Source organism: Pan troglodytes, chromosome 20, assembly GCF_028858775.2.
Source record: "Pan troglodytes isolate AG18354 chromosome 20, NHGRI_mPanTro3-v2.0_pri, whole genome shotgun sequence".
NCBI classification, from domain to species: domain Eukaryota; kingdom Metazoa; phylum Chordata; class Mammalia; order Primates; family Hominidae; genus Pan; species Pan troglodytes.
The window spans coordinates 21,017,501-21,234,264 of record NC_072418.2 but is presented as its reverse complement, the minus strand read 5'-3'; the positions used below and the strand labels follow the sequence as shown (position 1 = coordinate 21,234,264).

Sequence of the window (216,764 nt, the reverse complement as noted above, 5' to 3'; positions counted from 1 at the left end):
CTAAGTAGGCGATTGTCTGACAGCCACAAACCTCCTTTAGCAGTTAGTATGCCGTTGACATCGTGAGTAGTCCATACAGTGATGTCTCTCCCTTGTATTATTTTGACAGCCTCTAATACTAAAATGGCCACTGCAGCTACCACCTGCAGACAGTGAGGCCAATCCTTTGCTACCACATCAATTTCTTTACTCAGATATGCTACTGGCTGTATGGTAGTCCCTCAAGTCTGGGTAAGGACTCCAAGAACTATTCCCATTCTTTCTGTGACATACAAAGAGAAATTTTGTCCCGTAGGTAGACCCAAAACTGGGACTTGTGTTAGGGCCTGTTTTAGGGTTCTGAAGGCTGCCTCTGCCTCTGGTCCCCATTCTATCAAATGGGTATTAGCTTTTTGGGTCTCCTTAATTAGAGTGTAAAGTGGCCTGGCCATTTCGCTGTATCTGGGGATCCACAGTTGGCAAAAGCCAGTTATTCCAAGAAACCCTGTCAACTGTTTTAATGTCTGAGGGTGAGGATAAGCCAGTATAGACTGAATACGTTTTTTGTTGAGAGCCCTGGTTCCTTTAGCCAAAACCAGCCCTAGGTATTTGACCTGCTGTAAACAAAGCTGGGCCTTTGATTTAGATACTTTGTAACCTCGATCAGCTAGAAAGTTTAAAAGGCCTTGCGCTCAAATGTAATCCCAGCACTTTGGGAGGCTGAGGTGGGTGGATCACGAGGTCAGGAGATCGAGACCATCCTGGCTAACAAGGTGAAACCCTGTCTCTACTAAAAGTACAAAAAATTAGCCAGGCGTGGTGGCAGGCGCCTGTACTCCCAGCTACTCGGGAGGCTGAGGCAGGAGAATGGCATGAACCTAGGAGGCGAAGCTTGCAGTGAACCGAGATTGCGCCACTGCACTCCAGCCTGGGCAACAGTGCAAGACTCCGTCTCAAAAAAAAAAAAAAAAAAAGTCTTGGGTAGCCTGATGGCACAGGGTCTCTCAACGGGAGAAGTAAGTCATCCACATATTGAAGAATTAGGGTACCTGGGTGCGAGAAGTGACTTAAATCTTGGGCCAATGCTTGGCCAAACAGGTGAGGGCTATCTCTAAATCCTTGGGGCAAGACTGTCCAGGTGAGCTGAGATGTTTGATCTGAGGGATCCTCAAAGGCAAATAGGAATTGAAAGTCAGGGTGTAGAGGGATACAGAAAAAGGCATCTTTAAGATTCAGGACTGTAAACCACTCTGCTTCTTCTGGTATTTGAGAGAGCAATCTATAAGGGTTGGGTACAGCTGGGTATAAAGGAATTATGGCCTCATTTATGAGCCTGAGGTCCTGCACCAACCTCCATTGACCATTTGGTTTTTGTACCCCTAGAATTGGGGTGTTACAGGGGCTGTTACAACTTCTTACTAGACCTTGGGCTTTAAAATTGTTAACAATACCTTGTAATCCCTTTCGAGCTTCAGGTCTTAGGGGGTATTGTCTTTGGTAAGGGAAAGGGGTGGGGTCTTTTAGTTTGATTTGGACTGGACAGGCGTTCTTTGCCCCTCCAAATTGTCCTTCTAATGCCCAAACCTCAGGGTTGATTCCTTCCTCAAGTAGGGGACAACAGATAGGTCTTTTCTTCCCTGTAGTCATACAGATGATAGCTCCTGATTTAGCTAATATGTCCCTCCCCAGTAAGGGTATGGGATTCTCAGGCATGATGAGAAAGGCATGTGAGAAAATTAAGGTTTCCCAGTTACAGCTAAGGGGGCGGGAGAAATACCTGGTTACAGGTTGTCCCAGGATCCCTTGGATGGTAACAGACCTTGAGGACAGCCATCCAGGGCAGGACAGTAGAACTGAGAAGGCTGTGCCAGTGTCCAGAAGAAAGTCGATTTCCTGGCCCTCAATGGTCAAACTTACCCGGGGCTCTGTGAGGGTGACAACACGAGCTGGTGCTTGCCCCGGGCACCCTCCATCCTGTTGCTGGATCATCTGGTTGGGGACTTCTGGCCCAGAGAAACTTCGTCGTCTGGGATAGTGTGCCTTCCAGTGATCACCTTGGCATAGTGGACGTGGGTGAGAGGGCGGCTTATTTCTCTTTGGACAATCTTGTTTAAAGTGTCCTTGTAAACTGCACTGATAATAAGCCCTGCTGGGCGATTGGCCTGCTCCATTTTTTCTCCTCTTTGAACCGCCAAGGTTTGTCTGAGGGCATGACTAAATCTGCAGCCTTTCTCTTATCCTGCTTTTCCTTTTCGGCCTGTTCCTCTTGGTCCCTATTATAGAACACTGAGGTTGCCAGGTTTAATGATGCCTCCAAATTTTGCTCGGGGCCCAAGGCTAACTTATGGAGCTTTTTCCTAATGTCTGCAGCTGACTGAGTAATAAATTTGTCCTTTAAAATTAACTGGCCTTCGAGGGAATCTGGTGACAGGGGAGTATACTTTCTCAAAGCCTCCCTCAGCCTTTTGAGGAAGGCAGTAGGGTTTTCTTCCTTCCCTTGGGTTATAGTAGACATCATTGAATAGTTCATGGGCTTTTTCCTAGTTCTCCTTAACCCTTCTAGGATACAGGTCAGTAAATGTTTGTGACTCCAGTCCCCATGATCCGAGTCAGGGTCCCAGTGGGGATCCATACCGGGGACTGCTTGCTGGCCAGTAGGAAACTGCTGTCTTCTGATGTCATTCTATCACTTACTTAACTGAGGTACCAGGTATCCCCAAACTCTCAGGCTGCTGTTAAAGCAGCATTCTTCTCATTAGAGGTTAGGTCTGATCAAGCAATAACATGATCTCTCTCCAGGAAAGGTCAAAAGATTGTCCCAGACCCAGTAGGACATCTACGTATCTATTGGGGTCATCTGAGAACTTTCGTTAAGTCTGCCTTAATTTGCTTTAGATCAGAGAGAGAAAAGGGAACATGTACTCGGGTTGGGCCAAATTCCCCTCCTACAGCCTGAAGAGGACATAGCCAGGGGCCAGTGGGGTCTCTTGGCTCTCTGAAGGCTCTTTTATTTGTTCCCTTTGGGGCTGTAGAAGCCAGAGGGGGTTTGGCATTAGTAGGAGCCATGGGGAGGACTGGGTATGGGGGTAGAATTTGAGGACTCCCTGTGGGGTGCAGGTTACATGTCTTACACAATCGTGGGTTATCATCCTTTAATGAGAAAAAGGTCTGAACATATGGTACCTAAATCCACTTGCCTTCTTGTTTACAAAACAGATCTAGTTGCAGGATGGTATTATAGTGTATACTTCCCTCAGGTGGCCATTGTTCTCCTCCTGGAAGAGGATATTGTGGCCAGGCAGTGCTGCAGAAAAATATGAGCTGCTTCTTCAATGTCTGGGGATCAAATTGGTCCCAGTTATTCAGAATACACCTCAGGGGCGACTTCACTTTGGAGGGAAAATCTCCCATCTGAAAGGAAAGCATAGGGATGCCCGCACCCCTAGTCATTCCCAGTGGACACTGGTTCTAGCAGGTCCCCTACTGTTTTAGTGTCCTTTTTCCAGGGTGCACAATCACCCATGGAACCCTGCTTATCAGATTTAATTGTGCTTACCGACGTAGCAGTTTCAACCACACTCTTTTCCCTCCCTTCTTAGCCACAAAGAAGGAGGCCAGGCTGCTGGGTTTAGCAGCCTCTTACCAGTGTGCCCAAAAGTTTTTGTTCCAGTGAGTGGGTTCTAAGTTTGGGGTGTATTCTTAGGTGGTTTACAAGGCTCCAGTTAGCATATTTCTGAGCTTGAAACTGCCCCAGTAAGATGAACTCCTTAAAGATTGTACATAGACATAGCAATTTTAAGGCGGGGGGCAACAGGGGATTGGGCCAAGGCTGAAATAGTGTCTCATGCACTACAGCCTTTTGTCCCCGCTTTCCATCTTAAGAATACTACTTTTGATCTCCCAGTCGATGGTCTATTATTTTACTTAACTCCCACAAATGCGAGTGGTACCCTGAGTGGAAGAGCTCCGTAGTTCGGATTGCTGATCCTAAACAAGAGAAACGATAGGTGAAATGGTTCCCAGTGAGGTGGGGGCGACAGAAAGATAAATGGCCTAAGCCTTCCAGTAACCATTGGCACACACTATATTGTCCTGGGTGTTGCCTTGGGTGTCGAATATGGGGAACAGGTCCTGTATATTTGCATTGTTGCCCATCTACATTAGAATAAGCCATGGGGGCCAGGCGCAGTGGCTCACGCCTGCAATCCCAGCACTTTGGGAGGTCGAGGCGGGCAGATCACGAGGTCAGATCGAGACCAGTCTGACCAACATATGAAACCCCATCTCTACTAAAAATACAAAAATTAGCCACTCATGGTGGCACGTGGTGCCTGTAATCCCAGCTACTCAGGAGGCTGAGGCAAGAGAATTGCTTGAATCCGGGAGGTTGAGGTTGCAGTGGGCCAAGATCGTGCCACTGCACTCCAGCCTGGGCGTCAGAGTGAGACTCCATCTCAAAAAAAATAAAAAATAAAAAAATAAGCCATGGCACATCAGGAACACAGATCTGAGGGTTGCCATCCTAATTGTTTTAGATTCCTAATCCAGAGGGTTTTCATCCTGGGGGTAGAGAGAATCCTGGAGACAAGTTCTCAAGAAAGTCTTCCTTATAGACGTTTGGACCTAGGAGGCATGCCTCTCAAAGCGTGGGTGAAGTGCGTTTGGGTGGCTGTTTAACAAAAGTTTCACAAAGCACTGTCATCTCGACTGGGCGTTACCAGGAGCTTGGGGCCACTGTTTTCCACCCTTGGCCAGCCCTTGGTTCAACCCAGAAAATGCAGAGCAAGTGGGAACTGGTTTCTAGGCAAAACAACACTCTCGATTCAGAAGGGTTGGGGGTTGTTAGAGAGCCCTTTCTCAGATACCCTTACATCTGTGTCTTTAGTCAGGCGGCGGCACTTGTCGCTTTTAAATGGCCGACAGGTGCCCGGTGTTTGCCCTCAATTCTAAAGAAAAATAGAGCAGAGTAGCAAGCGAAAGAGGTCCGATGTTACCGCTTTGGAAATCCTGGGTGAGCCCCCACAATGAGTCAGTTTCTCCTGCCCATGGGTTCCTGGTCTCGCTAACTTTGAAGAATGAAGCTGCGGACCTTTGCGGGGAGTGTTAACAGTTCAAAAAGAGTCCACGGACCAGGAGAGTGAGCAGCAGCTGTTTATTGAATGAAGCGAAAGGAAAGCTTCCACATGCTGGAAGGGGACCCAGAAGGGTTGCCATTGCTGGCTTGGGTGGCTAGAGCTCATATCCCTGTTACTCCCTCCCCTTTCTTTCTTTTTGTCCATTAAGAGTGGTTCTTCCTTCAATCCCCCCTTGGAGTAGTTAATTTTGAATCCTTCACTCGATTAGTTAAGAACTCAAAACCCTGAGTCATGGGGGTCTTTTGTGAAAGTCCCCAAACTGGCCCAGGAAGTCCCACCAACTCCACCCCTCATTAGGATGCATCACTGGCCTCGTGCACCGGCTTCACCAGCACTGCACCCTAATCAAAACAGGGGCCAGCAAGGTGCCTCACCCCTGTAATCCCAGCACTTTGGGAGGCTGCGGCAGAACTGCTTGGACCCAGTGCAAAACCATTCTGGGCAACATAGCGAGACCATGTCTGTAAAAAAAAAAAAAAAAAACGTAGCAAGGCCAGGCGCTGTGGCTCACGCTTGTAATCCTAGCACTTTGGAAGGCCAAGACAGGTAGATCACAAGAGGTCAGTAGCTCAAGACCAGCCTGGCCAACATAGCAAAACCCTGTCTCTACTAAAAACAGAAAAACTAGCCAGGCGTGGTGGCGCACACTGGTAATTCCAGCTACTCAAGAGGCTGAGAAAGGAGAATCGCTTGAACCCGAGAGGCAGAAGCTGCAGTGAGCCGAGACTGCGCCACCGCACTCCAGCCTGCACGATGGGCGCAAGGCTCCATCTCAAAAAAAAAAAAAAAAAAAAAAAGTGATAAAAAACCAAAACTAAACAGGAGGCTTTTAAGTTCAGGAGTTTGAAGCCAGCCTGGGCAACATAGCAACACCCCATCTCTACAAAATATTAACTGAGTGTGGTGGCACAAGCATGCAGTCCCAGCTACTCGGGAGGCTGAGGCAAGATCCTGGGAGATCAAGGCTGCAGCAAGCTATGATCCTACCACTGCACCCCAACCTGGGTGACAGTGAGACTGTCTCAAAATTTTAAATCGGTAAATAAAACAGGAATTGGTCTGTGCTCACCCCATCTAAAAAACTCTTGACCTTGTGATTTGCCCACCTCGGCCTACTGATCATTACAAGCTTTAAAAACACCAAAGTAATTATCTGAGTGTGGTGGTGGGTGCACACCTGTAGTCCTGGCTACTTCGGAGGCAAAGGAGAGAGGATCACCCAAGCCTGAGTTCCAGGGTACAGGGAGCCATGACCACACCACTGCATTCCAGCCTGGGTGACCTTAAGGGGAAAACACCAAGGGTTGCCCTTCTTAAGAGTGATTATCATAGGAGAGGGTACAGCTCAGGGGCAGAGCACTGACTGCAGACCATGAGTGATGTCACGGCCTCAGGTTCAAAACTGAGTAACTGGGCCAGGCGTGCTGGCTGACGCCTGTAATACCAGCATTCTGGGAGGCCAAGGCGAATGGATCACAAGGTCAGGAGATCAAGACCAACCTGGCTAACCCAGTGAAACCCCGTCTCTACTAAAAATACAAAAAATTAGCCAGGAGTTGTGGCGGGCACCTGTAGTCCCAGCTACTCGGGAGGCTGAGGCAGGAGAAGGATGTGAACCCCGGAGGCAGAGGTTGTAGTAAGCCGAGATTGCGCCACTGCACTCCAGCCTGGGCGACAGAGCGAGACTCCGTCTCAAAACAAACAAACAAACAAACAAAAAACTGAGAACTGGGTCAGGCATGGCAGTTCTTGCCTGTAATCCCAACACTTTGAGGGGCTGAGATGGGAGGATGGCTTGAGCCCAGGAGTTCAAGACCAGCTTGGACAACATAGTGAGACCCCATTTGTATAAAATAAAAAAATTTGAGAATCAACGTTCTACACCATTGGGTGTACCTAATTTTCTACCCATCTCCACACACCTAGACACTTCAGGGCCAAGGCCTGAGGGACACCTCAAAGTGCCTGACAGGATCCCAGCAATGACAAAACTGATCCTCAGTCCCACCAATTACACGACTGAGGTTTTTACTCGTTTTACAGATGACAAATCCAGAGTCAGGGGCATAGGGCAGGGACCAATGCCAATGTGACAGAATCTAGGACAGAGGACCCCACAGGTGGCACAGAATGGAGTGCTGAGTAGAGTCCCTAAGGGAGATGCCCACTCTTCAGCCACCTCCCTGGACAGATCAGCCATGAGGACACCAATTGCTGCTCCAGTCAATGAAAGGGACACTTTATTGAGGCTCCAGGGCCACGGGGCCTGGGCAGGAGGCTGCCCTTCAAGGAAAGAACAACCTTATTTGACCTTCTTCTTGGGACGCAGGTTGTTGGTGTGACCACACTTCTTCTTGCGGCAGTTGACAGCACGAGGGTGAAGGCGAGCATAGCACCTGCACAGAGACAGGAGGGGTGGGTGAGGGCATACCCCGACTCCGGCAGCCCACACAGCCCCCCAAGCATCGGAGCACACATACTTGCGGCAGATCATCTTGTCGCAGTTGTATTTCTGGGCAAGCTGGCGGAGAGAAGGCTCAATAATGCCACCTCGCAGGCGCAACACCAGGTGCAGGGTGGACTCTGCAGGAGACAGCCAGAAGGACGGCAACTGAGCCCAGCCCTGGCTCCTCAGTCACAGGGGCAGGACCCTCCAGGGCCTATAGTCTGCTGCTTTCTCAAGTGTGATGGGGACACCAAGTCGGGATCCCCCGAGTGTTCTACGTGTGGAAGATACACTGTCCCAGCCAGCCTACCCCAGGAAATCTCCATCTCAGCACTGACCACGAGCCCTGGGGGGAGTCTGAGACTGACACATGCCAACTGAGGCATCCATCTGGGTTTCTAACATGGAAGCCGACCTCTAAGTGGTTCAGGCAAGGTCAGACACTGAAGTCTAGGCGGGGCACCATGGCTCACGCCTGTAATCCTAGCACTTTAAGAGACCAGCTTGGCCAACGTAGTGAAACCCTGTCTCTACTAAAAATACAAAAAAAATTAGCTGGGCGTGGTGGCGGGTGCCTGTAATCCCAGCTACTCGGGAGGCTGAGGCAGGGGAATCGCTTGAACCCGGGAGATGGAGGTCACAGTGAGCAGAGATCGCGTCACTGCACTCCAGCCTGGGTGACAGAGTAAGACTCTGTCTCACAAAAAAGGACACTGAATTCTTGTCGCTCCCACAAGTGACACTAATTTCCTTATTGCAGTGATAAAAAAATTCACATTATGACTTTTTTTTTTTGTCTCCCGAGTTCAAGCAATTCTCCTTCCTCAGCCTCCTGAGTAGCTGGGACTACAGGCACGCACCACCATGCCTAGCTAATTTTTGTATTTTTAGTAGAGATGAGATTTCACCATGTTGGCCATGATGATCTCAATCTCTTGACCTTGTGATCTGCCCGCCTCAGCCTCCCGAAGTGCTGGGATTACAGGCCTGAGCCACTGCACCCAGCTGATTTTTGTATTTTTAATAGAAACGGGATTTCACCATGTTGTCCAGGCTGGTCTTGAACTCCTGACCTCAGGTGATCCACCCGCCTAAGCCTCCCAAAGTGCCAGGATTACAGGCATGAGGCACTGTGCCCAGTCCCATTATTTTAAACAAAACACAAGTCATTTGAACTGCTCCCCAACCCCTGAGGCCATCAATGCTCCTTTCCTAGGACCTGGGGATCTTGGGTCCCTGCCCAGCAACCCCAACCCCGGTACCTTTCTGGATGTTGTAGTCTGAGAGAGTGCGGCCATCCTCCAGCTGTTTGCCAGCAAATATCAGACGCTGCTGGTCAGGTGGGATACCTGAGGGGGAGGGAGGCTCAGTTAGAGGCTCTGCGGAGCATATTACTGGCAGTGTCCTCTGCAGGGGAGCTCCAGCACTACCCCCAGTTTCTCAAAAGGCCAACTGAGGTAGAAGATAACAAACGTTCTTCAGATCACATGGAGAAGCAAGGGCAAAACAGATCTAAAGTCAGCACAACCCACACAGGACTGAGACTCCCCTGGGCAGAGAGGGACTCCCAGTTCACAGCCAGAGCCCCCACACCCAGCCCTACTCACCCTCCTTGTCTTGAATTTTGGCTTTGACATTCTCAATGGTGTCACTGGGCTCGACCTCAAGGGTGATGGTTTTGCCCGTGAGGGTCTTCACAAAGATCTGCATGTTTGCGTCTGCAGGAGGAAGGGAGGCAGGATAGACTGGTGAGCAATGCATGCCTGAGTAGCACAAGCTCAGGTGCCTACACCACAGTTGCTATCCCTCTGCCTGCACCAAGTCCAACTGGTCCTGCCCCAGTACCTGTCTTCCTTTCACTCCTCCAAGCCTGGCCCTGCTAGGCTTCTCACACACCCTGGCCTGTAGTCTAAACATGTCCTGGAACTAAAGACCACATGTCCTCCACCCTCCTGACCGTACGGGTGCTCTTCAGGAACACAGACTGTGGTTATTCTCCTTAGGTTTAGCGGCGGAAGGACTCGTCAGTATCTCCTGATGGAATAAGTACCCTTTGGCATCATCTTGCCAGATCCATCTTCCCTGAAGGCGGTCCCACCCTCTCCCACCGCAGCCAGGTCCTGATCTGCACAGGCTGCTCCTGCTGCCAGCCTGGATGGGAAGCCATCCCCTACAACACACATGCCTTCCTGTCGCAGCCTCTCTCCTCTCTAACTCCAAGCTGGAGCACCCAACACTCTCAGCTTCCTTCTCAATTACACCAAAACTCTCCAGACCCCACTTCTTGCCTTGACCCCAAACCACGAACATCACTTAGTATCTACCAACCACCTGCCAAGCATTGTTCACATATAAAAGTTGACTTAAAAAGACAAAGAATCGACCGGGCGCAGGGGCTCATGCCTGTAATCCCAGCACTTTGGAAGGCCGAGGCAGACGGATCATTTGAGTTCAAGATGAGCCTGGCTAATATGGTGAAACTCCGTCTCTACTAAAACTACACAAATCAACTGGGCGTGGTGGCAGGCGCCTATAATCCCAGCTACTCGGGAGGCTGAGGCAGAAGAATCGCTCGAGCCCGGGAGGTGGAGATTGCAGTGAGCCGAGACCGCACCACTGAACTCCAGCTTAGGCGACAGAGCAAGACTCCATCTGAAAAAAATACAAATAGTCTAAAGAAAAGTCTAAAAAGCAGACACTACCACCAGCTCCTCCTTACAGACGTAGTAATGGAGCCAGGTATGAAGACTCAGCTCGAGAAATTTAGTATTTCCAAAGCGACTGACGCAGTGACTGGCAGAGTTAACGCTACACGCTCAATACCCCTCTCTCATTAACTCGGATCTGCCCCGAGGACCTCTTCCCGCCCGAGGCCTCGTGGGGTCACGCTGGCAGGCAGAGCAGGCAGGCTCCTCTCCAAAACGGCGCTCGCCTCCTGGGCCCCGGTCTGGGCTCCGAGCCGTGGCCTCGCGAGCCCTGCCCAGCCACACTGCCGAGACTGGCCCGCATGAGCCAGCTCAGGGCCGCCTCTTCTGCCGCCCAGGCCCCTGCAGCCTCCCGCAGCCCCCAACCCGCTCTCGGCCCGGCGCGAACCCACACGACCGCCGCCACCAACCAGCTCGGCCGCCTCGCTGAAGAAAAAGAGGACAGCGGAACCGGAAACCACCTAATCGCCGCCGAAAGCGCTTGCGCACGGAGCACGCCGGACGCCTGCGTCACAATTCGCGCCGCGCCTTGGGCCCCGCCCTGCCGCCATCTTGGATGCTGGCGAACGAAGCCGCAGCGCACGTGGGTGAAGGTCGCCCACCCGCTTCCGGGTGTGGGCCCCGCCCGCCGAGTCACTTGAGACTATTGCACCTCTCCCGGTGTTAGCGTCCGCTGCCTCTAGGCCACTGACAACCGCTGGCGGTTGGCGGGCCCTCAGCGAATAGTTGAACGGAGTAGAGGAGAGTGTTTTCTAATAAAGCAAAGGTATTAAGCAGAGGACTGCGGGTCCAGGACGCAGGAGTCGGGGCTGGGAAAGCACCTAACACCTGGAATCGGTTATTATAAAGCTCTCGGCCGCTGTGCCTGAATGGATTTCAGGACAGCAGCAGGGAGAGCAGACGGTACTACCGCATTCGCCCGGAAAGGTGGTGGTGCCTGACAAAAGGTGTCAAGCGGGACTCAGGATTTTTTTTTTTTTTTTTTGAGACGGAGTTTCGCTCTCGTTGCCCAGGCTGTAGTGCAATGGCGCGATCTCGGCTCACCGCAACCTCCGCCTCCTGGGTTCAAGCAATTCTCCTGCCTCAGCCTCCTGAGTAGCTGCGATTACAAGTGTGCGACACCATGCCTGGCCACTTTTGTATTTTTAGTAGAGACGGGGTTTCTCCATGTTGGTCAGGCTGGTCTCAAACTCGCGACCTCAGGTGATCCGCCCGCCTTGGCCTCCCAAAGTGCTGGGATTACAGACGTGAGCCACTGCAGTGTCTCTTTTCAGTGTAGGATCCAGATTTGTGGGTGGTTAAAAAGTGCCAGGGCGGGACCTGGGTCCGGTGACTCACGCCTGCACTTTGGGAGGCCGAGATGGGCGGATCACCTGAGGTCGGGAGTTCGAGATGAGCCTGACCAACATGGAGAAACGGCATCTCTACTAAAAATACAAAATTAGCTGGGCGTGGTGGCGCATGCCTGTAATCCCAGCTACTCAGGAGGCTGAGGCAGGAGAATCGCTTGAACCCGGGAGGCAGAGGTTGCAATTAGCCGAGAGAGTGCCATTGCACTACAGCCTGGGCAACAAGAGCAAAACTCCGTCTCAAAAAAGAAAAAAAAAATTACAAAAATTTTTCAGGTGTTGTGGCGGGTGCCTGTAATCCCAGCTACTCGGGAGGCTGAGGCAGGAGAATTGCTTGAATCTGGGAGGTGGAGGTTGCAGTGAGCTGAGTTCACGCCACTGCACCCAGCCTGGGTGACAGAGTGAGACTCCATCTCAAAAAAAAAAAAAAAAAGTGCCAGGGCGGGTGCAGTGGTTCACACTTGTAATCCCAGCACTTTGGGAGGTCAAAGAGGGAGGATTACTTGAGGTCAGGAATTCGAGACCAGCCTGGAAGACATAGTGAGACCCTGTCTCTACAAAAAAAAGTTTTATTTTGAACTATCCAGGTGTGGTGGTGCGCACCTGTAGTCCCAGCTACTTCGGAGGCGGGAGGATTGCCTGAGCCCATAGGTTTGAGATTGCAGTGACCCATGATTCGGCCACTGCACTCCAGCCTGGGCAACAAAGAGAGATGCTGTCTCAAAAAAAAAAAAAAAAAAAAAAAAAAAGTGCTGAGTACAGAGAAGATGGGGAGCAATGAGAAGTTACCTATAGGCTTAATAGGGGTATCTGTTTATTTCCTTGAACATTTGCAGGCACTACTATACCAGGCAAAAGCAGACACTCTCACGTCTGGGAAGATGCTTTTAAGAACCTAATTTCCTTTTCTTTTTTGAGACAACAGTTTCGGTCTTGTTGCCCAGGCTAGAGTGCAGTGGTGCGATCTTGGCTCACTGCAACCTCTGCCTCCTGGATTCAAGCAATTCTCCTGCCTCAGCCTCCCAAGTAGCTGGGATTACAGGTGTACACCACCATGCCCAGCTAATTTTTATATTTTTGGTAGAGATGGGGTTTCACCATGTTGGCCAGGCTGGTCTCGAACTCCTGACCTCAGGTGATCCACCCACCTCGGCCTCCCAAAGTGCTGGGATTACAGGCATGAACCACCAAGCCCGGTCATAACAACATAATTTCTAAGTACTCAGAAGATGAGGTAACCCTGGGAGTGTGTCTGATGGGGAATGGATCTAGTGTGGCTCCCAGATCTGGAGGAAGGCTGAGATCTGGAGAAGGAATTATGAAAGGAGGATGGGAACAGTAGTATTGTGAGCAGTGACAGCAGCGTGAGGGAAGACCTAGCTGGTGACGGGAACTTGGGTTGTTATAGCTCCCACCAGGGGGGTTCCAAAAAAGGGCCACATCTCTTTCTAGCCCTGTAGTGCCTGATTGTCTGCACCTCCCTCCAGCAGGGCCCCCAGCCCCACATCCAGCACTTGCCCTCCTTTTGGGTTGCTTGGCTTAAGGATTGAAGAAGCCACAGCTAGGTGTACTTTTCCCTTTTTAGCAATGGTGTCTTTTTATTGATAACTTCCCAACAGCATCTGTAAACATCGGGTACAAAAATATTCCATTAAACTCTTTCCCGAGGTGGCGCCGTTTGCTCCATGGAGGCCTTCAGAGAGGCCTGCTGGCCCCTCAGGTTCCACACCTCTATTCAGAGAAACACAGAACTCAGCACGCTCAGGGCTGAATGGATGGCCAGCCTCCGTCTCTTCTACCTATCTCAGAAACCTCCTTGAGATACCAAGGAGAAAGTATTTGATACTTTTACGGAGCAAGGGGCAGGAAAAGCAGAATTAGTGGGTGCAGGGGTGGGCTGGGGTGAACTCAGAGGAGACCATGCTTGTGCACTTCAAGGAGGTCCTGACCGGGGGTGGGGGACATCTGGCTCTGGTGTCTGGGAACCTTCTAAGCATTCTTCAGAGCAGACGTCAGGCTCAGCTCTGGAAAAATTCCCCTGTGCCCAGCCCCACGACTCCAGCTGGAATGGGCGTGCCCTGGCATGGCAGAGGGGTCTTGCAGAATACAGATGTTCTGAGGAAGGAAGGAGCCAGAATTAAAGACCCCCCCAGGAATTCCACACCCCTCGGGAGAGAGCCTTGTCCCCCTAGGAGCCCTGGGTGACAGAACGGGGCAGCAAAGGAGCCCTGGATGACAGAACAAGGCAGGGTTACCCGCTGCCACCTTGTATGCTGCTGCCCTGAGACCCCCTCAAGGCACCGGGCAGCAGGGCTATTCGCCCGTCGTCTCCTCGTCATCTGTCTGGCTGCGGCCGTTGATGGCTGGGGAGCCAGGCTGGACATGGGACAGGTCCTCGAAGCCGGGGCTCAGGGAGGGCGACACGGTGTCGGGGCTGGTGTCACATGAGCCCGTGCTCTGTTCTGAGGTGGCAATGGTGGTCGTGGTGCTGGGTGGGATGGGGTCTTCATCCTCTTCCTCCAGGAAGGATGCCTCTGGGATATCTGGGGGAAGGAGGCCCAAGAGTTGGTTTTGTCACCTTGCCAAGCTCTGTGATGTAGGACTTATTGTCCATGTGACCCCTAACGGCTGCCCTCACCCCATGGGGGTATGACTTGACCCTTTTTTTTTTTTTTTTGAGACGGAGTTTCGCTCTTGTTGCCCAGGCTAGAGTGCAATGGTGTAATCTCGGCTCACTGCAACCTCCGTCTCCCGGGTTCAAGCGATTCTTCTGCCTTAACCTCCCGAGTAGCTGAGACTACAGATGCCCATCACCACGCCCATCTCATTTTGTATTTACTAGAGACGGTGTTTCTGTATGTTGGTCAGGCTGGTATCAAACTCCCGACCTCAGGTGATCCACCTGCCTCAGCCTCCCAAAGTGTTGGGATTACAGGCATGAGCCACTGCGCCTGGCAGACTTGGCCCATTTTTATTTTGTAGAGGAGAAAACTGAGGCCCAGGCAGGGAAGAGCCCTCCCTTCAAGGTGAGGTGAGGAAGGGACACAAGATCTGGGGTTAGGCCTACAGGAACCCTGAGGGCGAACCTGGCTCACTGCACTACCTGGGCTAGGTATATGACCTCCCCTCAGCCCAGCTCCCTGCTCTGTAAACTGCTGTTGGAGGCCCTGGGATGGAGAGCTGTCGGCCTTTTCAACAGATGGCGTGAACCCAGGCTCAGCCTGCAGAGCCCTTTAAGGTAGTGGCAACATGGAATGGTACCCCAGAGAACACGTGAGCTCTCTAGCCAGACAGATGCGAACTCAAGTCCTGCCCCTCTGGGCCTCTGTTTCCCTCTCCATGAAACGGGGATACTCACAGTCCCCACCCCATGGGTGACTGTGGGTAACAGCTGGACATGGGACAGGTCCTCGAAGCTGGGGCTCAGGGAGGGCGAGACGATGTCGGGGCTGGTGTCACATGAGCCCGTGCTCTGTTCTGAGATGGCTCATAATGCACACAGGGATAAGGATTGTCATGCTGCTTATCCACATTCTCCTGTGCGCCCTCCCCACAGGGCACGGACTCCTGTCCTAGTGCCCATTCTGCCAGCTGCTGACAGGACCAGGCCAGCACCCCAACCCTGCCCCCACCCCAGGTTTCCCCAGACCCACTGCCCATTACAGCCTGGTCTCAGTATCAGGCCCCAAGGTGGCCTTCCAGAAGCCTGCCCTGGGCGGAGAGTGCTGACGTGCTCGGGAGCAGGAGCCCTGCGTGACACTTACGGCTGAAGGCCTCTGGGTGCTGCCTGGCCAGTTTCCCTTTCAGCGTCCTGCAGGGGAGAGAAGGCACACAGGGCTTAACCTGCTGAGCAGGTAGGCTGGGCCTGGTGCTGGCCACAAGCCCCTGCTGCCAGCTGAGGGCAAGGGGAGACGGGAGTGAGAACCCCCACACTGTTCATCATCTCACATCTTCACTCTCTCTAGGTGCTCGGCCCAGCAGCCACGGCCCTGACAGTCACCCACCAGCCGGCCTCCAGCCCCAAGGTAGGCACCAACCCCCAACTAGTTAGACTCTCGGTGCTCTGAGCCTAGGCACTGGCTGGGGGCTCCCCCTGCAAGGCTGCTTCTTACATGTGGCCTCTTCTCTGATAAATTTTTTTTTTTTTTTTTTTTTTTGAGACAGAATCTCACTCTGTCGCCCAGGGTGGAGTGCAGTGGTGCCATCTTGGCTCACTGCAACCTCCACCTTCCGGATTCACATGATTCTCCTCCCTCAGCCTCCCAAGTAGCTGGGATTACAGGCACGTGCCACCATGCTCAGCTGATTTTTTTGTATTTTTAGTAGAGACGGGGTTTCATCATATTGGCCAGGCTGGTCTCAAACTCCTGACCTCAGGTGATCTGCCTGCGTCAGCCTCCCAAACTGCTGGGATTACAGGCATGAGCCACTGTGCCCAGCCATTCCTGCCTTTTCATTATGTGTCTAGCACTATGTTACTTTTTTTTTTTTTTTTGAGACGGAGTCTCGCTCTGTCTCCCAGGCTTGAGTGCAGTGGTGTGATCTCGGCTCACTGCAAGCTCTGCCTCCTGGGTTCATGCCATTCTCCTGCCTCAGCCTCCCGAGTAGCTGGCACTACAGACGCCCACCACCATGCCCGGCTAATTTTTTGTATTTTTAGTATTTTTTGTATTTTTAGTAGAGACGGGGTTTCACCATGTTAGCCAGGATGGTCTCGATCTCCTGACCTCGTGATCCGCCTGCCTCGGCCTCCCAAAGTGCTGGGATTACAGGCATGGGCCACCGCGCCCAGCCGCACTGTGTTACATTTTTTAAGAATAAATAAACTGCAAGGCTGGGCGTGATGGCTCATGCCTGTAATCCCAGCACTTTGAGAGGTTGAGGTGGATGGATCACCTGAGGCCAGGACTTTGAGATGAGCCTGGCCAACATGGGGAAACGCTGTCTCTACTAAAAAAATACAAAAATTACACAAAATACAAAAATTAGGCTCACACCTGTAATCCCACCACTTTAGGAGGCCGAGGCAGGCAGATTGCTGGAGCTCAGGAGTTTGAGACTAGCCTGGGCAACACGGTGAAATCTTGTCTCTACTAAAATACAAAAAATCAGCTGGGCGTGGCAGCATGCGCCTGTAGTCCCAGCTACTCAGGAGGCTGAAGCAGGAGAATCGCTTGAACCTGGGAGGTGGAGGTTGCAGTGAGCTGACATTGCACCACTGCACTCCAGCCTGGGCGACAGAGCAAGACTCCACCTCAAAAATAAAACAACAACAACAAAAATTAGCTGGGTGTGGTACAGTATGTCTGTAGACCCAGCTACTCGGGAGGCTGAAGCACAAGAATCGCTTGAATCCAGGAGGCAGAGGTTGCAGTGAGCCAAGATCATGCCACTGCACTCCAGCCAGGGCCACAGATCAAGACTCTGTCTCGGCCGGGCACAGTGGCTCACGCCTGTAATCCCAGCACTTTGGGAGGCCAAGGCGGGTGGATCACGAGGTCAGGAGATCGAGACCATCCTGGCTACTAACACGGTGAAACCCCATCTCCACTAAAAATACAAAAAATTCTCCAGGCGTGGTGGTGGGCACCTGTAATCCCAGCTACTCCGGAGGCTGAGGCAGGAGAATGGCGTGAGCCCGGGAAGCGGAGCTTGCAGTGAGCTGAGATCGCGCCACTGCACTCCAGCCTGGGCGACAGAGCGAGACTCCGTCTCAAAAAAAAAAAAAAAAAACTCTGTCTCGATCAATTAATCAATCAGTAAATAAACTTACGTCAAGATTTTATCCCAGGGTTGGAATTGTCCCAGACACTTAAGTGCGCAGTGAAGCCTTGTAAAACAAATGGAAATCTCCCCTTTACCCTGGTATGTGAAGGAAACTGAGGCTCAGATGGGGAGGTGGAGGCAGAGGTCAGCTGGGGCCCTGGGGTGGCACTGAGCACCCACCTGATACGGCGGAAGATGCTGTCCAGGTCCCGTTTCATCTCTACCAGGGTCCTCGTGTGGTGCAGGAAGCGTTCGCTCATCTGCTGCAGGCGGGCACTGGACAGGTTGTTGAAGTTGAGCAGCATCTCATTGGTCTTCTCAAAGCGGTCCAGCCTGATGGTGGAGAGAGGGCATGAGCTTCACTGCCCAGCTTCAGGGCCCTGCCCAACCTGGCCCAGCAGACTGTTCATGCCAAGCCCTTGCCTGCTTCACAACCTTAGCATGGGCTGTTCCCTTGTCCTGCAGAGTTCTACCTACTCTTTGAGCCACCTAGCAAACTCCTATTCAACCTTCAAAACCCTACTCAAGTGTGTCCTTCTCATGTAGCCTTGTCTACCTCTTCATTCAGTCAGACTTTTATTGAGACGGAGTCTCGCTTCGTCACCCAGGCTGGAGTGCAGTGGTGCAATCTCGGCTCACTGCAAGCTCCGTCTCCCAGGTTCATGCCATTCTCCTGCCTCAGCCTCCCGAGTATAGCTGGGACTACAGGCGTCCGCCACCATGCCTGGCTAATTTTTTGTATTTTTAGTAGAGACGGGGTTTCACCAGGTTAGCCAGGATGGTCTCGATCTCCTGACCTCATGATCCACCCACCTCGGCCTCCCAAAGTGCTGGGATTACAGGAGTGAGCCATCGCGCCTGGCCCAATCAGACTCTTTTAATTCCACTAGCCCCAGGTTGTTCCTCTGGCTCAGCCCTGACACCATAGGGCCAGGAGGGTCTGTGTCTGGCTTTGTCTCCCCTCAGTCTAGAAGTTCCCCAGAGCCAGGTCTGAATCTGACCTAAAAAAACAGGAGACCAGCCGGGCACGGTGGCTCACGCCTGCAATTCCAGCGCTTTGGGAGTTCAAGGCAGGCAGATCATGAGGTCAGGAGTTCGAGACCAGCCTGGCCAACATGGCAAAACCGCGTCTCTACTAAAAATACAAAAATTGGCTGGGCATGGTGGCGGGCACCTGTAATCCCAGCTACCCAGGAGGCTGAGGCAGGAGAATCATTTGAAACCGGGAGGCGGACATAGCAGTGACCTGAGATTGCGCCACTGCACTCCAGCCTGGGTGACAGTGCGAAACTATGTCTCAAAAAAAAGGAGACCAGCACTTTAGGAGGTTGAGGCAGGGTGGATCACTTGAGGTCTGGCCAACATGGTGAAACCACATCTCTTCTAAAAATAAAAAAATCAGGGCTGGGCACAGTGGCTCACACCTGTAATCCCAGCACTTTGGGAGGCTGAGGCGGGCGGATCACGAGGTCAAGAGATTGAGACCATTCTGGTCAACGTGCTGAAACCCCATCTCTACTAAAAATACAAAAATTAGCTGGCCGTGGTGGCGCACACCTGTAGTCCCAGCTACTTGGAAGGCTGAGGCAATAGAATCGCTTGAACCCAGCAGGCAGAGGTTGCAGTGAGCTGAGATTGCGCCACTGCGCTCCAGCCTGGCGAGAGAGCGAGACTCCGTCACAAAAAAAAAAATCAGTCAGGCATGGTGGTGCATGCCTATAATCCCAGCGACTCAGGAGGCTGAAGCAGGAGAATCACTTGACCCAGGAGGCAGAGGATGCAGTGAGCAGCAATTATGCCATTGCATTCCAGCCTGGGCGACAGAGTGAGACTCTGTCTCCCAGAAAAAAAAAAAAAAAAAGACACAGGAGAGAGACAGGTACTATTGAGACTCCGAGCTGCTCTGGGTCTGGGAGAAAAGGTAAGGAAATCAGATCTGTACTGTGTCGTGACAGCTGGGAAGAGCCTCTGGCTCAGAGACACAAAAACAAAGCTGCGGGAGGGTGTGCTTCCACTCCAAGACTGTATTAGCCCAGTGGTGTCCAGTCTTTTCATTTCCCTGGGCCACATTGGAAGAAGAATTGTCTTGGGCCACACATAAAATACACTAACACTAATGACAGCTGATGAGTTAAGAAAGAAAAAGAAAAAAGTCGCAAAAAAAATCTCGTAATGTTTTAAGAAAGTTTACGAATTTGTGTTGGCCCACATTCAAAGGGTTGGACAGGCCGAGGGTTGGACAAGCTTGGTATTAGCCTTTCTTCCCCATAGGGCAGGCCTGAATTAGGGCAAGGTTTCAGCGGCCACAGCACCAAACCCCAGTGAGGACAAGAGGCCTTTACGTCCCCTCCAAGAGACCCTGGGCACTGTGCAGACACAGCCTGGGCTCTGGGAGACTAATCCTTCAACAGGAAGTAGGCGCACCAGCATAAAACCCGCATAAAGGCCAGGCACAGTGGCTCAGGCCTGTAATCCCAGGACTTCAGGAGGCCGAGGCAGGTGGATCACTTGAGGTCAGGAGTTCGAGAACCAGCCTGACCAACATGATGAAAGCCCGTCTCTACTGAAAATACAAAAATTAGCTGGGCATGGTGGCACATGCTTGTAATCCCAGCTACTCAGAAGGCTGAGGCAGGAGAAATCGCTTGAACTCGGGAGGCGGAGGTTGCAGTGAGGCAAGGTCACACCATTGCACTCCAGCCTGGGCAACAAGAGCAAAACTCTGTCTCAAAAACAAGAAACAAATAAACAAAAAAACCTGCATATGGCCCCCTCTGGTCCTTCAACTCTCCCACCCCAGGCCTCGGGACAGGAGCCCCTGCGGCCCCCGCCAAGCCATCCGCAGCTGCAAAACCTCCCCAAAGCCCGGCTTCCTGTGCCAAGGCCTCGCCTCCAGGCCGGGAAGGAATTTACTTTGGAGCCAGCGACAGATTTGCTCATTTCCTTCATTTTATCACCAGTGTGGGCCCCGGGTAGGGGCGGGCAAGACAAGAATGTTGGCCAGCCTGTGGATTCCTTCCCACGCTCAGGTCCCCCAGCCGCCACTCACATGTTCTTCTGGGCCAGGATGATGGCGTTGACATCATCTGTGTTCACCATGCTCAGGATGCGGCCGCAGAAGACCCTCGAGGCCGAGTCCGGGAGGTCCATCTCTTTCTCCTCCTCCGCTGCCTGAAACAGGCAAGAACAGAGTGGTCTGCACTAGTCACCAGGTGAGGTGGGACCAAGAGGCCAGGCCGGGACCGCCATGTGCTGGAACCTAACCCAACCGTGGTGGTATCCTACAGTGGGGATGTGTGACTGTGGCTCAGTCATGCCACCTGAACCTCAGGTGTGCCACCCCAGGAATTTGGAGGTATTGGGCAAACTAAGAGAGGTCGTATTTGTAAACTGTACCGAAGCACATTAGAATCCCATCACCTCCCACTTCCATGAGCCCAAGGCCACAGGTACCTCTCACCTGCACAAATCTGCCAGCTTCCTCCCTCATCCCCTGCCTAACAACTGCTGTCCTCACAAGCTGAACGTGTGTGGCTGCTTCAGCAAATCATCACCACCTCCAATGTCTCCTCTCCCAAGAGGTCAATGACTCCTGTTCCCGTCACTCTTACCGCTTCTCTTACGACTTGACCTCGTTTTTTTATTTCTTTTTGATACAGAGTTTCACTCCTGTTGCCCAGGCTGGAGTGCAATGGCGCGATCTTGGCTCAGCGCAACTTCCGCCTCCCAGGTTCAAGCGATTCTCCTGCCTCACCCTCCCGAGTAGCTGGGATTACAGGTGCCCGCCACCACGCCTGGCTAATTTTTGTATTTTTTAGTAGAGACGGGGTTTCACCATGTTGGCCAGGCCGGTCTCGAACTACTGACCTCAGGTGATCCACTCGCCTCAGCCTCCCAAAGTGCTGGGATTACAGGCATGAGCCACCGCGCCCAGGCTACTTTACCTTGTTTTTGTTTGTTTGTTTGTTTGTTAAGAGACAGGGTCTCGCTATGTTGCCTAGGCTGCTCTTAAATTCCTAGGCTGACACGACCCTTTTGCCTTGGCCTCCCAAAGTGCTAGGATTACAGGCCTGAGCCACTGCGCCCAGCCACACTTTACCTTGATTTAACCGCTTCACTGGTTCACCTCTTCATGAAATTATCCTAGTTATCAGCTAACCCGTTTGCCTGTCACCGTCACAACGTCAGCTCCAAAAGAGCAGAGGTGGCCAGGTGCTGTGGCTCACGCCTGTAATCCTAGCACTCTGGGAGGGCAAGGCGGGTGGATCACGAGGTCAGGAGTTCGAGACCAGCCTGGCCAACATAGTGAAACCCCATCTCTACTAAAAATACAAAAATTAGCCAGGCATGGTGGCAGGCACCTTTAGTCCCAGCTACTCGGGAGCTTGAGGCAGGAGAATCACTTGAACCCAGGAGGCGGAGGTTGTGGTGAGCCAAGACTGTGCCACTGCACTTCAGCCTGGGCAACAGAGAGACTCCCTCTCAAAAAAAAGAAAAAGAAAAAAAAAAAAAAAGAGCAGAGGTGTGTCTGTCACCAGAACCCGACCCGGAGTCTGGCTCATAGCAAGGGGCTGCCAGAATGTTGTTGTGGGGAAGGGCAACAGAACTTTTCAAACTCAGCTCTGACGTGACACTTTTATTAGCAAATTAAAGCCAAGAATTGCAGGTACTCACAGCCAACCTGTGGGCCCCAGCAATCCAGATGGTTCTGAGGTTCCCAGTTTTGCTGGCACACAGATGACCGTAATGGCAGGCAGGGACTTCCCGGAGCAGCCAGGGTAGGAGGGGCTACAGCACTGACCCTCCTAGGGAGTTCAGGAAAAATCTAGGATCTTGATATAGTTTGGCTCTGAGGCCCACACATTTAATAGCCAAGAAACAGAGACCAACTTCTACTGGATCAGAAAGGGTTTCAGAAGCCGGGTGTGGTGGCTCACGTCTGTAATCCTAGCACTTTGGGAGGCCGAGGTGGGCAGACTACTTGAGGCCAGGAGTTCAAAACCAGCCTGGCCAACATAGTGAAACTCAGTCTCTACTAAAAATACAAAAAAAATTAGCCGGGCATGGTGGCGGGCACCTGTAGTCGCAGCTACTTGGATGGCTGAGGCAGGAGAATGGCTTGAACCTGGGAGGCAGAGGTTGCAGTGAGCCAAGATCACGCCACTACACTCCAGCCCGGGCGACAGAGTGAGACTCCATCTCGAAAAGAAGGAAGGAAGGGAGGGAGGGAGGGAAGGAAGGAAGGGAGAGAGAGAAAGAGAGAGAGAGAAGGAGAGAGAGAAAGAGAGACAAAAAGAGAAAGAGAGAGAGACAAAAAGAGAAAGAGAGAGAGAGGAGAGAGAGAGGAGAGAGAGAGAGAGAAAGAGAAAGAAAGGAAAGAGAAAGAAAGGGTTTCAGAGCTCACTTAATGTACTCTCCCATTTATTCAGCAGCTACTCTATGCTAAACAAAGCATCAAGCTCATACATACTGTTATCATTCTTATTTATAGATGAGAAAACTGAGGCTCAGGGACACTGAGAAACTGGGCCACTGTCACACAGCCAGTGAACCTAAGTCACAACAAATGGCCACAGCCCACAGGTCTCACAAAGGTGTGAATCTGAACAGGTGCACAATATCCAGCTGTGACAGGACAGTGGCTTCTTACAGCAGCTGATTTCTGCCCGACTTCTGATGTTTCTCCAGGAAAAAAGAGGAAACAGGGATTTTTTTTTTCTGGGAAATTGCCTCATTGACAAATGTCAGCAATCAATACTTTTTTCCAAAATATCATGGAGGCCAAGAGTATCTATTTGTGATCTGTATCTGGTCAGTGGTTTGCAGCACCTTCTAGAAATAAGGTGCCACACCCGGCGAAACCCCCTTCCCTCTAATAATAACTATGGTTATTGAACTCCTATGACATGCCACGCACAGACACCCAGTCTCCACATTCCCAAAGAAGCATGATCTTGTATAAAGAGGATACCTGGACCGGGTGCTCATGCCTGTAATCTCAGCACTTTGGGAGGCCGAGGCTGGTGGATCACCTGAGGTCAGGAGTTCAAGACCAGCCTGGCCAACATGGTGAAACCCCCGTCTCTACTAAAAATACAAAAATTAGCCAGGCATGATGGCGGGCACCTGTAGTCCCAGCTACTCAGGAGGCTGAGGCAGGAGAATCGCTTGAACCCGGGAGGCAGAGGTTGCAATGAGCCAAAATCAAGCCACTGCATTCTAGTGTGGGCTACAGAGGGAGACTTCATCTCAACTGAAAAAAAAAAAAAAAAAAAAAAAAAAGACACCTGGAGAGGGAGGCCCATAGCTAGTACCAGTGAGACACAGTACTGGGACCTTCTGGGATACACTCCTCCTTCAAAACAGGACTCTTTTCTGTCTCTGGCTCCCAGATGTGAGGGCTGAGGGGTTCCTGGCACCTCCCTCCCGTCCCCCCGCAACTTCCTCTCCCAAGAAGCCTTCCCTGATTACTGCTAGTCTGGCCCACATACACAGTCAAATTGACCCAGCAAGAGCTCTGATCCCAACTCCAAATGTAGATTTATTGAAGAAACGCAGAGAGGTAGGCTGTTTGACCATGGGAGAGCCACTTCACCCTTCTGAATCAGTTTTTTCAACCATAAAATGAAAATAAGGTAGAATGAAGATCTCACAGTGCTGTCTGTGGCAACTGAAACCAAAGGTGATAACGACTGGAGCTCAGGACAGGCTGTTTCTCCAAGAGGAGTGTGAAGAAGTCCCGGGAATCAACATTTTGAGAGCATCCCAGGGGCCTCTAAGAATATATTACGGGCAAACACTTGTAGAGCACTTCATTTCATCCTCAATCACCGTTACGAGGCAGACACAATCATCTCCGAGTGAAACTGAGGCTCACAGGGGCGGGCTCCGTTGCCGAAACTCACAGGGAGAGGCAGAGAAGCACCACGGTTCTATATCCAGGTTATTTAACAGAATTTAACTCAGCCATCCAAGCTCTGAAAAACCCCAAGTGGGGAGGGGCTCAAATATCCCCTCACGCCCCGTCCCCTACAATACAGGGAAACTGAGGCATAAACCGGGCAACGCCCAGCTCCAGGTTACACGACACACCCAGAACACAGGAGGCCCCAATTCCTATGCCCCTGATCCGGATCCAGATCCAGCCCGTAGCGCCGCCTGCGTATCCATTGAGCAGACGGGGAAACTGAGGCCTGTGCGCAGCAGGAATGACCAGATGTGGCCAGCGGCGCACCCCACCCCACCGCAGCCCGGGGGCCGCGCCCGACCCGGACCGGTTCCCCGCGGCCCTGGAGTCCCCAGCCCCACCCCAAACTCGGCCCCGGCGTCGGTAGCGGCGGCACCTGCACATCTGGCGGCCTTGCTCGCGCTTCCGGGATGGCGCCCGCGCCGGCGAAACGTCACCACGCACCGATCGTGCGAGCGCGCGTGGCGGGGACGTACCCTGGAGCCGCTTGCGTGCGTTAAGTCACGACAGGAAAGGGCGGGGCTTAGACGGAGCTTCAGCTCGTGGGTGCATCACAATGAATAGCCAATCAAACAATTCATCTCGCGCCTGCGTATTTCCAGAAGCCCAGGCTTGAAAGCGGCCCGGAAGAAGGAAGGCTGAGAGAAGTGTTCCATTTTATAGATAGTGTGACTGAGGTCCCAGAGTGGTAACCCTTCCCAAGGTCGTAAATGCTACAGTGGTCAGAGGCCAAACCACACTCAGGTGTCCTGCTTTCCAAGCAGGGAATTAGACTCATCTGTGTTCAGACATCCCTGCTCCACTTTTGCTGATTTTTTTGGTCCAAGTTTCCTTTTTTTTTTTTTTTTTTTTGAGAAAGAGTTTCGCTCTTGTTGCCCAGGCTGGAGTACAATGGCGTGATCTCGGCTCACCGCAACCTCCGCTTCCCAGGTTCAACCGATTCATCTGCCTCAGCCTTCCCGAGTAGCTGGAATTACAGGCATGTGCCACCATGCCCGGCAAATTTTGTATTTTTAGTAGAGACAGGGTTTCTCCATGTTGGTCAGGCGGGTCCCGATCTCCCGACCTCAGGTGATCTGCCCGCCTCGGCCTCCCAAAGTGCTGGGATTACAGGCATGAGCCACCGCGCCCAGCCCTGGTTTCCATTTACACTTCCACGTTGTTTTGGAGTAATGCGCTGGGGAATTTTTTCAAAAGGGTTTACAGGCTGGGCGCGGTGGCTCACATCCTGTCATTGTAATCTGAGCACTTTGGGAGGCCGAGGCGGGCGGATCACGAGATCAGGAGTTCGAGACCAGCCTGACCAACATGGTGAAACCTTGTCTCTACTAAAAATAAAAAAAAATTAGTCGGGAGTGGTGGCGGGAGCCTGTAATCCCAGCTACTCAGGAGGCTGAGGCAGGAGAATCGCTTGAACCCAGGAGGCAGAGGCTGCAGTAAGCCAAGATCGCACCACTGCACTCCAGCTTGGGCGATAGAGCAAGACCACGTCTCAAAAAAAAAAAAAAAGAAGGTCAAGCTAAAAAATGAAGAAAATGTATTTTAAGTTCATGTTAGTTTGTGTATACGAGTACCGAGTTTTTGTAATAAAATGCCTCACAGCTACAATTGGAAAAAAAAAAAAAGGGCCTGTGGCCCGAGCCTGTGGTCCCAGTTTCTCAAGAGGCTGAGGTAGGAGTATCGTTTGAGGCCAGGAGGCAGAAGTTGCAGTGAACGAAGATCCCACTCCAGCCTGGGCAACAGAGTGAGACCCAGTCTCAAAAAACAAACAGGCCTGGCGCAGTGGCTCACGCCTGTAACCCCAGCACTTTGGGAGGCCAGGCGGGTGGATCACCTGAGGTCGGGAGTTTGAGACCAGACTGGCCAACATGGTGAAACCCCGTCTCTACTAAAAATCCAAAAAAAAAAAAAAAATTAGCCTGGCGTGGTGGCAGGTGCTATAATCATAGCTACTCAGGAGGATGAGGCATGAGAATCTCTTGAACCTCGGAGGCGGAGATTGCAGTGAGCCAAGATTGTGCCACTGCACTCCAGCCTGGGTGACAGAATGAGACTTTGTCTCAAAAAGCAACAACAACAACAACAACAACAAAAATCGCTATAAACTGATGTGGATTAATAAATCCACATCATTATAATTATAATTATTTCCTTTCCTGCCCCTTTAAATTAGCTCCTGGCCGGGTGCAGTGGCTCACGCCTGTAATCCCAGCACTTTGGGAGGCCGAGGCGGGCGGATCATGAGGTCAGGAGATTGAGACCATCCTGGCTAACATGGTGAAACCCTATCTCTACTAAAAATACAAAAAATTAGCCAGGCGTGGTGGCAGGTGCCTGTGGTCCCAGCTACTCGGGAGGCTGAGGCAGGAGAATGGTGCAAACCCGGGAGGCAAAGCTTGCAGTGAGCAGAGATCGAGCCACTGCACTCCAGCCTGGGCGACAGAGCAAGACTCCGTCTCAATAAATAAATAAATAAATAAATAAATAAATAATAAATAAGCTCCTGTGTCCTTTTAATATGTCGCCACCATTCTCTGAGCATTATTTATCTTGGGCTCCACAACATGATCCAATGCTGTGTAAAATCCCTGGAATCAGCCATTTCTCCAAGGAACCTGGTTCCTTTGCTTCAAGAGTAGGATTTAGAAACCAAGATCAGTCGGGGCTCAGTGATTCACGCCTGTAATCCCAGCACTGTGGGAAGCTGAGGTGGGCAGATCAGGAAGTCAGGAGTTCGAGACCACCTGGGCCAACATGATGAAACCCCCCGTCTCTATTAAAAACACAAAAAAATTAGCCGGGCATGGCGGTGGGCACCTGTAATCCCAGTTACTCGAGACGCTGGAGAATCACTTGGAACTGGGAGGCAGAGGTTGCAGTGAGCTGAGATCACCCACTGCACTCCAGCCTGGGCAACAAGAGCGAAACTCTGTCTCAAAACAAAAAAGAAAGAGGCCGGGTGTAGTGGCTCACTCCTGTAATCCCAGCACTTTGGGAGGCTGAGGTGGGCAGATCACCTGAGGTCGGGAGTTCGAGACCAGCCTGACCAACATGGAGTAACCCTGTCTTTACTAAAAATACAAAATTAGCCAGGCGTGGTGGCACATCCCTGTAATCCTAGCTACTCGGGAGGCTGAGGCAGGAGAATCGTTTGAACCTGGGAGACAGAGGTTGCAGTGATCCGAGATCACACTACTGCACTCCAGCCTGGGCAACAAGAGCAAAACTCCATCTCAAAAAAAAAAAAAAAGAAAGAAAGAAAGAAGGAAAGAAAGGAAGGGAGGGAGGGAGGGAAAGAAGGGAAAGAAAGAAATTAGCCGGGTGCTGTGGCTCATGCCTGTAATCCCAGCATTTGGGGAGGCCGAGGCGGGCAGATTACCTGAGGTAAGGAGTTCGAGACCAGCCTGGCCAGCATGGTGAAACCCCGTCCCTACTAAAACACACACACACACACACACACACACACACCACACACCCACAATTAGCTGGGCATTGTGGTGCACACCTGTAGTCCCAGCTACTCAGGAGCCTGAGGCAGGAGAATTGCTTGAACCCAGGAGACAGAGGTTGCAGTGAGCCAAGAACACGCCACTGCACTCCAGCCTGGGCAACAGAGCAAGATTCCATCTCAAAAAAAAAAAAAAAAAAAGGCCGGGCACGGTGGCTCATGCCTGTAATCCTAACACTTTGGGAAGCCAAGGCAGGCAGATTGCCTGAGCTCAGGAGTTCGTGACCAGCCTGGGCAACACAGTGAAACCCTGTCTCTACTAAAACACAAAAAGTTAGCCGGGTGTGGCAGTGTGTGCCTGTAATCCCAGTTACTAGGGAGGCTGAGGCAGGAGAATGGCTTGAACCAGGGAGGCAGAGATTGCAATGAGCTGAGATTGCGCCACTGCACTCCGGCCTGCGGGACAGAGTGAGACTCTGTCTTCAAAAAAAAAAAAATGAAACTAAGATCTGGGTGCTGTGTGTGCTCATTGCTGCTGGGGTGTCACTGCTTCTAGAGGTACCCGTCAGCAGGCACAGCTAAACAATAAGCCAGGCGTGGTGGCACAAACCTGTAATCTCAGCTACTCAGAAGGATGAGGTGGGAGGATCACTTAAACCCAGGAGTTTGAGGCTGCAGTGAGCTGTGATCAAGCCACTGCACTCCAGCCTGGGTGACAGAGACCCATTCTCCAAATAAATACAAATCATGAAGCTGGGTGCAGTGGTTCATGCCTGTAATCCTAGCACTTTGGGAGGCCGAGGCGGGCAGATCAGTTGAACTCAGGAGTTTGAGACCAGCCTGGGCAACATGGCAAAAGTCTGTCTCTACAAAAAATACAAACATGGCCAGGTGCACTCCTGTAATCCTAGCATTTTGGGAGGCTGAGGGGGGCAGATCACCTGGGGTCAGGAGTTTGAGACCAGCCTGGCCAACATGATGAAACCCTGTCTCTACTAAAAACACAAAAATTAGCTGGGCGAGGTGGCGCATGCCTGTTATCCCAACTACTTGGAAGGCTGAGGCAAGAGAATCGCTTGAACCCAGGTGGCTGAGGTTGCAGTGAGCCAAGATCGTGCCGTTGCACTCCAGCCTGGGTGACAAAGTGAGACTCTGTCTCAAAACAACAACAAAAACAAAAACAAAAACATTAGCTGGGCGTGGTGGCGCATGCCTGTAGTCCCAGCTACTCAGGAGGCCGAGGTGAGATCACCTGAGTCCCAAAGGTGGAGGCTGCAGTGAGCCGTGATTGCACCTCTGCACTCCAGTCAGGCAACAGAGCAAGACCCTGTCTCAAAAAATAAAAAATAAATACAAACCATGAATTCATACGGAGATGAGGATGCCTTTTCTTTTTTTTGAGACAGAGTCTCACTGTTGTTGCCTGGGCGGGAGTGCAATGGCGCCATCTCGGCTCACTGCAACCCTGCCTCCCAGGTTCAAGCAATTCTCCTGCCTCAGCCTCCTGAGTAGCTGGGATTATAGGCGCCCACCACCATGCCCGGCTAATTTTTTGTATTTTTAGTAGAGACGGGGTTTCACTATGTTGCCCAGGCTAGTCTCGAACTCCTGACATCGTGATCTGCCTGCCTCGGCCTCCCAAAGTGCTAGGATTACAGGAGTGAGCCACCGCGCCCGGTCAAGGATGCTTTTTTTTTTTTTTTTTTTTTTTGAGGTGGAGTTTCACTCTTGTTGCCCATGCTGGAGTGCAATGGCAGGATCACGGCTCATTGGAACCTCTGCCTCCCAGGTTCAAGCGATTCTCCTCCCTCAGCCTCTCGAGTAGCTGGGATTACAGGCATGCGCCACCACATCCGGCTAATTTTGTATTTTTAGTAGAGATGGGGTTTCTCCATTTGGTCAGGCTGGTCTCAAACTCCCGACCTCAGGTGATCCGCCTACCTCGACCTCCCAAAGTGCTGGGATTACAAGCATGAGCCACCGCGCCCTACCTAGGATGCTTTTTTTTCTTTTTCTTTTTTGAGACAGAGTTTCGCTCTTGTTGCCCAGGCTGGAGTATGATGGCGTGATCTCAGCTCACCGTAATCTCCGCCCCCTGAGTTCAAGGGATTCTCCTGCCTCAGCCTCCCGAGTAGCTGGGATTATAGGCATGTGCCACCACACCTTACTAATTTTGTATTTTTAGTAGAGATGGGGTTTCTCCTTGTTGGCTAGGCTGGTCTCGAACTCCCAACCTCAGGTGATCTGCCGGCCTCAGCCTCCCAAAGTGCGGGATTACAGGCGTGAGCCACCAGTCCCGGCCACTAGGATGCCTTTTTTAAAGTGAGATAATCCAAGTTAAATGTATGAACAAAACAAGGTGAATAGTAATTGCTCCATACATGTTTGCTTTTCAGAAGTGTGTCATTAGGTTTAAAAAAAATAAAATTAATGTTTACAAGTAATTATTGTTAGCTATTGAGATTCTATACGGTGTGTATGTTATAAATTATATTTGTAACTTCTCTGAGTCTCTGTTAATTGCGAGTCTGTGTAATCACAACATCTATCTCTGAAGGTTGTTGAGAGCTTGGAAGATAAACACACAAGTTCTTGGGCACATGAAGACTGTTTCAGAGCCCTGGAATTACACATATCTGAGTTTTAAATCCTAGCTGAATGGCCCTGGGCAAGTGGCTTAACTTTATGAAATCACGTAGGCAAAATCCTTACAACAAGACTTGGTACACAGTAAGCCCTCAGTAAACTGTTGATAATATCGCTCCCAGGTTCTGCTGCCGTCATTCATGGGAAAGTCAATGACTGGGAGGCAGAGGCTGGAGGATCCATTCAGCCCAAGAGTTTGAGGCCAGCCTGGGAAACATTGAGACCTTGTTTCTAAAAAAATTTTAAAAATTAACTGGGCGTGGTGGTGCACATCTGTAGTCCCAGGTGCTTGGGAGGCTGAAGTGGAAGAATTACTTGATCCCAGAAGTTCCAGGCTGCAGTAAGCTAGGATTTCACCACTGTACTCCAGGCTGGGTAATAGAGGGATACCCTGTCTCAGAAAAAAAAAAAAGAAGTCAATGAGGACTGGAAGCCTTTTTTTTTTTTTTAGACAGAGTCTCGCTCTGTCGCTCAGGCTGGAGTGCAGTGGCGCAATTTCAGCTCACTGCAAGCTCTGCCTCCTAGGTTCACAGCATTCTCCCGCCTCAGCCTCTGGAGTAGCAAGGACCACAGGTGCCTGCCACCACACCCAGCTAATTTTTTTTTTTTTTGTATTTTTAGTAGAGACGGGGTTTCACCATTCACAGGATGGTTTCGATCTACTAACCTTGTGATCAACCTGCCTCGGCCTCCCAAAGTGCTGGGATTACAGGCGTGAGCCACCACACCCGGCAGGAATTCTTATATATTTAGTTCAACAATTGGTTTTTGTTGTTGGTGGTGGTTTTTTTTTTTTTTTTTTTTTGAGACTGAGCCTCACTCTGTTGCCCAGGCTGGAGTACAGTGGCGTGATCTCAGCTCACTGCAACCTCTGCCTCCCGTATTCAAGCCATTCTCCTGCCTCAGCCTCCCGAGTAGCTGGGATTACAGGTGTGCACCACCATACCCAGCTAATTTTTGTATTTTTAGTAGAGACAGGGTCTCACCATGTTGGCCAGCTTGGTCTCCAACTCCTGACCTCGTGATCCACCCTCCTTGGCTTCCCAAAGTGCTGGGATTACAGGTGTGAGCTACCACGCCCAGGCTGTTGCTTTTTAATTTGAGACAGAGTCTCACTTTGTCACCCAGGCTGGAGTGCAGTGGTGCGATCTCAGCACACTGCAACCTCCACCTTCTGGGTTCAAGTGATTCTCCTGTCTCAGCGTCCCCAGAAGCTGGGATTACAGGCACCCACCACCACATCTGGATATTTTTTGTATTTTTACTAGAAACAGGGTTTTACCATGTTGGCCAGGCTGGTCTCAAACTCCTGACCTCAGGTGATCCGCCCGCTTTGGCCTCCCAAAGTGCTGGGATTACAGGTGTGAGCTACTGTACCCGGCTAGAATTCTTTTTTTTTTTTTTTTTTTTTTTGAGATGGAATCTCACTCTGTCGCCCAGGCTGGAGTGCAGTGGTGCGATCTCGGCTCACTGCAACCTCTGCCTCCCGGGTTCAAGCGATTCTCCTGGCTCAGCCTCCCAAGTAGCTGGGATTACAGGTGTGTGCCACCACGCCCATCTAATTTTTGTATTTTTAGTAGAGACCAGGTTTCACCATGTTGGTCAGGCTGGTCTCGAACTCCTGATCTTGTGATTCACCTGCCTCGGACTCCCAAAGTGCTGGGATTACAGGCGTGAGCCATCGCGCCCGACTAGAATTCTTGTATATTTAGTTCAACAGTTTGTTTGTTTGTTTTTTGAGACAGAGTCTCACTCTGTCATCCAGGCGGGAGTGCAGTGGCACAATCTCAGCTCACTACAACCTCCGCCTCCCGGGTTCAGGTGACTCTCCTGCCTCAGCCTCCCGAGGAGCTGGGATTATAGGCACATGACACTATACCTGGCTAATTTTTGTATTTTTAGTAGAGAGGGGTTTCACCATGTTGGCCAGGATGGTCTCAATCTCCTGACCTTGTGATCCTCCCGCCTCGGCCTCCCAAAGTGCTGGGATTACAGGCATGAGCACTGCACCCGGCTTTTTTTTTTTTTTTTTTGAGACCAGGTCTTGCTCTGTCACCGAGACTGGAGTGTAGTATTACAATCTTGGCTCACTGCAACCTCGGCCTCCCAGATTCAGGTGATTCTCCTGCCCTACCCTCTTGAGTAGCTGGGATTACAGGCATGCACCACTATGTCCAGATAATTTTTGTATTGGTAAAGACAGGGTTTCGCCATATTGGCCAGGCTGGTCTCGAACTCCTGACCTCAAGTGATCCACCCGCCTTGGCTTCCCAAATTGCTGGGATTACAGATATGAGCCACAGTGCCAAGCCAAAATCAAACTTTTCAGTGGAAGCCAAGGAACATTTACGAGGGTCTTAGAAGGGGTGGGGACTATAGATTGAGGCCAAAAGGGACTTGGCTGGCCCCTGATGTTTTGTATACACTGGACTTGAGATAAGAACATGTTTTTTTGTATGATGAAGGGAGAGGATAGAAAGTTATGCGAACATTCAGTCTGCCCAGAGATGGCGACTTTGGGGGGTCGGGTTTGGGGACTGGAAGGCTTTCTCTGCCACTTTTTTCCATTTCATTTCCTTTTTTGTGTGTGTGATAGGGTCTTACTCTGTTGCCTGTACTGAAGTGCAATGGCGTGATCACTGCTCCAGCCTAGCAACAGAGCGACTCCATCTCAAAAAAAAAAAAAAAAAAATAGGAAAACCACCTAATGAGACAGATTTATGTCTAGATATGTCCATAATTACATTAAATACCAATAGACCGAATTCCCCAGTTAAAAAACAAAGATGGAGCCGGGCGCAATGGCTCATGCCTATAATCCCAGCACTTTGCAAGGCCGAGGTGAGAGGATTGCTTGAGCCCAGGAGTTTGAGAACAGCCTGAGCAATGTAGCAAGACTCCATCTCTACAAATAATAAATATAAAAAAAGTAGCTGGGCATGGTGGTGCACACCTGTAGTTGAAGCTACTGGAGAGGCTGAGCTGGGAGGATTGCTTGAGCGTGGGTGATTGAGGCTGCAGACTCATGATTGTGCCACTGCACTCCAGCCTGGGCCACACAGTGAGACCTTGTGTCAGAAAGAAAGAAAGAAAACATGAACCAAGGAGAATTGGTGTGTAATTTTTTTTTCTTTTTTGTTTTTGAGATGGAGTCTAGCTCTGTCTCCAGGCTAGAGTGCAGTGGCGCAATCTCGGCTCACTGCAACCTCCGCCTCCCGAGTTCAAGCAATTCTCCTGCCTCAGCCTCCTGAGTAGCTGGGATTACTGGAGTGTGCCACCATGCCCAGCTAATTTTTCTGTTTTTAGTACAGACGGGGTTTCACCATGTTGGCCAGGATGGTCTCGATCTCTTCACCTCGTGATCAGCCCGCCTCGGCCTCCCAAAGTGCTGGGATTACAGGAGTGAGCCACCATGCCCAGGCTTGGTGTGCAATCTTAACAAAGTGCACTCTAAGGGAAAAATGAAAGAAGTAAAGAGGGGCACATCTTAACAACGAAAGGTTCAGATCGGGCCTGGCGCTCTGGCTCATGCCTGCAATCCCAGCACTTTGAGAGGCTGAGGCAGGTGGATCACCTGAGATCAGGAGTTTGAGAACACCCTGGCCAACGTGGCGAAACCCTGTCTCAACTAAAAATACAAAAATTAGCCAGGCGTGGTGGCGGGTGCCTGTAATCCCAGCTACTCGGGAGGGTGAGGCAGGAGAATCACTTGAACCCAAGGGGCAGAGGCTGCAGTGATCTGAGATCTTGCCACTGCACTCCAGCCTAGGCGACAGATTGAGACTCCATCTCAAAAAAAAAAAAAGGTTCAGTTCACCAGGAAACACAATTGCAACTCTACATGCAGCCAATGATATGGCCTCCAAGTAGAGTAGTCTTGTGTTTTTGTTTTTGTTTTGTTTTGTTTTGTTTTTGAGATCGAGGTCAAGAGTTTGAGACCAGCCTGACCAATACAGTGAAACCCCGTCTCCACGAGAAATGCAAAAATTAGCCAGGCTTGGTGGCTGGTGCCTGTAGTCCCAGCTACTCCAGAGGCTGAGACAGGAGAATTGCTTGAACTTGGGAGGCAGAGGTGGCAGTGAGCCGAGATCGTGCCACTGCACTCCGGCCTGGGCGACAGAGCGAGATTCTGTCCCCCCCCCCCAAAAAAAGGGAAAAGTAAATATAAGTAAAATGTTTGCCTGCAAATATCTGTTCAGTGAGTGCCAGCCATTATTATTATTGTTGGTGGTGTTATTTTATAGTTTATTTTAGTAGCTTATTAATTTATAATAATAATTATTACTATTATTTTAGAAACAGCGTCTTGCCTTGCTCAGGCTGCAGTGCAGAGCTTTGATCATAACTCACTGTAGCCTCGACCTCCTGGGTTCAAGGGATCCCTCCCACCTCAGCCTCCCATTTAGCTGGGACTACATTTTTAAATTTTCTGTAGAGGCCAGGTGTGACGGCTCATGCCTGTAATCCCAGCACTTTGGGAGGCCAAGGCAGGTGGATTACAAGGTCAGAAGTTCAAGACCAGCCTGGCCAACATAGCGGAACCCCCCCATCTCTACTAAAAATACAAAAAATTAGGCAGGCATGGTGGCAGGTGCCTGTAATCCCAGCTACTAGGAAGGCTGAGGCAGGAGAATTGCTTCAACCTGGGAGGCAGAGGTTGCAGTGAGCCGAGATCACGCCATTGCACTCCAGCCTCACTAGACTCTGTCTCAAAAAAAAAATTAGTCATGTGTCATGGCAGGCGCCTGTAATCCCAGCTACTTAGGAGGCTGAGGCAGGAGAATCGCTTGAACCTGGGAGTCAGAGGTTGCAGTGAGCCCAGATCGCTCCACTGCACTCTACGTGGGAGACAGAGGGAGACTGTGTCTCCAAATTAATTAATTAATATTCTGTAGAGGCAGGCTCTCACTGCGTTACCCAGGCTTAGGTTGCCCGGGCTGGAGTACGGTGACGTGATCTTGGCTCGCTGCAACATCTGCCTCCCGGGTTCAAGCGATTCTCCTGCCTCAACCTCCCGAGTAGCTGTGATTACAGGCATGTGCCATCACACCCGGCTAATTTCTGTATTTTTCGCAGAGACAGGTTTCACCATGTTGGCCAGGCTGGTCTCGAACTCTTGACCTCAGGTGATCCATCTGCCTCAGCCTCCCAAAGTGCTGGGATTACAGGCGTGAGTCACCGTGCCCAGCCGAGGCTTGTTTCTTTTATTAGTATTGTTGTTTAGTGCAATTCCTCCTGCCCCTGTAACAGAAATGCAGATGGATGAGCAAGAAACCCCACTGTGCAGATACAGACATAGGGGTTCAGGTAGGTTATAAAAACAAAAAAGTTAAAAAATAAAAACAATTAAAAACTGGGGTTCAGTGATGGATGGGGAATAGTTTAAGTCCCTAAGATCCTGGAGTCACCCAGGGATTATTTCATGCCCCTTCCCAGTTAATTTTTTCTCTTTTTCTGTTTTTGAGACTGGGTCTTGCTCACTGCAACTTCCACCCCTGGGGTTCAAGCAGTCCTCATGCCTCAGCCACCCCAGTATCTGAGATTACAGGCATGCACCACCATACCTGGCTAATTTTTGTATTTTTAGTAGAGACGGGGTTTCACCATGTTGGCCAGGCTGGTCTAGATTTCCTGACCTCAGGTGATCCACCCACCTCGGCCTCCCAAAGTGCTGGGATTACTGGCATAAGCCACCGCACCCAGCCCTCCAGGTGATTTCTTACATAGCTCTGCTATGCTACCACCTTTAACCTCCCTTCCTTCCTCAGTGATTTCCGTGAGACCCCACCACTACCTTTTGTGGCAGGCACTGTGCAAGCCTCAGAGCTATAACAATGAGAAAGAACAAAGCCTTCCCAGACTTTGGGGCTCTGCCAGTGTAGAGGGCAAGGCAGAGGTAAATCAAAGCAGTGGCTCACGCCTATAATCCCAACAGTTTGGGAGGCCAAAGTGGGAGGATTGCTTGAGCCCAGGAGTTCGAGACCAGCCTGGGCAACATGGGGAAACCCCATCTCTACAAAAAATGTAAACATTGGGCCCGGCGCGATGGCTCACGCCTGTAATTTCAGCACTTTGGGAGGCCGAGGTGGGCAGATCACAAGGTCAGGAGATCGAGACTATCCTGGCTAACACGATGAAACGCTGACTCTACTAAAAATACAAAAAATTAGTCGGGCATGGTGGCAGGCGCCTGTAGTCGCAGCTACTTGGGAGGCTGAGGCAGGAGAATGGTGTGAACCTGGGAGGCGGAGCTTGCAGTGAGCCGAGATTGCGCCACTGCACTCTAGCCTGGGCTACACAGCGAGACTCTGTCTCAAAAAAAAAAAAAAAATTAGCTGGACATGATGGTGCACCTGTGGTCCCAGCTACTCAGGAGGCTGAGGCAGGAGGATTGCATGAGCCCAGGAGATAGACGTGGTTGCAGTGATCTGAGATCGTGCCACTGCACTCCAGCCTGGGTTTCAAAGTAAGACCCTATCTCAAAAAAAAAAAAGGCAGAGATATAAGTAAACTAGTTTGGGAAGCCGAGGCAGGCAGATCATGAGGTCAGGAGTTCCAGACCATCCTGGCCAACATGGTGAAACCCTGTCTCTACTAAAAATATACAAATTAGCTGGGCATGGTGGCGGGTGCCTGTAGTCCCAGCTACTCAGGAGGCTGAAGCAGGAGAATCGTTGGAACTTAGGAGGTGGATGTTGCAGTGAGCCGAGATCGCGCCACTGCACTCCAGCCTGGCGACAGAGAGAGACTCTGTCTCAAAAAAAAAAAAAAAGAAAGAAAGAAAGAAAAAAAAAAAGGCCAGGCACGATGGCTCACGCCTGTAATCCTAGTACTTTGGTACATCGAGGTGGGCGGATCACGTGAGGTCGGGAGTTTGAGACCAGCCTGACCAACATGAAGAAATCCCGTGTCTACTAAAAATACAAAGTTAGCCAGGCACGGTGGTGCATGCCTCTACTCCCAGCTACTCGGAAGGCTGAGGCAGGAGAATCGCTTGAACCTGGGAGGCAGCGGTTGCGGTGAGCTGAGATCGTGCCATTGCACTCCAGCTTGGGCAACAAGAGTGAAACTTCTTCTCAAAAAACAAAAACAAACAAACAAACAAAAAACCCAAGTAAACTAGTTATGAAGTGGACGTTCATCAACTTCATTGTGCCAAGACAGCTAAATGGGGCACCTGGTCTTGCCTTGGGGAGGTCTGGGTGGGCTTCCTGTAGGAGGTAACCTGGGAACTCCAACCTTAGAAGTGATCTCCAAAAAGCCAGTTACCACCTCCATGATAGCTACCTCCAAAAGCTGGTGTCTGACTCATCCATCCATCCATCCATCCATCCATCCATCCATCCACCTACCCATTTATTGAGCTTCTATAGATGCCAGGCATGGTTCAAGGAGGTGCTGGGTACAAATCAGGCAAAAATCTCTGCCAGGATGAAGCAGAGTGAGGGATGGTCCCTCCAACCACAAGCAAAATAATGACAAGATAATTCTGGAAGGAGTAACTGCTAGGAAGGAAATAAAACTGAGTGAAGGAAGGAGAAGTGTCCCGGTTTCAAAACAAGATCCACAAAAACTTAGCTAATCAAGGATGCCACCTTCTTCCCGGGCCATGGGGACCTTATCACCCTCCAGCAGACAGTGCATAGAGGAGGAACTTCTCCCAGTGGCCCTGCTGGCTCAGTCGCCTGCGCAGCAGTAATTGAGCGCCTCCAGTATGCACCAGGCAACCTTCTAGACATTAAACTGTGTGGGGGATGGGAGGGAGGTTTCCGTATGCCTTTGGGCACGTCACTCCTCCTCAGGCCCTCAGGTTCACTTCTGTAACTAAGGCTTCAGGATGGGTCATTCAGCAACCCCAGAGCTGCCCTGCCCGTCAAGCTTGAACTCTTTAAGGAAATAACATTTAGAGCGGACTGTGCCCCCAGCAGCCCCCAAGGTGAGAGTGCATAGATGGGGGTGTTTATCCCCATTTCGCAGATGATCAGGATGAAGCTCAGAGGAGAGGCAGGAGTCGCACAGGCTGCGCGATACTGACCCATGTTGGGGTCCAGCCCAGGGTCCCCCGCCCCCGCCCCCGCCCCCGCCCCAGCCCCAGCAGCCGGGAGGCTTCGGTCCCTTTAAGAACGCCCCGCGGAGCCAAGCAGGAAGGGGGAGGTGCCAACGCCCGGGACGGACGTCTGCACGAGCCAACGGGTGCGGCAGTCGCGGCAGCGGCGGCCAATGGGCACGGCAGGGGCGGGGCCAAGCGGCCGAACCTGGTTCCCGAGGCGCGGCGGCCGCGGCTGGGGGCGGGGAGGGGGGCGCAGGACCCCAAGTGGGGGTCCCGGAGCCAGAGGCAAGTGTCCTGGGGTGCTGGGGGCGCTGTGCCTGCCGGGCCGCTGCCCTGGCCTAGGCTGGTCCGGGGGCTAGCGCGCCGGGGGCTGCGGCCGATGGGCGGGGCGAGGGGCCGCGGGGGTGGCGAGCCGGGGGGCCACGGGGGTCGGGGGTGCCCGAGGGGGCGCGGCCGGGCGGGGGTGGCCAGGGATGGGGGTCACTGGGGGCAAAGGGGATCCAGTGGGGGGGTCCCGATGGAGGCGTGCAGGGCTAGGGGCGCCCGAGGCGTGCGGGGGTCGGGTGCCCCAGACTGGTGGCGTCAGACAGGCGTGGGTCGTTGGGGGCCTGGGTCGCGGCTTGACTGAGGGCCCGGCCGGGGCTGTGGGGCGTCAGGAGGGCGTGGGGTGTTATGGGATCGGAAAGGGGGGGCGTCTGGGGACACTGGAGTGTTTACGGCGAGACGGAGCGGCTGTGGGGGGAGCTGGCCCGTGCTGGGGGCGGTGGTGGTTGGGGTGGGGGGTGGGACGGGAGGCCGAATTGTGCGGGCGCGGGGAATTATGGGGGTGGGGGCTGGGAGGGTCTCTGAAAGTGGGGCTCCGAGCCCGGGAGGAGCAGGCAGGTGAGGGTTAGGGAGGGGATGCGGCGGGCTGGTTTGATGGCTGTGCCACACTCTTCTGAGCTTGGGGCCTGGGGGACGGAGGGGTTGGTTATTGGTTCAGGAGGTCTGGGGCAAGGAAGAGGCTGTAGAATGTGGTGGGACCTCGACCACTCCTGGAAAGGAGGCGGCTTTGAGGGGGTGGGACCTAGGCCTGATGAGAGGAGGATGGTCTCCTGGGGAAGGTTTTGGGCCAGGGTCCCTGATGTTGGGGTTGTGGGGGATAGTGTTAGATTCAGGGTGTGGAAGGAAAAAACGCTTGGGGTTTCTGGGTGATTACAGTTGGTGCTTTTGGGGAGGGTCTCCCCTTTGGAGAAGAGGCTGGAGGTGGGAGGCCCTGGTAAAAGATTCAATTTCCCCCAGTGGCCCTAGAGGCTCTAAAAATGGCTTCCCTAAGGCCTCGGAGGCTGTCCTCTCCACAAAAATCCCAGCACCCCTCGCTTAGCTTATAATCAGGCAAAGCCACAGGGCCTGAAGCCCCAGGTTCAAATCCTCCTTTGGCCTTTGGCTTTCTCTGTGACCTTGGGCAAATGCCTTTGCCCCTCTGGCCTGTTTCCTGTTCTGTAAAATGTTGGGGGGAATCTTCCCTACTTCCTGGAGTATTTGTAAACATTAAATAATAATTAGCTCTAATAATGGCTAACACTATTTGAGCCTGATGCCAAGGGCTTGATGCATGGGTTAATTTCTCCCAACAAGCTGGGGTTGTTGTTACACCCACTGTATAGATGAGGAAACTGAGGCCTGGAGCCCTTGAGTTACACAGAAAGTGATCGGCAGTGTGGGGAATCAGTACAGCGGAGACTTTGAGGGGCTGTGTAGGATTCTGACCCACATCTCTGCCCCCCACTTCCAGGGCCAATTCCTGTCCCCCCAGCAGCATGGCATCGTGTGCTGAACTCTCTGAGCCCTCTGCCCCACTGCCCGCCGGGGTCCCACCGCTCGAGGACTTTGAGGTACTGGATGGGGTTGAGGATGCAGAGGGGGAGGAGGAAGAGGAGGAGGAAGAGGAGGAAGAGGATGACCTGAGTGAGCTGCCACCGCTGGAGGACATGGGACAACCCCCGGCGGAGGAGGCTGAGCAGCCTGGGGCCCTGGCCCGAGAGTTCCTTGCTGCCATGGAGCCCGAGCCCGCCCCAGCCCCGGCCCCAGAAGAGTGGCTGGACATTCTGGGTAAGGAGCAAAGGTGGATCAGGGTGCCCTTGGCCCTGGCCCTCTCGTCCCCTGAGCCTCATTTCCCCATCTGTGCTGTGAGGGTTGGAAGTCACGTGGTCACCACTGTGATCACCAGCCAGAGGCAACTACTGTAGATGCTTCACATTGATGTACTCTATCCACTGACTCACACACATGCACAATGTGCTGTGTCCCCGTTTCCCAGATCTGCTAACAGTGGCTCAGAGAGGCTGAGTCACCTGCCCAGAGCCACACAGCCAGCACGCCAGGCGCTGGCAGCTCCTAACCCCATCAATGCATCTTTTTTTGGCATTTGTCTGACACATGCTTGGGCTCTGAAAAATGTGTCCTGAGTGCACGCCAGCCTGGGCAACACAGCGAGACCCCAACTTCCAAAACAAAAAATGTGTTCTGGGGTCAAGTGGATCAGAGGAATGTTATTTTGTTCAGCCTTCTGGTTGGTTCACAGTAGTGATAGTATTGTAAATGCTCAGAGCAATCCTACAAGAAGAAAACTACATGAGCCCCCACATGTTCCCCCCAACATACCCCATCACAGCAACTGAAAACAAGAGAAATGTTAGTTTTCTGTGGAAGACGTCTTGCTACTAGTATAGTACTGATATCTAATATACCAAATAATGCTGGTGCCCATGCAAATAATAAGATATCATTACCACTATCGATTGTAATAACAATAGTATAGCAATAGTATCCAATCATATTGACACTGATGGAACAGAAATATTACTAAATATCACCACCACTACTGATAAAAATCTTACTACTTTTTTTTTTTTTTTGAGACAGAGTCTGACTCTGTCACCCAGGCTGGAATGCAGTGGTGCGATCTCAGTTCACTGCAACCTCCGCCTCCCAGGTTCAAGCGATTCTTCTGCCTCAGCCTCCTGAGTAGCTGGGACTACAGGTGCCCACCTCTATGCCTGGCTGATTTTTGTATTTTTAGTAGAGACAGGGTTTCACCACATTGGCCAGGCTGGTCTCGAACTCCTGACTTCAGGTGATCCACCTGCCTTGGCCTCCTAAAGTGCTGAGATTACAGGTGTGAGCCACCACACCTGGCCCCTAATTTTTGTATTTTTAGTGGAGACAGGGTCTCACCATGTTGACCAGGCTGGTCTCAAACTCCTAACCTCAAGTGATCCTCCTGCCTCAGCCTTCCAAAGTGCTGGGGTTACAGGTGTGAGCCACCATGCCTGGTCATTTTTTATTTTTTGTAGAGATGGGGTCTCACTATGTTGCCCAGGCTGGTCTCAAACTCCTGGGTTTAAACAGTCCTCTCATTTCAGCCTCCCAAAGTTCTGGGATTACAGGCATGAGCCACCATGTGTGTCCTTTGCTTAACTTCTAAATTCATCCCACTTGGTGCTGTGGTGGGGACACTGTGTCACAGGGGCTCTGCTAACCAAGGGTCCCATGAGCACCTCATTTCATGGCTGGGTAAACCGAGGCCCAAACATCTCAGGGCAAGGATTTCAGCCTGAGGGCTGTTTGTCCTCTCTGAGCTTTGGTTTTCTTTCTTTTTGAGGAGGGTGGGGAGACTGGGTTCTTGCCATTTTGCCCAGACGCTGGCCTGAACTTGTGATTCTCCCACATTGGCCTCTCAAATAGATGGAAACTCGGCAAGTCTCAGTTTTCTTAAAAAAAAAAAACAAAAAAACAAAAAAACCAGACCAACCATTGTTCACTGAGCTGGTCTCTAGCACCAGCACTGTCACCCTGAAGTCTGTCCCATCCTGCCCAGTGTCCTGCACGTGGGGTTCCCCACTCTGGTGGCAGAGTGGCCACTGGAAGTTTGGTTTGTGCCCCAGTGTTGGGCCAGCCCCCTCTGGACAGCTAGTGGGCAGAGCTGAGGGTAGGAGTGGGGGCTCAGGGGAGCGGGTGCCTGTTTCAGCTGCCAGGTGACAGGCTGCATGTCCCTGGACCCTGGCAGGGAACGGGCTGTTGAGGAAGAAGACGCTGGTCCCAGGGCCGCCAGGTTCGAGCCGCCCGGTCAAGGGCCAGGTGGTCACCGTACATCTGCAGACGTCGCTGGAGAATGGCACACGGGTGCAGGAGGAGCCGGAGCTGGTGTTCACTCTGGGTGACTGTGACGTCATCCAGGTGCGGGCTGGGGCGGGACAGGGCAGGGGCGAGGGGCGCGCCTTGCTGGGTCTGAGTCTGCCTGACCGCTGGCTATCCTCACGCACCCCAGGCCCTGGATCTCAGTGTCCCACTCATGGACGTCGGGGAGACGGCCATGGTCACTGCTGACTCCAAGTACTGCTACGGCCCCCAAGGCAGGTGAGAGTCAGCCACCCTTAGGTCTCTGCAGGTCTCAGGAGGGGGATGGGTGGAGTGGGTGTACCCCTCGGCTCACCCCATCTACTTGCCCATTTTATAGACAAGAAACTGAGGCTGGGTGAGGTGGCTCACACCTGAAATCCCAGCACTTTGGGAGGTTGAGGTAGGAGGATTGCTTGAGACCTGGAGTTCCAGACCAGCCTAAGCAATATAGACCGCATCTCTATACAAAAAAATTTAAAAATTAGCTGGGTGTGGGCCGGGCGTGGTGGCTTACGCCTGTAATCCCAGCCCTTTGGGAGGCCAAGGCGGGCGGATCATGAGGTCAGGAGATCAAGGCCATCCTGGCTAGCACGGTGAAACCCCGTCTCTACTAAAAATACAAAAAATTAGCCAGGCGTGGTGGCGGGTGCCTGTAGTCCCAGCTACTCTGGAGGTTGAGGCAGGAAAATGGCGTGAACCCGGGAGGCGGAACTTGCAGTGAGCCAAGATCGCACCACTGCACTCCAGCCTGGGCAAGAGAGCAAGACTGTCTCAAAAAAAAAAAAAAAAAAAAAAAAAAAAAAAGCTGGGTGTGGTGCACACCTGTAGTCCCAGCTACTGAGGAGGCTCAGGCAGGAGGATCACTTGAGCCCACATTTTTGAGGCTGCAGTGAGCCAAGATTGCACCACTGCACTCCAGCCCGGGCAACAGAGTGAGAACCTGTCTCTTAATAAAAAGGAGGAAAACCGAGGCTTAGGGAGGGGAACTCGTTCGTCAAGTCCCGCAGCTCCAAGGCGGCAAGTCACTTCCCCTGCACTTTACTGAGGAGGGAATGACGGAGGGCAGAGGGGCGACAGATCGGGGGCTTGAGCCAAGCTCACTCCTTCCTAGCCAGCCCAGCGGGTTTAGGGGTCACCAGGTCTGAGTGCTGCCCCTGCCTGCTCCCACCCAACTAGCAGGAGCCCATACATCCCCCCGCACGCGGCCCTGTGCCTGGAGGTGACCCTGAAGACGGCTGTGGACGGGCCTGACCTGGAGATGCTCACGGGGCAGGAGCGCGTGGCCCTGGCCAACCGGAAGCGGGAGTGCGGCAACGCCCACTACCAGCGGGCGGACTTCGTCCTGGCCGCCAACTCCTACGACCTCGCCATCAAGGCTATCACCTCCAGCGCCAAAGGTGACCGCCTGGGTCAGATCTCCACCATCTCCCCTGCAAAGGTGTCCACTCCGTGCCAGAAACTTCCAGCCCCAGAGAGCCTCAGACTCAGAATATTCTAGAATAGCCCAGAATATGGGTAGATCCCCAACTGCCCCTAACTTAGGGCCTGTTACAGACTCGTGGTATATCCCAGACCAGTGGAGTGTTGTAGAATGCAAGTGGATATGGGGATGGGGTGACCATAGACAGGGCCAGTTCACATGCACCACAGGCTAGGCCTTCGCTTGCTTAAGTCTCCATCTTGTAGCTTCCTCAGGAGAGCCCCAGGAAAGCGTGGCCCTTGGTCCGGGGTTAAAATTGGGGAAACTGAGGCCAGAGAGGCAGCTTCTGCAGAGGGGTGGGTGCCAGGGTGTCTGGTGGCATGGTGACGGCTGCCGTGGCGGGCACTGTCTCCCAATAGTGGACATGACGTTCGAGGAGGAGGCACAGCTCCTGCAGTTGAAGGTGAAGTGTCTGAACAACCTGGCGGCCTCGCAGCTGAAGCTCGACCACTACCGCGCGGCCCTGCGCTCCTGCAGCCTTGTGCTGGAGCACCAGCCAGACAACATCAAGGCTCTCTTCCGCAAGGGCAAGGTAGGCCACACCGGGGTGCCAGGCCGGGTCACTCAGCCTGGGGTATACGGGGTGGTCCCCAACCCTGCATTTGAGAAAGGCATAGGTATATAAGCCAGCTGAGCTCTGTGGGGTGCAGGTGGAGAAACTGAGGCCCAGACGGGTGCAGGAGTGTGGCCTGGTCACAACAATTCATTGGCTGAGGCCAGAATTTGATCCTTGAGTCTTGGGTCCCCAACCTTTGGCCCAGTGTTTTTTGTTTGTTTGTTTGTTTGTTTCTTGAGACAGAGTCTCACTCTGTCACCCAGGCTGGAGTGCAGTGGTGTGATCTCAGCTCACCACCGCAACCTCCTCCTCCTGGGTTCAAGCGATTGTCCTGCCTCAACCTCCCAAGTAGCTGGGACTACAGGTGCGAGCCACCACACCCAGTTAATTTTTGTATTTTTAGTAGAGATGTGGTTAGCCATATTGGCCAGGCTGGTCTTGAACTCCTGACCTCAAGTGATCTGCCCGCCTTAGCCTCCCCATGTGCTGAGATTACAGGCCTGAGCCACCGTGCCCGGCTTGGCCCAGTGTTGAAACCTCCTCACATAGAACCTCCATGGGTCCCAGTTTTACTCAGAGTAAAGTGGAATCCTAGTCACAGCCCTTGGGGCCTTGAGTTATCTGGTCTTCCCCCTCCTGCTATCACTTCTCCTACCTCACTTTCTGCTTCTCTCCATCCCACGTGGCATTCTCCCTTTCTGCTGTCTAGCCAGGCTCTCTCCACCTCAGGGCCTTTGCGTAGGCATTGCCGACTGTCTGAGATGTTCCTGACAGGCAGCACGTGGAGGTGACATGCCTCTTGTCCATCTACCCTACTCGAAGGTGGAGATTTGGTCTGTCTTGCTCACTGCCGAATCTCCAGCCTTGCAAACAGGGCCAGGTACATAGTAGGTGCTCAGTAAAAGTCCTGGCAGAGGCCAGGCACAATGGCTCATTCCTGTAATCCCAGCACTTGGGATTACAGGAGGCCAAGGCAGGAGGATCGCTTGAGCCCAGGCATTTGCGACGAGCCCAGGCAACATAGGGAGACCCCCTTCTCTACCCAAACTCTACAAAAATTAGCTGGGTGTGGGGGTGCAGGCCTGTCGTCCCAGTTGCTCAGGAGGGTGAGGATGGCTTGAGCCCCGAAGGTCAAGGCTGCAGTGAGCCTTGATCACACCACTGCACTCCAGCCTTGGCAGCAGAGCAAGACCCTGTGTCAAAAACAAAACACAAGAACAGAAAAAAAAGTTCTGGCAGAACATAGGGTGAATCTGGCTTGTACAGACTTGACCTTCATTCTCACCCCCTTTTCTGTTCATCCTCACAGCCTCACCCCTAGGTGGGGCTTTCAGTACCTTTTAGCAGTTAACGAAGGAAACTGAGGCACAGATACTGGCTCACCTGCTGTGTTTCTGAAAAGCCTGAGGTGGGGCTCCCTCCAGCTGGGATTTATTAAGGACATACTGTGTGCAGAGTTCTGCAGAGAAATATGAAGAGGGAGAAGATGCAGTTCCTGTTTTTGAAGCCTTTGTTCTCAACCTGGGGGTAGTATCCTCCTGGGGGCAGCAGGAGTGGCTGCTTGTGTAGCTTCATACAAGTTTGGACCTGCTGGTTGAAGGTGATAGAAACCCACTCAAACAGGTTCAAGCAGAAAGGAGGGATCGATGGCTCATGGAACTGCCAAGTTTGGATTAGCTGGCTTCAGGCATAGCTGGATCCAGGCACTCACAATATTGTGGGGATGCTGTTTCTCTGCTCTGACCTTCCCTCCTGGGCCGGCTCCTCTCTCAGGGTGACCATGATGCTCCCCCCTCCCCCCTGGAAAGTTCCAGATTTCCATCTTCTACCCCCTCCTTTTTTTTTTTTTTTTTGAGACAGAGTCTTGCTCTGTCACCCAGGCTGGAGTGCAGTGGCACAATCTCGGCTTACTGCAACCTCTGCCTCCTGGGTTCAAGTGAGCACATCCAGCTGTTTTTTGTATTTTTAGTATAGATGGGGTTTCACCATGTTGGCCAGGCTGGTCTTGAACTCCTGACCTCAAGTGATCCACCTGCCTTGACCTCCCAAAGTGCTGGGATTATAGGCGTGAGCCACTTTGCCCAGCTCCATCTTCTCACCTTAGCAACCCATCTCCCATCGGCACCAGCATAGTGCAGGCTGGATCTCATTGACTCATTTGGGTCATGTGCCTGGTCCTGAATCATTCACTATGGCCAAAGCTTTGGAAACATCAGGGCCAGGTGTGGTGCCTCACGCCTGTAATCTCAGCACTTCGGGAGGCCAAGGTAGGAGGATCATTTGAGCCCAGGAATTCAAGACCAGTCTTGGCAGCATAGTGAGACCCCATTGCTACAAAAATTTAAAAAATAATTAAGGGCTGGGCGTGGTGGCTCACGCCTATAATCCCAGCACTTTGGGAGACTGAGGCAGGTGGATTGGTTGAGCCCAGGAGTTCGAAACCATCCTGGGGAACATGGCCCTGTCTCTAAAATAAAATAAATAAATAAGTAGGCCTGGAGCGGTGGCTCATGCCTGTAATACCAGCACTTTGGGAGGCTGAGGCAGGTGGATCACTTGAGGTCAGGAGTTTGAGACCAACCTGGCCAACATGGTAAAACCCTGTCTCTACTAAAAATACAAAAATTAGCCGGTGGTGGTAGGTGCCTGTAATCCCAGTTACTCGGGAGGCTGAGGCAGGAGAATGGCGTGAACCCGGGAGGCAGAGCTTGCATTGAGCCAAGATCGTGCCACTGCACTCCAGCCTGGGCGAGAGTGAGACTCCATCTCAAAATAATAATAATAATAACAATAGTAATACTAATTTTATAAATAAATACATAAATAAATAATTCGTTGGACATGGTAGTACACGCCTGTAGTCCCAGCTCCTCGGGAGGCTGAGGCTGGAGGATTGTGTGAGCCTAGGAGTTTGAGGCTGCAGTGAGCTATGATCATGCCATTGCACTCCAGCCTGGGTGACCGATCAAGACCCTGTCTCTAAAGGAAAGAGAAAAAAAAAAAAAAACAACCTCTGGAAGCATCCATTCAGCCTCTCGCCAGTGGAGGTGGTGAGGGAGGAGGCAGCGAGGTGGGTGCCTAGATCTGCAGCTGAGACAGGAAGAAGGAGCATGTTGCGGGGGCCAATGCCAAGCTAAGTGTGCACTGATGGAGTTTGAGGGCTAGGAGAGCAGTTTGGGAGTGGCTGGAACCCAGGGATGTTGCCAGAGCTCCATTTGGCACTTGTATGAGTAGCCAGGAGCCTGGCTGTTTTTTTTGTTTGTTTGTTTGTTTTTGAGACGGAGTCTCACTCTGTCGCCCAGGCTGGACTGCAGTGGCGTGATCTCGGCTCACGGCAAGTGCTGCCTCCTGGGTTCACGCCATTCTCCTGCCTCAGCCTCCTGAGTAGCTGGGACTACAGGCACCTGCCACCATGCCTGGCTAATTTTTTTGTATTTTTTAGTAGAGACGGAGTTTCACCATGTTAGCCAGGATGGTCTTGACGTCCTGACCTCTTGATCCGCCCGCCTTGGCCTCCCAAAGTGCTGGGATTACAGGTGTGAGCCACCGCGCCCAGCCTTTTTTTTTTTTTTTTTTTTTGAGATGGAGTCTCGCTCTGTCGCCCAGGCTGGAGTGCAGTGGCACGATCTCGGCTCACTGCAAGCTCCGCCTCCTGGGTTCACGCCATTCTCCTGCCTCAGCCTCCCGAGTAGCTGGGACTATCAGGCACCCGCCACCTCGCCCAGCTAATTTTTTTTGTATTTTTAGTAGATACAGGGTTTCACCGTCTTAGCCAGGATGGTCTTGATCTCCTGACCTTGTGATCCGCCCGCCTCGGCCTCCCAAAGTGCTGGGATTACAGGCATGAGCCACTGCGCCCGACCCTTTTTTTTTTTCTTTTTTTAAGACAGGGTTGCACTCTGTCACCCAGACTGGGGTGCAGTGGTGTGATCTCGGCTCACTGCAACTTCTGCCCCCTGGTTCAAGCAATCCTCCCACCTCAGCCTCCTGAGTAGCTAGGACTACAGGTGCATGCCACCACACCTGGCTAATTTTTGTATTTTTTGGTAGAGACAGGGTTTCTCCATGTTGGCCAGGCTGTTTTTATTTTATTTTATTTTTTGAGATGGAGTCTTGCTCTGTTGCTCAAGCTGGAGTGCAGTGACACCATCTTGGCTCACTGCAACCTCCTGGGCTGGATTTCTTGAAGGACAGTGAGGCCCAGGTATGGGTCCAGAGTGATGCCACCCCCTTCCCCTTACAGGTGCTGGCCCAGCAGGGGGAGTACAGTGAGGCCATCCCCATCCTGAGGGCAGCCCTGAAGCTGGAACCTTCCAACAAGGTGAGCAGGACAGGGGTGCCCTGGGACTTGCTCAGCTGGGAAGTCCCTCCTGTGGTCTGCCCCAGGTCTTTCTTGCTGTGGCTCTCTGTTGTGTTCCCACCTGGGCAGTGGCATGGAGTAGGTACCTGAAGGGTCCTGGTCAGCTTGTGAAGACCCTCATGACGGCCACACAGGCAGTCTGGGCTCTCACTCCTCCAGCAGCTGAGGGCACTGCCAGCCTGCTCCATGCCAGTGTCCTTGGCCTTCCTTCCAGAACCTTTTGTCTCCTGGCTACCTTGTGCTCTGCGCCATCAATTGGCTCCCTAGGAGGGATGGGGTCAGCAGCCCTGACTTTGCTAAGCCCAGAAAGGGGCAGATGGGACCCCTATGTCCCAATGGTCCCACCACCCAAACAGCCTAGGGTCCCAGTAAGGCAGAGCGCCAGTGATGACAGGTTGGCCGCTGCGTGTTCTCAGCTTCCCCTGCCTTCTGCAGACGATCCACGCAGAGCTCTCAAAGCTGGTGAAGAAGCATGCGGCGCAGCGGAGCACGGAGACCGCCTTGTACCGGAAAATGCTGGGCAACCCCAGCCGGCTGCCTGCTAAGTGCCCTGGCAAGGGTGCCTGGGTGAGCTGGGGCACAGAATGGGCAGGGGCTGTGTGCAGGGCACGCCTAGCAGAGGGATTTTATTTTGCATACATGGATGTCCTCGGAGACTGGGCCGTCCTGGGCGATGCAGGGGACGTGGAGAGAGCCCAGCCCTGTGTGATCATGAGTGGAGTCGAAGGTGGAACTCAAGCTGGAGGGCTGGGGGTGGACTATGGAGCCTCTTCCAGGGCACGAGGGGCGGTGTCCTGGAGGAGGGGCCATTTGATTTGGGTTTTGCTGCATGAGTAGTTTGCCAGGAAGTGGGAAATACATAGTCAGGCAATGATTTGTTGGGAGGTCTGTTTGGGCTGTGCTGGCAGCTGAGGCCCCAGAGGCCAGTCTTGACCTCCCTCCACCCTTCTCTCCCCTCCTTTTTATCCACAGTCCATCCCATGGAAGTGGCTGTTTGGGGCGACTGCTGTTGCCTTGGGGGGTGTGGCACTCTCTGTGGTCATCGCTGCCAGGAACTGACCACCTAGGTGGCTGCCACCCCCTCTGCACACCATGGACCCTGCCCTGCGCTCCCCAACTCCCCCAGGCTCCCTGTCCACTGCCCTCCCTGGTCTGGCCCCCTCCTCCGGGTTAGGGGAGCAAGGATTGGGGGTCGTGCAGCCCAGCCAGCAGGAGGGACTGAGGCCCTCTAGGAGGAAAGCCCAGAGGGAGGGGGCCCTCATTCCTTCAGACCCAGTTTTCCCCCACCCTCCTTACCCCGCTGGGCTAGGTCTCCGCCAGGGCTGGCCTCAGTTTCTCCTCAACAGGCCTGGGGGCAGCCCTTCCCCTGCCTAGTCCCCGCCTGAGTGCCAGCCCCCCGCCCCGCCTGCCGCCCCCTGTCCAGGTTCCCTCCCTGCCACAGTGAAATAAAGCGTCCCACCCTGCAGTTTCCACGGACTCCTGAGCTTTCTTCTCCCACTGTCTGGGGCTGGGCCAGAGACAGCCTGTGATGCATCTGGAGTCACACAGCATGGTGGATGTGGTTGAGCCAGCTGGAGCTGGGGGTCTCCTCTCTGGGCACAACACACTCGCTTTACAGAGGAGAAACTGAGGCATAGAGAAGTGGGGTGATGTAGCAGGGGCAAGTGGGTTGAGAGGTCTAACTCAGCTGGACTCTGGGGGTGTTACTGCCCAGCTCCACTCGTTACCCCAGCGTTCACTGTTTCCTCACCTGAAATCCAGGACCCCAGTGGGCCCTATCTTGAGGCTGCTACATGCGTTCTGTGGCATCATTGCTTTACCTAGTGGATGTGCTGAATTCAAAAGAGACAGATGGTAGGAGGATGACTTGAGCACAGGAATTTGAGGCTTTAGTGAGCTATGATTGCACCACTGCGCTCCAGCCTAGGCTGGAAGACCTCACCAGAGTGAGGTCTCTCTTTTTATTATTTATTTATTTATTTATTTTTGAGACGGAGTCTCACTCTGTCACCAGGCTGAAGTACAGTGGCATGATCTCTGCTTACTGCAACCTCCACTTCCCGGGTTCAAGCAATTCTTCTGTCTCAGCCTCCCGAGTAGCGGGGACTACAGGCGCACGCCACCACGCGCAGCTAATTTTTGTATTTTTAGTAGAGACAGGGTTTCACCATGTTGGTCAGGATGGTCTTGATCTCTTGACCTTGTGATCTGCCTGCCTAGGCCTCCCAAAGTGCTGGGATTACAGGTGTGAGTCACCGTGCCCGGCTCTTTTTTTTTTTTTTTTTTTTGAGACAGAGTCTTGCTCTGTGGCCCTGGCTGGAGTGCAGTGGCGTGATCTTGGCTCACTGCAAGCTCCGCCTCCCGGGTTCATGCCATTCTCCTGCCTCAGCCTCCCGAGTAGCTGAGACTACAGGCGCCTGCCACCATGCCTGGCTAATTTTTTGTATTTTTAGTAGAGACGGGGTTTCACCGTGTTAGCCAGGATGGTCTGGATCTCCTGACCTCGTGATCCACCCGCCTTGGCCTCCCAAAGTGCTAGGATTACAGGCGTGAGCCACCGCGCCCGGCCTTTTTTTTTTTTTTTAATAAAGAGGTGGGGTGTAGTGTCATGGCCTGTAATTTCAGCTCTTTGGAAGCCAGGGTGGGAGGGTCGCTTGAGCCCAGCCTGGTCAACATAGTGAGATTCCATCTATGTTTAAAAAAAAAGTGCGCCAGGCACAGTGGTTCCCACCTGTAATCCCAGCACTTTGGGAGGCCGAGGTGGGTGGATCACTTGAGCTCAGGAGTTCCAGACCAGCCTGCCCAACATAGTGAAACCCCATCTCTACTTAAAATACAAAAATTAGCTGGGTGTAGTGGCACATGCCTGTAATCCCAGCTACTCGGGAGGCAGAGGTTGCAGTGAACCGAGATCATGGGACTACACTGCAGCCTGGGCAACACAGGGAGACTTCATCTCAAAACAAGAGACAGATGGGGTCCAGGGGAGAGGATGTGAATGTCTGGATGCAGCCTGTGAGAAGGCACAGCTGGAGGCCCAGGAAGACCTCTCCCAGGGGATGTGTGTGCTGATATTTCAGCGATGGTAAGGGTCTACCCATGCAGGAAGCCGACAGCCCCAGGTCTGGGCAACAGCACACCCAGCACAAAGACCCTGGGGCCAGGTCTAGCCTGGTGCATTCCAGATGCATGAGGCTGGGTAGCCTGCAGAGCCATACCCTGCAGGGCTTCAGGGGCCATGAGGAAGGGCCAGGGTTGATGCTGGGAGGTTCCCTGATCCCATCTGGCTCTCCCAACTCTGGACTCTGGGAGCTTCTCCTATGATGCCGCTCACCAGTGCAGCCAGGATGGGCGGAGCCAGCATCGGGGCCTCTGTCAGCCCAGCACCCGCACCCTTTCTTCCTGCTGTTCCATCTTGCCCCCAAGAATAAGGGCATCCTTGAAAATAGACCACTACAGTCACCTCACCTGCATCTATCCCCTTACAGCCCAGGAGGGAAAGCTGCCTGCCACAGCCACCCAGGAGAAGTTGGTGCAGAAGGGAGGTTGGAGGGCCTCCCAAAGGCCTGGGACTCCAATCTACACCCCCACCTCACCCACTCACCCGCTTCTTCCAGGCCCTTGTTCTCTGGGTCACCTGGATGACTTGAGGCTGAGTGTGGCTTGAGGCTGTGCCCTCTTTCCAGTGGTTAGCCCCAGGTTCAGGCAGTTCTCCTGCCTGAACCTCCCAAGTAGCTGGGATTACAGGCATGTGCCACCACACCCAGCTAATTTTTTTTTTTTTTTTTTGCATGCCAGCTCTGTCACCCAGGCTGGAGTGCAGTGGCATGATCTCAGCTCACTGCAACCTCTGACCTCTGCCTCCCGGGTTCAAGCGATTCTCCTGCCTCAGCTTACCAAGTAGCTGGGATTACAGGTGCACGCCACCACACCTGGCTAATTTTTTTTATTATTTATTTATTTTTGAGATGGGGTCTTGCTCTGTCACCCAGGCTGGAGTGCAGTGGCCCAATCTTGGCTTACTGCAGCCTCCGCCTCCAGGGTTCAAGCAGTTCTCCCACCTCAGCCTCTCAAGTAGCTGGGATTACAGGGGCACGCAACCAAGCTTGACTAATTTTTTTTTTTTTGAGACAGAGTCTTGCTCTGTAACCCAGGCTGGAGTGCAGTGACATGATCTTGTTCACTGCTACCTCTGCCTCCCGGATCACGGTTCAAGCGATTCTCCTGCCTCAGTCTCCCGAGTAGCTGAGATTACAGGCACACGCCACCATGCACAGATAATTTTTGTATTTTTAGTAGAGACGGGGTTTCACCATGTTGGCCAGGCTGATCTTGAACTCCTGACCTCATGATCCACCCGCCTCGGCCTCCCAAAGTGCTGGGATTACAGTCATGAGCCACCTCGCCTGGCCTTTTTTTTTTTGAGACGGAGTCTTGCTCTGTCATCCAGGCAGGAGTGCAGTGGTGCATCTTGGCTCACTGCAACCTCCGCCTCCAGAATTTAAGGGATTCACCTGCCTCATCCTCCTGAGTAGCTGGGATTACAGGCGCGTGCCACCACGCCCAGCTAATTTTGTATTTTTAGTAGAGACGGAGTTTCACCACATTGGTGATTAACTTTCTCTTTCTCTCTCTCTGCTACCCAGGTCGGAGTGCAGTGGCACCATCTCAGCTCACTGCAAACTCCACCTCCCGGGTGCAAGGGATTCTTGTGCCTCAGAATCCCTATAGCAAGCCTGTAATCCCGGCACTTTGGGAGGCCAAGGTGGGTGGATCACCTGAGGTCAGGAGTTCGAGAACAGCCTGGCCAACATGGTGAAACCCCATCTCTACTAAAAATGCAAAAATCAGCCGGGTATGGTGGCATAAGCCTGTAATCCCAGCTGCTCAGGAGGCTGAAGCAGAAGAATAGGCTTGAACCCAGGAGGCGGAGGTTGCAGTGACCTAAAATCGCGCCATCGCAGTCCAGCCTGGGCAACAAGAGTGAAACTCATCGCCAAAAAATATATATATAGAACCTCTTGACTTTTCGTAATGCAAAGTCAACTTGTTTCCTGTTCATGTAGCACACAAATCCTTTTTTTCCCCCCGAGACGGAGTATTGCTCTGTTGCCCAGGCTGGAATGCAGTGGCCTGATCTCGGCTCACTGCAACCTCTGCCTCCTGGGTTCAGCAATTCTCCTGCCTCAGCCTCCAAAGTAGCTGGGATTACAGGTGAGTGCCACTATGTCCAGCCAATTTTTTTGTATTTTTGGTAGAGGTGGGGTTTCACCTTGTTGGCCAGGCTGTTCTCGAACTCCTGGCCTCGTAATCCGCCTGCCTCGGCCTTCCAAAGTGCTGTGATTACAGGCGTGAGCCACCACACCTGGCCAGCATACAAATCTTAAGATACAGAATTTCTTCAATCCAGGAGCTCCTAAGATATTTTAGTCTTGTTTTTTTCTTAGAGACACGGTCTTGCTGTGTCACCCAGGCTGGAGTACAGTGGCACCATCGCAGCTCTCTGCAGCGTTGACCCACCCCACTGCACTCAAGTGATTCTCCCACTGCAGCCTCCCAAGTAGCAGGGGCTACAGGCACGTGCCACTGCTCTCAGCCAATATTTTAGTCTTGAATTGCAGCCTAGACCTGGCTAAATGTGAGACTGATAGTTAATATTTCACTCACTTGTTTGATACACTTTTTTTTTTTTTTTTGAGACGGAGCCTCACTCTGTCGCCCAGGCTGCAGTGCAGTGGGGCGATCTCGGCTCACTGCAACCTCTGCCTTCTGGGTTCAAGTAATTCTCCTACCTCAGCCTCCGGAGTAGCTGGGACTGCAGGCACGTGCCACCACACCCGGCTAATTTTTGTATTTTTATTAGAGACAGGGATTCACCATGCTGACCAGGCTGGTCTTGAACTCCTGACTTCAAGTCATTCCCCCAACTCGGCCTCCCTAAGTGCTGGGATTATAGGTATGAGCCACTACTCCTGGCTGCTTGTTTGATAAACTTTTAAAAAAGCTTTATTAAAGGAAGGAAATGTCCTTCCTGGCCAAGCAAACTGCCGATGCCAATGTCTGGAGTTGAAATAGCCCCGCTGGCCAGGCGCGGTGGCTCAAGCCTGTAATCCCAGCACTTTGGGAGGCCAAGGCGGGCAGATCACGAGGTCAGGAGATTGAGACCATTCTGGCCAACATGGTGTCTCTACTAAAAATACAAAAAAATTAGCCGGGCATGGTGGCACACGCCTGTAGTCCTAGCTACATGGGAAGCTGAGGCAGGAGAATGGCGTGAACCCAGGAGATGGAGCTTGCAGTGAGCTGAGATCGCGCCACTGCACTCCAACCTGGGTGACAGAGCAAGACTCCATCTCAAAAAAAGAAAAAAGAAATAGCCCCGGAGCTGCCTAGAACATGCAAGTTATGACATGGTCCGGGGACGGGGAGGAGAGAGGCCCCGAATGGCCAGACTAGGAGTGTGAAATTGAATGTGGTTATTCACTCGGCCACTTCATCCTCAAAGGTCTGAGCTGGTTGTGGGTGGTGAGCTGGAGCATCCAGCACGTGTGACGCTGCAGTTGTGTTGAAGGCAATGGGATGCCTTTAATGGGTGGTGAAGGGTATCCCTTGTGGATGGCATAGCTGTGCAAGGTATGCCAGCTGGACCATGTGTGGTACCTTTGGAGAATGACGGGGATGGCTTTTTCTTTCATACCAAAGCATTTACTAACACCTTCCATGTACCTGGCCTTGAGCAGTGACTCAGGAGGGCCTTACCCGACTTGCCATGGGCTGTGAATTGGAAGTGAGCACTGCGGAAGGAATTTTGTATGTGTACGCGAGCTCACATTTCTGGAACACTTGAACAGGGCGAGCTACACATGTCCTTGTCTCATGTCATTGTCACAGAAGAATCAGGTAGATGCTGTTACACTCCCTGTTTTCTGGATGAGCAAACTGAGGAACAGAGATGGCAAGACGTGTCCAAGACCACACACGGGGTAAGGGGCAGGGTGGGGTCACTGCTTCCATCAGAAAGCTCACCAGGTGGACTATGTGTCCGGGGGGCACCCCAGGGTGATCAACTCACTTGCAATATTGTGGGTGACCTAGTTCTTTTTTTTTTTTTTTTTGAGATGGGAGTCTCGCTGTGTCACCCAGGCTGGAATGCAGTGGCGCGATCTCGGCTCACTGCAAACTCCACCTCCCAGGTTCACGCCATTCTCCTGCCTCAGCCTCCCGAGTAGCTGGGCCTACAGGCACCTGCCACAACGCCCGGCTAATTTTTTTGTATTTTTAGTAGAGACGGGGTTTCACTGTGTTAGCCAGGATGGTTTCGATCTCCTGACCTCGTGATCTGCCCGCCTCGGCCTCCCAAAGTGCTGAGATTACAGGCGTGAGCCACCATGCCTGGCCATGGGTAACCTAGTTCTTAAAAATTTCTGCAGACAAAGCCGGACACGGTGGCTCACGCCTGTAATCCCACCACTTTGGGAGGCCGAGGCGGGTGGATCACTTGAGGTCAGGAGTTCGAGACCTAGATGGTGAAATCCCGTCTCTACTAAAAATACAAAATTAGCTGGGTGTGGTGGTGTGTGCCTGTAATCCCAGCTACTCAGGAGGCTGAGGCAGGAGAATCACTTGAACCAGGAGGCAGAGGTTGCAGTGAGCCGAGATCGTGCCACTGCACTCCAGCCTGGGCAACAAGAGCAAAACTCCGTCTCAAAACAAAGAAACAAAAATGTCTGCAGACGGCCAGGTGCAGTGGCTTATGGCCTATAATCCTAGCACTTCCTAGCACTTTGGGAGGCTAGGCGACAGGATCTTTTGAACCCAGGAGTTAGAGACCAGCCTGGGCAACATGGAAAAATCCCATCTCTTCAAAAAATACAAAAGATTGGCCCAGTATGGTGGAGCATGCCTGTAATTTCAGCTACTTGGGAGGCTGAGGTGGGAGGATGGGTTGAGCCCAGGAGTTGGAGGCTGCAGTGAGCCGAGATCATGCCACTGCACTCCAGCCTGGGTGACAGAGTGAGAACTTGTCTCCAAAAAAAAAAAAAAAAAAGGCCAGGCATGGTGGCTCACGCCTGTAATCCCAGCACTTTGGGAGGCTGAGGCAGGCGGATCATCGGATCATGAGGTCAGGAGATCGAGACCATCCTGGCTAACACGGTGAAACCCCGTCTACTAAATATACAAAAAATTAGCCAGGCGTGGTGGCACGTGCCTGTAACCCGAGCTACTCGGGAGGCTGAGGCAGGAGAATCGCTTGGACCCAGGAGGCAGAGGCTGCAGTGAACCCGAGATTGTGCCACTGCACTCCAGCCTGGGCGACAGAGTGAGACTCCGTCTCAAAAAAAAAAAAAAAGAAACTTCTGCAGAGCATGCCAACGTCTGATAAGTTCTGCCTTATTTTTTCTGGGGTCTCATTGAGATCCACTGGGGAATCAAATGTAAAGTAGACGTGGAGAAATACTTTTTTTTTTTTTTGGGACCGAGTCTTGCTCTGTCACCCAGGCTGGAGTGCAGTGGCACGATCTCGGCTCACTGCAAGCTCCGCTTCCCGGGTCCAAGCTATTCTCCTGCCTCAGCCTTCTGAGTAGCTGGGATTACAGGCGTGTGCCACCATGCCTGGCTAATTTTAGTGTTTTTAGCAGAGACGGGGTTTCACCATGTTGGTCGTGGTGGTCTCGAACTCCTGACCTCATGATCCAGCCCCCTCGGTCTTCAAAAGTGCTGGGATTACAGGCGTGAGCCACTGGGGGCCTGGCTTTTTTTTTTTTTTTTTTTTTTTGGAGACAGGGTCTTACTCTGTCACTCAGGCTGGAGTGCTGGAATATAGTGGTGCGAACATAGTTCACTACAGCCTCAACCTCCCATGGGCTCGAGAGAGCCTCCCATGTCAGCCTCCGGAGTAGCTGGGACCACAGGGGTGCTCCACCATGCCCGGCTAATTTTTTTAATTTTTTAAATTTTTTTGTATAGAGGGGGCTTAGCCCTGTTACCCAGGCTGGTCTCAAGCCCTTGGGTGCAAGCGATCCTCCCGTCATGGCATCCCAAAATGCTGGGATTTTAGGTGTGAGACACCTTGCTAGGTCCTGAGTACTGCTCTTATTGCTGTTTCCTGTTTCCGAAGTGAATCCACAGAGGCTCAGAAGCAGGAGGTGCCTTTCACAAGATCACAGAGCGAGCTGGTTGGCCCTCCAAGCCAAGCTCCTCCCTTGGCCAGGCGCAGTGGCTCACGCCTGTAGTCCCAGCACTTTGGTAGCCCTAGGCAGGCGGATCACCTGAGGTTGGGAGTTAGAGACCTGATCAATATGGCGAAACCCCGTCTCTACTGAAAATACAAAAATTAGCTGGGCGTGGTGGTGGGCACCTGTAATCCCACCTACTCGGGAGGCTGAGGCAGGAGAATCGCTTGAACCTGGGAGGCGGAGGTTGCAACGAGCTGAGATGGCACTGTTGCACTCCAGGTTGGGCAACAAGAGTGAAACTCTGTCTCAAAGAAAAAGAAAAAAAAAATCTCGGAAATTAGATAGTGGTGACAGCTACACAGCATTGGGAATATATTTTATATGTAAAATGTGACTCAATGAAGTTGCTTTTTAGAAAATGGAAGGCTGGCGGGGCACAGTGGCTCATGCTTGTAATCCCAGCACTTTGGGAGGCCGAGGTGGGTGCATCACTTGAGGTCAGGAGTTCCAGACCAGCCTGACTAACATGGTGAAATCCCGTCTCTACTAAAAATACAAAAAATTAGCCGGGCGTTGTGATGGGCGCCTGCAGTCCCAGCTACTACTCGGGAGGCTGAGGCAGGAGAATTGCTTGAATCCAGGAGGCGGTGGTTGCAGTGAGCCGAGATCACACCACTGCACTCCGGCCTGGGCAAGGAAATCGAAACTCCGTCTAAAAACAAACAAACAAACAAAAACTGGGGGAGGTGGCTCACGCCTGTAATCCTAGCACTTTGGGAGGGCGAGGCGCGCGGATCACCTGAGGTCAGGAGTTCAAGACCAGCCTGGTCAACATGGTGAAACCCCATCTCTACTAAAATACAAAAATTAGCTGGGCATGATGGCGGGCGCCTGTAATCCCAGCTACTCGAGAGGCTGAGACGGGAGAATCGCTTGAATTCGGGAGACGATGGTTGCATTGAGCCGAGATAGCGCCACTGTTCTCCAGTCTGGGCTGATGAGCGAGACTCCGTCTCAAAAAAAAAAAAAAAAGAAAAAAAAAGAAAAGAAAAGAAAAGAAAAGAAAATGGATGTCTGGGCTTGGTGGCTCACTCCTGTAATCCTAGCATTTCAGCAGGCCCAGACAAGGAGGATCAGTTTGAGTTCAGGAGGTCGAGGGTGCAGTGAGCCATGATGGCGCCATTGCACTCCAGCCTGGGCAACACAGCAAGACCCCTCAAAAAAAAATTAAAATAGGAAAATGAAGCTGGACTGCACCATCGCTCAGGGACTGTGGGGATGTAGGATTTTATCCTATTAAAAGTACTCATCTCATAAGAAAAAGTTTACCAGCTCCTCTTCCACCTACCGGTCCAGCACCTTCCCTGGGTGGAAGTCCCATCCACTCCCTCTAAGGGATGCCTTATGTGTCCAACCCAGCGTCCAACGCGCGCGCGTCGTTTACATAGCCACGCCCACCCTCCCGGCCCGCGGCGGGGCCTACCCACCCACGTGTTTCGCGCCGGCTCCGCCCCTCCACGCCCTCTCTGCGGCTTTCCACAGAAGCCAAAGACGGAAGACTGTAGAGATCTCATAAATAATGCATCACGTCAGCGGCTGTAGGGGCGGGGCTTTGACGCGCCTGGCTGGCTGAGTCAGGGTTATGTATAATACTATGGAGGCGGGGCCTGGAGGGGTGCGCGTGTTGAGGCGGAGTTCGTTCACGGAAGTGGCCACCCCTAGGGCCTGAAGAGGCGGGGCCATAAGTGCCTTATGAATATGCAACAACTTGGGGCGTTGACTGTGGGCCTTGTGGGGCCCTCATGGGGCGTGGCCAGGCGCGTCTCCTGAATAATGTAGTGCGCTGCCTGGCGGTGTGGCGGCGACTGTTGGTTTGGCCGGACTCGGGGGGCGTGGCCAGCCGCGTCTCATGAATAATGCAGCGCGTCAGCGGGCGGCGGGGCGGGGCGTGGCCGGCGCGGCGGCGCTGGAGCCGGGAAGGGGGCGCGGGGGAGAGATGGTCGCAAGATGGCGGCGCTGAAGGAGGATAGGAGCTACGGGCTGTCGTGCGGGCGGGTTAGCGACGGCAGCAAGGTGTCGGTGTTCCACGTGAAGCTCACGGACAGTGCCCTGAGGGCCTTCGAGAGCTACCGCGCCAGACAGGTGAGTGGCATGGCGCCCGGCGCGCCAGTGGGGAACGTCCGGACGCGGGCCGGCCTCGCGCTCCCCTCACTGAGGCGTCCGGGCTCGGAGACGCTAGGTCTGCGGTGCTGCTCGCGGGTCCCTGGGCCGGCGGGGCGCGGAGTGGGCGCCAGTCCGGCCTGGAGCGCTGAGAACCTCGTTCCTTCTCAGCACTAGGAGGCAATACAGGCGGGTGGCCCGGGGCTGCTGAGGGGCCCAGACTCGCGCGCCGGGCCCGGGGGGCGTCGGTGTCGGCACCTGGCGTCGTCCGGGGCCTTTCTGGCCTGCTGGGCACCTGGGCAGGGTCCAGTTTGCGCACCTGGCGGCGGGGCGAGGAGGCGGTGGGCCGCACGGTCCCGGCACCGTGATAGGGGGAAGCTGGGGGCTTTTCCATCTGGGGCCGGGGCAGCGCCGTTGGTGGGGGTGACTGTGTCTGTCCTCCTGGGAAGCAGCGATCGTCTGGGTGCCCGGCAGGGGGTGGTCAGCGGGGCACTTGTGGGGGTCTGTTCTGTCTGGGTGGGAGGCTTTGCAGCTGGGGGCTGGCTTTGACGCGTTCCGATGAAGCCACTCAGGTTGGGCCACTTTGATTCTTGGGACGGGGAGTTTGGGCAGAAACTGACAGCTTGTCCCAGCTTTCTGCTCCCCTTACCCCCAGGTGACCCTCTCTCTCCGGAGAGAGGTTCCTTGGAGAGTGGAAGTGTTGGGGGCGGCTGTGATGTTTTCCTCAGGGCACATGTAGGGGATCCCTGCCACCCAGGAGGAAGCTCTGGCTACCACATCTGGCCGCTGACTCTGGAACTTCTCAGAGGCCGATTTGGGCCCATCTGGGGGAAGTTTGAGGCGTTTCGGTTCTGCCACCTGGCTGGTGGTGGGGAGGGGAGGTTGCTGTGTATGTTCTCTTGGGCCTGACTTTGGGGCGCATCTGGGGCCGTGGTCAGAAACCTGCCTTTTTCATTTCTGTTTGTGTCATGGCCCCCCCTCCCCCCGTCTGTGCTGGGTCAGAAGTTGCAGATGACCAGTGGTCAGGTCCCGAGGGGAAGTGGTTTAGGAACCTTGTAACTCCTTTTCTGGAAATTGGGGGCTTCATTGCCCTAAAGGGAGTGGGGGTGGGTCTAGTCTCGGGCTCAGAGAGCCCTGCTCCCTGCGTGTGTGTGTGTTTGTGTATACTGTTGATGGTGGGGGTGGGGGGGTGCCGCGGGCGGGGGAGGAGGGAGACTAACTAGGAAGGAATGTGGCTTTCTTCCTGCCCCGAACTTGTTCAGCTCCATTAGCTAAGCCGAGAATTGCTTCCCCCTGTTTCGTTTCCACCACTCTCCCGGTGCCCACCCCTTCCGTGCTTCTTCCCATGTCTTTGGGCAATTTCCTCCCTGTCCCGGTGTCTCAGTTTTCCCCTTCATGGAATGAGGATTTCATTTTTTTTTGGAAGAGCAAGTTCGCACCTTGTCAAAAAGACTCCCCAAGATGAGGCTAAGGCGCCCCTGCAGGTGAGGAGGAGACGGTGGCAGCGACAGCAGCTGCTGGCCCATGACCAGCCAGAGCCTTTCTTCCTGGTAGAATTCTGGCCCTGGGTCTTTTTCCCTGAGCGATTCTGACTTGTCCTGCAGGAAGGCAGGCTTTCCTAGAAACAGCTGGGGGAGAGCTCGTGAGTCATATAACTACGATGGACTTGGTACCTGGTCACCACTGTCTTCTGTGCTTTAGGAACCAGGAGCTCCGCCTTCTCTCTGATGCTGCCCTCGCTTGCTTTTCAGTACAGAAGGTCCGCCTGTGTGTCCACCTCATGCTGTCACACTGCTATTTTTACTTTAGGGTATTGGTTACATCCCCTCTCTAAGCTGGATCTTCCTCATGTTAGGGTGAAGGTAACTGTGGACTGTTAAACTCCTCTGGCTCGGAGCCCAGCTGTGTAGGGCAGCGTGTTGACCAGCCAGGAGGGGCTTCCTAGAAGAACTTTTCCAAGCCATCCAGAGCAACTTGGTTGGCTGGATTATATTTTGGGGTGATTCAAACTTGGATTTTTCTCAAAAAGCTGTCTGGTAATTTAAGTGGCTTGGCCACTTTCTTTCTTTCTTTTTTTTTTTTTGAGATGGAGTTTCACTCTGCTGCCCAGGCTTCATTGCGGTGGCGCGATCCCGGCTCACTGCAGCTTCTGCCTCCCGGGTTCAAGCGATTCTCCTGCCTCAGCCTCCCGAGTAGCTGGGACTACAGGCACGTACCACCACACCCGGCTAATTTTTGTATTTTTAGTAGAGACAGGGTTTTGCCATGTTGGCCAGGCTGGTCTTGAACTCCTGACCTCCAGTGATCCGTCCTTCTCAGCCTCTAAAAGTGCTGGGACTACAGGCATGAGCCACTGCTCCCAGCCAGCTCGGCTACTTTCGAATTTAATCTTGCCCATGGGGATTATAGTGGATGGACTTTTCTAAGGCACGGCAGCTCCGTGCTCTCTGTGGTTTTGGGTAGTGAGCTTGAGGAAGGTGGCTTGAAGAACTTGATTGTGTAACCAGAGAAATATACTGGTTATGGACAAACTCTCATGTGGACAACTCTATCAACCAGAAGCCAGAGTTTTGTATTCCTCGATGCTGTGGTTATATAGTTTGCCAATTGCAACTTGTGGAGAGGGCTTTTATTTTTAATTTTTTTTTTTTTTTGAGACGGAGTCTTGCTCTGTTGTCCAGGCTGGAGTGCAGTGGTGCGATCTCCGTGTTAGCCAGGATGGTTTCGATCTCCTGACTTTGTGATCTGCCCACCTCGGCCTCCCAAAGTGCTGGGATTACAGGCGTGACCAACCGTGCCCGGCCTATTTTTAGTTTTTAATTGCGAAGAGGCTTTTACAAATTCAGGTGTGGCAGGGGCTAGAAGGGAACTTGCTGTGGAACTTTCTCTGTGGCTCCCAGGAGCAGGTAATCCTAGCTCTGGGAACAGCCCAGGTAGAAGCCCTCCTGTTTTCTCTCCCCAGAGGGCTCTGGTGTTGACCTGGTAGCCAGCTGGAGCAGCGTGGTGGAAGGTAAAGGCGCAGCAATACACATAGCTGCTGGCCTTCTCACTCTACCTTGGACTTTGTGCAGTTTTTCTTTCCTTTTTTTTTTTTGAGACAGGGTCTTGCCCTGTCGCCCAAGCTGGATTGCGCTGGCGTGATCTCAGCTCACTGCAACCTCCGCCTCCCGGGTTCAAGCGATTCTCCTGCCTCAGCCTACCAAGTAGCTGGGATTACAGGCACGCATCACCATGCCTGGCTAATTTTTGTATTTTTGGTAGAGATGGGGTTTTACCATGTGGTCAGGATGGTCTCAAACTCCTGACCCCTCAAGTGATCCACCTGCCTCAGCCTCCCAAAGTGCTGGGATTATAAGCCTGAGTCGCCACGCTGGGCCCTTTTTTTTTTTTTTTTTTTTTAAGAGACAGGGTTTTGCTCCATTGCCCAGGCTGGAGAGCAATGGCATGATCATAGCTCACTGCAGCCTCGAACTACCACCCTCCTGCTTCAGTCTCCTGAGTAGCTGGGGCCACAGATGTGCACCACTGCACCTGGCTAAGTTTTAAATTTTTTTGTAGAGACGGGGTCTCACTATGTTGCCAAGGCTGGTTTCAAACTCTGGGGCTCAAGTGATTTCCCTGCCTCAGCCTCCCAAAGTGCTGTAATTACAAGAGTGAGCCATCGTGCCTGGCCTAGTTTTTGTTGTTGTTGTTGTTGTTTTTTGAGACAGAGTTTCACTCTTGTTGCTAGGCTGGAGTGTAATGGTGTTATCTCGGCTCACTGCAACCTCAGCCTCCCAAATAGCTGGGATTACAGGCATGTGCCACCATGCCCTACAAATTTTGTACTTTTAGTGGAGACGGGGTTTTACCATGTTGGTCAGGCTGGTCTCGAACTCCTGACCTCAGGTGATCCTCCTCCCTTGGCCTCCCAAAGTGCTGGGATTATAGGAGTGAGCCTTCGTGCCTGGCCTAGTTTTTCTCTTTTCTTTTCTTCTTCTTCTTCTTCTGTTTTTTTTTTTGACACTGTCACCCAGGCTGGAGTACAGTGGTGTGATCATAGCTCACTGCGGCCTTGAACTCCTGGGCTTAAGTGATCTTCCCACCTCAGCTGCCCAGAGTGCCGGGACTACAGGCATGAGCCATTGTGCCTGGCCCAGTTTTTTTCTTTTTCTTTTAATTAAAAAAATTTTTTTTTGTAGAGATGGGGTTTCCCCATTTTGTCTAAGCTGGTCTTGAACTCCTGGGCTTAAGGGATCCTCCTGTGTCGGCCTCCCAAAGTGCTGGGCTTACAGGCATGAACTACGTGTCTGTTTTTCTTTGAATATAAAAACCTGCATGGGATGGCCGGGCGTGGTGGCTCACACCTGTAATCCCAGCACTTTGGGAGGCTGAGGTGGGAGGATCCCTTGAGGTCAGGAGTTTGAGACCAGCCTGGACAATATGGTGAAAACCTGTCTCTACTAAAAATACAAAAAAATTAGCCAGGCGTGGTGGTGCGTGCCTGTAATCCCAGCTACTTGGGAGGCTGAGGCAGGAGAATCTGGGAGATGGAGGTTGCAGTGAACCGAGATCGCACCACTGCACTCCAGCCTGGGTGACAGAGGGAGACCCTGTGTCAAAAAACAAAACGAAACCTTCATGGGTTGTGAGGTGGCTGTTCTTGTGGATCTCCCGGTTTGCTCTGATAAGTGATTTCTGGGAGAGGGGAGAGTGGAAGCATGGACACACCCCCTCCTTCCAGGACAGTGTCACTCACCTGCTTGGAAAAGTAGCCTCTGGTCAGTCTGAGGAAGTGACCCTCCCAGGGGCACTTGGGTTGTAGTTCATCATTAGGGGTTTGCATGGGCTCTGTTGCTGAGTGACCTCTTTTGGATCACAAGCTCCTTGGTGGAGAGGAGCACACCGTTGTTCAGAAAAAAATGAGGGCCCAGGAAGTGCTTCAGGAGGCCTGGGGATTAGAGCCTCTCTCCATTTGAATCTCAGCTCCACCTGCCTCCTGAGGCCATGGGTGAGTGCCTGACCCCTCCCATCTCCGAATCCTTCTCAGAACTGGGGTCAGCAGTGCTTGACCTGCTCCCTCAAGTTCCAGATCCTTCTCTCAGGGCTGTGAGGATCCTGGTGCCTGACCCTTTCTGAGTTCCAGATTCTCTTCCTCTTGGGAGGAGAATAACCTGACCCCTCTTGTGCTCTGAGCCCTTAGTGAATGGACCCAGAGCTGGCTCCTGGGGGGCTGGTCCCTGCCTGGAGGTTCGTACAGAGCCAGTGGGAGACTCCAGATCACTCATCTAACCTGGTATGATTGAGCCTCTGGTCAGTGCCCATGGCTCAGGGGCGGGATACCCACCAATGATTGAGATGGGCCCCTCATGTCACGAGCTGACATTCTAGTGGCAGGAGACAGAATTCATGAACAGGAAGGATGGCACAGAAATTAGCAAGAGTAACTCACTGGCGGTCAACGTTAATGATGGTGAGGGGTATAGGTGGGGCAGTCAGTGAGTGCTTCCAGCAGGTGACACGGAGCTGCAGTCTGCTGGGGGAAGGGTCCCAGGCATGGCCGGTGTGCTGTCCCAGGAAGGGTGTGAAGGGAGTGGAGGTAGAGGGGTGCTGTGCCTCAGGCCTGTGGCCAGTACTCGGCTCTTCTGGGTGGCCCTGGAGCTGTGCTGGGGGCTACTGTCTGCTGCTAAGTGGGTGGGCTGTGTGGATGTCACCCTTGGCACCGGTGGCAGGAGGAGCCTTACTTCAGCCTGTGATCCATTCCCACAGCAGGGCCCCAGAGGCCCGACTTATCTTCCCTTCCCGGTGGGCACCCCCCTTGGTTCTGAGCAGGGCAGCTTCTTGCCAGCCCTGCCTGCTTTTCAGAGAAGGCCTTCTTTAGAGACCTAGTGCTAGTGCTGCCCCTGTTGGCCCTGGGCTAGACCCCCATCCCTTCCCATGGGTGCACATCATCTTGACCACTTGCCGGGAGAGCAAGTTTATGGTCCCCCTTCACAACAGGGACAGATGAGGCTCTGAGAGGCGGCATCACCTGTCCAAGGGCGCTCGGCTGTCCTCACTGGCCCATACTGCCTCTTGAGTGCTCAAGCCAAACTATCTTTTGAGGTTGCAGGGGTCTTGACCTGAAGGGGAGTCACACTGGGGCCCTGAGCCTCACTTAAATGCAACTTTCCGCGTCCCCAAGAGGCTCGAACCTTGGTGACGTGAGTGACTGAGCAGATTCCTCCGGTTGCTGGCTATGCTGGACCCCCTCCCCCAAGAAAGTGGAAAGGTGATGGGCACCTACACCTGTGGAGGGTACCCCACCCCGCCAGTGCTGGCTGTGCCACCCACAGTACTGCATTTCATCCCATCTTCCCCGTGGTGGGAGCAGTTCCCATTTCTTAGGTGAGGATATGGGTGGAGACTCTGGAGGAGGCTGAATCACCAGGCAGGATCTCCCAGCTGGGAAGTAGCTGAGAACCCAGAATCTGAGTGTCATGGCCTGGGCTCTGCCACCTCTGAAGGACTGTGGCCGCTGGATGGGCTGGGGCGGAACAGGTGGGCTGCCAGGAGGCATCAGGAGTGGCCCACTGGTGCACCAGGGTATGGTTTGCCTGTGTGTTTCAAGGTGAGCATTTGGTGGTTCTGGGTGGGTTCTCCCAGAAGGTGCTAGAAGAGGACAAGCCAGCTTGAGTCTGTGGGCCCGAGCTGGCAGTCTCTGCAGGAGGCAGGCAAGAGTGTGTGTGAGGGACTGAGCTCTGCACTCGGCATCGTGACCCTTGACTGTGCTTTCAGCTGGTTGCCGTGGCTGTGATTGTGTGTAAACAGCAGGCAGCGCTCACTCGGAAACCCACCCCTCTGTTGACTCACGGCCAAGGCCATAGTTCATCACCTTTGAAGCAGTTTTGACATCACACCCGGATTGTGACATCCCGACTGGGAGACCTTGAGGGAGGAACCCGCCAGCCTGACAAACAAGATTGCCTCTCTGCTCCACGTAGCCCTGGGCTCGAAGCAGCTGCCCAGGGAAGAGACCCTAGTTTTCAGAGGTCTGCTTCTCAGGGGGCATCAGCCTTGTTTAAGGCACCTGGCAGGGCACAGACTTGTGATTGATACTGCACATTTTGGGTTTGGCCTCTTCTGTGTCCTTTGTTTTAGGGTCTTGCTCCCCGTTGTGCTTTCTGCCTTGATGAATTCAGTTGTCACACTTTCTCCTTGGTCTCTGAATCTCATGGACAGGGTTGTCTTCAATCTCACCTGTGTAGTCAGCCACAGAGTCCAAAGGGAAATGTAGAACAATGCATCCAAATGGCCTGTGACCTGCAGGTGCAGTGAATGACAGAGATGGCCATGACATGTGGTTATTTTGTCACTTTGCTTTTTTTTTTTTTTTTTTGAGATGGAGTCTCGCTCTGTTGCCCAGGCTGGAGTGCAGTGGTGTGATCTCAGCTCACTGCAAACTCTGCCTCCCAGGTTCGCGCCATTCTCCTGCCTCAGCCTTCTGAGTAGCTGGGACTACAGGCGCCCGTCACCACACCCGGCTAATTTTTTTGTATTTTTAGTAGAGACGGGGTTTCACCGTGTTAGCCAGGATGGTCTCGATCTCTTGACCTCGTGATCTGCCTGCCTTGGCCTCCCAAAGTGCTGGGATTAACAGGTGCGAGCCACCGTGCCCGGCTGTCACTTTGCTTTTTAATGAAAAAAGCTGGTGTCCAAATAAACCATCCGCAGGGAGACTATTCTCCCAGATAAAAGCGTCCTAGAGACCTCCCGCCTCCATCTGACCTGGCAGTGGGCCCCGGAGTCTGATGCTAATTATATCCTCCAGGGCTGGACCCTCCTGACCAAGTGGAGACACGGCTCCTGACTGAGGCAGCCAGGCCAGCAGATGTGTTTGTGAAGGGATAGGGCTTCGAGTTCTGGTCAAGTTTGTGGAATAACTGAATTCCGGTTATTTTTGTTTTGTTTTGTTTTGTTTTTGAGATGGAGTCTCGCTCTGTCGCCCAGTCTGGAGTGCAGTGGTGTGATCTCAGCTCACTGCAACCTCTGCCTCCCAGGTTCATGCCATTCTCCTGCCTCAGCCTCTTGCGTAGCTGGGACTACAGGCGCCCGCCACCACGCTCGGCTAATTTTTTGTGTTTTTAGTAGAGACAGGGTTTCACTGTGTTAGCCAGGATGGTCTCCATCTCCTGACCTTGTGATCTGCCCGCCTCAGCCTCCCAAAGTGCTGGGATTACAGGCATGAGCCACCGCACCCGGCCCATGCGTAGCTAATTTTTATATTTTTAGTAGAGACGGGGTTTCACCATGTTGGCCATGCTGGTCTTGAACTCCTGACCTCAGGTTATCTGTCCACCTCGGCCTCCCAAAGTGCTGGGATTAGAGGCGTGAGACACTGCTCCCGGCCTCATGTGGTCATTCTGTGTTTAATTTTTTGAGGGTTTGCCAGATTGTTTTCCACAGCGGCTGCAGCATTTTACATTCCCACCAACCGTGCACAAGGGTTGTGGTTTCGCCACGTCCTTGCCCGAACTGGTTATTTTTTGATGGTAGCCATCTTAATGGGTGTGGGGTGGTCTTGGAGCCATTTAAATGCCCTCGTGTGTGTGACTGTCCTGTGAGAGCTAGGGCCTGCAGGGCCTCTGATGCCCCTGGATGGACCCAGGAGTCACCTGGTCACAGGTGACAGAGGAAGGTCTTGAGCAGGATCACCTGGGCTCAGGTGAGAGAAAGGGACAGGGAGAGCCCAGTGTGGCTCTGCAGTGAGGGAAGCTGGGGCTAAGTGGAGATGACAGTGGCTATGTGCCCTGCTTCTGCATAGCCAGTGTGCGGTTGCCCGGCCTGTGTTGGGATGCAGGTTTCTCCTTTTGTTTTGAGACCGAGTCTCACTCTGTCACCCAGGCTGGAGTGTGCAGTGGTGTGATTCTTGGCTCACTGCAACCTCCACCTCCCAGGTTCAAGCAATTCTCGTGCCTCAGCCTCCAAATTAGCTGGGATTACAGGCTTGCGCCACAGTGCCCAGCTAAATTTTTTGTGTTTTTAGTAGAGATGGGGTCTCACCATGCTGGCCAGGCTGGCCTCGAACTCCTGGCCTCAAGTGATCCACCCACCTTGGCCTCCCAAAGTGCTGGGATTACAGGCGTGAGCCATCGTGCCCAGCTGGGATATGGGTTTCTGTAAGTAGTGAGGGTTAGGAAGGGCCTTGGGTGAGGTTGGCCAGGGTGGTTGAGCCTCTCAGTGGCAGGACTTCTGGGCCCTGCAGGTACTGAGGCTTCAGGGCCCTTCTCCGGCAAAGAGCTCAGATGGGTGCAGAATCTCTATTTTTAGCCCTTTTTGGATTAAGCTTTTGTGGAAAATGTCTCTTCCAGTTGAGAAGTGGCCTGGAGGTCCTGCAGGTCAGGGACAGCCCACTGGGGGGCACTGGCTGGGCTGGGGGTCCAGCTGCTGCCCTTGGCCTAGCCCTGAGGCATTTGCTGAAGGTGCGTGGGAGGGAAGAGGAGGAGCAGAGTTTTCTTAGGATCCTGTGGGCAGGTGGAATCCACCTACTTCCAGGAGGAGCCCCAGGCCTCCAGTTGGGGAGGGGAGTGTGTGTGTGTGTGTGTGTGTGTGTGTGTGTGTGTGTGCGTGCGCGCGCACGCGTGCATTGGCCTGTGTCTCCATCTGTGTTCACCCTGGAGACCTTAGGTTGGACCCCTCTATCCAGGGTAGGCTGATTAGTGGGGGCCTGTGGGCCAAGGGGCCGGGTTGGGGCGGCCACCCCATCACATTGCCCTTCTTTCGGAAGGGTGACTCCCCACCAGGAACCCAAAGGGCTTGGGGTGGCCTTGTCTCCTCCCACAGGCCTGAGGAGGGTAAGCTGGGTTGGGAAGTTCCTTTTTCCTTTCTGAAAACAGTGACTTTTCGGGGTACAATGAGCTTCCTGCTGTGGATCTTGTAGCCCCTACACCTGGAGGGAGTGACCTTAGGGTCTCAGTGGGGCACTGTGATAAGGATGCCTGCTGGATTGCATCAGGGCGCCTGGTTCACAGGACCTCCAACCTGGCTGCTGTGGGGAAGGGCCCTGGTGGGTGCCTCCTGCTCACGGCTACTCTGAAATATTATTCCCGAGATCTTGAGGGGAACCTGGGCTGCGTCCACCTCATGTTTGCTCCATTTCCCCATGGAATTAGTGGTAGAGGTGACTCACAGGGTCTCTTTTTGTGTCCTCAAGGAAACTGAGGCCTATAGGCTCTGCCCAGGGTCACTGCTATAGTTGCTTATCCCCACAACAAGGCTTGCTGCCTTGTTAGGACACGGACAGAGTGGGCTGTGGTGTGATCTTTTTCAGCAGCAACCCTAGAGACTATAGTGTGTTGGTAAACTGTGGCCAAAGGGCCAGGTCTGGCCTGCCACCTGTCTTTGTAAATAAAGTTTTATAGGGACACAGCTGCCCACTTGCTTACCTGTAATTTATGGCTGCTCTTGCCTTGTGATGGCAGCCAAGGCTGCAACTGTCTAGCTCACAAAGCCTGAAATACCAACTCTTTGGCCCTTCATAAAAGAAGCTTGCTGGCCGCTGGTCTAGGGTGTCCAGCTGGGTGTGTGGCAGGAAGAGTTGGTGTGTTAATGGAACCACTGTCGTGGGGCCAGGCTCAGGCCTTGGGCTCCCAGGCCCCTGTGCAGTGCCAGGCAGCCCTGTGAAGCCTTGCTGTTGGCCAGGGCCAGTTGAGACTTTGGAGGGTCCTTTTGTTCTGGCCCCTTTATTTCACTAATGGGACATCTAGAAGATAATGGCTAACTTGAGATCACACAGTTAGTGCAGATGATGTCAAACCTTGAACCTGAGGGCATCCACTCTGGGACAGGCTACCCTCCTGGCTGCTGACTCCTGTATTGTATTTTATTTTATTATTCTATTTTTGTTTTTATTTTTTAGAGAGAGGGTCTTGCTGTGCTGTCCAGGCTGGAGTGGAGTGGTGTGATCATAGCTCACTGCAGTCTGTTAACTCCTGGCCTCAAGTGATCCTCCCGCCTTGGCCTCCCAAAGTGCTATAGGCGTGAGCCACCACACTCAGCTGTGACTCCTATTTTGATCTCATGCAAACTCAAAATGTTTCTCAGCCCGCATGGGAGTCCCTGGGTTTTCCGGGAGTTTTTCTCAGGGACTGCATCAATCCTGACATAGCTTCCAGTGGGAACCGGCCTCTTTATTTGTGACCTGTATGTGACCTTTGAAACAAAACACAGTCATGTGCAGCCTGGATGGGAAGGGCTGGCTTGTGTGTCCCTTGTGGAGTTGGGAGCAGCTGCCTCATGGAGTCAGCCCCAGCCTGCTGCATCCTCATCTCTGGGGATGGAGCTGGGGGTCAGGCGTCTGCCTCCAGATGGGTAGTGGGGCCCGCAGAACCTGTGTCTGATTCTAGTTGGCTCTGAATGCAGTCTCTGAGCTGAGCCTCAGCTGCGTGGTTGTTCGGCGGGGCACAACCTACACAGTGCAATCTCCTACACAGAGGGATTGCACCCAGTGAGGGTTCGGCTGCCTCCAGGAGTGTTTCTCCAGTAAGAAGCAGGAGGGATGAAGCCCCTGCGCTCACATGGCCCACTTCTTCGCAGTGGGGAGGTGCACCATAAACCAGGAACAGCCAGATAATGGTGGCTTCAGACTGGCTTGGTGTGCAGTGGTGGTGGACATGGGCAGGCAGGCATCTCCCTCCACAGGAGCAAGCTCACCTTGGGCTGGGGAGACCTAGGAGACCCTTCCAGAACTTTCTTAGCTCGGGGCAAGTGCCGTGTGCAGATTAGATTCTTTGTTAGATACCAGTGGCTTGAAAGACCCAGAGGAGGACTTCCTGAGCAGTTCTCTGCCAAGGGGCTGTGGGTCTGTGGCCAGGCTCTGGCAGCAGACTTGGCCTGTTTTCACTCTTCTTATCTGGGGATGTTATCTCTCCCTTTTCAGAGTTGGGTGTGACCCTTGAACTGCCACAGGCCAGGCACAGACTGTGCAGGGAGGTATCTGAGGGCAGGGAGCGGGTGCAGCTAGAAGAGCGTGTTCCTTCCTCTCCTGGTGGCACTATTTTTGGAGTTGGATGCTCTCAGACGCCTGCTTGTTCCAGTGAAATGTGCTCAGCTCACACTGGATTTGGCAAGTGGGAGGGGACAGCCAGTGCTGGCAGCCTGTGTCCAGCTCATCTCCAGGCTGCCCTGGCTCTCTTACCTGTGCACAGGCTCCCACTGGTCGAGGGCCATGTGCCTGGAGCCACATGACCCCATAATGTAGGAATCGCTTCCATCTTGTAGGCCAGCTCCTTGTAGATAGGAAGTGGAGCCGTGTTGAGAAGGATTCTGAGGCGATGTCTGGCCTAGAGCGTAGGATCAATGAGACAGGGTCCCTGGCCCTCTGATCATAGCATCTCTGTGGGGAGAGTTCCCTCTAATCTCTGAGCTGAGGAGGGTAACGAACTCCTAGGTGTGCAAGGTGAGGTTCACATGCTGTTGAATGGAAGTCTGCTTTTGTTTTTTCTGACGAGGTCTTGCTCTGTCATCCAGGCTGGGGTGCAGTGGTGTGATCATAGCTCACTGCAGCCTTGGCTCCCGGGCTCAAGTGATCCTCCTACCTCAGCCTCCCAAATAGCTGGGACTACAAGTGCGTGGCACCACACCTGGCTAATTTTTTATTTATATGGAGACAGAATCTCCCTGTGTTGCTCAGCCTGGTCTCAAACCCCTGACCTCAAACGAACTTCCTGCCTTGGCCTCCCAATGTGCTGGGCTTACAGGCGTGAGCCATGGCACCCAGCCGAGCAGAAGTCTGGGCTGATGCTGCACCCCAGAGGCACAGGAGCTTTGGATCCCTTTCTCCCTGGGGGAGAGGGTAACTTGCCACAGTCTGCTCTGAAGCAGCACGGGTGTCCCTCCACTGTGGGAGGCGGCTTAGGAGCAGGCGCTCCTTGAGGGTGGCCCAGGCAGGTCGCTGGAGGGTGCGGGAGACAGGGCCCAGGCCTGGGGCGGTGCCAGCAGGGCTGTCTCCATGTTGACTGTGGGGGGCTGGTTCCAAGCCAGGCTGCAGACCCAGCTGCTGCGTGTGGCGTGGCCTGAGTGCCAGGGGCAGCAGCCTGGGCACACATGGGCACCCAGGGCTTGGAGGGAGGCTGGGTCAGTGGGCCTAGGCGCAGAGCTTCTGGGTGTCTAGACTGTTGTCCCAGGGATGGCTGAGGGCCAGCATGGGGGGCCCAGGCTGCCACCTTTGCCTCACTGGTATTGGCCACATGTGTGCTGGGTGGTGTGTGTAGTACAGAGCAGGACACAGGGCGGGGGTAGCTGACTGTACAGTGGTGCCACCCTCTGGGCCTCAGTTTCTCCCTCTGCTGTGTGGGGTCATCCTGTGGGTGGGAGGTCAGGTCAGTGCCTGCAGCCCCTCCTGCAACTCACATTCACCTCTCCTTACTTTGCTTTCCTGTCCGTGGGGTGTTTTGGGGTTCAGGGAGCTGTGTCCCAGGACATCAGGGGAACACAAGCCGCATCCCGTGGCCCACACTCCTCTCCCGTCCTCTTCTCCCCTCCCCTGTGTGTGCCTGGTGCCTTAGGCGGCTTGCAGGGCGCCAGTCACACACTGTTTCCTTTCCCAGCTTAGCCCTTTCCCATCACAGAAACCCCAGCTCTCTCCCAGGCTATCTCATAGTAAGGAGCCTGCGTTACTGAGGGCTGTTGAAGCACCAAAACCTAGGAAACTCTGGATGAGGTGAAGAGCATGTGTGTGCGTGGCACAGGTACTATGGCCCTGCCCAGTGCTCTGCACACCTGCCTTCCTGCCTGCCTGGGAAGTGGGATGAGTAATGGCAGTAGCTGGGGCTTACTGCCGGGTGCCCTTGCCCGTGGGAGGGTGTGACTGGCCACAGCATCCTTAGGATGAAGAATTGAGTAGAGAAGAATAGCAAAAGCTATCTTCAGTCCTAACAAGAGCCTAACTAGTTGGGATTGCATTTGCTGTTGGGTGAGCTGTGGCAGATGCAGAAGAAAGCACACCACAGAGGAGAGGGGAGGGGAGGAGAGGATGGGAGAGGAGTGGGGGCTACGGGACAGTGGCTTGTGTTCCCCTGATGTCCTGGTATGTCACTGCCCTCTGGCACACAGAAGTTGCCCATCGTTCTCAGTCGCCTGAGGTTTGGCCATGATGGCAGGAGGGTGAGATGTCCTGAACCTTGACCTGCTGCTCCCACAGCCCTGGCAGCCCAGAATAGTCAAAACCTGGGTTGTCTCCACAAGGCAAGAGTTTTTTCCTCTGCTGGAGCTGTGGGCTGAGAGCCTCCTGTGCGCAGGCATCACACATCCCCAGGCCAGGTGGCTCCTCGGGTGCTCAGGGCTGTGGGGGCTTTGTGTCCCTCAGGCCCTGTCCACTGGACAGGTGGTGGCAGGGCTCCGTGGAGAGTGTCCCAGAGTAAACGGGTTCTGGTATATGCAGTGTTTCTCATGACAGCCCATGGGGTGTGTTGGTGGGGGGAGATATAGCTCATGTGCCAGTGTCACTCTTGGGCCTTGGCAGGGATGCAGCTGGGAGAGTTCTGTTTATTTAAAGTCGAGCCTCAGGTTTTCTGCTGTGACTTATTAACCCGTTGATCCACCCTGTGGGCGGTGCCAGGCTCTTCTGAGGCCTGACAGGTGGGCCTGACCTCTGCTGACCAATGACAGAGAGCATCACTGCTCTGATGACCGGACCCAGGCTGCAGGTTCTGGAGCCTGTAGCCACTTCCCCTTCCTCCCAGGCAGAGATGAACGTGACAGGGATCAGATGTACATGGCAATTTCAGATGGGAGTTGAAGAATGCTGAGCTCTGTAGAAAATGTAGGGGAAATTTAGCAAAGCAAGCCACGCGTCATGGATTTCAATCAGGATGTGCCTTGAGATGTGGGTAATCCCGAGAGTCACAGATTGCTTTGGAAAAACAGAGCAGGAGTGGCCTCTGTGCGTCAGTGAGCACACCCTTGGGTAGATGGCTGACAGATGCCCTTTGCCCACCTCCCCTCCTCCTCAGCCTCACCCCTCCAGCCTCTCTGTGCCATCCCTGGCCTGTTGGCACAAGTGGCTGAGGAGGCCAAAATGAAGTGATGCATGCTTGGCAGGGGTGCCAGCACAGTTGACCCCTGCATCCGCAGTGACAGCCCACAGATCCTCTGCACGCTGCAGCCACCAGGCGAGGCCTCCCTGGATGCCGAGGAGTCAGTGCTTCAGTGAGCCCCTTGGATCAGGTGGGGGGATGTGAGTGAGCGGGGTGTCCACATGGATAGGAGTGGGGTCAGACCTAGCGTCTGGCCAGAGTGTGTGTCCTTAACCTTGGCCAGGCAGCAGCCAGGCCCCCACGTGTGACTCCAGTTAGCCAGGTGCATTCTGAACGGGAGTGATGAGTGACAGTCCCGTGGGCCCTCATCCAGCCTGCAGCAGGGAAGGCTCCCTGAGGAGGGAAGCTCGGCAGGACCCAAGGAAGGGTGGTGTTTCTGAGCCCTAGGCGGGTGCTTGGGAACAGCCCATTCTCCACTCCCGCTGGCGCCAGGTGGCCAGAGTAACAGGTCCCGTCCCTTCCCACCACTGCTCAGACATCTCCTCACAGCCCCTGAGTGCTCAGCAGCCATGGCTCCGCACGTACCCTGAGCTCTGGGTGTCTGGGGCCACATCAGCTCACTTGGTGAACTGTTACTAGATGAACATGTGGTGGGGCCGGGTGAGGAGGGACGTGTGTCCTGCAATAGCCTGTTCTGTCTGTTCCATCACCTCCAAGAGCCCACATCCTGCCTGGGATTCCCGGTACGGGCAGCTCAGCTCCTCAGAGCCTGGCCAGACGTGCCCCCCACTTGCTGGGGCTCCCTCGCTCGTATGGGTCTGCTTCACTCCCTTGCTGTTCTCCAGCTTTGCCAGATGCCTTTTCCAAAAATAAGACAGAAAAACTCTGTCACCTTCTTTTCATCCCATTTATCACCCCAGGGTGGGGGTGCTCCCTCCCAGATGCCATAAAGATACCCGCGGCCCTGACTGCTGGGCGGGCGGTGCCACTGGACACTCTCCAGACCACGGATGCTTACAGGGATGTCCCTGCGCTGGGTGCCAGCCTGGCACAGTGCGGGTTCCCTTTTCTTTTTAAGCCAGGTTCCTGTTTTACCACATTAAACCAGCTGTAAAGTGCCACTTTATAAAATAAGCAAGTGATAGGGAGCCACTCTGGCAGGGCCCAGGGAGCCGAGCAGTGCCTCCCAGTCCTGTGCCTGTGTGTGGTGGGTGTGCAGCCACTGGAAGTGCCGAGCTGCCTGCCTGGAGCGCTGGCCTGCCCTGTTAATAACCGAAGCTCTGCTGGGCATTGGCACACCCGGCCAGGTGGCCCCGTGGTTTCCCAAGACAGGGGCTTTTGGATTCCGCATTGATGGCCCAAAACTCCTTCCCTAAGTTGTCTCAGAAGCAAAAACAGGAAGGTCATCGGGTTTCTTTGCAGAACACTAACCCATGCTGCCACCCTGTGTTCCCACTCCTCCTCCTGGCATCTGCAACATGACAAGTGGCAGGTGTCTGGTGTCCGTTGTCATTGGGCCCTCTCTCTCCTTTAAACACCGTCTCTTCCTCCTCGGCTTCTTCAGTTGTCTTCTCTCAGAGATGGGATTTTGGGAAGTCCCGTGTGTGGATTACTGGGACTTTTGTGGTTGGGGATATTTGATCTTTTAGTTATAAACGTCTGCTCCTGATGCGGCTAGTTGCAGGATTTCCCTGGTGGTGGGGGTGCCCGCTGGCAGAATTGACTAAGGTGAGCTCACTGCTGGGTTCTGGCAGCCCTGCCCACTGAGAGGCACAGTCACCACAGGCCTGGCCCTCACCTGGGACACCTCCCTCCCCTCCTGGCCTGCCCACAACTCAGAAGACGTAGTTGGTGCTCTCCGCGGATGATGGCTCCAGGGAGCCTTTCTGTACCCACAGCTGTTCCCATGGTCCACCCTAGGGTGGTCATGTGTCTCCCTTGCTGTCCTGGAATCCTTCATTCACCTCTGGGTGCTGGACTGGGGGTGTGCATCCTCAATGGGCTATCTGGCTGTGGTGGTAGGAGCCTCCCGGGTGCTCCTGCCCCGTGGAGCTGTGGGGCACCAGGCAGCTTAGTGTAGAGCACCAGAGCACCTCCCACTTGCTGTAAGCTCCTTGTCCCCATGCCAGGTGCTGCTCATGCCTCTGTGGGACGCACTCCAGCAGCCTCTGGGGGTGACGCCTGGTTCCTGATCGTGTGTCTTCTGAGCCCAAACCACCCTCATGAGGCCCCAGGACCTGCCCGTCAGGCCCCAGTGTTTCTTCCTCTTCCTCTTGACTGTGTTCAGGGCCTTCTTTTGGAAAGGGCTGCCCTGGTCACTGGTGCCCATGCTGCCTCCCCTCCTTCCTGCCCACCCGCAGACACGTAGCTGGAGGTTGAGGATGTGGGGGAGATGCTCCCCAAGGATGGACCATTTGTGGGAGAGTCCGAATTTGCCTGGATTGGTGGTTTCAAGTTTCTTTTGCTTTTATGTGATGCCATCACCTCTTGGGCCCCCAGGTGTGTCAGATGGACCAGTGGGAAGTGCCTGGGATTGGGCAGATCCTGTCCTAGTGAATCCTGGCTGTCCTCGTGTGCACTCGTGAGTAGCCGGCCCCTGGCTTGGCCCCCGTCTCATCCGCCTGGCTCTGAGCTGGCTGTGCCGTGGACCAGTGTCTTGCTCCCTCCTGCCAGTGGCCCCTCACTCCAAGGCCCCGGCTGGCCTGGAAGAGCTGCCTTGAAGTGTGAGGCACGTTGGAGGGTCCGCCTCATTGTTGAGGCGTGGGCCCCTCCTCGCCAACAGTGGGCCCATCCCAGGCCCTTTCCCACTTTCTCTCACTCAGCAGGGTTTTTGATTCCTCTTAATTTGGTGTTGGTGCTGGGCACACACAGTATTGCTCTCATACGGGTCTGCTTGGTGGCTTCTCATGTGTTTTGCCCACTTGCGTTACTCTCTGTGGTCCATGGCTGTGCTCACCACTGTTTCCCGTTGGGTGGTTTGGCGTGGAGTGGGGTTCACTGTGTCACAGGTTGTCTACGTGGCCCCTGGAGGTGTGCTGCTTGCTGCCCACAGGCATAGCTGGCGAGAACAGTGTCGTGGCCCGCTCGTTCTTCTCCCGGGTGTGCGCCCACATGCTTGGGATGGGACGGCATTGCCTCTCCTGCTGTGAGTTTTGGCCCAAGTTCGGTGGTTGGAGGTTGGCCTGCTTCCCTGCAGGTTCTGCTCTGTGGAGTCACAGAGTCAACTCTGTGGAGTTGAATTTGGCAAGCAGCCGCCATGTGTTCACTTTCCTGAGTGTGATCTGTGTGCAAATTGGCTGGTATTTTTTGAAGCACTCAAACTGTATTAGGCTGTTTTTGAGAGTCTTGGGTATGCTTCAGTGTACCTCAGTGATGTATTAAAAAGCTAAAGCAGTGTTTTTGAGTTGAAAAATAGTGAGCTTTGTATGGCCCCTGACAGTTCCCAGAGCTATTTTACACACATGGTATGTTCCAGCCCAAGACCACCCTCTGCCATGCTGCCCGGGGCCTGGCACAGGGAGAGCTCGCCAAGAGGTCGCAGGGCACCAGTGTTATGCCGACCTTCCCAGGGGACCAGTCGACCTCTCCATCGGCCCCAACACACAGCTGCTTCCTTGAGGGAACCTCCCAGTTCCCGTCTCTCCTTTTGTGAGAATGGACTCTCTGGGAACAAAGCTGCGCCAGGTCCTGCCTGGAGAAAACTGGATTCTGTGTGTAAGATTTCAAATGTCACAAGCAGCCAGTTGATGGAGCGGCTGTGAAGGTGGTAGGAGAAGTGGACCTCTTGAAGGGCACTTGGTACAGCCCAGTGGGGTTCATTTACAAACCCACGATATGCACAGGAAGCCTCATGGTCACACCTGTCTCAGGAGAGAGGAAGGCGGGAACAGGAACGTGGCTGGTGGTCTCACTTTTTTTTTTTTTTTTTGAGACGGAGTCTTGCTCTGTCACCCAGGCTGGAGTGCAATGGCATGATCTCAGCTCACTGCAACCTCCGCCTCCCAGGTTCAAGCAATTCTCCTGCCTCAGCCCCCTGAGTAGCTGGGGTTACAGGCACCCACCACCATGCCCAGATAATTTTTGTATTTTTAGTAGAGATGGCATTTTGCCATGTTGGCCAGGCTGGTCTCAAACTCCTGGCCTCAAGTGATCTGCTCGCCTCAGCTTCCCAAAGTATTGGGATTACAGGCGTGAGCCACCACACCTGGCCTCGTGTTTTGCTTAAGCACTTAATGGGTTTGCTCTCACCTTGCTAAATATTATTTGGGATCATTGATGCAGTTTTGAGAAAGGTCACTGAGCATGTTCTGTGGTCAGATGGCTCCCTCGGCCCCGTTCTTCCTCCATTTGTGGGGCCTGTCCCATCAGCCATCCCTGGTGGGTTCTCCTAGAGACCCAGAGAGCCCCCCCAGTGTCCTTTCTCCCAGCCCTTGTCCCCTGTGCCCCTCTGTTCCTCTGTCTCGGGAGCAGATGCCGTGAGGTGGTGTGGCTGTGGCTACTCATGCCCTGACTGTGGCCCCTGAAAGGGAGGATGGGGTTATTCCCATTTTACAGATGAGAAAACTGATGAGTTCAGATGTCAAGTCCATCATTCACAGCCACACGGTGGGCTGAGGGACCATCTCCCCAACCCTGGGAAGTCTGCAGGGGCCCGAGGCCTTGCCCCCTTCCTCGTGGCAGGATTTGTATTTGTGTTTTGTTTTGTTTTAAAGAACGTTGCTTTATTTCCAGCATTTAGAAGCTTACAGGCAGATGCTGGAGGTCACGGGTATGTTAGGGTCCAGTTTGTGCTGTTAATATGTTGTTTCAGCAGCCTTGCAAGTTAGATCATCACCCTGTGTGACAAAGCCCAGAGAGGTTAAGTGTCTTACTGAGGTCACACACCTTTTAAATGGCAGATCATAAGTTGGAAGTGAATCTTCTGATCTCAGTTCTTGGGCCCCAAGATAGAAGTTTTGCTTTCACTTCCCAGCAGCTGCTGGTGGCCCTTGTGTCATTCCTGTTGAGCCCTCCCATCCCTGCTGGGATGAGTGAAGTGTGCTGCTGGGATCTCCAGCTAGGAGAGGTCGTGACACTGCCTCAAGAGCTGCCTCAGCTTTAAGGCTGAGGCCAGGCTTCCCTCCTGGCATCCTGGGCTTGAGAATGAGTGGCCTAGGGTGGCGTGCAGGAGGGAGCCAGCCTTTAGCTTTGTCCCTAGTGCACACATTTGTGTGGGTTTTTGTTGTTGTTGTTGTTTTTTGGAGAAGGAGTCTCGCTCTGTTGCCCAGGCTGGAGTGCAGTGGTGTGATCTCGACTCACTGCAACCTCTGCCTCCTGGTTTCAAGCGATTCTCCTGCCTCAGCCTCCCGAGTAACTGGGACTATAGGCGCCTGCCACCACACCTGGCTAATTTTTGTATTTTTAGTAGAGACAGGGTTTCACCATGTTGTCCAGGCTGGTCTCGAACTCCTGAGCTCAAGCGATCCTCCCGCCTTGGCTTCCCAAGTGCCACAGGCATGAGCCACCACACCCAGCTGTCTGTGTTCTTAACCCAGCCTGTCTACCCATCCGGGGGCAGCAATGTCCTGAGAGGCCAGCCCAGCTGCTGGTCATTGGGGAGGGTCTCACAGGGTCCCTGAAGCTAAACCGGACCTTCTGTCCTGGTCGTGACACTGCCGATTCTGTTTTCCCAGAATCATAGAAATCCAGGAGTTTGGATGGTACTGTGCAGTCTCACACCGTTGAGTGCAGCTGCCTGGCATCAGAAAGACAGTTTTGTTTTTCCTTCCTAACTGAATAGACCTCCTGGTTGTCTTCTAGCTGAGGCGACTGCCCTAGGGTCCCGTCAGGTCCTGCTACTATGAAGCCCTTCTCGAAATCTAATTTTAGGTCAGAAATAGTTTTAGTGATCCGGGTTGGCTCTGGCCAATAACTGAGCAAAGTTGAGTGGAAGGTAGAGTTCCTATATACTTCTCCCCGCCTCCCCGCACCTGCAGCCTCCCCCATTCTCAGTGTCCCATCCACCCCACAGAGTGGCACATTTGTTTCCAATGGATGAGCCTGCACTGACATCTTTTTTTTTTTTTTTGAGACCAAGTTTCGCTCTTGTTGCCCAGGATGGAGTGCGATGGTGCAATCTCGGCTCATCCAACCTCCGCCTCCTGGGTTCAAGTGATTCTCCTGCCTCAGCATCCCGAGTGGCTGGGATTACAGGCATGAGCCACCACACCCGGCTAATTTTGTATTTTTAGTAGAGACAGGGTTTCTCCAAGTTGGTCAGGCTGGTCTCGAACTCCCGACCTCAGGCGATCTGCTCTCCTCAGCCTCCCAAAGTGCTGGAATTACAGGCATGAGCCATCACACCTGGCTGACATGTTTTTTTTTTTTTTGAGATGAGATCTCACTCTTTTGCCTAGGCTGGAGTCAGTAGCATAATCATAGCTCACTGCAGCCTTGATCTCCTAGGCTTAGGTGATCCTCCCACCCCAGCCTCCCGTGTAGCTGGGACCACAGGTGTGTGCCACCATGCCCAGCTAATTAAAAAAAATTTTTTTTAGACAGTCTTGCTGTGTTGCTCAGGCTGGTCTGAAACTCTGGGCTCAAGTAATCTTCCCACCCAGGCCTCCTAAAGTGCTGGGATTACAGGTGTGAGCCACCACACCCAGCCTGACGTCTTTATCATCTGGAGCCCTGAGTTTCCACTGGGACACACTCTTGGTGCTGTACCTTCTATGGGTTTAGACAAATGTATAATGACATGTCCACCATGGTAGTGCCACACAGTCATGTCACTGCCCCAAAAATCCTCCAAGCTCTACCTACTCATCCCCTTCCTCCCCTCTGCCTGCTGGCATCCACCGATGCTCTCACTGTCCCCATAGTTTTGTTTTTCTCCAGCGTGTTCTGTAGTTGGAACTGTGCAGTGTGCAGCCTTTCTAGACTGGCTGATTTAGTCATATGCTTTTAAGGCCCCTTCATGTCTTTGCATGGTTTCCTAGCTCATTTCTTGTTATATCCTGTTGTCTGGATGTGACATGGTTTATTTATCCATTCATCTACTGAAGGACATCTTGTTTGCTTCTGAGTTTAGGCAATGACAAATAAAGCTGCTGTAATTAGTATTTTTCGTGTGGACGCACGTTTCCAGTGCCTCTGGGCAAATACCAAGGCGTGCAATTATTGCATTGGATGGTGAGAGTATGTTAGTTTAGTTTTTCAGGAATCTGTTGAGGCCGCACCATTTTGCATGTCCACCGGCAGTGAATGAGGTTCCTGTTGCCCCATGTCCTCATCAGCACTTGGTGCTGTCTGTTCTGGGTTTTGGGCATTCTAATAAGCATGTGGTGGTATCTCATTGTCATTTCAGACTAGACTTTTCCTTCTGGATTTTTTATATTATTGAAGTGATGTTTGCCCATAGTGGAAGACTTGGTATGACAGGCCACAGTCACAGGTTCCTGTGCTACCCGCTTGGCCTTGGCAAGGACCTCCCCCAGTCCCCACCACCTGAGTGGACAGCAGCAGCCTGGAGCTGGCCCCACCTGCTGGCAGGGGACACTGGGGAAGGGCCTGTGCCTGGACTTGTGCCAAACCCCAACCCTACTCCACGCCTCCAACCCATGATCTCTGTAGCTCCTGCCAAACTATATGTTTCTAATAAGGTCAAAAAAAAAAAAAAGTTGTTACCTGCACTTGACCTGGTTTTATTTATTCTCGAGCCCAGGAAGACAGGCTCTGTTACCACAGGAAGTAGAGGAAGCACTCTGGGTGCAGTGTGAGGCTGAGTCTGGTCAGGTCTCTGTCTCCTGAGTCATCCCTCAGGGAGATTTTGAGCTCTTTCCTCACCCAGTGTCTCTGCACAGCAGCCCTTGAGCTCTTCCTGCATGCAGGGGAGTTTTCTGGATGAGGCAGTGGCCCGGCCACCTCTTGGGGCTCACGGGTGGCTCTTTTCACAACCACGCCCACACACTCAGACATGGCCGTCACAGCTCTGGTATCAAGTTCTAATGTTTGGCCCAGTAGTACTGAAAGGTGCTTTTGTGGGGCGCAGCCATGGCCTCACCTGAGCCTCAGTTTCCCCATCCATAAGGAGGGAGTAACCCCATCTGTCTGGGAGGTTGTGGGGACCGAGTGGAGTGTCAGTGGCACTGTGCCTGCATCTCCACGCCCTCTGCAGTCCCCATATAAACCCCCCACATCACCTCCAAACGCCCACTGTGTGGAGCAGGTAGGGTAGGGGCTCACGGAGGCTAGCCCCTTTCAGGCCCATGTGGCGGGAGCCTGCTCCTCAGCCCTCCAACCTAAGCCTCATAGTCCAAGGTAAGATCAGAAGAGGCCTCAGTGGGCCTGCCCTGGCTGGCGCTGTCCATGTCCAAGTCTCCCCTAGAGCCCAGGTCTTGGTCAGTATTGGGAAGCTGAGGCGCGTGGGACCTGCCTGCTTCCCCATCCCTCCGCTGCAGTACATACTGCCCCAGAGTGGCCACTCGTACAGGGGGCAGGGGGACTGGCTTCTGCTCACTCAGCCGGGGCTTGTGGCTCCTCCTTTTCTCCTCAGTGGGGCAGCCACTGCCGCCTGTCACTCTGCCTACCAGCCCTGTCTCCGCAGGCTCTCGGCCCTCCTCCTTCAGCTGCAGTGGGAGCTGGGCACCCTCATGTGGGGCGCTGCTTCCAAGAAGCCTTTAGGGTCCTCCTGATGCCTGAAGCAAGGAAGTTGCAAGCTGTGCTACTCAGGGCAGCTGGGTGGGTGCTGCGCCCTCCCTGATGGGGATGCGAGTGAGTGGGTGGCAATGGTGGGGCCCACCAACTCCCGCTTGGGCTTTTTGCTGCTGTTGCCAGTTCCCCTCCACACCCCAGCAGCCCAGGGTGCTGGTGATGTGCACGTGGGGCCAGGCCCTCCCCCAGATGCTCCCGAGCCTTGTCATGCCAGACACTGACCCTCCCCACTCCTCCACAGACCACCCCACAAGGCCTGCAGTCTCCTAGGGTCAGCTCGCCTCCTGCACTTCTGCTCTCGGCTCTCGGCTCAGTGGTCCCTAACCCTTGGCAGTTAGAACAGCCCTGCCAGGGATCCCTGTGTCACTCTAGTTTTTGTCTACTCCAACATTTGTGCCCAGGGGCTCTGAATGGGCAGGGCCACATCTGTCTCCTTGGCTGATGAGTTCCCAGGGCCTAACATGTTATAGCCCACACCTTGATTGAGTTAGCGCCAGCCATCTGCCCTGGACTTCTGCCTTGCTGTCTTTTTCAACTCTCAAATCCTGGGCACATGGTGGTTCTGAGATCACATCTGCCTAGAGGTACAGGGTAGAGCTGTCCAGATGCCACCCAGCTAGGGAAGTGGAGGAAGGTGAGGCTCCAGCTCAGGTACGGGTGGGGCCTCCCAAGCTCTGAAGGCAGAGACAGGAAGATGCCCCACCTGGTGAGAGCCCAGAAGGCTGGAGAGTGGGATCTGTCATCAGCACAGGTGGGGAGGGGGAGGGGAGGGCAGAGAGTGGGAATCAGAAATTAACTTCTGGCCTGGTGCGGTGGCTCATATGCCTGCAATCTCAGCACTTTGGGAGGCCAAGGTGGGCGGATCACTTGAGGTCAGATTATCGAGACCAGCCTGGCCAACATGGCAAAACCCTGTCTCTACTAAAAGTACAAAAATTAGTCAGGTGTGGTGGCAGGCATCCGTAATCCCAGCTACTTGGGAGGCTGTGACAGAAGTGCTTGAACCTGAGAGGAGGAGGCTGCAGTGAGCAGAGATCGCGCCACTGCATTCCCATCTGGGTGACAGAGCAAGACTCCGTCTCAAGAAAAAAAACAAAAAAACAAAAAAGAAACTAACTTTCTTCCTTTCCTTCCTACGGGGGCTGGGAGCTGATGCTGTCATGGCTGGCACCGTCTACATCCAAATCTCTCCTTTTTCTCTCTCTCTCTTTGACCCTCCCCTTCCCTTCCCCTCCCCTTCCCCTCCCCTCTTTTTAAAATTTTTTTCGTGGCAGGGTCTTGCTCTGTTGCCTAGGCTGGAGTGCAGTAGCTTGATCACAGCTCACTATAACCTTGAACTCCTGGGCTCAAACGATCCTCCTGCCTCAGTCTCCAAACAGAAACTTTTTTTTTGTGGCGATTCACTCTGGGCAGTGGAGAGGAGGAGTGAGGTTGGAATAAGGGAGAAAGACCTGGAGATATCTTGGGGGCCTCTGGTCTGTGTGGACCTGCCTGTCCTTGGATGGATTTCTGGTACTGATTGTTGTTTCTGTCTACCTGCTTGGGACAAGAGGCCATGAACTCACTTTACTGTGCCCTCGTAGGTTAGATCACATTTCAAGTGTCTTCAGGATTGTCCCCACTGGTGGACATCTGTGTGTGGAGACAAGAGAGCAAAGAGCTATGAGGAGTGGTCAGTGACCCAGCAGGCCTTTCCCAGGCCATGAGAAAGGGATGGGGTTGCTGGTGGGCCTGTAGGCCACTTTCTTCCCTAGCCCCTGTTAGGGAGCTGGGCACTTCTGGGGCAGGGCCTGAGGCAGGGCCAACTGAGCCTTGGGAGTCCAGGTGGAGGCAGCTGGACACACGCCTCCCTTCCAGGCATCTGTGGAGTGTGGGGCCGTCTGGCTGCAGTTGTTCTGCGTGCCTTGCCTGTCGGGTTGCCGGCATGGGTCAGAGGTTGAGAGTACACCATGTTCATGTCATTCTCTCCTCCCAAGTGTGGCAGCTCACTCCCAGTTCAGGGTCTCAGTTTTCCACCCAAGTTGGAGCACCAGGCCCTGCATTTGGGGAGCCAGCCCTCTCTGCCCTGGCCAGCAGTGACAGCACAGCCCTGGCCTCAGGGGCCAGATGCATTGTTATGCTGCCCAGGGCCCAGGGCAAGCCCCTCAGGGCCGCAGCACAGAGCCCATCTTTTCTGGAAGGTGTGGGCACAGCTTCCCCCTGGCCTGGTGGGCCACTCTGGTGACAGCGGCCCTTCTTTTCACCAGGGTTTCTGAATTGCCCTGATGGGATCCCCAGCCCCATTCCTTTATTATCTCAGACAAATCCCTGGACTTGTAGAAGTGGCTTGTTTCCATGGGATAAGCTCCATCTTTCCTTCTCGGTCACCCTTGTGGTCTGGTCTCGGAGGGGAAGATGAAGGCAGCCTGCTCTTCCCTCTGCTTGTCACTGTTGGCTTTAGAAGCCACCTGGGGATTAGGAGCAGCAGGTGACAAGGTCATGGTTTTTCATTTGGAGAGTGGGAAGCAAATGAAATGGCTTTTCATTTGGAGGGGAGGAATCATGAGAGGAGTGGGGGAATGAACTTGTCCTAGCTTTTCCTGGTGTCATCGCAGCCTGGCCAGTGGGACTTCACGGCCCCATTTTTCCAGAAGAGAAAACTGAGGCTCAGAGAGGCTCACTCATCCACCCAAGGCCATGCCGCTTAGAGGGCAGTGGAGCTGGGCCTGGGCCTGGCTGCTGGACTCCAGCCCTGCTTTCTGACTTGAGCTGCCCTCTGCCAGCTTCAGCTTCTGTCACCTCCCCTCCTTGGTAGTTGAGAGGTCTGGGGATGCCTTTGGCAGAGAGGAGGAGAGGGCACACTTGTGTGTCAGGAGAGTTATCAGTCGCTCAAAAGAAATATGTGACCCAGTAACAGATTGACTCTTTTAACACATTAGTAATGAGATTGAGTAGCGAGTCTCACTGCCGTAATTAGTGGTGAGCTGAAGTGGCATTTCCAGATAGCAGCACAGCCATCGTTGGATGCACTAACAGCACGTCAGAGGCACAGATAGTGCTGATACCACTGTAGCTTATTGCTTATGTTTCAAATGGAAGGAAATGCTACGTTTTAGTTTATGAAAAACAGATATGTTCCTTCATCCCACTCAAATTCAAGGACACCCCTAGGCTGAGCCATGCAGGAATGGCCGTCCTTGCACATAGGGCAGTGGGGAGCTGTCCCGTGCGGGAGACCTCTGTAAGCAGTGTCACCATGACGGATGAGGAAGCTTCCAGGTCACCGAATGTGGCCTCCTCACAGAGGTAGGTAACCCCATGGTGTGGCCAGAACAGGCCGGGTGGAGCCTGGATCCTCTCCTAGTGTCATAGTCTCAGTGGGGGCTCAGAGGAGGTTGGGGAAGAGCCAGGAGCCAGTACAAAAAGCCAGCCTGGGACAATCTGAACATGAAGACTTTAAGGGCAGTGTTGTGCTCCAGGCCATTTGCAAAAGGTAGCCTGTGAGTCTGTATTGGTCAGGGCTCTCAAAACAGAATCTAAAGGGAGTGTGTGTATATGTATATTTAGAGAGAAGAGAGGTAGGTAGGTAAATATAAAGTCATCTTTATTTTATTTATTTTTTAGACTGGGTCTCACACTTTCACCCAGGCTGTACTGCAATCTCAACCTCCCAGGCTCAAGCAATCCTCCTGCCTCAGTCTCCTGCATAGCTGGGACCACAGGTGTGTGCCATCACACCTGGCTAATCTTTTGTTTTTTTTTGTAGAGACAGGGTCTCACTATGTTGCCAGGCTGGTCTCCAACTCCTGGGCTCAAACGATCCTCCTGCTTTGGCTTCCCAAAGTGCTGGGATTATAGGCATGAGCCCCTGTGTCTGGTCCATCTTTATTTTAATGAATCGGCTTAAGCATTTATGGGGTTGGGGGGACAAGGCCAAAATCTGCAGGGCAGGACGGCAGGCTGGAGACCTAGGTTACAGTGGATGTTGCAGCTCAAGCCTAGAGTCCTTCTGCCAGAGGCCCTCCAGGCCTTCGACTGATTGGACGAGGCCCACCCATGCTTTGGAGGGTGATCTGCTTTACTCAAAGTCTACTGATTTTGGCCTGGCACAGTGACTCATACCTGTAATCCCAGCATTTTATGGGGCTGAGGCAAAAGGATTGCTAAAGCCCAGGAGTTCAAGACCAGCCTGGGCAACACAGTGAGACTCCATCTCTACTAAAAAAAAAAAAAAAAATTAGCCAGGTGTGGTGGTGAGCACCTGTAGTCCCAGCTACTTGGGAGGCTGAGGTGGGAGGATTGCTTGAGCCAGGGAGGTCAAGGCTGCAGCGAGCTGTGATCACACCACTGCACTTCAGCCTGGGCGACAGAGCAAGACCCTGTCTCAAAGGAAAAAACAAAACAGTCTACTGATTTAAATGTTAATCTCATCTGAAAAATACCTTCATGGCAACATCTAGACTGTTGTTTGGCCAAACAGCTGGATACTGTAGCCTAACCACATTGATGTGTGATGCTAGCCATCCTGCTGCTGGTGGTGAGCATGTGTGAGAATGTCACCTGCTGCCGGTGGTGAGCATGTGTGAGACCGGGGAGAGAGGGGGCTCCTCCCCAGGCCAGTGGAGATAGAACCAGGGTTTTATGGCCACCATAGCCAAACTGCAGATGGCAGGCACTACACCTGGGGCTGCGGGTGTGCAGTGGGTACCTGCTGGGAGATGTGAGGGGAGGAGGGTTGTGGCATGGGGCAGCGCTGTCTGGGCCGTCAGAGCTCACGGCTGATGAGGGTGGGATGCCTTCCGAGGGCCATGGTCACTGTGTGGCTCTTGGCCGGGAACATACCATGTCAGGAGACACCAAGCAGACCCAAAATCCAGCACACTCTGATGAAGAAAGTGAGGAGGGGTCTATGTTACCCAAAAACATTGAATGTTGAAGAATGGCCAAGAAACTTGCAGATTAGAGGCAGCTGATGAGGGCAGCTGAGTGCAGTGTGCCACTGCCCATGGGCTCCCGCTGCGGGGAGGACAATGTGAGGTCACCACCAAGTCAGGCAATGACCTGGGAGACAGACGGTGGCTTGAAGTGTCATATTAATAATAAATGTGAAGCTGGTGCCTGCTGTGTCGGCCCAGAAGAGTATTTTTACTCTCAGGAAACATGCTGCGTTTAGGGGCACAGTGTGGCAAAGTCTCCAGCCGGCCCTCAAATGGTTCAAGAAGCAAGTGTGTTGCTACATCTAAGTATGTGGATAATAGGCGTGGGCGGGGGGGAGGGGCAGGTGGGAGAAACGTCACAGAATACGGCTGTTCTTTGTACTGTTCTTGCAGGTTTTTTGTAAGTTGAGATTGTTTTAGATTGCGTCCAGGAGAGAAGGTGACAGCAGGGTTCTCTGCTCTCAGACGCAGCTGGCGTGTAAGCAAGGCTCTGTCTCACCTGGCCTGGCTGGCCCCGCGTGCAGGTGGCTGGAGGCTTGAGGGACCAGCACGGGCCCCACAGCGTGGTCAGGGCCAGCTCCGTATCTCTGCTCAGTGCACGTCTGAGCCCTTATTCTGTTGTCCTAGTGCTAGGCCATCAGCCCCAGGGGTCAGCAGAAACAGGAGGGACTGCCTCCTCCTGGAACTCCCCTTTAGGTGGGAAGAGACCAACCTCGCACCCCAATCAGTGAGATGCTCACAGCCAGGGGCTGGGGCCCCAGTGAGCCCTCACAGTTGGAAAGCCTCTCTGATGAGGCCTTGGGGGAGGTGTTGGCCGGGTGGATCCCAGGAGGATCTAGACTGCAGTAGGCACAGGGGTCACACAGCACTGAGTGTGAGTACCATGAAGGGGCCAGCGTGGGCTGCTGGGGGCTGCAGGGCTAAGCCTGCCGGCCTTATCAGGCAGCTGGGGTGTGCAGGGAGTGATCCAATAGATACTTGGGTAAGATTCCCCTGTGAGGAAACTAGAGAAGGTGCCAGAGCTGGCTGGGAGAGGCTCAGGTCTTGGATGGCAGCAGCCAAGAACCTGGGGCTCTTGACGTCCCAGCAGGAGTGAGTGGTGGTTGGGGGAACCAGGGGCTAACATGAGGGGGATGGGAGCACCCGGGGCGGCCAGCCCGAGGTCTGCCTAGGCCTGCATGACTTTCTCTAAATCTGTCCGCGGTCAGGTGGTTGTCTGACCTGGCTGAACTTCAGCATTCTCTTGAAACTTCTGGAATTGTGCTAGCGTTCCTGGGAGGACGCCCCCTCACTCACACCTGCACCATGTTCTGACCTAGATCCACAGCACACTTGGCAGAGCTCCTGCTGTCTCCTGCTTTCTGTGTGTGTCAGCTGCTAGGCAAATACCCAATCCATGTCACCTTGAGCCGAAATCAGGCGCTTTTATTTGAAGGCAGGTGACAAAACGTTCTGTAAAAAGAGCAGCTGAGATTTCAGACTCCGGCTCCCTCCGGCTGTCAGGCAAGGCTCCTCCACACCCCCTGCAGGTGGGATGACGGAAGTCGGTCTGCAGATGCAGGGACTCGCGCCTGCACAGCTTCAGTTCAGGACACTGGTCAGCCGGTCCAGGACGCATGACCTGTGCCTGTGAAGAGTCAGTTCGTCAGTTTGGAAGGAGAAAAGACACATTCTGACATAGCAGGGTGCCATTGCCTCGTCATTTTGGGAGAGTCCTGTGTTTCAGCTCAAGCCCTGCCACTTACTGAGCTGGTGGCCTTAAGCAAGGCACCTGGCTTCCCTGAGCCTCAGTCTCCTCCTTTGCTTAAAGTTGGCCCCCAAGATGCGCAGCCCTGTCCATAGAAGGTCCCTGTGATCAGGCTTTCCTTTGCTTGAAGTTGGCCCTCAAGATGCACAGCCCGGTCCATAGAAGGTCCCTGCGATCAGACTTTTGAGGGTGTGTGGGCGCTGAGCACCTGGCAGAGCATGTTCTGTTCTAGCCCCCGCCCCGTGGATGCTGGGAGCATGCAACCCCTCCCTAGAGCCCTGGATCCTGAGCCCCAGGGCCTCCTGGGTACTCTGAGCTTTGGGGACTTGCCCTGGGCCAGCCCTGGCCAGCACATGCCCTGCTGGTCACAGGCTGCCTCTGCAGCTCCTATCCAGCTTGGCAGTGCCACATGCTTCTTGCTGTGTGGTCTCCTTTTGGCTCTGTGGGAGCTGTGCTCTGGGTTCTATGCTGCTGGTGGGGAGGAGTCCAGTTTGGTGACATTTCTTGTCAGGCCGTTTGCTCTGAAGGACAGGCATCTTTCTGGGAAGAAGTCAGTTGGCGGATCTTGGTGTACGCTTACCCACGACCTAACCCAATAACAGGGCCGATCCTTTTGTGAGATAAGACCCAGGTGGAGAGGCGGGCTGGGACCTACCTCTCTCCCTGCTCACCTGCCAGGTGCCTTCAGGCATGTTTCTCAGGATGGGCCCACCAGGTGAGGATGTCCACACCATACCACACTGCTGAGGTTATTACTGGGCAGGGACCACGGTGGACACTTGCCAGCCTGGTTGTGGCCAGAGTGAGGTGGGGCCGGCAGGCACAGGGCTCCTGTCAGGGTAGGTTGGAGTCTGGTGGCTGGGACCACAGCTGGATGGGGCAGAGCAGGCCCTGCCAGCCAGGTTCTGAGCACAGCTCCTGAGTGTTCGGATTCTGAAAGTACAGATTGTACCGGGAAGGCTCTACTTTGTTTTTCTGGGTAATAGAAGATCCCGTTGTTCCGAAGGTAAGCACCTGGGCCTGTTAGAAGCCATGTGCTCAACTTTCAGGAGGATGAGGATCTGAAGGGACTGATTCATTCTCTCCAGAGGAACAACTTGGTGCTGTTGGTGATGAACCTGAGCATCAGGCAGCTGCACGGGTCCTCGTCCCAGAGATGTTCCTCAGTGGAAGATGCAGGCAGTGCTTATCTGGCCTGGGGCCTCCCTGAGGGGCTAGTGCAGCCTGGCTGTGGCCACATCAGGTTCTGTCTCTAAAGTTAGAAGTGGGCTGGTTTCATGCAGCTGCCTCTGTCAGACCCAGCAAGGTGGAGGATTTTCCTGAGACAGCACATTCAGGGATCTGTGCGCATCCTAAGCACTCAAGGTGGTTTATGGCCATGCTGAGGGCAACTGTCCCCCAAACCCAGCTGCTCCTCAAGCACGAAGGAAGACTGGGGCCTGGCTCTCGTGGCACCTCCTTGATGCCCACCTCAGGACACACATGTAACGCTTGCTCTGTCCTCACTGGGCCTGCCCATTTGAGGGGTGACCCTGCTCTCTGGGGTGGTTGGATTGTCCAGATGTTCCCAGAAGCCTCTGGAGCCCTCGATGGGTTTTTATGGGGAATGCCAGCCCATATGGCAATGGCTCAGAAGCAGTTACTCCTTTCTCAGGGGGTCTCCTGGGGGGGTAGCGGGGTCTGAGCAGCAGGGTCTACACGCACAGGGCCTTCTTCGTGTTCCTGAGTGATTAGGATTTACCCACTGCGTGGTGGTGGAAGCATCGGAGGTGTCAGCATGGCATGTAGCTGACGGTGGAGGCCAGCATCTTGGAAGGCTTTGGTTGGCTTCAGAGGCGCATGTGGGTGAGGTGGCAGGCAGGACCCGATGTCAACCTTTGTGGCTGGCAAGGTCACATCCCTGAGGTCCAGATGTGGCAGCTCCCAGGTTGCAGGTTCAAACTGGGAAGGGGACCTAAGAGTACCCTTGCAGTGAGTACTGGCTGGGGACCACGGGTCATGCCTTGAAGGGTGCCAGATTCTCTTGGCATCCTCTTATTTTTCTGTGATCTTTGCCCATCTTCTGGGACAGGGGTTTGGGTGCTTTGCAGAGGGTGCAGTGAGCAGACAATGAGATGAGGCGGTAAGAGCCGAGTCCGGTGCGCAGCTGTGAATCATCCAGGCAGCTGACGTGACATAGGGGCCCCGTGAAAGGGCGTGGTTTCTGCTTCAGAGACAGGCTCCCTTCTCAGAACCGCCTGGGTCTCTGAGGGCCTCAGGGGCAGCCTTGGTGAGTGTGGCCGACCACCGGAGGAGGAAGGACGGTCCTCCTGGGTCCTGAGTGTGTGCCTTGGGAGCTTGGCAAGCTGCCATCTCCTTCTGACCTGGGTCACATCCACAGTGGACACTCCCAGGACCGCACCCCCACTCTGGGTCACAGAGTACATCTTGGGTGGGTCTGTTGTACATAGACTGTTAGAAACGGGGCCGAGTGGCCTGAGGACGAGGTGCTCAGCAGCCTCTCTCTTCCTGCCCCTGTTGAGCCAGTGCCTGACACTGACCGCCCTTGGGGCCCTGAGCTAAGCTTCACACAGAAGCCCCTCCCCAGATTCCTTCCCAGGTTGCAGGGCTCCCACCCGAGGTGGAGCCCCCTCTGCAGGGCAGCCTGGGGGTGTTTGTGCTGTGGGGCTTGTTGCTTCCTGCCAAGGTCAGCAGGGGGTGGCTGTGCTCTCAGGGAGAAACAGTGGCTGAGGGGCTTCGTGATGCATCCAGGAGAGTGCCTTAACTGTTTTCATCCCCGTAGCTTTCTTTCTTTTTTTTTTTTTTTTTTTTTTGAGACAGAGTCTCGCTCTGTCGCCCAGGCTGGAGTGCAGTGGTGCAATCTTGGCTCACTGCCACCTCTGCCTCCTGGGTTCAAGCAATTCTCCTGCCTCAGCCTCCCAAATAGCTGGGACTATAGGCGTGTGCTACCACGCCCGGCTAATTTTTTGTATTTTTAGTAGAGATGGGGTTTCACCGTGTTAACCAGGATGGTCTCAATCTCCTGACCTCGTGATCCGCTCGTCTTGGCTCTCAAAGTGCTGGGATTACAGGTGTGAGCCACCACGCCCGGCCCATCCCCGTAGCTTTCCCAGTGACTGTGAATGTGGCACGAATTTGGGCAAGGGATACCCTCTGCCTCCAACCACCAGGCCTCATGGGGCACCCTGGGCTGGGCCTGAATCTCGCCTCTAAGATGAGCCTTAGAGTTGGGGGCCAGACCTGGTCTCCCTGGTCTCCCTGGCCCTGGGAGGAGATGGGCTCCCATAGTGGAGTGTTAGCTGTTTTCAGGGGAGAGGTGGAGGCAGCTGGAAAGCTTGGGTGCACTGGGGCTCGGCAGAAGGGGCCAGTCTGCTCTGTGGTGAGGCTGAGGACGGGTGGCCTTGGGAGTGTGGCAGAGAGGAGGCGCTCTAACAGCAGTTGAGCTTGGAAGGCCCAAAAGTGAGGTGGCCCTACAGACTGACAGGTCGAAGGCACACACATGGCCTTGTCTGCAGGGAAGTTGAGATGGAGGCCTGGAGGGGCCTCCTGGGGAGAAGAGAGCCCATGGGCCGCTTCTGCTGGGCTCCAAATAGTCCCATGGAGGTGAATGGGGTTTGGGACCTCCTAGCTGCCTGAGCAGGAAGCACAGTGGCAGGGCAGAGCTGCATTCTCAGGGACCCAACCCCCACAGAGGCCTGGCCTGGGCTCTGATGAGGGGATGGCCCATGTCAGGCCCTAGAGCGTTCTCATTCACCTCAGAAACGTCAGGAACCCAGGGCTAGGAGAGGCCCATGCTGTGCCCTGGAGGACCCCAGTGACCTAGGTCAGTCCCTTAGCTTCTTCCATTGTCAGATGTGATCAGATCATCGTCACTGTTGTCTGGGGGAAAGCAGTTGTTATCTGGCACCGCAGACCATGGGCAGAAGGCAGGTTTGGTGAGAGGGCAGCTTCTCGGAGGCCTTCCGTTCAAAATTCCTAGGTCCAGTACCTGTTGTTGGTGAGTTTTAGTGAATGATTAAAAAGAAAAACAAAACCCCACCAAACTCTTGCACTCCTCTTGAGGAGCACAGGTGGAGGCAAAAGAGCATTGGTTGTGAAGCCTCATGTGCTTCCTTGCCGGTTTTGTTTTGTTTTGTTTTGTTTTGTTCTAAAGACAGTATTTCTCTCTGTCACCCCTGCCGGAGTGCAGTGGTGGAACCATGGCTCACTGCAGCCTCGATCGCCTGTGCTTAGGTGATCCTTCTGCCTCAGCACCTGAGTAGCTGGGACTGCAGGTGCGCATTACCACACCTGGCTAATTTTTAAATTTTTTATTTTTCTTTCTTGAGACTGAGTCTCACTCTGTTGCGTAGGCTGGAGTGCAGTGGTGTGATCTTGGCTCACTGCAACCTCCCCCTCCCAGGTTCAAGCGATTTTCTTGCCTCAGCCTCCCGGGTAGCTGGAATTTCAGGCACCTGCCACCACGCCTGGCCAAAGTTTGTGTTTTTAGTAGAGATGGGGGTTTCACCACGTTGGCCAGGCTGGTCTCGAACTCTTGACTTCAAGTGATCCACCCACCTCGGCTTCCCAAAGTGCTGGGATTACAGGCGTGAGCCACCACAGCGTCTGGCTGCCAAACGGGATTCTGTGCCCATCACACTGGCACTTGCAGGTTTGCTCTGTTTCAGACACTGCAGAGTGCGCTAGAGGGGACAGAGGGGCCTGACACTGTGGCCCAGGTGCCCATGGAGTGTACTTGTGCAGCAGGTGCTCACATACGACAGCGTCTTTCCCTGTTTGAAGAAAGGCAGATGCAAAAGGTGGAATAATAAGGGGGAAAGGCAAAGTTAAGGTGTTGGCAGGAGGGCTTATGCCAGGCATGGGTTGCATGGCTCTGAGATGCACTCTCCTGGAAGCAGGCCTGGGCCATGCCTGGAAATTGACCCATGGAGGTGCAGGCAGGGTGGGCAGGGCAGGCAGGGCGCTTGTCCCTCCCTTGGAGGGAGACTTCTGTCTGTCTGATGAAGCAGGGCTCAGGGACATAGAAGCACTGTAACTTGAAGAATTGTGTAGTGAATGTTTGTCATATCCTGCTACCCTGGGATCATGTGAGTTTGGATAAGTTGTGAAATCTTCATGGGGACCCCAGGGCTCAGTTTTCCTGTGAGGTTGGGATGAGGTCTGCTGTGACCTCGGGCAGCCCTGTCCTCTCTCAGTACCTCATTTTCCTCAGTTGTAACAACCGGAACCCAATCCCATGCAGTTTAGGATGAGAGTGGGTTAGTGATGGAGGCTGGCCGTCTGTGGTACCACGAGTCCTTGCGTGTGATTTGGCTGTGATTTCTATGGACAGGGAGTCCAAGCAGCTCCCCCACCCCCAGCTATGACGCAGGAATGGACAGACATCTGAGGGGCTTCCCATGCGACACAGGCCACTTTCTGCTCACCTGCTGAGTGCCTTCTGGAAGAAGGACCTGGATAGTGTCCAAAAACCCTGCACTGCAACTGCCAGGTGGGCGGTGGCATCCGGGGAATATCCAGGGAGCATCTGTGGTCATGACCCAGGGTGCATGCAGACAAAGGAATCTGAGAGACCCTTCACTGGGGGCTGTGGCAGCCACGGGTGTAGGCAGGAGTTACCCAGAGCTGCTAGTTTGGGAGGGGAGAGGGGAGTTGGTAAAGAATGGCAGTTTGGAGGATTTTCCTAAAATAGAGCTATTTAAAAAAAAGATGGGAGTGTGATGGCTCACGCTTATAATCCCAGCACTTTGAGAAGTTGAGGTGAGAGGATCGCTTGAGCCCAGGAGTTTGAGACCAGCCTGGGCAACACAGGGAGACCCCCACCTCTACAAAAGAGTTAAAAAAACAATGTAGCTGGGCATGGTGGCACAGCTACTTGGGGATAAGCTGGGAGGATTCTTGAGCCCAGGAGACTGTGGCTGCAGTGAGCTGTGATAATGCCACTGCCCACTGCCTGGGCAACAGAGTGAGGCCCTGTCTCAAAACAACAGCAGCAACAACAACAACAACAACAAAAACCAAAAAGATGGGAGGAACTAAGACACAAAATCAAGACCCACCCATAAAAGAAAAAAATTGAAAAATTCCACTCCATCAAAATTAAGAACTTCTGTATTTTGAGAGATACTGTTAAGAGAATGGAAAGGCAGGCCAGGTGCAGTGGCTCACACCTGTAATCCCAGCATTTTGGGAGGCCGAAATCACTTGAGGTCAGGAGTTTGAGATCAGCCTGGCCAACATGGTGAAAACCCGTCTTGACTAAAAATACAAAAAAATTAGCTGGGTGTGGTAGCACGCACCTGTAGTCCCAGCTACTTGGGAGGCAGAGGCAGAGGCAGAGGCAGGAGAATTGCTTCAACCCAGGAGGCGGAGGTTGCAGTGAGCTGAGATCACACCACTGCACTTCAGCCTAGGTGACAGGGCGAGACTCTGTCTAAAAAAAAAAAAAAAAAAAAGAATGAAAAGACAAGCCATGGACTAGGAGTAAAATGTAAAATTTATCTGATAAAGCTCTTGTATATATAAAAAAAAACCTCAAAACTTAGTAAGAAAATGACCCAATTTTTAAAAATGGGATAAAGATTTGTACAGCTTCACCACTGAAGCTAGAAGAATGGCACATTAGCCTGTAAAAAGATGCTCAACATGCTTAATCAGCAGGGAAACCCAAACATGAACCTCCACGAGCTGTCACTGCACCACACACCTACCAGAATGGCTGACATTTTAAATAAGCTGACAGCACTAAATGTTGACGTGGATGGGGAGCAACAGGAACTCTCATTCGCTGCTGGCGGCAGTACAAAATGGTACAGCAGCTTTGGGAGCCAGCCTGGCAGTTTCATATTAAATTAAATGTACACCTACTCTGTAACCCAGCAGTCGGGCTCTTGGGTGTTCACCAAGTGAAATGAAAACACATCCACAGAAAAACCTGTCCATGAGTATTTATAGCTGCTTGATTCATTAATTCTCCAGACTGGAAACAACCTGTGTCCTTCATCCAGCAAATGGATGCACGGGAAGGTGGCGTATTTATACTGCGGGGCAACACACAGGATGGATCTCAAAGGCGTCATGCTGAGTAGGTGGTTGGCTGAATCATGGCCACAGCAGATTCCAGGAACCTGTGAGTGTAACCTTCTGTGGAAAAAGGGACTTTGCAGATGAGATTAGGTTAAGGATCTTGAGATGGGGAGGTTACCCTGCATTATCTGGGTGGTCCCTGTTTGTCATCACAAGTGTCCTCGTAAGAGAGGGACAGATTTGATGTAGACAGAAGAGGACTTGAAGGCTGCATGACCCCAGTGGGCAGAGATTAGGGTGATGCAGCCACAAGCCAGGGAGTGCCTGAGCCTGCAGCAGGTGAAGAGGCCAGGAAAGGTCCTCCCCTAGAGCCCCCAAAAGGAGGGAGCCTGCTAACACTTGGATTTCAGACTTCTGGCCCCCAGTCCGTGAGAGAACCAGTTTCCGTTGTTTTAAGCCACAAGTTTATGCTCATTTGTTGCAAGGACCACGGGAAACTCATCTTATGTGATTCCATTGATAAGACTTTCTGGAAAGGCAAAACCATAGGGACAAAAAAACAGATCCAGGATTGCCGAGGGTGCGGGGAGGGTCAGTCTCCAAGTGGGGATGCGGGAAACTGGGCAGAAAGGAAGGTGGCCTGCTCAGCGTGCTGTCCTGGGAAAAGCAAGCAAGGTGCGTGGAGCGTGTAGAGGCCACAGTTTTGGGCAATCTGCATATTTTTGTCTACAAGATTTCTGAAAAACCCTTTCCCATAAGCTTTCTATGCACCTTCGTGAATGCAGATAGAAATATCTGCTGTGGGCTGGGTGCGGTGGCTCACACCTGTAATCCTGGCACTTTGGGAGGCTGAGTCTGTCGAGTTGCTTGAACCTAGGAGTTCAAGTCCAGCCTGGGCAACATGGCAAAACCCTATCTCTACAGAAAATAGAAAAATTAGCCAGGTGTGTTGGTGTGTGCCTGTGGTCCCAGCTACTCGGGAGCTGAGGCAGGAGGATCACCTGAGCCTAGAAGGTCGAGGCTGCAGTGAGCCGTGTTCACACCACCGCACTCCAGCCTGGGTGACAGAGTGAGAGCTTATCTCCAAAAAGAAAGAAAGAAAAAAAATACTTGGCTATACCGGCCACTGAATTACACTTGGCTTGTAGCCAGTTGGAGTCCCTTTCCTGCTCTTACAGACCCACCCGGCCTGCTGAACACACCATCTGTCCTCCCAGGCTGGCAGAGGAGCTGCCGTGGGTCCTGCCCTCTGCTCTGCCCTGACCGTGGCCACCTGGCTCCCTAGGCTGAAACCAGTGAGGTCCACAATGTGTCTGTCCAAGTTCCCTAGCTCGTCCCTGAGCCAACCAAGCCCACTGGGCAGATCTTCCTTTGTTTTGTAGTTCACGGAGACAGCCCCACTCAGTCACTGTCTAAACTCTCCGTGGCCTCAATGCCCTGCTCCAGTCCTGCCAGGAAGTCTCAAGGAGGATTCCTGAATAGCGTTTCCCAATCATTTGTGATTTACTGGAAAGGGGGGGCCTGTTGTGGGGCGGCCACCGTCCAGGGCTCTTCCCGGGACTTCACCTTCCCTCTGCTGGACCACACGCCGTGGCTTGGCAGGGTGACCCAGCTCTGTAAGATCAGGACGTGTGTGCTGACACTGGTGCTTGGGAGAGTCAGCAAGATGGACTTCTGAAGAAGGAACAGATGCATTCCTTTCTGTCATTTCCTGCATCAGGGGTGGGGTGGCAGGCCTTGCCCAGTAGACAGCAGGGAGAACGTGCTGCCTGGGGAGAGTGGGCACTTCTGCTGAGTGGGTGCTTCTGGAGGGTGGTGGGAAGGATAATGTGTCTTTGGGGCAGCCTTGGCACCTGCTGCCTTGGGCCTCATTGTCCCTAGGCTGGTAGCAGGTATCCTGGGACCTGGCCAGATTGGGCCCCGTCCATCTGTCTGTGTGTCTCATCTCTTCACTGTGCCCTCTCCCTAGTTTCTGTCTTTGCTGGAGAGTTTTTAAAACAATCCTAGATTTTTTTTTTTTTTTTTTTTGAGATGGAGTCTCACTCTGTCGTGCAGGCTGGAGTGCAGTGGCTTGATCTCAGCTCACTGCAACCTCCGCCTACCGGGTTCAAGCAGTTCTCCTGCCTCAGGCTCCCGAGTAGCTAGGATTATAGGCGTATGCCACCATGCCTGGCTAATTTTTGTATTTTTAGTAGAGATGGGGTTTCACCATGTTGGTCAGGCTGGTCTTGAACTCCTGACCTCAAGCAGTCCACCTGCCTCAGCCTCCCAAAATGCTGGGATTACAGGTGTGAGCTACCATGCCTGGCCAACAATCAGATATCTTCTTCTTCACCCGTAACTTTTCCATTTATATTTTATATTTGTTGAAGGGAGCAGGTCTTTTTTCCCATAGATTTTTCTGCTTTCTGCTCTGATGGTCGCTTCCCGTGGCAGGTTCAGCCCAGGGCTTCTCAGCCCCTGCACTGCTTGACATTTGGGGCAGGAGGTTCTGTGTTGCCTGCAGTGTGCTGAGCAGCATCCCTGGCTTCCCCCGAGCCAGATGGTGGGGACTGTCCCCGCCCCCAGTGGTGAGGACCAGAAATGGCTCCAGACATTGCCTCGTGCCCTGGGGAAGATTCACCCACCACACTTCCTGTAAACTGGTCACTCGGCCTGGAGGTGGATTTCGTAAGCCACTTCCTGTTGCTTCATCCCCGGAAGTGCTCTTTGCCGGAGGGGAGAGGATCAGGGGATTCTGGCCCTGGAGAGGTTCCTCCTCACCCTTTCCTCTGTCTCAGCATTGAGGGCTCTCACCGCCTCCCAGGCTCTGCACCCTCGACCCTTTTCCCAAAGGCATTGCTGTCTTTACGGGAGTGTCCTCATAGAGGGGGAGCTGCCTACAGGAGTCTCCCAGTCTGTGTTCAGTAGCCCCAGTGGGCGCCCAGGCCAAGTGACCGCAGGGCGCAGGCATCACTGCCCTGCTGTGTTGAGGTCTGTTCTCCGAGTCAGGGTCTGAAGTCCAGCTGGGTCTGGGGAGCACCAGCCTCGGCACAGCTCAGTGCCTGCCTGTCCAGCCTTGAAGACCCAGCTGACCTGCTGACTGTGTCAGGCCAGCTGTGGCGGCCCTACCAGGCTCCCCAGCTCCCACCTGGGGCCCTGGCCTGAAGTACAGCAGCGGGGGTGACTTTGTATCTCAGGAGCTCCCAGTTCCATACCTCATGCTGGGTAATGAAAGTTGGATTTTTGCCACTCGAGGGCCTGAGAGGACTTGTCAGCCAGTGTGGGGCCCAGGGAAGGTTGTCACCTCTGACCCTGCAGTGGGGGTGATGACCCCTCAGAGGGTCTACAGAGACTGGGCAGTTGGTGGCCTGAGGCATGGCTCTCCCCTGCCGGGTGTTCTTGGGTGTGAGATGGGCAGTACCCTGCAGGTGTCATGTGCTACTGAGTTACCCCGTTATTTAATTAATGCAGCCTGAGGCCAACCCCAAAGCTTCTAAGGCAGCAGGGAAATCACCTGTGCTACGGTCTGTTCCTGACCCTCTGTCCTGCTTCATAGATGAGGTAACGAGGCGCTTGGCCCCCCTGACAAGGGTTCGGCCATGACACCACGCATGTTGGCTCTGGAGGGAGCAGCCAGAAGAGGGTGTGGTGGGCCACGTGCTGTCAGGCGTCCCCACCAGGCCAGGCTGATGAGCACAGAGGGTGACAGCTGGTCCCACCGTGAAGGGACCTAGCTGGCTCTGCCTGTCTGCAGCCGACACTCACCTCCTGGGCCCTCGATTGGCTTGTCAGGGCACTGCACCCCAGCTGCTTTCTGTGTTTTTTCTCATCCCCCCCACCCAGTCCTTGTGTTCTCATCACCATCTATTTAGCACCCCACATTCAAAACCCCAGCCTCACTACCGTAATTTATGCCTTGAATGATCTTTTGCAGAAACATCATAAGAAAAAAGCCTTTTCTATTCATGCATGCTCACTGTGCCCGCGTCATCCTCTGCAAATCCATAGGTCCATTTAGGGTCACTCTCCCTCCTTCTGAAGAACTTCTAGAACCTTCCTCACAGTGCAGGCCAGATGCTGACAGAAGATTCTCTCAGCATTTGTTTGAGCGAATCTTTATTTCCCTTTCTCTTTTCACTGGGCATGGAATTGTGGTCTGGCGGTGTTTCTCCCTCAGCACTTTGAAGATGCCCTCCCAGTGTCGGGGCTGGCTCCTGATGTGCAGTGTCGGCACCTCGGCACTTGGGGCGACTGTTGTGGCTGTGCTGATTTGCTCATGATGCGCCACGACCTGGTAGTTTTCCTGCTGGGGGTTGACAAGGCTTCTTGGGTCTGTGGATTTATAGCATTTGTTACATTTGGGAATCTCTGGCCACTCTTTTCTCAGATCCCCCGCCCGCCCTCAGGACTCCAGTTACTTGCACGTGGGATCCCCTGCTGTCGTCCGCAGGTCACCAAGGTGGTGTTCGTTTCCTGTAGGCTTCTTACTGTGGGATTCATCTAGGTGGCTCCTGTGGCTTTGTCTTCAAGTTCGCTGCCCTTTTCTTCTGTGGTGCCTGCTGTGACTTCCACCTAGTGGCCGTTTCATTCCGATCCTCCGTGTCTCAGCTCCAGAAGCCCCTCGTGGCTCTCTCACGATACCCGTACGTCTTCCTCTTCAGCTGTTTTCCTTTAGGCTTGGAGCATTCCAAGTTCACAGTAGCTGTCCCAAAGCCCCTGTCTGTTCAGTCGGCATCTCTGTGCTTCCCACGTCTTTGTGCCGACTCATTTTCCCCCTGGCTTAGGAGTCTCATTTTCCTGCTGCTTCACGTGTCTGTAGGGTTCCGCTTATAGATACCACATGGCGCTCTTATGAGGTGGGTCCCTGCCCGATGGTCCGCACAGGGCTGGCCATGATTTAGACGGGAGTTAGCCTTAGTGCCCATGTCTGTTAATGGCTGGGTGCGTCCTGTGTCTGTCACCCTCATGCGTGCGTGATGTTAGGAGTGAATTGCTCTGTTGTTAACAAGGGCCTGGTCTCCTGCTGGAGGGTGGGGATACAGTGTGAGCCAGAGTGGCTGGGAGCCTGGCCATCATGACGGCCACCTCTCATGGGGACAGGCACTTGAGGTTAGCCCTCCTGGCATCATAGAGAAAGGCTGGCTCTGTGGCCCCTCAGCCCTTCTCCTCTGAGGCATGAAGTCTTGTTCTCCATACCCTTGGGGGATAAGCAACTTGGCAAGAAAGGAGTCTTGCAGGTGACCCGCCTGACAGTCAGCTACCAGAACCTGGTTAAATGCCTCACTGGATGGCGTGGCCCACAGGGAGCGTGGAGCCACGGGGTGGGTGGGAGGGCCAGTGTGTTCAAGGCCTGTCACCCTCAGCCTTGCACAGCTGGGGCTGCCCTGGCACAGTTCCTTGGGGGGGTTGTGCACCCTAACTGGTTCCTGTCCCTTGTCACCCTAACTGGCCTCAGCATCATCACTGTTTTCTGAGCCCTCATCCCTGGCTCACAGCTGCACATGCAGAGGCCTCGCATGGACAGTAGACAGGGTGCTTGTGTTAGCCCCGGGCCGACCCCTCTGCAGAGGTTTGCACCGCGAGAGACGGGGCCCACCTGCTCTCTGCAGCTGCTGCACTGAGTTCCTGCTCCAGTCCCCTGCTGCTCCCTCCTCCAGAATACCCTTCCCACCTGGCCTTGGTCGTGTGCTCCCGGGGCCCATGAGGACTGGTGCCATGAGTTTGTGGGGGCTCCCTGAGTGGGGTGGGCTGGGCCATTCTGCCTTGGTGCTTCCTTTGCTCCGTGTGGTTCTTGTGTCTTACGCCAGTTCCCTTTCACTCGTGCATTGAAAATGGTTAACGGACAGGACTCTCCTCCGTCTGTTCCAGAACTTGCCGTGTGTGTGTCAGAGAATGTTGCTCCTGTGCCCTGAGTCAACAAAGACGGCCCCTGTGAGCTCAAGGGCAGTTGGGAAGGTGTAGTGAACATCCTGTAAAACGTCCCATCTTGTGAGTTTTGACCCTCTACCCTCGCCCGGCTGCAGCCACTCCCCACTCCCACCTCCAGCCCTGGACACCTGCTGGTCAGCTTTCTGTCTCTTTGGTTTTGCCTTTCCTGGGGATTTATAGAAATGGCGTCATACAGCCTGTGGCATGACGTGCAGCCTTCTTTCACTTGGCATGGTCCTCTGTATTCCATTGTTTGATTCTCTCTCCACCAGTTGACGGACATTTGGGCTACTGCCGCTTTTTGGATTCTCTAAATAATTCTGCTATAAATGTTCAGGTGTAAGTTTTTGTACGGAAGTGTGTTTTTGTGGGTGTATACCCGGGAGTGGAATTGCTGGGTGTGTTTAACCCTTTGTTTAACCTTTTAGAAAACTGCCAGGTGGCTTCCACAGTGGCTGAGCCTTGTCCACTCCCGCCCACGACGGCAGAGGTTCTGGGTCCTCGCCAACGCTTGCTCTTGTCAGCCTCTTTTAGATTAGCTGCTCTGATGGGTACAGAGCTATCTCAGTGTGGTTATGTTTTTTTTTATTTTTTAAAATATTTTTATGGCTATCAATCTAGGTCACTATGGTTCCAGTTTGCATTTCCTTGATGAGTAATGGCATCCGGTGTCTTTTCACACCTTAATTGGTCCCTATAGGTCTCTTTTTCATGTCTGTGTTTAACCAAATTCTTTTTTGTTGCTGTTGTTGAGACAGGATCTCACTCTGTTGCCCAGGCTGGAGTGCAGTGGTGCAATCTCAGCTCAATGCAACCTCCACTTCCTGGGTTGAAGTGATTCTCCTGCCTCGGCCTCCCAAGTAGTTGGGATTACAGGTGCCCACTGCCACGCCCAGCTAATTTTTGTATTTTTAGTAGAGATGGGGGTTTCACCATGTTGGCCAGACTGGTCTCGAACTCCTGACGTCAAGTGATCTGCCCACCTCGGCCTCCCAAAGTGCTGGGATTACAGGCGTGAACCACCGCACCTGGCCTGTTTAACCAAATTTGTAGCAAAGGTCACTCAGATGCTGCTTCCCCAAGGTCCCAGCCAGGCTGAGGTCCCCTGTTCTCTGCAGTAGCAGCACAGGCTGGTGGTTGAGTCGTGTTTTGGGGTACAGGGCTAGCCCTTCCTGAGCTGCTCTAGACGAGCCCCCCTTGTCGCAGTAGCACAGTGGCCCTTGTGACTGCAGCAGCTGTTTCCTGGTCTTGGAACAGGACAAGGGAGTGGGCCATGGATGTGTTGCACCATGGACAGTGGTGGCTTGCGCCGTGAATCGTGCTCGCTGTGGAGTGGGCCCATGTATTTGTTGAGGGGTGGCGTGCTTGAGAAGCATGGGGCAGTTTCTGGGGCATCACGGCCTGGGTGGTGTTAGCGTGCAGGGGCACCATCCCTCTGTTCTCCCCTAAACAGCAGAATCCTTGGGGAGTCTTGGCAAAATCCTTGGAGAGACTTGGCAAAGAAGGGGGCTCCTGGTAGACCAAAGTGAGGCACTCGGTGCCTCCCACTCTGGGCACTATGCATGTCATATGTATACAGCTGCGTGGTCTAAGCTGGCCAAGCAGACCCATGGCTCAGGGCACACATGGAGCAGGTGCTGAAAGGCCAGCCATCTCTCATGTCCCAGGCGGCTTCCGCTGCTCCTAGCAGCTCCTGTCGTTCCCAACTGATGGGCACTGGATGTGAGCAGTTGGAGGGCCCTGTGCCATCTCAAGCTGGAGTCCTGGAACAGTGCTGAGTGGCTCCAAAGGGCGGACCCTGGGCTGACCCATGGGGTAGGTGTTGTCTCTGATACTGTCACAGGTGTGGAGCTGCTCCGCTTACCCCGGGTCTTCCGACAGGCCTCTCCAGACTCAAGTAGTGCTTTGCCCTCTGGGGAGAGCTATGGGCAGACCAGGGTGGGAGGGAGTGAGACCTGAGCAGTGGAGACAGAGCCCAGGACGGGGTACTATGAGGACAGGAGCAAGGCCTGGGTGGGAGGGCATCTCAGTGGGCTGGACCTGAGTGGGGCAGTGGGGCCAGGTGGTGCAGGGGTGGGTTTGGGGACCAAGAATCATGGTGATCAGCCAGGGCTATGCTGTGGGGTAGCATCTGGGACACTGAGATCTATGCTTAGGGCCCCAGGTTGGGAAGAGGGAAGAAGATGCAGAGGTGCAGTCCTCCTCTGGCTCGCAGTTCTTTCTCAGATACTGCCAGAAGGCTGGTCTCTGAATAGCTGAAGCGTCAGTATTTATTTTGAGCTCTTTTGTATATTTTTTCCTTGGAAATTCCACTGCTCCAAGCTCAGTGACCAGCTGTCCAGAAGCCATGTGACTGCCCCAAGGCCGTGTGGTGGAGCTTTGCAGGCCTCAGGCTGCCACCCCAGGCTCCAAGGTGGCCCCACCGCACCTGCTCTGATAGACAGTGCTCACCCACCTGGTTGTTAAAAGCCAGTGTTTGTGAGACAGGACTTAGCCTGGTTGGTGGTTTCAGGGGATCAGCTGGGGCTGTGAGAGTGGAGGGGGCTGCTTTTGCCTGTATGGGTCCTTGGGAGAGTCATGATCCAGGGTCAACCCTGACCTGTCTTTGCTTTTTCCTGGCAGGGCTGTGAGCACCTTGAGCCTTGCCCTTCTCTCCCGGTGGATTCACAGGCTGGTGGTGGCTTTCCAAGGATGGCACACTCCCCGCCCCTGCATCCTGGGCCTTCCGCCAGCCTGTTGCCTGTGTCTGGAGGCCCCATTCTTACCTGTCATGTGTCCCCAGCCCTCTGTCCATCTGAGGAACTCCTACTGATCCTTCTAAAACCCTGCTCTGGTGACCTTGCCTATAATTTTCAGAGTGTGTGCATTTCCTTTCCCCTCTCCTGAGAACACCATCTTCACCCTGCTCCTTCTATACCTGGGGAGGGAATCTTTGGGTTTCCCAATGTCTTTATTGATGTTCCCCTCACCGTTTTTTTTTTTTTTTTTTTTTTTTTTTTTTGTAGGATTCTGTTTCACTGAGGCCGTCTATCCAATTTCAAGGAAGCCAAGGGGTAAGTTTTTGTCTTAATCATTCATATTTGGAATCTTGGGACTGGTATAGTCTCAGGTCTGTCCTTGCTCGCTGGGTACAGCAGCAGCTCATGGCAATGTTTGGGCCCTGTCTGCCACCACGCAAGGCCGGGTTCTAGGCCCCCAGGATAGCCCCTTAGCTGGGGCCACACCAGGACGTGTCGGGTGCACGTCACAGGCTGCTTGGGCAACGGGCGGCTCTCCTCTCCCAGTGGCTCCCTTCATGCAGCGATGTGCACCTAGCTTCCACTCTGATAGGGCAGGGGCCCCCAACCCCCAGCACTGGACTGGTTAGGAACTGCCCACACAGCAGGAGGTGAGCTGTGGGTGAGTGAGCACGACCACCTGAACTCTGCCTCCTGTCAGCTGAGCCTGTTATTAGATTCTTACAGGAGCGCGAACCCTATTGTGAACTGCGCATGCCAGGGATCTAGGTTGCGTGCTCCTTATGAGAATCTAATGCCTGATCTGAGGTGGATCAGTTTCAGCCGGAAACCATCCTCCCCTATGGCTCCCTGTCCCCCTTCCACCATCCATAGAAAAATTGTCTTCTGGCCAGGTGTGGTGGTTCACACCTATAATCCCAGGACTTTGGGAGGCTGAGGCAGGCAGATCACCGGAGAGATCTGGAGTTTGAGACCAGCCTGACCAACGTAGAGAAACCCGTCTCTACTAAAAATACAAAATTAGCTGGGCGTGGTGGTGCATGCCTATAATCTTAGCTACTCAGGAGGCTGAGGCAGGAGAATTGCTTGAACCTGGGAGGTGGAGGTTGCAGTGAGCTGAGATCGCACCATTGCACTACAGCCCAGGCAACAAGAGCGAAACTCTGTCTCAAAAAAAAAAAAGAAAAAGAAAAAGAAAAATTGTCTTCCACGAAACTAGTCGCTGGTGCCAAAAAGGTAGGGGACTGCTGCATTAGGGCACACAAGGACCATGGACATTTGTCTGGATTTTGGTTGGGAGAGAGGTTCATAGAAACTCAGCACCCTCATTTTTTTGAAATATGTTTTCTTCTAAATGACCATCTTATAGAAAAATCAGGGAATGAGAGAAAGGGTGAGTCATCTACCTTCCTTGACCCCCTGTTTTAGGACTCTTCATCTCCCCTAACCTACCCAATATGCCTTAGAATGGTTTGATTTTTCTTCTAGCCTTTATTGCAGGTTCCCCTGCATCTAGGCTGGAGTGCAGTGGCGCAATCTTGGCTCACTGCAACTTCGGCCTCCTGGATTCAAGTAATTCTCCTGCCTAAGCCTCCCAAGTAGCTGAGATTACAGACACCTGCCACCATGCCTGGCTAATTTTTGTACTTTTAGTAGAGATAGGGTTTCACCATGTTGGCCAGGCTGGTCTCAAACTCCTGACCTCAGGTGATCCACCTGCTGCAGCCTCCCAAAGTGCTGGGATTACAGGTGAGCCACCACGCCTGGCCTTGTTTTGTTTTTTAAGAGATGAGTCTCTCTGTTGCCGAGGCTGGAGTGCAGTGGCACAACCATAGCTTATTTCAGCTTTGAACTCTTGGGCTCAAGGGATCCTCCCACCTCAGCTTCTCAAGTAGTTGGGACTACTGGTGTACACCACCATGCTAGGCAAATTTTATTTTTATTTTTCTAAAGACGGAGCCTCATTATGTTGTCCAGGCTGGTCTTGAACTTCTAGGCTCAAATGATCCTCCCACCTTGGCCTCCCAAAGTGCTAGAATTACAGGTGTGAGCCACTGCACCCAACTTTTTTTTTTTTCTTTTAGAGTTACCATGTTGTACCTAAATCAATTTCTGTCCACAGCCTGAGAGCTCTGCACAGCTGGATGTGGGGATATGGACATGATGATCCATGGGCTTCCAGGTGCAGCCCAGGGTTCTGCAGAGACATGGAGCCTCTAGGAGACGTGTGTCTGTGTGTGGTGATAAAAAGATGCATTGCAAGCAGTGGGCTCAGACGACTGTGGGCTGGGGAGTCTGTAACCCTCAGGGCTGGCTGCAGACCTCCAGTAGGAGCTGATGGAGCAGTCCTCAGGCAGAGTTTCTTCCTCCTCCTGCCAAACCCCAGTTTCCCTCTTAAGGCCTTGGGCTGATTCGATGGGACCACCCAGACCATCGAGGGTCATCTCCTTTACTTGCTTTCAGTATCTGGGTTGTGGATGGTAACCATGTCCATAGAGTACCTCCAGGGCACCCCTAGACGGGATGTCATGGAATAATGAATCTCCAGGGGCTGCAGCCTAGCCAGTTGACACAACCCCACACTTCCATCAGCCCCAGTTGGGTCTTGTGGTCACCCTTTGGCCATCTCCTTTTTACCTTCCCCAGGACATTCTCTCAGGGGTTAGAGGTTGGGGGCAGGGGCGGGCTGGCCTGGGCTTGCTGCCAGAGCAGCCCCACAGTGCCCTCTGGTGTCCTACAGCAGTCACTCTGTGCCTTCTGCTGCTGCCTGACCACCCATGCCCCTCTACCCCAACCACCATCTCAGCGAGCCCGTCAGATGACACACTGCAGCCTGGCCATGGCCGAAGCACACAGTGGTGTCCTTGCGTGCAGCATGCCATGTGCCTTGACTTGGAGCCTAATAACATGTGTAGCAGGGGCCCAAGTCACTGAGAGAGACCTGGGGTGGCTACACAGCTAACCTCCTTCTACAGACAGGGTTTTGCCATGTTGGCCAGGCTGGTCTCGAACTCCTGACCTCAGGTGATCCACCCACCTCAGCCTCCCAAAGTGCTGGGATTATAGGCGGGAGCCACCGCGCCTGGCCAGCTGCTTCACTTTAGTGGGCTGTTAGCTTTGGGGCTCTTGGTCCTGGGCCATGCTGCCGGCAGCCTGCCACAGAGCCTGCACTGGGCTCATTGTTGTCGGAACGCCCCCTGGATGGTGTTCCTTCATGGATCCAGTCAGCCAGCATCGCCCAAGCTCCTGTCTGGCCTCAGGTGGAGAGTGCAGCAGGCCCCAATTTGGGATGGATTTCAAAGGGAAGAGATGAACGGACTCTGGCAGGGACTTGAGCGGTGGTGGAAGCAACGCCCCCTGGTGGCCATGGTCAGGTCAGCGGGAAGGGCAGCGGGCCTTTGGGCCCTGCGGAAGCGCCTAGGATGAGCCCCTGTGGCCTGGGCTCTGTGTCTGTGAGCATGGACTAGTGCTTAGGTTTATGGCAACTCCTCCCCACCCCCTATAACCTGGAGCCGGGGCTGACCTCAGACATACCCAGACCTGCTGTGCGTGGGCCATCTGAGGGCCCCATGGCAGCCCACTGGTACGTGGGTCACTGGGCCCATGAGCAGTCCCCAAGGAGCAACCAAGACCCCGTTCAGAAGGCTGAGCAGGGGCTGCGTTTCAAACCTTGTCCCAGAACCCGGGCAAGCTCTTGGCTAGTGCGAAGAAAGTGGCCGCATTCCTGGGCTGCTCCCATCCCGCTGGCTTCCCCACGGTCCCGGGCTGGTAACCATTAACCAGCAGCAAAACAGCCCGTTAATCAGAGGGCTCCATAGCGCTTCGTGTGCTAGGGGAGGCAGGGCCTGTGAGAACCTCGGTGTCTGGCTCCGGGAAACCTTTCCTAACACTCTCCCCACCTTCTCACCCCTGCATCCTGAAGGACGCCAACCGCCATGCCCTCTGTGTGTCTTCCCCTTTTCGCCAGCAGCACGACACTCTCCCAAGCATCAGCTTTGAGGCCTGTGTCACCCCCCTTCATGCAGCCCCTACTCCCTGCCACAGCTGCACACCTGGCCCTGGGCTCTGCACCTGGCCCCTGCTTCTAGGATGGAGTTTGGGGGGCAGATGTCTACACCTGTGTGGAAAAGATCCAAGCAGGGTGAAGGGCCACTATGAAGCCCCTACCCACAGAGAAGCAAGGTTGCTGGGCAGGCTCAGGCAGGGGCCCTGTCAGGCTGACTGGGTGTACAGCTGCCCCCGGCCACAGTTGGTGCCCAGACCCTCCCATGGAGGCATAGGGGGTGGGCCTTGCCGTGTAAGATTCCCCACCTGTCCAGCTGGCAGTGGCCTGGTCTCACTGCCAGCTCTCTGCTGAGTGGCATCTCCCCTGAAGCCAGGGTGACAGAATGAGTCCTGCCAACCTGGGTGGAGCTGGGGTTTTCCTGGGACAGGGCTGCACGTGAGGGTGCCCAGCCCTTAGTCACTGTGGGGCGGGAGCCACTGGCAACTTGGGCCTCAGGCCAGGACCACAGGGGGCAATGGGGGTTAAAGAGATGACAGAGGAGGGCGGGAGAGCCACCCAGGCCAGGCTCAGGTTCCCACAGCCACTCTTTTTGGTTTCCCTGGACGTGTGGTCCCCAGCTTCCCTGGCTGGCTCATTCTGGGTCACCATGTCACCTGTGCACCTGGCCACCACAGAGCCTCTCACAAACTTGAGCTTCCCTCATCCCAGCAGCGTGTTTCCAGTTTCTTGTATGAACGAGAATAAAAGTCACATCTGGGAAGGGAGGTGCAGGCAGGGCAGGGTGGCACCTGTGTGTGTTGGGTGAAAAAACACCTCAGTGGCGTCGAAGCAGGACAGATCTGGATGGCCAGGGTCACCCACATGGCTCTGGCTGAGGCTTCAGGGCGTGTGTGGTTGTGTTTGTGTGTGGGAGGTTGTGTTTCTGTGTGTATGGATTGTGTTTGTGTGTGTATGTGTGTGTATGGATTGTGTGGGGGGTTGTGTTTGTGTGGGTTGTGGTTGTGTGTGTGGTTATGTGTGAGTTGTGTTTGTGTGGCTGTGTGGGGGTTTATGTCTGGGTTGTGTTTGTGTGGTTGTGTGGAGGGGTTTGGTGTGGAGGGGTTTGTGTGTGGCTGTGTGTGTGGGGGTTGTGCATGTGTGGGTTGTGTGTGTGGGTTGTGTTTGTGTGTGGGGGAGGTTGTGTGTGGTGCTGTCGGGGTGGTTGTATGTGTGGCGCTATGTGTTGGGTATTGTGTGTGTATGGTTGTGTGGTTTGTGGGGGGTTGTGTGTGGGGAGATTGTGTATGGAGGGGTTGTGTTTGTGTGTGGGGGGGATTGTGTGGTTGTGGGGGGTTGTGTGTGGGGAGATCGTGTGTGGAGGGGTTGTGTTTGTGTGTGGGGGGGGATTGTGTGGTTGTGGGGGGTTGTGTGTGGGGAGATTGTGTGTGGAGGGGTTGTGTTTGTGTGTGTGTGGGGATTGTGTGGTTGTGGGGGATTGTGTGTGGGGAGATTGTGTGTGGAGGGGTTGTGTTTGTGTGTGTGTGTGTGTGTGTGTGGTTGTGTGGTGGGGGCGGGTGGGGAGGGTTTCTCTGTCCGAGGGTGAATCATCAGAGGCTATATGTATGTGATTTCTCCGATGCTGAGTGCAGGCCGTTTCTGCCTTCTCTGACCCTGATAGAGATGTGTGTTTGTGTTCAGGTGTGGCCTGGCATGGTGGGCCCACAATGGACTTTGGCCTTGCCCTCCACCAGCACACTGTTTGGGCCCTGACCCCTCAGCTTGTGTTTCTGTATCAGCATGACAGGGACAAGGGCACCTGCCTTAGGGGGACATGTTCGAGGCTGAGAGGGGATGCTGAGCAGACCCCAGCAGATGGGACGGCTTTTCTCCTGGGGCAGTGTTCAGCCTGGGGAAGGGGCAGGATGGGCCTCTGGAGAAGGGTCTGCAGGCTGGGCAGACTGGCTGGTACAGGGACTGCCTGCAAGCCCAGACCAGACTCTTCCTGCCCCAAGTGGCCGAACCCAGGAACTGTTCTTGTCTTGGGAGCAGGGACTGGCACTGGGCTGGGTGCAGCCATGGCTTCCCTTGTGTGTCCAAACACTACCCCAGGGGCAAGTCCCAGTCAAGGCCACACAGCAGGGCCGGGGATTGGTGCTCCTCCACGTGCCTGGTGGCAGGAGTCCCGTCCTGTCTCACAGGTGAGGCACAGGCAGGCAAAGCCTCCCATGGGCGTATGAGGCAGCTCAGCAGGGGCGAGGGGGCAGGAGATTCAGCCACAGTCTCTCCCGCGCTCATGGTGTCACAGAGGAGGAGACGGGGCTTGGGTGCCAAGGGGGTGCTGCAGCCAGGGGACAAGACCTGAGGGCTCCCCCCATGTTGTCCCCTCCTTGTGGACTATTTGAGCGCCCTTCATGTGTCAGTCTAACTGTAAGGAGCTCATGCCAAAGCCCAGGCATTAGTTTAGGAAGGGCCACCTCTGTTGACAGAGGGTCTGGGGTCAGCCTGGAATGCAATGGCCTCTGATGTGATGCCGCCCTGCACTGAGCCTGGCCGGGACCAGCGCAGTCCGTCCATCCGCCTGCCTGCCCCTGGCTGTCCGTCCTCCCAGGCAGGGCTGGAGCTTTGCCCAGCTGGGCTGCAGGGGCACAGCCAAAGTCAGGCTGGTGTGACCCATGACAGGCTTGTCGGGGGCCAGTGCTTCTGATCTGTGAGCCCCTGGGACACAAGCCTACCTGATTCACAGCTGCAGCAAATGGAGACTCACGTGGAGTCCATGTCCTTTGTGGGGGGATGCTGAGAGGGGGTCGCCAAGGAGGGGCGCCAGAGTTGCGCGTGGCTGCCCAAGCCCCTCTTGTTGCATTTTACCTCATAGGGTGTCGCAGGCCAGGTCTGTCCATTTGGTGGTGGGGAAAGTGAGTCATGGTCCAGACAAACCACTTTCCAGGGGTCACACGATTGGGGTGGGGGCCCTGCATCTGGGCAGGTGCTGAGCACTGTCCTCAGACAGCAGTGCTGTTGCTGCTGAAAACGGCCCCTGGCCCCATGCCCACACGCATAGGTGCCTGAGTCCCCTCTCTACGCAGTGTGTGTTGCTGAGGATGGGCTGCCCGTCCCGTCACTGGCAGAAGAGCAGGGGTGTGTTTTAGGGAAAGGGGCCAGCACATTCCTGTTGTGAGGGTTGCACTGTGGGGACTCATGCAGGAAGATGCAGGCTGGGGACCTGTCCTGCCGAGGACCTCCCAGTGACACCCCCTCCCCCTCCACGCAGCACATCTCCATCCCCCAGCCTGACTGCCCCGCAGAGGCGCGGACGTTCTCCTTCTACCTCTCCAACATCGGCCGCGACAACCCCCAGGGCAGCTTCGACTGCATCCAGCAGTATGTCTCCAGGTGAGGTGCCGCCCCACCCCAGAGCACCCCGCCGGCTCTTGAGGTCACCCTGCCACCTCTGGCCCAGGGTTGAGATGTGCCCCATTGAAACCATGTTGCCTGAGACGGTGCTGACAGAGTCCGTTTTCCAGGCCAGGTGGTGGGCTGGGGGCTTGGGCCCTCAACGGATCCTCCCTGCATTGTCCCAGCTGCTGACCCCAGCTCCTGGCCTTGTCTTGCAGTCATGGGGAAGTTCACCTGGACTGCCTGGGCAGCATACAGGACAAGATCACGGTGTGTGCCACCGACGACTCCTACCAGAAGGCGCGGCAGAGCATGGCCCAGGCAGAGGAGGAGACGCGGAGCCGAAGTGCCATTGTCATCAAGGCTGGAGGCCGCTACCTGGGTGAGCAGTGGGTTTGGCAGGGCTGTAGGGCAGCCGGGCAGCTGCCAGTGTCGGGAGACATTTGGGGCCTGTCCAGGCTGGGCACTGGCTGTGCCCTGCACAGAAATGATGGGTCAACCGAGGAGTCGGTCCCTGAGCAGGACGTGCCTGGACCAGAGTCTGGGTTGGGAAGAGAGGTATGGCCACATGGGCCTGGGGGCTATGTGAGGGATAGGGGGTTGGGTTATGGCAGCTGCTGGCTTGTGAAGCCTGAGGTGGACAAAGGGGCCTGAGAACTCCAGGAGCTGTGAGTTGGTGGTCCCTGCTTTCAGGCTGCAGCCTTGGGGACCTTCACCTGTCAGGGAGATCAGCAGGCTCCCTGAAGATGGGCATGCAGCCTAGGGCAAGGCCCATGTCTGTCTCTGGAGGCTGCCCCCACCCTCACCTGACCAGCCAGCTCCTGCCCAACGCCACCACAGCCGGCAACAGGCAGGAAATGAGCCTCACAGGCCCCGTTGCCAGCGACCCAGCACTGCAGGAAAGCTCTGGCCACTCAGCATAGACTTGGAAACGGTTTCAGCAGTTGAGAAGCCAACAGGCCTTGACAGTGGGAAGCACAGTGCTGTTTGTTTATAGAGCTGCAGCACCCCGCCTCTTAGTCCAGGCAGAGCTCCAGGAGTCATGGGAACTCATTACGGCAGGAGTAGGGTGCCGGGCTTCAGGGAGGAGGGAGATGGCTCAGAGCAGACGACAGCCTTGATGGCTTTTTGAGTTTTATCTTTAAGAAAAGGTGGGGGCATTTCAATTCCTCTCTCTCCTCCTTCCGAAGAAAGCACGTGATTTCCCTTTGCTGAGCAGAGGGGTTCCCTCTGAGTGAAACCCCAGATGTGGGTGTAGGGGTTGGTCTTCCTGGTCAACACTGAGTCCGGGTGGACATGTTGTATGGCCAGGGAGCCCGGGTTGTCCATGATGTTGAGGCCCTGGGCTGTAAGCCCCAAGCACAGGGCTGCTGTGGGGAGAACAGTTGAAGAGACAGCTGTACACGTGTTTTGTTTTTTGTTTTTTCTTTTTTTAAAGACAGGACCTTTCTCTGTCACTCAGGCTGGAGTGCGGTGGCACAATCATAGCTCACTGCAGCCTCAAACTCCTGGGCTCAAGTGATCCTACCTCAGCCTCCAGAGTAGCTGGGACCACAGGTGTGTGCCACCACACATGGCTAACTTTTAGATTTTTTGTAGAGACAGAGCCTCGCTATGTTGCCCAGGCTGGTGTCTGACTCCTGGGCTCAAATGATCCTTTCGCCTGGGCCTCCCACAATGCTGGGATTACAGGCATGAATCAGCGCACCTGGCCCCATATACACGTTAATAAATCTGTGGGTCCTTCAGCCAAAAACTTGATCAGAAATGTATCTTAGCACACCACTTTGGGTACAGTGAGGGTTTTTTTTTTTTGAGATGGAGTCGTGGTCTGTCGCCCAGGCTGGAGTGCAGTGGCGTGATCTCGGCTCACTGCAACCTCCGCCTCCCGGGTTCACGCCATTCTCCTGCCTCAACCTCCCGAGTAGCTGGGACTACAGGTGCCTGCCACCACGCCCGGCTAATTTTTTTTTTTTGGTATTTTTAGTAGAGACGGGGTTTCACTGTGTTAGCCAGGACGGTCTCGATCTCCTGACCTCGTAATCCGCCCACCTCAGCATCCCAAAGTGCTGGGATTACAGGTGTGAGCCACCGCCCCTGGCCCAGTGAGGGTTTTTGAAACAGTTTATGTTCTGGTAGGGGACGCTGTCTGTTAAGATGTGAATGTGGCCAGATGCAGTGGCTCACACCTGTAATCCCAGCACTTTGAGAGGCCAAGGCAGGGAGATCACAAGGTCAGGAGTTCGAGACCAGCCTGGCCAATATGGTGAAACCCCATCTCTACTAAAAATACGAAAATTAGCCAGTTGTGGTGGCGTGCGCCTGGAGTCCCAGCTACTCGGGAGGCTGAGGCAGGAGAATCGCTTGAACCTGGAAGGCGGAGGTTGCAGTGAGCTGAGATTGTGCCATTGCACTCCAGCCTGGGCAACAGAGCGAGACTCTGTCTCAAAAAAAAAAAAAAAAAAAAAAAGATGTGAATGTGCGTGTTCTCTGTTCCACAGTGCCCCCCTCAGGTTGCTCCTCCTCCCTGTCAATCAGCCTGGCCCTGTATGGGTGAGTCCAGCCCTGCTGTCAGGACCCCACTGAACAGACCCCAGAGGTGTGAGCACTGGTCCTGGGTATTCTGAAAGCAAGGCTTTCTGGGTTAATTTGACAGATCAGATTTTGAGAGATAAGATCAGAGTGATGTTGTTACGAAGAACTTTTGGGGGAAGGATTTGAGGCACTGTTGAGCTTGCTCGGCCGACCCTGTTCCCAAGGATGCTGGGGCATCATCGTTCAGGACAGAGCAGGGGAGCAGCGTGCTGGACCCTGTCCACGTCTCTGCGTCGGGGATAGAGGGGAACCTGCTCTCCCCAGGGCTCTGGGCACAGCCACGCCTGCCAGAGGAGAGCTTGACCAGGCCTAAGGCTGGGGTGCCACTTGCACCCCAGGGTCTTCAGAGCAGCTGCTGAAAGTGGCTCCGACATCTTTATTGACTTTAGAAAAACAAAAATGGCAGCCACTTGGGGCCAGCATAGGACTCTGAAGTGCAGGCTTGGGAGTGACTGCCTCTTGCAGTTCAGGGACCCCCAGTTTAACATCAGAAGGGTTTACAAACAGCCCCTGCCTCAGGTTGGGCAGGATGGCTCTGGTTTATAATACCAGCAATTTGGAAAGCTGAGGTGGGAGGGTCCTTTGGGCCCGTGAGTTTGAGACCAGTCTGGGCAGCATAGTGAGACCCCATCTCTACAAATAATATAAATTAGCCAGGCATGGTGGTGCACACCTGTGGTCCCAGCTACTCCAGAGGCTGAGGTGGGAGGATCGCTTGAGCCCAGGAGTTTGGGGCTGCAATGAGCCATGATTGTACTACGCTCCAGCCTGGGTGACAGAGCAGGATCCTGTCTCAAAAAACAAAACAATCCTTGCCCCCCCCCCCCCGCCCAAACACACACACACACACACACACTGCCCACTAGAGTGATCAGGTGATTTCACACACGCGCACACACACACACATTGCCCACCAGAGTGATCAGGTGATTTCTCACACACACACACTGCCCACCAGAGTGATCAGGTGATTACACACACACACACACACACACACACACAGCCCACCAGAGTGAGAGTGATCAGGTGATTTTGCTGTCCAGGATTTAGGTTGCCTGTGATGAAGTAAGTTAAGGCTCTAACGCAGTTCTGCCGCTTGCACCTCCCACTTCTGAGGCTGGGTGCCCTGCAGGTGCCTTCCTTGGGCAGCAGGTGGCGCTCTTGGTCGCCCAGGGTCCCCAAGGAGCAAGCTGGCTTTTGCTGTGGTTGGTGTGGTGCCTCCCACCAGCACTGTCTATAGTCTCAAACCTCTGGGCACCTGGTCAGCAGCACTGGCTTAGGACACAGCAGCGCCCTCTCTGTTCCCTAAAGCTTGGATTCTTGCTGCAGGCAAGAAGGTTCAGTTTCGGAAACCAGCCCCAGGTGCAACAGACGCGGTGCCCTCCCGGAAGCGGGCAACCCCCATCAACTTGGCGAGTGCCATCAGGAAGAGTGGTGCCAGTGCCGTGAGTGGGGGCAGCGGGGTGTCCCAGAGGCCCTTCCGTGACCGAGTGCTGCACCTCCTGGCACTACGGCCCTACCGCAAGGCTGAGCTGCTGCTGCGACTGCAGAAGGACGGCCTGACGCAGGCGGACAAGGACGCGCTGGATGGCCTCCTCCAGCAGGTGCGTGCCGCCCCGATGTCTTGTCTTTACCAGTGGTCTCTGCAGATGGTCTTGTGCGGGTGGGATGGGCCAGAGCATGGAGACTGGGATTGGGACTGGCAAGGAAGAGCCCTTCCTGGGGTCTCTCACAGGTTCAGAACCTGCCTGAGAGCCAGGGCCTCCTGGATTAGAACAAGCTTAGGGGGCCATGGATGCGTTTCTGGGCATGGCCCTGACTGTCCAGGGTTGAGAGGTGGACTCAGCATGGAGCCCAGGCACTCCTTCACTGTCTGCCGACACACGGGCCGTGGGGCCTGGCACAGTGGATTCAGGCTTCAGTTGCAGACGATTTGTGGACTCAAGGCCTGGGGAAGGAATCTACACGTGCCTGGCAGAGCCTGGCAGGCCTCAGTGTGAATCAGCTGCCTGCCGCCCTCCACCTGCGCCTCCGGGTGAGGGGCTTCACGTCTCAGACCATCAGGCTTCCGTCTGTGACCTACAGTGCCCCTCCCTGGGGTTGGAGGCTAGGCCATCTGGAATGTGGTGCTGGCGAGTGGAGCCTGCTCTTGAGAAACACCCCGGGCATTGGAGCAGGTGCGATGGCCCTGACTGCCTTCCACCCCCCTCACCCATGGTGGTTCCTGAGGCTCCACCTTGGCTTCCTGGGGTCCCTGGGAAGGGGAGCGACTCGCACTGGCTTCAGAACATTAGCCAGGCTATGCAGATGCAGCCTTGAGGTGAACTGAGGATGGGTCTCCTCGGATCGCTGCTGTGGTGGAGGAAGAGACATGGCTGAGCCTCTTGCACCTTTTAGGATGATGGAAGTGGGATGTTCGGGGTCACATCCAGCACCTCAGAACACAGGTGATGCCTGCAGCAAAAAGCACATGCTGTGGCATGTCGGGATAGCAGCTGTATAAAGGACGTTCTTCCATGTTTACGGAGCTCCTCATAGGCGTCCCTCTCGGGTGCGCGGCTGGTGGGACCCTGCTGCACATTCCTTGGGAGGATGTCAGCCTGGCCCTCGTCCACCTCCATCCTGCTCCCAAGGCAGGGCTGGCATGGTGCCAGCAGGAGTTGCTGAAGGGAGCTCGATGGAGTCATCAGATGTGGGACCTGCATTGGCCTGGCCAGGAGGTGCCTGTGCTGGTGCCTGGCTTCTCCAGGTGACTTTGGTTCAGCGCCTCCTGGGAGCAGGCCTGGCCAGCGTCTGCAGGCAGATTGTCCCTTCCCGTGCCACTGTGACGTCCCCTGGACAGCTCGTCTGCATCTTGCTTCTATATTCATTATGCAGCTGCTTCCCCCCAAGCAGCTGTGGGGGTCAGCAGGACACTGTTGGCTTGTAGAAGAGGAGGGGGATGTGCCTCACCCAGACTGGTCATTTCCAGCCCCTCACAGGCCCTCAGACACGCTGAGGAATGGCAGTGACAAAACTGCACGCCTCAAAGGTGCTTGGCCCTCCCTCTGTGGAAAAATCTAGAGCAGAGATGGAAGGTGTCCACCTCTAGGACTGGCTGAGCCCCAGGGAAACCCGCAGGCCTATCCTTCAAGGGGAGGGGTGTTGACGGCTGAGTAATGTTTAGCAAAGCCTGTCGAGAGCCATAAAAATATTCAGCCTTTGACCTACTAATCTGGCTTCTGGGAATCCCGTCGAAGGAAACTGTTGCCAACCTGAAAAAAACTGCACACAGTAATGTCTGTTTATGCTACAGAGAAACTGGCAGCAGTTTGGGGGTGGAATATTACTCAACTGTTAAAAATGCTCCCCATGGGCCGGGCGCGGTGGCTCACGCCTGTAATCCCAGCACTTTGGGAGGCCGAGGCAGGTGGATTACGAGGTCAGGAGATCGAGACCATCCTGGCTAATGTGGTGAAACCCCATCTCTACTAAAAATACACACACAAAAAAATTAGCCGGGCGTGGTGGCAGGTGCCTGTAGTCCCAGCTACTCCAGAGGCTGAGGCCGGAGAATGGCGTGAACCCGGGAGGCGGAGCTTGCAGTGAGCCAAGATAGCGCCATTGCACTCTAGCCTGGGCAACTGAGCGAGACTCCATCTCAAAAAAAAAAAAAAAATGCTCCCCATGGGATACGCTGTGACGCAGAGCCATGTCAGATGCAGCAGAAAACAGTGACTGCTATGCCTGCAGCAAGATGGAGACCAGAGTGCCCTGCAGGCCAGCACGCAGCACCCACTCAGGGCAGTGACCTGGAGCTTCCTCAGATCCCTCTAAGGCAGACCTTCTGAATCCATCTTTGTTAGCAGTCTGGGAGACGAACTTAGCTTTTGTCAACCGGCAACAGCAAGGCAGGCTGGTTGTAGGGAAGGTGGGCTCAGACCTGGCCCCGGAGGTACCCCTCACCCAGCATCCCCAGCCGTGGCTGACTCTTCCCTGGGAGTTGTGATCAGAAACGGGGTGGAGCCCAGCGCGGTGGCTCACGCCTGTTTCCAGCACTTTGGGAGGCTGAGGTGGGAGGATCCTTGAGGCCAGTAGCTCGAGACCAGCCTATGCAAAATACTGAGACCCTATCTATACAAAAAATTAGCTGGGTATGATAGTGCATGCTTATAGCCCACCTACTTGGGAGACTGAGGCAAGAGGATCGCTTGAGCCCAGGAGTTTGCAGCTACAGTGAACCTTGATCACACCACTGCACTCCAGCCTGGAAGAAATAGGAGCCAGGTGTGGTGGCTGGAATCCCAGCACATTGGGAGGCTGAGATCAGAGGATCGCTTGAGCCCAGGGGTTCAAGACAAGCCTGGACAACATAGCGAGATCCCATCTCTTAAAAAAATTAGCTGGAGTATAGTGGTGCACACCTGTGGCCCCACCTACCTGGGAGGCTGACGTGGGAGGATCGCTTGAGCACAGGAGGTCTAGGCTATAGTGAGCTAAGATCTTGTATCAAAAAAAGAAAAAAAACAGGCTAGGGGGGCCAGGGGGCAGGTGATGGGGTCTCAGTACTGCAGGTGGTAGCCCTCCCCTTTTTGGAGCCAGCCTGGCCCCAGCACCTCTAAGACAGTTGAGTCTGGACCTGCCTTCATGACCCTCATTATCCCTTCTGCACCCTGAGGATTGTGTGCGGGGGAACTGGGGGTGGGAGACATCACGGATCGGTAGTGGGCCATCCTCTTTCCTCTCCTCTGTCTCTGTCTGTCTCCCACTGTCTCTGCACACCCTCCCAAACCCGCCATCAGATCTTTTTTCTCTAGTCCCCCGTCTCTCAGGATTCCCACAAAGTGATGGCTGGCTCTGTCTTGCAGGTGGCCAACATGAGTGCTAAGGACGGCACGTGTACCCTGCAGGACTGCATGTACAAGGATGTGCAGAAGGACTGGCCCGGCTACTCAGAGGGGGACCAGCAGCTGCTGAAGCGGGTGCTTGTCCGGTAATGCCGCCTCCCATCCCCCAGCGTGTCCCCACCCGCATGAAGGCAGCCAGAGCTTACCCAGAGGATGCTGGGGTGGTCTTGTGTGGTCCTGAAGGCCACAGGGCTTGGGAGCAGGATGGAAGGGTCCAAGTAGGCCTCTCTGGTCATCCTCCCTACTGCCCACGTGCTGCCCCAGGGCATCCCGTGGTGGGGGAAGGCCACGCCCACAGAGTGGGACGGAGGTGTGAGTCACTGGCCCCGACCTTGGAATCTTCAGACAAAAGGCCTCAGTCTGCTGAGACCCTCCTCAGCTGTCCCCAACTTCCCTTCATGCTTCCCTCCACAACCTGGGCATCCCCACAGGGCCTGGGAAGTTTACTGACTTTTTGAAAAGAGCCTCTCAAGAACCTGAAGTAGAGAGAAATAAGGCCAAACGACACTCCCGGCAGGGCAGGCGTCATTAAGCAGCGTTAATTAAATGCATCCCCTCAGGCTAATTGGGACCCAGGGTCAGAAGTGGCAGCAGCTCAGGGGAGCAGTTAAGGAGGCAGGCGGCTAATGATTTCCTTCTCCACTGCTGCCAGCTAGGGAGCTCGGGCTGTGAAGCAGGTCAATCTGCTAATTAGTCCGTAAGTGATTTCTCAGGGACTCGGAGGTATTTATGAGTTTGTAGTTGTTTTTTGGAAGTTCAGCTGTTTAAAGCAGTAATTGCCTCTGGAAAGCAGAATGAAGTTGGGGGTCCACTCTGCTCCCCTGAGAGGGTAGTGCCTGCCTGTCCACCCTGGGTGTGCAGGTCAGGGGCCTGCGGGGCACTGCCCTGGCTTGGCGGCAGGCTGGCGGAGGGCACAGTCTTGGCAGAAGGCCCGCCCCCATCCTCATACCCTGTGTCCTCTCCCTTGGCCCCCTGGGTTCCTCAGACCCTTAGGGCACTGGAAGGAGAACTGCCCAGAGCTAGTGGAGTGAGGTGGAGAAGGCTGGGCTGCGTCTCTGGGGCGTCGGGGAGCTTCCCCGGGATGCAGGCTCCAGAGCCGCCTCCAGCTCCCCTGATTCAAGGCTCATGTTCCGTCTGCTGAGTGAGCTTGCTGGGCTCATGCCAGCCCCTTGGCACTCTGCTTTCACTCTGGGCCGGCATGGGGATCAGCACTGCCTTCACAAGCTTCCACTAGCGTGCAGGGGGCAGGGTTGATGTCCCTGGGCCATAACCACATAGAAGGTGACCTGCGGTGCCCCTCTGCACAGCTGTTTTTTTTTTTTTTTTTTTCCTATTTAGCACCCCATCCCTAAGAAAGCCCCATTTATAGCAGTTTTTGACACCATGGCTTCGTGTATATCAAAGCAGGGCCTTGGAGTATTTGTTACCAGCTGGGCTAGCCCAGTGCAGGCCGTTAGCCTAGTGCAGGCCGTGAGACAGATGGGATGTGGGGGCCCAAGTCACTGCAGGAGCCTCCCCAGCTGAGCTGGCACCACATGTGGCTTTGGGGGGTGGTTTCTCCACTCATGTTCTCTTTGTTCATGATGTCCAAACCCGATCTGTCCCTGGTATCCAAATCTCCTCTCATCACTGTCCATGGGTCAGGGGTCCTGCAGGTCCCCCCAAGAGTTCCTGATTCCTCTGCCCAAGCCACACACTGCCTGGTGCCCTTACCTCCAACCTGAGCCACTCCCCTCTCCTGTGAGCCCCATGCCAGAGTCTATATACTCCTCCTTCCTGCTCCTCCCTGGTGCCAAGGGAGCACAGCTCCTGGAGCACCTCTCTGAGGACAGGGCTCCAGGAGGACTGCTGGCCACATCTTCATGCCCAGACGATGGTCCTGCTGAGCCAGCGGTTGATCACATCTAGACTTGTAGAGTCCAAGATGCTTTCCCTCCACGTTGAAGGTCAGAGGCTTCCCACCCCAACCCTGTGTTGGTCCACAGAGCCAGGGGCTGGCCAGGTACCTACTCTGGGATGGTGGGCACCACGGCCCCTGCAGGCTGAAAACTTGCCTTATCCGTCTATCCATCCTTCTGTCCTGTGTGTGGTAGTGGAAAGGCCTATCCTACTGCACGCCACCTCAAACTGCTCTTGGCAGGCTGCTAGAGTCTGTCCTCCTCTTCCTGGTTTTCATCTCTTTTTTTTTTTTTTTGAGATGGAGTTTTGCTCTTGTTGCCCAGGCTGGAGTGCAGTGGCACGGTCTGGGCTCACAGCAACCTCCGTCTCCTGGGTTCAAGCCATTCTCCTGCCTCAGCCTCCAGAGTAGCTGGGATTACAGGCATGCGCACCATGCCCAGCTAATTTTGTATTTTTAGTAGAGATGGGGTTTCTCCATGTTGGTCAGGCTGGTCTCAAACTCCGGATCTCAGGTGATCCGCCCGCCTCAGCCTCCCAAAGTGCTAGGATTACAGGCGTGAGCCACCGCGCCCAGCTGGTTTTCATCTCTTGCTCTTTTTTATTCTCCTTTTAGGAGACTTCTTTGACATTTCTCATCCCGTCTCTTAATTTACTATTATTTGTAGTTTCTTTTTTTTTCTTGAGACAGAGTGTTGCTCTGTTGCCTAGGCAAAGAGATGGGGTTTCACCATGTTCTCCAGACTGGTCTTGAACTCCTGACCTCAAGTGATCTGCCTGCCTCAGCCACCCAAAGCACTGGGATTACACGCGTGAGCCACCATGCAAGGCCTATTATTTCTAGTTTCTAAGAGTCTTCCCCGTTGCGTTTTCATAGGAGCATGTTCTTTTTTTTTTTTTTCCTGAGACAGAGTCTTGCTCTGCCACGCAGGCTGGAGTGCAGTGGCATGATCTCGGCTCACTGCAACCTCCGCCTCCTGGGTTCAAGCAATTCTGTGCCTCAGCTTCCCGAGTAGCTGGGATTACAGGTGCCCGCCACCACGCCTGGCTAATTTTTGTATTTTTAGTAGAGATGGGGTTTCACCATCTTGGCCAGGCTGGTCTTGAACTCCTGACCTCATGATCCACCCGCCTCGGCCTCCCAAAGTGCTGGGATTACAGGCGTGATCCACTGTGCCTGGCCTAACTCATCATGTTCTTATTTCATGGAAAGGATGTCTTTTTCTTTCTTTCTTTCTTTCTTTTTTTTTTTTGGAGAGGGACTCTCACCCTATCGCCCAACCTGGAGTGCAATGGCGCAATCTTGGCTTACTGCAACCTCTGCCTCCCTGGTTCAAGCAATTCTCCTGCCTCAGCCTCCTGAGTAGCTGGGATTACAGGCATGCACCACCATGCCCGGCTAATTTTTTGTATTTTTAGTAGATCTGGGGTTTCACCATGTTGGCCAGGCTGGTCTCAAACTCCTGACCTCAAGGGCCTCAGCCTTCCAAAGTGCTGGGTTTACAGGCGTGAGCCACCGTGCCCAGCCAGGATGCCTTTTTTTTTTTTTTTTTGAGACTGAGTCTCACTCTGTTGCCCAGGCTGGAGTGCAGTGGTGCAATCTCTGCTCACTGCAACATCTGCCTCCCAGGTTCAAGTGATTCGCCTACCTCAGCTTCCCGAGTAGCTGGGATTACAGGCGCCTGCCACCACAACCGGCTAATTTTGTATTTTTAAGTAGAGACAGGGTTTCACCATGCAGGCCAGGCTGGTCTGGAACTCCCAACCTCAGGTAATCTGCCCATCTCAGCCTCCCAAAGTACTGGGATTACACGCATGAGCCATTATGCCCAGCCCAGGATGTCATTTTTAACCTACTCTAAGGATGTTTATTTTATTTATTTCTTTATTTATTTTGAGACGGAGTCTTGCTCGTCACCCAGGCTGGAGTGCAGTGGCGCGATCTCGGCTCACTGCTAGCTCCGCCTCCTGGGTTGACACCATTCTCCTGCCTCAGCCTCGCGAGTAGCTGGGACTACAGGCACCCGCCACCATGCCCGGCTAATTTTTTGTATTTTTAGTAGAGATGAGGTTTCACCGTGTTAGCCAGGATGGTCTCGATCTCCTGACCTCGTGATCCACCTGCCTCGGCCTCCCAAAGTGCTGGGATTACAGGCGTGAGCCACTGGGCCTGGCCTCTAAGGATGTTTTTTAAAGAATAACAGCTTTATTCAGATACAGTTCATGTAACACAAGTCATCCATTTAAAGTGAGCAGCTCAGTAACATTTTGTATGTTCATAATATTGTGCAGCCACCACCTCTGTCTAGTTCCAGAAAATTTTCATTTCCCCAAAAGGAAACCCCGTCCCCATCAGGAGTCATTCTCCCCATTCCCTCCCATGCTCCCAGCCCCTGGTAACTACTAATCTGCTTTCTGTCTCTATTGATTTGCCTGTTGTGGACATTTCAGATCAATGGAATTATACACTATGTGGCTGACATGTAATCTGTGGAAACTTGTAGCTGTGAGGAATGTTGAATCAGGACCGGGCGTGGTGGCTCATGCCTATAATCTCAGCACTTTGGGAGGCTTAGGTGGGAGGATTGCTTGAGCCCAAGCCTGGGCTCAAGTTCTAGACAAGCCTGGGCAACATAGTGAGACCCTCATCTCTACAAAAAATGAAAAAATTAGCCAGGCATGGTGTTGTGCTCTTGTGATCCCAGCTACCCTAGAGGCTGAGGTGGGAGGATCACTTGAGCACAGGAGATCCAGGCTGCAGTGAGCTGTGACTGGGATTAGAGGCGTGAGCCACTGCGCCCAACCTATTTTCTGTTTTTTTTATTCCAGTCATCCCTGGGTGTGTGTGAAGTGGTATCTCGTTGTTTGTTTTTTGTTTGGTGGGTTTGTTTGTTCATTATTGCTCCTTGCAGGGCAGGGCTAACCCATAGGCAGTGTGCCCAGAGTAGCCAGTGTCTCGTTGTTTTGATTTGCATTTCCCTGATGACACATGGCATTGAGCATCTTGTTATGTGCTTTTGGCCATTTGTATAGCTTCTTTGAAGAAACGTCTATTCAGAGCTTTTGTTTTTCCAAGGACACGAAAACTGGCATTTTTTATTTATTTTATGTTTTTGAGACGGAGTCTTGGTCTTGTTGCCCAGACTGGAGTGCAATGGCATGATCTCTGCTCACTGCAACCTCCGCCTCCCGGGTTCAAGTGATTCTCCTGCTTCAGCCTCCCAAGTAGTTGAGGTTACAGGTGCCCACCACCACGCCCGGCTAATTTTTTTGTACGTTTAGGAGAGACGGGGTTTCACCATGTTGGCCAGACTGGTCCCGAACTCCTGACCTTAGGTGATCCGCCTGCCTTGGCCTCCCAAAGTGCTGGGATTACAGGCGTGAGCCATGGCGCCCGGCCTGTTGATTTATTTTTTAACGTTTTCATCTCCCTGTGGAGTCTCTTTTCAAATGTATTTTCGTGTTCCTCTGTTTTGAGGTCTGACGTTTGTTGCCTGGAAGCTGCAGTGCAGCCCTTGGGGACACTGCACAGCTTGGGGCCTCTGAATCCCGATGTGCCCTAGTCCTGGGCCCTGTTTCTTCTTCTCCTGAGGCCACACATCTGGCCATCCTGTTGTCCAGCTGTGGCCCAGGTAACTTCCCAACTGCCTGGAGGAGTGGCCCGAGCCTCTCTGCTGCCTGACAGCCCTGGGCTCACTGTCCTGCAGCCCCACCAGCAGTGATGAGGATCTGGAGTAGAGCTGTGGGGGATGGCCCTGCAGCAGTCTGTTGTCCCCTGAGGTCGTGGTGCCTCTTGCTCTGGGCCCTGGATTCTCTGGATCCTGCAGCAGTCACCACTCATGCTTCTGCTATGCTTTCCGGTGTCTTCGCTCCTCCTTTTGTCGCTGCCTTGCCTGTCCAGTGGATGCAAATGCCTGTTCTCAGTTTTCTGTCTTTAACTGGGAGTTCTGTTTATATCCACATGGCTCTCCTCTCAGGCCACCAGGGAAGTGACACCTGCAGTGGTCTGTAGCCTAGCCCATTTGTTAGGGAGATGGGCTCTGGGTGTCACTGGCTGGCAGAATGGCCATGGCCCTGGACTTAAGTCTCTCTGCAGGGCCTGGAGGGGCGCTAGGCTGCCCTGAGATGGCACAGCCCCCGGGAATTGAACAGTTGGGTCAGAGAGGATACCCATAAGCTGCAGGGTTGCTGGCGGGGGTGGGGGATTCCACTTGCCCAGATCACATGGAGCAGGAGAAGGGGCATGCACTGGGGTGTTTCTTCCCTTCTTCCCCAGCTGCATCACCTAGTCAAGCTGGTGGCCACTCTGCCGCCCTCCAGATCCTGCTGTGACCTGGGCTTCCAGGAAGGCTGTCTCATCCTAGGCCAGGGCCCTCCGTTCTCTTCTGCATTTTGGACAGTTTCTGCAGTGAGCGTTCTGAACAGGATGAACAGCTGTCTTTAAAAGCAGGGTCCAGCACCCTAGCGTGTGTCCCTGGTCTCTCCGGTAGCAGGCACCTACACAAAGTGACCCTCCTCTGGGCTCAGGGGGACAGTGAGTGGGGAAGTCCTCCTTTGGGTGAAGTCGGGGGCAGGATGGCCTCAGGCCCAGGCTCCTGTGACCCCTTGGCCCTGCTCTGGATTTGGGAGGAGGGGGGTCCCTTCCTTGAGGCATCTCCACCGGGCCCCCATGTGGATACAGGCCTGGGGCCCCTAGGCCCCCTCAGCACCTTCTGACCTAGCCCTGCCTCTCCTTCGCAGGAAGCTGTGCCAGCCACAGAGCACTGGCAGCCTCCTTGGAGACCCTGCTGCCTCCAGCCCCCCAGCCGAGCGTGGGCGCTCGGCCTCGCCCCCACAGGTAAGTGAGGCATGCCTGGGGTGACTGTCCCAAGCACCTGCAGGGCACCCTGTGCTGCATCAGTAACCCTTGTCACCTTCCTCACCAGCTCCTTGGAGCATGAGCTGCTCCGAGTTGAGCCGCCTCCCTCCGCCCAGGGACCAAGGGGGAAGCTGTCGGGTTGGGGTTGGGGGCAGATTCCTGCCAGTGTGGCCGCAGCACCCCAGTGTCACAGTGCGGAACCTGGGACGGGGGGCGGCTCCCTGATGTGGGCTCAACCCTGGGCTTCCTGCTCCTGTGTCACAGTTATCACTGGGGAAGCATGCTGAGCACAGCAGCGCTTTAGACCAGTCCCCAGGGGTGGCCCGCTCACACACTGGGCCCTGCCCTCCCCCTGCATCTATCCCAGCAGGCTGATGGGCCCCAGCTGAGGCCACCCTGAGCGGCACCTGGGACCTGACTTGGTGCTCGGGCGCCCCCATGTGGCCAGCGTGGGCCTTGCAGGAGGCGTTGGGTTTTCTAGCCAGGCCAGGGGATTGCCTGTTGCTGCTCAGCCACTCTGTGCTCCCCTCTAAAATGATCTCTGCTCCTCTCCAGAAGCGGCTGCAGCCTCCTGATTTCATCGACCCCCTAGCCAACAAGAAACCCCGGATATCGCACTTCACTCAGAGAGCTCAGCCTGCCGTTAACGGGAAGCTGGGCGTGCCCAATGGCCGTGAGGCCTTGCTGCCCACCCCAGGCCCACCAGCCAGCACGGACACCCTCAGCTCCAGCACTCACCTGCCCCCGCGGCTGGAGCCCCCGAGGGCCCACGACCCCCTGGCCGATGTCAGCAATGACCTGGGCCACAGCGGCCGAGACTGTGAGCACGGAGAGGCGGCTGCCCCAGCCCCCACTGTGCGCCTCGGCCTGCCCCTGCTGACGGACTGTGCCCAGCCCAGCAGGCCACACGGCAGCCCCTCGCGCAGCAAGCCCAAGAAGAAGTCCAAGAAGCACAAAGACAAGGAGAGGGCGGCTGAGGACAAGCCCCGGGCCCAGCTTCCAGACTGTGCACCTGCCATCCATGCCACCCCCGGAGCCCCAGCAGACACCCCAGGTAGGTGCCCAGGCAGGAGGGCGTTGCCGGGACTCTAAGTACTGGCCCCACACCTGCCTCACCCTCATGGGGTGTCGAGGGGGCTCAAGCCAGGGGAGGGTACCCTGTTGCCCCAGGCCCCATCAGATTTGCCCTGTGTGCCTGGCACCTGGCACCCTATGTTCCTGCACCTGGTCCTCTCTCTGCCTGTCTGGAGTGCCCGGTGCCACTTGCAGTCAATGTGCCAGGCCAGCACTGGGGGCCGGAGGCCCAGAGCCTTGTGGGGAACTGAGGCCGCAGAAGGGGCTAACATGCAGAGAGGAATGGGGCCCAGGCCCCAGCTCTGACTGCAGGGAAGCCCCAGGAGCCAGGGCCATGCTGAGGTCTGCTGGGGTTCAGGGAAGGCAGTGGGGGCCCAGGCAAGCCAGCCCTATTCAGGGAGAGGCAGCACAGGTGCAGATGGGCAGATCCTGGTGGGAGAGGGATAGCACCTGGACCTCTGTAGGCACCGTGCGACTGTTGTGGACTGTAGGTTTCTGCTGTGGGGACAGGGCCTGGCAGGCTGGGATTGGGGAGCCAGGAGACCTGGGCGGCTCCGAGACCACAGCCCAGGCACCTAAACTGAGCAGCAGTAGCACCCGCCTAGCACCGTGGCCATGAGCCTGCGCAGCTGTTCATTTATAGGAACCAGCAAAAGCAGTGGCCAGCGTGCAGCGGCTGTTCCACCACCATGTGCGACAGGGGCTGCAGTGGTCCCATGTGGTGATGGCGGCCAGTTGCAGATGGCCACTTCGCTCTCGGCGCCAGCTGGCCCAGGGCAGCCCAGGTGGTGTCACCTGTTGTGCTTTTGGGTTGTGTCTCTGGGGAGGAGGCTGAGTCAGGGGATTCCTGGGATGAGGGTGGGAGCCCTTCTTTCATTATAGCTTTGCGTTGCTCAGAGGGCCATGCCCCGTCCCCTGCCGTGGCTGGAGAGCAGGTCCTCACAACTGTGGCTGGGTCTTACTGGATAGGAAGGAGGACTTTCGGGGTTGGGTCAGCCCTGCCTCGTGCTGGGCTTCCCACCTCCCGTGGGACTGCATGTGGGGGCCGACGAGGAGAAGGTGGCCTCACTCCCTGGGCAGCCTCTCTGACCAGGGCCATGCTCAGGGCAGGACTCCTGATTCCCAGGACACACCCACACCCCACAGCCAGACCTGGGCCACGATCAAATGGCAGGATCTACCATTTGAGACCCTTGGCCCGGGTCCAGGGTCCACAGACCACTCTGGGCTGTGTCCCTTCCTTGGATGCCCAGTGCCTAGGTGCCAAGACAGGCCTGGGGACTCAAGGTGGTTTCCTGTCTGGCCTGGTGCGTGTTGGCCCCTAGGCAGTTCATCCCCAGCCCAGGGGCTGTCATCTCTACCACAGGTGAGAAAGTGCAAAGCAGGGGTAGATGTCCCAAGCACCAAGAAAAGGACAGTGGAGGCACCAGAAGCTGAGCCTGGTGCTGGTGGTCCATGTTACCAGAGTCCTGAAGGTGGTACTTGTGCAGGGCATGTCTTAGCTGTCCTGTGCCCGTGCCCGGGACAAGCAAGTAGAGAGACGTGGGCTGTGAAGGGGAGAGATGGGGAGAGGAGCTGCTGTGGGGGTGTTCTCCGGGGCCCCGAAGCAGGGACCAGCTTGGCCGGCCCCACACAGCCAGAGCTTGAGTAGGAGTCGGGGGCCGCTGAGGTTTGCCAAGGGCTGGACTTTGAAGGTCCCACTGGTACCAGGTTGAGCTGACCCTGAGCCTTGATTTCCCCATTTGTCATCCTAGCTGGTGAAGATCTTGGGGCATGTCAAATGAGGTAATGTTGACCAGCCTGACACATGGCAGTTACCTGTTGTAGAATACCCACGGAGGCCACTGTGTGGGGGGAGCATGGGCTTGGCCTTCGCAGCTGCGCCTTGCCTCTCACTTCCTTCTGGCCCGGACCAGGGTCAGACCCATTCAATACATGCCCATTGAGTTGCATCCCTGGGAAGGCCACAGCCTCTTAAAGACAACCCAGGTGGGGGTGGTGGTGATATTGAAGGCAGTGTCTGGCCCAAAGTGGGGAGTGTTAGAAACTTTGTGGGGAGTGAGCTTCGTCCACTTTTGGGAATTTGGCAGCAGAGAAGCTGCTGTGGTCAGCCCAGGTGTGTTACACTGAGAGAGAGGGCTCAGCAAACTGGAGATCGCAGACTCCTGCTCTCTCAGGGGATAGTGCAGAGGGCCCCTGAAAATGTACACTAGGGCCAGGCACAGTGGTTCCGCCTATAATCCTAGCATGTTGAGAGGCCAAGTCAAGAGGATCACTTAAGTCCAGGAGTTCAAGACCAGCCTAGGCAATATAGGCAAGCCTCCTCATCTCTACTAAAAAGTAAAAAAAAAAAAAATTCGCCAGATGTGGTGGTTCACGCCTTTAATCCCAACGCTTTGAAAGGCCAATTCAGGAGGATTGCTTGAGGTCAGGAGTTTCAGACCAGCCTGGGCAACACAGTGAGACCCCATCTCTACAAAAAATTTTTTTAATTAGCTGGGCATGGTGGCATATGCCTATAGTCTCACCTACTTGGGAGGCTGAGGCAAGAGGATCACTTGAGCCCAGGAGTTCAAGGTTGTAGTGAGCCATGATCGCACCATTGCAACTCCAGCCTGGGTGGCAGAGCAAGACCCTGTCTCTAAAAAAAAAAAAAAGTGTATTGAGGATACATCTGAAATTGATAAAATCATTTCTGTATTGGAAAGAAAGCCACTGCAAGAAGGTCTAGGAAACGCACTAAATTGTAGTTGTGGTCTTAGGCGACGCGCACTTCAGTCTTCCTGCCCCTCCCCTCCCTGATTTCCAGACCCTCAGGGGTGTTGTCTTATGTGGCCGGGGCACCCCACCACATGGCTCAGGAGCAGGACAGCTGCCTGGGGTGCCATCTAGCCATCAGCTGTGCAGCTTTGGGCAGGCCCCTGAAGGGGCGAAGGGCTGAGCGTCATCATGGACACTTTGCTCACGGATGGCCGATTGGGGTGGCCCATGGGCTCCTCTGGCTGGCCCTGTCCTGGAGCTGCCTTGTGGAGCGTGCAATTCAGTGTCTAGTGGAAAGGACGGGATGATCTGGGTGGGGCGCAGACCAAGGGCCTGGAACTTTGTCAGCACCAAGAGATGCAGGCCCTGCTGGCCATCTTGTCTTTGTCCTGTCTGGCCAGAGACTGGGATGCCCCAGAGACTCAGGTCAAGCCAGGGGTCATTTGTTTTCAGCTTAGTGACCTTTGACATGCAGTCAGTGGAGGCAGCAAGGGCCTGGCCTGGGGGAAGCTCTGACCGGTTGTGCAGGCTTTGGCCCTGCAGTTCCCTGACCTGTCCGCTGTTTGCCAAGAATGTGACTGTGGTGATGCCTGGGTGCTCTGTGTCCTGCAGGGCTTTGCCCTGGACACGCAGGTGCACGCTGAGCTCTGCTCACCACCTGGAGGGCATGCCCAGGTCCAGCAGCCCACAGTTGCCAGGTGCGAGGGGCTCAGCCCTTGCACCTGCCACACAGTCATCCCCTCTGCTATCCCTCTATGTCCCTCCAGCAGCAAAGTGTGCAGTTTTCATGCATGTCCCCATCCTGGCGTGCTTCCTGCAGACCGGTGCCATGGGCGCAGACTCAGGAGGTATGTGTTTGCTCTCGTAGGTTTAAACGGAACCTGCAGCGTTTCCAGTGTTCCCACGTCCACGTCGGAGACGCCTGACTACTTGCTGTGAGTGTTTGTCTGGGCCCTGCAGGCCAGGCCTCCCTTTTCTGGGTTCAGACCCCCTCCCCCAGCACTGCAGGTTATCAGAGGTAGAAGCCACTGCAAGTCTGAGTATGTGAATTCCAAACATAGCAGCCTCTTCTGGGCCAGGCCCCCTCATAATCCAGGGAATCACCCGAGAGGCCAGGCCGCCGGTGGAGCCAGGATGGCCACTTCCTGGGTGGGGCTGGGTCCTTCCAGCCTCCACTCAGTGGCCCCTCTCTCCTGTTTCAGGAGGTACGCAGCCATCTCCTCTTCGGAGCAGCGCCAGAGCTACAAGAACGACTTCAATGCCGAGTACAGCGAGTACCGCGACCTGCACGCCCGCATTGAGCGCATCACGCGGCGGTTCACCCAGCTCGACGCCCAGCTCCGGCAGCTCTCCCAGGGCTCCGAGGAGTATGAGGTAGAGCCCCCCCGCTGCCTACTGTGCCCTGGCTCTGGCAGGAGCCAGGGCCCACTTGGGCGCGCACCATCGCCACCACGAGCCTAGTGGCCTGCTTGGTGGCCCCAGAGTCTGGCCCTTCCCCAGGCAGTGCTTCTCCCCCTGGTGCACTCCATGCAGCAACCCCATGGTTCTGGCCCGGCCCTGGGGTCCTGTTGTGGGAGTCCTTGAAGGCAGCCCAGGTTGTCAGCCTCCTTTGCAGTGGGGACAGCTGTGACCCACCTCCTTGGATGGGGGCGAGCCGGGGTACATGGATCCCCACATGTTTGAGTGCCTGGGGTCCTCTCACAGCCTAGGACACAGGGCTCTTGGTACCTGTGCCAAACCCTCAGGAGACTCCGCAGCTGAGCTCTGTCCAGCACCCTGGGGCCCATCCATGCTGCCACAACTATAGCAGGGGGAGGTGACAGGTCCCTGTGGTCCTAGGAATCAGGACTCCTGTGGTCCCCTGGCTTGAGCTCACAGCTCATTCAGCTGCCCTGTGTATACAGAGAGTCTCCACCCTTAGCCTAGCCTTGGACGCAGCCGCCCCACCTGCCACCTTTCGGAACTGGTGACCTGACTACAGGGCTGGGCCCCGATTAATCAGATGCCGGGGTCTCTCTTGGCCAAGGCCCCTTTGCCTTCCAAAGACGACGACTCATGATGGGGTTCTAGGGGCTGCGAGCCACGGGTTCTTGGGGCATCTCTCCTTCCCCTTCCCTCCCTCTTTGCTGCACCACCCCACCCCCTCCCCACCCCCCCACGACATGGATACTTCCTTGTCCTCCCACGCCCCCACAACAGCAGTGCCTCACCTGCTATTGCCTCCAGGGTACCCGGCAGCCTTTCCCTCATGCCCCACCCACTCCGGAGCTACAGCTGCTGTGGGCCCCTGGGGTGTTACTTGGCCTTGTCCTTGAGGCTGCCCCACCCTCCCATGCCTCACCCTTCTCAGAGCACCTAGGACCACTCAATTTGGGTTTCCTGTAGGCGGGGACACATTCTGTTTTCTCAAAATTTTGTTTTTCTTCTAGACTACTCGAGGGCAGATTTTGCAGGAATATCGAAAAATCAAAAAGGTGAGTGTCTCTTGTGTTGGGGTGGGCTCCAAGTGAGCCATGGGAGCTGGAGGGAGGAGGGTGGGCCCGGGGCAGCCTCCCTGCCCGCTACTTCCAAGGTGTGGGGGAAGAGCCTTTGAGTCTGAGGCCAAAGTTGCCCCACCACCCCCAGCTAAGTCTTCAGCTGTGGCATCCTGGCCCAGCCACACAAGCTGCGGAGGTGCGGGGGACCAACTCCCACTCTGCCCTTGGACCACAACCCTCCTTGCTGGGCACCAAGCCCAGGTTTTTGGTTTGGGGGGGGCACTGGCCTGCTTACAGCGGGGAGCAGCACACAGGGCGGCTCTGTCCTGAGCATGACTGTGCTGTCCCACAGACCAACACCAACTACAGCCAGGAGAAGCACCGCTGCGAGTACCTGCACAGCAAGCTGGCCCACATCAAGAGGCTCATCGCCGAGTACGACCAGCGGCAGCTGCAGGCTTGGCCCTAGCCGCCCTCCCCAATGGCGGGGATCTGGGAGGGTCAGGGGAGCAAAAGGCGGTGAGAGAGGATTTATTTAAAAAAATAAACCCGAGGAAGATGCTCATCTGAGCCAGCACCGCCGGCTTTCAGGGCAGCCCCTGCAGACGTCTCGCCCTGGCGGGTGGCTGCAAGCCCACCTTGGCCCTCCCTGCGCTTCCTGAGCAGTCCCTGCCTATGATGGGCCCCCCAGGAAGCCCACTGCCTCCTCCCTGGCTGCAGCCTCCGGGGTTCAGCCTCCTGTCTCGCCAGAAGACTCCTAGGCCCTTGGGGTGGCGCGCCTGCCTTTTCTAGTTTTATACAAAGACAGCCACTTTTAGCTACTGCTAATGAGACTTGAGTCTATTTTTGTACAAAAGAGAAGCAAAATCTTTTTTCTAAACCTGTGCCTCCCTCTCCTCGGACACCCAGGGTCTAGCCGCTGCCCTGGGTCCTGCCTGCAGTATTACAGAGGTCGTCGAAAGGTGCAGCTGCGTTCTGAGGGCGTGGGGAATGGGCAGGTGGCCTCTGCTGGTCTCTGGCTCTACGTTTAGGCACCCCTGTCCCCAGCCTCTCCTCCTCGGGCAGGGTCTCTGCTCCAGCAAGCAAACAGGGTGGCCCAGGTGGCTATTTTGAGAACTCCAGCTGGTGCCCCCAGACAGCTGCTCAGAGCCAAGGGGGCAGAGGGCTTTCAGCGCCCCCAGGCCTGCCCTGCTATTTCAGGCCCTCAGCTGTCGGGGGCCACTGTGTTTCTGTGCTCCAAGTTGAGACTCGGCCGCAGCGGCGTCAGACTTTTCTTTGCGATGTCCTCGGTTTCCCATTTGCTGCTGCTGCTGCTCATTCCACACTGTTGAGACCTTGTGGTCTCGATGCTGCTGGCCTCCCTCCGTCCCTCTGTCCACTTGTGGGTCCTGGGGTCGTCTTAGCAGAGCCACCGCCAAGGTTTGCACTCAGGGAGGGGCTGATGGAGGGCTGGGCGCCATGGGGTCAGGGAGGCCCCAGGGACCCATGGGCAGAGCTGGGGAGCCAGGAGGATGGGTCTGCCTGCTCTGGGGGTGCAGGCTCTGCAGACACCCCAATTGCTGCTTTGTTGCTGTGCCTAGTCTAGTGTCCCCCAAAGCATCAGGGGGCCACGCAAGTGTGCGTGTGTGTGTGTGCGTATGTGGGGACCACCCAGGGCATGGTGGGGTCTGAGGCGTGTGTTCCCATTTAGGGCTGAATGAAGCCATGACTTGGGAAGGTGGTGGGGGGTGGGTGGCGGCTGTGACTCAGGGCCCAGGGATCACATGGGGGTCACTGCTGCCATCAGCAGTCAGGCAGGGAGAACAGAAATGCAAAAATACAGATGTGTCTATTTTTCTAAACTTGGGGGTGGAGGGGTGCCTCCTGACAGCTTCCAAAGAGCTGACTGTGGAGGGCCCACAGTGTATCCCACCCCTGCCCGAGAGTCTCTCTCCTTTGGGACCCCCGGGTTCCCAGAGCTCCGAGGAAACTGATCCTTCATGTTTCAATAGCTGTTGTTGTTTTTCTCTTTGGGCCGGGCCGGGCCGGGGAAGGGCCGAGCAGGCTCCAGGAGGCCTCCAGAGTCAGCTGGACCTTGCTGTGTCGCCCGCAGGCAGCCCTGCAGACACCGGTGAGGTGGGATGATTTCAGGAGGTCCCAGCCCGGGACTGCCCGCCCCTCTGCCCTGGGAACCAGTCCAAGGGGCTGTCAGTTGAATTTGCCTTTTTGTTGTTGTTGTTGTTTTTGTTGTTTATTTGTTCTCCTTTTAAGGAATTATGAAGCTAAGAAAAGTTTTGTGTTTTGGGGGTCGGTGGACAAAGTTCTAGTTGATTAAATATGGTCTAACTTATTGATACTATTTTTTTTTCTTTTAATGTTGTACTGTGGAGAAAAACTATTTTGAGCCATGGGGTTGGTGTTTACAAGAACTTTCCACTTTTGCCAAAATGTTACAATTGAAAGGCATCTGCGTCTTCAGTTTCCTAATATTTTCTTAAAAGATCTAGTGTCCTTTTTGTACACTAAACAGGTGAATGCTGACTTTTTTCATTCTCCAATAAATTTCACTGAACTGAACCTGGCAGCCCAGGCTGCCTGGCTGGTGTGTGTGGTGTGTGGTGTGTGTGGTGTGTGGGTGTTGGTGTATGTGTGTGTGTGGTGTATGGTGTGTATGTGTGTGTGGTGTGTGTTGGGGTGTGTGGGTGTGTAGTATATCTGTGTCGGTGTGTGTTGGGTGTTGTGTGTGGGTGTGTAGTGTGTGATGTGTTAGGGTGTGTGTGTTGTATGTGTGGATGTGTTGTGTGGGTGTGGGGTATCTGTGGGTGTGTGGGTGTGGTGTTAGGGTGTGGGTTGTGTGTTGGTGTGTGTGGTTTATCTGTGGGGGTGTTAGAGTGTGGGTGTGTGTTGTGTGGGTGTGGTGTATCTGTGGGTGTGTTGATGTGTGGGTGTGGTGTATCTGGCCGTGTGTGTGTTAGGGTGTGGGTGTGTGTTGTGTGGGTATGTTGTTGTGGGTGGTGTATCTGGATGTGTGTGTGTTAGGGTGTGGATATGTGGTGTGTGGGTGTGGTGTATGGGTATATGAGGGTGTTGGGGTGTGGTGTGTGGGTGTGGTGTATCTGGGGGTGTGTGTTAGGGTGTGGGTTTGTGGGTGTGTTCATGTGTGGGTGTAGTATCTGGACGTGTGTTAGGGTGGGTGTGGGTGTGTATATGTGGGCGTGTGAGGGTGGGTGTGGTGTATGGGTGTATGAGGGTGTTGGGGTGTGGTGGTGTGGGTGTGGTGTATCTGGGGGTGTGGTGTGTTAGGGTGTGGGTTTGTGTGGGTGTGTTCATGTGTGGGTGTGGTATCTGGACGTGTGTTAGGGTGGATGGGTGTGGTGTATATGGGTGTGTGAGGGTGTGTGGGTGTGGTGTGTTAGGGTGTGGGTGTGTGTTATATGCAGTGCGTGCTAGGGTGTTGGGTATGTGGTGTGTGTTGGGTGTGGTGTGTGTGGTATGTGGTGGGGTGTGGGTGTGGTGTGGGGTGTGTGTGGTGTGTGTTGGGGGTGTGTGTTGGGGTTTGGGTGTGTTGGGGTGTGGGTGTGTGGTGTATCTGGGTGGTATGAGGGTGTGGGTGTGGTGTTGGGGTGTGGGTGTGTGTTGTATCTGGGTGTGTGGTATGAGGGTGTAGGTGTGTGTGTTGGGGTGTGCAGTGTTGGGTGTGTGGTGTGTTGGGGTGTGGGTGTGGTGTGGGTGTGGTGTGGGTGTGTGCTGTGTGGGGGTGTGTTGGGTGTGTGGTGGGGTGTGGGTGTGATGTGTGTGGGTGTTTGTGGTGGGGATGTGGGTGTGGTGTGGGGGTGTGGTGTGTGTTGGTGTCTGGGTGTGGTGTATCTGGGTGTGTGGTATGAGGGTGTAGGTGTGTGTTGGGTGCGTGTGGTGTGTGTGGCGTGTGTTGGGGTGTGTGTATTGGGGTAAGTGGGTGTGGTGTGTTGGGTGCGTGTGGTGTGTGGAGTGTGTGTGGTGTGTGTTGGGGTGTGTAGGTGTGGTGTAAGTGTGGGTGTGGTGTATGTGTTGGAGCAGTGTGTGGTGTGTTTTGGGGTGTGTGGGTGTGGTGTGACAGTGGGTGTGTGGGGTGTGTTGGGGTGTGTGGAGTGGGTGTGTGGTGTGTGTGTTGGGGTGTTTGGTGTGTTGGGGTGTGTGTGTGTGGTGTGTGTTGGGGCAGTGTGTGGTGTGTGTGTTGGGGTGTTTGGTATGTTGGGGTGTGTGGGTGTGGTGTGTGTTGGGGCAGTGTGTGGTGTGTGTTGGGGTGTGGTGTGATTGTGGGGGTGTGTGTTGGGGTGTGGGGTTTGGGTGTGTGGTGGGTGTGGTGGGTGTGGTGTGTGTTGGGGTGTGGGGTGTGTGGTGTGTGTTGGGGATGTGTGGTGTGTGAGGATGTGGTGTTTGTTGGGATGTGGTATGTGTTGGGATGTGGGTGTGTGTTGGGGTGTGGTGTGTGGATGTGGTGTATCTGGGTGTGTGGTATGAGGGTGTGGTGTGTGTTGGGGTGTGCGGTGTGGGGTGTGTGTGGTGTGTTGGGGATGTTTGTTGAGGGTGGGTGGTGTGTGTTGGGGTGTGTGGGTGTGGTGTGTTGGGGTGTGTTGGTGTGGGTGTGTGGTGTGGGTGTGTGGTGTGTTGGGATGTGTGGATGTGGTATGTGTGTTGGGGTGTGTGTTGGGTGTGGTGTGTTGTGTGTGGTGTGGGTGTGGTGTGTGTTGGTGTGTGATGTGTGTTGGGGGTGTGTGGTGTGTGTTGGGGGTGTGTGGTGTGTGTTGGGGGTGTGTGGTGTGAGGGTGTGGTGTGTTGGGGTGTGCAGTGTGGGGTGTGTGTGGTATGTGGTGGGTGTGTGGTGTGTGTTGGGGTGGGTGTGGTGTGTGTTGGGGTGGGTGTGGTGTGGGTGGGTGTGTGGTGTGGGTGTGGTATGTGTTAGGGTGTGGTGTGTGTTGGGGTGTGAGGGTGTGGTGTGTGTTGGGTGGTGTGTGGTGTGTGTTGGGGTGTGTAGGTGTGTGTGTGGTGTGAGGGTGTGGTGTGTGTTGGTGTGTGTTGGGTGTGTGGTGTTGGTGTGTGGGTGCGGGGTGTGTGGTGTGTGTTGGGGTGTGGGTGTGTAGTGTGTGGGTGTGTCACATCCTGGTTTCTGTGGTGGCTGTCCCTGTCCTGTGGTTGGGGGTGGGCTGGCATCAGGAGGTGATGTGACCTGGGGCCGCCATAATGATGAGAAAGGGTTGTTCAGGGGCTCTGGCTGGGACCAGATAAGAAGGCAAAGTTTGCAGCCTACCTGAGCCGTTGCCTGAGAAAGGACCAAATCAGAGGGCCCTGTAGGTGACGGGAAGCGCGGGGGTGGGGGCAGGCTGGGTCAGGGCGGAGGGATAGGGAGCCATAGCAGGTGTGTGAGCACAGCAGTACCCTCTGGTGTGGATAGGGTGGGCTGAACCCAGCATTGGGATTCCTTGGCCCCCTGTGGCACCAAAGGCTACAGGAGTGGGGCTGGGGGTGGGGGAAACCAGCTGTGACTGTCTCCCTCTGATGAAAGCAGCAGCAGGTAACGGTAATATTACCTGTTCTTCCCACACTGGGGCAGGGGCATCCCCTGTGCCACTAGTGGGGATGGGGAAAAGGCCTGACGGGAGCGGCGGTGGTGCAGGTGGAACTGGAGCCAGGGGCCATGGAGAACATAACACTCAACCTGCCAGCCAAGGACAAGAGGGGGTGCATTTAGTAAGGGATAACACCGAAGAACAGGACCGTGGGCAAAGGTCCTTGGCCTGCAGCTGTGGGGGGCCTGGCCTCCCTGCCCGTCCGTGGCCTTGGCCCAAGTTCTAAGGCCACCCAGGAATCTGAGGGGCGCGGGAGGGGAAGTCATGCAGCCCAGTGGGGCAGTGTGTACCCTGCTCCCAGCATAGCCTGGCCACGCTGTTCTCCCAGGATAACATCTCTGTCCCAACATCCCAGGGCCAACACCAACCTCCTGCAGCTCACGGTCCTGCCTCCCCCGGCCCTCCAACGCCAGCCCTAAGCCAACTGCCCAGCAATACTCTGGCCATCACCCCCGCAGCCTGCAGAGGCCACAGTCAGTCCCCTGACCTTCCTGAGCCATGGATGCCATCAGTCTAGTGCCCCGGATATTCAGGAGAGCCTTCCCACCCTCATGACCTGGGCACCCTGGTAGAGAGGGGCTCAGAGCTGTTAAACCTTCTCCTGCCACCTGCCAGGGGCCCCAATTGTCCTCTTTCAACGGGCACCCCTGTTCCTGCAGCCCCCTCCTGTACCAAGCTCCACCTGGGCTCTGCAACACAGCAGTGACTCAGCCTCATCCCTGCCTTCAGGGAGCCCACACTTTGCTGGGGAATAACAGTGCATCTCACCACCGACTTCAGCACACCCAGGCCTGACTGTAGGGGCCAAACCCCCTCCTTCGGCCTTGTCAACTGCTGGGAGTGGAAGCAGCCCAGCCTCTATGCCGATTCCCTCCAGCTGCCCTGTGCCAGCTGCCGTCCTCCGGCACCCCCTACAGGTGGCCCTGTGAACACAGGCTCCCCGGGGCTGGGTCTTGGGACCTTCCTCATGTCTCTCAACTACACAGGTTCCTGAATCACGTGTCGCCTCGAGGCACAAACTCCCCGATTCTCTGATCCTCCAGTACCTACAGGATGTCCAACAGTTCCATTCCCAGAGATGGTATCGGACTCCACAAGTTATGGGGGTCAGTCCCACAGGGCTGCACCTGTGTCAGATGCCACCTATACTTCTGGCAAGCAGGCTAATAAATTGCGAGTTCCCATGACCCCACTTCAGGTTTGATAATTGCTGGAACAGCTCACAGAACTCCGGAAAATGCTCACAGCCAAATGGAGGAGGCGCACAGGGCCAGGTATGGGCGGGCCGTGAAGCTTCCATGCCTTTTCCAGGCATGCCACCCTTCCAGCCCCTCCATATTTTCCCCTAAACCCCATTTTTTTTTGAGACAGGGTATTACTCTGTTGCCCAGGCTGGAGTGCAGTGGTACAATCATGGCTCACTGCAGCCTACACCTCCTGAGCTTAGGTGATCCTCCCACCTCAGCCTCCCACGCAGCTGGACTACAGGTGTGCGCCACCAAGCCCGGCTATTTTTTGTTTGTTTGTTTGTATTGAGACGGGGTTTCCCCGTGTTGCCCAGGCTGGTCTCAAACTCCTGGGCTCAAGCGATCCGCCCGCTTTGACCTCCCAAAGTGCTAGGATTACAGGCATGAGCCACCGTGCCTGGCTGACTGCCTATTTTTCGGCTTAGGTTCTATGAAGAATGTGTATCAATGTGTTGAAACACTTTGTAGATCTTAAAGGGAGCAGACTGGGTGGGGGAGGGGGGCCAGCCTGCCCAGACTTCCTAGACTCTGGGTAGCATTCCTTCCTCCAGGGTATGGGCAGGACCCTCCCGGAATGAGGGTCTTCAAGGGAGCAGGCAGAGAGTGACCTTTGCCGGCTTTGTGGCTTTTTTTTTTTTTTTTTTTTAAGGGGAGAAGGGCTCCAGTGTCTCTGACCTGCCTTGGGGAAGAGGAATTCTGGTTTCTATGGTTTCCAGGGGAGAAAGGGGCTAGAGGCAGGAGGGCAGGAGAAGGTCGGAGAGACTCGATTCTGAGCTTTCCGATGCCCTGCTCAAAGCGCTGGGCAGGCCAAGGCCCCATAACTTGAGGCTGAGGGGAGTTTCTGTGTTCTGAGCCCCAACTGTCTCATTTGCATATATGTGATTGATTAAATTGTTGGCCACTGGTGATTGAGCTCAATGTCTAACCAAGAACCAAGAACAAACACCAAATACTCTTTCACACTCCCTATCCCCAGCCCTCAGGGTCTGCCCAAGACCCCAAACTGCCTCCCACGTAGCCAATTTTTCATCTGCCCTGTCTGGGTGGCTCAGGTGGCTTGGCCTGTAGTTTTCTTTCAGTGAACTCCTCTTCATGTCTCAAAACCCTTGCCAGCAGCCCCCTCATCTGGGGAGCCTGTCTTGCAGGGGCCCTGCCTGTGAGTTCCCACCCACTGGGGCGGGGGTGTCCCAGTCCACTTCCAACTCCCTCAGACTGGGGCCCCTTCAGGGTGAGGCCTGGACCCAGAGTCTTAAGCCCTCATCCTCCAAGGTCAGGCCCTGTCTCTTGCAAACGTTCCCAACTATCCACCTTTTGGGCCAGCTCCAGTGGTGGAAACTTTCCGGCCTCCAGGCGCTTGTTTTGGAAAGTTCCTGGGGGAGCTGCCCCGGCCTGCCCGCTGGGTTCCCACGCTCCCTTATCAGCGCGCATGAGGGGGGCGCCCTGCAGTGCAGGCCTCATTCCTCCCCTGCCTCGGCCCTGCCCGCCTGTGCGTCCCCTCCCCTTTCCAGCGAACAGCCTCCCGCTCCGGCCCACTCCTGCCAAGCCCTCCTGCTGCAGGTGGGGAAACAGGCCAAACAGGCCCCATCCTTGTGAGCCCCGTGGGGACAGAGTGACTTTGTCCCCCGAGATGGATGGGGGCAGACATAGGGAGCCAGGGGATGGGACTGCCTGGTAGGTGCTGCTGCCCACGAAGGGGGAGTAGGTGGCAGTGTGGCTCCGAGGAGATTCTGGCTTTGGAGTTCTGGTCCTCTGCCTGTTTCCCCTGCAGTGTCTCTGACCCAGACCCCCTACCCCCCGGAGGCCCAGCTTCCCTGCCCAGCTCCACCCCCTGGCTTGTGGCTGGGCTCATGTGTAGCCTCATTGTCCTCTTGTAAAGGGGGAATAGGCAGCCATGAGCCCCTGGGGGCTGCGGAGCGAGCGAGGTGAACCTATACGCGCCGCGCTCGTGGACGCCTGGCCACTTCCGCCAGACGGGGACCCGATGGCCACGGTGGCTCTGGGTTGTCGGGCCTCGAACCGGGGTCTCCAGACGTTGGGCCCCTCCCTCCCAGCGCGGGAGAGGCGGGGAAGGGGGCGGGGCGGGGGAGGGGCCGCAGCGCTTTTCTCCGGAGGTCGCGCGCCCGAGAGCCCGCGCTGTCCGCCGCCGCTGCCTGAGTCGACTGCGCCGGTGAGTGCGGTTCGGGGCGGGGACGGCCTCCGTGGGGACCCAGGCTGGCTTGGCCCCGGCCGCTTAGAGTCCCCGCTGACCCCCTGCTCACCCCGGGCCCCCAGCCCGCCGCGATGGAGGCCGCCGCCCAGTTCTTCGTCGAGAGCCCGGACGTGGTCTACGGCCCCGAGGCCATCGAGGCGCAATACGAGTACCGGACGACGCGCGTCAGCCGCGAGGGTGGCGTTCTCAAGGTGGACCAGGGGGCTGGGGAAGGAGGCGTGCTGGGGAGAGCGGGGCGGCGCGGGGAGAAGGGCACGGGACCCGGGATTCACTGCGCGGCCTGTCTTCAGGTGCACCCCACGTCCACGCGCTTCACCTTCCGGACCGCCCGGCAGGTGCCCCGGCTCGGGGTCATGCTTGTCGGCTGGGGCGGGAACAACGGCTCCACACTCACCGCCGCGGTGCTGGCCAATCGACTGCGTTTGTCCTGGCCCACGCGCAGCGGCCGCAAGGTGGGGGCGGGAGGGGCGTGGTGGGTAGGGAGGCTTGGTGGGAGTCCTTGCGGGCGGGGGCGGGAGCCTGCAGGGGGCGGGGCTCTGCGGGACCAGGGGGGCTGTAGGGGGTGGGGTTCCGCGGGGCGAGGGGCTGCAGGGGCGAGGGACCTGCCGGGGGCTGGAGGCCTGTAGTGGGCGAGGGACCTGCCGGGGGCTGGAGGCCTGTAGTGGGCGAGGGACCTGCAGGGGGCGAAGCTCTGTGGGGCGGGAGGGCTTGCAGGGGGCGGGGCCTGGCTGCAGGCGGACCCCGGGGAAGGGTTTCGCGAGGTACCGGGGACTCCTCGGGAGTCTTACAGGGGCGGAGCTTAAGGTGCCGGAGGTCTCGGGGGAGGGGCCTGGGGGCAGCGGCTTCCGTCCTGGCTGTGAGCCTGGAACTGAAAAATGCCCGAAAGTGGGGCGGGGCTTGAGAGTCTAGGTGGGGCCCAGGCCGGGTCGCGGCCCCTTCACCACTCCCACCCGTCACCTCGCCGTGTCTGCTGACCCCCAGGAGGCCAACTACTACGGCTCGCTGACTCAGGCGGGCACCGTGAGCCTGGGCCTGGACGCCGAGGGCCAGGAGGTGTTCGTACCCTTCAGCGCGCTGCTGCCCATGGTGGCGCCCAACGACCTCGTGTTCGATGGTGGGCGGAGCCCTGGGCCGGGGTGGGGCGGGATGGGAGATGGGGTCTGGAGGGGCCCAGGATCCGGGCAGGGCCGAGTGTGAGGGTCCCCCCAGGCTGGGACATCTCGTCGCTGAACCTGGCCGAGGCGATGCGGCGCGCGAAGGTGCTGGACTGGGGGCTGCAGGAGCAACTGTGGCCGCACATGGAGGCCCTGCGGCCCCGGCCTTCTGTTTACATCCCCGAATTCATCGCGGCCAACCAGAGCGCGCGCGCGGACAACCTCATCCCAGGCTCGCGTGCGCAGCAGGTGCTGTCCCATCCCGCATCCCTTGCTCCCTGCCACCTGTTTTTCGCCACTTGGTTCCCCCTTTTTGCCCCACCCCGCGAATCCAGGCCTCACTTGACACCCGGGGAACTGAGTAGCCCAGGCCTCTGTGAGTCCGAGAGCATGTACAACCAACTTCCCTACACCCTCTCCATCCTCCCCACACCCTCTCCATCCAACCCACAGCTGGAGCAGATCCGCAGGGACATCCGAGACTTCCGGTCTAGCGCGGGGCTGGACAAAGTCATAGTGCTGTGGACGGCGAACACGGAGCGCTTCTGTGAGGTGATTCCAGGCCTCAACGACACAGCCGAGAACCTGCTGCGCACCATTGAGGTGGGCGAACGCCCGGGTGGAGCGGGTCAGGCAGGGCCAGTCACAGACACAGCTCTGTGCTGACTGCCCGCCTTGCCCACAGCTCGGTCTGGAGGTGTCGCCCTCCACGCTCTTCGCCGTGGCCAGCATCCTGGAGGGCTGTGCCTTCCTCAATGGGTCTCCGCAGAACACCCTGGTGCCCGGAGCTCTTGAGCTCGCGTGGCAGCACCGGGTTTTTGTGGGCGGAGATGACTTCAAGTCAGGCCAGACCAAAGTCAAGTCCGTGCTTGTGGACTTCCTCATTGGCTCCGGCCTCAAGGTGCGTGGGCCTAGGGAGCTGCCGAGTGCAGGAAGGGGGCCTGGGCCGCGAGCACCTGGCTTGTGGGGCCGCAGGGCCTGCAGCTGCTGGGGCTTCCCTTGTACCCACAGACCATGTCCATCGTGAGTTACAACCACCTGGGCAACAACGATGGGGAGAACCTGTCGGCGCCATTGCAGTTCCGCTCTAAGGAGGTGTCCAAGAGCAACGTGGTGGACGACATGGTGCAGAGCAACCCAGTGCTCTATACGCCCGGCGAAGAGCCTGACCACTGCGTGCGTGGGGCACGGGCGCGGGCGCGGGGTTGCCCGGCGAGGGGTGGCAGGGACCCGGGCAAACTCCTGCTGCACTCCAGGTGGTCATCAAGTATGTGCCGTACGTGGGTGACAGCAAGCGCGCGCTGGATGAGTATACCTCGGAGCTGATGCTGGGCGGAACCAACACACTGGTGCTGCACAACACGTGCGAGGTGCGGCGCGGCTTCAGGGGCTGCTATGGGAGGCAGGGCTTGGCCACCGCCCCCATCTCCTGACCCACCCGCCCCGCAGGACTCGCTGCTGGCCGCACCCATCATGCTGGACCTGGCGCTGCTGACCGAGCTGTGCCAGCGCGTGAGCTTCTGCACTGACATGGACCCCGAGCCGCAGACCTTCCACCCCGTGCTGTCCCTGCTCAGCTTCCTCTTCAAGGCGCCACTAGTGCCGCCCGGCAGCCCGGTGGTCAATGCGCTTTTCCGCCAGCGCAGCTGCATCGAGAACATCCTCAGGTGCACCCCAGCCTCCAGGTTCCCGCCCGGGGCCCAGATGCCCCCTGGCTAAGCTATGCACAGGGCTTGGGGGGCTGTAGGTGGCAGGGATACCCCCCTTTCTCCCTGTGGGTGTCTGGCTCTGCTAAGCTGTGTGACCTCTCCAGGGCCTGCGTGGGGCTCCCGCCACAGAACCACATGCTCCTGGAACACAAAATGGAGCGCCCAGGGCCCAGCCTCAAGCGAGTTGGACCCGTGGCTGCCACCTACCCTGTGTTGAACAAGAAAGGACCGGTACCCGCTGCCACCAATGGCTGCACCGGTGATGCCAATGGGCATCTGCAAGAGGAGCCCCCAATGCCCACCACCTGAGGCCCTGGTCACACAGTTTCTCGGCTCTTCCTCCCAGCTGCCCCCCACGACCCTACCTTGAAGGCCCCCACAAATAAAGGCGCTGCCACTCAGCCCTCCTTCCACCTGGGGTTCTTGGGGCCTGTGACCTGACTCTGCCTCCCTCTACTTCCCCGACTCTTGAGCGCCCAGCTTCAGTCCCACCCCCTCTGCCCATGGTCATCACCCCAACTCCCAGGGAGAGCCCAGAACCTGGAGCCTCGCTCTGCCCCCAGTTCTCAAAGGTGGGGCTAGATGGGGGCGGGGACGGAACAAGACCACAGGGTGGAGAGTGTGGTGGCAGAAGGCCAAAGAGGGAATCTGAGACAAGCTACCAAAAACCAAAACCAGCTTCCATTTATTGATGGGCCCCACCCCCTGACGTCCTGGGGAGAGGGGCCCCCCAAAGAGCCTTTCTCTCTGGGACAAAATACAAATGGCAGGAAGGGTCCATACAGAAAAGAACGTCTCTGAGGTCCTTGCGTTTTTAATAAAATGGTAAGAGTCTTTCGTGTGGGGCCTCCCAGCTGGGCAAGCCTTGATTGGCCAGGAGTCCAGGTGCCCGAGGTGTGACCTCAGCCCCTCGCCCTGAGCAGGGGCGCTGGGCAGAAGCCTAGGCCCGCAGAGAGGCCCGGGGCTGCCGCCCCATCACACGCTCATGGTCATCCCTGGCGAGTACTGCGGAGAGAGGAGGGGGCAGCGCGCAGGGGCCGAGTTCAGCTCCGAAAGAGGCTGGGACCCGCCCCCAGGGACAATGGGGGACAGGGCAGGGCTGGGTCCTGGGCAGACATGGGGTGGGGACAGGAGGGAACGGGGGAGGGGCGATGCATGGGAAGGCCGCCCTGGGGCGCGGGTCCCGGGGTGGGGGCGGATGGGATCAGGACGGTGAAATAGGAGCGGGAGGTGGTGGGGGGTGGGGAGAGGTTGAGGAGAGGGAAAGGATGCCGCGGCCGCCCCCCCACCTGGCCCGCCGCGGTCACGGTCTTGCTCTGGCCCCCCGGCCGCCCCGCCGGGGCCTGCCCGCCAGGCCCCTCCGGCCCGACGCCGCCGCGGGGGGGGAGTCGACGCAGTCGCTTACGCTTTCGCTCGGGAACGGGTGCAGGAAGGTCCCGGCGGCCGCCATCTCGCCGTCGTCCCGCGGGGTGCCCGGGGCGTTGCTCAGGCCGGCCACGGCGCCGGGGGAACTCTGGGGGCGGCCGCGGTCAGCGCGCAACTCCCTGCCCCGCCCCCTCCCCGCCGCCCCCCCGGATCCCATCCCCGGCAAGAGCGCAGCCTCCTTACCTTCGGCAACCCGTCCATGTCGCCCGAGCCTACAGACAGGGACACACACGGGCACCGGCTCAGACGTGCTGGCGCCATGCCCCTCGGCCTCCAGGGGCCAACGACCCTCGCAAGCTGCCCCCGCCGACGCGCCCCCGCCCCGCACAGCCCGCCAGGAACCCCGGGACTGAGGCCAGGTGGAGGGTTGGGCCTGGGGGGGAGGGGCGGTCAGTGCATCCTCTGGTTTGGTCGCTGGATCCCCCTCCAGCTCGGGGCAGCCCCTGTCACTGAGCGGCCCCCGGGGGGCTCAGGACGCCACTAGACGCCTCCACCCGGCAGGCGGGCTGACGGCAGGGGGAAGCAGCCAGGGAGCGCAAGGGCCCGGAAGGCAACGTGGGCGGGAGCAGGGACGCCCACTCACCCAGGGATCCGTTCACGTGGTGAGGCTCCATCGCGCTCATGGCGGCCATGGGGCCCTCCGGGCCAGGGCCAAGCGGGAACTGCGGGCATGGGGACAGTGTGGGACTCGGGCCACCCATTCCCCAAGTGGGGTCACCGCCTCGAGAAGCACCCCCGCAAGCCCCCACTCACATTAGCCCTGCCGGCGCCCTGCCCGATGGGGTTCATGATAGTGTACATGTTTTCGCTGGAGTTGGTGGAATCTGGGGGAGACCAGAAGGGTGCCAGGTGTGACGGGGTTCCCCCAAACACACCCACCCTAGCACACCCCCACCTCTTACTAGGCCATACCTCCAGGGCTAGGCATGATGGGTGTTCCAGGGGGCCCACCTCCTCCTGGGGGTCCCTGCACACAGGAGACAGGAACCGTGAGAAATGGCCCCTCATCTGCCATCCCACAACCCCTGCCCAGGGGTGACCCAGCTTTGCTCAGACTTACCGTGTAGCTGCCGGGAGATGAGGAGGAGTAGGGGATCTGGGGACAAGGGCAGCTGTGAGCAGTCAGCCAGGCGGCTCACCCAGTGCCCCTCCCACCCCACCCCAAGCCTGCCCACCCAGCCATAGGCTCACCGAGTTTCCACTGGGGCTGGCCCACGGGCCACGAACTCCTGGGCCCCTGGAAGAGACCGCGGATGACAGACTCTGGGGCTAGTCCATGTGGATCACAGCCCTCACCACACACCCCCCACACCCTGCTCCACTGTATCCCCAGACAGACCACAGAGCAGCAGATGTTGCTGGAAAAGTGGCCACCATGAGCTGCCAGGTTCCAATCCCAACCCATCACTGGCCCCAGGAGACTAATTGCTACTTCCAAGTCTCAGTTTCCCCTCAACGGTGGCCATGAAATAAACAATATCCAAGGCTGTCCTGAGGATTCAGGACCTGCCCCAGCTGACCCAGCCATGAAGCTGGTGGTGGCCTGCGAACTGCACACTCCTAGGATCCCCCAGGGTCTTACATGTTCATGGCAGGCAGGCCTGGGCCGGCGAGGGAGTTGGGTGGGGGTCGCATGCCACCTCCATAGCTCTGCGGAGGCAAAGGGGCTGTGAGGGGTAGACCGGGGACAGCCCGAAGGCCCCACCCACCAGGGCTCCACTCTTACCTGGGGCCCCACGCTGGCCATGCCACGAGGAGGCGTCACCCTCTGCATTGGGCCGCCCATGCTTGGATGCCCTGGGGTGGGGCAGAAGGAAGGGGACTTGGACCTGGACCATTCCCCAGTGTGGACAGTGGGGAGGCAGCAAGGTCCGGGCTCTGAGAGCTGGAATTCTGATTGATGGCGGGATAGGGGCTGGAGCTTCCCTACTCACCCTGGGCTCGTGGGGAGGGCTCCATGGCGCCAGGGAGGAGGGGCTGGGAGCCAGGGAGGCCTGCGGGAGGCTGCGGAGGGGGTGCGGCGGCACTGAGTGTGGGGTGCTCCCTCCCCGGCCCAGCTCCTGCCCGCCCTCCCCTCATCCCTTTCTCACCTGACTCGGCATCCGCAGGGTGGGCCGGGGGCCCCCTGGGAAGCGCGGTGACATGAAGGGCTGGAAGAGGTGGACGGGGATCAGCACCTTCCCCCACCCTCTGGTCCCCAAAGCTACCCCATTCCTGCTATGCTGGGGCCCCCGACCTGGGAAGCCCCCTCCTCCAGAACCAGCCAGCAAAGCCCGGCCAGCTGGCGCCAGCCAGGACATCATGGCTTGAGGGTGGGAGGGGGCGGCGCTGGGGGAGGGGATGTGTGTGTGTGAGGGGCAGGCACCACAGCTCCTTACCTGACCGTGAGGCCCCATCATGGGGGCGTTGGGGTTGTGGGGGGACGGCTGGGAGCCGGGGGGGCCCTAGGAGGACAGAACCAGGTGGGTGGGGGGGAGTAAGGCCCTACTGGGTTTGGCTGAGGAGGGGAGGGGCTCCATGGAGGCAGAGGGGTGGGCCAGCCTATGGGACAGGGACCTTGTGGGAAGGCTTGAGGGCAGGACTCAGGCACCAGTGGTCACCAGGACCACTGTGGCTACTGCATCCCCAAGCACCCTGTGCGGACACATGTGCAGGCCAAGCGCACAGACACCCACCCTCCACTGCACTCGGGCCCTCCCTCACTGGCTCCTGAAAGGCCCACCTGGGCACACCTGCGGCACAGAGGACCCTCCCACCCAACTCCAGCCTGCCGGCCTCATGACCTCTGCCCACATGGGACCCCCCACCCTCAAATGCATGTTCAGCCAGAGTTGGGGGCCAGTGGACTCCAGCCGGGGCCATACCTGGAAGAAGCCAGCCGCCATGGGGCCTGCGGCCATTGTGTCACCTGGGGCCATACTCCCCATAACAGGGCTGGGGGCGGCTGCAGCACTCTGTAAGGGTGCGGGAAACCCAGAGGGCCAGGTCAGGACACCTGGACACTTCCTACCTGGGGTGTGCCCCCTCCTCTCTGCAGGTGGCTGGCCCCATGGGACAGCGAGCTGGCATTGGTCAGTGAGCACACTGGGGTTGTCGGCCTGAGGATCTGTGGGTCTGAAGACCCTGTAGGACGCAGGATCCAGTGTCGCCCTCGTTTCTCACAGACCTGCTCCCCACTCCAGACCCATCCCAACTGGCCCTGCATCGTCCTGGCTGGCAGGGCAGCTCAGGTGGGTCCCCAACTCTACTCAGGACCCCCCAAATAAACATACACACAAATATACCGGCAGTTTCAAGAGCCTCCCTGAAGGCTCCACCTTAGAACAAGTGTAGACCCCCGCCCCACCCCACCCTGCCCTTCGTCCAGGAGGGAGGGTGAAAAGCAGGATTCTGGCTGGGCGCGGTGGCTCACGCCTGTAATCCCAGCACTTTGGGAGGCCGAGGCGGGCGGATCACGAGGTCAGGAGATCGAGACCATCCTGGCTAACACGGTGAAACCCCGTCTCTACTAAAAATACAAAAAATTAGCCGGGCGTGGTAGCGGGCGCCTGTAGTCCCAGCTACTCGGGAGGCTGAGGCAGGAGAATGGCGTGAACCCGGGAGGCGGAGCTTGCAGTGAGCCGAGATCGCGCCACTGCACTCCAGCCTGGGCGACAGAGCGAGACTCCGTCTCAAAAAAAAAAAAAAAAAAAAGAAAAGCAGGATTCTGGGGTGGGGTCCCCATCCCCCAGCCTCTCTCAGATGGAGAAGGCAACAAGACAGGGTGCTGGAGAGGGGGCTTCCTGTATCTGCCAGAAATTGTGGTGGCAGCCCAGACCTGGCCGGGGACCAAGTTCTAGACCTCTCTGCTATGGGGCCTACAGGGTCTGGCAGGGGGAAGGTGGGGAGGGGGATGTGAGGTGGGAAGGGAGGCCCAGTCTATGAGGGCAGAGGGACACGTCTGGGGACAGGGAGGGGAGAACTTCTCTCCTGGCCCCTGTCTGTATGGTCCAGGCCAAGCCCCAAACCCCAAAAAGAAGGTGATGGGCTCTCTCTGGCGTCAGCCCAAGCCAGCACACAGGGACACTCAGGTGTTTGTGGCATGAACTACAGCCACTTGGGCTCAGAGAGGTTGAGCACTCTGCCTACAGTCACACAGCGTTTCCTGCCCTCAGGGACTGCTGCAAGGGGCCCCCTGCCTAGAGGAAGGCTCCTGGAGAAATCCTCCCTCCCCCTGTGGGGCTGCGGGTTGACCCCTTCCTGCCCCTTCTCTGAGGTTAGTCTCAAGCCTCCCGCCAGGGTCCTAAACTGGGGGAGGGGTTGGAGGCGGGAGCCCCCTAAGCCCACCGTGACGGCGAGCACTCCCAAGGCCCAAAACAAATCCTTCGAAAGCCCTCGTGCCCTAGGGCCCCACTCCTGTGCCACTTTCTCAGTTCCAAACTTCCAGGTCCCCTCTGGGCTCTGGCCCCCACCCCGCCCCCTCCCGCAAACACAATGGCCTGGAGCAGCTGCGCTCCGGTCCACTCCCCGAGGGTGGGGAGGGGGCACCTTTGAGCCCTGTGTCTGTCCACCCCGCAGGGAGGGCAATCCCCTCACGGGCCACAGCGGGTGCCTGAGCGTTTCCTGGTCGGGGACGCTCCACCGCACCCCCCACCCCCCCTGCGCCCCGCAGCTTCCCAACTCTAGGCCCTGAGCAGTTAATCCCGGGCGGCGCGCCCTCCCCGGCTGTTGGCCCGGGCCAGACCCCCTACGTCAATCATCCCTGAAGAGGAGCCGGCCCGGCCCGCGTTGCCATGGCGATGGGCTGGGCGCCCCGGCGTTTCCTGGAGACGCCAAGGTCGGCAGGGAGCCGGGGAGGGGCGAACAGAGCCCCCCCGCCCCCCTCCCCCGCCTCGGAGGGCGAGAGAGGAAGGGGCCGCCTCCGTGCAGGCTCGGCGGGCAAGGCGCCCCCAGTTAGAGCGAGAGCAACGGAGGCGACGGCCCAGCATGACGAGTCCCCGCGGGGATTCGGTCACCCCAGGGCTTGGGCGGCCTCCGCCCTGGGCCCTGCGGTCTACGCTCTGCGCCGGCGCTGCCATGGTAACCGCTGCGCGCCTGGGAAGCGCGTTCACGCCGACTCTCCAGCTCCGCCCTCCTGGCCCGGCGGGGGGCGCCCAGAGAGGATGCTAGACCCAGACGGCAGGGATGGGGGCAGAGTCGCCCAAGTCCACAGCTCCAGACACCCCCGGGGCCCCAGATCTAGCGGGACTAGGACAAGGGGACCACACACGAGTAGTGGGACACCATGGGGGTGAACAGCAGTGACGCCAGGAGGGCTTCAGCGTGCCCAGCTCTCATGCAGAGTGCTGGAGGCATCTTCAGAGACATGGGCGCCCCACCCCTCGGGCCGCCTCTGCCTTGCTGGGGCCTGCGCTCTGGCGCACAAGGGGTAGGGGGTGGGCGGGACTGGCGCCCCCCAGACGCCCACCGGCAGAGCCGGCACCTCCCCCTCAGACCCAACAGAGGGGGCCAGGTGGTCCAGCGCAGAGGATGAAGGGAAGGGCTGCCATCTGCTGCCCCATGACAACAGGAGGCTGCCATCCCCTGGTGTTAGCCAGGCAGCCTCCACTCCAGGCCGGCCTCTGACCTTTTCCAACCCAGAGGGAAAATGACAGCAGAGAGGGAGTGGGCAGCTCCAGATACCTGGCAAGGTCAGAAAGTGTCCCAGTGCCTGGCCCATCAGGCACCCCGACCTGTGCTCCCCGCTCAGAGGAGCAGCAGTGACCCCCAATGCACACACGGCAGAGGAGGGAGAAGGCAGTGAGCTTCCCCCATCTCCACGCAGGCTCATATGAGAGGCGGGGAAATGGCACCCCCCAGTGCCCCAATGGGGGTAGGAGGGCTGTGGGGACCCTCAGAAGTGTGGTGCAGTGGAAAGAGCTTTCCCTTACTCTGTGAGTGACCCTGGACCAAGTGGAGGGTGGAAGGACCCCCAAAAGTGGCCAAGAGCCTGAGTGGAGGCTGCAGCTCTGCCTGTCAACCCCAAACTGCCACCATCCCCAGCCCTCCTCTGGCTGTGCAGCCCCCCACCCCACCTCACCAGCCACAGGCCCAGCAGACCTCCTGCCCTGAAGCCCCTGAGTCCCTGGGGCCAGGACTCACATAATCCTGGAAGGCCTTGGCCTCGCCGGAGTGCTCGCAGGCCTCTCTTCGGTCAGGCGCCGCGCAGTACAGGTCCCAGAAGACGCTGTGGGCCAAAGGGGAAGATGGTGGCTCCACGTGCCTCCCTCAACCCCCTTCCACAGCCCACCCACAGCAGCCCAGCCCGTACCACCACCAGGAGTGCAGGAACCCAGGGGGCTCCCCCAGCGTGATGTTCTTCTCCCATCGGATCTGCAGGGAAAGGAAGGTGGTGAGGGGGTGGCCCTACCTGACCCTGCCCCACCACCCAGCAGGGTGCCCAGAGAACATCTGGGCAGGGAGGGAGTGGGGAGGGAAGGGTAACAGGGTGGGCAGAGGGCCCCAGGATGTGTGGCAGGTCCCGGCTGGGCATGTGGACCAGATGCCTGGATGCTAGCCCAGGGCCTGGATCCCGCAGAGCCCTCAGTTCCCAGGGCCATCAGAGGGGCAACGCGGGCCCACCCCCTGGATCCCCAGTGGAAATGAAGGACCCCCGGAGTGTGGGTGAGGAGGGAGGGCCAGCCTGGAGGTGGCGGCTTACCTCAGACAGGAAGGTCTGGGCTGACTTCTGGGCACCGATGTGCAGCAGGTACTCATAAACGTACAGCGCCAACCTGTGGGGGCGAGGCGGCCCAGGGAGCTCAGGCTCTCCAAGGCAAGGGCCCACCCCAAAGCCCTTCCATCTCTCAGGAGGGCGGGTGGAAAGGTGGCCTCCCCACCAGCTGCTCAGCAGGGGCAGCTCATAGTTATCCATCTACGTCCTGCAGGCCCCTCCCAGGCATCCGTGACCCCCAATTCCGGGCCGAATTCGGCTGTGTTCCACGCTCCCTCGAGGACCAAGTCCTGGCCATGTCCTGCCAACACTGAGACTCCAGAGAGGCCTCAGCGCTGGGGAGGTCTCCTCCATAGAGGAGTGTCATTCCTGAGTGTGTGCGGGGTGGGGACGACCACTGGGCACCCTGGGCCATGTAGTGTGCTCAGGGCCCACCTCCAAACTCATCCCCAGCCTCCCCGGCCCAGGAAGGAAGGAGGGAAGGGGTCCTCCACCCCACATCCCCTGCAGTCCCTGGACCCCATCTCTTCCTTGGGGAAGAGATGCCCATCCACCATGGTGGCCTCAACCCTTTCTGCAGACTGTCCCCAGTCAGGGCAGTGCTGAGCCTGGGGCAGTGTCTGGGGAATGGAGGTGGGGGGCCAGGGGAGGTAGGGCCTGCAGTGCCATGTCTGCAGTGGTGCTGCCCTACCCAAACACCCACAGGGCTCTGCGCGAGTCCCCAGCCTGCCAGGGACCCCTGGACTCACCCTCTCAACCACTGTGCACCCCAAGGGCTTGGACCTGAGTCACCCTCACCCAGCCAGGTGGCTCCAGCACGGCCCTCTGCAGGTCACAGGGGGAGGCCGGACTGTCCACCCCGCTCCAGTCCAGCTGCCACACCAGAGAGCAGAGGACAAACCCCCTATCCAAAGGGTCGCCCAGTCCTGTGGCACCAGCCCTTCTGGACCTCCCTGGAACTGAGCCGCTCCCTGCTCAGAGCTCTTGTACTGTCCAGCTAGGGACCACGAGAGTCTGCTGGGGGTTGGGGGACTCTTAGATTCAAGACAGGGTACCAGAGGGCCAGCCTGAGGCTGAGCCCTAGAGGCGAGAAGCAGGCAGGCCTGGGGGCCCTTCCACAGCCGCCTCCAGCTCAGCTGCGCCGCCCTCTCTGGCTGCCGGCCCCATCCTAAAATAACCTTCCTTTGACTCACGCTCTGCTCCCTCCCAGCCAGGCTGCTCCAATCCTAGCACCCACCACCCATCAGGGCCCCCAGGTCCCTTTCAGATTTCCAGTCCTCCTGTTCCTGCCCCGGCCCCTAGAGAACATGGGGACTTCCTGCCCCCACCTGGTCCTCATGGGCACTGCCCTTGCCCCAAATCTCATCCTGCCTCCCCTCCTTCGTTCATTCACTTCTTCATTAGTTCCTCCAGCATCCATGAAGTGCCTTTTGCGCAGTGCACACACCCGGCCCCTGTCCTGGAGGCCATGTTCTTGAGGGGAGAGACAGAGACAGGCAATACCTGTCAAGAGAGGTGAGCTCTGTGGCAGCTTGGAAGGCGCTGAGGCTACGGAAAGGCAAGTGGGGGGGTGACATCAGGGAGGGGAGGCGGTCCAGGGTGGAGTGCGCCAGGCTCACACTGCACCACATGAGCTGTGAAGGCCACCCCAGGGGCAGGGATGGGGCAGGACACACAGCGCCCAATGGTCACCCCTGCATCATCACAGCACTCTTGAAGAGACTGCCCCCAGCCCAGGCCCTGCTAGATCCTGACCTCCACCCCTCCAGTCTCCCACACCTGCTCTTCCTCCACTTTCCTGGCCCCGCGGCCTGCAGGCCCACCTGTCTAGCTCACTTCTGTGGCACCCTGGCCCATCTAGAGGCTTCTGAGCTTTTCCCTGTGGCTAGTGGCTGACAGGCCTGCGTCCATCAGTGGAAGGGGAGCACACAAGGCCAGGATGAGCAGGTTCCAGGGGCAGACCGACTAGCCTGGGGAGCCCAGTGCCAACCCACCTGCCAGGTGTGGAAGAGAGTTCCCACCCCAGCCACTTAGGGGTCAGAGCAGGGGGCATGAAAGGCCAGAGTAGGGTAAGACAGAGTTGCAGGAACGCTGGTGAGCGGCCCCGGGAGGGCGGGGGCAGCGGGAGGTCCTGCCGAGGCTGCATTCTGGGTACCCCACACCCAGGGCACGGCTGTCCAAAAGGCCCAGGGGGACTCCTGAAGGAGGGGGCTGCGAAGGGTTCTACCTGCCTTCCTTGTCTCCTGTTCCTCGACTGTCCCCATAAGTGCCTAACCCAGGAGGTGCCCCCCTAGAGCCTACCCCGCCCTCTCCGCCCCCTCCTGCTGTCCTCCTGCCTCCAGCCCCCGCCCCCGGCTACCAGCTCTGTCTTCTCCTCTGCTCTCCCTGTGTGGCTGCCTGTCCTGTTTTGATGATGCCTTCAAGTAGGGGCTGTCCAGAGGGTGCTATGGCCTGACCTTCCCCAAACTTGGGATTCCCTGTTCACTTGACATCTAGAGGCCCAGCCTCGACACCCTGAGCCCCCACCCCTTCCCCATTCTCCCCCTCCCTGCTCAGAGACTGTCAGCTTGGCCTTTACACATGCATCCTGTCCAAGGAGCCTCTGGTGGCGTGCGCACAGGCGTGCACCTGTGTGAGATCCACCCAGCTGTCCCCAAACATCACTGCGTTTAAAAAAACACCGAAGGAAATCTCTCTCCTGACTTGGGCCCCTCTCCCCACCTCCACTGCACACCTGGGCCAGGCCACCCACCGTCTCCCAACTGGATTACGACAGAGTCCCCTCCAGGTGCTGCTCCCCCCACCCCCATGTTCCTTGTTCAAACCCTCCTGTGCCGCCCCCCGCCCCGACCCACACACTGGCTGCCCTGTCACCCCAGGGCCTCTGCGCACTGTTTCCCTGCCTGGGGCACTTCCACCCAGAGACTCCAGTGTCACCTATCGGGGCTTCACTGTCACATGGAAGCCCCCACCCTGCTCCGTCTCCTCCATCTGAGAGTCTCTGTCTTGGGCCCCCAATGGAATGTAGCTTGACGTGGGGCGGGGACTTGGAGTCTGCTCACTGCAACGACCTTAGAATGGAGCTGGGCATCCTGGGCCCCAGTCACCCCAGTGAATGAACAAACCGGCCCGGGGACCCCCTCCTGGGATGCCGGGAGGATTAGGCGAACCATGGGGTAAGTACTGATGAAGGTCAGCAGCTATTCTGTCCACACTGAGGATTTGGGAGTTTATCCTGGGAGCGATGGGAGGCCAAAGGAAGTTTTCGGTTTTGCTGATTTCCCTTCCACATTGGTCCTTTTATTTTAAACAGGATTCAGTCTCCAGGGAAGAACTGTGGGTTGTTATTGTTTTGGGTGAAAAGTTTTGAAGCCTGGCTGTTCGGCCAGGGAGTTTTGGGACCTACAAGGTCCTCCCCTCCCAGAGGACTGCTCCAGGGGCCAGGTCTGGGGGCGCCACCGGTTGGGGCCCTGAGCTCAGTTATAGGGAAGGGCTCTGGATGCAAATCACCCATGCCCTCTGCCCCCCACCGGCCACCTGCCCTGGGCCAGTACAACCTCTCAGGGCCTGTCACCTATGAGGGCTCCCTGTGTCACACAGGCAGGTGGCCAGAAAGGAAAACGGGGAGGCACCCGGAAGAGCAGCAGGCAGCTCTCCCTGCAGAAGGAACACAAGACTCGGAGGACATGGGGCGCCTGGACCTGGAGCGAGCATGAGGCTGCGCAGGGAAGCAGAGCCAGGATGGGGTGCTAGCGCCTGGTGGCCTGAAATGTACCACAGCTACCACCGTAATGACGCGAGTTACCATAATTACCCAGAATGGCTGCAATGGATGCTCCCTGCTCAGCGCCCTCCTAGACACAGATGCTGCTGGGGCAGGAGACACCTGCCACTCATGGCTTTGTGTCACCTTGCCATCCGTCACCAGGTCTCACTCCTGACCCTCCAACCCTCGCCGTCCTCCCTCCCCTCTGCCAACCCTAAAGGCCAGGCCTCTGGCAGCTTCTTGGCAAAGTGGCGGCCTCTCCTTACTACCCTCCACACCTGCCCCTCATAGCCATTTCCAGCCAGGGGCCAAAATGACCACGTCCAATCGTGAATCCCATCCCTGGCTTACCTGCCAGGCTGATGAACAAGCCACCGACATCCATGTGCCGGCTCAAAATCAAGCCCGGGAGAAACCCACGAGCTGCCAGGCAACACCAACCATGGCTGTGATTCATGGACCTCTTCTCAACCTGCCTGGCAACACTTGAGTGCTGAAGGATATACACATGCCCCTCTTCTTGCAAGTGGCCCACTCAGACCCCAGCCTCCCTCAGCCCACTCTGCTGCCCCTGCACTCCACAGTCACTGCCATCTGCTGCGAGCCCCCGAGGGCAGGCACCCACCAGGTGCTCGGTCCCTTTCTGGAGCCAGCTGGCCGAGACCTAGCGTAAGCCAGGGAGGCCTGTAGGCTCCAAGGGCAGCCAGAAGGGGCTCAGGATTGGGGCCAGAGAGAGAAAGAAGGAAGGATATGCAGCGCCTCATTTTTAGGAGGCATGAGGCTCATTGCAGGAAGAAAAGTGCAGTGCTGGAGAGTCGAGGTTTGGAGCAGTGTAACCTCTTCACCCCATTTCACAGAGAAGGAAACCGAGGCCCAGAGGCAGGAAGTGGCTTGCCCGAGGCAGATACTTCCTGAGAGCCGCGTGGCTGCCCCGGCAGGTGCTCTGCCTACGGGCTCCCACCCAGTCCTTGCGAAGATCCTGAAAGATGGGTCGTCCACATTTCACATGAGGAAACTGAGGCCTGGGGCTGCCTCTGAGAGCTCATCTGTGCCAGAGAAGCTGAGTTCTCATCAGGTGGCTTCCTCTCCAGGGCCCTGGTGTCCCTTTCGTTGAAATGGGTGCATGCGGCCATCTGGCGTTTTCCAGGCTTTCTTTCATAGAGGAACCTCACCTCCAAACCAACACTTATACGAGACCCTCTCCGTGAAATGGAAGCATGCAGGCTGGCTCTGACCAAAGATGGGCGCTGCAGCCTCCCCACTGGCAGCTGAGGGACTTCCGAGAGCCTTGAGTCCCGAGGCCAGTGTCCCCAAAGCACCTCTGCTGGGCAGGTTGGGGAGTGGGAGGACAGTATGGGAAGGGGGCCAGGAATGCAGCTAACCCCCTCACCCTACCACCCCCGGCTCAAACCTATGAAATCTCTTCCTTCTTACTTGGGTCCAGGCTGCCATCAGCTCTCTTTCACTGTTTTTCTTTTTTGTTCTTTTTGAGACGGAGTCTCGCCCTGTCACCCAGGCTGGAGGGCAGTGGCGCGATCTCAGCTCACTGCAACCTCTACCTCCTAGGTTCAAGCGATCCTTTCACCTCAGCCTCCAGAGTAGCTGGGATTACAGGCACCCGCCACCACGCCCGGCTAATTTTTGTATTTTTAGTAGAGACAGGGTTTCATCATGTTGGCCAGGCTGGTCTCGAACTCCTGACCTCAAATGATCCACCCACCTTGGCCTCCCAAAGTGCTAGGATGATTATAGGCGTGAGCCACCACGCCCGGCCTCCCCAGCTCTCTTTCAGACAACTGTGTCCACATCCCCAGGGCCTCCCAGCCTCTGTTCCTGACCCCTATAAGCCCCACTCCACCTGGGAGCCAGAGCGCACTTCTGCACACACAACCCACTGGGGCCCATCTGGCACTCTTGCAGGCTGCCTCTTCCTCCACCTGGGCCCAGCCCCAGCTCCTTTTCCTGGTTCCATATCAGGGCCTTTGCACTTGCTGTGCCCTCCACCTGACATCCCCTCACCCTTCGCTATCTATCATCCACTTTGCTTTCTCCTGCTAACTGGATACCTGCCTCCCTGCTGGGGTGGGGGCTTCTTCAGGGCCACCGACCCTGCCATCCCGACCGGAGCCTGCCTTCCCGACTGCCACACCCAGGGACACCCAGGGCAGATATGCTGAATCAGTGAACGATCCCGATTCCCACTGGGTGGGTGGATGCCTCCAGAGCCAGCAGCTGCCTGGAGACACACAGGAGACAGACCAGGGGTCCAGGGGTGACCATGGCAGACACCTCCTGCTTCCGACCTGAGCAGGAGCCAGAGGCCAGTTTCAAAAAGTCTTTGGGCTTAAGGGTGCTTGGAAATGGAGCTCATCTTCCTAACTGCACACAGGCAAGGGAGGCCTGACAGTGCAGTCATTTGCCTACCACCTTCCAGCCAGAAGAGCCTCTTCTCCAAAATGACCCAGAGGCTGGGCAGAGGGGACAGGCATCTTTGTGGAGGGGTGGGACATCCCAAGTCAGCCTAGGCAGAAGAGGCAGGATGGGGGACACTCAGCCAACGTCCAGGGCTCCTCTCCAGCACCCAGACATTCAAGTCCTCACTCCTGGCCTGGCCCTCAAGGCAGGTCCTCATGGGACCCCTCCCTGCTGATCCAGCCTCCTCTCTGCTTGGGTGGCCAGTTCCACACCACGGGCCACTCCAGGTGGCTCAACTTCAAGGATCCTGGAAGTCCCCCATCAGCTATGACAAGACTCCCGTCCTCCTGGGCACTGTTTTTTTGTTTTTTGTTTTTTTTTTTTTTGAGATGGAATCTGGCTCTGTCGCCAGGCTGGAGTGCAGTGGCGTGATCTCGGCTCACTGCAACCTCTGCGCCACGGGTTCAAGGGATTCTCCTGCCTCAGCCTCCCGAGTAGTTGGGACTACAGGCGCCCACGCCCAGCTAATTTTTGTATTTTTAGTAGAGACGGGGTTTCACCATGTTGGCCAGGATTGTCTCGATCTCTTGGCCTCGTGATCCGACCGCCTCGGCCTCCGAAAGTGCTGGGATTACAGGCGTGAGCCACCGCGCCCGGCCTCTGGGCACTTTTAACAACACTGCAAACTGCCCCGTGCCCTTCCTGCGGGACGGTCGCTGCTCCAAGCACCTTTCAAATGCTTTCCACCCGGAGAGCACACTCGGCTGACTCCCCACCCCGAGAGACCTCAGCCCCACCACGACCCTGCCTCCATCCGCACGGTGGAACCTGCCCCTACCAGCTTCAGAGCGCCTGGTACCCACGGCCTGGAGCCACGCCCAGAACAAAAGGGGCCCTCAGTATGCACTCTTCAGTGGTATCAAGAGAGCGGCTCCGTCGTCCCCACCCGCCCCTGGACTGTGAACCGTGCGGCTTCCCCAGGGGCCCCACACAGCTGCTGGGGCCAGGGCAGACAGGTGGCCGCGCGCCCCTCCAGCCGCTCTCCAGCTCTACCCCAGGCGACTGGGGTCCCCGAGCCGACACTCTTGTTCGTCCCGGAAAACTTCGCTGACCTCGATCCCCATGCGTCCGCAGCCTCGCGCACCCACGTCTCGAGGAGGCCTCGCGACCCCCGAGACCCGCTCGGGGATCTCGCGCGCCCCCTCAAATCTCGCGCCCTCGGGTTTCGCGCGCCCCCGCCAATCTCGCGACCCCTGGAGCCGCTCCGGTCTCGCCCGTCCACTCCCGTCTAGCGCCCCTCGGGTCGCCCGCCACCTCTCAACTCCGGCGACCCCTCAGGGTCTCGCGCGCCCCCCGCCAATCTCGTGCCCCTCGGGGGTCGCGCGCCCCCGCCAATCTCGCGACCCCTCGAGCGCGCTCAGGCTCCGCGCTCCCCGCCGCCCGCGCCCACGTGCCCCGCGCGGTGCCCGCCCGCGCCGGAGCCCACGGAAGAGCGCGGACGCCGAGCCCCGCCCCCGGCCCCGGCCCCGCACTCACTTCTCGCGGGCCTGGCTGTCGGAGGGCACGGCCGAACCCTTGCCCCCCTTGGCGTACATGCTGCTCCACGCCGCCGCCGCCGGGGCCCACACCTGTCAGGCGGCGCCGCGGGCCGCGCTCGCCGTCGCCATAGCTACCCCGCGCCCCGGGCCTCACCGCCCCGAGCCCCAGGCGGGCACGGCAGGCATCGTCCGCGCGGGGGAGCTCCAGACGGCCGCGGCGGCGGCGGCAGCGGCGGCTCCAGCTCCGGCCCCGGCCGCAGGGTGGCTTTTTTTCCTCCCTTTCCTCCGCGCGGGCTGTTCCGGGAAACGCGCGCTCCCCTCCTCCCGCCGCGCGCGCCCCCGCCCGCTGCCTCTCCGCCGCCCGCGGGCGCAGCTCTTAAAGGGGCGATGGCGGGCGCGCGGGTGGGTCCCGCCGCCGGGACCGCGGGCGGAGCGCGCACGCGCAGTGCCCGCCGCGGGGGGTGGGGGCGCGGCTACACACTCGCGGGTCAGGATCCCGGACGGCCACCCAGGGACGCACAGCTGATCGCGGCTGCACACGCGCGCGTGCACACACACGTTCACTCACCTCAAATGGAGCCGGCCACCCACATTGTTGTACACCCAGCCACACACATTCGCAGCGACACTCAACATAGCGCTCCACACAGCAAAAGTGTACCCCGCTGCTGGAACGACTGCGGATAGCCCCATAAAGCCTCAGGCAGTGACATTGGGTGTCTCACCCCGCAGAGCTACCCACACTCAGCAAGGGTGGGAACCACCGCACATACAGCCCGCCCAGCGACACACATACACTGCCACACACCCAGCTCACAGTGGCCGTCCTGGAACAACTAAACACAGGCCACCGCACACAGGCACCCAGCCTCACGCAGCCGCGCGCTTATGCAAGGCCGTGCCACAGCTTCCAACAGCCGTGGACAGAGCCCACGGAGTTAACTCACAGTCACCCTGGGGCGCACTATCGCGGCCTCCTGAGAACCACACCCTACCCAGCTCCACAGTCACAGGGCCTGCGGACACTCAGCGTCTCGCCCGAAGTCACACAACACAGACACAACCCAGGCACACAGACACAAAGCTCCTATAGTATCCAGGCTGTGGGAGCCACCTGGCACCACCCCGAAGTAATACCCGGTGACAATACTAGGTGCTGGGTGACTGCTGTTTGGGCTTCTCAGCCTCGGTGCTGTGAGCTGTAAATGGGGCACATCCCACCTTTGTCTGCGGGAGTCAGGGTGCAGGCAGTGGGTGCCCTTTTCCCCTTTTAGGGCCCTTCATCCCCCCACCAGGGGTGTTCAGAGAGGGTGGGGGCGGATACTGAGGCAGGGACCCCCGCAGGGCAGGGATGCCCGGGTACCAGTGGGTCGTGTGTGGATGGGCAGGGTAGGGGAAGGCGGTGCGGTTGACTCTGGGTCTAGATGTTTCTGTGTTTGCCACGGCTATTCCTCTTTTTTCCTAGGCAAGCCCGCGTGTGTGTGTGCAAACACGCGGCTCCCGTGTGAGTGCACGTGTGCATCCTTGTGCGTGGGGGGCTGGCAAACACCCAATAAATTATCGCTGTCTCGGCGACTGTCCCTGGCTGCGCGGTGGCAGTTGTGGGTCCGAGTCGGGCCGAGTCGCTCAGTGAGGTTGCGTGCACAAGTGTGTGCCGAATGTGCACGTGTGTGTCTCCGCGCGTGGGTGGGCCGCCAGCTCCCTAGGACCTGTGTGTGGCTCTGTGCTCACGTTTCGTGTGTGTGTGTGTTTGTGTGTGAATGTCTGGACGTCTCTCGCTGCCAGCTGACCCCCCAGATGCCTCCCCGATAGAGGCCGCCCCCCAGTACGTGAGAACCCCCCGCCCCCACCCCAAGCCTTCTGGCCGGCGGGAAGTCGGGAGCCGCCGGGGCTCCAGACCCGCGGAGAGGAAGGGAAGGGCAGGACCGGCCCCAGCCCCGCCTCCTCCCCGAGGGGCCTCGGCGCGGGAGGGGGGACGCCAGCCCTTCCCACTTCCTGTCCAGCCGGCCGCCCCTTCCCCCAGCTTCCTCTCCCGCGGGCCTCCGGGCCCCGGCTCGGCGGGGTAGGAGGGGCCCGCACAATTCCGCAGGGCCTCGGGCTGGCGACGGCCCCGGAGCCTGGGGGACCACGGGGGGCGTGGGCTTCGGCGTCCAGGTCACTCCCATCCTAATGACCGCTCCCACCACTGCCCCCGCCAGCGCCTACTCCTAATGAGGCACAGAGAGGGTGTGGCTCACCCAAAGTAACACAGAGCCTTGGTGATAACCGGCACTCCCGGGCCCGGCAGATGCCCCTCCTGCCACCCCCAGTTTAATCTCCCAAAGCTCCGTGGCTCCCCAGGGCCCTGTGTGCCCTGGTTGGTCCCTCGCCCCCTGTGAGCCACGGTTCCTTGGGTCAATGTGAGTCTTCACCCCATTAAACATGTATTGAGCGCCTACTGTGTGCTGGGCTCCGGAGACCCAGCCGGGACACGTTGCTACCTCTTGGAGCTCAGAATCTGATGGGGGAGGCGGACAGTCAAAAGCTGGCGAGTCAGTCGGTTAATTTCAGGGAGTGCCACGTGCGTGAGAGGGAGGGGACCCCTGGTGACAGGACGGGCGACGGCGGGGTCGGTCGGTCTCCCGGGGGAGGGCGGAGGCGGAGGGAGGGAGGGAAGGAGGGAGGGAGGCTGAGGCGCCGGCGGCCCAGAGAGCTGTGATGGGGGAGGCGCGGAGGGCGGGAGCGAGGAGCGCGGTTCTCATGGCAACCGGGAAGGATCTCCAAACACAGCCTGGGCGCTGGCGGAAAAGTGCGAGGGCAGCGGGCCCTGGGTCCCACGCGGCGTCGGGGAGCTGAGCCGCGCGCACTCCCAACCAGGGCGCACGCCTTGCGGGGGCAGAACCCGCAGAAAGGGTCCCCTCACCCACGCGAAGGACGGGCAGGGCGGGGAGGAAAAATTATTAATAACGGGGAGAGGAGGGGTGGATTTGAAAGACCTGGAAGTGGAATGTTCAGACTGTAGTCACAGTAAGGGCTAAGGCCCTGAGGTGGGCACACGGCGAAGGCGCTGGAGGCAGAGCCAGGAAGCGGCCGTGGCCGGGGCAGGGTGAAGAAGAGGGGGATGATGGCAGGGAAGGCAGAGAGCTAGACCACGCCCAGAGGGGAGGGGGTGAGATTTTTTTCTAAGAGCATTAGGGAGCAATGGGAGGGTGTGGAGCCGCGAGGAGAGGATGGGATCTACGTCACGATTTTAAGAAGCTCCATGGGAGGCCGCACGTGGTGGCAGCGTGTGCCTGTAGTCCCAGCACTTCGGAGGCCGAGACAGGATGATGGCTTGAACCCAGCAGGTGAAGGCTGCAGTTAGCTGTGATCGTGCCACTGCACTTCAGCCTGGACGACAGAGCAAGACTCTTACTAAAAACTAAAAAAACCGGCCGGGCGCGGTGGCTCATGCCTGTAATCCCAGCACTTTGGGAGGCTGAGGCGGGCGAATCACCTCAGGTCAGGAGTTCGAGACCAGCCTAAACAACATGGTGAAACCCCGTCTCTACTCAAAACACAAAAATTAGCTGGGTGTAGTGGCGGGCGTCTGTAATCCCAGCTACTCAGGAGGCTGAGGCAGGAGAATCGCTTGAACCCGGCAGGCAGAGGTTGCAGTGAGCCAAGATTGCACTCCAGCCTGGGCATAGAGTGAGACTCCGTCTCAAAATAACAACAACAAAAACTAAAAAAACCTAAGAAGCTCCGTGGGGTTGCCAGTGAGATCAAGGTGGCACAGAAGGGGCAGGGAGGTTGCCCCGGGGAAGGGGCCGAGGGCAGGTCCTCGGCTGGGTCTCTGCTCCTTGGGGTGGACAGTGGTGAGTCACCCACCATGGATGTCCCCTAAATACGGGTCAGGGCCTGTGCCTGGAGGAGCCCTAAGGAGAATCTTCTTTTAGGGCAGGGGGGTTGCCAGGAGAAGGGGCCGACTTTACCCTCACCCTGGATCCACCTTGCACAGTCCCACCCATAAGCCTTTGCGCTAGCGGTTCCTGCCGCCTGGAACGCTTTTTCTCTGGCTTCTGGCCTGGCCTACTGAGGCTCCTCCTTTGGCCAAGGGTTCCTCCTTGGTCCTCCTGGGGGAGGAGGCCAACTCCTCCTCTTCCTCTTCCTCTCCCTCCTCCTCTTCCTCCTCCTCCTCCAAGCCTTCCCTGGGCACTGCCCCCGCAAGACTGTTTCCGCACAGTCCCTAGTTGGACTTGGCAGTATTCGGATGAAATAACGCATCCCGTCCTCAGTTGGCCGCCTCCGCCTTCCTCTGGGTCCTGTCTCCTTGAGGACACAGCAGTGGGGGGGCCCACGAGTACTCCCCATTCCGGCAGAGGAGGCCGGGTTGGGTTTTCCTGCTGGTGGTTTTTCTTCTCCATAGGTGGCGGAAACGGCCTCCCTCCCTCCTCCTCATTAAAGTGGGGGGCCCTGGGAGGGGCCAGGACTGGGGCTGGCGCCCCCTGCAACCCCTCCCCAGCCGTGCGTGCGTGGGAGGCGGCCACAGCTGGGAGCCGGGTCTGCGCTAGGAGACCGTTTCCTCTCAGAAGCTGTAATTATGGGTAATTTTCTAAATGCAACACAAAAATTAAAACCCAAACAACACCAGGGTGGGAGCAGCCACAGCAGCTGGTGAACATGAGGGTAGGTCGAGGGTGGGGGGTGGGAGGAGCTGGGCCTTTGACTCAGGAAGGCTGGGGGTGGCCAGCATGGGCAGAGGGGTGTTCAGACAGCCTCACTCCTTGGACAGCCAGCTAGGGTTTCTGAAATGGGGATTATACCCCAAGACTAGTTGCCTGGAGGCAGAAACTCACAGATAGAGGCTCTGGGCCTGGGTTTGAACCTAGCTGTGCCCTGGCTCACTGTGTGGCCTTGACCGGGAAACAGCTGAACTTCAGTGACCCCTCCAAGCCACTGGGTCATGCCACCAATCCCACAGGGCTGCGAGGGACTCCGGGTGACAGAAGGGATACAGGAGGGCCTGGCCAAGAAGCCTCTGCCAAACCTGCAACTCACACCCCCACGCCCGTCCTCCACAAAGCTTAACCAAAGCCGGTACACTTCTGTGCTTCTAGCACCTTCTGTGGCTTTCACCGGCCACACATCAAAGCCCCACCCCTCTGCCCTGCACTTGAACTCCAGAGTCATACTAACCCTTGGGAACTGGCTTCCATCCTCTGGTAATGTCCTCCCTCCAGACCAAAGAAGGTGGCAGCATCTCTAGTTTTTCTTTTTAGATATGGGTGTCTCACTCTGTCACCCAGGCTGGAGTGCAGCGGCACAATCATAGCTCACTGCAGCCTCAACCTCCGGGTTTAAGTGATCCTCCCACCTCAGCTTCCCAAGTAGCTGGGACCAAATGCATGCACCAACAAGCCCAGCCATCATTTCTTCTCCCCATGTTACAGATGGGGAAACTGAGGCTCGTAAAGGAACCAAGGATGTCATGTGAGCGACCCAGAGGCAATACCCCACCCATCAGAGTGCTTCCAGTACCCTGTCTGGTCTGGGAGACTCGAGGTGTCTCTTAGAAATCCCAGGTCTAGGAGGAGGGTCTGTAGTAGCTGCTGGTAGCTCTGGGTGCACGCTGGCTGCAGCCCACCCTGGGCCTAACCACGTGGCTGCACTCCCCACCGCCAGCTTCTGCTTCTCCTCACCTGTAGCTTTCTCTGGCCGAGGGAATGCCGTTTTTTTTTTTGTTTTTTTTGAGATGGAGTCTCGCACTGTTGCCCAGGCTGGAGTGCAGTGGCACAATCTCGGCTCACTGCAACCTCCGCCTCCCAGGTTCAAGCAATTCTCCTGCCTCAGGTTCCTGAGTAGCTGGGATTACAGGTGCCTGCCACCACACCCGGCTAATTTTTGTATTTTTAGTAGAGACGGGGTTTCACCATGCTGGCCAGGCTGGTCTTGAACTCCCGACTTCAGGCGATCTGCCCGCCTTAGCCTCCTAAAGTGCTGCGATTACAGGTGTGAGCCACCACTGTGCCTGCCCTGGGAATGCCCCGTCTAAGGACATGCCAATCTCCCTAAGGTCTCCGACAGGACTGAACTTCATTTCCCACGACCTCCCCTGCTCCTGGGCACCCCCTGCAGGGCCCTTCCCCAGCTCCCATGGCCAGATACCCATGTGCCCCACATTCTCAGTGTGCCATCTTGGGTCTGTTTTCTGGGAAATCAAAATGAGGTTGGGGGTGGATAAACACCCCACAGGGCTGGGTGTGGTGGGTCACGCCTGTAATCCCAGCACTTTGGGAGGCCAAGGCAAGTGGATCACCTGAGGTCAGGAATTTGAGACCATCCTGGCCAACATGGTGAAACCCCACTTCTACTAAAATTACAAAAAATTAGCCAGGCGTGGTGGCGCGTGCCTGTATGTAATCCCAGCTATTCAGGAGGCTGAGGCAGGACAATCTCTTGAACCCAGGAAGCAGAGGTTGCCGTGAGCTGAGATTGTGCCATTGCACTCCTGGCCGAGGAGCCTCTGCTGAACCTACAACCTCCCACCCTCACGTTCGTCGTCCCTCCCCCACGTCCACAATAAGACCAAAACTCCGTCTAAAAAAAAAAAAAAACAACAACAAAAACAAACCAAAACACCCCACGCTCCTCGCCCCTGAGTGGGACCCCTCTGAGATGAGCATCTACACTGTCCCCCAGCTGTCCCAGGCGGGGCTGAGCGCCACTTATCCACATGTGTCATGTCTGTTGGCAGTTGGTGCCCCCTGTAGGGCTCCTTCCCTTCCTGTCTCATGTCCCATTCCCTACCAGGAGCTTCCTGGGGTCACCTCCCAGGTATCCCCTCACCCCACCTGATCCCACCTGCCCTTGAATCTTCAACTCAGAGCCAGCTACTGGAAGCCCCAGCTACCGTGCACCCAGCGCTCTGCTTCAGTGCTCTCGCTGAACCGCAACCAGCTGCCTTTGCAGCCTCCACCTCCCGGGCTTAAGCAGTCCTCCCACCTTGGCCTCCCAAGTAGCTAGGACCACAGGTGTGCGCCACCACTCCTGGCTGTCATTTCTTCTCCCCATGTTACAGATGGGGAAACTGAGGCTCATCACGGCATCAAGGGTGTCGTGTGAGAGACCCATAGGTGGCACTCACCTATGTCTGAGAAAGGTTCAGAGCAGCAAAGCAACTTGCCTGGGGACACAAATCAGGGAGTGGAGGCACCAGGTCTGACTTCGAGGTACCCTGACAATACCCATTCCTCACCTCGTCTGTCTAGAGCTCCAGCCTCCGCCTCCTCCTTTTTTTTTTTTTTTTTTTTTTGAGATGGAATCTCATTCTGTTGCCCAGGCTGGAGTGCCGTGGTGCGATCTCGACTCACTGCAAACCTCCACCTCCTGAGTTCAAGCAATTCTCTGCCTCAGCCTCCCGAGTAGCTGGGATTACAGGCGCCTGTCACCCGCCTGGCTAATTTTTGTATTTTTAGTAGAGACGGCGTTTCACCATCTTGGCCAGGCTGGTCTTGACCTCCTGACCTGATGGTCCACCCACCTCAGCCTCCCAAAGTGCTGGGATTACAGGCGTGAACCACTGCACCTGGCCCTCATCCTCCTTTTTTTAGAGACAGTCTCACTCTGTCACCCAGGCTGGAGTGCAGTGGCACAATCACAGCTCACTGCAGCCTCAAACTCCTGGGCTCAAGCGATCCTCGCAGCTCAGCTTCCCGAGTAGCTGGGGCAACAGACGCGCACCACCAAACCCAGCTAATTTTATTTTTTGTGTGTGTGGGGGTGTCTGACTTTGTTTCCCAGGTTGGTCTCGAACTCCTGGCCTCAAGCGATCCTCTCGCCTCAGCCTCTCAAGTAGCTGGGACTACAGATGTGTGCCACTGTGCCCAGATTCAGTCTCTCTTCTTACTGGTGGAAGAAAGATTTCCTGTGGTACCCTAAGGTCCATCCCTCTCGGGATGGTACAGGGACACGAGTCTTTTCTTCCCTTCTGGGGGTCCTTTGGCTTAACAACACCACAGAGTCCACACTTGGTAAGTACCTGATATTGAGCATGTTTTGACATGATTATGTTAAATGCAGCCAGGTCATCCCACCCCAGGGCCTTTGCATGGGGTTTTCTCCTGGCCGGGATACCTTTTCTACAACTGTACACCATGGCCAGCTTCTCTTCATCCTTCAGGCTTCAGCTCCAGTGACATACCCTCGGAGAGGTCCCCAAACCTCTGTTTGGATTATATTACCTTGTTGGATCTTCCTGGATACTTTTTTTTTCTTTGAGACGAAGTCTTGCTCTGTTGCCCAGGCTGGAGTGCAGTGGCGCAATCTTGACTCACTGCAACCTCCCTCTCCTGGGTTCAAGCAATTCTCCTGCCTCAGCCTCCCGAGTAGCTGGGATTACAGGTGTGTGCACCACGCCCGGCTACTTTTTGTATTTTTTGAGTAGAGACAAGGTTTCATCATGTTGGCCAGGCTGGTCTCAAACTCCTGACCTCAGGTGATCTGCCCACTTTGGCATCCCAAAGTATTGAGATTACAGGCGTGAGCCCATGCACCTGGCTCTTCCTGGATATCTTGTTTGTTAATTTTTGCATATTTATTGCCCCAGGAACCCTTGAGCTCCATGCGGGCAGGAGGTTTCTATGTTTTGCTTTCTTTTGTAGAGAAGGGGGTCTCACTATGCTACCCAGACTGGTCTTGAACTCCTGGCCTCAAGTGATCCTCCTGCCTTGGCCTCCCAAAGTGCTGGGATTACAGGCGTGAGCCACCGTGCCCGGCCGAAATTTGTATGTTTTGTTCCGGGCTGTGTCCCTAGTGCTTATAACACTTTCTGGCATACAGTAGGTGCTCAACAAATATTTGTTGCTGAGCAAATGGACTAAAGATTACCAATGTCCCCTCTGTGCTGAACTCCTCTGTGTGGTCTAGGGAGTTGCCTGCCTTCGCCAAGGCAGCCAGCACCTGCGGTTCCGAGTATAACCACTTGAGGGCAGCAGAGACTCAATGTAGCAACTCCTGAGAGTCCCAGCAGGTCCCGCCCCCAGCATCCCCTTGAGGCCTCCCTGAGCTAAGACCCCAAGGGTCCGCGGTGGAATCTAGTCTGCCTCTCTTGACCTTGCCCTTGCTCTCAGGTCGGCTTACAAATGTATATTTACATATTTCTGTATTTAATTATTTCATGGCAAGGAGGAGGCAAATATAGAAAACATCACCCAGTCACGCCACACCCCCAAAAATCCTGTCCCCATTTTGAACTCCTCCCTGCGCATCTTTTTTTCTTGTTTGTCCATATTTTTTTCTAGAGAGGCCTTCTTTGACTAGCCCGTTTAAAACTGAACCAGGCTGGGCGCGGTGACTCACGCCTGTAATCCCAGCACTTTGGGAGGCCGAGGTGGGCGGATCACTTGAGGTCAGGAGTTCAACACCAGCCTGGCCAACATGGTGAAACCCTGTCTTCACTAAAAATACAAAAATTAGGCCGGGCGGGGTGGCTCACGCCTGCAATCCCAGCACTTTGGGAGGTCGAGGCGGGCGGATCATGAGGTCAGGAGATTGAGACCATCCTGGCTAACACGGTGAAACCCCGTCTCTACTAAAAATACAAAAAAAAATTAGCCGGGTGTGGTGGCGGGCGCCTGTAGTCTCAGCTACTCTGGAGGCTGAGGCAGCAGAATGGCTTCAACCCGGGAGGCGGAGCTTGCAGTGAGCCGAGATCGCGCCCTGCACTCCAACCTGGGCGACAGAGCGAGACTCCGTCTCCAAAGAACAAAAATTAGCCAGGTGTGGTGTCATGCGCCTGTATTTCCAGCTACTCAGGCGGCTGAGGCAGGAGAATCGCTTGAACCTGAGAGACAGAGATTTCAGTGAGCCGAGATTGAGCCACTGCACTCCAGCCTGGATGACAGAGCGAGACTCAGACTCAAAAAAGAAAGAAAAAACAAAAACTGAACCAGGCCAGGCACGGTGGCTCATGCCTGTAATCTCAGCATTTGGGAGGCCGAGGAGGGAGGATCACGTGAGGCCAGCAATTTGAGGCCAGCCTGGGCAACAGAGTGAGACCTCCTGTCTCTACAAAAAATAAAAAATTAGCTGGATGTGGTGGAGCCATGATTGTGCCACTGCACCCCAGCCTGGGTGACAGAGCAAGACTCTGTTTCAAAACAAGAAAAAACTTTGAACCATCCTACTCTCCCAGACCCCTTGACTCTAATTTTTTGGCCATGGCATTTTTTTTTAAGTGAAATTAAATTTATTAAGAAAGTAAAATAATAAAAGAATGGCTACAGCTGGTCACCATGGCTCACGCCTGTAATACCAACACTTTGGGAGGCCTAGGCAAACAGATTGCCTGAGCTGAGGAGTTCGAGAACAGATGGGCAACGTGGTGAAGCCGTATCTGTAGCAAAATCACAAAAAATTAGCCAATTGAGGTGGCGCACACCTGTAATCCCAGCTACTCAGAAGGCTGAGGTGAGAGAATCGCTTGAACCTGGGAGGTGGAGGTTGCAGTGAGCCCAGATCGCACTACTGCACTCCAGCCTGGATGACAGAGCGAGACTCCGTCTCAAAAAAAAAAAAAAAAAAGAATGGCCACTCCATAGGCAGATCAGCACCACAGCACTATTACTGTCTAATCTCCTTTATAATTTGCTGATTTAGGCCGGGCATGTTGGCTCATGCCTGTAATCCCAGCACTTTGGGAGGGCAAGACGGGAGGATCGTTTGAGGCCAGGAGTTTGAGACCAGCCTATGCAACATAGCAAGACCCTCATCTCTACAAAAAATCAAAAAATTAGCCAAGTGTGGTGGCCCACACCTGTGGTCCCCACTACATGGGAGGCTGAGCCAGGAGGATCGCTTGAGCCCAGGAGGTGGAGGTTGCAGTGAGTGAGATCACGCCACTGCACTCCAGCCTGGGTGACCGAGTGAGACCTTGTCTCAAAAAAACAAAACAAAAAGAACTGTCTTAATTTGGTGGTTTGGGCCGCGTACGGTGGCTCACGACTGTAATCCCAGCACTTTGGGAGGCCAAGGCAGGCGGATCACCTGAGATCAGGTTCAAGACCAGCCTGGCCAACATGGCAAAACCCCGTCTCTACTAAAAATACAAAAATTAGCCGGGTGCGATGGCGGGCGCCTATAATCCCAACTACTCAGGAGGCTGAGGCAGGAGAATCACTTGAACCTGGGGGGCGGAGGTTGCAGTGAGCCGTGATGGTGCCGCTGCACACCAGCCTGGGAGATAGAGCGGTACTCAGTCTCAAAAAAAAAAAAATTGGTGGCTCGGTGAAGGAGACTCTAAGACTCAATTCAGGGGCATAATTATCTGAGAGGTGATCCCAGAAGCCCTCCTGGGGGGTAAAGAGGCAGGAAGGGAAGGGGAGCCCTGCAGGGGGTGCCAGCGAGCAGGTTCAACGTGGGCCACCAGGAATGGGTCCTTTCTCAGGGAGACAGCAACAGAAGAGGTGCTTCTGTTGTCCTACCTGAGGGTGGAGGGAGCGGAGGCATTTACAGCCAACTCTCCTTCCGTCTGTGGTTGAAGACTGCTCTCAAGAGAGCCATGTGGCCATGACGTGGCCTCCCGTGGTCAGCGTCACTGTCAGCCAAGAAATGCAAGCCTCGCAGGTGGGACATGCTTGGCCGACCATGGCTGCCTTCATGCCACGTTTTATTTCCCCACGACTCTCCCAAAGGTATTCAGTGGCTTTTAAAATTTTACTAGAACCAGCAGGGCGGGCGCGGTGGCTCATGCCTGTAGTCCCAGCACTCTGGGAGGCCAAGGCAGGAGGGTTGCTTGAGCCCAGAAGTTTGAGACCAGTCTGGGCAATGTGCTGAAATCCTGTCTCTACCAGAAAAATAGAAAAATTAGGCGGGTGTGGTGGCGTGCACCTGTAATCCCAGCTACTTGGGAGGCTGAGGTAGGAGGATCACTTGAGCCGAGGAGGTGCAGGCTGCAGTGAGCCATGATTGCGCCACTGCACCCCAGGCTGGGTGACTGAGCCCAGACTCTGCGTCAAAAAACAAAACAAAAAACAAAACAAAACAAAAAAATTACTAAGGCCGGGTACAGTGGCTCACACCTGTAATCCCAGCACTTTGGGAGGCCGAGGTGGGCGGATCACAAGGTCAGGAGATCGAGACCATCCTGGCTAACACAGTGAAACCCCGTCTCTACTAAAAATACAAAAAGTTAACCGGGCGTGGTGGCGGGCGCCTGTAGTCCCAGCTACTCTAGTCCCAGCTACTCGGGAGGTTGAGGCAGGAGAATGGCGTGAACCCGGGGGGCGGAGCTTGCAGTGAGCCCAGATCACGCCACTGCACTCCAGCCTGGGCAACAGAGCGAGACTCCATCTCAAAAACAAAAACAACAACAAAAAAATTACTATAACTAACAAGGCCAAGTGACCTTAAACAAGGTCTTCTCATGTTATTAAAAAGTCATGCTTTGGGCTGGGTGCTGTGTCTTACGCCTGTAATCCCAGCACTTTGGGAGGCCGAGGTGGGAGGATCACCTGAGGTCAGGAGTTCGAGACCAGCCTGGCCAACAAGGTGAAACCCTGTCTCTACTAAAAATACAAAAATTAGCCAGGCGTGGTGGTGTGCGTCTGTAATTCCAGCTACTTGGGAAGTTGAGTCACGAGAATCGCTTGAACCCGGGAGGCAGAGGTCGCAGTGAGCCAAGTTCATGCCACTACACGTCAGCCTAGGAGACAGAGCGAGACTCCATCTCAATAATAATAATAATAATAATAATAATATAAAAAATATAAAAATACAGAGGAGGCAGCCAAGGCACAGAGATGTTGAGGTGCGGGTCCTAGGTCACACAGCTTTGAAGTGTCTGTGCCAGCCTCAATCATCGTTTGATGAATGAATGCATATAGGTCCACAATGTCCATGTCAGTCCACCTTCCAGCCGTGCCTTTAAGTCCTCCCTGGCCCAGACTCATGGTCATTACACCTACTTCTGGTCCTGACCGCTGGCTCCAGAGCCCCTCAGGCCCCTCCAGACTCCCAAGCCTTATTGAGGGTCTCTGGTGCTTGGCTCAGCCCTCCCCATCTCTCTGGGGAAGACTGGATTCCACCAGCAGGGGACCTGCGGGCAGACTTTGTATTTTTTTTTTTTTAATTTATATTTTTTAGACATAGGGTCTCACTCTGTGGCCCAGGCTGGAGTGCGGTGGCACGATCATGGCTCACTGCAGCCTTGACCTCCTGGGCCCAACGGATCCTCCCACCTCAGCCTCCTGAGTAGCTGGGACTACAGGCGCACACCACCAGGCCTGGCTAATTAAAAAAAACTTTTTTAGGCAGCACGTGGTGGCTCACACCTGTAATCCCAGCACTTTGAGAGGCCGAGGTGGGAAGATCATTTGAGGCCAGGAGTTTGAGACCAGCCTGGCTAACATTGCAAAACCCCGTCTCTACATAATAATAGTAATAATAATAGTAATAATAATAATAGCTGGGCATGGTGGCGCACACCTATAATCTCAGCTTCTTGGGAGGCTGAGGCATAAGAATCCCTTGAACCCGAGAAGGGAAGGTTGCAGTAAGCCGAGACTGTGCCACTGCACTCCAGCCTGGGCGACAGAGTCAGATCCTGTCTCATAAAAATAAATAAATAAATAAATAAAGTTTTTGGCTTGGTACAGTGTCTCACGCCTGTAATCCGGACACTTTGGGAGGCTGAGGCAGGAGGACCATTTGAGCCCAGGAGTTTGAGACCTGCCTGGGCAACATGGCAAAAACCCCATCTCTCCTCTTTCTCTCTCTGTCTTTTTTTTTTTTTTTTTAAGACGGAGTCTTGCTCTGTCACCCAGGCTGGAGTGCAGTGGCGCAATCTCAGCTCACTGCAAGCTCTGCCTCCCAGGTGCACGCCATTCTCCTGCCTCAGTCTCCGGAGTAGCTGGGACTACAGGCGCCCGCCACCACGCTCAACTAATTTTTTGTATTTTTAGTAGAGACAGGGTTTCACTGTGTTTGTTAGCCAGGATGGTCTCGATCACCTGACCTCGTGATCTGCCTGCTCTCGGCCTCCCAAAGTGCTGGGATTACAGGCATGAGCCTCTGCGCTTGGCCAACCCCATCTCTTAAAATAATATAGATAATTAGCCAGGCATGGTGACATGTGCCTGCAGACCCAGCTACTCCAGAGGCTGAGGTGGGAGGATCACCCGAGTCCCAGAGGCTGAGGATGCAGTGCAGTGAGCAATGATTTTGGCATCGCACTCCAGCCTGGGTGTCGGACAGAGACCTTGTCTCAAAAAGATTTTTTTTTTTTTTTTTTTTTTTGTAGAGACAGAGTCTCACTATGTTGCCCAGGCTGGTCTTGAACTCCTGGGCTCAAGCGATCCTCCCAACTCGGCCTCCCAAAGTGCTGGGATTACAGGCATGAGCCATCACGCCTGGCGTGGGGGAGGGTTTTTAAACTCCCCTGCTCTGCCTCATGGCTGTCACAGAGAGGATGGAGGTGGCAGAAAACCAGGAAGGAGGAGGCTGGGGTGGGAGATTTGGGGTCTGTGCAGGTGGCTGGGGAAGGGGGAGGGCAGCCCTTGACCCTGTTCCAGCCTGATCTGACTCCACAGGGCCAGGCATCCATGGCTGCCCCACTGCCTAGACTGAGGGTTCTTGGGGCAGCACCCAGGCTGAGGCCTGGAGGGACTCTGGCATCACCCACCTCAGGGTGGGTTCTGAGGACCTCAGGGTGTTGAGTGAATGTGGTGATGGGGTTGAATTGAGGCGGGGCCACCCCAGGGAGCTTCTTGCCTGGCTCTCCTTGTTTTTTTCTTTCGGGGGGGGCCTCTGGGCTTTCCAGGGCATCTCTAGGGTCTGTGAGGATCTCTGGGTGGTCTCGATGTCTCTGAATATTTATCTTTTTTTTTTTTTTTTTTTTTGAGATGGAGTCTCGCTCTGTCACCTGCGCTGGAGTGCAGTGGCGTGGTCTTGGCTCACTGCAAGCTCTGCCTCCCAGGTTCACGCCATTCTCCTGCCTCAGCCTCCCCGGTAGCTGGGACTACAGACACCCACCACCACGCCCAGCTAATTTTTTGTATTTTTAGTAGAGACGGGGTTTCACCGTGTTAGCCAGGATGGTCTCAATCTCCTGACCTTGTGATCCGCCCACCTCGGCCTCCCTAAGTGCTGGGATTACAGGCGTGAGCCACCCCGCCCAGCCTTTTTTTTTTTTTTTTTTGAGACAGAGTCTCACTCTGTCACCCAGGCTGGAGTGCAGTGGCACAATCTCAGCTCACTACAACCTCTGCCTCTCGGGTTCAAGTGATTCTCCTGCCTCAGCCTCCCGAGTAGCTGGAATTACAGGCGTGCACTATCATTCCTGGCTAATTTTTGTATTTTTAGTAGAGGCGTGGTTTCACCATGTTGGCCAGGCTGGTCGTGAACTCCTGACCTCAGGTGATCCACCTGCCTCAGCCTCCTAAAGTGCTAGGATTACAGGCGTGAGCCACCGTGCCCAGCCTGGATGTCTCTGAATGTCTCTGAAAGTCTCTGGGGATCTCTGAGGGTCTCTGGGGATCTCTGAGGGTCTCTGAGGGTCTCTGAGCGTCTCTGGGGATCTCTGAGGGTCTCTGAGGGTCTCTGGGGATCTCTGAGGGTCTCTGAGTGTCTTTGGGAGTCTCTGAAGGTCTCTAAATGTCTCTGAGGGTCTTGGGGGTCTCTGAGGTTTTCTGGGCATCCCTGGGCGTTTCTGAGTGTCCCTAGGTGTCTCTGCATGCCTATGGTGGCCCCCAAGTGTTTCTGAGGGTCTCTTGGCATCTCTGAGTATCGCTGGGGGGCGGGCTGGTGTCTCTCTGTCTGGGGCCATCTCTGGCGGCTGCCTGGAGGTTTTTGTGCAGACTGGCTGGCCCTGCCTGGGACTCAAACCTGGGACGGCTTCAGGTACATCAGGGGGCAGCAGAGGGACCACAGGGAGGTGGCCTCTGAAAGTTCCAGGCTCCCTTCAGCCAGGGATGAGGCCAGTGGAGCCTTGAGCTGTCCCCTTTCCCAGAAACCTGGGAGTAGCCAGCTGGGGCTGTGTCAGGAAGGCCCAGACCCCAGGGGCCCCAGACCCCAAGACTCCCAGACTCCCAAACCCCAAGACTCCCAGACCTCTGGATCCCCATACCCCAGAACCCACAGACCTCAGAACCCTCACATCCTAAGACCTGCATGAAGGGGTGGCCTGCCCCTCCACACCTGTGGGATATCTCGTCAGGTGGAATGAGAGACTGAGAAAAGAAATAAGACACAGAGACAGAGTATAGAGAAAGAACAGTGGGCCCAGGGGACCGGCGCTCAGCATACCAAGGACCTGCACCGGCACCAGTCTCTGAGTTCCCTCAGTATTTATTGATTACTATTTTCACTATCTCAGCAAGAGGAATGCATCAAGAGAGCAGGGTGATAGTGGGGAGGAGGTCAGCAAGAAAACATGTGAGCAAAGGAATCTGTGTCACAAGTTCAAGAGAAGGTACTATGCGTGGATGTGCACGTAGGCCAGATTTATACTTCTCTCCACCCAAACATCTCAGCGGAGTAAAGAGTAACAGAGCAGCATTGCTGCCAATACGTCTCGCCTCCCGCCATAGGGCGGTTTTTCTCCTATCTCAGAATTGAACAAATGTACAATCGGGTTTTATACCGAGACATTCAGTTCCCAGGGGCAGGCAGGAGACAGAGGCCTTCCTCTTAGCTCAACTGCAAGAGGCCTTCCTCTTTTACTAATCCTCCTCAGCACAGACCTTTCACGGGTGTCGGGCTGGGGGGACGATCAGATCTTTCCCATCCCACGAGGCCATGTTTCAGACTATCACATGGGGAGAAATCTTGGACAGTACCTGACTTTCCAGGGCAGAGGTCCCTGCGGCTTTCTGCAGTGCATTGTGCCCCTGGTTACTCGAGAATGGAGAATGGCGATGACTTTTACCAAGCACACTGCCTGCAAACATTTTATTAGCAAAGCACATCCTGCACAGCCCTAGATCCCTTAAACCTTGATTCCATACAACACATATTTCTGTGAGCTCAAGGTTGGGGCTAAAGTTACAGATTAACAGCATCTCAGGGCAAAGCAATTGTTCAGGGTATGGGTCAAAATGAAGTTTTTTATGTCTTCCTTTTCTACATAGACACAGTAATAGTCTGATCTCTCTTTCTTTTCCCTACATCCCAGACCCCAGGACTACCAAACTCCAGGGCCCCCAGACTGCAGGACCCCCAGATCCCAAGACTCCCAGACCTCTGGATCCCCAGACTTCAGAACCACCAGACCCCTGGACCCCCAGACCCCAAGACTCTCAGACATCTGGATCCCCAGACCCCTAGACCCCCCCACCAAACCCCCATATCCCAAGACCCCTAGATCGCAGGACTCCCAAACCTCTGGATCCTCAGACTTTAGGACCCCCAGGCCCCAGGACCCTTAGATTCCAGGACTCTCAGACCCCTGGATCCCCAGACCTCAGAGTCCCCAAATCTCAGAACCCCACAGACCTCAGACTCCAAGGCCCCCAGCTCCCCCAGACCCACCTCCAAAACTCACTATCCCAGACCCCAGGCCTGCCTGTCCCCCACCACCTGCAGCCTCGGGTCTGGCACTTCCTCATTTCTTTATTTCCTTTTTTTCTAAGAGGCCTCAGAACTGGGCGTGGAGGACGTGCAGCTGCATGAGGCTCACTGCTGGCTGGGCTCCTCCATCCCTCTGCTCCTTATAAAAGAGGCCCCAAGAACTCCCCTGCTCCCTCTGCTGTCTACTGAGGACACAGTGAGAAGACGCTCAGCTGCAAACTAGGAAGTGAATCTGCTGGTGCCTTGATCTTGGACTTCCCAGCTTCTGGAACTGTTGTTCATAAGCTACCCCAGTTTACGGCATATTTGTTATAGCAGCCTGAACAAACATTTGGAGACATCTGCTCTCTACCCAGGGCTGCTCCCACCACAGGGCCTTTGCACATGCTGTTCCCACTCCTGGATGCTGTTCCCCACATCCCTTCCTCCTTACTCCCTAAGGGGTTCCTTGATCATCCCATTGAAAAGTTGCTTCTGCGGCCAGGCTCAGTGGCTCACGCCTGTAATCCCAACACTCTGGGAGGCTGAGGAGGGTGGATCACCTGAGGTCAGGAGTTCGGGACCAGCCTGGCCAACATGGTGAAACCCCGTCTCTACTAAAAATACAAAAAGTTAGCTGGGCATGGTCCCATGCGCCTGTAATCCCAGCTACTTGGGAGGCTGAGGCAGGAGAATCGCTTGAACCCGGGAGGTGGAGGTTGCAGTGAGCCGAGATCGCATCACTGCACTCCAGCCTGGGCAACAAGAGCAAAACTCCGTCTCAAATAAATAAATAAATAAATAAATAAAAATTTCCCATCTCATTTCCTGCCTTTATTTTTCTTTGCAGCATTCCCACCACCTGCACTTGATATATTTTCCTGATGGATTCTGCCTGTTGTCTGTTTCCCCAACTACAGTGAGAGGTGGGGGGAGGGGGCTGGGATTTTTGTCTGTTTTATTCACTGCTGTGTCTGTGGTTCATAGTACCTGGTATACAACAGGAACTTCATAAAGGCTTGCAGAGGAAATGAATGAGTCTTTCCTTATAGGTTCATAGAGATTTATAATTTCATTTTCAGAACTTTGTGGCATGCTAGGATGGATGAACTGAACTGTTACTAATGTAACCAATCCTTTAAGTTATTTCCTTTTTTTTTTTTTTTCCTTCTTCTTGAGGCAGAGTATCACTCTGCACTCTGTCACCCCAGGCTGAGTGCAGTGGCACGATTTCGGCTCACTTCAACCTCTGCCTTCCAGACTCAAGCAATCCTCCTGCCTTAGTTTCCCGGGTAGCTGGAACTGTAAGGATGTGCCACCACTCCCAGCTAATTTTTGTATGTGTATATATGTATGTATGTATGTATATGTGTATATATATATATATAAATTTTTTTTTTTTTGGTAGACATGGGGTTTCACCATATTGCCCAGGCTAGTCTTGAACTCCTGGGCTCAAGCGATCCTCCTATCTTGACCTCCCAAAGTGCTGGGATTACAGGCATGACTCACTGTGCCTGGCCCATTTTATTTTTTTTCATGTAACAAACAATGCTGCAATGAATCACTTTGAGCCTGGAGCATCTTTTTGCCTTCTCTCTCTCTCTTTTTTTTTATATGAAGTCTCGCTCTGTCACCAGGTTGGAGTGCTGTGGCGCGATCTGGGCTTACTGCAACCTCCAACTCCCTGGTTCAAGTGATTTTCATGCCTCAGCCTTCCGAGTAGCTGGGATTACAGGTATGCCACCACGCCCAGCTAATTTTTTGTATTTTTGGTAGAGACAGGTTTCACAATGTTGGCCAGGATGGTCTCAGTCTCCTGACCTTGTGATCCGCCCGCCTCAGCCTCCCAAAGTGCTGGGATTACAGGTGTGAGCCACCACGCCCGACTTTGCCTTCTCAAAAAAACAAACAAACCTGCAACATACACATAACATAAAATTGAACATTTTAGCCAATTTATTTATTTATTTATTTATTATTATTATTTTGAGATGGAGTTTTGCTCTTGTTGCCCAGGCTGGAGTGCAGTGCCGTGATCTCGGCTCAACTGCAAACTCTATCTCCCAGGCTCAAGTGATTCTCCTGCCTCAGCCTCCCAAGTAGCTGGGATTACAGGCATGCGCCACCACGCCCAGCTAATTTTGTGTATTTAGTAGAGATGGAGTTTCTCCACGTTGGTCAGGCTAGTCTCAAACTCTGGACCTCAGGTGATCCGCCCGCCTCAGCCTCCCAAAATGCTGGGATTACAGGCATGAGCCACCGTGGCCGGCCCAGCCATTTATTTTAAATTATTTTTTAGAGATAGGGTCTTGCTCTGCTGCATAGGCTGGAGTGGAGTGGCACAATCACGGCTCACTGCAGTCACAACCTTCTGGGCTCAAGGGATCCTCCCACCTCAGCCTCTGAAGTAGCTGGGACTACAGGCTGAAGCCACCATGCCCAGCTAATTTTTAAATTATTATTATTATTATTATTATTATTATTGAGATGGAGTCTCGCTCTAACGCCCAAACTGGAGTGCAGTGGCATGATCTCAGCTCACTGCAACCTCCGCCTCCTGGGTTCAAGCGATTCTCCTGCCTCAGCCTCCCTAGTAGCTGGGATTACAGGCACGTGCCACCATGCCCAGCTAATTTTTGTATTTTTAGTGGAGATGGGGTTTCACCATGTTGGCCAGGCTGGTCTGGTACTCCTGACCTCGTGATCCACCCACCTTGGTCCCCCAAAGTGCTGGGATTACAGGCATGAGTCACCACGTCCAGGCTGAGCCACATTTTTTTATTCGTTAGTCAGTTCACACTGTAAACATGCAAATATTCAGGCAGGGATTCCCAGAAGTGGACTTGCTGTGTCAGCAGGCACATGAGTTTATCATTCCGGTGGCCTGTGCCAGCGTGCCCTCCACCAGTGCTATACCATGGACGCACCCCACAGCCTGGCTGGCACAGAATGTCATTGCACTGTTGGATTTTTGCCAATTTGATTGGTGAAGACAAACAGTTTGTGATTTGCAGTTTTCTTATTAAGTGTGAACTTTTTTTTTTTTTTTTTGAGACAGGTCTCACTCTGTTGCCCAGGCTGGAATGCAGTGGAGTGATCTTGGCTCACTGCAGCCTCCGCCTCTTGGGTTCAAACAATTCTCCTGCCTCAGCCTCCTGAGTAGCTGGGACTACAGGCACATACCACCACACCTGGCTAATTTTTGTATTTTTTAAAGTAGAGACGGGGTTTCACCATGATGGCCAGGCTGGTCTCGAACTTCTGGGCTCAAGCGATCTGCTCACTTCTGCCTCCCAAAGTGTTGGGATTACAGGCGTGAGCCACTGCACCTGGCAAGAATGAGCATCTCTGGACATATTGAAGAGCAGTTTCCTGCTTTTTCTTCAAGGTCTCCATTCAAAGCCTTTGACCATTTCTCGGAGTTTGGCGATGTGAAGGACAGAGGCCGAGGAGAGGGGAAAACGTGGGGGAGTGGACTCCCAGCCTCCCAGATCCCGGAGAAGCCTCTGTGCATTTGACAGCTGTGGACATGGTGTCACACGCAGTTAAGGTGGCACAGTGAGTCGGGCTGGCATAGGTTGGAACCTGGTCCACCTGACACCAGGTTCAGGTGAGGCCTTCTCCCAGCCCACCCCTCCTCAGTATCACTTTTGTCACTACTACCCCTCCAGTCTGCCTCAGGCCCCCATCTGCTTCTGGGACCTCAGCCTCTTCCCCACGTTGCCCACCCCAGACACCAGGCTCACTCCAGAAGGACTTCTTGAGCCAGTGCCCCTCTGCCCACGCACCTGCCTTGGCTCCACATGGACCTCTTCCCCCACCACCAATTCCTTCTATCCTCTCCACTCCTAACCATGCTATCCCAGCCAGCTACATTTTCCCAAGTTGCTGGGAGCCCTCCTCACTGTCCCCTCCAGCATAGAGGTGCCATTGTGCAAGAACTCAGTGGGAGAGGCTTGGAGGAGCTTGGAGAGCCAATGATAGGTTTGGGGAATCTTGGTGAACTCCTACTCATGCGTTGAAGCCCCAACTGTAATGCCTCCTCCTCCAGGAAGCCTTCCAGGACCCTGTCTTTCCCTCTGGACCTTCCTTGACTGCATGGGACTAGGAGTGTCTATGTCCAGCTCTGTCCTCTCTTAAGATAGCTCCTTGAGGACCTGGTCAGGGCTGAGGCCTCTTGGGGGCCCAGCGTGGGTGATGCTTGTTGAATGAATAAATGACTGCATGAGCTGGGAACCAGCCAAGCTGAGATCGAGAAGCGAGTTGATGAGGTGGCAGTCGGTTGGGGTGCTAATAGAGGACATGGAGTCACTGGGTTCCAGCAAGAGGGAAGAGGGACTCTGGGCCACCCCTCCCCCTTGCCCTCCATCCACCTCTGGTGAGAACCTTGAGGCCCTGCAAGGGGGCGGATCTCTGTCTTCATTCTTCCCCTCTGCACTCCACCCAGACACCAGTTCCTCTTCCCCCTGAGTCGCTGGGTGCAGAGCCAGAGGAACGCCAGCGACCCCAGCAGCGCTGCGGACTGTGCCGGCCGTGGCCGCTGCGGCCCCGGTGTCCAGGTGGGCCAGGACGCAGCCCCTGGGCGCCGTCGCTTTTCCAGCATCGCAGAGGCAAAAGCGTGGCAGTGGGACCCAAAAGGTAGGACTGAAGCTCTAGAACTTGCACCTGTGCAGGGACTGCAAACCAGACCTGGGAGGATCCTTTCAGCAGCCCCCACTCCACCCTATCCCAGGACTTCCCAGCGACCCGCGGTTCTGGGAGATACCGGGAGCGTGATCAGGGGGCGGGGCCGTTTCCAAGGCAACCGCTTATTTGCATAGGGTCCCGTCCTGGCCAACGAGGGCGCCCCAAATGTTCAGGACATAGAAGAAGGGGTTAACTGGCCCGGATCTCCTCCTCGCCTTCCAAGCCCGCTAGGCGCTGGGGTTATCTACCCATTCCCCAGAAGGGGAGACTGAGGCAGCCCACCAGCCAAAGGAGGCGACCAGACTGGGGCTGCGTTTTACCATTTCAGAAGCGGCTTGAGCTGGTCTGAGCTATAATAATAAACACTGGCGGTGGAGGCGAGGGCGACCACAGGGCTGAGGTCAGGGCTAGGATTCCGGTGTCTCTACGTAGGTTGCTTGAATGGGGGGCACCCTGGCATGGACGCTGCTGTTGCCGCTGCTGCTGCCGGAGTCAGACAGCCTGGAACTGTCGTGCACCGTGTCCTCCGCGGATGTGGACTGGAACGCGGAGTTCAGGGCCACGTGCCTGAATTTCAGTGGCCTCAGCCTGAGCCTGCCCCACAACCAGTCTCTGCGGGCCAGCAACGTGATTCTCCTTGACCTGTCTGGAAACGGCCTGCGAGAGCTTCCAGTGACCTTCTTTGCCCACCTGCAGAAGCTTGAGGTCCTGAACGTGCTACGCAACCCCTTGTCTCGTGTGGATGGGGCGCTGGCCGCCCGCTGTGACCTTGACCTGCAGGCTGACTGCAACTGTGCCCTGGAGTCCTGGCACGACATCCGCCGAGACAACTGCTCTGGCCAGAAGCCTCTGCTCTGCTGGGACACAACCAGCTCCCAGCACAACCTCTCTGCCTTCCTGGAGGTCAGCTGCGCCCCTGGCCTGGCCTCTGCAACTATCGGGGCAGTGGTGGTCAGCGGGTGCCTGCTTCTTGGACTTGCCATCGCTGGTCCTGTGCTGGCCTGGAGACTCTGGCGATGCCGAGTGGCCAGAAGCCGGGAGCTGAACAAGCCCTGGGCTGCTCAGGATGGGCCCAAGCCCAGTTTAGGCTTGCAGCCACGGTACGGCAGCCGGAGCGCCCCCAAGCCCCAAGTGGCCGTGCCATCCTGCCCCTCCACTCCCGACTATGAGAACATGTTTGTGGGCCAGCCAGCAGCCGAGCACCAGTGGGATGAACAAGGGTAAGTAAGCCACTGAGACACCTGCCAAAGTGGTGAATAATAAGGCTCCACACCTAGATGGCCGAGGTTCAAATCCCAGCTCTGCCGCTTGAAGGCTGTGGGATCTTAGGTGAGTAGCTTTACTTCTCTGAGCCTCAGTCTCCTCACCTATAAAATGGGGAGAGGACTGGACATGGTGGCTCACACCTGTAATCCTAGCACTTTGGGAGGCCAAGGCAGGCGGATCACTTGAAGTCAGGAGTATGAGACCAGCCTGGCCAACACGGTGAAACCCAGTCTGTACTAAAAATACAAAAATTAGCCAGGTGTGGTGGCGGGCGCCTGTGGTCCCAGCTACTGAGGAGGCTGAGGCAAGAGAATCTCTTGAACCTGGGAGTCAGAGGTTGCAGTGAGCCAAGTTCATGCCATTGCACTCCAGCCTGGGCGACAGAGTGAGACTCCATCTCAAAAATAAAATCAATAAAATAAAGTAAAATGAGGGAGAATTACAGCCCCCATCATAGTGTGTTGGGGTAAGAATTAAGTGAGTTCCCATATATGGGACAAACTTCCCCTCCTTATGACCTGTAAACCCAGTTTCTGGCGGCCAAGGATGGGGAGACAGGAGGCAACTGCTTGAGCGGAGTTGGGGCTCTGCGGTGGCGGTCAGCAGCATAGGCCCAGGTCCCATGTGACCCAAGGCTGTCTCTGAACCTCCATTTCTGTCTCCATAGAGTGGGGACAGCCCCCCATTTCCCCATGACACACATGAGATACTAAAGAGGTGCCCTACAAAGTCCCATCACCACTAGATGATTTTTTTTTTTTTTTTTGAGACGGAGTCTGGCCCTGTCATCCAGGCTAGAGTGTAGTGACGCGATCTCGGCTCACTGCCAGCTCCGCCTCCCGGGTTCATGCCATTCTCCTGCCTCAGGAGTCCGAGTAGCTGGGACTACAGGCGCCCGCCACCACGCCAGGCTAATTTTTTGTATTTTTAGTAGAGACGGGGTTTCACCGTGTTAGCCAGGATGGTCTCGATCTCCTGACCTCGTGATCCGCCCACCTCAGCCTCCCAAAGTGCTGGGATTACAGGTGTGAGCCACTGCACCCAGCCGACATTTTTTTTTGAGACAGTGTCATTCTGTCGCCCTGGCTGGAGTGCAGTGGCACCATCACAGATCACTGCAGCCTCAAGCTCCTGGCCTCAAGTGATCCTCCTGCCTCAGTCTCCAGAGTAGTTGGGACCACAGGCATATGCCGCCGCACCCAACTAATTTTTGTATTTTTCATAGAGACGGGGGTCTTGCTATGTTTCTCAAGCTGGTCTCAAACTCTTGGCCTCAAGTGATCCTCATGTCTTAGCCTCCCAAAGTGCTGGCATTATGGGTGTGAGCCACCGCCACCGGCTTCTGGATGATTTTGCTGGGCTTAGACAAATGAGTTGAACTTTTCTAGGTTGGTGTGGGGTGCGGTGGCTCATGCCTATAATCCCAGCACTTTTCGAGGCCAAGGCGAGATCAGATCACCTGTGGTCAGGACCTCAAGACCAGCCTGACCAACATGGTGAAACCCTGTTTCTACTAAAAAATACAAAAATTAGGCTGGGCACGGTGGCTCATGCCTGTAATCCCAACACTTTGGGAGGCCAAGGCAGGAGGATCACGAGGTCAGGAGTTCGAGACCAGCCTGGCCAATATGGTGAAACCCTGTCTCTACTAAAAATACAAAAATTAGCCGGGCATGGTCATGGGTGCCTGTAATCCCAGCTACTTGGGAGGCTGAGGCAAGAAGAATCACTTGAACCCAGGAGGTGGAGGTTGCAGTGAGCCCAGATCGCACCACTGCACCCCAGCCTGGGCGACAGAACGAGACTCCGTCTCAAAAAAAAAAAAAAAAAAAAGAAAAGAAAGAAAGAAAAAAAGAAAAGAAAAGCTTTTCTAGGTTGGAAAAGGGAATGGAGGGAATTTCAAGGGGTGGGACCCTCAAGGGCAGAGACCCAGCGGTGGGAAAGAACAGAGAATTTGCTGTGAATGGTTTTTGAGAAGGGATGACTTGAAAGCTGAGGCCTGAGGGGAACAGGGAGGGCCAAGCAGGAAGGGGCCGCAGCCATGGCTGTGTTTGGGCAGCAGAGTCCGTGCCAGGAGGTGGGGAGGCTATCGGAAGGCTGTTGGTGAGAAAGGAGAAAATATGCAAAGCAGATGTCAACATGGCTCAAAAGCAGAAATGGTCTGAGGCAGGGTGTTGAAGACACTGGACTCGCAAAAGCAGCTTGTGCTCTGATGTTCATCTTGGCCTCCCTGTCCCCGAGGCTTCCGGATCAGCCTCCTTTATGTACTGGCCTCCAGAAACACTGTGTTTAGAATTGACTGTGTCATTTCCACCCTGCATCTTACAGTTACAGACATGGAGGCTCTGGGAGGCCGGGAAATGACTTGTCCAAGGTCACATAGCCAGTCAAAAAAGGCAGGACACAAACCCTGCATCCCAGTCCTGTTCGTCCCCCTACAACCACTTAGGGGTTGGCGGGCAATTCATACTAGAGTATAATTGACTGATAGATGCTGTTAACACAAAGTAGCCCTTCTGCCTTTTTTTTTTTTCCCGCTCTGTCACCCAGGCTAGAGTGCAATGGCATGATCTCGGCTCACTGCAACCTTCACCTCCCGGGTTCAAGTGATTCTCCTGCCTCCTGCTTCAGCCTCCCGAGTAGCTGGGATTACAGGCGCCCACCATCACACCCAGCTAATTTTAGTAGAGACGGGGTTTTGCCATGTTGGCCAGGCTGGTCTTGAACTCCTGACCTCAGGTGATCTGCCCACCTTGGCCTCTCAAAGTGCTGGGATTATAGGCGTGAGCCACCGCACCTGGCCCAGTGGCCCTTTTTACAAGAGGAGCTGGGTTGGAATTAGAATGTTCAGGAGGCAGGAAAATTCTCTGGAGGTCTTGCTGACCATAACAAATATTCCTAAGTAGCTACCTGCTCCTTGACCAATTCTATAGATGCAGAAACTGAGGCTCAGAGACTTGCTTTTATATATGAGGGCCACAAAGTCAGTTGCTTCAGTGGTGAAAACATTTCCCATCAGAAGGAGCACAGAGTGTGGGTGCAGCCACTTGTGTGCATGTGACTGACGTGGCCAGAGCTTCCGATTTTTCAAGAGGAAACAAAAATTTAGACTTTAATGTAATAATGAACAGCTACCTCAATTTCTGTTTTTTTTTGAGATGGGGTCTCCCTCTGTCATCCAGGCTGCAGTGCAGTGGTGTGATAACGGCTCACTGTAGGCTCAACCTCCTGGGCTCAAGCGATCCTCCCACCTCAGCCTCCCGAGTAGATGGGACTCCAGGCACACGTCACCACGCCTGAATAATTTTTTAATTTTTTGTAGAAATGGGGTCTCACCCTGTTGCCCAGGATGGTCTCAAACTCCTGGCCTCAAGCAGACCTTCTGCCTTGGCCTCCCAAAGTGCTGGGATTACAGGCATGAGTCACCGCGCCTGGCCGCTATCTCATTTTTAAGGAAGGAAAAAGGGTTCAGGGTCCTCAGACCGCAGCGTTACACCCACAGAACCTTCCCTAAATCACTGCCCTCCCGCAGCCTCCTCAGAGAGAGGTGGGGCTGGCTAGGAGTCAGAACACTAGCCCGTGCCACAGTTTCCCCATATGTAAATATTCGGGGTGGACTGAGCCACTCTGAAGCTTTCTTTTTTTTTTTTTCCTTCTGAGATAGAGTCTTGCTCTGTCTCCCAGGCTGAAGTGCAATGGCACGATCTCGGCTCACTACAACCTCTACCTCCTGGGTTCAAGTGATTCTCCTGCCTCAGACTCCCGAGTAGCTGGGACTACAGGCATGTGCCACCATGACTGGATAATTTTTGTATTTTTAGTAGAGACGAGGTTTCATCATGTTGTCCAGGCTGGTCTTGAACTCCTGACCTCAGGTGATCCACCCACCTCAGCCTCCCAAAGTGCTGGATTACAGGCGTGAGTCAGAGCACCTGGCCCGCTCTGGACTTTCTCAAAGCTCATGTGCCTGTCCGCTGAGTCCTCCCCCTCCCACACTTACCCCTGGTCTGTCTGTCCCCCCAGGGCTCACCCTTCAGAGGACAATGACTTTTACATGAACTACAAGGACATCGACCTGGCTTCCCAGCCTGTCTACTGTAACCTGCAGTCACTGGGCCAGGCCCCAATGGATGAAGAGGAGTACGTGATCCCCGGGCACTGAGCCTAAGATGTCCTAACCTCCACCCAGAACCCCTTCAGTCCCTGCTGGGTGACTCAGGGCGTCCTAACTCCTCCATGGCCTCAGTTTCTCCATCTGAAGAATGGGGACAGGAAAGGATTGTCCTTGAGGCCCCAGGAAGCTCTGCCGCCCCCTCCCTGTCCCTCATGCCGCTCCTCAGCCCCCTCGGCTCCTAGAGGGGGAAGAGGAGAGACCCCCAACAAGGGGACAGGAGGGTCACTGTGCCGATCCTGTCATCACCCTCCTGTGGATGTACAGGCAGTGCTCAATAAATGCTTCGAGGCTGATGAGGCTGCTGGCTCAGGGTGCGTGGGTTCCTCAAGGTGGGGATTTCTGAGTTCTAAGACCAAGTCTCCATCTGAGACTCCCAAATTGCTCCCCACCTCCCATCCCTGTTTTTTTGTTGTTGTTGTTGTTTGTTTGTTTGTTTTTGAAACTGAGTCTCACTCTACCACCCAGGCTGGAGTGCAATGGTGCAATCTCAGCTCACTGCAACCTCCGCCTCCCGGGTTCAAGTGATTCTCCTGCCTCAGCCTCCCGAGTAGCTGGGATTACAGCACCCGCCACCATGCCGAGCTAATTTTTGTATTTGTAATAGAGACGGGGTTTCGCCATGTTGGCCAGGCTGGTCTCGAACTCCTGACCTCAAGCGATCTGCCCGCCTCGGCCTCCTGAAGTGCTGGGATTACAGGCGTGGCCACCGCGCCCAGCCACATTCCTCCCTTCTGCCCCTCTCAGGGCCCCTTCCCAGGTCCCTGATCTCCAGGCTTGGCCTCCAGAGCAGCCCACACCACCCCCAAAATAAAAATATATGTATATTCCTTTAGCTCTAATATTCTGAGAAAATCTTTCAAGACCCTGGTGCAATGCCACCTCCTCTGAGAAGCTGTCCCTGGTTTCTTCTCAGGCAGAGTTAATGACTCACAGACGTCTGTATTTCAAGAGTTTTTTCAGGCTCATGCCTCAACTGGGTTTCCTATCAGCTGGTCCCAGCCCAATCCTCCAACCTGGGGGAGATAGAACTAGAGACAAGTACCCTCAGTCCTGGGAGATCAAGCCTGGGCCAAAGGGAAGAATGGGAGCACAGTCCCCACACGGAGACAGTTGAATGAGTTTGAATAAGGCTGCATGTAAGAGGGGAATCTGCAGTGGGTTTTGAAGGATGCATAGGAGTTTGAGAATTGGAGAGGAAAGGGCATGCTGGCTGGGTGGACCAACTTGTGCAAGAGCCTGGAGAAGCACAGAGAAGGCACAGGCCCAGCCCTATACCTTGCAAAGGCAACAGCTGTTGTTTGGGGAAAGACTCAGTGACGCCATCTGCTGCCTTTTGGTATTGAGTTTAATTTTGAAGCCTCCTAGGTGCCCGTTTTCAATAGCTTTGCTGTGACTGAAGTGAGCCTGCTCCCATCTCAGGGCCTTTGCACTTGCTGTTTGCATTTACTTGCAATGTCCACCCTCAACTACCCCCTCCCCGACTCCTTTTCTTCCTCCAGGTCTCAGCTCAAATGTGACCTCCCTCCCCAGGGAGGCCTCCCCATCCAACTATCTAGATCACCTCTGCCTCCGTTCACTAATGAACTGATGGGTTGAATCCCCAGCACAAATCTTACTGCAATCAACTACTTTCTTAGGATTTACTCATTTGTCCCCTTCACTCAACCAGGCTCCGCAAAGTGGGGTGGTCCTTGTGTGTCTTTTTACAGCTGTGTCCGGCGCCTGGCATAAAGTGGGCACTCACTGAATATGTTAAGGGGAACCTGAGTCATTCAGGTTGGCCTGTGGGTGGTGGCATTCCCAGCAGATACACCTCACTGCTGGAAGTGGGTACTCTGTCCCTCAAGACACCCATCGCCATTCCTCTCAGAGATTCAGGGTGGGCAGGCAGTTTAGTGTGGGGAGGGGGCTGGACTCAGCACACCTCAGAATTCCAACATCCTAAACAGGAAGTATATATAACCTGGGAGATGTGGTGTGCATGAAAATATTCTTCACAACTTATTTGTTTCTCCCTACTCTTTATATATGAAAGAATGAGGTGTCACTAACATGGAAGTGCCACAAACAGGAGGTGTGATGGGACTCACCCCTCAGGTTGGGGACAGTACCACAAAACAAGGTGCTTGGTTGCAGATAGACTTGGCTCTGAGCTGCCTGTGTTTGGAAAGGCGACTCCCAAGTGGGGAGAGACAACAGGATGGTGATAGAGACAAAGATAGAGACAGATCCTCTGCCTCAGCCCCCGAAGAGAGAAGTTTTGAGGAATGAGGAAAGATGGAGGGAAGCTGAGACTTAAAAAGGTATGGGGTCTCAGCTGTTTCCAAAACAGAAACACCAGCCTGGGCAACATGGCGAAACTCAGCCTCTACAAAAAATACAAAAGTTAGCTGGGCATGATGGCATGCACTTGTAGTCCCAGCTACTCAGGTGGCTGAGGTGGGAGGATCGATTGAGCCCGGGTGGTTGAGGCTGCAGTGAGCTGTGATTGTGCCACTGCACTTTGGCCTGGGCAACAGAGTGAGACCCCGTCTAAAAAAAAAAAAAGAAAAAAGAAACAGCAATAAGGAGATAGAGAAATAGAGACAGAGAGTCAGGGAGTCAGGAATGGCCAAGGCTGCCCTTAGAGCTCACAGGTGTCGTAAGCACCTTCCAATGGCTTGGCATCTCCGAGAACACCTTGCCACTCATTCCTTGAGCCTTTCCACTTACCCCCTCCCAGGTCTCCTAGAGAAACTGAGGTCAGGGAGAGGAGGATCTTCTCAAGGTCACCTTCCCTTATCCTGGACACCACAGGGAACAGTTCAGACAGCTTTATTTTTATCACCAGAGTTTTAAATAAATACACAGTTCCATCAGACCAGACCCCCAGTCCCCAAGAAGGTCACCCCAATAAATTAATAATAAATAACAGACTTATATAAATACAGCTGTTTGGGCAGGAATCGGGTGTCTCAGGAACCTTGAGCCCATTCCACAGGACAGGACAACTGAGGTCGCGTCCCCCGCGCAGGTGCACAGTGGAAGGACCAGGGCTGCTCATATGCAGTGGCAGTCTTTGGCTAACAAGTCATCATAGGTCTGGAGCGACACCCCGGTGTCGGTCTTTTGAATGAGCACCATGGGATTGTAGCTGGCGGGCACGCAGCAGGGCGCTGGCACCGTGTCGGGCTTCAGGCGGTGCAGGCTCGTCTTGATCTGCGCGTGCATGTTTGCCGCCCGGAACTGGCTCGGGCACGCGCCGATGCACATGGTCACTTGCACCTCCCGTGGCGACAGCACCCAATCGGACCAGCCCAGGTCTTCCAGCGACGCGCGGACCGTGTGCAGACGGCAGCAGCGCCCGGGCCCGAGCGGACAGTGGTCCCCGTTGCGCGCACGCGCTCTGCGGAGCCCCCTGGCGGCTCGCGACCGCAAGTGCAACTCCAGCTGGGGCCGTGCGGACGAAGATTCTGCCAGCAGTTGGTCAGACTGCGACGGCGGCGGCGACAGTCGCAGGTGCAGCGCGGGCGCCTGGGGTCTTGCAAGGCTGAGCTGACGCCGCAGCGGTCGTGTCACGTCCCACGACCTTGCCGCCGTCGGGGACAGCCGGAACAGAGCCCGGTGAAGGCGGGAGGCCTCGGGGAGCCCCTCGGGAAGGGCGGCCCGGGAGATACGCAGGTGCAGGTGGCCGCCAGATCCCAGCCGCACTGTGGGAAGACAGATAGGGAAGCTGGTCACCCACAGGCCTACCGTTTTCCAGGAACGAGGGTGCCCATTTCCCCTAATACGCCAAGCTGGATCTCACCACGGCGCCGGCGCCTTTGCACAAGTTATTTCCCCTACCAAGAGCATTTCTCCGTGAGGGCGCGGTGGCTCACGCCTGTAATCCCAGCACTTTGGGAGGCCAATGCAGGTGGATCACTTGAGGTCAGGAGTTCAAGACCAGCCTGGCCAATATGTGGCCAATATGGTGAAACGCCCGCTTCTACTAAAAATACCAAAAAATTAGCTGGGCGTGGTGGCTGGCGCCTGTGATCCCAGCTACTCGGGAGGCTGAGGCAGAAGAATGGCTTGAATCAGGGCGGTGGAGGTTGCAGTGAGCCAAGATCGTGCCACTGCACTCCAGCCTGGGCAACAGAGGAAGACTCCCTCTCAAAAAAAAAAAAAAAAAAAAAAAAGGGCATTTCTCCCCCTGAATCTCCTGAATCTCAGTATGGCTGGCTCCTCCTCTTCCTTCCAGCCTGCCTAAAATAGGAAGCACCCTATTTTATTTCCTTGTGTATCATTCATATTCCCTACTTAGAATCTTAGCTTGGTTGACACTGTGCCTGGCACACAATAGGTGCTTAGTAAATACTTGAAGGAATTAATGTATATCTGATATTCAGGCAGCCTGAGATTCCAACCATGGCTCTGCTTTTCTTCTGGCAGTCAAAAACTTACTTGCTTCACTTATTTATTTATTTATTATGGTCTTGCTGTTACCCAGGCTGGAGTGCAGTGGGGCACTCATGGCTCAGTGCAGCCTCAATCTCCTGGATTCAAGTGCTCCTCCCGCCTCAGCCTCCTGAATAACTGAGACTACAGGCACACACCATCATGTCTGGCTAATTTTTTTTTAAACATTTTTGGTAGAGATGGATTCTCGCTATACTGCCCAGGCTGCAATGTTCTGGCCTCAAGCGATGCTCCCACCTTGGCCTCCTAAAGTGCTGGGATTACAGGTGTGATCCCGAGAAATGAAGAGTGCCAAACCCATCACATTCCAGACTACTGAGCCTCTAGGAATCACAGCCCCTCAGGCTGGTACAAGTGTTAGGGAGACTGGGGAGACTGGGGTTTGAGGGTGCCTTAACCTAGTTGCTAGGCTTAGCAAGGGTGAGAGGTTTGCTGGAGTCACACGGCACAGATGGGTTTAGGGCGGGCTAAGAGTGTGCCCCTCTGCCTGCCCCCTCCTGGGTCCCACCACAGCCCAGACCTCATCCAGTGCCCTGCACCCCTGGAGCCTCCATGGAGGGCACAGAGATGGGGAAAATACTCTCCTCCTCCCCTAACAAGTCGCTCGTTGCATGTGACTTTAGCAGTGCCTTGACAAGCGATTTCATCAGATTCAGAACCAGCTCCAGCTGGCTCTGCCTATCACAAACCTCTATCCATGCACCACACCCCCATTGTTTCTCTCGGATCCTGGCCCCAGCCCAGGTCAGGGACCATGCCCACACCGCACGCCCGACCCCGTCCCCGGGTTTCACAGGTGCTGTGCACATTCAGGAGGGTCCCTGGCATCCCTGTACCTCAGTTTCCCCATTTGCAATTTGGGGACAGGTTATAACCTCCCACGTTGTGGGTGCAAATCAGGCATCGGCTACCCCATCAGACCCAAGGGGGTCCAGGATGTTCCTACCCAGGGCACAGATGGGGCAACTGAGGCTCAAAGGTAGGTCTGGGCTTTTCAAGATGAGGAATCCCTGATTAGATATGGGGGCTGCTTGGGGGGTGGGAGGGGATCTCTAAGATTTCACTTACCTTCCGGCGTGAGTATCCGGACTGCAGGGGCCGGGACGAGGTCGGTGTTTGAATCTTCCCAGCTCTGGTTGGCCCGCAGCCTGGTCAGCAGGTCCTCGTAGCGTTTCCGCAACTCTCGGAATCTGGCGTCTTCGGAGTGCAACTCAGAGGGTCCCGAGAAACTTGCGCGGCTCGCCTCGGCCAGAGACAGGGCGCCCCCATGCGGCGGCCACGAGAGCACCAGCAACACCAGGAGCATCTGAGAGCCATTCAGCGTCCTGAGTTCTTGCCTGGGCATGGCTGTGCCGGTTGCGGCTCTGAGCTGGGACTGACCAGATGCTGCCGGACCGGCCTTTATAGTCCCCGGTCTTTGTCCGTCTCCGCCTGCTCAGTCCCGCCCTCCTCCCCCTGCCTGCAGAGTAAACACTCCAATGACCACAGCTGGGCGGGGTCTGGGGGTGTATTTAGGGGGAGGATCTTTAGGTGGGGGCGCTCCTAGTAAAGCTAGGGCACATTTCTGGGCCTCAGTATCCTCTTCCTCCATATGAGGACACCATTCCAGCCTGGGAGTCTTTTTGGAGGAAAAAAAGACATTGTTACTATGTGAAAAATTCCATACAGGAGTTTAAGAGGTGGCTGTCTATGCCCATGGGATTTCCTCTCTTCTCTTTTTGGTTGGGGTCAAAGGCTAAAGATGGTGAAAAACAAAGGAAGCAGAGGAGAACGGGCTAGATGGAGCCAGGAAGGGCAACCTTGATGTGTCATGCCTCTCTGCCATGCCTGTTTCCTTACCAGGAAAAAAAGGGACTGAGACTCTCACTGGAGAGGTGGTCAAATGAGGGGTAAAGCACAGGGCCAGACACATAGGAGGCGCTTGATAAACTGGGTGTTATTGCAGTTACTCATCCTCCTCTGGAGAACTCCTACTCATTCTTCAAAACTCTACGCAAAAAGCCCCTCTTCCAGGAAGTCTTCTCCAACATTATCTTTCCAGTCTAAGCAGGGTGCTCCCAAACCCCATCCTTTTGTCTGGCTCAGCACTCACCTTGAAGCCATCCTCACAGGATTCATAATTCTGGGGGCCAGGCATGGTGGCTTATGTCAATAATCTCAGCACTTTGGGAGGCTGAGGTGGGTGGATTGTTTGAGCCCAGGAGTTCGAGACAAGTCTGGGCAAGATGGCAATACCTCGTCTCTAAAAAACAGAATTCTGCCCCGGGCACGGTGGCTCTCGCCTGTAATCCCAGCACTTTGGGAGGCCGAGGCACGTGGATCATCTGACGTCAAGAGTTCTAGACTAGCCTGACCAACATGGAGAAACCCTGTCTCTACTAAATATACAAAATTAGCTGGGCTTGGTGGTGGGATTACATGCCTGTAATCCCAGCTACTCGAGAGGCTGAAGCAAGAGAATCGCTTGAACCCAGGGGGCGGAGGTTGCAGTGAGCCAAGTTTTCACCATTGCACTTCCGCCTGATCAACAAGAGCAAAACTCTGTCTCAAAAAAAAAGAATTCTGGACAGAAACTTAGTTATAATTAAGCATTAATCAGGCTGCACTTTGACCCACTTCCTTGTGACCGCAAGTTGCTTGTAGCACCTGATACCGACCATTTGCTATAGATGTGATTTCCGACCTTAGAATCATAAGACTTTTTAAAAGAATTTCTTAAGATGTTTTTGAAATCCTTAACCAATGACACCCACCAGTGTGAAGACCCCACAGAGGAACGGAATCTGCATGAGAATACAGTTTCTTACTGTCTGTGACTTCACCTCCTGCACTCTTTCACCAAGCAATGACCTCCACACTTCAGCCCACTCCAAAACCCTTAAAAATTAAAACTCTAGCCCCTGGCCAGGTGCAGTGGCTCACGCCTGTAATCCCAGCACTTTGGGAGGCCAAGGCGGGTGGATCACCTGAGGTCAGGAGTTCGAGACCAGCCTGACCAACATGATGAAACCCTGTCTCTACTAAAAAATTTCAGAAATTAACCGGTCGTGGTGGCACATGCCTGTAATCCCAGCTGCTCGGGAGCCTGAGGCAGGAGAATCGCTTGAACCCAGGAGGCGGAGGTTACAGTGAGCTGAGATCGTGCCATTGCACTCCAACCTGCAAGCTCCAGCTCCCAGGTTCATGCTATTCTCCTGCCTCAGCCTCCTGAGTAGCTGGGACTATGAGCACCCCCCACCACGCCTAGCTAATTTTTTTTTGTATTTTTAGTAGAGATGGGGTTTCACCGTGTTAGCCAGGATGGTCTCGATCTCCTGACCTTGTGATCCGCCGGCCTCGGCCTCCCAAAGTACTGGGATTAGAGGCGTGAGCCACCACGGCCGGCTGACTCCATCTTAAAAATATATATATATGTATATATATATATATTTATATGGCCCCAAACTCCTCCTCCTGGAAATGGATTTGAGGTTCCCTCCTATCTCCTCATTGGGTGGCCCTAGGATTAAATCTCTCTCTTTTTTTTTTTTTTTGAGACGGAGTTTCCCTCTGTCCCCCAGGTTGGAGTGCAGTGGCACAATCTCGGCTCACTGCAACCTCCGCCTCCTGCCTCAGCCTACTGAGTAGCTGGGATTAGTCGTGCGCCACCACACCTGGCTAATTTTTGTGTTTTTAGTAGAGACGGTGATTCACCATGTTGGCCAGGCAGGTCTCGAACTCTTGACCTCAAGTCATCCGTCAGCCTCTGCCTCTAAAGTGTGGGGATTACAGGCATGAGCCACTGCACCCAGCCTTTTTTTTTTTTTTTTCTTCCGAGACAGTCTCTCGCTCTGTTGCCCAGGCTGGAGTGCAGTGGTATGATCTTGGCTCACTGCAACCTCCGCCTCCCAGGTTCAATTGATTCTCCTGCCTCAGCCTCCCAAGTAGCTGGGATTACAGGTGCACACCATCACGCCTGGCTAATTTTTGTATTTTTAGTAAAGATGAGGTTTCACCTGGTTGGCCAGGCTGATCTTGAACTGCTGGCCTCAGATGATCCACCCGCCTCAGCCTCCCAAAGTGCTGGGATTACAGGCATGAGCCACCAAGCCGGTCGGATTAAAACTCTTTCCATGTTGCAACCTGTTTTCTCAGCTGTTGACTTGCCAAGTGCATGGAGCAACAGACCTATCACAGTTACAGCCCCACGGCACTGGAAGTGTCTGTGCCCAGCTCTGCTGACCCAAGACTGGTGGTTCCTTTGGGGCAGGGATGAATCTGCTCTTGTCTGGGCCCAGAGAGGAGGTGGCACAGAATTGAGGAGCTGGGGTTTTCGAGCAGGGCAGGCTGGTGTGGAGTCCAGCCACCAGATGGTAGAGGGGCAGGGGATGCCCCAGGAGTGCCCTTCCCCCTGGGGTGCCAGACCTTCTCCTAATGCTCAGGATTCCTGGCCCCAGGCGTCAGCCCTTGTGCCTATGTCCAGCTTCCTGGCTGCGGAGAGGAAGGGCTGCTCTGTCCGGCAGATAGTGGGTGTGTGTGGGTGTCTGCATGTGACAGGCATGCGTGGGTAAGAGACACAAGGACTCACTGGGGGGGTCACACAGCAAGGCCCCTAGTGGAGTCACAGGGTCTCCAGGCCTCTCCCCACCCCAGCATGCACCCGCTGCTGTGCAAGGCCAGCCAAGCCTCCAGCCCTCAGGGTCTCAGCCACAGCCCTGTCCTAGGGGATTTTTTTCTTTTTTTTTTGGATTGGAGTCTCGCTCTGTTGCCCAGGCTGGAGTACAGTTGTGCGATCTCAACTCACTACAATCTCCACCTCCCGGGTTCAAGCAATTCTCCTGCTTCATCCTCCCTAGTAGCTGGGATTACAGGCGTGTGCCACCATGCCTGGGTAATTTTTGTATTTGTTGTAAAGATGGGGTCTCACCCTGTCATGTTGGCCAGTCTGATCTCGAACTCCTGATCTCAGGTGATCCGCCTGCCTCGGCCTCCCAAAGTGCTGGGATTACAGGCATGAGCCACCACGCCTGGCCCCCAAATAAGAACATCTTTAAAGAAAAAGAAAATAGACGTGGGGGCTGTCCTGGGGGTGGAGGTCTCAGAGCTCACCTGTGCTTTTGGATGAGGTTGGGGCCCAGCTCCTCCTGGCTCTCCTTGTCTAACTGGTGCTCTGAAGGTCCTGGTGGCGTTTCTGCAACTCCTGGGACCTGGAGTCTTCCGGATCAGAGTGCTTGTCCGAGGGCCCTAGGAACCCCAGAAGGTTCTCACCTGCAGAGTCAGGGTGCCCCCTCAGGGTGCCCCCAACAACATCTGTAACATCAGCAATATCTGAGAGCATCGCTGTGTCACGGGTCCTGGCCTGGGCATGGCTGTGCTAGTTGCTTTCTGAACCGCACTGACACCTGGGGTCTGGCTTTATAGCCCGCACGTTCCCACCCAGCCATCCCCCACTACACCAGACCCTGTAAGCAGAGTAAACACTCCAGTGACCACGGCCAGGCCAGATCTCAGGAATGCATTCCTTCACAAGCTGGGGCGCCTCTCTGACCCTCTGTATCCTTTCCCAAGAAATAAGGACACCAGGCCGGGCGCGGTGGCTCGTGCCTGTAATCCCAGCACTTTGGAAGGCCGAGGTCAGGAGATCAAAACCATCCCGGCTAACACGGTGAAACCCCCTCTCTACTAAAAATACAAAAAAATTAGCCAGGCATGGTGGTGGGCGCCTGTAGTCTCAGCTACTTGGGAGGCTGAGGTGGGAGAATGGCGTGAACCCGGGAGGCGGAGCTTGCAGTGAGCCGAGATTGCGCCACTGCACTCCAGCCTGGGCGACAGAGTGAGACTCCGTCTCAAAAAAAAAAAAAAAAAAAAAAAAACACCTGGTAGTCCTTTTTTTTTCTTTTTCTTTTTCCTTTTTTTTTTTTTTGAGACGGGGTCTCGCTCAGTTGCCCAGGCTGGAGTGCAGTGGCACAATCTTGGCTCACTACAGCCTTGATCTGCTGGGCTCAAGCAATCCTCCCACCTCAGCCTCCTGGGTAGCTGGGACTATAGGCATGTGCCACCACACTCAGCTATTTTTTAAAAAAATTTTTTTAGGCTGGGCACGGTGGCTCATGTCTGTAATTCCAGCACCTTGGGAGGCCAAGGCAGGCAGATCACCTGAGGTTGGGAGTTTGAGACCAGCCTGACCAACATGGAGAAACCCCGTCTCTTCTAAAAATACAAAATTAGCCTGGCATGGTGGCGCATGCCTGTAATCCCAGCTACTCGGGAGGCTGAGGCAGGAGAATTTTGCTTGAACCTAGGAGGTGGAGATTGTGGTGAGCTGAGATTGCACCATTGCACTCTAGCCTGGGCAACGAGAGCTAAATTCCATCTCAAAAAAAAAAAATTTTAGAGATAGGGTCTCACTGTGTTGCCCAGGCTGGTCTCGAACTCCTTGGCTCAAGGAATCCTCTTGTCTCTGGCTCCCAAAGTGCTGGGGTTATAGGCATGAGTCCCCACACCCAGCCAAGCTGGTAGTCTTTTGGAGATCAAGGCTGCAGTGAGCTGTGATTACGCTTCTGCACTCCAGCCTGAGCAACTGAGCAAGACCCTGTCTCAAAAAAAAAAAAAAGGACTACCAGGCTGGAATGGTGAGAAGCAGGACAGTAAGTAGTGTACTTTTTGTTTCTGTTTTTGTTTGTTTTAGAGACAGGGTTTGGCTCTGTTAAGCACTCACTGCAGCCTCGACCTCCTGGGCTCAAGGGATCCTGTCACCTCAGCCTCCCGAGTAGCTGGGACTAGAGGCGCGTGCCACCACAACTGGCTAATTTTATATTTTGTAGAGACGGGGGTCTTGCTATGTTGTACAGGCTGGTCTCGAACTCCTGAGCTCAAGCATCCTCCTTCCTTGTCCTCTCACAGTGCTGGGATCCTGTGATGGCATGAGCCACCACATCTGGCCACTCGCCTGGCTCTGCTTCCCCAAATCTTTAACCAATGACCTCATAGCCCGCCTCATGGCCAAGCTGAGAGGAGAGATGGGGCGGACGCAGGCAGGTGGCCAGAAATGAGCTCAGCAGGTCGGATCCTGTGTTCCTCACCGACAGCTTCCATGGGTCCCCAGAGGTGGAGCTGGGATGGAAGTAAACAGAGCGCAGGGGCCGGAGGTCAGGCCAGTCCGTCCACCTGGCAGGGCCCCGATCTCCCAAAATCTCCCCCCTCCACTACCAGCTCTCAGCTATCAAAGCCTTTGTCAAACACACGGCACTCACGAACACAAACCACTTTTATTGATTGTTTCTTGTGATGTAAGGTAAACAGGGTCATAGGAGGAGATTTGGAAGAGGCACAAAAGCAGATTACTTAAAAACTTCCTGCAGGCCCCGAGGACAAGAAGAAATGCTGTCTCATGCTCGTGACTGTCCTCGAAAGCCAGGATGTGCCTGTGCCATCTAGGGGGTTCCGCAGCCAGCCCGGGTTCTTTTTGTTTTCTGTTTGTGTTTGTATTTAGACACAGGGGTCTCACTATGTTGCCCAGGCTGGTCTCAAACGGCTGAGTTCAAACGATCCTTCCATCTTGGCCCCCCAAAGTGTTGGGATTATAGGCATGAGCCACTGTGCCCGGCCATGGGTCCACTCTTTTTATGTTTTTATTTTCGAGACAGAGTTTCACTCTTGTTGCCCAGGCTGGAATGCAGTGGCGCAATCTCAGCTCACTGCAGCCTCCCAGGTTCAAGTGATTCTCCTGCCTCAGCCTCCCGAGTAGCTGGAATTACAGGTGTGCACCACAACGCCCGGCTAATTTTTTTTTGTATTTTTAGTAGAGACCGGGTTTCGCCATGTTGGCCAGGCTGGTTTTGAACCTGATCTCAGGTGATCTGCCCACCTCAGCCTCCCAGAGCGCTGGGATTACAGGTGTGAGCCACTGTGCCCAGCCACGGGTCCATTCTTAATTCAGAATGATCTCAGTACAAGATCTTTAGTTTAATTACATTTGCAAAGACCTTCTTTCCAAATAAGGTCACAGATACTGAGCGTTAGGACTTGGACATATCTTTTTTTTTTTTTTTTTCTGAGACGGAGTTTCGCTCTGTCACTCAGGCTGGAGTGCAGTGGTGCAATCTTGGCTCACTGCAGCCTCTGCCTCCCAGGTTCCAGTGATTCTCCTGCCTCAGCCTCCTGGGTAGCTGGGATTACAGGTACATGCCACCATGCCCAGCTAATTTTTGTATTTTTATTAGAGACAGGGTTTCACCATTTTGGCCAGGTTGGTCTCGAACTCCTGACCTCAGGTGATCTGCCTGCCTCAGTCTCCCAAAGCGCTGGGATTACAGGTGTGAGGCACCACACCTGGCCTAATCTTTATACAGCCTGATGTGGTGGATAGATTATGTCCATTTCACAGATGACAAACTGAGGCCAGAGAGGTGGGCTCGTCACGGCCACACAGCCAGAAGACAGCAGGGCTGGGGTTAGAGCCCCAAGCAGCCAGCCGCTGAGCCTGTTCCATCTCCCTCAGAGCCTCTGAAATGAGAGGATATGGCCACCCTAACAGGCCAGCATGAGATGAGATTTTCGCCAGCACAGCATGGGGCCTGTGGTTCTCCTGCAATATTTGGGCAAGGTGGGAAGAATGCAGTCTCAGAAAAGGGACACCCTGGCTGAACACAGTGGCTCAGGCATGTAATCCCAGCACTTTGGGAGGCCAAAGCAGGAGGATCGCTTGAGGCCAGGAGTTGGAGACCAGCCTGGGCAACACAGTGAGACCCCAAGACCCCATCTCTTTTTTTTTCTTTTGAGACAGAGTCTCGCTCTGTTGCCCAGGCTGGAGTGCACTGGCGCGATCTTGGCTCACTGCAACTTCCCCTCCTGGGTTAAAGTGATTCTCCTGCCTCAGCTTCCCGAGTAGCTGGGATTACAGGCATGTGCCACCATGCCCAACTAATTTTTGTATTTTTAGTAGAGACAGGATTTCACCATGTTGGCCAGACTGGTTTTGAACTCCTGACCTCCAGTGATCCGCCCACCTCGGCCTCCCAAATTGCTTGGATTACAGTCGTGAGTCACCGTGCTGGCCCTCTAAAAATTGTTTTTAAAAAGGCATTTTCCTCACCAGGTGACTTTTATCTGCACCTCTTCAGAGACGAGGTGAGGTTAAAAACACCTGTGAGCATGTCAACCCACTCCCAAAAAGTGCTCCATCAACGAACACTCCATCAATGAGAGTTTCTTCTTTTTTTCTTTTTCTTTTTTTTTTTGAGATGGAGTCTTGCTCTGTCGCCTAGGCTGTCGTGCAGTGGCGCGATCTCGGCTCATTGCAACCTCCATCTCCCAGGTTCAAGCAATTTTCCTGCCTCAGCCTCCCGAGTAGGTAGGATTACAGGCACCCACTACCATGCCCGGCTAATGTTTGTATTTTAGTAGAGACGGGGATTTCACGATGTTGGACAGGCTGGTCTCGAACTCCTGATGTCAGGTGATCCGCCCACCTCGGCCTCCCAAAGTGCTGGGATTACAGGTGTGAGCCACTGCGTCCTGCCTGTTTTGTTTCTTTTTAGACAGGGTCTGGCTGTGTAGCCCAGGCTGGAGTGCAGTGGCACAATCAAGGTCACCGCAGCCTCGACCTCCTGGGCTCAAGTGATCCTCCCCCATCACTCTCCCGAGTAGCTGGGACTATAGGCATGTGCCACCATGCCCTGATAATTTTTTACTATTTTGTAGAATGGGGTTTTCCTGTGTTGCACAGGTTGGTCTCGAATGGCTGGGCTCAAGTGATCTTCCCACCCCAGCCTGATGCCACTGTGCCTTGCTTTTTTTTTTTTTTTTTTTTGGTGAGATGGAGATTTACTCTTGTTGCTCAGGCTGGAGTGCAATGGCGCCATCTCAACTCACTGCAATCTCCACCTCCTGGGTTCAAACGATTCTCCTGCCTTAGCCTCCCGAGTAGCTGGGATTACAGGCATGCACCACCATGCCCAGCTAATTTTTGAATTTTTAGTAGAGATGGGGGTTTCACCGTGTTGCCCAGGCTGATCTCGAACTCCGGACCTCAGGTGATCCACCCTCCTCGGCCTCCCAAAGTGCTGGGATTACAGACGTGAGCCACTTCATCCAGACAGTGCCTTGCTAATTTTTAAAAAAATTTGTAAAGATGGGATCTCACTATGTTGCCCAGGCTGGTCTTCAAATCCTAACCTCCAGCGATCCTGTCACCTCGGCTTCCCAAAGTGCTGGGATTACAGGCATGAGCCTCTGCACCTGGCCTAATTTCTGCCTTTATAGATTTACCTATTCGGAACATTTCACAGAAATGGAATCTTACAATATTTGTACTGTAGTTTCGTCTTGATGAAGAATGCTGCTGTAAAAGTGGGTGTACACGTTTTTGTTTGAACACCTGTTTTCATTTCACTTGGCTCTCTACTGAGGAGTGGAATTACTGGGTCACAGAGTAACCCTCTATTGAACTTAATGGGGAACTGCCAAACCTTTTCCTCTCAGTTTTATTTGTCATTGTGAAATCTTTCAGGCACACACAAAAGTATTAATAATAAAATCACAAACACCCCTATCCAGCACCCACCTAAAGAAAAATCATTCCCAAGAGAGTTGAAGTGGTCCCCGCAGTCCAAGGCAGGTTCTCCCCAATCTCAAGGAAGTCTTTGTCTGTAATTAGAACTTGATCATGACCACGCATGTTTTAATTTCATATATATATTTGGGGAACAGGTTTATTTATTTATTTATTTTTATTTTTTTATTATTTTTATTTTTTTTTTGAGACAGGGTCTCGCTCTGACGCCCAGGCTGGAGTGCAGTGGCACGATCTCAGCTCACTGCAAGCTCCGCCTCCCGGGTTCACGCCATTCTCCTGCCTCAGCCTCCCAAGTAGCTGGGACTACAGGTGCCCGCCACCATGCCCACCTAATTTTTTGTATTTTTAGTAGAGAGGGGGGTTTTGCCGTTTTAGCCAGGATGGTCTCGATCTCCTGATCTCGTGATCCACCTGCCTCGGACTCCCAAAGTGCTGGGATTACAGGCGTGAGCCACCGGGCCCGGCCGGAATACAGTCTTTGCAAAAAAAAAAAAAAAAAAAAGGGCTTGGAAAACTATCTAAACAAAGAGATGGCTACTGCCTTCCATAATTAAAAATAGAAACAAAAATCACAAAACTCTCAGGAAGGTGGAGAATCTGATTTCTGGAGTTACCATAATTTAGAATATTCAAATGCTCGCTTTTCAACAACAAAAACATCACTAGGCATACAGAGAAACAGCAAAGTGTGGCTCATTTTAAGGAACAAAATTAACAGACAGAAACCATCCCTAAGGAAGCCCACACATCAGACTCACTAGACAAATACTTTAAAATAACTGTCTTCGCTGGGCGCGGTGGCTCACGCCTGTAATCCTAGCACTTTGGGAGGCTGAGGCAGGTGGATCCCCTGAGGTCAGGAGCTCAAGACCAGCCTGACCAACATGGAGAAACCCCGTCTCTACTAAAAACACAAAATTAGCCAGGCACGGTGGTGCATGCCTGTAATTCCAGCCACTCGGGAGGCTGAGGCAGGAGAATCACTTGAACCCGGAAGGCGGAAGTTGCTGTGAGCCAAGATCACACCATTGCACTCCAGCCTGGGCAACAGAGCGAGATTCCATCTCAAAAACAAAAAATGAAGAAGAAGAAGTTCGACACCAGCCTGGGCAACACGGCGAGACCTCATCTCTACAAAAATAAAAGTAATTAGCCAGGTGTGGTGGCGCATGCCTGTAGTCCCAGCTACTTGGGAGGCTGAGGTGGGAGGATTGCTTGAGCCCAGGAGGTAGAGGCTGCAGTGAGCTATCGTTGTACCACTGCACCCCAGCCTGGGTGACAGAGCAAGACCCTGTCTCTAAAAACAAAAACCACAAAGTTTTTGCCAAGGAGCCATACTTTGGAGTATCACATTCTGAGTCCTGACAGCCTCCAGAAGGAACCAGTCCTGCTGTGACACCTTGATTTCGGACTTCTGGCTTCCAGAACTCTGAGAGAAGTCCCTGTTCTTTTAGGACATCAAGTTTGTGGTCAGTATTATGTAAACAATGTCATCTGCTGCCCATTTTTATCTCTGGTGGGTTTTTTTGTTTTTTGTTTTTTTTGAGACAAGAGTTTCTGTCTGTCACCTAGCCTGGAGTGCAATGGCACGATCTCGGCTCACTGCAACCTCTGCCTCCCGGGTTCAAGCGATTCTCCTGCCTCAGCCTCCCAAGTAGCTGGGACGACAGGCATGTGCCACCACACCTGGCTAATTTTTGTATTTTTAGTAGAGATGGGGTTTCACCATGTTGGCCAGGCTGGTTTCGAACTCCTGACCTCAGGTGATCCATCTGCCTCGACCTCCCAAAGTGTTGGGATGACAGGCGCGAGCCACCGCACCTGTCCTTTTTTTTTTTAGACAGAGTCTCTCACTGTCATCCAGGCCTCGGCCTCCCAAAGTGATGGGATTGCAGGCGTAAGCCACCGCGCCTGGCCCCTGTCCAGCTAATTTTTAAATTTTTTTGTAGAGACTGGGTCTCACCACGTTGCCCAGGCTGGTCTGGAACTCCTGATCTCAAGTGATCCTCCGACGTTGGTCTCCCAAAGTGCTGGGATGACAGGCATCGGCCACCATGCCAGGCCTCTTTTCAATTTCTTGATGGATATATTGACATCCAAAAGTTTGAAATTGTGATTGAGTCTAATTTGTTGTCCCCTCCAAATCCCCAAGTTTTCATCTTGTCCTTGTGGAGGGCAGGTTTTACGTTGCCAGCCAGTTAAGGCCAAGACTCGGTTCTCCTGCCTGCTTCTCTCCCCAGCCCTGACCTTCTGTCCTTTCTGGGCCTCTGACCTCGGTCAGGTGCCCTTCCCTCCCCCTCTTCCCCCCGCCCCCCACCCCCGTGCTCAGCAGGGAAAGCGGACCGTGGCAGCTGAGTATGAGTCATCAGGGCTGGGACCATGAGGGGCGGAAGTGGTGGGCTCAGCCTCAGGGACCAGCTGTGCGAGTTCCTGCATAAACTGGCCAGGAAGTGGTCAGCTGAGGCTTCCCCCACGTGCTTGCTGCCCGGAACCCATTGGCCGGGTAACCCTGGGCCTCCCCCTTCACGCTCCACATTAGCAACCCAGTTCACACGCTCGCTCCCATCATAATTCTACTGTCCACAGTGTGTATTTATGAAGCACCTACTGCATGCCAGGCTCTGGCTGAGCTCGGATACGCAGCCCTGTGATGGGGGTATGGAGATCTGCTCTGAGTCACAGGGGTAAACTGAGGCTCGGAACAGGGCAGCTCTGTGCCTGAGTTACACAGCACAGCACCTGGGTGACCTAACATCCCAAATCGTCATCCTCAGCTGGCTAAGTCCCTCTCTGTGTCTACGTGTCCTCACCCTAAACAAAATATCTGGAGAATTTCCACTTTTTCTCTTTGTGTCTATCTCTCCCTGGCTCTCCCTCCATTTCTGCCTGTCTCTCATCGTGTCTATCTCTGCCTGTCTCTGCCTCCCCATGCCCTTATCAGCACCGTACAGGGAAGGGAGAGGTGACAGCCTCACCCACCCCTCCCTGCTTCTGGGGGACTTGGACATGTCTGGGCAGGTCTGAGGCACTCCTGGTAAAAACTGGTGATTGCCTGGAGGCAGGGAGCCAGAACCTGAAAGAGAGGGTGGGAAGGTGGAAGACGTGTGGGGGAAGGACTCAGTTGGGATTTCTGGTGCTGGACTTTGCCCCCTTAACCCCACCCCAGGCTGTCATCACACTGAGGATGTCTTGAGACCACTGCAGCGTCTTTCCCAAACCTTGGATTTTGAGGGATGCATAGGAATCCTCCAAGCATCGATAAGGGCTTTGGGGAGGGTGGTTCTGGGAAGAGGAAGTAGGGGATATTGCGACTGCTGGGGGTCAGCAGAAACAAGGGAATGGGGTTCAAATGCCCAGTACAGAAATCCTATTTCCTGTAGGCGAAAGGGAGCCACAGAGGGTGTGAGAGTCTCAGCAGTTGGAATGGAGTGGAAGGGCAAGAATGGAGGCCAAGATCCTCATCTTTTCATTTTTATTTTATTTTTTTAGATACAGGGTCTCACTCTGTCACCCAGGCTGGAGTACAGTGGCACGATCTCAGCTCACTGCAACTTCTGCTTCCCAGGTTCAAGGGATTCTCCTGCCTCAGCCTCCTGAGTAGCTGGGATTACAGATGTGTACCACCACGCCTGGCTAATTTTTGTATTTTTAGTAGAGATGGGGTTTCACCATGTTGGCCAGGCTGGTCTCAAACTCCTGACCTCAGGTGATCTGCCCACCTTGGACTCCCAAAGTGCTGGGATTACAGGTGTGAGCCACTGTGCCCAGTCCACAGCTACTTTATAAGATTTATTTTTACTTTTGTAGAGATAGAATCTTGCTATGTTGCCCAGGCTGGTCTGGAACTCCTGTGCTCAAGTGATCCGCCTGCCTCGGCCTCCCAAAGCACTGGGATTGCAGGTGTGAGACAACGCACTGGGCCGACCTGCTCCTTTGAGTAAGGCTGGGAGCACCCAGGCGAGGGTGGAGGGGGCCTCTAGGGGATGGAGCCTCTTGCAGCCTCTCAGCCATATCCTGGGATGATCCTTGGACCCTTTAACTGCCTGTGCAGCCCTCATCCCAAGGGGGGACCTCCAGGCTGTACTCCCAGCTGCCTGATCCTTGCTGTGTCCCCAGTCCAGGGCTCAGCCCACAATGGACACTTCCTGAATGACTGGGACAGCCACGGGGTGAGGGGCCTCCTTAGGTGGGGACCCCAGACTGCAGGAGGAGCCTGGTGATTCCAGCGTCTTTCACTCCTGGGAGGAGGCATTGGTGCCTTGCCGAGCCCCTGGCTGGCCTCAGGAGTGGACCCACAGCACTCACCTCTCCTCCCAGCAGTTTATTGCATCCCTACTGTGTTCCTGGCACTGTGCTGGGCACAGGAGACACAGAGGGGGCCCCACACATACCCATCCACCCTCTCACAGAGGCTGTCAATTACCACCCAGAGTGCTACAATGGGGACACCCAGGCAGCTGTAGGAGTCAGAGGAGATGCCTAGGTAGCCAGGAGGGCTTCCTGGAAGAGGAGGTGATGGTAACTGTATTTATTTTGTGGTGTTTTTTTTTTGAGATGGAGTCTCATTCTATCACCCAGACTGGAGTGCAGTGGCGTGATCTCAGTTCACTGCAACCTCAGCCTCCCTGGTTCAAGCGACTCTCCTGCCTCAGCCTCCCGAGTAGCTGGGATTACAGGTGTTTACCACCATGGCTGGCTAATTTTTGGATTTTTAGTAGAGATGGGGTTTCTCCATGTTGGCCAGGCTGGTCTCGAACTCCTGACCTCAAATGATCCATCTGCCTTTGCCTCCCAAAGTGCTGGGATTACAGGCATGAGCCACCGCACCCGACCGGGTTTTTGTTTTTGAGATGGGGTCTCACTCTGTCACTCAGGCTGGAGTGCAGTGGCACGATCACCACTCACTGCAGCCTTGACCTCCCCAGGCTCAGGTGATCCTCCCACCTCAACCTCTTGAGTAGCTGGGACTACAGGTGTGCGCCACTGCACCTGTCTAATTTTTGTATTTTTTGTAGAGATTGGCGGGGGGCGGGGGGGGGTCTCACCATGTTGCCCAGGCTGGTCTCGAACTCCTGACCTCAAGTGATCCACCCGCCTCGGCCTCCCAAAGTGCTGGGATTATAAGCGAAAGCCCACACCCTGATCATTGTATTTACTGAGCAATGACAGGGCACCAGGCTCCAAGTTAAGGGCTGTAAAAGCAGAATCTCATTGAATTGCCACAAAAGCCCCATGAGGAATGGGTAAACTAAGGCTCAAGACAGCAAAGGGATGGGTATGGTGGCTCATGCCTGGAATTCCAGAGCTTTGGGAGGCCGAGGCAGGTAGAGAACTTAAGCCCAGGAGTTTGAGACCAGCCTGGGCAATATGGCAAGACCCTGTCTCTACATTAAATAATAATAATAAGAGTCGACCCTATGGGAAAGACCACCCAGATATGAATACCTCCACTGGGGGTGCAAGAACCCTCAGTCCTCTGTGACTCCAAGAAGTTCCCCCAACCCACGGGGTCCACTTGCTCCAGGACATCTTCCTAACTGTTGTCCAAGTCCCTTTGGTGTCAAAAGTTTATTCTCAGAGAGCCAGAGACCAGGGTGTCTTCATTCCTGCTGCGGACAGGCGTAGGGAATGAACACGTCAATTTGTGTTCTTCAAGGCCCTCCGCTCCAGAGAAGCCCGCCTGGGTTCACATTCCCACCCCTACTCTCCCTGGCCGTGACATAGGGGACAAGGGGCTTCAACTGGTGGAAACTCGGTTTCCCTGTCTGTAAAGGTGGCAATGGCATGGCATCCCCTGTCAGAGTGATGGGGACTTTTTGTTTTTTTTTGAAGTGGAGTCTTGCTTGCTCTGTCGCCCAGGCTGGAGTGCACTGGCGTGATCTCAGCTCACGGAAACCTCCACCCCCCGGGTTCAAATGATTCTGCTGCCTCAGCCTCCCAAGTAGCTGGGATTACAGGTGCCCGCCACCACACCCAGCTACTTTTTGTATTTTTTTTTTTTTTTTTGAGACGGAGTCTTGCTCTTTTGCCCAGGCCAGAGTGCAGTGGCGCGATCTCGGCTCACTGCAAACTCCGCCTCCTGGATTCACGCCATTCTCCTGCCTCAGCCTCCCAAGTAGCTGGGATTACAGGTGCCCACCACCGTGCCCGGCTAATTTTTTGTATTTTTTAGTAGAGACGAGGTTTCACCGTGTTAGCCAGGATGGTCTTGATCTCCTGACCTTGTGATCCGCCCGCCTCGGCCTCCCAAAGTGCTGGGATTACAGGCGTGAGCCACTGCGCCTGGCCTAATTTTTGTATTTTTAGTGGAGACAGGGTTTCACCATATTGGTCAGCCTGGTCTTGAACTCCTGACCTCAGGTGATCCATCCGCCTCAGCCTCCCAAAGTGCTGGGATTACAGGCATGAGCCTCTGTGCTCAGCCATGATGGGGATTTTGTATGCCCTGGAGGTTGATGCAGATCATTGCTAAAATCCCAGTGCCTGTGTTACCACAGGCAAGTTCCTCAACCTCCCTGTGTGTTGGAACAAAGGTCCGCGGTTTTTTGTTGTTGTTGTTTTTTGAGACTGAGTCTCACACCGTTGCCCAGGCTGGAGTGCAGTGGTGCGATCTTGGCTCACTGTGACCTCCGCCTCCCGGGTTCAAGCGATTCTCCTGCCTCAGCCTCCTGAGTAGCTGGGATTACAGGCACATGCCACCACACCTGGCTAATTTTTGTATTTTTAGTAGAGACGGGGTTTCGCCATGTTGGCCAGGCTGGTCTGGAACTCCTGACCTGAGGTGATTCACCCACCTCGGCCTCCCAAAGTGCTGGGATTACAGGTGTGAGCCACTGTGCTCGGCCAGGCCTCTGATTTTGAGGAAGGAGACCACTGGAGGCAGAATTCCCCTCCTCTCGCTCACTCAGCACATGGTCACCGGCTGCCCTGGGCCCAGCACCACCGAGAATAGAAACCCAGTGACACGGGGTCCCCTCTATCCCCGGGCACCCAGGTGAACTCCAGCCCCACATAAGGACACATAGGAAATGTATGCGTATTTCAAGTGTTTTATTTGCTTTCTGTGGTGTCAAATTTGGGGTCTCCTAGAGCCCAGCCCCAGGCAGAATCCGGCATATCCTTCTCCGCCTGGGGGGTCCGGGACACAGGAGTTTCAGAAAAGGCACTGGCAAAAGTTCTAGGGCGGGGGTCAGGGAGAAGCCACGCTGAGCCTGGAGGGACCGGGCCCTCCTTCGGCGGTAGAAAACACAGTCACCTTTGGCAGGGAAGGGTTTTTTCCTAGAAAGAAATTTAAGACAAGATAAAAACCTGAGATGTTAGAGGAGCCCCCAGGACCAAGCCGGTGCTCCCCTGGGCAGGCAGAGAGTGAACTTGGCTTCCAAAGGCTCAGGGGAGGCTTGCCCGGCCCTCAGCCAGGCTCAGATGCCACAGGCCTTGGCAAGCAGGAAGCCTAATTCAAATCCCTATGTGGAATCTCCTTGAGACAAAGTGTCACGACACAAAACCCCCAGGCCCCAGACCCCACCTCTGAATGGCTTGGGCCAGACGCTGGTCTGGATCGTCAGGAGCCACGGCCACTACCCAGTGACCAATTCCTGTCCCTTTTTGTGTGTTCTGTGAGCGCTGGAGAGGCAGGCACTTCTGTGGGTAACTGGGGGAGGCACAGCGGGGAGAAAGAGCAGGAGGAGAAAGGGAATTTGGGGGAGGGGGAGCAGTTTGGGGTGGGACTGGGTCCCTCAAGTCCTGGGAGTCCCCCCCCACTCAGCTTGTGACAACTGTCCTGGAAACCAGGGGACAGAGTCTCTCAGCAGGTATGTTCAGCGTCCACCCGGGAATTAGCTTTCCAGACGTGGGCACTGGGCAGCGCCTGCCCCTCAACAGCCATTCTGCCAAGGGTCTAAGTGGAACCCCAGCCCTCGGCCGGCCTCCTCACTGCAAAAACGGGGATGCTTTCCCTCCCAACCAGCAGCCCCGGGCCCTCATGAAGCACTTGTGCCCAGGGAAGGGAAATTTAATCCAGATTATAAAAACAAAGCCCTCTCCTGCCCCCTCAAGTTAGGATGCTGCGGATGGGTGGCTGCATGGGGCAACCTGGCAAAGACCTGCCTCCTTGACCATGATCAGCACCCCATGCTGGCCGTCACGCGGCTCCCAGAGGCCTCAGGATAGAGGCTGGGGCTGCGGAGAATAGGGCTTTGTCCAGCTATCTCCAAAAGGGACGTCTAGGTTCAGACGCCACAAGAGGCAGAGAGGTCAAAGGCCAACAGTCTAGACAATGGCAGCCAAAAGGGGGCCGGCTGTGCGGGACAGATTTCCATGAGCCATCCCCCTCCACCTGGTCACCTCCCCAGGGCACTGGAGTGCAGGTGTAAACATACCAGCTGGTCTTGCTTCCTGGAAGAAACTTCCAAGACTAAAAGGCATCTTGAATCTACTTTTCCAGCTCTCCCATCTGCCCCAGAGTGGATACTTTCTGTTCTAGATGTTTCTATGCCAGCAACGTGCAGAAAAGCAGAGCAGGGAATTTTTGTGTGTGTGTGTGTGACAGAGTCTTGCTATGTTGCCCAGTCTGGAATGCAGTGACGTGATCTCACACCACTGCAACCTCTGCCTCCCAGGTTCAAGCAATTCTCCTGTCTCAGCCTCCCAGGTAGCTGGGATTACAGGCGCACACCATCCACTCTTGACTAATTTTTGTATTTTTAGTAGAGATGGGGTTTTGCTATGTTGGCCAGGCTGGTCCCAAACTCCTGGCCTCAAGCGATCAGTCCGCCTTGGCCTCCCAAAGTGCTGGGATAACAGGCATAAGCCACTGCGCCTGGCCCCCCCTTTATTTTTTCTTAATTTTGAGGCAGGGTCTTGCTCTGTTGCCCAGGCTGGGGTACAGTAGTGTAATCACGGCTCATTGCAGCCTTCACCTCCTGGGCTCAGATAAGCCTCCCAACTCAGCCTCCCAAGTAGCTGGGACTACAGGTGCTTGACACCACAACTGGCTAATTTTTTTTTTTTAATTTCTGTAGAGATGGGGTCTCGCCATGTTGCCCAGGGCTGGTCTCGAACTCCCGGGCTCAAGCAATCCTCCCACCTCAGCCTCCCAAAGCACTGGGATCACAGACATGAACCATCTCCAGGATTCCCCTCCTTGCCGAGAAACTACTGCCATCTGCGACATTTCCTTCACACATCTGGCTCTGATGGGGAAGCTGTGATTTCGGCCCCCACCCCCTGTCCCTGCCCAGCCCTGCCTCTCCAAGTGGCCTCAGGTTTGTTCCAGCCCTTGATTGGAGCAGGTGGGCTAGGTGGCCCCAAGCTCAGCCCACCCACCTTGAATTCCTGCTTCTTCCTTTCTTTCCTTTCCACTCCATCTTATTTCTTTTTTGAGCTACATCCCCACACGCATGCTACTGACCTTCTTTGGGGTGGGGAGGGGGTGCTAGGGGCCGAATAAAGGAATAAAAGTGCACAGACTTGGGCATCTTAAAAGAGATGCCATCATCAAGTTGGTCAGGGTACCAGGTGCCCTGATCACTGTCCCTGCACCCCTGTTCCCTGCCTCAGCACCCTCCATGAGGACTCATCAGGGAAGCCCCCCCAATCACTTCTCACCTTTCTCCCCCAGCCTTCCCACCACACCCCTCAGCCTGTCTTTTCACCATTGACACTTGCCACCCCTATTCCTCTTCCCAACACCTGCCAAGTCCCACCCACTTTGCAGACCCTTCCTATGCCACCTGTAGCCCCTACCCCAGGCTCTGAAAATGAGGCAAGAGGGAATGGGACTTGGTCCTTCCCTTCTTGCATGAGGATTTTTTTTTTTTTTTTTTTTTGAGACAGAGTCTTGCTGTGTCACCCAGGCTGGACTACAGTGGTGTGATCATGGCTCACTGGGGCTTCAACCTCCCAGGCATAGGTGATCCTCCTGCCTCAGCCTCCTGAGTATCTGGGACCACAGGCATGCACCACCACATCTGGCTAATTTTTGTATGTTTTGGTAGATATGGGGTCTCTTGCTATGTTGCCCAGGCTGGTCTTGAACTCCTGGCTCAAGGGATTCTCCTGCCTCAACCTCCCAAAGTGCTAGGATTACAGGTGTGAGTAACCACACCTAGCCCACATGAGGATATTTTAAGCCAAGACCCAACAAAGGTGGAAAAACACACCAGAGAGTGCACAGATGAGTTCCACCAAAAGAAAAATATTTGTAAAAAACTTGGCCAGGTGCAGTAGCTCACACCTGTAATCCCAGCACTTTGGGAGGCCAAGGCAGGCAGATCACCTGAGGTCAGGATTTCAAGACCAGCCTGGCCAACATGGTGAAGTTGCATCTCTACTAAAAATACAAAAATTAGCCAGGTGTGGTGACGGGCGCCTGTAATCCCAGCTACTCGGGAGGCTGAGGCAGGAGAATTGTGTAAACCCAGGAGGTGGAGGTTGCAGTGAGCCGAGATCACGCCATTGCACTCTAGCCCGGGTAACAGTGTGAGAATCCATCTCAAAAAATAAAAATAAAAAATAACAATGAGAAAAATAAAATGAGCCAAATGTTGTGCATTATGAGGAAGGATGGGATACTGGCTTGACTCAGTAAGGAAATGTGAAACCACTGCAAGAATACAAAGATGACACACACACACGTGACAATGAGCAGACAATAGGTTATATCTCTAAGGAGCTATGTCACACAGTGCTTTAAACACAGAGGCGAAATGAAGACAAAAGAAAGATGGAAGTGTGGAGCCCGGGGCAGGTGCTTAGCTCAGTTCAGGCCTCGCACACCCCCTTCCCCATTTTGCCCCTGTCTTGGCTAGACCTGTTTTCTCCTCAGAGGCCCACAGACCAGACCTTTGAGGAATAGAGCAAGATGAAACCTGAAGTTGCTTTCCACCAGACCTCTGGGTGACCCCTGAGTCTTCAGTTGTTCCCCACATTCAAAAGAGGCCACAGCTTCCCTTCACAGAAGCTGGGGGGACAGATGCAGTGATGTCTCCCACACTCTGGATTTCTCAGGACACAGAGAGCTACCAGGGGTGTGGAGGGGGCATTTCCAGCAAAAAAAAAGGCTGGCATGGAGGGAACAATAGTGTCCCTACTCATTTCCACCTGTCAGTTACAGTCCACACCCACTGCCAGGCACCCACTGCAAGTCACCCGCCAGCATCCACCTTCCCCTCCAGAGAAAGCCCAAGACTTGGAAAATGTGTTTCACAGAAACCCATCAACCCCGTTCCCAAACTATCTAGAAACCCAACAGAGGTAGGAACCACTGCCAGCATCGGAACTGGAGACAAGGAAGGTGAACGCTGAAGAAAACAAAACTCTCAGCTGCTTTAAGAAAGAACTGGGCTGGGTGCAGTGGCTCATGCCTGTAATCCCAGCACTTTGGGAGGCCGAGAAAGGAGGATCAGTTTGAGTCCAGGAGTTCGAGACCAGCCTGGGCAACATGGTGAAACCCTGTCTGTATAAAAAATTTAAAAATTAGCCAGGTGTGGTGGTGCATGCTTGTAGTCCCAGCTACTCAGGAGGCTGAGATGGGAGGATCACTTGAGCCCAGGAGGTAGAGGCTGCAGTGATCCATGATCACACTACTGTACTCCAGCCTGGTCAACAGAACAAGACCCTATCACAAAAAACAAACAAACAAACAAAAACCTAGATGTTGGGAAACCAACAAGATTAGATTCCAACTGTGTCACACTCAGGGAAGCAGTATAGCCACATTCCTCCAGGCCAAAATAGAAACTGATTTCCAGAACGTGCATTTCACTCAATTACTTTCACTGTGGGGGTCGTCCTCTCTCCCTAATGGGCAGCAAGATATGGCTGAACTTACATCATCTGAGGAAGTTTACATCATCTCATCCCTGCCTGGTAAGTTCAAGGTTACCAGGAAGTGAGATAAAAATCGACTCCTGACTCCTGGGCGCGTGTCCAAAAGCAATCTACATAAAACCCTTTGGCCGCCCGGAATTCCTCCTGCTCAGACATGCCGGGACATGCCGAGCTCTGCCAACTCCAGCCCCCGTGCCCCCGTTTTGAGCCCCCCGCGCCACCTCGCTAAGGAGAACAACAA

At 55.1% G+C, this 216,764-nt stretch overlaps 9 protein-coding genes and 1 long non-coding RNA gene across 47 annotated transcripts in view; 5 read left to right on the top strand and 5 right to left on the bottom strand.

The window, feature by feature from the left end:
• Positions 1 to 7,325: 7,325 nt before the first annotated feature.
• Positions 7,326 to 10,908, bottom strand: UBA52 (ubiquitin A-52 residue ribosomal protein fusion product 1). 6 transcript variants are annotated; one of them, XM_003316206.5, is made up of 5 exons: positions 10,676 to 10,908; positions 9,168 to 9,278; positions 8,823 to 8,909; positions 7,595 to 7,697; positions 7,326 to 7,510 (listed from the first exon to the last, which is right to left on the bottom strand). In XM_003316206.5, exons 2-5 carry the CDS (start codon positions 9,268 to 9,270, stop codon positions 7,417 to 7,419), a joined length of 387 nt encoding a protein of 128 aa, XP_003316254.1. In that variant the 5' UTR covers positions 9,271 to 9,278; positions 10,676 to 10,908; the 3' UTR covers positions 7,326 to 7,416. The 6 variants fall into 6 exon arrangements, with proteins under 6 accessions (XP_003316254.1, XP_001135183.2, XP_054529720.1 ...); XM_001135183.7 differs by having other exon boundaries at positions 10,654 to 10,729; XM_054673745.1 differs by having other exon boundaries at positions 10,660 to 10,712.
• A 2,274-nt stretch (positions 10,909 to 13,182) lies between these two features.
• Positions 13,183 to 24,908, bottom strand: KXD1 (KxDL motif containing 1). Of its 8 annotated transcripts, none has more exons than XM_016935526.4 (6): positions 24,724 to 24,867; positions 20,430 to 20,551; positions 17,561 to 17,713; positions 15,379 to 15,425; positions 13,880 to 14,157; positions 13,183 to 13,729 (listed from the first exon to the last, which is right to left on the bottom strand). In XM_016935526.4, the coding sequence occupies exons 2-5, from the start codon at positions 20,528 to 20,530 to the stop codon at positions 13,928 to 13,930; spliced, it is 531 nt and encodes a 176-aa protein (XP_016791015.1). In that variant the 5' UTR covers positions 20,531 to 20,551; positions 24,724 to 24,867; the 3' UTR covers positions 13,183 to 13,729; positions 13,880 to 13,927. The 8 variants fall into 8 exon arrangements, with proteins under 8 accessions (XP_016791015.1, XP_063656697.1, XP_063656698.1 ...); XM_063800627.1 differs by having other exon boundaries at positions 23,872 to 24,729; XM_063800628.1 differs by lacking the exon at positions 24,724 to 24,867 and adding an exon at positions 24,034 to 24,712.
• On the top strand, positions 20,507 to 23,170 carry LOC107969695 (uncharacterized). Its single transcript, XR_001711676.2, has 2 exons — positions 20,507 to 20,592; positions 22,872 to 23,170. It is a non-coding gene; the product is annotated as an uncharacterized LOC107969695 (long non-coding RNA).
• Positions 24,909 to 38,212: 13,304 nt separating the features above from the next.
• FKBP8 (FKBP prolyl isomerase 8) lies at positions 38,213 to 50,513 on the top strand. 9 transcript variants are annotated; one of them, XM_063800620.1, is made up of 9 exons: positions 38,213 to 38,377; positions 40,266 to 40,582; positions 42,540 to 42,709; positions 42,801 to 42,889; positions 43,832 to 44,049; positions 44,492 to 44,664; positions 48,932 to 49,009; positions 49,484 to 49,615; positions 50,021 to 50,513. In XM_063800620.1, the coding sequence occupies exons 2-9, from the start codon at positions 40,291 to 40,293 to the stop codon at positions 50,105 to 50,107; spliced, it is 1,239 nt and encodes a 412-aa protein (XP_063656690.1). In that variant the 5' UTR covers positions 38,213 to 38,377; positions 40,266 to 40,290; the 3' UTR covers positions 50,108 to 50,513. The 9 variants fall into 9 exon arrangements, with proteins under 9 accessions (XP_063656690.1, XP_016791011.1, XP_016791012.1 ...); XM_016935522.3 differs by having other exon boundaries at positions 38,239 to 38,377; positions 43,829 to 44,049; XM_016935523.3 differs by lacking the exon at positions 38,213 to 38,377 and adding an exon at positions 38,677 to 38,776.
• Positions 50,514 to 60,161: 9,648 nt separating this feature from the next.
• On the top strand, positions 60,162 to 136,885 carry ELL (elongation factor for RNA polymerase II). Its single transcript, XM_016935516.3, has 12 exons — positions 60,162 to 60,366; positions 106,673 to 106,720; positions 113,659 to 113,780; positions 114,002 to 114,165; positions 117,708 to 117,982; positions 121,226 to 121,350; positions 127,901 to 127,997; positions 128,574 to 129,072; positions 132,721 to 132,787; positions 133,055 to 133,226; positions 134,282 to 134,326; positions 134,682 to 136,885. The coding sequence occupies exons 1-12, from the start codon at positions 60,232 to 60,234 to the stop codon at positions 134,796 to 134,798; spliced, it is 1,866 nt and encodes a 621-aa protein (XP_016791005.1). The 5' UTR covers positions 60,162 to 60,231; the 3' UTR covers positions 134,799 to 136,885.
• Positions 136,886 to 141,815: 4,930 nt separating this feature from the next.
• On the top strand, positions 141,816 to 146,634 carry ISYNA1 (inositol-3-phosphate synthase 1). 3 transcript variants are annotated; one of them, XM_024351055.3, is made up of 11 exons: positions 141,816 to 143,328; positions 143,433 to 143,561; positions 143,661 to 143,822; positions 144,352 to 144,484; positions 144,580 to 144,773; positions 144,978 to 145,127; positions 145,210 to 145,425; positions 145,536 to 145,700; positions 145,781 to 145,894; positions 145,974 to 146,191; positions 146,338 to 146,634. In XM_024351055.3, the coding sequence occupies exons 1-11, from the start codon at positions 143,053 to 143,055 to the stop codon at positions 146,540 to 146,542; spliced, it is 1,962 nt and encodes a 653-aa protein (XP_024206823.1). In that variant the 5' UTR covers positions 141,816 to 143,052; the 3' UTR covers positions 146,543 to 146,634. The 3 variants fall into 3 exon arrangements, with proteins under 3 accessions (XP_024206823.1, XP_016789519.3, NP_001267294.1); XM_016934030.3 differs by lacking the exon at positions 143,661 to 143,822 and having other exon boundaries at positions 143,246 to 143,328; NM_001280365.1 differs by having other exon boundaries at positions 143,312 to 143,561.
• Positions 146,635 to 146,892: 258 nt separating this feature from the next.
• Positions 146,893 to 162,743, bottom strand: SSBP4 (single stranded DNA binding protein 4). 9 transcript variants are annotated; one of them, XM_024351875.3, is made up of 18 exons: positions 162,637 to 162,719; positions 154,338 to 154,410; positions 153,948 to 154,009; positions 153,779 to 153,863; positions 150,523 to 150,612; positions 150,037 to 150,102; positions 149,749 to 149,808; positions 149,593 to 149,662; positions 149,385 to 149,455; positions 149,241 to 149,308; positions 148,850 to 148,895; positions 148,719 to 148,754; positions 148,571 to 148,625; positions 148,412 to 148,482; positions 148,242 to 148,320; positions 147,842 to 147,870; positions 147,639 to 147,746; positions 146,893 to 147,238 (listed from the first exon to the last, which is right to left on the bottom strand). In XM_024351875.3, exons 1-18 carry the CDS (start codon positions 162,702 to 162,704, stop codon positions 147,209 to 147,211), a joined length of 1,167 nt encoding a protein of 388 aa, XP_024207643.2. In that variant the 5' UTR covers positions 162,705 to 162,719; the 3' UTR covers positions 146,893 to 147,208. The 9 variants fall into 9 exon arrangements, with proteins under 9 accessions (XP_024207643.2, XP_024207645.1, XP_024207646.2 ...); XM_024351877.3 differs by lacking the exon at positions 162,637 to 162,719 and adding an exon at positions 162,067 to 162,376; XM_024351872.3 differs by having other exon boundaries at positions 147,032 to 147,238; positions 147,523 to 147,746; positions 162,637 to 162,743.
• Positions 162,744 to 184,035: 21,292 nt separating this feature from the next.
• On the top strand, positions 184,036 to 190,531 carry LRRC25 (leucine rich repeat containing 25). 2 transcript variants are annotated; one of them, XM_009435028.5, is made up of 3 exons: positions 184,036 to 184,211; positions 184,692 to 185,479; positions 189,549 to 190,531. In XM_009435028.5, the coding sequence occupies exons 2-3, from the start codon at positions 184,701 to 184,703 to the stop codon at positions 189,685 to 189,687; spliced, it is 918 nt and encodes a 305-aa protein (XP_009433303.1). In that variant the 5' UTR covers positions 184,036 to 184,211; positions 184,692 to 184,700; the 3' UTR covers positions 189,688 to 190,531. The 2 variants fall into 2 exon arrangements, with proteins under 2 accessions (XP_009433303.1, XP_001173930.1); XM_001173930.8 differs by having other exon boundaries at positions 184,042 to 185,479.
• Positions 190,532 to 192,497: 1,966 nt separating this feature from the next.
• Positions 192,498 to 206,950, bottom strand: GDF15 (growth differentiation factor 15). Its single transcript, XM_009435027.5, has 4 exons — positions 206,658 to 206,950; positions 199,228 to 199,362; positions 195,208 to 195,757; positions 192,498 to 193,388 (listed from the first exon to the last, which is right to left on the bottom strand). Exons 3-4 carry the CDS (start codon positions 195,482 to 195,484, stop codon positions 192,739 to 192,741), a joined length of 927 nt encoding a protein of 308 aa, XP_009433302.1. The 5' UTR covers positions 195,485 to 195,757; positions 199,228 to 199,362; positions 206,658 to 206,950; the 3' UTR covers positions 192,498 to 192,738.
• Positions 206,951 to 211,727: 4,777 nt separating this feature from the next.
• Positions 211,728 to 216,764, bottom strand: part of PGPEP1 (pyroglutamyl-peptidase I) — a 29,379-nt gene continuing 24,342 nt past the window's right edge. For 3 of the 7 annotated variants that reach the window (XM_001162684.8, XM_009435026.5, XM_024351947.3), the window contains one exon: positions 211,728 to 216,764. This exon is cut by the window's right edge and continues 1,494 nt beyond it. Coding sequence is in view for 2 of the 7 variants with exons in the window: in XM_009435025.3 (XP_009433300.1) it covers positions 211,780 to 211,972 (193 nt within the window). In the remaining 5 variants the exon portion in view is untranslated. The other 4 variants (XM_009435025.3, XM_024351948.3, XM_016935509.4 and 1 more) reach the window with 3 other exon arrangements.

Coding starts and splice junctions, on each gene's coding strand:
- UBA52 (XM_003316206.5), bottom strand. CDS start 9,270: ATGCAGATCTTTGTGAAGACCCTCACGGGCAAAACCATCACCCTTGAG. Junction 8,910..9,167: donor CAAAATTCAAGACAAGGAGG/GTGAGTAGGGCT, acceptor CCTCCCCCTCAG/GTATCCCACCTGACCAGCAG. Junction 7,511..7,594: donor GACAAGATGATCTGCCGCAA/GTATGTGTGCTC, acceptor GTCTCTGTGCAG/GTGCTATGCTCGCCTTCACC.
- KXD1 (XM_063800624.1), bottom strand. CDS start 20,530: ATGGACCTCCCGGACTCGGCCTCGAGGGTCTTCTGCGGCCGCATCCTG. Junction 15,426..17,560: donor AGCATCTTCCGCCGTATCAG/GTGGGTGCTCAG, acceptor TCTCCCCTGCAG/GACGCTGAAAGGGAAACTGG. Junction 14,158..15,378: donor GCACCCAGAGGCCTTCAGCC/GTAAGTGTCACG, acceptor TCCTTCCCCCAG/ATATCCCAGAGGCATCCTTC.
- FKBP8 (XM_016935518.2), top strand. CDS start 39,312: ATGGGGGTGGGGGCTGGGAGGGTCTCTGAAAGTGGGGCTCCGAGCCCG. Junction 42,710..42,800: donor GTGACTGTGACGTCATCCAG/GTGCGGGCTGGG, acceptor CACGCACCCCAG/GCCCTGGATCTCAGTGTCCC. Junction 49,010..49,483: donor AGCTGGAACCTTCCAACAAG/GTGAGCAGGACA, acceptor TGCCTTCTGCAG/ACGATCCACGCAGAGCTCTC.
- ELL (XM_016935516.3), top strand. CDS start 60,232: ATGGCGGCGCTGAAGGAGGATAGGAGCTACGGGCTGTCGTGCGGGCGG. Junction 117,983..121,225: donor TGGATGGCCTCCTCCAGCAG/GTGCGTGCCGCC, acceptor TCTGTCTTGCAG/GTGGCCAACATGAGTGCTAA. Junction 134,327..134,681: donor AATATCGAAAAATCAAAAAG/GTGAGTGTCTCT, acceptor GCTGTCCCACAG/ACCAACACCAACTACAGCCA.
- ISYNA1 (XM_024351055.3), top strand. CDS start 143,053: ATGAGCCCCTGGGGGCTGCGGAGCGAGCGAGGTGAACCTATACGCGCC. Junction 145,128..145,209: donor ACCTGCTGCGCACCATTGAG/GTGGGCGAACGC, acceptor CCTTGCCCACAG/CTCGGTCTGGAGGTGTCGCC. Junction 145,426..145,535: donor TCATTGGCTCCGGCCTCAAG/GTGCGTGGGCCT, acceptor TTGTACCCACAG/ACCATGTCCATCGTGAGTTA.
- SSBP4 (XM_054672958.2), bottom strand. CDS start 162,125: ATGTACGCCAAGGGGGGCAAGGGTTCGGCCGTGCCCTCCGACAGCCAG. Junction 148,755..148,849: donor CCAGCCCCAGTGGAAACTCG/GTGAGCCTATGG, acceptor CCTTGTCCCCAG/ATCCCCTACTCCTCCTCATC. Junction 148,483..148,570: donor CATCATGCCTAGCCCTGGAG/GTATGGCCTAGT, acceptor GGTCTCCCCCAG/ATTCCACCAACTCCAGCGAA.
- LRRC25 (XM_009435028.5), top strand. CDS start 184,701: ATGGGGGGCACCCTGGCATGGACGCTGCTGTTGCCGCTGCTGCTGCCG. Junction 185,480..189,548: donor CACCAGTGGGATGAACAAGG/GTAAGTAAGCCA, acceptor CTGTCCCCCCAG/GGCTCACCCTTCAGAGGACA.
- GDF15 (XM_009435027.5), bottom strand. CDS start 195,484: ATGCCCAGGCAAGAACTCAGGACGCTGAATGGCTCTCAGATGCTCCTG. Junction 193,389..195,207: donor CCGGATACTCACGCCGGAAG/GTAAGTGAAATC, acceptor GTCTTCCCACAG/TGCGGCTGGGATCTGGCGGC.